This window comes from Macaca thibetana, chromosome 7, assembly GCF_024542745.1.
Source record: "Macaca thibetana thibetana isolate TM-01 chromosome 7, ASM2454274v1, whole genome shotgun sequence".
NCBI lineage: Eukaryota > Metazoa > Chordata > Mammalia > Primates > Cercopithecidae > Macaca > Macaca thibetana.
The window spans coordinates 81,631,946-81,920,303 of NC_065584.1; the positions used below are offsets into that span (position 1 = coordinate 81,631,946).

The 288,358-nt window shown below is 36.6% G+C and overlaps 1 long non-coding RNA gene across 1 annotated transcript; it reads left to right on the forward strand.

Moving 5' to 3' along the window:
• Nucleotides 1–109,052: 109,052 nt before the first annotated feature.
• LOC126958198 (uncharacterized) lies at nucleotides 109,053–214,889 on the forward strand. The gene is made up of 3 exons (XR_007727138.1): nucleotides 109,053–109,118; nucleotides 110,151–110,274; nucleotides 214,769–214,889. It is a non-coding gene; the product is annotated as an uncharacterized LOC126958198 (long non-coding RNA).
• The last annotated feature ends 73,469 nt before the right edge of the window (nucleotides 214,890–288,358 follow it).

A 288,358-nucleotide genomic window follows, 5' to 3' on the forward strand; every position in this document is an offset into this window, starting at 1 on the left:
GAATTTAAATTTGAGGGCAAAGCAGACATGTGTACTGAGAAATAGCTTTCTGAATTCCTTAGGGAGCAATGTACCCTTTGCCCAGACAGAAGCTTTATGTAGAGAAAATGTGAGATAAGGGAAAAAACTAGTGTAAACAAAAATAACTCTCCACCCGTAGAAACCCAACTCCTGGACAGACAACTAAAAGTAAAGACGGATATAAGAGAGGGAAAGAGAGCCAAAATAAATGTATGTAATTCTATAAGTCTTCATTTTTAATTTTATTTTTCATTTGGTTAAATGGATCTGAATAAACCAATGAAAGATTTGCCTCTAATTGCCCATTTTGGTTTCATCTAGGAGGTTCTGATGTTTCCTAGCTGGTAATTTGTTGTTCCTGGGTCTTTAGATTTCACTTTACTAAGTCTTTGGATTTTGTGTTCTGCATTTTTCTTACATGATGTCCCTTCTTCCAGACATGTTACAGTAAGAGCTCACAGCTGTGCTGTCATCCCTTGACATGGCTTTAGCAGCCAATCACAGGCAAGCTGTTATACAGTAATCTCATCCCATGTAGCATAATTGATAATCAGATTCAGTATCACTGAGGAGAAAAGAATAGAGGAGCCGATTGTGCATTATTATATGCCAGACAACATAGTACAAAGGGTATCTATCTAGGTTGGTTATTGCTGGTGTAGCTCAGAGCTTTAAAGCTTTCAGCACCTTGTTCAGAAGCAAGAAAAGAGCCAGCACAAGCCCTGGGAAGCCGACAAGGGTGACAAGCATTAATAGTGCCATTATCTCAAGATAATGCTAAGCTGATAAAATATTTGGCCATGGCCTAGGTTTTTATTTCCCATGGAAATATGGGTTTCAAATACTGCAATCTATCACAGAATCTCAAGGGAACTGCACATTTTGTAATGTATTAAATTCATGTAAACTGCCAGTATGAAGACAGGAAATCTAATTTAGGGGGAAATATTCCAGCATTAGAAGGAGGCTAAACTGAGGTGGCCACATTAGGGACACACTGGCTTTCTGGCTTACTATTTTCTTAATCAAAGAACATGTCAGTGGGAAGGCCACCAAAAATGATATGGGATTCATAGCTGTCACTTATTAGATGCACACAACAGGTAAATTAATATTTGGTGATAGGCTTCTGGTGCGTGGGGCTTGACAGCTTTGTCACTACAAATGAGATCAGATTCTTTGTCATAGTCAACCAAATATAACTATTCCCTGGTTGTCACTAGGCTGTTCAGGAGTCCACATTAACTCTTTCAGGCCACCAAGAGCCTCTTCAGATTTTTTTTTTTTTTTTCCTTGAAATTCACCAGTCACTGAGAAAATTGGTGGGAAGAGTTACTGGCCTGTAGTTTTTGTACTGTGAAACCAGGGCTTTGAACTAGAAGAAACCATATGGACTCTGATAACACAAAACCTCCTCTCCAGATCCCTAGAGATGTTGGGAATTGCCACAGATCACACTTCTTGCTAGTGGAAGAGTAGGGAGTTAAACTCATTTCCACTCAATTAAGTACAATTTATTTAAAAAGAATAATTTGTGGAGTACTTTGATGCACGTACTCTACTTTGAGCATAACCAAACTCTGTGAGAAAGACACAGAAAAAAACAAAGACCCAGTGACGAAGTGACTTACTTAATGTCAAGCAAATTTGGAAGTATAATCTGGTTCCTCTGATTCTGAACTTCATGCTCTTCTTACTATACTGTATACTGCCTATGTGAAAACTAAGATTACTTGCTGATAAAAGTTTCCCTTGGGTTAATACATTTCCCTTATTATTTTGCTCTTTTCCTAATTTAAAAAATGTGAATGTCTACTTTTTTCACAAAAATTTTAGTGTAATTTAACTGAAATTTAAACACAGGTTTAAGCAAGTCCTTCTCCTCTTCCTCCTCCTTCTTTTCTTCCCCCACCTCCCCGTCCACCTCCCGCTCCTTCTTTTTTTCAGACTAGGAGACTAATACATCCTAGTGGATATATTAGTTTACTGATCCACTTTATGCTTACTTCCTGCACTATTCCTTTTAGAATGTATATACAGTCTTCATTGTCTATGTGCATGTCATTTAAAGTTTATCAACTTCCAAAGGTTATTGAGTCTTACAGACTGTTCTTTATATAATCATTGTTCATGTCAAATGCAGATGCAGTTGTTAGTTTTACAATCATCCAAGAAAAGTAAAAATGAAAACTTACCATTTTTATTTTTAATATAAATGAGTGACATCTCTTACTGTAACTGGCGGAAGTCCTGCAGTACACACTATCAGATTATATCACAAAGAGGCCAACACATTCATATTAAGCCCAGGCTTGCTGAATTATATCAGTCATCAGTTATGAAGGGACAATTTTCCCCCGACCCACAAGCGCCTGTTTAGCAAATGAACCCTTTCCTATTCAGAAGCTCTAGCTTAGACTCATTATCATCAAGGCCACTAATGATAACATTCAATGGACACAAAAATTTTTGCTCAGATAAAAGACACTATAATTGTTTTAGACAATTCAAGTGGATTCAAGCCTCGTGGGCCTTTTTATTTTTTAAAGTGGGAACCTCTTAAACAGAGAGAAAGTATTCTATGAAGATAGAGCTATCATGATCTTATTTTGAACAAGAGTAGGAATGTTTGAAAGGGTGCAGTATGCCAGGAGCTTTACTTGTAAGACAGAAAAAATAATGTTCTGATCTATTCCAAACTAAAGTTTCAGGTGTGTTACCACCCATTCCTTCTACCTCAGCTACAAGTTCTAGAAGATTAACCAAAGCTCAGGCACATAGCTATAACACTGATGGAGTTTCCTGGGCTGCTGCTATTCCTAGGATCCCTGAGGAAGCATCTAACTGCAGCAGCAGCAAAGACATTCTTAAGACACATTGGTGTTTGTTTGAGTCTCAGCAGGTGGAACAGTGGGGGCTGTTATAAGAAGGTTAAAGAATATTCTTAAGCTTGATAAGTTTGAATAAACATTAGGCAATGTCTGTGTGATTCAGAAACAAACAGATTGAAAAATAGTCTACAAAAAAGTGCCCAATGAAGTCATCAAACTGAATCCATTATGGTGGCATTGCATTTATAATACAGTGTGTTTACCTGCCCAGCTAAAGGCAAAACACATACACATCTACATACACACAGACATAATAATCAATTTTATAACTAACTGTATTTCACCTGGCATTCTACTTGATGAAAGAATGCCCCTATATGAATGTGCTATGAGAACATAACTTCCAAAGCAATTTCTGATGCAACATTCTCACTGTTATGAGTGTACTTCTTATAATTGAAGATGTATGCATGCTCCCATTCAGTATAGTTACTAAAGTGAGTGTAAATTATTTCATTCGATACCCAGCCAAGGAAATAGTGATCTATTGACATGCTCAAAGAAAAACTGAGTTGGACTTACAAGAGAGATTTTAATACTAACCCTCTGTGGGTGATGAATGAGATTTTCAAAGGTAATTTTGGCTTTGGATCCTAAATTCTATCTAAGATACTACTCTATTCCAATGATGCTCCACTCCACATACTGAACTATGATGCCATTGAGAAATACTTAGTTCATAGGTCATGTTAGACATAGCCCCTCTTTTGATTTATATTCTGCCAATGTGAAGTAACAAATCCAAAATGTGGGTAGTATCTTCTTACTTCAATTTCACCTGGACTGACACCTACAGGGCTTGTCTGACATTAATGTGTTTCTATTTCTCTGTCTCTCTCTCCTTCCCCCTTGCACACACATCCACACTGACACACACAAACACACACATCATAGTTAAACTAAATGGTTTTGTCCCAAATGAGTTTAGAAAATATGTTAAAATTAATTAAATAATGGAAAAGACAAGCATAAATCCACAATAATTATTGCTGAAAAATGTGCTGATCTCTTCAAATTAAACTTCGGGGTGTCATGACACCTGCAAGGAGAGTTATGAACCAAGGAGTCAATCACATGTAGACCCCATGAGTTTTTTTTGGCTGGTATCCTAAAAAAGTAGAAACATACAATGCAGGACACTCTGAATGGTGAGCTGTTTCCTTGTTCGCAAAAATTCTAACACCAAGACCTTCACTGTAATAATCAGGGGTCCCTACCAGTCCAGATAGCTGTAGAATTTAATGCAAACAGTGAAATGATTCATTGGAATGACCTAATCTGTACTACAGAGAAAAATGTTGTAAGCATTGTACTGTCAAGCATAATCATACACAACAGATTATAAAAGATACATTTATTTTTATATCAATTTTCACCAAAGAATTGGAGAAAACCTTTAGTTTGTTCCAAGAGAACAATGTCAATGTGAGTTCAGTCTGGCTGCTTCCTGTTTTTGCAATATCCAAGTCTTACTCATCTTCTTTTCCTCATTTCCACAGCATTCCTTTTCCAATACAAATCTGTGTTTGGCCGTCACTTTTACCTTTTAGAACCATTATTGATATTTGTACATTTTTGACATCCATTTGCAGCTGTTGAAAGTTGACCTTACATATCAAACACTTGCTGATTATTTTGCTAGCAAAAGTTTTGTTTCTTTTAAATAAACTCTAAAATTTAGTCACTCTCTACTATCCTAGAAATGGCATGCCTGCTTGCATTACCTTATGCCCTCTTCTTTCTCTAGTGAAACTTTCATGCTTTCTGTATCTGTTACTATGGTTTGGACTCCACTGTAGGATTGGGAAGAGATTGCATTCCATCTTATTACCAGAAGGAAACCTTCCCGATGGAGTCTGAATTGTATACTTACATTGAATATCCTCCTGACCTCTGCAGCTTGAGGGAATACAGCTTACTCATCTCATAGCCAGTGTTGGGTGATCTACTGTTACATTCACAAGAGACAATTGCCAGAGGAAGCCAGAAAATTAAGCCATTAAACAAGTTAAACTATTTATAAAGAGAAGTTGAATATATTCTTTGACCAAGTAAAATTCTCTGGCCTTTTAACTTACAATATTAATTTAAAAAGCTGAATATTTGACCCCAAAATCACTATTGTCTATAGTAAAGAAAATCATCATTTAAAAGAGAACTCAGAAAATGAAAAATGTCTTTCCATCATCATGTACTGTTACCAAAAAAGCTTTGGCATTCTGGGATCTTTATTATGAACTCTAAATCCCAAGGAATAGATTTCTAACATTACCATTTTCAGAAAAATACATTTCAGTGGGTTTTTTCTGCCTAACAATTTTTATCTTCTATTCCTAGGGGAAAGTGACATTAAAGGTGTGCAAAAGTTAGATTTCTTACTGGGTTTCCAGTTGCTTTTTGACATTGAGTGTGTAGCAACACCTCGAGAATGAAACTCCTTTTCTGCATCTGAATTTCCATTGGCTCGTGTGGTAGGAAGGGAAGATAGAATTCTCCTATATTAAAGGAAGGGGTGCCTGGGGTCAGGATTGGATAGGATTTGGCTCAAATGTTGCAGCTAATCTAAGGTAACTCACAAATTCCTTGAGAAAAAAGGTAGAAAATCCAAACCTGAGACAAAAGCAAGCTCTAATGACCCAACCAAGAATTTGCTTTGTGGTCTGTGATTTACTTTTTCTCTACATTTTGAGTGACGCAAACCAGAAGACAGTTTTGCTACAATCCTGGAATAATAGCAAAGCTATCATTTGCTTTGTGAAATTGGGCAATTTCTCAGATCAGGTTGTTTGTTATCGAACTCTATTCTTCCAAGGTCTAGTCATTGTCAGGTGCTCATTTTCTCAACACTGTTAATACTGCTAGGAAAATCTGACATATATAATACAATATGAATATTTATATTCTTCTATTTCCTTTAACATCTCAGTAGAGAAAGACTACTGGAAGATGATGTGCAGTATAAATGATTATTTTTAACCAATGATTATTAAAGATTTCAAAGGTAAAGGTAGGCAGCATTAATCAGAGCACATTCACTTTCAAAATCATCTGAAGAGCAAAATTGTTCCAAATGTAAATTCTGAATATTTTCACAATATTGAACTGTCAACAAGTTCTCTTGCTATTCTAAGAATTAAAACCAAACTTCAATTAAGAAACTGAACCTGTAGGGGTGAGAGATTTGGATGATAAGTGTTTCCTCATTTCTAGCAACTATTGGATTTTCTCTCTGGCTCAGAGAATGAAAGAGCAGGCAAATCTCCAAGGCTGAGCTTTTTGGGGTGAGATTTTTCTAACAACTCTACACCTAATTATCTGTATGTACCATCAGCAGAGATTCTCAAGGTACTGCTTATTGAAACTGACCTGGTAGGCATCCCAGGTCTTAAGGATGAATGAATAAATAACTTTGCTGAATGCTGCTGAATATGTGATAATGTAATTAGTATTCCTGCCAACAGAATTGAAAATGAGATGTTGCATCTCTAGGGACTTTTACACTTCTCTGTAAATAGTTTATCTTAAAATGCACAAGATACATATGAGCTAAGCAAAAAGGTTCACTCTAAATTAAAATGCTATTATGCTGCAGATGATGTGGATGAAGAGTTTACCGAATTGTCACTCCCAGATTGACAGAGGAAAGCCATCATTTACATATTTTCCAAGCACACTGAGCCTCACAGGCATTTGGTTTTTTCAAATAACAACAAAAAAGCCATTCGGGTTAAAAATAATCCACTAGAGGAATACAATGGTGATCCATTGCTAGTATCTCCTGACTATGAAAATAAATGTTAACATTCATTTGATACTAAGGAGAAGGAAAACAAACTGTTTGAGATAAGGTACTTTCTTCCAGATTTCAAAGGGAGAATTTTAAAAAAATGTTATGTTTCAAAATCATCGGAGATTGCTGCCTCAATTTGTTTAAAACATTAAGGCATTTACCATATTGGCACCAAATCAAGTCAATCTAATCAATTTCCCCTTGGATACTTCAGTAACTTAGAATTTAAATGTTAATCAGTTCTATTCAGATTATTTACATACAGGTGCATAAGAAATAATCCAGTGGATTGTTGCCCGATATGTGCTAGCTAAAACTGCAAAGACAAGAATTATTTTTTCTATCTTCCAGAGCATTTGCAAAGGATGAGTGAACTTCCTTCAGACTCAGCAGGACTTCCTCAGTCTGGCTGTGTTTCAACTCAAAATGATTTCCTCCTCAGAAACAAGCACAAGAATGCCAGTTCATCTCTCACTGGAAACAAGAATAGAGATGTATGTCTCATGGCTAGAGACTCAAATCAGGAACATATTTAGAGAGCAGCTGCTAGCGGGTCCGGTTCCTTTAATGGCGTCACTGTAAACTAGAATAAACAGGGAAATGCAGACTAACACTGGGCCAAAAATCAGAAGAGTTGGACTAACATTGCCACTAACAAGCTCTGTGGCTCTTAGCAAACCACATAAGCTCTCTGGGCTTCATTTCTGCCTGTGTGAAAGAAAGCAGTTTGAACTGGTTATTCTTTCATTTATTCAAATGTATTGAATGCTTGCAATTTGCCAGTTACTGTTGAAGGGTAGGAAAATATGCCACTCCAAAATATGTCACTTTGACATAAGGATTATTTTTAAGCTGAAGGCAATTGGAAAGAAGAAGATATAAGAAAAACTTTTTGCACTCACTCCCCTACCTCCGCCTCAATTTGCCTTAAAGCAGGACATTAATTTACAAAGGTGTCCCTTTTCCTGTCTACCAGGAAGGACAGAGGCTGATCATTGAAGGCTATTTTATTTTTTATCTTAAAATACCTTTTTTTTTTTTTTTTTTTTTTTTTGGCATGGAGTTTCGCTCTTGTCGCCCAGGCTGGAGTGCAATGGCGCCGTCTTGGCTCACTGCAACCCCCGCCTCTCAGGTTCCAGTGATTATCCTGCCGCAGCCGCCTGAGTGGCTGGGATTACAGGCGTGCATCACCATTCCCAGCTGATTTTTAATAGAGACCGGGTTTCACCACATTGGCCAGGCTGTTCTCAAACTCCTGACCTCAGGTAATCCGCCAGCCTCGGCCTCCCAAAGTGCTGGGATTATAGGCGTGAGCCACGGTGCCCGGCTTAAAAAACTAACTTTGAAACAATTTTGGGTTTACAGAAGTGTTGGCACATTAGTTCACAGAGTTAATTTCTATATACCCTTCACCCACGTTTCCCTGACGTTAACATCTTACAGAGTCATGGTACATTTATCAAAAGTAACAACATTAACTAAATTAGACTTTACTAGGATTTCCTCAGTCTTTCCACTGATGCCCCTTTCCTTTTCCCAGATTCCATCCAGGTTCCTACACTGCATTTTGCTGTTATGTCTTGTCAATCTCCTTCAATCTGTGACCGTATCTCTGACTTTCTTTGTCTTTCATGACCCTGAAACTTTAAAAAATACTGCTCAGTTATTGTAAAATAGTCCACAATTTTGGTTTGCTGATGTTTTCTCATGATTACCCTGAGATTATGGATTTCAGGAATGAATACTGCAGAGGAAAACTCCCCTTCTCAACATATTGCATCGGGGGTACAGAGATCACTTTAGACCCTTATCAGCCTGGAGATGGCACCAGAGGAATCTGCATAAATGACTTTACTACCTAGCCTTTTTCTACGATGAGGTTTTCATATATCGACTTCCCACAATTTGCTGCCCCTGGAGCTCTTATGTCTTTTTCCTGGGTCTTTTTGCTACTCTAAAACGTTTAAGTTCTTTGTTGAAGAGGATAGATAAGCTGGAGTTCTAAGTCATCTCTTTGAGAGTTACCCTTTCCCTGAGTAACATGTATTTATCAGATACATATATTAATAAACTTCCTTATGTTTTTCTCTTGATAGCCTGTCTTTATCACTGGGGTCCCAGCTGAGAACTCAGAAGGGGCTATGGTTTGAATGTGCCACCTCCAAAATTCAGGTGTTGCCAATGTGATGGTATTTACAGGTGGTGTCTTTAAGAGTTGATTGGGCTCCTTCCTCCTAGGGGGGATTAAGTATCTTATAAAAGAGACTTCATGCAGTGTTTGGCTCTCTTGCCTTTCCGCTTTCTGCTTTGTGAAGACATGGCATTCCTCCTCTCTTCCTTCTAGAAGACACAGGGACAATGTGCCACTTTGGAAGGAAGCAGAGAACATCCCTCACCAAATAATCAATCCTGCTGGTGCCTTAATCATGAACTTCTCAGCCTGCACAACTGTGAGAAAATAAGTTTCTGTTCTTTATAAATTACCTAGTCTCAGATATTTTGATGTAACACCACAAACAGACTAAGACAGAGGGGGATAGTAAAAATTATGTTTCTCCCATCCATTGTGATTGCTACTGGGATTTCTACTGGTGAACTGCCTCATGGGGCCTGCACCCTGGTGCACTGACGTTGGTTTTCTAGCTCCTTTTTTGTGTTTAAGTAGACACCATTTTACTTTATTACTTTCAAAACTATGAAGAAAAGATAATCACAAGTCAGCCTGAACTACCCTTTCTAATCTTACAAAGCTGAGGCCAACCTTGCTTAATTAAGATCCATAGGCACATGTGAACAATTAATACATTTATAAGGAATGTCCTATTTTTACTATTTATGGCTTTTATTAGCTAAAGATTCTGTATCTTCTTAAAAAAATGCATTTTATAAAAAGCTTCTAATACTGGAGATAGGCTGATCAGTGACCATTTTATAGGTGTCAGCAAAACTTACCCGCATAGATGCATAGAGTACAATTTTAACCTCTTGGTTCCTCAGATCATATATTTCTTTACTGAGATTGCTTTCCCTTGCTAATCTCTATCCACCCTAAGCCAAACTTCTTTTATTAATCCAGAAACTTTGCTACTTCATACACAAATATTTCTTCAATCACATTAGCTTCCATTTAAAGAAAAAGCAAAAACACTATTTATTAATTCTATATGACAGACATGGTACCAGGCTCTTTGTTTTCATACAATCTCTCTGTGCTTAGACTTCTATAAGCCCAATGCCATTTTGCATATCTATTTTATTCATTCATTGACTTATTGCTTCATTTAACACATTTATTGACCATATAGCGTATGCCTGGTGTTATTCTAAATGCTGGAGGCACAGTAGTGACCAAAAAAAGGTCCCTGACTTCATGGAGACAGCTTCTAAATAAATGACAAGTTGCTGGAAGACAGGGCCTATTTTGTTATTTTTGTTTGTTTTTATTTTGTTTTGCACGTAGTAGAAAATGAGAATTTGTTAAATAACTAGAAGCTTGTGTTGAAGAGACATGCTATGGTTTTAATGTATTCCCCAAAAAACATGTGTTGGAAACTTAATCCTCAACAAAAATGTTGGGAGGTGGGGCCTAATGGGAGGTGTTTAGGTCATGAGAGTGCTACGTTCATTAATGGATTACTAACTATTGAAAAAGTGGTTGAGACAGTGAGTTTAATCTCTTTTTCTCTCTTGCTCACACTCTCTTGCCCTTCTGCTTTCTGCAATGGGATTGACACAGCATGAAGGCTATCACCATATGTGGGCTGATTGATCTTGGACTTCCAAGCCTCCAGAACTGTAAGAAATATATTTCTGTTCTTTATAAATTACCCAGTCTAAGGTATTCTGTTACAGCAGCACAAAATAGAATAAGACATAGCAAAAATGTAGAAGGCTAGAGACAATAAGACTAGGCTACTATATCCACATTGAAAGGATATGGTTAAAACTGGTCCTAGGAAATACTGAGAAGTAAACGCTTCCTTAACTGAGTCCAACTCACCTGCCTACCTGCCTCCTTCCGTCCTCTTCCAAATTCATCTAAATACTTATTGTAATAGCATTTATTGCGAATTTTGTCTAATTATCTTAAAAGTGTTGGTTTTTAAAAGATGAGTGGCAGAGAGATGTAATGTTAATATATATTATTAAAGTATAATATTTCAAATACTGTGATTCAGGAATAGAGATGTTCTATTAAGTCAAATCTTCTCAGCAAAATCACTGACACTTAAAATTATGCTACCTACTAGTGATCAGCTGCTTGTAAAGAGAGGTGCCATTGTTCTTGGCAATGAAGACAGGGAAATGATATCATAGTAATAGAGTGGCCAAAATTTTATTTTTTGGCTTAGAATTTCTGAGCAAGCACTTTCTAAAGTTAATATACATGACTGTTTGGAAAGGCTACTTTCATATCAAAGTAATACGGATATCTGAAAGCTTATTGGCTGGAAAGGTTGGTAAGGACCATCAGAAGAAGGGGAAACAAATCTCTTTTTCTAAGGACATATCTAACTGATCAAGCTTTCACTTCAGACAGCACACAGATTTCCTGACTTTCAATCTGACACCCATAAATATCCCAGCTCAGTGGGTCTTTGGGTTCCCCAGTCTCTATAAATATACCATAGCTTTTGATTGTTTTATGATGGAAGTTTATTTTATTTTATTTTTGCCTGCACAGTTGGCTTTGTTTTTTTCTATGCTTTATAGACCCTTGTCTTTTTATTAGTTCAGTGTTCCCTGTTGATTTTGTATTTTATATTCCTGCTGTCACCACCAGAACCTCACTGTAAACAAGAATGTTGTATCTCAGTGGGTTATTTTCTGTTAATGACCTGTGATGCAGTATATAAATAAACCAGAGAGTCATCCACAGGTGCAGTTTATTAGAGTTATTGCATTGTGGCTTGGGTAATGTTCCTCGGTTCTTTAAAACTTTGCTGCTTTGAGAAGCAAAGGGGCCAGCTAGCTGGCAGGTTTGAAGAGAGAAAAATGAGCCTGTCACTTTGCAATGGATGGGAACCTAGCCTAATAATCATCATTTTAATTTCTCAGTGTCAACATCTAAGTTGCTGTATGGCTTAAAAAATTCCACTAAGCCAAATTACCTAGATAAAGTGGTCTGGTTCTAATAGTTGTCTTGAACAGGAGTAGAGAGAACACACAATAGTCTCTTCCAGTACATCAAAAATAAAACCCCAGGAAAAAACATACACTGTACTGCTCAATTAGAACAAGAGGGATTGTTTGATTTTGCACACAGGTGCATAATGAAGACTGATAATGATAGTTTATTAATGAATTCTCACAACCCCTGGTGTGGTAGGTGTTAAGACTCAGATTCATATGGGGGCAATGGAGGCTAAGTAACTTGCCCAAGGCCATGCATTGAATCAGTCCCAACTCAGGGAAGATAGACGTCAAAGGAGCTCCTGATACACCTTGTGTTATAACCACTAGATCATGGTCTGGTTTTGTCTAGGGATGAAATTAGCAGAAGTGAAATTGAAGCTGAAGAGTCCGGAAATAGAAGGACTATTTGGTAATGATTTCAGAAGGGAACTAAAAGGCAATGAAGTGCTCTGAGAATACTGTAACGTGCTTCAATGAACAGATATATACTTCTGGATTTGAAATAATTTAGGAACAGATTCTGCCACACATCAGTAGCATTCAGGACTTGGAGAAGACAAGAGAACGGACAGAGGTAAAGTGGAAAGTACAGTAGAGGAAACTAATGTTCTGAACATTCTATGCTATTTTAAGGTATTTACAACATAATTTAGTCCAACATAATCTTGTCATGGAGATGTGTAGAGAATAAGACTTCAGGCTTCTATGTGACTAATTGTGAGCAGAGTATTAGTAGATCTTCATTTGCTTTTCTCATTTTCTTATAATAATAAAAATAATGTTCAAGTATAAATCTTTACAATTATTTATCATTGGTATTAAAATTAGCTACATTTTTGCCACACATATCCAGGATGACTCTACTCTAAACTAACAAAAGCAACCCTTGCATAACAAATCTCTGGTAATTTAAGATGTTTAAGTAGTGCATGCACAGCTATACCTGTCACCAAAATGATGAGTTTCACTTTGATGCATCTCAATCTTCAAATTTGTTCCAGGTCCTTTGTCAAACAGACATACTTATTTCTCTTTTCCGTGTTTGTTCTAGAAATAATTCTACTTAGTAGAACTGCATGATCAGTTAGCTCTACAGTTTTATCAAATATATCAAAAGCATGCGATCTGTGCCGTTGCACAGAATTAGTTTGGTGAGTTAGCATTCCAATATAACTTATTCAAATTTACTTGCTGAGTGAACTATTGATGCATAATTTTAGAAAAAGAAATATTAGCACATAGATTTCACAATAGTCAAGTCATTGCTACCCCAGCTACATGTTCTACTGTCTTATTCACCATCCGATGGTGTTGTCATTATTTAATTCTTGGAGGATCAATACTGTTTATCGAGAAAGCACCTGTTACTTTAAAGGAATGTAGCAGGACAATGGCACTTTCCTTTGTTGTTGGCTTAAATTAGAGAAGTAAAGCCATCAGGGTGTAAAGTTGATACCTGAACAAAAGCCAAATTTGACAAATGGGATCTAATTAAACTAAAGAGCTTCTGCACAGCAAAAGAAACTACCATCAGAGTGAACAGGCAACCTACAGAATGGGAGAAAATTTTTGCAATCTACTCATCTGACCAAGGGCTAATATCCAGAACCTACAAAGAACTCAAACAAATTTACAAGAAAAAAACAAACAACCCCATCAAAAAGTGGGCAAAGGATATGAACAGACATTTCTCAAAAGAAGACACACATACAGCCAACAGACACATGAAAAAATGCTCGTCATCCCTGGCCATCAGAGAAATGCAAATCAAAACCACAATGAGATACCATCTCACACCAGTTAGAATGGCAATCATTAAAAAGTCAGGAAACAACAGGTGCTGGAGAGGATGTGGAGAAATAGGAACACTTTTACACTGTTGGTGGGATTGTAAACTAGTTCAACCATTATGGAAAACAGTATGGCGATTCCTCAAGGATCTATAACTAGAAGTATCATATGATCCAGCCATCCCATTACTGGGTATATTTCCAAAGGATTATAAATCATGCTGCTATAAAGACACATGCATACATATGTTCATTGCAGCACTATTCACAATAGCAAAGACTTGGAATCAACCCAAATGTCCATCAGTGACAGACTGGATTAAGAAAATGTGACACAGATACACCATGGAATACTATGCAGCCATCAAAAAGGATGAGTTTGTGTCCTTTGTAGGGACATGGATGCAGCTGGAAACCATCATTCTTAGCAAACTTTCACAAGAACAGAAAACCAAACACCGCATGTTCTCACTCATAGGTGGGAACTGAACAATGAGATCACTTGGACTCGGGAAGGGGAACATCGCACACTGGGGCCTATTATGGGAAGGGGGAAGCGGGGTGGGATTGCATTGGGAGTTATACCTGATGCAAATGACTGGTTGATGAGTGCTGACGAGTTGATGGGTGCAGCACACCAACATGGCACAAGTATACATATGTAACAAACCTGCATGTTATGCACATGTACCCTAGAACTTAAAGTATAACAATAAAAAAAAAAGGAAAAAAAAAAGTTGATACCTGAGTTCTTTGCTTTTCTCATACATTGTGGCTCTCCAATATTTCTCACCAACACAATGCTTTCAGGAGCTTAATGGTTAAGTAAACAAAGCTCTGCATCCATAAGCACTTATCTCCATATGGATTTCTATAGGGGTTGTATCTTTATAGTCTCTTTATTAATCTTTATACTAAGATATGATTAAGTATATCATATCTTATTTCTATAAAATAAGATATACTAAGATATGATTAAAATGACAAGAGAGAGAAAGGCCACTTATGATTTCAGCCTTTTACACTATGGAAATTCTTAAATAATTATCTAATGTTAAATCTAACAACTAGTTGGCACTACAGTTTTGGTTGTTTGTTTTCTGGAAAGAAGAAGGAAGTATCTACAATACTTATTTACCTAAAGGCAAACTATTTGTATGTAAAAAGATAGTTACATCAAGTATTGGCTATGATGCTTCTTTAACTACTAACATTTAAAAAGTATTGTAAATGACAGTGTCTGTTATGTGTATGAGTGTTTCTCGTGACTTTTATTTTTGACCAGCCTACCCAATACATAATCTGCTTAGACTCTTTTTGTTATTTCATATTTAACTTCCATTTTTATTAATTTCTAACTTACAAAATCAGAACAGAGAAATGAAAAATCCTGTATTTTGCCTGCTTTGAGATGATTTCACAGTGCCATTCGAAAGAAATGTTTGTATATACTTGATTAAATGAATGCACAAATGTATATTAACATATATATATATTTTGGTGATTTAAATGACGCATAATATTTTATCAAATAATTAAAAGTGAATATAAAAAAACACTATCAACAGGGCCTCCAGAGGTTAGAATGGCAAGACAATTAAGGGAATTAAATGACTCCTCCCTGGTGCTTCTCTCAGTTGTAGCTTCTCGGAGCATGAAATACCAGGAAGTACAGGACAGCGTGGTCCAAAAGCTAAGAAGTGGTTGGTAGAAAATGATCTGCCAGAGGGAAGCATCAAAGTGGGCTGGGGAAAAAGATGGGCCAATGACACAGATAAACCCAGGGCACCTTCATTTTTTCATGATTTGTGGTAATGTGGCATGATAAATGCATAGCTTTTTTTTCTGCCTCTATATAATCTTACTGTTAGTATACCTGTTTTCTCTAGAACTGATAGAGAATTTTAGTATTAGTAATCATGGTAGCTTCGCTTTTGAAAGAAAATTACAGATTTGCTCAAATAGGTACCTAATGCCAGAATCTGTAGTACATTAATCTTGCTAAATAGAAATCTACCTCTACCAGAATACTTGCAGTGAATTTACCATATCACAAAGTAATTATTCCTGCCTCTCTGTAGCTTTTACTCATTTTTCTGGTTCTGTCTTATGAAACAACCACAATTAGCAACACTCTTTCAGGTGTCATGCTTCAGAGTTTTGACAGCAGTCATCCTAGTAAGTTCTTCTTCACCTGGCCTGAGATGCACTATTACTCCAGCAGGTTTTTAGGTTACATGGTTCTGAGATCATTCTTGTCTTCCTAGGGACTGTTTTTTAGTTGCACACTGGGTTTTCAAGATTTCAACAATAAACATTTTTCAAGAATCAAAACAATATTCCAGATATGGTTTAATCAATGCAGCATGTTACAGGGTTATTGATTTCTAAGGTTTAGATATTACACCTCTACTAGTGCCATTTGGATTTGCTTAAGTGGCTGATCAGCTGTACTGCAGAATTTTCCCATTGTAATCTTGAAGTCAACAACTTCAGACTTTTCACATTTCTGTTGCCTGACTGTGGCTTTCCTATCTTGTCTTTATGTATCATAAGATTATAATAATACAGAAAATGTTCAGGAAAAGAGAGATAACCATTATATTGTATGCTTATAATTTCTCCCCTACAGTATGTGCTAATTTCTACATCCTGATCTTTGAGACATATTGATACACTGGAGTATTTTAGGGGGTGAAAGATAAGAATAGTCATGGAATTACAGGAAATATCTTATGAGGAACCGTGAAAGGAACCAGAAAGGTACCATAAAGAAGAATGATGTGACAGTTTTCTGTTTTGTGAACTCTCTTCAAATATCTGAATGGCCGCAGTTGGAAGGTAGAATGGAAAGTAATTTATGTTAAAATAAGGCAAAAGAAGACAAAATTGAACCCAATATTACAAAGAATTGTTTTGCTATTTTTTTTTTTTAAATGCCATGGGCAGTTTTGGGCAACAGTGAGCTACCTGTCCCTGATGGCTTAAAAAATAGAAAAATTTCTGACTGACTTGTTCTTAGCTCATTTGATGGGGCTCTGGGCTTTATTATCTTTTCAAATTAAAGAGTTTAGAAATATTTTTGGAATCAAATAACATTTATATTTATTCCCATGAAATGTTATTTTTAACTGTGACCTAGTCTTTATTTTGTCATGTCTTATAATTTAGTGTCACTTACAACTTTATAAATGTTGTTTTTAGGTTATTGGTTAAGTTATTGATATAAAATGGGTAGCACCATATTTAGGGTTCCAGTTGTTAAGAATCTGTTGGAGCATGTGAAAACTCAAAAAGGAAATAATTATTTAGTACATATTTTAGTATTTTACCATGAAACAGTTTCTTCATTACTTTCTGATCACAATTCGTTGATCAACCAACTTATAATGCCATGGCAATACCAAAGGAAAAAAAAAAAAAAGAAAGGATAGAGAAAGTTAATTTGGTATGACCATGTGAATGCACTTATGCTGACAGCAGGTGCCTTTCTTCTCTCGTGTGACACTCACTGGAAGCTGCAGTCCAGGTTGAGAGGTGGGATCAGAGCACAGTGAACTTCAACTCTTGGATCTGCTTACAGGGGACAAATCATATAGGAAGAGTCCTGAGGCAAAACAGTGGCCATTCAGCCTGAAACAGAGAAATGGTGAAGGAAGGAATAGCCTGGACTCTGAAATGAAAACATGGTTTGAAGGGGGTTGGAGATGGAGGGGAATAGAGTATCCACATCCAGAAAATGACAATAATAAAAGAGTAGGCATAGGAGAGATGGAAGTTTTTGGTCAACTGCTGCATAGATAGAAGTGAAGAGAAGATTCATTTTGGGGCATGAGTCCAAAGCAAACCTAATGGGAAAATCAACTTTCGCTCTAGCATCATTTATCTATGGACTTCGTCCTCAGAAGATTGATAGTATGGCCAATTGTAGACACTCAAAATTCATTTATTCGGTAACTTTATCATAACATATTTTGCTTTATTTGAGAAATTGAGACTTTGTGCATTGCTGGTTTTAATGATCATCTTTAAATATCTACAATTTTTCAAGTATTCTAAACAGTGACTCAGGTTGCATCTGAAAATTATTTCAGCCTGTAAGATATACCTTATTTGGTGCTACACATTTGAACAGTTTATTTAAATGATCCCACAGAATCCCAAAACCTAAAGGACTCTGGATCATTCAATTTTTTTCTTAGTGTCTCTCATATATATATACACACACATATATATCACACACGCGTGTGTGTATATATGTATATATATACATATATATATTTTAACATGAACTTATGTAAGACAGTTGTATCTCAGTACACTACCACATCTTTCATACCTCTGCTAAACATGGCTATTTTGTGGCTTTGGATGTAATAGTGTTAAGAAATGACAGAGAGGTAAAATCTGTTTATGGTTAACAGTGAGAAGAAGAAAAAAAGGAAGTATCTATTAATACCAAAAGCACAGAAAGTGGAGTTAGTGTAAGATACTTTAATGTTGCATATCTATGAGGCATGTTACTAAAGAGTAGAGTATTGGAATCACCATGACGTAAGACATTAAGAAGAGAGACAGATTGTTGGAGGTTTGTTCAGTGACCATGATGCAAAGACTATGAAAAATGGAAACACATTGCATATGATGAACCCTAAATATCTTAACCACTTACTGATCAAGTGAGTTTGACATTAGAAAGAGAATATAAGTACTGACTGGTTTGTTGGCCATGGAAAAACTAGAATACACCAAGAAGCACAGAAAATTGAAGGTGGTGGAATATTTAGAAAGCTATCTACACAAAATTTAAAGAATGTTATGGTGTAAAATTTCAGAAAATCTATTGAAAAAGGGTTTATGTAGATCATGATGCAGCTGAAAACCACACTGATGCATTTGGCAGGAAAATATCTTTAAAAAAATCCTGAGCTGTGAATAAATGTGTAATGCTGATTCACTGGTACTGTGTTCCTGCAAAAACCTTAAACATGGCCCATGAGAGAACACCAACAGAACAGGGTATAAGGGATCTAATTCTTGCAATGCAACCCTGTGGGCACACACCAAATGAAGATGTCAGGGATTGAGAAAGCAAGCATCTGAGATATTTCAAAGAGGTGTTTAATTTACCTGTGCATTATTATGCACACAGAACCTATTTTCTAGCAGCATGAGCTCGTTGCAAGAAAACTAGACTGGAAAAATCTGTAAAATGTTATTGCTCTGGACACAAATCCCTCTCTTGATATTCTTGTATAAATAAATGTTTTGGCATTTAGTTTTCCCCAATGAGACATTTTGCTTTGTGATTATAGAGTTTTACTCTGTCCCACTCCAACATGATACTAATGACATTGGTAACACTAATATGGTTTTTTGTAAACTTTTAAATTCAGAGGTACATGTGTACGTTTGTTACATAGGTAAACTAGTGTCATGGGAGTTTGTTGTACAGATTATTTCATCACCCAGATATTAAGCCTAATATCCATTATTTTTCCTGATCCTCTCCCTCCACCTACCCTCCACTCTCCACTAGGCCGCAGTGTGTGTTGTTCCCCACTATGTGTGTTCTCACAGTTTAGCTCCCACTTATAAGTGAGAACATATGGTATTTGGTTTTCTGTTCCTGTATTAGTTTGCTAAGGATGATGGCCTCCAGCTCTATCCATGTCCTGCAAAGGACAAGATCTCATTGTGTTTTATTTTAATGCATGCTTAGTATTCCATGGTATATATTTGCCATGTATACATTCTGTGTATCCAATCTATCATTAACGGGCATTTAGGTTGATTCCATGTCTTTGCTATTGTAAATAGTGCTGCAATGAACGTACACATGCATGTGTCTTTATAATAGAATGATTTATACTCCTTTGGACATATACCCAGTGATGGGATTGCTGAGTCAAATGGTATTTCTGTCTCTATGTCTCTGAGGAATTGATGCCACACTGTCTTCCACAATGGCTGAACTACTTTGCACTCCCACCCACAGTGTAAAAGCATTCCTTTTTCTCCACAACTTCACCAGCCTCCATGAATTTTTCACTTTTTAATGATCAGATATGACCTTTTTTTAAGAGCCTCAGGCAAAGAGATGCTGTAAACAGTTATGGAATGTGTAGTACAAGTAAAGTTAGTTTGAATTTGTATATGTTTAGAACTTTAAGAAAATAGAAAGCAGTATGCTTATCTCTACCTGTACCTTATGTATCATGACATATATTTACATATATATAAGCTGTAATATTTTTATTTTTATCTGAGTTTGTATGATTATTCATATATTTTATTGAATGTGTTTCAATAAAATGCATTTTAAAGTGTTTGATTATGGGTGCTGCCTCAGGCACTTTTTTTGTATTTGTATTTTTTTTAATACACAGTATATTCATATATTACCTCTGAAATCTAAAAAAAATGTGAATTTTGAAATACTTCTCACCTAGCAATTTTCAGATACGAATCTCTATATATTTATCTATGTGATTATTTATTTACTATCTCCTCACTATATTATAAGCTCTGTGAAAACAGCAGCCACCTCTTTGTTCTTCATTTTATTACCAGCACATCTCTGCATGCCTGGTAGAGATAAATCTCTCCTGAAGAGTAAATTAAAATAGAATGTTGCTCTTAAATTTTCTCCTCCATTATCCTAAGGTATAATTTTTCTTTATCCTATTCTTCCATTTCTAGTGTGATGGCCATTCACGCTCCTGAAGGTAATTATTGGTTTGCATCTTCTCAGACACCTAGTGTCCTGCTATGGTTTCCTCTAAGCATCAGACACATCTCTCTCTTCTGTATCAGTCATCCTGCTGAGAGTAGATGTAAAAGTCTTGCTTTCATTTCTTTTAATGCTTGCCCCCCAAAAGTGTTAGATCATTTTGAGTGTTCATTAAAAAAATAATTTCCAGGTAAACACCAACCTTTTGTGTAGGCTTTTAGTTTTGTGTCTGTCTTCCAAATTATACACATGCACTTTTAAAATTTAAGTTAATGAGATAGTCCTCTCAGCAACTGAAGAATTTTTTTGGATACATTTTTATTTAGCATGGATCATTCACAGTTATATAGTCCTAATGCCATTTTCTAGAATATCTTCTACAAGCCACATTCTCCCTCAATGTCTCATATCATGGTGCCATACTACTATTTTCTTTAACCTATTTGAAATGTATGCTCCTAACCTCCGGGGAAAGTAGACTTGAGTTGTTGGTATTTACTATATGCTACCTAGCTTTTATCAACAGTATCTGATTTAATCCTTACAGTGACTTCGAAAGATGGCATTCTTATTTTATTGATGAGGAAACTACAATTTAAAGCAATTAAGTAAATACTGCAGGTCTTTCCAACTCCAGTCATATACTTCCACTCTATTACACTGTGTTTAAGTCCAACCACATCAAGTGTTATCTTTGCTCATTATCACAAAGTCCTGATTATCATTCCTACTCAAATTTCTGTACCTTTGAATTAAATCCAGTTTTATTTTCTTCATTAAACAAAATATACTGCATAATTTTAATTTTTTGCCTTTTTGTCTTCTATGAGATTGTAACTTTGTAAAAAGGCAAAGAATTTTACAAATTTTGTATTTGTTTTTCCAGTAGAGTTGAAATTTCTTGCCTCTGTTCAAATGTTGGAACTGGTATTTGGAAAGGAAATGCGGTGGTAGGAGGGATCATTTGTTAAGTGTCGACTACAGCAAATCTGTGCCAAATACTTAATTTGATTATCTCCTTTATTATTTAGACAACATAGATATCACTATATTCAATTTAACTGTTCTTTTTTTCCCATCTATTTTGTTGAATTAGAATGTGTCTTTTCAAGCAGACATAGTCAAATCCCCTTCCCACAATTCTCTCCACTTTCTCCTAAAACACATTTAATAAACAAAGCTATAGGAGAGAAGGTAAGAGGAATCTTTTATGCTATAAACTATATTTAGAATTTCTGAGACTTGGAATAGAAAATAAGAGTCTTGCCATATACTATTGAGAATATTAAAGGTGACTTTTCAGAGAAACACGTTTTCACTACATATAGATGTTTAAAGGGTAGTATTGGAAAGAGGTTATACAGGGAAGAGGCTTAGGAGTTTATTGTCCTATAGGTAGTAATAAAATATTTGGGAGTTACTCTGTCAGCTTTTGTCTAGGAGATCACCTAACCCAGGAGCATGGAAATTATCACTAGGCCGATAAAATTTTCTAAGGTTCTATTGACCATATGGCCTGTTTCTCATATGGTCGTGGCTGCAGATGCTTCAGATTCTGCTACTCTTAATGGTCTTCTACCAAAATTATATCTTTAGAAGAAGTGATACATTTCCATTATCTCATTATAAACATTAATGTCATGTCATCAAGTCTCAGAGGATATAAAATTTACTTTCTTGTTCAAAATTTCAAGTTAACTTCATTACCTAGTCTGTGTTGGTATATATTCAATGACAATAGGAAATCTATTTTTCATATAAGATTCTGTGATATTGTCACCTGAGTATATATAGGACAAAAAAAAACTGTATTATGCTGGCACACTCGATGTCACATATGTTGTCCTCCATTTAATCTACTATTTTATATTAATCTATGGGTGCAATACCTTTTTCCATATACTCATCAACTCCATTTAAAGTATTTAACTGGGCAACTCACTTGCCAACCACATATTCCCCCAGTGCTCTTCTGTGCCTTCTCTCATATCTGGGAAATGATTTCACTTTCAGAAAGATAAAGCTCTAATGAGCCCTTAGGAATCTTTTTTCAAAGACGTCCAGTCCACCAGGGATCAGCTAGGAAGGTGTCTGAAGTGTGAATTATTTACTGATTAGAAGCCAACACTAGATATTTCTCTATTTCTTGAGGTCACCAATCAAATTCAAACCATGTTTTAAATTCTACCCAACAGCAAAGCTCTTTTTTAAACACAAGCATTTTTTTTTTCATTCTTCTTTGCTGAGAAGATTATTTCAAATGCATAGCTTTCAAACTTTGTGGTGAATGAAAAATAATGGTTTAATAGACATTGACCCTTCACTAACAGTATACCATTAGATGGTTTAAATAATGTATTTGCTGACTTCCCAGGTCTAAAATAGGTTTTATAGAAAATGTGATTATTACTAAATGGTAGCTGGATTATAACCAATTAGAAGGTTTTTAAGCATTTTATAAATTCAAAGTTTTAAAGCCTTTTAAATAGTTTTAAGCAATTTAGAAATATTAAAAAAAAACCCACAAGATTGGTGAGTTAACCTCTTTAGTTTTTCCATTCATTGCATTTTAGAAAAATTTCAGCCTTTAATTAGCTTGCAAAAATATGGGAAAACCCATCTATATATTGAGGTTCTTCCTCATTAGACAGAAAGCAACACCAGCTGAGATGTTATTTAGACCAGATGGAGCTTAGACTGAATGAGGAGTCTATTTTCTTCAGTGGTACAATGAACAGAGCAATTATTTTTTTGTGTGTATGTGAGGATTGAATACTGCTTTGCAAAACCCCATGATAACAATATATCTTCAAATCTGTATGCTGATTTTTTTTCATCTCTTCTGGGAGGAGAATCCTTAGGAAATCTTTAATATTTAATGTTAGGAAGGAAAGAGAGAAAGAGAGAGGGAGGGAGAGAATAATAAAAATACAAAACCCTAATAGTGGTTTACTCCTCTGTGTCTGCTAGGTAGAAAAGGATTATTATCTAGTGTCATTAACATACAGAGGGCTCCATTATTTAGTCAGTTTCATTTTCATGTTAATCATTGTTACTTAAAAGTTTCAGGGAACTCATGGAGTTTGGTGTCATCCGAGGTTAGGTTGAAATGTCTTGAATCTGCTAGCTTGTAAAGCTGCCACAGTTTAATGCCATTGGTTGGTTCATCTTATGCAAAAAAGATACAGATCTCTCTGAAAGCCTCTATTTTTCTTTCCTCTCTACCTTTTGCCCAGGGAACTGAATAGAAACTTTAAAGCTTAAATTAAAAGAATCTTTTCTCATTCAATTGGGAAGTAGGAAATTGGAGATTGCTTAGTCTAGAGAACTTTCAAAGGTTTCATACCTAAAGGTATTCTTCGGGTGAATTTTTCCCAGTGATGTGACATCATTTGAATACACTAAAGCCTCATCATTTACCAGGTTGGTAATAATTTTAATATAAAAATAAGCCTCCATAGGAATGCAGCTTGAACCAATAACAAGCAACAGTGTTTCCTTTGTGATAAATTGACACTAAAGCCCAATACTGAAAATCTCTTATATTATTTAGAGGAGCAGTGATCAAAGACACGAGAGAAGAAAGAACTGGCAGCCTTGTATATTCTGTACTGATGCTGAGATAGTGTCAGTAGTAAGGGATGCAGTTACTACCAGGGAGAGCTGGAGAGCAGCTTTAAACTTCACATTCATAAATCTTATGGAAAAGTCAGGGCAGGAGTTAAAAAAAATTCAGCACAGTGTCTTCCTGAAGTTTTTATAAACTAGCTATTCAAATTGTCATTCTCCACTATGATTGGGGCAAATATGAATTTAGGTAGAACAAAACGAAACAAAAAGGGATTGTCAGTAGACTGGTGTGGAAATGACAAGAAAATGCTGAGAGTTGGCTAATGAGGGTAGTTTCACTGTAGGGAGATACTAGTCACGTTCCCTTTTCTAATTTATCTAGCATTTTGTCATCAGGCTAATCTTACTAAAGTCCAGTTTTCTCCACATTACTTTCTGTTTAAAACTCTCTGTGCTTCCCCATTCCTTAAAGACTACAGTGTTATAGATGGCTCCACTGAAAGATTGAACACATTAAATATTGATGGCGAAATTTAAATCCTATGACATAGAAGTTATTGAGAATAATCTATACTATAGCTTCTTACAATTTATTTTTTATTATACTTTAGGTTCTAGGGTACATGTGTACAACGTGCAGGTTTGTTACATATGTATATATGTGCCATGTTAGTGTGCTGCACTTATTAATTCGTCATTTACATTAGCTATATCTCCTAAGGCTATCCCTCCCTGCTCCCCGCTCCCCGCTCCCCACAATAGTCCCCAGTGTGTGATGTTCCCCTTCCTGTGTCCAAGTGATCTCATTGTTCAGTTCCCACCTATGAGTGAGAACACACAGTGTTTGGTTTTCTGTTCTTGTGAAAGTTTGCTGAGAATGATGGTTTCCAGCTGCATCTGCATCCCTACAAAGGACATGAACTCATCCTTTTTTATGGCTGCATAGTATTCCATGGTGTATATGTGCCACATTTTCTTAATCCAGTCTGTCACTGATGGGCATTTGGGTTGATTCCAAGTCTTTGCTATTGTGAATAGTGCCACAATGAACATACGTGTGCATGTGTCTTATAGCAGCATGATTTATAATCTTTTGGGTATATACACAGTAACGGGATGACTGGGTCATATGGTACTTCTAGTTCTAGATCCTTGAGGAATCGCCACGCTGTCTTCCACAATGATTAAACTAGTTTACAGTCCCACCAATAGTGTAACAGTCTTCCTATTTCTTCACATTCTCACCAGCACCTGTTGTTTCCTGACTTTTTAATGATTGCCATTCTAACTGGTGTGAGATGGTATCTCATTGTGGTTTTGATTTGCATTTCTCTGATGGCCAGTGATGACGAGCATTTTTCATGTGTCTGTTGGCTGTGTGCATGTCTTGTTTTGAGAAATGTCTGTTCATATCCTTTGCCTACTTTTTGATGGGGTTGTTTGTTTTTTTCTTGTAAATTTCATTGAGTTCTTTGTAGGTTCTGGATATTAGCCCTTGGTCAGATGAGTAGATTGCAAAAATTTTCTCCCATTCTGTAGGTTGCCTGTTCACTCTGATGGTAGTTTCTTTTGCTGTGCAGAAGCTCTTTAGTTTAATAAGATCCCATGTGTCAATTTTGGCTTTTGTTGCCATTGCTTTTGGTGTTTTAGACATGAAATCCTTGCCCATGCCTATGTCCTGAATGCTATTGCCTAGGTTTTCTTCTAGGGTTTTTATGGTTTTAGGTCTAACATTTAAGTCTTTAATCCATCTTGAATTAATTTTTGTATAAGGTGTAAGGAAGGGATCCAGTTTCAGCTTTCTGCTTATGGCTAGCCAATTTTCCCAGCACCATTTATTAAATAGGGAATCCTTTCCCCATTTCTTGTTTTTGTCAGGTTTGTCAAAGATCAGATGGTTGTAGATGTGTGATATTATTTCTGAGGGCTCTGTTCTGTTCCATTGGTCTATATCTCCGTTTTGGTACCAGCATCATGCTGTTTTGGTTACTGTAGCCTTGTAGTATAGTTTGAAGTCAGGTAGCATGATGCCTCCAGCTTTGTTCTTTTGACTTAGGATTGTCTTGGCAATGTGGGCTCTTTTTTGGTTCCATATGAACTTTAAAGAAGTTTTTTCCAATTCTGTGAAGAAAGTCATTGGTAGCTTAATGGGGATGGCACTGAATCTATAAATTACCTTGGGCAGTATGGCCATTTTCACGATATTGATTCTTCCTATCCATGAGCATGGAATGTTCTTCCATTTGTTTGTGTCTTCTTTTATTTCATTGAGCAGTAGTTTGTAGTTCTCCTTGAAGAAGTCCTTCACATCCCTTCTAAGTTGGATACCTAGGTATTTTATTCTCTTTGAAGGAATTGTGAATGGGAGTTCACCCATGGCCTGGCTCTCTGTGTGTCTGTTATTGATACATAAGAATGCTTGTGATTTTTGCACATTAATTTTGTATCCTGAGACTTTGCTGAATTTGCATGTCAGCTTAAGGAGATTTTGGGCTGAAATGATGGGGTTTTCTAAACATACAGTCATGTCATCTGCGAATGCGGACAATTTGACTTCCTGTTTTCCTAACGGAATACCCTTTATTTCTTTCTCCTGCCTGATTGCCCTGGCCAGAACTTCCAACACTATGTTGAACAGTAGTGGTGAAAGAGGGTATCCCTGTCTTGTGCCAGTTTTCAAAGGGAATGCTTCCAGTTTTTGCCTATTCAGTATGATATTGGCTGTGGGTTTGTTATAAATAGCTCTTACTATTTTGAGACACATTCCATCAATACCTAATATTGAGAGTTTTTAGCATGAAGGGCTGTTGAATTTTGTCAAAGGCCTTTTCTGCATCTGTTGAGATAATCATGTGGTTTTTGTCTTTGGTTCTGTTTATATGCTGGATTATGTTTATTAATTTGCATATGTTGAACCAGCCTTGCATCCCAGGGATGAAACCCACTTGATTAAGTGAGCTTCTTACAATTTAAACAGTTATAGCTAGCATAACATAACATTTAGCATGTTTTGAACATTATCAATAAAATATCGTCATTTACATATTTTCATTTTTTATTATAAAACAAACATCTTCTTTTCAAGTAAAGTAAATACTTTGGTGATTCAAACTTGATAACATGTGTAAGGCAGTGCTTACCAATGAATCACATATTTCTGGTTTATTCTCTCATACATATTGTAGTTGGAAATTATTTACATGGAGTAGATCTGTTCGATAACTTTTATAGTGTTATGCTGTTCCTTTTTTTAGCTTTTTCTTTTATCAGTGTTCTTTATTAATTTCACAGCTTAGTGTCTATTTGATTTTATCATCTATGTGATCATTTTTCAATATTTTGCTCTATATGTTTTCTCGGAAATCTCACAAAGGTTTTGTCCATTTTTATGCTTCTTAAAAATTTTCATTATTCAAGTAAATAAAATTTCAAAAAGGTAAGCAATTTTTATATATGACAGTAAGTTAAAATTAAAGAAAATGTCAATAAAATTAAGTTAGGAGAACCTTATGTCATAAATGAGAGGATAGATTTATTGAGACTATGTCATATACTTTGAGTTTCTACCTTGCCAAATAAATATTAAGCTTTTATTGAAATATAGGGCAAAGGAACAGGTAATGAGTCATACAGGATGGCACCCCAAGTCAGGTGTTGGGGTCACACTCTCATCTTTGGCTTCTTAGGAGGAAGGGTAGAAAAATCCATCTATTATCACTGCTTGCTTTCTGTTATATTCAACTATAGAGCTGGCTCTCTGCTCTGCATCTTTGAATGTGCCATGGTTCCTCTCAACCTCATCTCACCACAAATCCTACGAAGATCTCAGGGCTAGAGAGAGGTAAAAAGAAGAAGATGCTTCTCACACCAAAATTACGTCAGTAACACTTACCTAAGCAAAAGAACTATGAAAAATTACTTCTATCTCATGATTCTTGCCCATTCAGGTAACTTATTCCAACAATGCAAGAAGGCACCTCCACTCTTAATTATTAATAATTGGCGTGGTAGGAGAATGGAAACATCCCTTGACTGAAAGCCAGGAGACAGGTTTCAGCTGTGGCCCTGCTCCCCATAGCTGGCTGGCCTCTGGTAGATCGTTTACTTCTTTGGTCCTTTGATTTCTGCAGATGCATAGTGAGAAACTGGATAGATCAATCTTTCTGTAGAATGCGAAAGCCATGAGAAGGCAGCCTTGGGAAACATTGTACACTCTCTACTCTCTTCTTTTTCTCTTTTCAGACACCCATCCTGCACATGAACTTCCAGTTACAAATAAATCTTTTTTTGTCCGCCTTGAGCTAGGGTCTTGCTCTTTTGCCCAGAATGGTGTGCAGTGGCACAATTATAGTTCACTATAACCTTGGACTCCTGGGCTCAAGCGATGCTCCTGCCTCAGCCTCCCATGTAGCTGAGACTATAGGTGTGTACCACCAAGCCTGCCTATTTTTCTTTTCATTTTTGTAGTGATGGGGTTTCACTATACTGCCCAGGCTGTTTTTGAACTCCTGGGTTCAAGTGATCCTCCTGCCTTGCCTCAACCTCCCAAAGCACATAGATTATAGAACAGAGGTCACCATTATGGCCAATAAGTATTTTATACTAGGTTTAATCAAGAGTGTCCTTGTCTAATTTGACCAGAGAATGCCCAAACTGCTCTTCCTGCCTTCCTTCCTGCCTTTCTGCCTTCCTGGCTTCCTGTCTTCCCTTTCTTTTTGTCAAATGAATTGAAAGAGAAAATATAGGAATGACTTGGAATTTAAGTTCTTAAACAATCTAATCCAAATATACCTTCCACCTTAATTCTAGTTAGTTCTATATATGAACCTTCAACTTTGAGTGTACTATGCAACTATGCCAGGACAGTCCTCCTGCTTCTCTGCCTTGCTTATTTTGTTTCTTCCATGGCATTACTCAACCCTCTGCTCTCTCTTTCCAGAACTGCTTACTCTACTATGGTCCCATCTGCCATGTTCCAGTTTTATGTACTCCTTTAATCTTCTGAAGCAATGTTACCCAACCCATTTACATTTAATCATAGTCATTTGCATTTTCTTTGCTCGTGGTTTGCTTTGTCATGCAACTACGCTTGCCTTTCCGTCTTGCCTTCCCAGTTATAAATCCCAAGAGGACAAAAGCCTGGGCATCATACTTTCATAGCACCTGGTAATAATTTGATAGCTCTTGGGGAATAGCTGCTGTAGGAGTAAATCATTGGTACCACAGTGATATATTTGCCAGGTGGTCTGGGAGATAATCAGAGTTTTAGATCAATTCGTTTGTTTTTGGTGTTATAGTTTATTATTAAACAAGTTAAAAGAAAGAAAAAGCAGAGGGCTATTACTTATGACATCATGAGAATGTTGTAAGTCTTTCTTGATGGTACTATCCAGCCTTGTAGCTTGAATCTTGGTCAACAGTAATCCTACCAGAGTTCTGTATTTCATTAATAATCCTACCATAGTTCTGTATTTTATTACCTTATACTGAAAGCTGACTGAGAGCACAGTCCTAGAAGAGATAACTGAATGGCTGGGGAAAGAATATACATTTTCAAGGGGGAAGAAGAAAAGAGAGATGTAGAAGGCCAAAAAATATTAACTTAACAATTTCCTTGAGTTCCTTGTGTGCGGCGTAGAGTATATTTGGATTTCCTACCTAAGCTTAAGAATGTACAAGTTATTTCCTGCTTTCCCCAGTTTGATGTTCAGTGTCAATTTGAGATCCCTTATTATGTTTGAATGCATCCATTACCTGCTGTGAGTATAGATTTGTCTTCTTATCAGTAAGTAAACCGTTAGGGTTATAGTCCTGAGGATAGAGGAAAGACTTTTGCACTCTTGAGAAACTAGGAAAAGAACTTTCTGAAGCTTCCCTCCTGGTAGGAAATCCAACCTAGAAGTTGACTGGGTGGGGACAGCCCTGGTAATAAGTTTTCTCTTCTGTCAAGATTGTGCTAATGGAAGGGAAGTCTTGGTTGTTTTGCTTTGCTTTGTTTTTGATAAAAACAAATATTTTGGTCTTCATGGATATCAGAAAGGTGTTTGAGGGAGCTGAGTCACAGTAGCTGGGTTGGCTGAAAAGGGCAGTAGGAACAGAGACTCTTTGTAGACAGTTTCTATGCCTGACAGGCTCCCCTGGTGTCCCTGTTTTGTTGGCTTTGAGTGAGACGGAACATTGTTTTCCAAAACAACTCCCACTTTCATTATGATCATCATTGTCATTATCATCATTATTGCTATTCTCTGAATCACCCAGCAGAGCAAACCTTCACACATTGACAGTGCCTGAATGTAAGCATTTTAGCTACTTTCTCAAAACAAGGGTCTGCAGGGTCACCCAGTCTTTGTAGCTTCATAGGCAGGGGCTCTCCAATTACAGACAAATGTTCTGAAATTACCTTTGTGTTCCATTCACAAACTGTTCAACTGCATTTTTCTCATTATATGGGAGTACATGATGAGAACAAGGCAAAGTGGCACATGCATATTATCCCATAGAAGGTAAAGTCATACTCAGAATGTCCTAATGCACTAGAAAAGAAATAAGAAAAGTGTCACGAGTTGGGGTATTATGGAAGCAGATATGTTCCACTGAAGGCCAAGATGTTTTTGTACACCCAAAGGTTTAAATAAGGTGTTTATTGCCTAAAACATGTCTGAGAAAGTTAATGAGGTAAGTTATTACCCACGATGTCTGCAGTTTTTCCATTACCAGCTGTAAAAGCAGGTAGCAATCTCACTCTACCTTGAAGGCATCATTCATTATAAATTACTTGCTTTCAATCATGAGTGGAATACAGTGAAAGGAAAAGTACCAAAGAAGGTCTTCACTGTGCTTTGTTAGAAGACATAAATAGGAGCATTGAGCCTGCATGCTATTGTCAAACTTCCCCAAATGAGACATTTGGAATTCAAATGATTAATTGGTAACTGGGTATTCAGTATTATTTGAAGCCAGACTTGTTTCTTTCTTTTTCTTATATATTTTTAAACTAATAACAGCCAGAGGCATACTCTTTTATCCAGAACAGTAACTCACTCACATTACTATATGACTGAAGAAGTAGCTTCGTTTTTATCATAGTTCAATCCAACTTTTGTTCTAACCAAATGTTGCTAAAGATCAAAGGCAGGGGTATACAGAATGTTTGCTTTGTTGTTAACTTGGCTCCTGACCCAACTGTCAGAGACAGCCAAAAGATAGATTTTTCTTTTTCTCCCTAGTACTGTGCTTGGTTACAGTTACATATTTCTTATAGAAGAGGGTAAAGATCACTCTTTGTTGATGGCTGGCTATGATCATCCAGAAATCTTCAAGATGACCAAATTAGAATCATGAGTAAAGCTTTTAGTGGCCAATCTTTTAGATATCCTAATTTAGATCCAAATATATTTGTACAAACAGATGAACTTTACTACATGATTGCCAGATTTCTTTCTTATCCTGTGATATTTAAATCCAGACTTAAACTTCTACATTGTGTGTGGTCGGAGTGCGTGATTGTCCTCAGTAGGAGACTTAAGTGAAATAGGCAAGACTCTGAGACCAGTATTCAATCCTATGAAGATAATGAAGGGGGTTACAAAGATCATGGTGCACAGAAGTTCATCAACATGCTGCTTGTGACAGATTGTGAAATACTAATAGTTTAACATATTCAAATTGCGGAAATAACGATACTGAAGAATTTACCAAAATTAAGTGCAGGGCTAATAAGGAGACATTGAATATAACCCCCACAGGCAGTACGGGTGCCTGACAAATATTCTCCTTGGGAAATGTGTGGTCATGTCTGATAAGCACAGGCATCACAACATCATTTATTTTTATCAAAGCTCCCCAGGTAGGAAAAATTAAGAGACAGAGATTACCATTTAGTCTACAAGAACTGGGATCTTTATTAAGCAATACTTATTATTTACATACTTGAATATTTTGCTGTGTTTAAAACCTTCACATTTCAAATAAGTATGAAAATTGCTGCTTATTTTCTTAGAGTACCAAAGTAGTAACAGCTTACTCTTAAATAGATCTCTACTTCGGAACTGAATTCTGTCTTCTTAACTAGAATACATTATATCTCAGTACCGGTAGTGATTTGTAAAGGAATAAAATGTTATAATTAATAGGAATGCATACTAGTGTCTCTTTTTCTGGTTCATTTATTCATTCAACACATTATCTTCTCTGCACTATATATTCTGCAAGGATTTGAGGTTATATAGTGGATAACATAGAAAACATTTATATTAGGCAGTTTAAGAAAGGTTTCACTCCAATAACAATGAAGCACAAAATAATCTTAGACGTTTACAAGGCAAAGGTTTATTTGTTATTTGTTTCATATAACTTTGAAGGTTAGCTTTTCATCTGCATACCAATCTTCATGTTGCAATTTAGGCTGAAGGAATAGGCCCTGTCCACTCATGCTGGTCTAATTGTAATGAAAAAACAGCAGTGGCAGGAATGTACTGGCTTTTAAAATTTCTCTTTGGAAGTGACATGTTATGTTGACTCACACTTCATTAGCCAAATGAAGTCACACCTACAAGCCAATTATCAATGGGTAAGGAAGAATAATTCTCCCATCAAAAGGACCTGAAAGTGAAAGGTGGTGAATATCTTTGATAATAATGCAATTTGTGAAACTCTCTTAGAGAATATGTAGCCTAGGTAGAAAGCTGAAAGTTATGATACAGAAATGTGACAGGGCATGCAACAATCAGAGTTCCATATTAGCAGCTAAAAGGTTCTTTGCTTTGATCCCTATTTAATAACATTTGTTATTTTGGTAGATTTCCCTGTTTTTCTCATTAAAAATGCTGAGGCAAGGCAAACATTTACCGAAATAAAATCAATTTAAGCCAGATTTTATGGTAAGCCAGAAATAGCATTTAGAAATGTAGATCTGATTAATAGTGACTTCTTCATTGCTAAGTCGTATTGATGAAATGTCCAATCCAATTGATGATGCAGATATTGACCATTAGGATCACAGGAGGAAAAAACCTTGATTTGATGGAAATAGAAGTCACATATCAATACTACCTTTTGATCACTCCAAAACCAAATGAAAAAGGCAAAGAAGTGGAGGCATATGATAATGCCCATGAGGTCTCTTCTGGATCCTCATCAGGCCAACACTGATTGGCTTTTGGTATAGCCCATCTAATTTCAGACAGATGCATATCACACACTGAAGTGGAAACCTCATCCAATAATTTTTATCTGATTTCATTCAATATGAGCTGCCTCTAGCATCTAATAATATTTAATAATACTCAGTTGCCAAAAGGGGTTGTTATTAACTTGTCTGAAAACTTGTGATTCAGTTTAGTCATTCTTAGATTTATATTGTCAGATTTATATACGTACATCATATAAATAATTCAACTGCTAAGGAAAGATAAAATCCATGAAAATAGTAGAATTTAGAAAACTTTTGGCTGGGCGCAGTGGCTCACGCCTGTAATCCCAGCACTTTGGGAGGCTGAGGCAGGCGGATCTTGAAGTCAGGAGTTCGAGACCAGACTGGCAAACATGGTGAAACTCCGTCTCTACTAAAAATACAAAAATTAGCCGGGCATGGTGGCAGGCACCTGTAATCCCAGCTACTCGGGAGGCTGAGGCAGGAGAATTGCTTGAACCCAGGAGGCAGAGGTTGCACTGAGCTGAGATCACACCATGGCACTCCAGCCTAGGCAACAGAGTGAGACTCCATCTCAAAACAAAACAAAACAAAACACAAAAACAAAAAAACCTTTCATTATGTTCAACATCTGATGAGCTCGGCCGGGTGCAGTGGCTAACACCTGTAATCACAGCACTTTGGGAGGCCAAGGTGGGTGGATCACGAGATCAGGAAATCGAGACCATCCTGGCTAACGTGAAACCCCATTTCTACTTAAAAACAAAAAAACAAAAAAAAAAACCATAAAAAAATTAGCGGGGTGAGGTGGCGGGTGCCTGTAGTCCCAACTACTCGGGAGGCTGAGGCAGGAGAATGGCATGAACCCAGGAGAGAGAGCTTGCAGTGAGCCAAGATCGCACCACTGCACTCCAGTCTGAGTGACAGAGTGAGACTACATCTCAAAAAAAAAGAAAAAAAAAAAAAAAACTGATGAACTCTTAAAACTGGAGACAAAGTATAAATATTAATTGCTTAAAGAAGGCTATTTTTAAAATTATAAATATAATAGTGCTTATATTTTACTTGAAACAAAAATGCATATAAAATTGCTTCACTCTGAGAAAGGCAACTGAATGACCATTTTGATAAATTAAACTGATTAAATGGATTTTAGAGTAATAGATATAGAGAGAGACTATGTGCTATAATTGAAGAAGTTGTGGACTGAAACACGGGAGAAGTGAATGACATACAACTCTTGCTTCAGTGAAATGTGTCATCAGGGCAAATAACTTACTGAGCCCAAGATATTTATAATTTTAAAAATGATTTGGAGCAAGTGCTTGTAAATTTGCTAGAAATCATATTCCTTAATTCCCCCCCGCCCCCACTTCCCTCCCTTTCTTTCTCCCTTCATTGAAATATAATTATTGAACTACTAAATGTTTCAGATGTGAAAGTAGGCACTGGATAATGTATTAATGTGTAAAACAATCATGGTCCCTGTTCTCTGCAGTTCGGCATCAACAAATGAAGACAAGCGATTACAGTGGTTACCATGAGATAAATAAACAAAGTCCTGATACCTAGAAATCTAGGTAGTGAGGGAAGTTTTCTCTGAGATAATGACATCTGCTTATGTCCAAAGAATGAAAATTGGGGACAAAACATGTTACAAGTGGAGAAAACAGTTTCGGCCATGTGAAGAATTTGGATTTTATTCAAGTGTAATGGAAGGTCATTAATGACTTTATAGGCAGGGAAGTGATAAGAGGTGATTTATATTTGAAACAATTGATCTGGTGATTATTGAGTTGTAGAAGGGTAAGAAAGTAGACAGGGAGACACAGTGGAGATGATTGCACTGGACCAGGCAAGAGGTGATAGAAATTGGACTGGGGTAATGAAAATCGTGATCAAGGTGGACAAATGGATTTTAAATACACTTTGCAGGAAGAAGTGTCAATGTTTGCCAATAGATCAATGTAGGAAATTATGTGAGAGAGATATCAGGAGTGATCCTTGCCTTTGGGCTTGAACAAATGGGTAGATGGTGCCATTTAGTGAAAAGATGAGATCAGTGTGGAGAGGTAGTAGGTTGTAATCAAGGAATCCATTTTGAAGTGTTTAGTTGGAGATGATTGTGAGTCTTCCAACTGGAGTTGTCAAGCTGTAGTTGAATATTTGAGTTTGGAGCTGAGAAGAAAGCTTTGGGCTGGAGATAAAATGATATTTTAAGCCACAGGAATTGATGAAAAAGCTATTAAGAGAAGTATGGTGAGCAGGGGCATCAGGAAAAAAACAAAATAAAATGAAATGACAAAACCAAAAGAAACTGAGAGAGTGAGGTCAAAAATGTCAGAGAAAAACCATGAGAGGGTAGTATCTTGGAAACGAAGGGAAGATAATATTTCAAGAAATAAAGTGATTTACCCTGCTGAATATTGCCAAAAGGCAGATAAAATCAGAACAAAAAAGAAGCCTACTTCTTAACTGCAGAGACGTGATTGGCAACCTTGGAACAAATATCTTCACAGGGGGGTAGGAAGGAAAGATGTAGCCCAAACTGGAGTGGAAAGAGGGGCAGATGTGATGTGTGAAAATGGAGACAGCAGGAAGAAACAATTCTTGAAAAGTTACACAGTAAAGGGGAATAGAAAAAAAAGGTGATATCTGGAGGGGAATATGAGACTCAGAAGATTCTTCTTGAATAGAAAAGACACTTGTGTGTGTTGCTAATGGCAACAGTAAGACAGATGTAGAGTCTGGTGCAATTAAGAAAGAGATGCAAAGCCTGTGAGAAGGCTAGGGTAGGTGGGGAATCTTACCTTTAATAGATGAAAGACATTTCCTTAATAATAGCTAATGAGGTTGGATAGGTATAGATGCAAGGAGGTTTGTATGTTTTGTTGTGGAAAATTAAAATAATTAGATTTTTTATCATTTAGATATGATGCTACATCGTGGCCTAAGAAATTGGGCATGTATGGAGCAGAAAATTGAAGGAGAGGGGAGAAATGTCTAGTAAGTTGGAGGAAGCTTTAGGATGCATTTACACACAAGGCTGTTCTATCATCGGGTAGAGGCTCCACACATGTTATTGAACAAACAGGGCATTGCACTACATTTTAGGTATAACAATAGATTCACTCACAATTAATATTCAGATGGCAACCTCAAATTAAGTTTGCATATAGCAGACTTAATTTGAAACACTTTTTTCAAAAATCTCCTAAAGACTCAATTATAAGACTGATACTTGCCAATTTTTTCCAACCATAGCCTAGAGAATATATCATCAAACCCATAGGCTGGAAGAAAACAGTTAGCTTTATTATCTTCTAATAGCTTAAATCTTCTAATACATGTGAGAAAAGCTGGTAAAGGCAAATTTACTCAACAGAAGCTTTGGACATGTGCACATCAGAATTGCCATAATTATATACAGATAACCATTTTGGCTACGCATTTGTGGGCAAATAAGATGTTTATTACACTTATTTTGTATTTTTAAAATGCGCTTTTCTGTTATCTCCTTTAAGAAGCTCCCTTTATGGATTCTATCTGAGGCTGTTTTCCAAAGCCATTTCTTAAGATAGGCATTCCGAGTAAAAATGTTCTGAACCTCCTAGTAAGTCTCAGAGTATTGATTATCTTCTAATCTAGTTTTGACTTTGCCTTGAAACTTCAGCCATAAAAGATTTAAAAGATTCTGCCCTTCACTAAAAGCTATCATCTGTAATCCTTGCACTCACCCATTTCAGAATCGAGATGACTGAATGTCACATTCAGTTACCTTTATAAACCCCCAAATCAAAGTTTCTAATATCAACACTTGCCTCCCTCATCACTCTTGCTTCTCAACTCCCAATTTATCAGTAATTCTTTACCACCCCTTGCCACTTACTGTCTGCAGGGTTTGAGCTGTCAGACCAGCTAAGCAGGCTTCTGGAGTCAAACAGCTTTGAAAGTTCCACAAATTTCATACAGGAAATGGGAAAATATAAAAACAGTGCATGTCAAAATGCCATCCCATGTTGACAGTAAATCACTTAGCTAACATTTAGTTTGCCTTTGGTGTACTATTGGAAACCACTAGCAGCTGGTGTGTATGCCTGTGTGTGTGTGTGCGCCTGTGTGTGCATCTGTGTGTGTGCATGTGTATTTCAAAGTAATTTCTTAAGCCCTCAGAAAAATGCTGCCATTTTTGCCTCCATTCTTCTTTTTTAACCTTTTACAAATAGCCAAAATAATGTATGGATGTGCAATTTAACTGTCCTTTTCTCTTAGATGCAGGCAATAAAAGTTGATTTGCGCTAACAAGCTAAAAGCTCTGAGTGCTACCAGAGTGTGATGCATTCCAGGAGGGAGGGCAGCTATCAGAATCTATGATGGCAGAAAGCATTTTCACAACAGACCCCACAAAGATTTAGAATGTGAGGCTGAAATTCAATCTATTGTTCAGAAGTCAGCTGGTAAAGAAGACTCAACTGAAAATCAGTGAGAGTGAAGACTGTCTTCCTTTTCTGTTGCTTTTGACTTCTATATAATTCACTATGGCCACTGCAATGTAAGCCTTCCCTACTTTCCTCCATATGGTTGGCAAGGAGTCAGATTATAGTAGCCTCATAGCATTAGCTAGTAATAAGGCATAAAACATGTTTGTGATAAAATATATGTTAGAAAAATACATGCTAGAGATAGTATATGTTTATGCCTCTGGCCGGCAGTTGACATTCCCATTAGTTTCAAACAAAAGTACAAAATACAGCCAAACAAAATATTAGAAATGAAAACATTTCACTGATCATGTGCATCAACCCCTCTCATTTGATATTTAATTAGCAAACGTACTAAATATACCAGAAAAGATGTTACTGTGGTCCTGCATCGAATTACAGGAACACAAAGCTACAAATTTGCTAAGGTAAATTTTTAGGCTTCTTTATAAATTTGAGCCTTCTTAAAAGAGAAATGTAAAACTGAACAGTTTCAAATATTAACAGATATACAGAGTAGACGATAACCACATTGTAACCATCATGACTATGCTGTTCAGGCAAACACAAAGGTGGCACTTCCATGAAGAAAGCAATAGCCTAGAAAGGCAAATACAGTCCATATTGATAAAGAGAATGCCTCATTTTGGCATCCTGAGCTTTCTTCTATTAAACAAAACCGGAAGGACACACAAGTGGAATAAGATTAGAAAGAAAAATGTTTGTCAAACCATGAAGTCACTGCATACAATGTAGAGAGGAAGGAGAATGGTAGTGGTGGTCTAAGGGTCTGGATTGCGGAGCCTCTGTTTAAATTCCAGATGCCATTTACATCTTGTGTAGTTTGGGGTAATTTATTTAACCTCATGATGTCTTGGCTTGCTATTAATAGAATCTCTTTATGGAGTTGTAAGAATATGATTTACTGTATGCAAAGTTCTTGCTGGCACCTCTTTAGCACTCAATAAATGTTAGGTGTTACTATTAAGTAATTGTAAGCATGTATATTTTAAAAACACACATGATTTTGAGAACTTTTAACTCCTTAAATAAATGTCATATATTCATAATTGGTAAACATTTTGTAATAGTGGTCATGATTGTGGAGGTGATAATAGTGGTGGGATCTAAGAGTTCGAAACAGACTCTGAGATGGAAATTTGTGTGCAGAGATTTGTTAGAAAGTGCTTTCTGAAACAGGACCTGCAATGGATGGAGTAAAGGAAACAGGATTAAGCAGAGGGAAATATGAAGCTGTGATGCACCTGCAACCAAGAACCATTTCAGGGAGCTCTCTGAAGCTGTGAAGGCCCTTAAACACCTTAGATTATCTCAAATGGATGCAAGGGAGCTGGGGACCTTTGGACTTACCCATCAGCAATTAGAAACAGGCTGCTTCTACAGCAGGGCATACCCCTGGGCAAGGCAACCTTCTTCAGCCTTAGGAATTTTTGAGTGGGGTTCTGGGTGGCAAACACCATAGCTTTGACTACAATTCACTGTTCCTGTTACTGATTATATTTATATATATTATATATACACACACTATATATATAATATATATATTATATATATATATATATAAAACCAATCTAGGAACAGCTTCTCCAGGATTCTGGTTAGTCTGTTTTTATGGGAAAGATTGCAAAAACAAAGAAAGCAAGATACGAATTAGTATAGTCCCATCATATCAGCTGGATTGAGGACTATATGTAACATTCTTCACCTCCCTCCTCTTCTTACCCATTCTAGTTTCCCTTTGTCTTTGGTTTCCTAGCTGTTCTAATTTCATTGACTTACTGAGTGATATGTCCTGGACTCCCACCCTCAGGGATCTGAGCACTGGTCATTATGCCCTTCTCAGGCTCTGTCCACTATACTTGTCCATTGAAAATTAAAGTTATGCGAAAGAGTACTAGTCACCTTGGTGCAACCATAACCTTTCTATCTCTGCAAGGAAGATGGTTCTTTTCTTGTTTGCTGACTCCTTGGCACAAGAAGCCTAAGAGAATTTGACGATAGAATAGCTTAAAGTTTAATGAGACTTTTGCAATGTTCCCTAGTGGAAGGGACCCCACCGTAGGAACCAAAATCTCTGGTTCCTCTTGGCATAGAATTATGGGAATAAGAAAAATGAAGTCTTTTAAGTGGGTCACTGAGAATGATGGTAAGTGAGATTTTTACTCCCTTATACCTAGTATTTCAGCCTTCCCCCTTTAAGGTCTGTGACAAACCAGCCAAACTGTTTGTTACTACCCATGAGTCCATGCATATTCTTACTTCAGACATTTATTTTTTCCCCCACATAGAGTACAAAATCAGGTGAAGGTTTTTTCTCACCACTGTCTTTCAGGAATATTCCTCAGTCGCGTCCATGTGCAGCTGTAGTGGTACTTTTTCACCTATCCGTTTTTTTTTCTTTTCTCAGCTAAGCATCAAGAACCTCTCATATGGCCACATGTGTGACCTGAGAAAGGAACACCAGTGCAAGAGCATGTCATGACATAGGTGGCTGAGAGACTCACTCTTGAATTCTGCTTCTGCTCAAACTCACATGTGCTACTATGGAACTTCTCAGTGGTATAGGTGACCTTCTCACCAGCACGTGCATGACCACTTTGGTAAAAGGAGTACTCTCCATGTCCCTACAAAGGACGCAAACTCATCCTTTTTGCTGGCTGCATAGTATTCCATGGTGTATATGTGCCACATTTTCTTAATCCAATCTGTCACTGATGGACATTTGCGTTGATTCCAAGTCTTTGCTATTGTGAATAGTGCTGCAATAAACATACGTGTGCATGTGTCTTTATAGCAGCATAATTTATAATCCTTTGGGTATATACCCAGTAATGGGATGGCTGGGTCATGGACATGGATGCAGCTGGAAACCATCATTCTTAGCAAACTATCACAAGAACAGAAAACCAAACACCGCATGTTCTCACTCATAGGTGGGAACTGAACAATGAGATCACTTGGACTCAGGAAGGGGACCATCACACACAGGGGCCTATCATGGGGAGGGGGGAGGGGGGAGGGATTGCATTGGGAGTTATACCTGATGTAAATGATGAGTTGATGGGTGCAGCACACCAACATGGCACAAGTATACATATGTAACAAACCTGCACGTTATGCACATGTACCCTACAACTTAAAGTATAATAATAATAAATAAATTAAAAAAAAAAAAAAAAAAAAAAGGAGTACTCTCTGGGCGCTTTCCTGGAACATAATTGGCTGATAAGTTTTCAACTTTACATAGTATTAGGGGCTGAGTTGTGTTTCTCTCCAGATGCAAATGTTAATATCTTATCCCCAGGACTTCACAGTGTGATTATATTTGGAGATGAGGCTTTTAAATAACTCTCATTTATGCCTGGTGTTCTATTGCTGGAATGCTAAACATGTGGGAATCCTACTGTATCCTACTGCTCAAGGTCATTGCCAAGGTCTGATGATAAAAACTCAAAAAGTTGCAACCTCAAGCATAAAGGGGTTAAGCTAAAGTGAGGCCATTAGAATGTGCCCTAATCCAAACTGATAGATGTCCTTAGAAGAAGAAGAAATTTTTATACAAAAAGAGATACCAGGGATGCACACACACAGAGAAAGACCATGTGAGGACAGATCAAGAAAGTGGCCATCTGCCAGCCAAGGACAGAAACCTCAGGAGAAACCAAACGTACCTACACCTTGATCTTAGATTATCAGCTTCTAGAACTGTGAGACGCATCTTTCTGTTGGTTAAACCATCCAGACTGTGGTATTTTGTTATGGCAAACCAATACGCATAGTACATCCATTCTGCCATGTCAATTTTCTTGAGACTTCTCATCACTGCTCTGTCTGGCATTTCTATTATCACTTTGTGTTAAGTAATGCTTTCTACAAGATTTTAAAAGCCATCCCAGCAGTGTGTTAGCATCATTTTCCAGGGTCATTGCCAGGATTTTGAATCTTGTAGCATGAGAAAGGGCTCTTGTAACAATAAGCTTTTCTTTAACTTTTGTTTCAACATACATTCTTTCCCACAAGGAGATGTTGGCTAAGTCCTGATGTTCCTTTGGATTATGTTTTCTTTTCTAGCACATCTCTAATTGGGTTTTGTTGTGGCTTGATCTTAGTTATGTAGTTTGTTGTCCAGGAGGGAAGGTGAAGCAGACTCTGAAATCAGGGGGTATATTAAATTGCAAAGCAGAGAACTCCAGATATCTTTAAGCAATGAAAGAGCACCTATGTTTACCAAAAAGATGTTGCACAGTTCTCACGCTCAAAGGGTTCAGGGGAGTGAATTGATCATGGGTCTCCATCCCACTCTGAGTCCCATCCCATTTCAATTATATGCTGATGTGGTGTAACAGACTTGCTAATGTTACACATTCAATATTCTCAGAAATTTTACTGTATTAAAAACATTAATAAATATCAATCAATTAATTATAAATACATGTTATAAACATTAATAAGCATGAATTTTAGCTAAGAAAGACCCCTGCTTTTACACTTTATTTTAAATCAGTGATTATTCACCCACAGTTTAAAATTTTTAACACATAATATTTGCGTATATTTATTGGATACCTGTGATATTTTGATACTTGCATACAATGTATAATAATCAAATTAGAGTATTTAGAATATTCATTACTTTGAACATTTATGATTACTTTGTGTTGGAAATATTTTAAATCTTCACTTCTAGCTATTTTGAAACATACAATTTATTGTCGTTAATTATAGTCACCCTACTATGCTAGAACACACTAGAATTTATACCTTCTAGTCAACTTTATGTTTGTACCCATTAACCAATCTCTCTTCATACCCCTCCCTAACCCCTTCTCAGCCTCTGGTAATTATTATTTTTCTGTCTACCTCCATAAAGTCAACTTTTAAAACCCACATATGAGTGAGAACATGCAAAATTTGTCTTTCTGTGACTGGCTTATTTCATTTTACATGACTCTGGTTTTATCCATGTTGCTGCAAAAGAAAAGATTTTATTTTCTATAATGGTTGAATAGTAGTCCGTTGCATATATATATCATATTTTCTTCATCCATTCATTTCTGACAGACACTTAGGTCAATTCCATATCGCAGCTATTGTGAATAGTACTGCAACAAATATGCAAGTGTAGATCTTCCTTTGATATACTGATTTCCTTTCTTTTGGATAAATACCCAAGAGTGGAATTACTGAATTGGATAGTAGCTCTATTTTTAGGTTTTGAAAAACTTTCATATTGTTTTCCATGATGGCTGTACTAATTTACATTTCCTCCAACAGTGTGTGAGTTCCCTTTTCCCCACATCCTCACCAGCATTTTTTGTTTGTTTGTTTTTTGATAATAACCACTCTAACTGTGGTAAGATAATACCTCATTGTGGTTTTGACTTGCATTTCTCTGATAATTATGCTAAACAATTTTAATGTACCTGTTGGCCATTTATATGCCTTTTTTTGTTGTTGTTTTTTAAATGTCTATTCAGATCCTTTGCTCGCTTTTTAATGGGATTTCTTGATATTTTGCAAGTGAGTTGTTTGAGTTCCCTGTATATTCTGGTTATTAGCCTCTAGAATGAACAGCTTGCAAATACTTTTCTCATTCTGTAGGTTGCCTCTACAGTCTGTTGATTGTTTCCTTTGGTATGCAGAAGAATTTTAGTTTAATATATCCCATTTGTCTATTTTTGGTTTTGTTGTGTATGCTTTTTAAATCTTAGCCATAAAATTTTTGCATAGACCGATGTCTTGGAGCTTTTTCCATATGCTTTGTTCTAGTAGTTTTATAGATGCAGGTCTTATGTTTAAATTTTCAATTCATTTTGAGTTGATTTTTGTATATGATGAGAGAGAGAGATATCTAGTTTCATTCTTTTGCATATGGATTTTTCAGTTTTTCCAGCACCACTTACTGATGAGACTTTTTTCTCCAGTGTATGTTATTGGCACCTTTGTTGAAAATCAGTTGGCTGTAAATAAGTGGATTTATTTCTGAATTCACCCAGTTTTTCTTCACCTTTCTCCAAGCATCAATAGACCCCATATGAAAATCCACATAATTATTAGATCTCTGAAAGAACTGAGTCATTACTCCTGCAAGTGTATTTCGTTATTATAGAATCCAGTTCCATCTACCACCAGTAACTCTTTTAATAATTATTTTCACTTCATGCCAAGACTGTCAGTATTACACTTACAACTAGTAATGGTTCTCCAATGCCAGCCTGATTTTATGTGATCCAACTGCCAACTCCTAAATTTTAGATTTTCCTTCATGGGATTGCTCAGAACACCAACAGTTTTAGGCAGGGTTCCCTGGAAAAAGTCTCTGAGATGGAGCTTTGCAGAGATATATTAAGGAGTGCTCATTGGAACAAGACTGTAAAAGACTGAGGGGAGTAGGATTAGGTAAAGGGAAAATTGAAAGTGTGATTATATTATAATAAGGGTCTCCACCAATCCCGTGGGGAAATCTAAAGCTGGAATTGGCTTTTCAGAATTGCCCCAAATTTAAGTAAGTCAGTTTCCTGGGTTTTTGTCCTCCTACATTAACTAGTCATTGATTTAGGGTATAAACCAAAAGTATCTGAGACAGGTCTCAATCAATTTAGAAGTTTATTTTGCCAAGGTTAAGGACATGCTAGAACATGGCCTCAGGTGATTCTGAGAACATGTGCCCAAGGAGCTTGGGGTATAGCTTGGTTTTATATACTTTAGGGAGACACAAGACATCAATCAATACATGCAAGATATACATTGGTTCATTCTGGAAAGGTAGGACAACTTGATATTGTGGGGGTGCAGCGGCAGTGGGCAGGGGATGGCTTCCAGGTCGTAGGTGGATTCAAAAATATTCTGATTGGCAAGTGGTTGAAAGCATTTGTCTAAAGAACTGGAATCAATAGAAGGAGTTGTAGAGACCAAGATTTTTATTATGCAGATGAAGCCTCCAAGTAGTAGGCTTCAGAGAGAATAGATTGTCTTAAGATCTCTGTTTTAATGCTAATGCTTGTCAGTGTGCCTGAATTCCAAAAGGAGAAGGGTATGATGAGGTATGTCCAACTACCCATTCCCACCATGGCCTGAAGGCCTGGTTCAGGTTAACTTTGGAATGTCCTTGGCCAAGAGGAGTGGTCCATTTGGTTGGCTGGCAGGGATTAGAATTTTATTTTTGGTTTACAATGGCTCACTTCAGAAAGGGACAATAAAGCTTCTCAGTTGTGTCATTTCTGGTGAGGGCTCTATTGTGAGCCATCAAGAGGTAACACACCCAGAAACAGGGAATGGGTGCCACAGTTCTAAAGGGAGAACCTAGAGGTGTACTACAGCAACTGCTATGAGGGGTAATTTCACAGAGCATCTTCATCATCTGAATTTTCAGCACTCCTATTTTAGTCCTTCAAGTTACACAAGTTGTATAAATAAGTAAAAGTTACTTTAAGAGAATTTTTTTTTACTAGTGATGTAATTTTACTTAAACAGCCCTCCCTACACCAGTATCTACCCATGCCTGCCAAGCCTTTGCTTATTAATCTTCTTATGAACATCAGAAAATGTAATGCAAGCCAGTAGCACCAATGAGTCAGAAATAATTTCATTATGAAAGATTTCTAAAACTCATGAGAAAACTGATGACATCTTGAAATAGTTTCTTAAAAATATTTTTTTGCAGTCATCTTGCAAAAAGAAATATGGAGCAAAAATTGTGGAGTAATACAATTTTAAAATTAAAAAAGACAGGATTTTATTCAGTCTTGGTTCAAAATATTTGTTTAAAATTACAAATTAAACTTCCATATTGTACAAGCAAATAATTCTACTAAATAATTTCTAGCTCAGAATTAGTCACCACTTGCTGTTGTAAGCAATTCACTATTTTTTTTCCTTAATCACTTTCCTCAAATATTGATGACCTCCAATTACAATTTGGTACAGACCAATGAGCACAGTCAGATGCCACATACTTGAAGTGTATATTTTATGTAATTTTAGTAGTTCCCTCATGTCCTTCTGCTATAGAATGGATAAAAAGTTCATTCAGATTTTATTCTTATAAAAACTTTTCAGGAAGTTTAAGTAAGTTACAAGTTCATTAAAAGTAATAGCAGGAGATAGAGATCAGCTCTAAGTAAACCCTGTGCTAAGGTATTTGTCTTTCAAGTATTTGCCTCTTCTGAAAGATAAGAAAGCTTTTCTTTTTTTTTTTTTTTTTTAATTTATTTATTATTATTATACTTTAAGTTGTAGGGTACATGTGCATAATGTGCAGGTTTGTTACATATGTATACTTGTGCCATGTTGCTGTGCTGCACCCATCAACTCGTCATTTACATCAGGTATAACTCCCAATGCAATCCCTCCCCCCTCCCCCCTCCCCAAGATAGGCCCCGGTGTGTGATGTTCCCCTTCCTGAGTCCGAGTGATCTCATAGTTCAGTTCCCACCTATGAGTGAGAACATGCGGTGTTTGCTTTTCTGTTCTTGTGATAGTTTGCTAAGAATGATGGATTCCAGCTGCATCCAAGTCCCTACAAAGGACTCAAACTCATCCTTTTTTATGGCTGCATAGTATTCCATGGTGTATATGTGCCACATTTTCTTAATCCAATCTGTCATTGATGGACATTTGGGTTGATTCCAAGTCTTTGCTATTGTGAATAGTGCTGCAATAAACATACGTGTGCATGTGTCTTTATAGCAGCATAATTTATAATCCTTTGGGTATATACCCAGTAATGGGATGGCTGGGTCATATGGTACATCTAGTTCTAGATCCTTGAGGAATCGCCATATTGTTTTCCATAATGGTTGAACTAGTTTACAATCCCACCAACAGTGTAAAAGTGTTCCTATTTCTCCACATCCTCTCCAGCACCTGTTGTTTCCTGACTTTTTAATGATCGCCATTCTAACTGGTGTGAGATGGTATCTCATTGTGGTTTTGATTTGCATTTCTCTGATGGCCAGTGATGATGAGCATTTTTTCATGTGTCTGTTGGCTGTATGAATGTCTTCTTTTGAGAAATGTCTGTTCATATCCTTTGCCCACTTTTTGATGGGGTTGTTTGTTTTTTTTTTCTTGTAAATTTGTTTGAGTTCTTTGTAGGTTCTGGATATTAGCCCTTTGTCAGATGAGTAGATTGCAAAAATTTTCTCCCATTCTGTAGGTTGCCTGTTCACTCTGATGGTAGTTTCTTTTGCTGTGCAGAAGCTCTTTAGTTTAATGAGATCCCATTTGTCAATTTTGGCTTTTGCTGCCATTGCTTTTGGTGTTTTAGACATGAAGTCTTTGCCCATGCCTATGTCCTGAATGGTACTACCTAGGTTTTCCTCTAGGATTTTTATGGTATTAGGTCTAACATTTAAGTCTCTAATCCATCTTCAATTAATTTTCGTATAAGGAGTATGGAAAGGATCCAGTTTCAGCTTTCTACTTATGGCTAGCCAATTTTCCCAGCACCATTTATTAAATAGGGAATCCTTTCCCCATTTCTTGTTTCTCTCAGGTTTGTCAAAGATCAAATGGCTGTAGATGTGTGGTATTATTTCTGAGGACTCTGTTCTGTTCCATTGGTCTATATCTCTGTTTTGGTACCAGTACCATGCTGTTTTGGTTACTGTAGCCTTGTAGTATAGTTTGAAGTCAGGTAGCATGATGCCTCCAGCTTTGTTCTTTTGACTTAGGATTGTCTTGGAGATGCGGGCTCTTTTTTGGTTCCATATGAACTTTAAAGCAGTTTTTTCCAATTCTGTGAAGAAACTCATTGGTAGCTTGATGGGGATGGCATTGAATCTATAAATTACCTTGGGCAGTATGGCCATTTTCACGATATTGATTCTTCCTATCCATGAGCATGGTATGTTCTTCCATTTGTTTGTGTCCTCTCTTTGATTTCACTGAGCAGTGGTTTGTAGTTCTCCTTGAAGAGGTCCTTTACATCCCTTGTAAGTTGGATTCCTAGGTATTTTATTCTCTTTGAAGCAATTGTGAATGGAGGTTCATTCCTGATTTGGCTCTCTGTTTGTCTGTTACTGGTGTATAAGAATGCTTGTGATTTTTGCACATTAATTTTGTATCCTGAGACTTTGCTGAAGTTGCTTATCAGCTTAAGGAGATTTTGGGCTGAGACAATGGGGTTTTTTAAATATACAATCATGTCATCTGCAAACAGGGACAATTTGACTTCTTCTTTTCCTAACTGAATACCCTTGATTTCTTTCTCTTGCCTGATTGCCCTAGCCAGAACTTCCAACACTATGTTGAATAGGAGTGGTGAGAGAGGGCATCCCTGTCTTGTGCCAGTTTTCAAAGGGAATTTTTCCAGTTTTTGCCCATTCAGTATGATATTGGCTGTGGGTTTGTCATAAATAGCTCTTATTATTTTGAGGTACGTTCCATCAATACCGAATTTATTGAGCGTTTTTAGCATGAAGAGCTGTTGAATTTTGTCAAAAGCCTTTTCTGCATCTATTGAGATAATCATGTGGTTCTTGTCTTTGGTTCTGTTTATATGCTGGATTATGTTTATTGATTTGCGAATGTTGAACCAGCCTTGCATCCCAGGGATGAAGCCCACTTGATCATGGTGGATAAGCTTTTTGATGTGTTGCTGAATCCGGTTTGCCAGTATTTTATTGAGGATTTTTGCATCGATGTTCATCAGGGATATTGGTCTAAAATTCTCTTTTTTTGTTGTGTCTCTGCCAGGCTTTGGTATCAGGATGATGTTGGCCTCATAAAATGAGTTAGGGAGGATTCCCTCTTTTTCTATTGATTGGAATAGTTTCAGAAGGAATGGTACCAACTCCTCCTTGTACCTCTGGTAGAATTCAGCTGTGAATCCATCTGGTCCTGGATTTTTTTTGGTTGATAGGCTGTTAATTGTTGCCCCAATTTCAGAGCCTGCTATTGGTCTATTCAGGGATTCAACTTCTTCCTGGTTTAGTCTTGGAAGAGTGTAAGTGTCCAGGAAATTATCCATTTCTTCTAGATTTTCCAGTTTATTTGCGTAGAGGTGTTTATAGTATTCTCTGATGGTAGTTTGTATTTCTGTGGGGTCGGTGGTGATATCCCCTTTATCATTTTTAATTGCGTCGATTTGATTCTTCTCTCTTTTCTTCTTTATTAGTCTGGCTAGTGGGCTGTCAATTTTGTTGATCTTTTCAAAAAACCAACTCCTGGATTCATTGATTTTTTGGAGGGTTTTTTGTGTCTCTATCTCCTTCAGTTCTGCTCTGATCTTAGTTATTTCTTGCCTTCTGCTAGCTTTCGAATGTGTTTGCTCTTGCTTCTCTAGTTCTTTTAATTGCGATGTTAGAGTGTCAATTTTAGATCTTTCCTGCTTTCTCTTGTGGGCATTTAGTGCTATAAATTTCCCTCTACACACTGCTTTAAATGTGTCCCAGAGATTCTGGTATGTTGTATCTTTGTTCTCATTGGTTTCAAAGAACATCTTTATTTCTGCCTTCATTTCGTTATGTACCCAGTAGTCATTCAGGAGCAGGTTGTTCAGTTTCCATGTAGTTGAGCGGTTTTGATTGAGTTTCTTAGTCCTGAGTTCTAGTTTGATTGCACTGTGGTCTGAGAGACAGTTTGTTATAATTTCTGTTCTTGTACATTTGCTGAGGAGTGCTTTACTTCCAATTACGTGGTCAATTTTGGAGTAAGTATGATGTGGTGCTGAGAAGAATGTATATTCTGTTGATTTGGGGTGGAGAGTTCTATAGATGTCTATTAGGTCTGCTTGCTGCAGAGATGAGTTCAATTCCTGGATATCCTTGTTAACTTTCTGTCTCGTTGATCTGTCTAATGTTGACAGTGGAGTGTTGAAGTCTCCCATTATTATTGTATGGGAGTCTAAGTCTCTTTGTAAGTCTCTAAGGACTTTCTTTATGAATCTGGGTGCTCCTGTATTGGGTGCATATATATTTAGGATAGTTAGCTCTTCCTGTTGAATTGATCCCTTTACCATTATGTAATGGCCTTCTTTGTCTCTTTTGATCTTTGATGGTTTAAAGTCTGTTTTATCAGAGACTAGTATTGCAACCCCTGCTTTTTTTTGTTCTCCATTTGCTTGGTAAATCTTCCTCCATCCCTTTATTTTGAGCCTATGTATGTCTCTGCGTGTGAGATGGGTCTCCTGAATACAGCAGACTGATGGGTCTTGACTCTTTATCCAGTTTGCCAGTCTGTGTCTTTTAATTGGAGCATTTAGTCCATTTACATTTAAGGTTAATATTGTTATGTGTGAACTTGATCCTGCCATTATGATATTAACTGGTTATTTTGCTCGTTAGTTGATGCAGTTTCTTCCTAGCCTCAATGGTCTTTACATTTTGGCATGTTTTTGCAATGGCTGGTACCGGTTGTTCCTTTCCATGTTGAGTGCTTCCTTCAGGGTCTCTTGTAAGGCAGGCCTAGTGGTGACAAAATCTCTAAGCATTTGCTTATCTGTAAAGGATTTTATTTCTCCTTCACTTATGAAACTTAGTTTGGCTGGATATGAAATTCTGGGTTTAAAATTCTTTTCTTTAAGAACGTTGAATATTGGCCCCCACTCTCTTCTGGCTTGTAGAGTTTGTGCTGAGAGATCTGCTGTTAGTCTGATGGGCTTCCCTTTGTGGGTAACCCGACCTTTCTCTCTGGCTGCCCTTAAGATTTTTTCCTTCATTTCAACTTTGGTGAATCTGGCAATTATGTGTCTTGGAGTTGCTCTTCTCGAGGAGTATCTTTGTGGCGTTCTCTGTATTTCCTGAATTTGAATGTTGGCCTGCCCTACTAGGTTGGGGAAGTTCTCCTGGATGATATCCTGAAGAGTGTTTTCCAACTTGGTTCCATTTTCCCCCTCACTTTCAGGCACCCCAATCAGACGTAGATTTGGTCTTTTTACATAATCCCATACTTCTTGCAGGCTTTGTTCATTTCTTTTTCTTCTTTTTTCTTTTGGTTTCTCTTCTCGCTTCATTTCATTCATTTGATCCTCAATCGCTGATACTCTTTCTTCCAGTTGACCGAGTCGGTTACTGAAGCTTGTGCATTTGTCACGTATTTCTCGTGTCATGGTTTTCATCTCTTTCATTTCGTTTATGACCTTCTCTGCATTAATTACTCTAGCCATCAATTCTTCCACTTTTTTTTCAAGATTTTTAGTTTCTTTGTGCTGGGTACGTAATTCCTCCTTTAGCTCTGAGAAATTTGATGGACTGAAGCCTTCTTCTCTCATCTCGTCAAAGTCATTCTCCATCCAGCTTTGATCTGTTGCTGGCGATGAGCTGCGCTCCTTTGTCGGGGGAGATGCGCTCTTATTTTTTGAATTTCCAGCTTTTCTGCCCTGCTTTTTCCCCATCTTTGTGGTTTTATCTGCCTCTGGTCTTTGATGATGGTGATGTACTGATGGGGTTTTGGTGTAGGTGTCCTTCCTGTTTGATAGTTTTCCTTCTAACAGTCAGGACCCTCAGCTGTAGGTCTGTTGGAGATTGCTTGAGGTCCACTCCCCCCTGTTTGCCTGGGTATCAGCAGCAGAGGCTGCAGAAGATAGAATATTTCTGAACAGCGAGTGTACCTGTCTGATTCTTGCTTTGGAAGCTTCCTCTCAGGGGTGTACTCCACCCTGTGAGGTGTGGGGTGTCAGACTGCCCCTAGTGGGGGATGTCTCCCAGTTAGGCTACTCAGGGGTCAGGGACCCACTTGAGCAGGGAGTCTGTCCCTTCTCAGATCTCAACCTCCATGTTGGGAGATCCACTGCTCTCTTCAAAGCTGTCAGACAGAGTCGTTTGCGTCTGCAGAGGTGTCTGCTGCGTTTGTTTAGTTTACGGTGCCCTGTCCCCAGAGGTGGAGTCTACAGAGACAGGCAGGTTTTCTTGAGCTGCTGTGAGCTCCACCCAGTTCGAGCTTCCCAGCAGCTTTGTTTACCTACTTAAGCCTCAGCAATGGCGGGCGCCCCTCCCCCAGCCTCGCTGCTGCCTTGCCGGTAGATCACAGACTGCTGCGCTAGCAATGAGGGAGGCTCCGTGGGTGTGGGACCCTCCCGGCCAGGTGTGGGATATGATCTCCTGGTGTGCCTGTTTGCTTAAAGCGCAGTATTGGGGTGGGAGTTACCCGATTTTCCAGGTGTTGTGTGTCTCAGTTCCCCTGGCTAGGAAAAGGGACTCCCTTCCCCCTTGCGCTTCCCGGGTGAGGCAATGCCTCGCCCTGCTTCAGCTCTCGCTGGTCGGGCTGCAGCAGCTGACCAGCACGGATCGTCCGGCACTCCCCAGTGAGATGAACCCAGTACCTCAGTTGAAAATGCAGAAATCACCCGTCTTCTGTGTCGCTCGCGCTGGGAGTTGGAGACTGGAGCTGCTCCTATTCGGCCATCTTGCTCCGCCCCCAAGAAAGCTTTTCTTAACCAATTAATCGAGACTGTTGAACTAGATGTCATGGCAAACAAATTCAAATTTTACATCACCAAGCTACTTTTCATTACAACCTTGGCAAGCACATCATGAACTTGTGTGACCTGATGATATAGCACTTCCAGGATCTCTGCTGTGCTTCACAATCGACAGATTTGAATCCTGGGCTTATTGGGAGGGAAAAAAAAAGGTGTCTTGGCATCACTGGCAAAACAACTCTGATTCAAATTCTGAAACAGCTCTTCTCTTGTCTCATAATGAAGGATGAACCTGATACTTGACTGTGTGACATCATGACCACTTAGGTTAGTAAACTTGACAGTAGGGGGTCAAGTATTTGCCAGTAGGTTTTCCTGGAGACTACTGGGGCCAGCCCAAGGTCAGGATAGCAACATCTTGGAAGGAATCTTGAGATTACCTCGTTTGTTATTCAACCTCCACTCAGCCATTAACTTACTTTACTTCATTTATCAATATCACTAACTGCTTAGTCCTCTGGATATTAAGCTTCTAGAGAGGAGTCATTTCTTATTTTTGTTTCCACACTGAGACTAGTAAGATATGTCAGCTACACCCAGCATTTAGTTATTTGATAAAAATTGCATTCTAATTTTATATGATAAATTTTTTCACATTTTAAAAAATCTCACTAAAAAATCTGTATGTTTAAGTTAATCAGCCAAAAAAGTCTTTATTAAACATCGACTATGTAGTTACTGAGTTCACTATATGTGCGAATATGTATATGTGTGTGTGGTCTGTGCGTACGTGTGTGTATGCAAATTCTTAGTGCTTTTTGATTGAAGAAATGTGCAAAAAAAAAAAAAAAAAATCCAAGGAAACTGAATTTACCAGTAGATGTTTGATTAAAATGGTAAAACATGATCTGATCCTCTGGGAGGAAATGACTATAAAAATAGAGATGGACAATGGCATCCTCAATATTTGGATACGGACAATCACCCAGTGAAAGAACTTTGGCTTGACGTGGAGTTAATGTACAAAGTGTTCCCAGTGTCATCTCAGTAAACAGCTTGGGCCCCCAAGGCATTGAAGGAAAGTTCTGACTAATTGTAGCTCCCAGGAAAATTGGTAAATTGGATTCAGACTGCTGTTTCACTTATAGCTGGAGTCATCCCTAGTCTTTTAAACATCACAAAATGTGTGTGAAGGCAAGGGAAGCTGGGTGGCTGAATAGGGATATCTCCTCTTCCTAAAAAGTTTATTCCAATATCAGAGTACAAAGACAACGAACACACAAAATGACACAGCTACTATCACTACTGTGAATAATAAGCCTGATGAGTTTAATAAGCCTGACAGTTTGTGGGTGGTAGACACAAGATTCCAAGCCAGATTTCCAAAGACTACTATCTTAACTTCTGCCTTCTTTCCACCTCTATCCTTTCTCTAGAGACTAGTACACAGTCTTCTGTAAAGCTGCCTAGTAAGTGTATCATCCAAACACATTTCTCCTTTTCACAGTTATCCCTACTCCAAACCCCCAGCATCTAATGTGTTGGATTTCTTTAATGTGGCATAGAAAATAAGGCAGATAGATACAGTTATGCTACATAATGAAACAGATTGAAGCTGCAAGTCTTGCTTCAGTGCAGTAGGGTTATTGCCAGCTGTAGCGGATGCAAATTTTGAAAATTCCTTCCAAACTGTATGGCTAACTTGAGATTCTCTGAGTTCATTTCCAGGAGCATGTATGTACTGATGCCTGCCTTTGAAGGGAATAAACTAGAAGACATTCAAATTATTATAGACTGTGGCTGCTTGAAGAGTACTTTGGAAGATGAAATGTTAAGTTCTTATGCCCAACTGAGCAGCCACACTTGCTGCAAGGGTTAAGACAAAACTTAATTGTTATAGGGACATCTTCCTCTACTCTTCATATGAAACCTTGTCACCTATCACAGGAGGAAATGTCCTTGCCAATGTAGTTATGGGGCTGTTGGTGCTGGAAGAAAATGAGATTCTGAGGAAAATACTAGCCACATCAGGTTGTCAGGCCACTCACCTCTCTTTGTCATTCTCAAGACACAGCAAGGGACAAAGAAAGAGATCTAAATTGTTGACTATTATGGCTTGGTGAAAGAGCCTGAGATGAACTAGATGATTCTAATGAGGAGTTGTCTACTAACTCAATAAAAATAAGAAAACTGGATATAGGAAGTCAAAATCCTTCTGAGGCTATAGTTCTTGTGCATCATCAACTTGTAATAGTGATATGGTTTGGCTCTGTGTCCCAACCCAAATCTCACCTTGAATTGCAATAATCCCCTATGTCAAGGATTGGACCAGGTGGAGATAATTGAATCATGGGTGGTTTCCCCCATGCTGTTCTCATGATAGTGAGTGAGTTCTCACAAAATCTGATGGTTTTATAAGGGGCTCCCCCTTTTGTTGTGCACTCATTCCCTCTCCTGCCGCCCTGTGAAGAGGTGCCTTCTGCCATGATTGTAAGTTTCCTGAGGCATCCCCAGCCATGAGGAACTGTTAGTCAATTAAACCTCTTTTCTTTATATATTACTCAGTCTTGATCATGTCTTCATAGCAGTGTGAGAATGGACTAATAGAAATAGCAATTGCTCCCTACATCCCCCTGCCCCCTATTTAACTAAATCCCCTTTTTCTAAGTTGAACTCAAGTTTCCCTTCCCTCACCAGCTTTGCTCAACTCTCATGACCCTCTGAGACTGTTCCTTTCTCTTCATTCCTGTATAAATTATTGTCTTTTTCACTCCACTGGGAAATCAGTAGATGCCCTAAAATTATTTTCTAAGAAGGCACCAAGTCATAGAGATGGCTACAAATAAATCTCATAAATACATTTTTGTGTATCTCTTTTTACAGCTATTTCTTGTTATGTATGATATAAAAAATATTGATATTAAATTATGTAGAGTTGCATATAATAGGAATTACTACGAGGAGTAGATAAAAGTGGGCAGCACTTCAGAGGGATGTAGCTCTCCTCCTCCGGTGAGCTGTTACCACCTGAGGCTTCCTACGAGGTGACTGAGTGGGGCTAAGGGACCACAGGGAATTGTCCCAGGCACCAATCAAGAAAACTCAGCTGTCCACTCCTATTACTATATACTCATATAATAAGTAATAGCTGCATCTTTTGTTGCACTAAAGACAAGCTTTAATCATAGTTGGGTATACTTCCAGATGCACAAGAATACTGACTTAATATTCCTTATATGAATAATAGAATGTTAGTTATAACACTTACTTTGATTTTAAAAATTTAGATCTATTCTAACATATCACAATCTATCACTACCCCAGACTTTTTCTAAGGATAATCTTGGATTATCTCACAGCCATTTATAGTCAGTAACTCAAAAAACTGTAAGAAAATTCAGGTCCTCTCATCTTATACCACTTCTAGGTTTTCTGCAACCTATTCTTGAACTAATTGAGAGTATAAGAAAACAAAACCATTGGTACGTTTTTCCTCATAATAACTTTACGTTAATTGTGTGTCTTTTATTGTTTAAATGTAGATATAGACAAATAACTATATAGCTTTTGCATTTCCTTTGAAACTGCTATTGAGGATATTGCATATGACACCATTCAATGTCTGCTGTACAGTACCCTAACATCAGACATTTATTTTAAAGTTTAAGATTAGAAAACTCTATTTTTTTCATAAGGAAATTGTGTGCTTTCAGCGCTTGGGCACATTTCTTTCCTTGACTTGGATATTAGAAAACTTAAATGATTTGGATGCTCAATCCCAGAAACTATATTGAGCTTTCCTATTGGTGCATTTGTTTTCTCCTCTTAGCCATGTTTCTTTCATTTGTGTTTTATTTTTTTCATATTATACTTGTCATTTTGGGAGCTGATTTAAAATATTTTCTGAAAGGATGTAGCATACAAACATACTAAAATTGGAGTCACACTTAGCATTAAATGGGCAAGTGAGCTCTGATGAAGAATGCACTCGTACCTGTGTCAACCCTGGACTGATACTTTCTTTGCTTGAACTCCCCTGGGGGCAGGTCTGTGAAAAGGCTACATGACAATAAGTTATTAAAGACAGCACACCTGAACAAGCTGGAATAAGTAATAGTATATGAGGCAAATAGTATAAATGCTTCAAGAAAATGCTAAACCTCTACTTGCTGCTAGATGAAGGGAAATCATGACTGACAAAAAAATCTTATAGATTGAAATTTATACAAGGAAATGTGGCTTGCTCAAGGCATACGGGGTACTTAATGCAGAACTAAGAGGGGAAAAGGTCCTCTTAAATACCAGTATGGCTTTTAACTCCTGACTGACTTAAATAACCTTTGACTTCAAAGGCAATGCTGCCTGAAGGGCTGGGCCAAGACAGACTAGGCATAAGTTCAAGATTTGTTTGAGCCTAAGATAATCTGTCTGCACCCCTGAATAGGAGAGAAAGCAGCAGGCTTCACTATTTCTAGGTCAGAGACCTGTGCAATAATAATTCTTTCTGTATGTTCAGTGACATCTTTAGGTGCCCAATAACCTAAGTGTCTAAAAGGCAGAACTGCAGATAATATTTATTTGCCATAAGTTTGAGGTACAGCAAGATGGTCATGACTATTCATCATCCAGACAAATCTAACAAAAAAGCCCAAGGCCAAGACTGATGTTTGGCAAGGTGGCAAAGGGCTGAAAAGTTTTCCAGGCTATAAGGCAAAATATCCATTTCTGGAGGAATCAGTATAGAAAGGTCAAAGTTGTCAAGGACAGAATTTGGGTAGTCAAAACTGGCAGCTAATTTTATTAATATAAGTGACCTTTGATCTTAGGGAAGAAATTCTTCTGTATTTTTATAAATAATAAATGTTATTTTACAGCAATTTTATGTTTATAGAAAAATTGTGCCGTAAATACCGAGTTTTCATATCCCTTCCCCCATTATTTCTCCTATTAATGTCTTGCTTTAATGTGATATGATATGTACAATTGATGAACAAATATTGATATTAACTAAAGACCATAGTTCACATTACAGTTCACTTTTTGACAAGAATGTGTTTTGACAAATAGTTAATGTCATGTATCCACTATTAGAGTACTATGTAGAACAGTTTCACTGCACTAAAAGTGCACTACATTCAACCTATTAATCCATGGCCCTCTCCCCTAAACTCCTGACAAACACTGATTTTTTACTGTTTCCATATTTTTGCCTTTTGCAGAAAGTCATATACAGTTGGAATTGTACAATATGTAACTTCTTCAGACTTTCTTTCACTTAGCAACATACGTTTAGGTTTTTTGCACTTTTTTTATAGCTTGATAGCTCATTTCATTTCATTGCTGAACATTACTCCATTGTATGAATAGACCACAGTTTTTTAATCATCTCACCTATTAAAGAACATCTTGGTTGTTTTCAATTTTTAGCAATTATGAATAAGGCTACTATAAACATCAATGTACAGGTTTCTGTGTGGACATAAGCTTTCAAATCATTTCTGTAAATACCAAGGAGTACAATTACTCAATCTTATGATAAGGCTATGTTTAACTTTGTAAGAAACTGCCAGGTTGTCTTCTAAAGTGACTGTACTTTTTTTGCATTTCCACCAGCAATACATAAGAGTTTCTGTTGCTCCACATCGTTATCAGCATTCAGTGTTGTCAGTACTTTGAATTTTGGCCATTGTAATGGTATGCAGTAATAGCTCATTATTGTCTTAATTTGCAGTTTCCTAATGACATATGATGGCATGCTCAACTGTCACACCTGTGTATTTTTCTTTTCCTTTTTTTTTTTTTTTTTGAGATGGAGTCTCTCTCTGTCGCTCAGGCTGAAGTGCAGTGGTGCGATCTCGGCTCACTGCAAGCTCCGCCTCCCAGGTTCATGCCATTCTCCTGCCTCAGCCTCCCAAGTAGCTGGGTCTACAGGTGCCCGCCACCACGCCTGGCTAATTTTTTGTATTTTTTCAGTAGAGACGGGTTTCAGCATGTTAGCCAGGATGGTCTGGATCTCCTGACCTCGTGATCCACCCACATCGGCCTCCCAAAGTGCTGGGATTACAGGTGTGAGCCACCGCATGTGGCCCACCTGCGTATTTTCTTTGGTGAGGTGTTCATTCAGATCTTTTTCCCATTTTCTATTTCATTTTTATTGAGTTTTTTTTAAAGTTCTTTGTATATTTTGGATACAAGTTTTTTTTTTTTAATTCAAATATGTATCTTGAAAATATTTTCTCCTAGCCTGTGGTTTGTTTTTTCATTCTCTCAACAGTGTCTTTCAGAGAGCAGAAATTTTTAAGTTTAATAAAATCAAATTTAGAAAATTTTATCCTTTATAAATCAGGCTTTTGGTATTTTATCTAAAAAGTCATCACCAAACTCAAGTTATCTAGATGGTTTTCCTATATTATCTTCTAGAAATTAGATATTTGCATTGTATATTTAAGTTTGTGGTCTTTTTTTTTTTTGGTGAAAGTTATAAGATTTGTATGTATACTAATTTTTGTTTGTTTTGCATGTAGATGTTCAGTCATTCCAGAATCATTTGCTGAAAAGACTATCCTTTCTACGTTCAACTGGCTTTGCTTCTTTATCAAATATTAGTTGACTATATTTGTGTGGGTCTATTTCTGGGCTTTTATTCTTTTCAGTTGATTTATGTGTTGTCTTTCACAAATACCATACTGTCTTGATCATTACTGCTTTTATAGTAAGTGTTGCAGTTGGGTAATATAAGTCTCCTGACTGTTCTTTTTCAATATGTTCTTTTTCATGTGTTGGTTATTCTGGCTCTTTTGCCTTTCATATACATTTTTGAACCTTTATGTTTATACCTACAAAACAACTTGCTGGGATTTTGATAGGGATGGCATTGAATCCATAGATTAATATGGGAGAATTAATATTTTAGTAAGTCCTCTTATCCATGAATATATGATATGTTTTCATTTATTTAGATCTTTGATTTATTTCATTAAAGTTTATTATTTTCCTTATATAGGTTTTGTACTTTTTAAAAGATTTATACCTAATTTATTTTTTAGATGTTAATGTAAATGGAGCTTTGTTTTAAATTTCAAATTCAAATTAGTTATTGATAGTATATAGGACAGAAATCTACTTGTCTATATTGATCTTGTATCCTGTAACCTTGCTAGAATTGCCTATTAGTTCAATCATTTCACTTGTCCATTCTTTTGGATTTTCTTTATAGGCAATCATATAGTCCATGAACAAAGACAATTGTATTTTTTCCTTCCTAATCTATATACCTTTTATTACATTTTATTATTGCACTAGGTAGGACTTCCAATATGACAGAAAATAATAGCGGTGAGAGGAAAGATCTTTGTCTTATTCCCAGTCTTAGGGATTAAGTATCTAGTTTCTTACCATTAAGTATAATGTTAACTTTAATTTTTCTGTAAATGTTCTTTATCACGTTGAAGAGATTCCTTTTGTTCCCAGTTTTTTTTATCAGAGATTTAATCATGAATGTGTATTGGATTTTGTCAAATTCTTTTTACACATCTATTGATATGATAATATAACTTTTCTTCAGTCTGTTGATTTGATGAATTACATTAGTAGTTTTTCTAACATTGAAGCAGCCTTGTATACCTCAAATAAATTTGACTTGGTCATGTTATATAATTCCTTTTATTCATTGTAGAACTTGATTTAATATTTTGCTGATAACTTTGGCATCCATGGTCATGAGAGAGATTAGACTGCAATTTTCTTTCCTACTAATGTATTTTCTAGGTTTATTATTAAGGTCATGTTGGTCTCAGAGACTGAGTTAGGAAAGATTCCGTCTGCTTTTATTTTCTGGAATTCTTCATCTTTTTTCATTTCCCTTTTGGATATGCTTTGCCCAGAGCCCTCATGTGCTGGTGGGCATAGAGTGAAGAGAAATATGGGACTGGTAGGGACAGCTTATCTTCAATGGGGCCCAGGTGGGAAGATCAGCTTTACTAGAACTTACAGTTTCTATGTTGGTGTTGACATAGTCGATTGATAACTAATCATTGCTAATAATGACTCAACATACAAGACTTTGTTTTAAAGATTTGAACTGGTGCATATATAGAGTAAGAGAAAAGCCTAGAAACAATTATTACAGCTATAAACCAGAGAAACAGTATCCATGTGCATAGTGGGTAATGCAAAATTGATTATACATTGACTTTGTAAGTGCTGGTTGCAAATCCAAATACAACACTACCAACAAATTGTCTTAAAACATAAAGAACATGATGTGTTCAGTGATGTTTGAAAACAAAAAATACACTTTTTAATGTATTCAAATACCATTTAAAAAATCTGCTACATGTTAGAATAAGGGAAACCACTACTTTATTGCACTTTCTTTCCGTATCTGAAAAATGAGTACTGTAATCTTGTAGAATTTTTAAGAGAAATCAAATAATTTTTTTACTTACTTTTAAAAGTATTCCAGTGAATAAAAAAATGAATCAAACACAGCTCTTGCCTCCAAGTAGCTTGTACTTTAGAAATAGCATTACATATACTAATATCATTATAAAACAAATGCTAGTAACATAAGTGACTTAAAGAGGGTACCAACACAGAGACACAGGGCAGGGCTCAGTTAACTCATTCTTAAAAGGCCAGATAATAACTATTTTAGTCTTTACAGGCTATACAATCTCTGTGGTAACTACTCAACTCTGCTTTTATAGCACAGAATGCAGCCATAGACAATAGGTAAAAGAATGAGCATGGCTTTATCCCTATAAATATTTATTGATAAAAACAGGTGGCTGGCTGGATTTAAGTCTGTGGGTCATAGTTTGTCAATTCAGTCACAAAGGAAAAAAGAAAAAGATGTGAAAAATAGTTTTTAAATTATAACGCTCCGTTCAAATGTAAGGTTATTATTCATTGAGCTTATTGAAGACTGATACAGTGCTTAGCTTGATGTTAATACACAACTAATAATCCCTGGGTAATAAGCCAATTTGTTGCCAGGTGAATAAAGGGAGAGTGACAATAATAATTAAGGGTAATAAACTGCACTCATCCTTTTCTTAGAGGAAAAGGAAAAGGAACTAGATCCTTCATATTTCTCTTACATTTTTCAAAGGGTTTTATCTTCCCAAGAGTTTAGCAAATTTTAAATACATCTTTGTCACCTCCCCTTGATGAATTTGGGGATTTAATCTTATTCCCAACTTAATATAAGAACCCACTATACCCTCTCCCCTCCCCATTCCACCTTATATTAATTGCACTTGAATCCTAAACCTTCCTGGTGCTAAATCAGGAGTCAGGAGTTTGGAAAGGTTGGCAACTCTTCCTCAGCTTGGCGAGCCTCTCTATGTTCGGCTTTTAATTTTCTCTCCTTTTTTCTCACTCAGTGGCTTAAGCTCATTCAAGTCAGCCTCCCTTCAGAACTGAAAATTTCCATTTTTCAGAATTCAGCAAGTAGGTCTTTTGTCTCTCACATTTGGAGCCAAGTAGATTGCTTTTAGCTGCTCAGTGGAATGTTCTATTTTATCATCATGAGACTAACCAGCTGCAGATTTTGGACTTGAGGGGTTTGCCCACCAGAGTGGTCTCTATGGTAATCTGCTCTCTACCACTCTGTTTTCAAATTTCACTCCTTGAACCACAAATCTGTTTGTTTTAACAGCTTAGACATCTTGACAACCATTTTCTGTAACATATGCAGAGTAGACATGCAAAATGTTAGTAACCAATTTATCCCATAGTTGAAATCGTTAACACACAAGTGGTTTCAACTGGAGTTAAAATTTTACTAATTTGTAATTGGTTAACACTATTTAATTGTTTCTGTCTCTTTAGATGCTGCTCATTTGAAAGTATGATTACTGCTGTTCCAAAACAACAAAAGCTTTGCAGGGAATTCATATGTGAACAGTAGCAGAAACTTTCATTGCTGTATTAATTATCCCATGCAGAATTTCCAGATTTAACAAATCTTTTCACCCTGTTCTTAAAAGCACCATATTACTAAGAATAGGAGTCTTCCACCTCTTTAAAGATATGCATCTGTGTGTATCTTTTTTATGTTGCTTCTCACTTTATGTCATCTTCAGAGCTTTATTTCAAATATCAAATATCTCTTAACTAATGTAGAATAAAAACCAGTAACCCATTTTACAATTATTTAGTTGGTGGTTTTTCACCAATATCTACCATTATTTTAAGAGTGCCATTTCTGCCAGACTGTTAGGTGAAGTTCTGTAATCTATACTACATACTTTGACATTCCAATTCTGCAGAATAAATTTAATGCCTACACTCATATCAGTAAATGATTATAATCTCTTAGTGGGTAGAAGTTATAATCTCTTAGTGGGTAGATTATAATCTCTTAGTGGGTATAATCTCTTAGTGGGTAGAAGAGATTATAATCTCTTAGTAGGTAGAAGACCTGTTTAATTTTCTGTGTTCAGCTCTCAGATAGCAACAAGTTCAGGGATTCACCAAATATATGTATATGTATATATCAGAATGATAGTTTTTGCAGCAAAATACCTAATAGAGAAAAAAATATCAATTTTATTCCATCTTAAATTCAGTGAGAAGAAAGTAATAGAAGATGCATGTGTAGTTGTCTTGGTTCTGAGGCAAAGGAGACTCCTTGCTTCCACAGACTACAAATAACCATGTGGGTATCACTCCAGTATATGTACCACGATGATAATAAAACTTGAAATCATGTTCCACAAAGAATATTTACTGCTCTAGAATAAGGATACTGAACCTCATAACTGGAAACTCATAGCTAACAAATACTTAACAACATGAAAGAATGAATTGTTTACCCCAATGATCAGCAAATGACCGGGATGTCTGCTCTCACTACTTCTATTCAACATTCTATGTTCATTGTGTGTACATACTACATTTTATTCAGCCATTCATAAATTAATGGAATATAAAATTATAAAATTAATGGAAATTTGGGTTGCTTCCACCTTTTGACTAAGATCATTTGTCCAACATTTTGGATGGACTTAGGTTTTCATTTCTTGTGGATTATAGCTAGTCACGGAATTGTTGTGTCATATGATAAATCTATGCTTGGCCCTTTGAGGAACTGTCAAATTGAGCTTGGGGACTTAATCTTATTACCAGCTTAATATAAGAACATGATATTTCCCCTCCCCATTTTCACTTTCTATTAATTGCACTTGAATCTTAAATATTCCTGGGGCTAAGTCAGGAGTCAAGAGTGGTTGCATCTTTTCTACGTCTCTACCAACAGCAGTGTATAAGGGTTCCAATTTCTCCACATCCCAGTTCGCACTGTTAATCTCCATCTTCTTTTAATATATCCATCCTAGAGAATGTGAAATGAAATCTCATTGTGGTTTTGATTTGTATTTCCCTAATGGCTAGTGATATTGAGCATCTTTTCATGTACTTATGAGCCACATGTGTGTCATCTTTGTAGAAATGTCTTTGCAAATTATTTACCTATTTATAACTGGAATATTTGCTCATTACTGGGTTATAAGAGTTCTTTATATATTGTGACATATTCTCATATATGCTAGATTCAAGTTCCTTATCAGATATATGATTTACAAATATTTTCTCGCAACTTGTGGGTTATCTTTTCACTTTCTTAATGGCATTGTGTGCAACACAAAAGTTTTTAGCTTGTATAAAGTCTAATTTATTTTTTTCTATTGTCACTTTTACTATCATCTCTAAGAAACCACTAAATAATTCAGGGTGGTGAAGACGTATGCATGTTTTCTTCTGGGTGTTGATAAATGAGTAAATAACAATTTGAGACAAGTTATAGTAAGTATAGTGGAAGGGGCAGATGATTTTTTTAACCATAACTAAGTAGAAAGCAGCTGTAAGACTCATCAATAATATGATTCTAAGAATAAAAAGAATAAATCAAAGAAAAGCCTAAGGGAAATTAAACAAATTAAAACCAAAAATATTAATATATATGGGAAGAGGATTATCTCTACAAGTGCTAAATTTAATATTTAAAATTAGAGGTAACAAAATTAAGGCTATTTCATGAAAATAAGATAATTCAACAATTTATTAATAAAAACAGCTGCTTAACTTAGACAAATAAACCAATTTATAAATGTGTTTTTACCTAATCAACTGATCATTTGATACATGGAGTTGTACTTATACTATCCAAAATATTTTAGGGGTGTGGACTATAATAATTAATTGATAAGTACCAAATAAAACTGACTTGGATGATCATTTTTCTCTGAAGATTCTTTTACAGCATCAGTTGGTCAAATTGGTGAGTTACTTTGCAGTCTGAAGAATGAACCTAAAACCAACTAAAATGTCTCAAAATGTGGACATCTAATTAACTGATATTAATATTCTTGTTCTATATGTGCCCTGAGAGAAGAAAAAAATTAGGAATAAAAAATTCTAATTTGCAAATTTAATTCATTTTTCAATAATATGAGGCATATAGTAAATATATAATTTGTAATACTAGAAAAGAAAAATGAGAATCAATTAGATTTATGGATATTTAGACAAATCTTATGTGGGCTTTGTGAAAATGTTCACACATACACAAGATAATACCACTATCACATAATTAGAAAATCTCTGAAATGGAGACTTGAAAGGAAGAGAAAAAAAATACAGAAAGCTATTTTGAATCCCACAATGGAATAAATTGCCATGGTACAGTGCAAACTAATCAGAGCATATCCAATGCTGTAAGTTTCCTACTATAAATAAACACAAAGATCCACACATACTCAGATTTGATGGCCTTCCTTCAAAATGATGGAGTGTGCTGAACTTTAAATCTACTTGTCTCCTGAATGTAACTACCTTTTAAAAGTTCAGGCAATTTTCTTACTTCAGGATTTCTAAGAAAGTAAGCACTTATTTTCTCTCTTTTTTGGCCTCCACATATGCACTATATATGTGTATATGTATATATATGTATATGTACACACACATACCATATACTTGTATATATGTAATTCACTAATTTCACTTTTAAGTTTTCTTATTGTGAACTCTTTCAATAGTGACACAATGAAACAAAGATGCCATAAAAGAGAATGAAGTCATAACAAAAAGCTAAAGATCATTTCTACCTAGAGGAAAACTCTAGTTTTTTTTTTTTTTTTTCCACCTAGAACACAGGTTGTAAATGATGATGTCCATGTCCAACCTATCCTCAAGTGTGTTTTGTTTTTTTATCTTTCTTTCCTTCCCTTCCTCCCTCCCTCTCCTTTCCTCTCTTCCTCCCTTCCTTTCTTCCTTCCTTCCTCTGACATGCAGAGGGTTTTAAAATATTTTTTAATTGATTGCCAAGATTTGAAAAGCAGCAGAAAGTTTCAAATAAGAATCTAAGTTCCTGGCATCCCATTAAAAATGGGAAGACCTGGAAACAGAAGCCTCAGTCCTGAAGGTGCTCTTCAGCTAGCCTGCTCTTCGTACCCCCTTAGACAAGGCCTGAAGATATCCTGCCCTCTGATGAATCCCTTTGTCCATTTCACTCATTTATATTATCTGCCTGACCCCTGCGAGCATTTGGGTTTGCATCTATTTTTTAGACCCAAATGAACTGTTTTTCTGTTTTTCAGTGAACAATTTTCTCAGCATTCAATTAAAATAAATTACCAGCCTGGAAGCAGTCTGTTTTAGAGAAATGAAAAGAAATTTCTAATATTGCTTCACAGTTAATATATAATTAGTGAGTAAATTGTTGCCATGCTTAGAACTTCCTTAGGACTCTGTTCAGGAAGAAATGTAGAGTTATTCTCATTTTTATATGAATTTGTTGAAACCAAGTCTCCATTTAACGTACTGGACAAAATGAGAAAAGCAATATGAATTTTTTGTTGTTCTGAAGAAGATGCCAACACAAGTGAAAATAGGTGTGTAAACAGCAGTAGGAAGTAATGAAAAACAAGATTGCTAAAATCACAAAGGCCAGTGTTTTGTGTGTGTGTGTGTGTGTGTGTGTTTTTATGATGGCCTGGAGCAACAACTAAAAAACTTTTGTAGTCATTGTATCTACAGGCTTCAGTATTTGTTTTCCCTTAAGAATTAAATTTTTTTAAAAAAGCTTGAAAGGCTTTTTCCCTTTCCATAGACACTTTGAAAGAGTTCCCACAGTGTATGTAGCCTAATAGAGAACAGTGATCCTGGTAGAAATGTAAAACCAAAATCAAAATCAAAACATACTTTCGAATGTAATATAGTTCTAGTGAAACTGTAAGCCATAAAGTTGAAAACTCCTCTGTTTATGGAACGTATCTTTTGCATTGAAGAGAAATTCTAGATTTCGGGAAGATCTTTGAAAGGTATCAAATTTAAAGACCCTAAACTTACCTCAGAAACTTTACAACATAATCTTTTTCAAGGTTTTGATCTGAAATCAAGTAAACTTTTGTGCTAGAAATTTTGTGGAAACTGAAAAAGGCAAGGAAAATGAAAAGCAGGTAGATGCTAATCAAGCACCATTGTAATTGAAACTCACCTTTACTCCTGAAATTCTCAGGTATGCACACTTGTGGGCATAACTACACATAATACTTTTGTTATGTGAACACATATGGAGTGAGATTGTTTTAAACAAAGATACAAGTAAAACCCAAACAAGGGTCAGGATAATGGATTTTAAAGGATTTCTTTCCCTCTTTGGCATTACAAACATACAGCTTTGCTTGTTGCCTTATTTTGTCATTTAACTTCCAGGCTTCCAAAAATCTCTTCATTAAATCAATATAATGATTTTAAAAAAGCTTTCACATGAACTGAAACTTTAAAAGCATATGAATAATTGGTAGAAAAAAACCAAAAACAACAAAGGGCACAAAAAAGTATTCTGAAACTAGCAGAATAATGTACATTTGGCTAAAACCCTAAATGACCTGTTTAATATTCATATCAACATCAATCCAAAATATTGTTTTTTGCAGTTGTCATCCAACCAGGAAGGCTGACAAGGAAAAAATAGGCTTATTGTTGGGAATGATGATAAAAAACGGGGAGAAACAACTCACTCAAATTCTTTCATCTAAGAATCAGGCCTTCAAATTGTTGGTCAGGTAATGTCAGGATACACATACAAGGTATTCTTGACTAGATAGTCAAATATAGGAAGAAAACACTGAATTCAGGTTAATTTTTATATGAAATTGCATATAATTTCACAGCCTTTGGAATTATGGTAAGAAATGAAAAATGGTAACAGTGTCAGAAGACTAGAAATGGATAAATATCCAAATCTCCTAACAAGCAAAATATAGAAATTCAGGCACGTAAATTCAATATCAATTGGGTAGTAAACAGGTTTCAAAAAATTATATGGTGATCATCAGTAATAAACACATGTATTCTAAGATATAAAAGAAGAATCTCAAAGTTGGTAGTTCAAGTTAAAACAACTTCAGTTTCTCCTCAAGACATAATTAACAGGTTGATATTTCAGGGAAAATGTGTTGTAGAATAATTGATTTCTTCAAACATTTGACAAACTGTCCCATGAATTCTCAGAAGAAACTGTATCATTTAACACTATCATACCGTATGGATATAAGAATAACAAAGTGCTCACAAGAAAAAAAAAAATTGACGTGAAGTCTAAACATGCTATGTAGTGACTTTATTTTCTATAAATTGCAGCACAAAGTACAGCCAATAAAAAAGTGAGCCTGAGATTAGAAAGTAATAAAGCAAATATGAGAGTATAGATACAATTGAGTATGGATAAAATTCTGTAAAAGGAATAACTCAAGTGAAAGAGGTACTAAATTCCAAAGATTCTGGCATGTTAGGAGGAGTAGTGTGTGTTTAGAAATATCCACAAATATGAAGGTACATCATTCCTGGGAAATTTTGAGTGAGTATAAAAGGAGAGGGAATTGGAACCACCTATAGAGCTGTAACAGCGGGCTCAAGACGAACTCAGCAAAGGAGGAAAAACATGGTGAGTACTGGTGCAGGCACTCAGACCCAAGTAGAGCTGAGGAGTGGCTTCACCTCTCCAGGCAGGTGGAAACATTTTTGTCCAGTTAAAAATAGAGCATTCAAAAAGTTATTTTTCACCTTTTATAAGAAAAAAAGTGACAAGGGGAACTGTTTTCCTAGATTTCAGTTTTACCAACCTGGAAATATCAGTTGGTTTAATTGAAATAGCAGAAAGATCCTGGGGGGAAATACAGTCACTTCAGAGTGCAGGAGACCTACTCTGTGTCTAACCCTGCTAAGGATTTTTTTCTTTTTTTTTTTTTAATTATGGATGGGGTAGAATACCTATTTCTATATGACCTCATTTTCTATTGACATTAAATTATGTTTAGACTGTTTAAAATATGTTTTAGGCACTTATAATAAACAAAAACAAAATTTAACACTTTTAAACCAAAACACCTCCTTTTGCTTTACATACATGTGTTTCTGTGTCAAGATTCGTGGAAGGAGAAATAAAACGTTCTTTATAGTTGTAAAGAAAATAGTGATTTTTGTTTGTTTTGAAAGAAGTGGTTTGTTTTGAAAGAAGTAAGATAAGCTCAGTTATACTGGCTACATTAGTAATACCTGCTGTATAACTAATAAATTCCAAAGTATCAGTGGTTTATGAAATAGAAGCATACTTCTCATTCATATAAAGTTTAACTATTAATTGTTGGGGTGGGACAGGTTGTTGATAGAAAGGGAAGAATACTCTGTTCCATTCAAGGGCCCCAGGATAATGGTGGCTCTATTATCTTCATTGTGTGGTTTCAGCGATTGCTCTAAGAAACAGAGCATGAATGATTATATGGCAATTTAATATAGGCTAGTACTAGAAATGATATATGTCCTAACGTACAAATTTTACTAGCGACCCCCCCCCCCCATATTGATGCAAGGGGAAATTGGATTTATAAACACTGTCTGGAAAACTAGTTCTTAGCAACAGCTCTAAAACCATAGATGGGAGCAGAAGTCTTTGGAAAACCAGTGACCTGTGTTACCCTTATATGGAGTTATTTTGATATAGACTATTTAAAATCTGTTATTATAAAGATAATGGTTTATTTGACACATCACTGTTTATTCCCTGAGCAGAGAAGATGGATATTTTAGAGACCAATTTAAAAACACTAAATATTATTGCTTTTGGTGGGAAAAATGTTTTTAATGGTCTCATCACAAACATTAAAAATCATTAAAAGAGTCCTTGTTATCAGACAATATAAAACATTTAAAATATAAGCTCATTGAATTATAGAATTTCAGAACTAGAAGAAACCTTGGAGACTGTCTAATCCAACACCATTTTCTAGCAAATAGAATCACGTTATATATTATGCATTTAGGTTATAAATTTGTCATCGAGTGCAGAAATACATGAAGCTAGTATTTTTCTTGTGCCCAAATGAAACCCACACAATGAGCTAAGCACTTAGGTTAACTGTTTCAAGCTACTAAGCTACTAGACATATCCTCGCTGACATTGTGAAGTGTAGAAAGGGACGATGATAATTCTGCAGCTTGTCCCATGTGCCTGTGTTATTTGATTTATGTGCTGTACCTGACTCCTATGATGCTGACGGAATTCATAAATCTGAGTAAAAGAACAGTGACCCATAACTCAAAGAGGCTGAGATGGGCTAAACCCCAAGGCTGAGAATGTACCGTACAGTTGGAGCTCTGTTCCTTCATGAATACCCATGGGTATCAAAGTTGCTAAAGGTTAGGCATTCATCACAAAGGGTTCCAGTCAGGACACATGGCAGGGTTTCAAGATTAGGTTTTTTTTACCTTCGAACTTTTGGGTAGTCCACATAAAAAAAAGTTTTTACTTTTTTTAATAAGGTAAAATTGAGGCAATTAATGTTCTAATGCATACCTCCACATCATGTACACCTACATGTCCGTGCCTACTATGTGCAAGATGTTGCCCTACACAGGTTTTATGGGAAGAGGAAAAGTTACAAGCCATGGAGTATAAGGTTTCAAATTTATCATCTAACAAATAATGTGACAGAGATCATGAAACATAATGACAGTGTATGGTCAGTATGAAAACATTCAGTAGTATATCCCACAGATATAAATATCCCACAGATATAAATATCCCACAGATATAAAACATTCAGTAGTACAGAAATTCAGAAGCGGAAGAGTTCACTGAGGATGAGATGTTGAAGGACCATGTAATATGAGATAACTAATGGGTGCATATTATAGTCAAGTTGCTTTATATTCGTAAAAAGTTTCTGGAGTAGCACAGGTCTTATCACTGTTTCAGTCTTTGTGCTGCCTTTGCTTTGTACTAATTATAATTCGATCTGTTTCTCAGTTTTGAGTGCAATTTAAACTAAGATTATGAGATCTATGCTAGACATTTAATTCTATTCTCTTAAAGACAGTAGCCGCATCTCTGGCCACTCACAAACAGAGGCTCTGCCTTTAAGTGTATAAAGGTTAGGAATATGCATAATTGGTTTATTCAATAAGCAAGTTGAACATCAAATATTTATTAAGCTTTTCTTCTGTGTCAGGCACTATTCTGGTAGTAGGAACACAGTATGTATTGAGAAACATGGATGCATCCTCGCCATTTTGAGACTTACCATCTGTGAATGAAATAGACAGATATTTCTACAATCAATGACACTGAATTATGGTAAGTCATATGATAAAGAAAGCACTATACTCTTTTAGAACAAATAGCAAAAGAATCTGACCTAGCCTGCCGGGCGTGGTGGCTCATGCCTATAATCCCAACACTTTGGGAGACTGAGGCAGGTGGATCACCTGAGGTCAGGAGTTCAAGACCAGCCTGACCAATATGGTGAAACCCCGTCTCGACTAAAAATACAAAAATTAGCCAGGCATGGTGGCATGTGCCTGTAGTCCCAGCTACTTGGGAGGCTGAGACAGGAGAATTGCTTGAATCTGGGAGGTGGAGGTTGCAGTAGCTAAGATCATTCCACTGCACTCCCACCTGGGCGACAGAGAGAGATTCCATCAAAAATAAATAAATAAAAATCTGACCTAGTCTCCGGGAGGTCAGGAAAGACTATCTGTTGGAAGCTACATTAAAATAAAAACATGAAAGATAAAAAGGATGTACCCACTGAAGATGAGGCAGGAGTGTGTTCTGAACAGAGAAAACAAGGAGAAAAGGCAGGTATTGTTTTGCCAGCTCTCGGAAGCTCCATGAAAAAGTGTTCTCTTACTCCTGAATAAAGAGATGACGTCACCCAGAAGCTCTCAAAATATAGTTGGGGAATCTGTGCAGCCAAAACTATTTCACAATAATACCAAGATGTTATTTGCTTTTTTTACTCTCATTTTCTGATGAGAGTTGGCCAGAAGCTGCGTAATGCATTCTATCACAACAGATTGAATTGTGAAGCAAACATGGGAATTCAGCTATCTTCTATTAGGTCAGTCATTAAAGAGATTTGCAAAAATATTAAACAATGTCACCCTTCTCACTGTTGGTTTTGGGAAAGAAAGTTTGTAAAATTCATTATTTATGTGAACATATACTGCAATTTTCTTGCTAAAAAATTAATACATATTTTAAAATTTGTTCGGTTTTAATTTATAACATGTAAATACTAAGAGATATAATCCACATAAACAGAAGCCATTTGGGGTCCTAACTAATTTTTAGTAGGGTAATGTAGTCTTGAGACCAAACTGCTTGGAAATTACTCGTATTACCCAAAATGGGGACAATTTGAGAGTGAAAGGAGATAGTATTAATCATTACATCAGACAATGAAGTGAAAATACATCTCTGCCTACTTGGATGTTAATCCCAGTTTGTTACTTGTTTTCCTTGTTTTTCTGGCACATGTTATTAATAACTTTTAGTTTTACTGTCAACATGTCCTGGTTTGGAGGATGAGTTGAATGGTCACCCTACCTATGGGACTAATTAACGATGGCCTTACCCTATGCCCTTCTAGGTGTGCTATTAAACAGAACTCCACAACATGAATTTCTGTGGGGAAATAGATATGAGGGGTCTTCTGATGGAAATATGCCTGACCATCACAAATAGACTGGTTGAAAGAAGGAAGGGCAAAATTTCCTCTACTTTCATTTTATGTTTTTCTGTTTTCTTTTATTTTTGTTTCCAAGTATGGCATGTAGGTTTATACATCTTAGGTCTGACAAGAACACTGTTAATCTGTGTTTTAAAAGGATAGAATTTTAGAATTTCCTGCATCATCTCCAGTAGTTACCAGGACATCTGAAGAATAACAACAACAACAACAACAACAACAAAGTAAGGAACTTAAACCTTTGAAAGAATGTTGAGAGGAATGCATAATACTTCCTGTGCTGCATTTTATAGAAGGTCACTCCAAAGTATGGATGCTCGTTATGAAAAGTGGGCGAATTTGTATATTCAAATTGAAACAAGGTCGTGGTCTAAACAGAATCCTTCAAGCATAAAAACAAAAACAAAAACCTACAGCACCAGAAGGAAAAGGCATTGTGTTGATATGTTTCCCTGTTTCCAAAGATTGAGATACCTAACATTTACAGAACAAACATGTATAAATTTAAAATGAAACACATAACTTAATTGCAACTAAAGATTTTCAGATCAGATACATCCTTTTGGAATATCTGCCAAAAAATAACATGGATATGTTACTGATTTACTAGAAGTATGCTTTATGGAACAATAGAAACATTACAAGTAGAATGGGGGAAAAGAAAAGACAGAGAAAAAAAAAATGACAAAAACCAAACAGCCAGGAAGTGAAAGAAAAAGAGTAAAAGCAAGAAGGCAAAGCGATGTCCTTATGGGAGCATACACTTTTGTTTCTTGGGCATATCAAAGGGCTTATAGCCAAGGGCTGTGATGTTATTGTAGACAATTTTATCAACATAAAATGAAGAGTCTAAATTATGATGAAATCAGAACAGCCAACCACAAGGGAAGCCATTAACAATTTAACATGAGGGAGTGTGGATTCTACTTGTCAAAGAGAATATTAGAGGACCATTTGATATAAAATGCAACGATCACAGCATTGAGGGTTGGATACCTCAGCTGGGTTTTTCTTGAACTCATTGCCTTACAAAGTTAAACACAGATCTGGGTGTTTCACAAGGACAGCATATTTTATGCCATAGAAAAAATTAGATCAACTGAATAGGATGAGGATTTGATTGGATACCTGTCTATCAAAAAGCTGTTTGGTGAAAGAAAAGTCCACAGGGGTGTAAGAACAGGTGAAAGTGAATCATAGGAAAAGTCACAGTATTTGAAATCACAGACACATTAAGTCAAATTCTAGCTAAGCTGCTTCCTGATTGTTTGGTCTTGATACATTTTTATCTTCTAGAATCCTAATTAGTTTAATATAAAAATGAGAATAATAATATCTACTCATAACAGTTATGTCAGAATTAATGAGCAAAAATTATAAGGTACCCAGAACAGTGCCTGGCAGAGAGTGAGAAGTCACTGAACATTGCCCATGCTTCCTCACTTTTCACCCTAATTACTGTGGTCTCGCTTTCCTTCTCTTATGTCTCCATCTCCATCTTCTTTTCCTTCTTTCCTGATGTTTTAACTTTTTATTTTAGTTTAATTTGAGATTTACAGAAAAGTTGAAGAGATAGTATAGGAGTTTCCATATATTGTTTACCCAATTTCTTACCTTTACCTTTTCTTTTTAAAATGTATTTTTATGCAGTTGTTTTACCAGAATGCATTCCGCAACTATCCTCAAAAGGAATAGATTATATGATAATATAATGTTCTATTACTTGTTTCAATTGTACCATCATCATCTCTTCAGTACACAATTGGTGAAAGCTAAATGATTACCCTAGAGTAGAAAATTATTAAATTATCTGGGTCTGGTTATTGACTTTCTTTTTGCCTGCAGAGAACTTTGGATCATGTAGCCCCCATCAACTTCAGGGAAGTCAATTAGGGGGAGACAAAAGAAAAAGTTGATAAATCCTCAATGCCAGTATGATGGTACAGTTATTATACATGTTTAATACATGCCCTAAGGCATAACAATAGACTTGTATTTCCAATAAGCTAGAATCATTTCAGAGATGTGATTATTAGGTTAATGGGTTTAAAGGGCACAAAATAGTTTTAGTTCAAATTTACATTCCCAAAGTTTTTCTATAGTGTCCTGAAGTACCGTGTGGTTCTTGGTAATCGAATAAGGAACTAAGCTTCTGTAGTTCCATCTCCCATCTTCTTTCTGGGCCTCTTTTCTCTTTGCTTATAAGTATCATCTCCATAATTCCTCTGTAGCTCTCATGAAGGTTTTTTACCCAACCATGCCTTCCCATGAAAATGCCCAATGCTCTAAAAATAGCCACAAGAGCCTTCCTATTTTTTTTTCTAGTAATAAAATACTATTCCCTTGTGTTCTGTTTAAGCCGTATGTCAGGAGAGGAAAAGGAGTTCAGATGGAGCCATTCATGTGGACTCAGACATAACTAGCTTAATGCCTTTTTATCTGTCTGGGACATTTACATTTAAAGAAATGAAGCCTTGCCATAAAAAAATGGTATCATACTCAGAATGAACCTCTAATGATGGAAGTTAAGGCACTATGACAGAGAGAAGAAAAGGGAATCTGAAAACACCACCTTTCTTGGTAACTCAAGCTAGATGTGTGTAGGGAAGGGCTAAGAGTTGGCAAGAAAAACTGAATAACGCCTAAAGGCACCTTGGGGTCATTTGTGGAAGGTGCTGCTTTTAGACCATCATCATCTCAACATGAAGACTAATACTGTGTGAGATGGTATCACGTATGCAGTCCCATTTAAACCTCCTATACCTGAACCAATGGAAGGCAAAAAACTCACCTAAAGCAGTTTGAAAAAGAATCCTCTTCAGTTTACTGCAGGCTTTTCCTCTGGTTATGAACCTTGGCACAACACTTTGGTAAAATAATAATAATAATAATGAAGTTCAATGCTAAAGGCTGGAAAATGAAGAATGATTTGAAGGTATAAAAGAATAGGAAAAAAAAGATAAAAGGTAGTGACAGAAGTTTGTTTCATTCCCATGGTGAGATTCGGCAATGGTTATATTGCTTGTTGCCTTCAGTTACTAAGGCCACAAACCATGATTTTCAGAGGCTCATTGCTCTATATGAGCATCAAGATTTGATGGGAAGATAGAGGGACTGTTGGGGGGAATTGCCTGGTGATTCTTCTTCATAAGTTTTCTCTTTCTTTTCTTCTGGAGAGGATAGCTAGAGGAAGGGGATGTTCAGAAAATAATAATAGTAATGATGATAACATTAATCATCATCATTGTCAAATCTTTGTTAGAAGAGTGAACTCATATCAGATTTCTCCATCCTTTACCTGGCCTTTTCCTGTCTCCATTGATATGAGGAATATGGACTAAATAATTCTGAAAGTACTGTTGGCTTGCTAAGCAGTGGACCTTTTTAATACAATTTTAATAGACATACGAAAAGAAGTAATCCTCCTGACAGAAAAATGTTCACCAGATCAGCTATACAGATAATAGACAATACAATGTAAATTATATAATAACATTGTAAATAATGGAATAAAATAAATAAGTATATATATATTTATGGATATATACATTTATATGTATTAATGTAATGTATAAATATTGTGTGTGTGTATTCTGAGATATTAATCACAGGCTCGTGAATCAAGCTTAGGTTTACTTGGAGGCGAGATGAATGAATTTTTACATGATATAATTTTTCATTTCTTCCTCTGATATTACTCTGATTTAGTAAAGGTACCAACAGAATGCAGTATTTACTAGGGAGAGCTTTAGAGTAAGAATTTCTCCTAGCCACTAGAAAGCAATGCTAGCAAGAATATTAAGTATTTCCTAAGATTTCGTGCAAGCCTATTTGGTAACCTAAGAGTTCATTATTTTAATATGGTTGTGAAAACCCAGTTCAGTGTTTGCTCAGTATGACTTGTACTTTTCTAGGAGGTATATATTTGCTCCTAATTAAAGTGCACTTGCTGCACACATTTCAGGTTTTAATTTGGCTCTCAAATTTGGCACTGCAGGCAAAATGCCATTGGGCAGAGGGGGGCAAGAAGAAAAGGCAGACAGAAAAGTCACAAAGCCTGATCCATCTTCAGACTTCTGTTCCTGAGGTACAGTTACAGGCAAATTATGCTATCAAGGTTGTTCAATTCCTACATGGTCTGAGTTTTATGCTACATGAGGAAAAAGAAAAGTCTGAATGGCTCGCAGTACAACATCCCCACTGACTGTATAATGACAGTGCTCTTCATTACTCATACCCTCCTCTCAGAACGGGTATATGCAAGAGAGTGCTGCCTGTGTCGGAGGCAAATGCTATTTCAAATGCAGTATTTGGTGTGTACTTCTTTAAATGAGACTAGATTAATATTTAATGTATAATTTCTGATTCTGTTCACTTTCATCTCTTCCTGATGCCTCCAGTGAAAAGATTTCTTACATATTTTGACAGAAAGGTTAAACCAAATTGACTGCCAAAGAAATGGACACTGACTCTTGAAGGGTTAAACAAGCTTCAGGAATGCTGAGATTTTTTTTTCTCTCTCTCCCTAGGAACTGCATGCCTGAATGATTCCTAAGCTGTTAGGGTTACCATGGCAATTATTATTCTTAAATAGAAAGGTTTATTTGTGAAGCAACAAAAGCCCAACAAACTTGTTGCCTATACCACTACATCAAAACTACCCAGAGCCACCTTTAAAAAGGAACCAGCTTTTAAAATAATTGAATAATACATATCAATCTTTATCAGGGTATATGATGGGCTTGCAAAAGAGAATGGTAGAACATAAATTTATTAGAAATATTTATTGAAGCTGCACTTATTGGGTGGGCTTTGCAGATTTTACCTTTTGAAGGCATGCTGAAGTCATAAACAACCTCAGAATCAGCTGGATTTTAGAAGAATCAGTTTTTTTGGAGCATCTGATACGTCATTTTCTATATGGCTGATCTCTGTGATGTTGATGTCAATTCCTTTTAACGTGAAGAGGACCCCCAAAGCTTAAAGTAATTAATTTTTTATTATTATATTTTAATCCTACAGTCATGCCCTGTTTCCCCTAATCTTAGGGGAAAGAGCTCTGGCTTGACTGGCACCAGTCAGTGTTCATAACAGACTTTTTTGCACCATAACATGCTTGTACAAAATACAGGAGTGGTGTTATGAGGTGAGAAGGCTGGATACCTTTTTTCACAGGTGGAGGGGCTCTATTTGGGATGTCCTCTGTTCAAGAACTGTGCTATCTTATAGGTCTGGAAGAAATTGCATAAGTCAAAAATCAATTATCTTTTCTTCCCTCTATATTGTAGCCAGTCTGTCTTAAAATTAAATATACAGATTTAAAAGCACCCTGAAAAATACACCCTAGACAGGTGTATTAGTCCATTTTCACACTGCTATAAAGAACTACCCGAGACTGGGTAATTTATGAAGAAAAGAGGTTTAATTGACTCGCAGTTCTGCAGGCTTACCAGGAAGCGTGACTAAGAGGCCTCAGGAAACTTACAATCATGGCAGAAGGCCAAGGGGAAACAAACACATCTTACCGTGACCCAGCAGGAAAGACAGAGAAGGGAGAAGTGCCACACACTTTCAAACAACCAGATCTCCTGAGAACTCAGTCACAAGAACAGCAAGGGAGAAGTCTGTCCCATAATTCAATCACCTCCCACCACGTCCTTACCCCGACACCTGGGCATTACAATTTGAGATGAGATTTGGGTGGGGAAACAGAGCCAAACCATATCAACAGGTGTATCACCGTACTTTGTGCATGTCTTTGCTCTTGCCCTTATCAAACGGTAAACGTGGATGTCTCAGCTGTCACTCCTGTTTAACAGTGGGCCCCAGAGCCTCATGGACAGAGGAGGCAGGGTATGAAGCTCAAATTCTGCAGTCAGGTTGCCTGCATTGAAACTCCTTCTCATGTGCAGTCTATGTGACTCAGGCAAGTTTCTTAATCTCTCTGGGCCTCAGTTGTATTGTTTATAAAATAAATACGATAATAAGACCACTTGTATAGGGTTGTTGTGAAAATTAAATGAGTTAATACCTATAAAATTGGAACAACCCCTGGTACAGGAAAAATATTTTGGGAGTGTTAGTAGCTTCTCAAGAGATATTGTCTTTTTATATTTGTATTCTCAAATATAAAGATTTGAGATTAGTTGCTTAATAGAGGATTTTTAAAAACAAGTGAATAAGCCTTCTATTTAAGAAGTATTTTTCTACCTTCTGCCATGATTGCTTATCTATTAATAGTTTCTAGGTGAAAACTTCCATTAGTCATAACTGATAGCATAGCAGCCCATTCTGTAGTTGGAAAGCTCTGCTGAGGAACTCTATTGTCTTCCTGGGAACTCTCTTCTGTGGGCAAAGGAAGCTTTGAGCATTCTACCTTCTGGGGAAAATGTGTCTTCTTTCAGACTCATTTCCTAATTATAAAAGGCCTGTGGTATTGGATCAGGAGAAGGAGGATTTCTTTCTCTACTTTACACATCAATGGACAAGTTGCGTATCCCTGTTCAAATTCAACAATGAAAAGTAAGTTATAAGATTTGTTTTAAGAAGCAGAGATGCTTATTTCAGTTGGAAATTTGATCTCTTAACAAATCATCTTGCCTACTTTGTGGGGTTATTTTTTACTATCCCATTTTACAAGAGTTATTCAGAGAAAAGAAGCGTTACTTGACATTTCTAAGCCACTGGGATGCTTTTTAATTTGTTTCCAGAGTATTTAATCTATAAGACATACCAGGGTGAATAATTTATGTAACAAAACAATGACAACAAGGTCAAAGCAAAAGTATGACTTTACAGTGGGGAATATTCATGACATGATGCTATTTGAGATATACTTCTTGAATATTAAAGAGTTTTTCCTAATGTTATGCTCCAATTAAATGAATAGAAAGGTTTCAAAAAGAAAATTTGATTCCTTTTGAATTGGAGAAATTAAGGAAATTCTAGGATAGCAATTACTATCTTGCTGTTGAAAAATATCAATCACTGTCTGTCCATGTAAAGTTTAGAGATGGTAGCTGGAAATGTTTTCACTTGTGACCTAGTTGCAATATAAATCTCAGAGTACCAGATATTCTGCATCAATAGATCAGATACTTATAATCTGATTTATTCAGTGATACATAACCTCAATTATTTATTTTCAGTTACATTTCAACTTGAAAGAAGAGAGTCAAAGCAACAACATTTGCTGCTTAAGATGGCTTATAGAGTTTCCGATAAGATATAATTCTGCTTTTCCTTTTTAACACAGTAGGGCTTATGCTCTGAAAGGAACAATGGCTTCTTATGCACAGTGGACAAATAAAATAGATAATCTAATACATAATATAGAAGAGCACTAAACTAGGAATGAGAAAATTTAGATGTTTTTGAACCTACATCATTAATTAAAATGGTATTGGGCTAAAGCATTAATAGAGATATTTAACATTTACTAGGGACTCATTTTATTAGAGGAATTAATTCTTGCCCCTCTAATAAGCCAAGAATCTTAGTGGATTAAGGCAATAGAAGTTATTTCTTGCTTACATCAAGTCAGAAGGCACCCAATCTATTTCCAACTGGTGGCTTTGCCATCTTCCAGTGCCTCAGAGTACTTCAATACATCCCCTGCATCCAGCTGGCAGAATGATAAGGGCAGCACATGAGAAGAAGAATATGATTGAGGTTTGAGTGTACCAGGCCTGGAACTGATGATTATCACTCCTCTTACACTCATATGGAAGGAGCTCAAGTCACATGACCCTACTACATATGTGCAACTATGGCTGGGAAACACAGGAAAACACTGTGCCGAGAGAGAGGACTTGGATAATGTTGAGCAACTACAATTATGCATAGTGAGTTCTGCCAAACTATGCTTAACTCTCTCAATATCTCACTTAATTCTCCCAATGACTTTTTGAAGATCAAGAAACTTGAGCTTAGAATGGCAGAGCTGGACTCATTCTTTGACTTAATCTGTGCTCTTAGAAATAATGCTAAATTGCCCTCTTGGTCTTTAAAAATCACTATTACAGGTTTCTTCACCTTGATAATGAAAATGACAGTTTTGGCTCTTCCTGTTATATTTCATAGAATATTGGAAAATTGTGAACATATCAAAACTTGCCTTCTCTCCATTGTGTAGATGAACTGTCTGGGCATTTTTTATCGCTAAGTCCTTTACTTGTACAATATATGCCATCTCCTCTCACCCTTTCTAGCAATTCTCCTCTCTCTATTCAGCATCACAAAAACTACCCCCTCCACTGAATTATTCTCATCAACATACAATTATGCTATCATTTCTCTGATCTTGAAAATAAAACCATTTATTGACTCTATATATCTAACTAGCTATTGCTTCATTTCTCTGATCCTCTTTAGAACAAAATATCTTGAGTGATGTATACTCACCATTTCCAATCCTTCTCCTCTATTTCCCGTTGTATCTCCTCCAGCCATGTACCAATATTGATACTGGTAAGTTTGCCAGTGGCCTCCATGTAGCTAAATACAGTCAATTCTTAGTCTTTATTTTATTGGACTTATCAGCATCATACCATCTTTCTCTTCTTTGAAAGTTTGTCTTTACTTGGTTTCTGAGACACCAGCTTCCACTTAACTTTCTTTTCACTTTCATGGACACCTTTTATGTGTCTCTTTCTTTGGTTCCTCTTCATCTCCCTGGCTTCTAAAGAAAGAATTACTCCAGGGCTCTGTCCTTAGATGCCTTCTTTTTCTCTCGTCATACTCACTCCCTTAATAATCTCATGTAGTCTTATGGCGTCAAACAAATCCCATATGCAAGTTGAAGATTTCCAGACTTCTTTCCTGAATTCCAGATTTGTGTCATTACCTGAATGCATGATCTGCACCTCAAGTTTAAAATACCCAAAGTTAAATTTCTCATTCCTTCATCATAACCACCCTGGTTCAAGCCACCAGTATATCTCATTCGAATTATTGTATTATATTCTTAAACTATCTCTTTCCTTCTTTCCTTATTTAACTCCTACTGTCTAAAGTCAGATCATGTCACCCCTATGAACCAATCATCTAATGTTTTTCCTTCCCACTTAGAATAAAATCCAGTTTCCTCAAATGGCCCACAAAGCTTTTTAGAATCAGGTTCTCCCATTGTTTCCCTAATTTTATCTCCTATTACTCCTTCACTTCAGCCCACTCCAGTCACTTGAGTCTCCTTGCTATTTCTTGATCATTCCAGTCACTTCCCCTATCTCAGGGTCTTTTGCACTTGCTCTTCTCTCTGCTTGAAATATTTGTCCCATACATATTTTCATGTCTCAGTCCCTGATCTTGTATAGTTCCTTACTTAGATGTACCTTGCACTGGGGCTAAGTAGCAATATCTCCTTTTATGCTAGTTTAAACCAGTTCCTGCTCATTTCAGTATTTATCCTGTTTAAAATGTAACTTCCTATCAGGACTACTATAATGCATCTCTTTTGAATAACTCAGTTTCTTTAGGCAAAATACTCAGGGAGCATCTGAGATATTGTCCCCCTTCTCTTTCTAACAACAGACTCTTAGTTCATGGGGAAAAGGTCTATATGACTTTGTAGAAGTAAGGACAGTTGATCCACAGTCTGCTGCCAGTCCTTCGACGTGGTATTGGCTCATATCCCCTGAGAGATAGTAACCTGATCCTGTACATGGCACACTGTTGTCATCTGCTACTGATACCTGATGACAATAAAATCTTGCTTTCTTTCTTGGCTTGATCAGGGCTTAATGGACCTACCATGCTGATTTAGCCTTTTCTATTCTCTTGTGGCCACCACAAGCCCCTCAGAGTCCCTTCTATGTCATCTGTATGGCATAAGGGCTACCTGTCTACCTTACGGCCTCTGCAACAGGATGACTTCACCACTTCCCCCACACATCCATCATATTTAGCCCAATGACAGGTCCCCTAGCTCTTAAAGTTCACACCACCTAGAAGTCACATTTGACGCGGTGTGCAGACTGAACTATGTCTTGATATTACCTCTGTACTCTTCCTTCCTAACTATGCTAGTGTATGTGGGGCTGCTCTACACAGCAGTCATATTCCTAAGTTCCAAACAGTGGGCAGGGCAAGAGACTCTATTTCCTCTTTCTAAAGCACACCTGGAAAGAGGAGCTCAGAACATACTTATGACTATTCACCTTTCTCTGTCCATATATATATATATATATATCCATTTTTGTCCCATAACCATGGGACTAGAAAAGATAGTCTGCCTCCTTCCTTTTGCTCTAGGGCTAGGGTATTGCTTATTAAGTGGTATCTGCCTCTACCTCATCCTGAGACTGTAATGGTATTCAGGGAGTAAAGAGAGAAACTAGCTTACTAAACAACAGCAACAACAACAAAAACAAATGGTCAAGTATTTCAAATATACCCAAGATAAAGATTGTGTATTTCTGAAAGCAAGTTTCATTAATTTCTACCATCCAAATTCAAAGAAATCTCAGTTTGTCATTTGAAATTTTCAGATGAAGTCCAGATTTGGGAGAGGATGAACCAGACGGGCTGGAAGAGAGTATGTGAGGGGCTGTTCTTAGAGCAACTCTTTGGAGGAGCTTCTAGATAAGGCAGGAAATGGGGCTCTGGCAGGGCTGGCATCACGGGTGTGCTACTTATACAATCACACAGGGATTGCATTCAGAAGTGTGGTTTATTATTCTGTGATAGCCATCGTGAAGTTATTAATAATTTTTGAACAAGACGTTCTGCATTTTTATTTTATATATGCCTTCTGGGCACTGAGCATGTACTTTTGGAGTTTGGAATACTTGAATATAGAGACTAGCACCTTCTTATCTGAAGCCTAGGAGCTCATTAGAGTGCCCCAAATGAGCAGTACATAAAGAAGCCTGGGTTACTGTGTCCACAAAAGAATAGAAGGAGATGCTCATTCCAGTTACCTCTTGGCTCTCAGAATTTGCAGAATGGAGGTTAATAAAAAAGAAGACACATCTGATTTAATGAATGTTTTAAACTGTGTCATAAGACTTACACACAAAGATAAGAATGGAGCATGGTTCACCTTTGAGAAGTGATAGATATGAAATGGAACCAGATTAAGACTGAGATATCTTTTCACCACCAACAACGTTTTAGTTGCACAAGCAGGATCTTCCCTCCATGCTACTCTTGCTTCTGGGGGGTAAGGGGAGTGATGCGGGTGAGAAAGACACCTTGAGGGTTTTAGGGTCAGAAGCGATATCCAAAAAGAGATAAGAGTATAGGCTGTGATCATTGACTGATAAGTGTTTATAATTTAATTTGAATAATTACTGAGAAAGACTGAGATATTCAGAACTAAATTATGTTGCAGAAATCATTGAACTAGTTCAGTATTTGATTGGAAATTGATCAAATAAAGAAACGTCTCATCTCAGTAATCTGTGTGTTAAAGGATGAGAATAATATTTTATAACTTTGGGAATAAAGTCAGTTTATGTCTTTGAAAAACATTGGCGGATCCACATTCTCTATAAATGTTTGAAAGATTACATTTATAATAATAAAGTTTATTAAAACTCGTTTTCTCTGTTGACAGATACTACTAGCTAGGGATAGGGGCTCCACAGAGAATAAGCATAATCTCATTGGGACTTTTCAGTCCAGTACTGTTTATTTAGTATCATTCCAGTCCTTGACATCCTAAATACATGAAATCATCTCCAGGTTGATGGATGGCAGCACTTTAGGTCTGCTGGAAAAGCAGAAGACAATTCATCCTTCTTGTCACAATAAGGTAAATAGTTCACAGGACAAACCAAAGAACACCGTAGCTTTAAACAAGAAAGGCATTGATTAGAGGGAAAGCAAGTGCTGAAAGAGAATCCGAGAGATACTGAAAAGGAGTCAAAGGAGCTACCAGTCAAACATAGAAAACAAAGAAGACTACAGCTGAGAACCTGTGGGACTCTAGATAATAAGAACAGCAGGAGGAGAGAGAGGGAAAACATATAAAGAAGAAGAAAAAAAAACAATAAAAGAAGGTACATAAAAGGGAATGAAAAACCAATAGAAGATGCCACAATTTTTGACAGTGAGTGGTAGGATCTGAAAGAACTTGTGAAAGAAGTGGCGGAACTTCCCTATGGGGCACCATCCTTGACAGTGAGATATTAACCTAGAGGGATATCTGTACAGCCCCAAGTCCAACAGAAATAAAATACACAGAATTACTAAAATGCATGCACTAGATTGAATGTGTACACTCAGAGACACTTTACTGTTGCTATTTCAAAGAGAAGGTAGTTGGAAAAGCCGTATGTTTTAGAAAATGTAATCAAAAGAATTTTTTGTGTATGTTTTTGTTATTGTTATTTTTCTTTATTTTTTTTTTTCTTTCAGTATGGCAATCAGCTCCCATTAGGGAAGGTTGCATTTAAGAATCACTTTAAAATAGAATTTGACTCAATTTTTCCATTTATTTTCTACTATCTATCCTCCCTTCTTCTCTTGTTATTTTAGAAACTTTTGGAATTGAGAGTATTTCTGCTTTTGATTACTGATTGCCCCATAGCAATCATAAACCAGCCACATATCTTGGTTTGGGGAAAATAGAATACCTTCTCTCAGAAAACAGACATTCAGTTTAATTCAGATGCATTTTTTCCCCTACATTTAGACTCACCTATCCATCCCCATTCAATAAAAATCACCATACCCATAATAAAACCCAGGACTGTTGCCAGGCTAAGACTCAGGAGTTCACCATGTCCTTCACATTTTTAAACTCCAATCAGATACTGGATGACTGGCTTCTGAATGTGTTGCCTTCTCAGGCATAATGCCCTATTACTTTTCAAAATACAAAACACTTCACAACAAAGCAGATCCTCTTGTATTCTTCCTCAGCAGATGCAGATAACACTTTGTATAAGATATGGCTCCATTTATTTTTAGCAGTTTGATTATCTATTTATTTTGGTGGGAGATCCAGATAAGAGACTGATTGAGTTTACACCTCAGTGATGAGCATATTGGGTAACCCATTAGTGCTGGTGACTAAGCTGTAGTTTGGGCCCACAGGCAGTTCTGCTTAAATTTATGGTGAGACGTGGTGATGGATAATTGTAAGCTCTTATTTATAAGAAAGCAAATGAGTGCTTCCTATGTAAAAATAAATTGTAGATAAGCTGATTTAAGACTAATCAAAACCAGCCACTCACTCTGGGTGGGAATAATGCCCAAGAATGCCCCGTAATAAGTCTCTGATCCTTTGGCATATCCATACCACAATAGAGGTAGAGATAAGCTTGTTTCTCACTTATAAATAACCCCCTGATGCGATCCCTAATGCATCGTGAATTCATAGTGGATTTTTAGGCAGCTGGAAGACACTAATCAATGTGAAAGAAACTTTGCAGTGGTTTCTACTTGGAAGTAAGTATCAATCAAGTCACAACTGTGCTTTAGTTCAGATGGTCTGAATAAAGCTTGCTAAAACAAAGTTTGCCAGAGGGGGAAAAAAAGTTTTACTTATGGAGGACAGATTTTCTATGGGATTTCAAAGCACGCCAAATTGGATCATCTTGTAATATTTTTTATAGTTAAGACTAGCTTACAAAGTAGCCAGTTCTTACATTTAGGAGAATTCATACATTTGACAGGTTTCTATATCGGTCTAATTATTCTGATATTTTTGATATTCCAAAAGTGATCATTTGAATTGATGATGTGGTATTTGTCTATATAAAGGCAAGAAAATAATTCTAAGTATAAATGGTAGGTGGGTGGACCATTCTATATTCTGAAATCATTTATTTGGGCATTTCTGTCTCCTGGGCTCCTTGGTAATTTGTCAAATGTTTATACACGGAATTGTGCTGTTCAGAGAATCTGTGATTCAGAAGATATTAATTCATTTTTATTCATTGAGTGCCTACTGTCTTAGTTTTTAGGGCCACCATAACAAAATACCAGAGACCTGGTAGCTTAAACAACAGAAATTAATTTCCTCACCATGCTGGAGGCTAGAATTATGAGGTCAAAGTTCTGGCAGTGTTGGTTCCTCTGAAGCCTCTGTCTTTGCTTGCGGATGGCCATATTCTTGCTGCCTCTTCACTTGGTTATTCTTAGTAGCACTGCCCTAGTAGAGGCTCTCTGTGTGGGCTCCACTCCTGTGGCAGGCTTCTGCTAGGGCACCCAGGTTTTCCCATATATCCTCTGAAATCTAGGTGGAAGCCACCAAGACTTGTGGCTTGTGCCCTTCTGAGTGATGATCTAAGCTGTACCAGGGGACTTTTGAGTTGAAGCTGGAGCTAAAGAGGTTAGGATGGGAGGAGCAGTGTCCAAGGCTGAGCAGGACAAGAGGGCCCAGCCCTGACCTCTGAAACCATTCTTTCCTCCTAGGCCTCTGGGCTTGTGATTGGCAGAACTGTCCCAAAGATTTCTGAAATGTCTTCAAAGCCTTTTTCACATTTTTCTGGATATTGGCACCTAGAAACTCATTTATATTCCTCTCCTGAAAATGCTTTTTCATCTCTACCACAGGGCCAAGCTATACATTTTCCAAACTTGTGCTCTGCTTCCGTTTTAAATATAAATTCCAATTGTAAGTCATTTCTTTGCCCCCATATCTGAGTCTAGGTTGTTAGAAGCGGACATTCCACCTGTTGAGGGCTTGGTTGCTTAGAAATTTCTTCTGTCAGATGCCCTAAGTCTTCACTCTTAAGTTCAAACTTCCATACTTCCCTAGATTAGAGACACAACATAGAAAAGTTCTTTGCTAAGATGTAACAAGAATGACCTTTGCTCCAGTTCTCGATAAGTTCCTCATTTCCACTGGAGACTTCCTCAGCCTGGCCTTCGCTGTCTATATGTCTGTCAGCATTTTGGTCACAATAATTTAACAAGTCTCTAAGAAGTTTAAACTTTCTCTCATCTTCCAGTTTTCTTGTGGGCCTTCCAAAGTCTTCCAATCTCTGCTTGTTACAAAGTTCCAAAGCTGCTTCTATATTTCCAGGTAGCTTAATAGCACCACCCCACACACCTCAATACCAATTGTCTGTATTAGTTCATTTTGCCTTGATACAAAGGAATACCTGAGACTAGGTAATGTATTATTTTTTTAAAGAGGTTCATTTGGCTCATGGTTCTATAGATTTTACAAGCATAGCACCAGCATCTGCTTGGCCTCTGGGAAGGTCTCAGGTAGATTTTACTGATGGTAGAAGGTGAGGGGAAAGCAGGCATGTCCTAGGGTGAGAGATGGGGAAAGAAAGGAGGAGGTGCCAGGCTCTTTTATATAACTAGCTCTCGTGTGAACTAATCGAATTGGAACTCACACATCACCAAGAGATGGCATCAAAGCATTCATAAGGGCTCTTCCTCCATGATCTGACACCTCCCACTAGACCCTACATCCAACATGGGGAAACACATTTCAACATGAGAACTGAAAGGGACAGATATCCAAAATATAACACCCTCTGCATGCATCCTCTTGGCGTCTATCTGTATATCCTAATCTAATAAGGACATCAGTCAGATTGGATTAGGGTCTACACTAATGGTCCTATCTTAATCATTTCCTTCAAGGTACCATCTCTGAATACAGTCACGTTCTGTTGTACTAAGGGTTAGGGTTCAACAAATGAATCTTGGGGGGACACAATTCAGCCTATAACATCTATCACAAACCAGACACTGTTCTAATGCTTGTGATCAATGAACAAAGACAAAATTCCTAACACTGTGGAGCTTATGCACTAACAGAGCAAGTGTACCGTGAATAATAATCATAATTTAAAATTATGTAGTGTTAGACGATAATAAGTGCTTTGGGGAAATATTAGAACAGAATAAAGTGGACCTGAGATGCACTGAGTGTGGGGAGGTGGACTGTGGGTTAAAGTTTCCTTTAGTGTAGAAGATGACCATTGAGTGATTGCTTGAAGGAGGTAAGAGTTTGCCAAGGTTAGGGAAGAGGGGTGCAGCCTCAGGCTACAGCAAATGCAAACGCCCTAAGGGGAGAGCATATTACTCTATTTTAGGAACAATTAGGAAGTAAGTGTGGCCAAAGCAGGGTGAATAGAAGAGAAGAGAGGAAAATAAAGTCATGTAGAAGGTAACCCAGGGCCAGATCATGTAGGGCCTTGCAACCATTGCAATAACTTTAGCTCCTACCCTGAATGAGGTGGGAAGACATTGGAGGTTTATGAGCAAAGAAATGATGTGACCTAACTTACTTTTTAACAGTATCACTCTGGTCGCTGCGTTGAGACGTGACTGTAGAGATGGAAAGGTCAGTTAGGATTCCTGCAATAATCCGGGTAAGAAATATTGATGGCTTAGGCCAGGGTTGTAGCAGTGGAGATGGAGAGAAATAGTCATATTCTGGATATATTTTGAAGATACAACAGGATTTTCTAATGCATTAGAAGTGGGGAGTGAGAGAGGAGTCAGAGGTGATTCCAACAGTTTTGGTTTAAACAGATGGATACATTTGACATCAATTGTGATGTGGGTGGAGGACATTTGGTGAGAAAGTTCAAGAGTTCAGTTTTGAAATGTTAATTCTTTTTTGGGAAATTGACATTTGTAGAATAATGGTTTAGGAATTTTAGGGAAATACAAAGATTGCTATAGAATCAGTAACTCAGTTTAAGAAACGATGCATTTTTTTTTTTTTTTTTGAGACAGAGTTTTGCTCCTGTTGCCCAGGCCGGAGTGCAGTGGCACAATCTCAGCTCACTGCAACCTCTGCCTTCCGGTTTCAAGTGAATATTTTGCCTCAGTCTCAGTCTCCGAAGTCGCTGGGACTACAGGCATGCGCCACCATGCCCAGATAATTTTTTGTATTTTTAGTAGAGATGGGGTTTCACCATGTTGGCCAGGATGGTCTCGATCTCTTGACCTTGATGCATTTTTAAAAGTATGAACCCAGGCTCTGAAACAGGTATTATGATCATATATGTACCATATGGGCAGCTAGATTTCTTCCAGAGGGCCACCATTTCAAGCCCAGAGAAATAAAGATTTAACATTTAATGTGTTCGGAGGAGAGTGAGTAGAGTGAAGTGCAGTGGGAGGCATGCTGCAGTGGAGTCACACTGACCTGGATTCAAGTCTGTACATCACATGACCTTGAGAAAGCAATTTATCTACTTTGAATCTCAGTTTCTTCACCTACAAAAGGATATTTTAAATATTAAAGATAATGTTAAGACAAAAAATGTATGGGAAAAAGTTTAAAAGACAAGGAAGACTTTAAGACTTGCAGTAGAAGACTTAGCTCAACTCCGCTGAGCAAGAGGCCAGAGAGTTCTAAATGCTCAGGTGGGTTATTATAGGCCATCAGGGTTTGTTGATTGACTTTACTTGTAGGTAAAAGTAAACTTTCTTGTATCTTCATGACAGGAGGTAATTTTACAAATAGGTGCAAGGTACCAACCAAAGTTAGGCTCCTATCTCCTGTCTCTAACTGGGAGATATTAACAGATTGTTGTCTTATCATCCTGAAGGTTTACATTTCAAAAGCATAGCTCCCAGAAACTTGAGAATGACAATCCCAGGTTGTACACCTGGTAAAAAGTCTTTTAAAATATTTACACCTCAAGGGGACAGAGAAATAATTTACAATTACAAGTTTTATAAAGAAAGTTTTCTATGGAAAGGGAGGTCAGGGGCCTAGAGGCAGGAAATAGACTGCACAAAGTTTGGTCAAGCTGAGAAAAATGTTAAGAAGACTTTGATAAACACTGCTTGAAAAGTAATTGATTCAGGCTGTATAACATAGTAGGTGTTCAAGGAATGGGAAGAATCATAGCTATTATTGCTAATGATTATTGCTATAAAAAACCTAATCTAAATGAGACAAAACCTCCATCGACCTACATTCTGATAAATGCTAAGTTATATGTCATAAGAAAGAAATGAATGTTTTGGCTAACCATGAATTCACCATTTAGCATAGGTTGGAGAGAACTAGTGGACACAAAAGCCTCATCTGGGCTACTGTCATACCACGGATGCCGACACCTAGCAACCTCTCCTAGTCGTACCTCTTGCCTCCCCACATCAAAGGTATCTGGAAAGAGACACAGTCGGAGACCAAAGCAATGGAGATCATTCTTTTTGTTAACAGAAAAAGACATAAGCCAAACCAAATCTTTTATAACTATTGTTTCATGCCTAATGTGACATTGAACACTGGCAGAAACTACTTCTTGTTGGTGGGTGGTTTGAGGTGAGAGAAGATAGAGTGCAAAGATTCTGAAAATGACATACTTCAAAGCACACTGGCTGTTAGAACCCCATATTGTATATAGTACAAAAGAATTCAAGGCCTTCAGCAGAGTTAGTTTAATATCACCGGAGGACTAGAGGTCTCTGTAAAACTCATACTAGATAAAGACTGTGTCCACTGAAATAGCCTACTAAGGGAACATGACCAGTAGTAAAGTTAGGGTTGATATACACAGTTTTGAAATGTCCCAATGGAATATTATGAATATCCGTGTTTTGTAAGCCATATAAACTTGCGTATGTAGTTCTAATCAACTAAAATCTGGATTGCTGCAGCTTGCCAAAATTTCATGGGAAAAGTGCTTTTCTTTTTGTGCTTTCCTTGCCGGGATATTTTTTGAAAGTAAACACATAAATATATTTTGAATTGGCAAACATTTGAAAGTCCAAGATGGCTTCCCAAGAAGATCTGTAGTTTGAATTATATGGCAATGCAATAAAACAAGGATACTTTGGCTGAAGAAGAAGAGGAACACAGAAGCAAAGAAAGTGCAATTTGGGTGTCACTCCCAGGAATTCTTGCCTTCTGTCTTTAGGGTAACATCAGAATTGGAAGTCTTTTTTTTTTTTTTTTTTTCTTTTTAATCATTTAGCCCAATCCATTAAGTTTTAGACAGGAAAACAAAAAAGGTATAAAATAGCAGAAGGCACTCGACTAGTTTTGTGGCCAGGCTTGGTCTAGAATGTGAGTTTCTTTGTCCTTAAATGAAGACTTCTCTTCTACACTCATGGACCCTAAATAGAAAACTGTTCTCTCTTAGAATGCATGTGAGAGGGGAGACAGTGTAGATCTTCAGTGCAATATTGCTGAGAGAATGTGGCTTCAGTGTAGTCACAGGATGTGTATAGCTATAGACCATACAATTTCTGGTAGTTTTTCTCTTTTCTATGTACCATTTTATTTGCTACTTAGTGGTAATAGTGCTTACAGGTAGAGATTACTAAAATCATCCATTGAGGACAGTGGTTTAAATAATTACAAATCCAACCCCTCCCTTCTTTTCCCTTTTGTGCTAACAGTGTTTATGCTCTTTATGGCATGTGGTATTTTTCACTATATTACACACACTCTGTGAGGAAGCGTCTTATATTTATCTTTATCCTCTGAGTTCTAACAAAGAGCCAACCACTCAGATGCTTAATATATATGTACATTTTCTTAATACACATGTATGTATATGTTATATTTACTTAAATACACGTGTATGCATATATATACACGCATGTACCTATACATGTGTGTATTCATACACACCTGAGTGTGTGGCTCCTCATGGCTCTAATGTTTGACTGCTTACTGCTTAACAGAGAAATGATGGCTACTTTCAAAGCAATAGGGCTGTAGAGAGGAGTTTTAACTCCTCCAGTGTTGGCAAAGAGAGGGCAAAGTGTCCATTTAATCAGGGAGCAGAGGTCTGTATGAGTAATCTTGTAGCGGTGACTATCCTAAGAGAAGGATAATCTATAGACATGTCATATCTAATTCTCACTCACCTTCCCCTTGTCATCATACCCAGTGGCTTCTGGATGTGTGCTGAAATTGTAGAGTAGCACAGATATGTCTGTGAATCTTTCCCTAAACCCTCAGAAAGAATTAATTACTTCTTTCTTTGTACTTACGAAGGAATTGGTATCTGACTCTACTGCAGCCATTATAATGTTTTATAAGTGTCTGTCTCTCATTAAATTTTGAGTTGCTTAAGTGCATGGACCATGTCTTAGCTATTTTCACGTCCTTTAGTGTCTTTCATATAGCAGATGAATGAATGAATAAGGAGAAATACCGAACTTTGACTACACTTCCCGAGTGCCTGTCATTCTGTCTGTCTATCAATCAATCAACTGTTGTCACTGTTCTAAGTGCTATAGAGACATTAACTCATTTAAACCTCCTAACAACTTTATTTTAAAGAAGAGGAAGCTGATTTCAAAGAGACTAAATAACTTGCTGAAGGTCACACATATGATAAGGCAGAACAAAGAATTCACACCCAGGGAGTGAGACTGCAGAGTTTCTACTCCAGCCTTTTCTGGCCTGGATGTTCAGCATTTATGATGTTAAGAGATCAGGATCCAAAAATAGTGGAAACAGAACAAATTATTATGACTAGGAATAGTAGAAAGCAGTTATGTCTACAGCAAGAGGTTTCTGTTGACCACTGGTGGTTCACAGGGATCCTTGTTGAGAAACAATAGGGAAGGATGATATTGGAACCAAAATGGTGTTCTAGAAGTAGAGGTACAGAAGTGAAGCAGAAGAACTTTGAGGCTAATTCTCCTTACAGTGGTATCTGGACATATTTGGAATGATTTTCTTTGTCTTCATAGAGTGTTTATACCTTGTCCTGCTCTCTCTTCTGAGGAAATGGCTAACACAGAGGCTCATTACTTCCTAGGGCTTAAAAATGAAAATTATATATTTATTATTGTTGTTTTATCATAAAATAAGCTTACATTCCACAATGTATTCTGCAGATAGTTTGAAAGGCTGCCAGAGTCTGCTCTGGGGCCTGTGGTTGACTACATAAACTAGAGGGTCAAGAATACCAAAACCTCTGAGGTGTCACAAACCTATTGTTTTAAAAAATAAAACTCCCATTGAATTATAAGCTGATAAAGGCAGCCTGCACAACAACCCCAACATTGTCTGCTTTTCATTGTAAACTTAGAAAGACAAGGAACAAATTTACAGTTTCTATTTTGAATCCATTGTTAAGCCCTCAGGAATGTGTGGCTTAAAAGCCCATTTGGTGCCTTGGAGAAGGATGGTGAACAGTTACACTTCACATTACTCATGTCCTTCAGGGAAATGTTCTTGTTCTTGTTGAAGTAAAGTTTCTGGAGGGAACACTTTGCATTATGTATCTGTCCCTACTCACTCTGATTACTGTTTTTGAAGTTCCCTTGGGTTCTTCCAAACCAGACACAGTCTCTAAATTCTCAGTGATGCTCTTCACTTCTAATACATGTACTGTTCCAGCCTCATTGCCATGATCATTCCCAGATTCAGAGGGACCAGGTGGGGAAGTGATCCAGGATGCTTACTGGTAGGCTGCAAGAAAAACATCTAAGTGAAAATAAGTAGATTCAGGTCAAAGCAGCTTATTGCTGCAAGAACTCTAACCTCCCATGTAGGTAAGTCCCCACACTCATTTGCTTAGACTCAAGACAGCCTCTTAAAATCTACGCTTGGGAAAGTATGCTTCTCTTAACATATAATTCACATGGCTCCCAGAGAGTGACTTGAGCCTGGAGGAAAATATCTCCATTTCAGACCTGCAGTTTTATTCTTGTTCTTTCTTCTTTGTCTTGCTTTTCTCTTCTTGTTTTCTTTCTCTTTTCTCCTCTGTATTTCCCTTTCTTTTATTTCTCTCTCTCTGTCTCTCTGATTTCCAATTCTGTCCAGCAGAACTTTATCTGACAACTGGAAATGGTCTACATTTGTACTTCCCAATGCAGTAGCTTCTGACTACATATGACTACTGAGAACTTGAAATGTTTTTAGTGTAACTGAGGAAAAGCATTTTAAATTTAATTCAGTTTGAAGTTGAATAACCACACTTGACTCATTGGTATCAAATTGGCCAGAGCATCTTTAGACCAACCGATTATCTCTAACATCATATGTATTATTCAGATGTTGGTGACTGAGAGTTGATAACCTCTTTTGCTCATTTTTCTTTCATTTTAAAAAATCATTTATCACCAGAGAAACTTGATCCAACCTGCAAAGTTTGGTTCAAGTTTTTCCAAACCCTTTGCCTCTACTTTAGAGGGCTCTCAGGGCCAGATAATACTTAGTGTTTTTTCTGAAGACAGAATGCTTCCCTCTGGTTGCCTGGAGACTAGATATTCTCTAGTTAGGGATGCAGGGCACCCCAGTGTGACTGGAGGTTCAGATAGGGCTCATTTGCAAGGCATGGGAGCAGATATATTTGAAAATTTCATGAGTGAAGGCGGAGGTAGCAGACTCTTTGGCCAGCTGCAGGAATAAACAATGTTGGTGCAATGGTCTTGAGCCTGGGAAAGGCATAAAGAGAAGGGAAAGGAGGAGTGTGAAAATAGATAGTAGGAAAGAAGAAGGAAGAGAAATGAGAAGGGGTAGTCAGAGTACCCACATTAAGGGTGAGAATGTCACTAAGTGATCTTAGTCACAGCTCTGTTTCTAGTTATCTACTCCTGGGAAGACAGACTCTCTTACCAGAAAACCTTTACTTTAGTCAGCCACAGAGGCTCGTATCTCAGGATTTGGTGTGGTTCTGGGGGCAAAGATGGAGGGGATGCCAGCTAATTTTATGTATCCTCCAGAATCTATTAGAACTCAACCAGGTGAGTTTAATGCCACTCTCAGGGAGACCAGCTACTAATTTGTGTCTTTCTTTTTCTTATTTTCCTCTTTTCTTCTAACTACATTTTTTTTTAAGCTTAACAAATATGACCTAAGAGGCTAGTGACTGCTTAGTTTTTGGTCAGCACTTTTTTCTGATTAGTAAAAGAGAAACATTAAAGACATTTTATTAGGACACTAATAAAGGCAAATATATTTCTTATAAATCTAAAGTTTTGCTAAATCATAGTTTTGTTTTTTTCTTCCTGAGAAGTTCACCTACAATCCTGGAGCCATGTTTCTCATATCTGGGAAATCTATTTTACATTGACTTCTTGTATTTGCTACATTTTATATTGACTGGCTTTGCTGTATTTTAAATGTATTTGTGTCTAGACTTGTAGGGCTTTAGCTACAGCCAATTTCTACATTATTAAGAGGGTTATTTTGAATGGCCCCTGTGAATAAACCTAATTTTCCCCTCTGATTAGTGCTTAATTTGAAATTGTTTGTGCAGTGATGAAATCTTTCTTGAGTTTCACTTCCAGATTCCAGTTTCCATTCCCAGAGGTTCCTTTGATTACATAAATGCTTTCAGGGTGATTATGTGGGCAAAATTGTATATTAGGTAGTTTAGTGCTTTCGGTAAGAAATTGTGTTGTATAGAATGAAGGGCTGTGAGTTAGGTTTTAGGTACTTTACAGTTACATGATCGTTTCTTCTATTCAATGTAAAATGTACCCTGTATCTATAGTTCTACAGAATTTTGTCACCCAACATTTGACTGGAGATTCGTGTCTCTTTGAGATTTCATATTCCATGGCAGGATGATTTTTCTACATATACACATCAGGCTTTTCAGAATATAATTTCTCATGTCCCTCGTCCCCTCCTCTCCAATCTTCAATTTTTATAATCAATGTTTAGAGAAATAAAGCTATATGTTCATTATAGTCCCCCAAATCTAACCAAAATCATGGCACATGACTACCTTATGGGCCAATGCTTGCATTATAAATTTCTGTACATATATTCTTTGATCCCTGGCCAGACAGTGTGCTGTCTGTACTCACAGGTCCATAGCTGGGGAGAAATTTTGCCTTAGGATGAATCAAACCTTGAGTCTCACCCATACCTGATTTAGATGGCATTAAGTGAGATTTTGGACTAGAGTTGATGCTGAAATGGGTTAAGGCTTTTGAAGATGTTAGGATGAGAAGGACATAAATGTGGGGGCAGCCAGAGAGCACTGTGTTACAGATGACCTTATTTGGAGATAGAATCTTAAAGAGGCAATCAAGTTAAAATGAGGCCATCTAGGGTTGGCCTTAATCTAATACAACAGTGTCATTATAAAACAGAGGAATTTGGACACAGACATGCGCAGAGGGGTTACAGTTTGAACATATAGAGAAAACGCCATGCAAATGTGAAGATAGCCATCTCCCTGCCGATAAAGAGGGCTGAAACACATCCTCCCTTCATGGCCCTCAGAAAGAACTAACCCTAACAATCTCTTGATTTTGAATTTCTGGCCTCCAAAATTGTGAGGCAACAAATCTTTGTTGTTAAGCCACACAGTTTGTGGTACTTTGTTATAGCAACCCTAGCAAACTAACACGATGCCGGGCCCCAAGCTGAACAGACTGGAAGATGGGAGAGACAAAAGCTCATATAGCATGTGCTGATCCAGTGACAACTCCAGACATTGTCGAGATAGATATTCACATCCAGCTTGCCACAATATTATTTTCTATATTTTTCCTTTTTATTACTTTCAATTTTTATAATCTCTCCCATTCTCTATGAATCTTGAAGAATTACCAATAGTCAGTCCAAGGATAACATCTGCAAATTTTCAGTATCATCAGATGTTATCACACCCAAGAGATGCTAAAAATTTTCACTCTTACTAATAATACAAGAATCCCACCTTATCTCTAGGGGGTAAGTTCTGAGTCTCCTAGTAGATGCCTGAAACTATAAATAGTACCAAACCCTATATTACTTACATTTTTTCCTATATTTATATACTGATGATAAGGCTTAATTTACAAATTAAGCACAGTAAGATATTAACAATAATAATAAAATAGAACAATTATAGAACAACATATTCTAATACAAGTCATGTGAAGGTGTTCCCTTGTTCTTTCTCTCAAAATACCTTAATATTTTCAGTCTGCTATTGACAACTGGTAACTGAAACCATTGAAAGTGTAACCATAGATAAGCGGGGACTACTGTATTAGCTAATATTTACTGATCACCTGCCATGTTCTAGGTAACATATTAAGATATTAACTTCTTTAGTTATTACAACATTACATAAAAGCAGGAATTATCATTTTCCTCATTCTAGAAAGCAGAGTAGAAGGGCCATGCCTCACACATGTAATCTCAGCACTTTGGGAGGCCAAGGCAAGGGATCGCTTGAGTCCAAGAGTTCAAGACCAGCGTAGGCAACATAGTGAGACCTTGTCTCTATAAATGAAAAATATCAGCTTGGCATGGTGGGTTGCACCAGTGCTCCTAGCAACTTGAGAGGCTGAGGTGGGAAGATCGCTTGAACTTGTGAGGTCAAGGTTGCAGTGAGCCGTGATTATGCCTTTGGACTTCAGCCTGGGCAACAGAGAGAGACCTTGCCTCAAAAGGAAAATAAAAGGAAGGCAGGGAACTGAGACAGAAATGCTCAGCAAAATGACAAACCTCACAAACCCAGTTAGTGGCAGAATAATGGGCACTAGTGTGGTTTTAATCATGTCTCCACTAAGAGAATCAAATTCCAGATTGAGAAAATGGAAGTAAGGTAAGGTTTACATAGGGAGGCCACAGGTAGATAATCACTTCTACATATTGAAAGACATCGTTTAAGAAACAATTCAAAATCAAGCATTTCCAATTTTTCCCACTGAAGATTTTTTCCAATAGTAAAGCTTAACATTGGTAGGCATTACATCAGTTCACATTTTAAGCCACAGACAGACCAAAAACAATTGCTGCGTCAGCTCAAAGGAGCATTCTTCTGTAATCAATTAAATTCATTGCCTTGATTATTCAATTCCTGCCAAGAAACAATTTAAAAAGCCTGTTCACAACACTTTGTTTTACAATTTCCAAGACCACTACAATGACCTCCTGAGGACCTGGAATTTTAAGATTTTTTTCCAGTATTGCCTGAGGACAATATAGCAGGAAAACAAAAATGAACAAACCCCACTTACATCTTAGTGCTATACATGTGAAATATATACTCTTCATTCATCAGGCTTTTTAATCTACATATTATAACTGTTATCAAGTGACATGATTTTGCTGTAAGCAATTAAAAGACTTTGGAGACCTCAGAACTGGACGAGCACTGTGGCTTTACCGTGTAGTTTCTGTGTGTACCTTAGCAAGTCACCTACCCCCTCTGAATTTCAGTGACCTAATCTTTAAATAAAGACAACAATGCTTATGTCACAGGTGGGTATGATAATTAAATAGAATAGTGAGCATAAAACATCTAGTATATTATTGAGATAATTACCTTTTCTTTCCATCCAACTTTCCCTTCACTCATTCTCCCAGGTGTACAGCTTGGTTGTATAACTTTATGTCAGCTTGCCAAGGGTTGACATGAAGAACCTTGATAACAGCCACAGAAGTAGACTAAAACTTGACTTAGAACCACTCTAAAGTCAGTTCCCAGCTTGCATTTTTGTTGGACAGGGAAAAGTGAAGACTACATAGGCAATAGGCTTTCTGGCCTCCACTTGTACAAGGGTAGGTTTGTGTTTAAGAATTTTCAAGACAGATTTTTTTTCCCCATTTCACTCAGAGCCAAGGTAAAGATAGGTAATTACTCCCATGATTTTCATCTAAATTGTGTGTGGGGGGGAGGGGTTTTTTGCCTTTTTTTTTTTGAGATGGAGTCTGGCTCTGTCGCCCAGGCTGGAGTGCAGTGGCACAATCTCGGCTCACTGCAAGCTCTACCTCCCAGGTCCATGCCATTCTCCCGCCTCAGCCTCCCAAATAGCTGGGACTACAGATGCCCGCCACCACGTCTGGCTAATTTTTTGTATTTTTATTAGAGACGGCATTTCCCTGTGTTAACCAGGATGGTCTCAATCTCCTGACCTCGTGATCCTCCCCCCTTGGCCTCCCAAAGTGCTGGGATTACAGGCGTGAGCCACCGCGCCCTGCCTTGTGTGTGTTTTAAGTTTACCCCTCTTTACTTGTTTCCTTTCAAGAGTTTTGGCCTTATGTTGAGTCTGTAGTCTCAGGTCTCTGAGTTCTAACCTTCCTCCTTGAGTGGGCCCTAAACTGCCCCTTCACTTTTTCAGTAAAAACTCATCTCTAGATAATAAAGAATTGGCAGATACCCATGGGCAGAATCCTGCTTTGGTGCATTCATACTTCTCTAGCTTCTGCCTTCCAGATTTCTAGTCTCCGAGAATTGCTTTTAATGTCCTGACAGCAAATCAGTGAATTTAAAAACATTTTACAAAATATTTTTTTTCTTTCACATTTTTAGCTACCGTCTACCATTTTCCATATTTTTAGGAATAGAATTCCAGTCTCACAGATTATTTTCAACCCTTTCTAAATAGAACACTAAGGAAATTCCCTTAGTTTGCTTAGGTTGCCATAACAAAGTACAATAGGCTGGATGGCTTACACAAGAGAAATGTATTTTCTCACAGCTCTGAAGGCTGGGAGTCTGAGAACAGGGTACCACTATGATCTGTCCACGTGTAGGTTCTCCCCTTGGCTTGCAAACAGCAGCTTTCTTGCTGCATCCTCACATGACCCTTTTCTGTGATTGAGGGGAGAGAAAGAGAAAGAGCAAGATTTCTAGTGTTCCTTCCGATAAGGGGACTGATCCCACCGTGAAGACTCCAACCTCATGACCTCATTTAGCCCAATTACCAGCCATGGGCCCTGTCTTCAAATACAATCACATTGAACATCAGAGCTTCATCATAGGAATTTGGGGAAAACAAACAGTCCATAACAACTCCTTTCTGTTGAAATAAATGGCTTTCTGCTGTATGCAGAAAGCAAGTATCATGTCTACTGGTATGATCTTGAATTTCAACACTTGTAATGATAATCTAACTCAAAGAGTTGTTTTACAAACTAAATACAATACCACATATAATACAGGGATCACAATGCCTAGCACAGTAGGAACTTAGCAAAGAGTCCTTCCCCTTCCCTCTTGCTTCTACCACTTGCTGTGCCCACAGAGTAGTTGCACGTAGCTGACTGGTACAGAAGGACCAACTTCAATTTCAGCTAAGAAATGCAGCAGACAGTGCAACGATAATCCCAATTACATTACCCTGTTGAGAGTTTTCATCGTGTAGGTCACCAGAAGGGAATAAAGTGGAGACAGTGGCATAACATGAAAGCAATTAGAAAGGTTTATTGAAGAAACAAGTAAAAATGAAGTCAGACAAAAAGATGACACTTGGATGCTTTCTTTTTAAAACTCACACCCAAGCCACAAGTTATAAGCCATCCAGATGGTGAGCTCAAGAAGACAGAAATGAATCACTTATTTGTACTACGGTTGGAGGATTTAAAGATCTTTGGGGAAGGTGTTCAAAAGCTTCACTCCAATTAACCTCACCCCATTAAGTTTGCCCATCCACAGATCAGAGCCAAAGAATGAATTGCAAGGATGAAAGAGAAAGATCAGGGAAGATACCTGAAGTCTGCAGTAATTTCTCCAGAATGAAGAAACCCCCCCGAGAGAAAAATGAAGCAGCTTTAGCAGACAGGATGGATCAACATGCAACCAGGATAAAACAAGATTCTTCCCAGAAAGTGTCGAAATGGGGACAACCTTCTGATTTAATTTTAAAGGCTATATTTGAACTGTGTGACCCCTTTCTGAATTTCATCTGATAACTGAAACAAATTATCATGTGTCACTGTTTGTAGTTTTGCAGAATCCTAACCTAGATAATTCAGAACCCATTTCTTCTCTCTGACACTTTCCCTCTTGCATAACAATGGAAAGAAAAAGGGAAATGGTATTTCTTCTTGCAGATAGTCATCAAATAAAAAGTGTGGTAATTCTGGTGGAATCTCTGAAAATTAAGATATTTTAACAGCCCTAAAATATTGCCAGAAAGTGCTATTTTAAAATGTCTTTGTGACCTTTCTGGCTAAATTGGAAATGAAAAATAAGAGATAAGCACATTTTTCTTATTTAAGAGAAGTGAAAAGCTGTCACTAATGGACCAGGAAAATGAAGAAGTAGAAAAGAACAGGTGGGAGAAACTGGAAACATAAACCACAAAGTCCATGTCTGTACTATAATTTGTATTTTATACATTCTTTGCAAAACACTTCTACAGATTTCCAATTGTCCTATAGGACCCTTTCCCAAATGTAGATCCTTTTTCTTGATTCTCTAAATTTTAATACTAAGCAGTGCCTCTTTCAAAATGAGCAATTATTAGAAAAGAAAATTAGCTTGGGCACTGTGGCTCACACCTGTAATCCCAGCACTTTGGGAGGCCGAGGCAGGTGGATCGCCTGAGGCTAGGAGTTCGAGACCAGCCTGATCAATGTGGCAAAACCCTGTCTCTACTAAAAATGCAAAAATAGCCAGGTGTGGTGGCAGATACCTGTAATCCAAGCTACTCGGGAGTCTGAGGCAGGAGAATCACTTGAACCCAGGAGGCGGAGGTTGCAATGAGCTGAGATTGAGCCACTGCGCTCCAGACTGTGACAGAGAGAGACTCCAACTCAAAAAAAAAAAAAAAAAAAAAAAAAAAATTAAAGGATTTGACCCCTCTCAATCCTCACGGTACCTTCTCAACTGAGACTGTAAATATTAAAATCTTAGAATATGTAATTAGGCACAAACAAAAGAACTTCTGGTAGATGACACATGCCTCTTTCCCGGTTTCTGGCTTCAAGGAAGGATGCCATCACTCCTGTCTGCTGTCTTTGAAATTCCCAGGTAATGACCAAATAGTTGTATGTATGTATATCTGTGTATGTCTATCTATATCTTTTCATATATATGTAAAATTACAATCATCTTACTTTAGCCCCTCCAGTAATAATTTTGTGTGTTTCTTGGATGCATAGCAGGTATTCTATTTACATTTACTGCAAACAAATATTTTTTTAAAAAGCAATGGAATTATAGTAGAACGAGGCAGATTTAACAATTATGACAGAGGAATAGCAATATAACAGATCTGCTAAGTAGAGCAAAATAAATTGCAAAATGATGCAGTAGGGGCATACTGAAATTTAACATGGCAGCGGGGATATGGGTATATACCTCATTCCAACTGCAACTGATTCTCCCTATAAGTAGCTACTTTAGCTTACCTGGTGTGTGGATGGAAATTCTGTTAATGCTGAATGGCCCCCTCCCCTGTCCCACTCCAATGAACATTTTATAGAGAAACCAATATTAATGTAGGTCGTTGAAAACAAAATTTACATGCTTCTGTGCAAGTTGATCAATACGATTAGGCATGTCCCTTCTGCAATTACTTTAAAATTTATTCTTCCTTGTCATAATCCTACAGAATGGATTGAAACAGAGAAAATGGAAAGAGAAAGATACCATTAACTGAAAATCCAGCCATGATATCTGATAAATGAAACAATTATTTTTGTGCTATTTTTAGAATTCAACAAAATTTCTTTCATAAGACTATACCATGCCCTCAAGTTTGTTTTTATTTATAAATGCCTCTGCCAAGAGTCATTCAAGTTTGTACTTCTCATATTTTTCTGTTCTGTTAGCTGGGGAGCATATGAGATGGCCTGTGTACTTGACAATGGGACTTAAAAGCATTCTAAGAGAAGAAAATAATGTTACAATTGGCTTATATGGTATATGATTGAGTACGCTGTAGCTTTTTAAAAATCAAGAACATTTATAGCTATGTTTCAGAGTGCTCTCTTAAAAGCTGAAGTATCAAATCAATGGGAGTCAGTGGGAGTATGGGAGGAGGTGCACAAAAATAACCACCAATTTGCTCAGAAACAAAAATTTTTTTTTCTTGTCTTTAAAAATGCCTGTTGCGTTAAAGAGTGTCTCACACATGAAAATATTCTGCTTTATGTTCAGAAGTTATTCATGAAAGGGGGCTTGAAATTTTGGGTATTCTCTGCAAGAGGGATATATAGACTTTTGATAAAACTGTTCAAATTTCATAAAGAATATTGATATGGACAAAGATACAACCTGTGAGTTTCTTCAACAGTTTCATATGCTTTTCTACTTGAGATTAATTTTTTGCAGAAAGTGAAGCAAAGCCAGAATCCATTTTGGAAGATTTTCCTTAAGTTGCAAGGAGGAGAATACCCAGCTTAGCAGTTTTTCCTTCTCAGCCCTAAATAAAGCAATCCAGCCAAATACTCATTTCATTTCTACCCTGAAGATATCATTATGGTCCTGTGGTCAATGCGTGAATCTCTGAATATCTTGTTATATAGCACAAATTGTAAAATGTCTGGGATGGTGGAAAGTACACTGGAATGGAAGGTAGAAAATATACATCCTAGTTGTGATTCTTCTAATAGTAGCTATGAGAATTTTTAGAAACCACTTAATTTTCTGTATCTTGGTCTACTTTGAAAATGGGGAGGTTATTGTAGATGATCTCCAGAATCATTTCTAGGCTTAACACAGTGAATTCTATGACTCAAAAGAAAAAGAAAACAGAAGAATGTTTACATTTGTCTCTCAGCCTATCATGATGTATATGTATATATTTATATATTTATACATATATATGTTTATATACACATATAACCATATATATTTATACATATATGTATATAAAATATATATTATATATATAAATATATATATATATAAAATTCTGAATGAAGAATAGAATACTTAGTATTTTTCCATTTAATTTTGTTGCCCTAAATATTTTTTATATTCACATGAGAATCACCTTTTGCAATTTTTGGGGGGATGGTGGGTGGGGATCTTACTTTTAAATTTATATAGTCATACAGTGTTAAGACCAAACAGGTTGGTGCTGTCAACTCCAACACAGAGATCAGCTTCCCTCATGGGAAATAAAACTGTATAATTTTTAAAAGTTATTTATTCACTCATTTACTCTCTAAAGAAGCAAGTGAAAAAGTGGTGCAGATATTTGCAGGGAGAACATTGCAGGAAGAGAAATATGTACGTGCAAAGACAGAGATGGGAACATGCTTGGCATACCTGAGGAATAGTGAGGAGGTAAGTCTCAGAAGGAATGTTTGTAGGAGATAAGGTTGGGGGAGAGCAAGGGCTGATCATATATGTATTTCTACGTTATGATAAAGGTTTTGCTTTTTACTCTAAGACATGAGAAGATCAGACTAAACCTGATTTACATTTAAGCAAAGAACTCTAGTTGCCATGTGAAGAATAGGTTCTAGACAGCAATGTTGGTAGTCCAGAGACCTACTAAAAGACTATTCTTTTGATACTTAAAGAATGATGGTGTCTGGGCTTAGAATTATAGGGAAAGAAGTGGCAATAAATAGATTCAAAATACAATGTTGAAGGTCAATCTTTCAAAGAAGGGAAAAACACCTTAAGCTGTTCTAAAGTGGAAACTGTCTCAAACTGGTTTGGGTAGAAACATATGGATTGATCTGTGGGATAGAAAGGCACATGACACAGCCATTTTTAGACACCTAGCCAAAAGCTCTTCCCTGATACACATTTGGACCATACAGTTTTAGTCTGTCTCCGTCTACTTTTCTCTCTTATAACACACACAAGTCTTACCATGTCAGTTGGGATCCATAAAATCAAACAGAAAACTGAGAAATGGAAATGTTGTTTTAAATAGTAAAGATGTTCTTAGACCAGTGTATTCCAGAGTAATCAGTCTGATGATAGAAGGAAAGGTTCCCTGGTAAATAGCTGGAGAAGAGAGAGTATTGCTTCCTTTTTGAGATTCAAAGTGAATCTTCCCTATTCTTCTGTATTCCTATTCTATTATTCCTTTAGTAGCTCCAAGAAGTACTATTAGTAAACAAACATAATTTTTAATCCTAGTCTTATCCTAACTTATGGTAAAAAAAATCCCTGTTTCACATAATCTCTTCATTATCTTAAAGAGGTAGTTACATCTATACAGACAGATGCTGAGAAGCTTGGGCTTAGAGAATGTTATTTCTACATAATCTATTTAAAAATATTTTTGGTGGTGTTAGGTGCCCTGAACAGCAACAAACGTCTTTTAATGAGCAAATGTGCATATTGGGTGATGGGATAGAAGGACTAAAATTTACAATATTGATATCAACTAGAGTTTTATAACATGAAATTCAAAGTATATTGTAATAACAGAGTCACAAAATTAACTGTCGTTTAGTATTCTTTGCAAAAAATATTGCATTACTTTTGAAGTACATTAAAATAAATTTTTATTATGCAAATATAGATGCTTCCTAAAATTAATGTAGCTCAATTACATCACTACATGTCAGAAAGGCATTTGAAAGGGTAGGTTGAAAATAATTCTTTTGAATGTCACATAATTTTTCTTTGCAGCTAATCTCTGAAAAGAGGGAAAAAATTCTCTCTACTCAGGCATAGAATAGACGCATTAACAATGGAAAGGTCAGTGCATAATGATGCAAGAGAGAAAAGGCCTAAAGTGCCATATTGATGAAATGAGATGGGGAAAAGTTATATAGAAATATTAATCAATCTTTAATTTAAGACCTTTAGGTAACTTGCTAAAATCTTCTTCACTATTTAAGATCAAGAAAATGCTAACCAGTAAATTCCTTCTGTGGGGAGAGAAAAACCACAAGATCTTTGTGTTTAGATTCAACATTTCTCTTTTCCTTTCAATTCTCTATATTGCAGGTAATAATTGACACACTTGAGTTATCCTAGTAGGTATTAGATAGCCATCTCATTCTGAATATAACTTGCCTTCTTGAGCTTAGAAAATCAAAATGTTATAATACAAACTCCACAAAGGAAAATGATGTATTCATCAAAATTCATATTTGGAAAGTTACAAGGAAATGACCATGGCAAAATGTTAGGTAAAATTGCAGTATATAGAACTTTATACATAGTACGATTCACACTTTGTAAAGATAAGTATATGCGAATGCATGCAAAGACCAGAAGAAAACACACTAACAGAAAAATTGTGGTTATCTTTGGATGATGAAATGCATTTGGAAAATGCATTTTTGTCTGCTTTACTGATTTTACAAGGATGGTGGTATTTAAGATTTGCAGTGATATGGCTGGCATTAGCAATAAGCAGTTTTCTTTTTTTGACCTCATTCTTACTATCTAATTTACCTGTTGACTGTTTCACTTGCTCTGTTAACTTACGTATGTATTCTAAAGGCCAGTAGGAGCTAGAAGGAAAAGAAAAACTGAACACAGAAAAGGTTAAATTATCATTTTATAGAATCAAGCCTTTAGAAAGATATATGGAAGGACAATGTGTTTGACTGCTATAAAACTGATTGTGTTTACATAAAAATTTCATGGGACACATAGAGTGTACTTAGATAAGACAGAAATAAAGTCACACTGATTCACTGATTCCCTTACTATTTATCATATCATAATATTCCAGGAAAGACATAATAAAGGTCCTGACTATGACAGTGAGGGTGAAATGGAAACAAGATCCATCAGAGATGCAGGAGGCAGTAATTAAAAACATAAAATGAGGTAGTTTAGTTTCAATACCTCTTTCTACCATATACTAGTTAAAAAAAAAAATGGGTCACTCAGATCCCCATTTCAGGATTTGTTTCTTCAACTAGCAGAAGTGACAATTGTTAACAAAGCACAATTTAGTAATTTCCTGGGGATTGACTTGGACAAAGAGAGTTGCCTTGCTGGGAGTTATGCTTCTCCTCAAGAGCAGCCCGAGTTCAATGACTCTGCAAGATGGGGTACCAAACCTTGTCCACCTTGGCTCAATTAAGGAAAATTATAAAGGGCAATTTAAATTTCAGACTTCCATTGTGAGCAGTTTAGATTTTCAGTTGCGAATGTATCTCAGTTCAGTGTTTTCCTCTGCTCAGGCATGCTTCCCTTACTACCTCACAGCTATTGTTCCAAAGATCATTGCCCAAGAAACTTCCTGCATATGCATCTCCATCTCAGAATCTGTTTCCTGGGTAATGTGACCCAAGACAATTTGTAACAGACAGGTGTGGTCCTAAGAATAGACTAAAAAAATGGGAGTTGAAGGCTGGATTGGCCACAGTTTCACTGGCAATGGGGTACCCATTACTAGTAGTGAGTGAAACTCTTATAATCTTTGGTATGCTACAGTGATGGAATTGTTAAAACTTATACCAGTGATCAACTGGATTGGGATACTGATAAAAGGAATATATTGACAGGGGCAATATCTCAAGCATCTGAGAGATTCTAGGGTAGTAGGCATTAAAAGGACAGTGAGAACCCAGGAATGCTACTTAATACTACCCAAGCATGGGAGAAAGACAATGAAAGGGTAAAGATGATTAATCACCAATTCAAGGCAAAGTGTGAAAGTGGAAGGGACTCTTTGGCAGCCTATTAAGAGATTCTTATCTCCTGCAGCCTGAGGGTAGAAAAAAAAGCTGCGAATTAGGATTCAATTATAAAGGTAGAAGTCCAGAGAATGTTGATTTTCAGTATCAGCAAATCTGCTCTGCCCAGGTCAAGGTCCTGGTTGGAAAGGAGTAGGATCTTAAAAATGAGAATATCATGTCTGATGTACTCAAAATCCTTAAAGCCTCAGATATTCCCCAATCTCTGAACTTGCAAAAATGAACAATTTTTCCTTGCTTGGAAGTAATGGAGTAATGTTCAGCTTGCAAGTTAACATGGACTAACCAAGACATAGCCCACCTACGATTCTAGCTTTAGACAAGTAGCTAGGATGAGGTCACAGCATAATCTTACTAGAGAAGTGCTAGACTTGCTAAAAAAGAATAAACTGTAGGACCTAGCCAATATATAACAGCAGGAGCTAGAAGAGTATGCATGAAAGTAATAGCAAAAATGTTAGACATCACCCAAATGCCCATCAGCAGATGAACAGATAAGTAAATATAGTATACTCAGTCAATTGAATACTGCATGGTGTTAAAAAGGAATGACGTACCAATATGTACTACAGAATGCATGACAATTTTGCTGAATGAAATAAATCAGACCAAAAAAATAAAACTGTTTCACTTCAGATATATACATTTCTGGAAAATCTGGTCCATAGTGACAGTTGATTGGTAATTGCCTGGGGATGTGGGGATGAGAAGATGGGAGGGGAGAGAGGAAGGGATACAGAGGGGCACATGAGATTCTTGTGGGTGATAACTATGTCCATTATCTTGATTTTGATGGTTTTACAGGTGTACACATATAAAAAATTCATAAAATTTTACACTTTAAATATAGTCAGTTTATCATGTCAGTTATATTTCAGTAAAGCAATTGAAACAAACACACAAACCAACGCAATCCCTCTAATTTTGTAGGTTTCAAGTCCACACTGTTCCTCTGTGTACCAGCTATTATGTCCTGGCCACAGAAAATGCTGCACAGATTAAAAACAAAAGCAAAGACATCTTTACCTCGAAGTGCCTACCCCTACCCAGAGGACACTCACTGGTTCCCCTCCTCTGATCCTTCTCTGTTCTCTCTCTCATTTCTAGGAATTGGAACTTTGGGCCTCTGTGTTTCTCTCTTCCAAGTCTGGGAACTCCTGAAAAGTAAGAACCACTTTTTAGACTCATCTGGGTATCTCCTTGACCCCACATAGAATCAGGCCACTGGACTCCTTTTCAACCATTGTTTTCCCATCTCCACTGAGCTGTAGCTCTGAGCTTTCTGATGGCACAAGTGAAAAGCTATTTAGTGTTCTTTCTCTGTGTTCCCCTGTCTAAAAAGGAAGGAGTCCTCTTAATAATACGTGTACACTTGTAGCATGCATTCCCCCGTAACATCCCTGTGACACAGTGGGGCTGGATGACTGGGACTCCGCTTCGTGGTGAAAGATCATCATGGAGCCAAATTCTGCTTTATCAAGACAGTAGGAAAGTTAGCTTGATGTGCACAAGCTAAACTATATCCTCGGAGCCTTCTTACTTAGTTTTACCTTATCTACTCCTTCATTTGCATTCTTCTATTTGCTCAACCACCCCAGACACAAAATCTCCTTCTATTTCTCAAGCTAGCCAAATACTATCACCCCTCAAGGCCTTTGAAATTTTTGTTCCCTCTGTTTGAAAGAGTCTGTGTTGGCTAAAGCAAACTATACACACACACACACCCTCGTGAGTAGTAAATTAAATTCTGAATTAACTAATGAAAAGTTAAAAATAATAGTTACAAATAATGTAAGTTAATAAAAAGGTTTAATAAAAAATAAAAAATGAAAAAAAGTTAAAATCTTGGCAGTGAATGGAGTTCAGATAGATGCAGTTGTTCTATATCTCAGCCTAGATTTTTCTTGCCTTCCAGAGTTCTTGCTGGGGACACCCAGATGGCAATGAAACTGTCTATGCAGTATACACTTCATCAAACCTGGTATGGGAAGCTGGCTTCTTTCTAACTACCATCTCTTTATACATAGTCCCATATCATCATTTCAGAAGCACTTCAACTAAGAACCCCTCAATCTACATTTAAAAGAATGTTTATAAACAGTGAGCTTTCCTGGTTGTTGAACCAGATTAAACATCATCAAAGGCCAGGTGTTTCTGAACAATACCTGGCCAGAGTGTATGGCATTCTGGAACCCCTCTTCTCAGACTATCAAATACTTCTTCTTTAGCCAAGATGCAATGTTTTGAAAAAGGTAAAGACAAAGGGTGATACGCAGTAGAGGCTCTCCCAATAGATGATACTCAATAATCATTTTCCAAAGTCCCTCATATTCTATTCCTTTCAGGGCTTATAATCTGTCACTTTTTGGGATTCATTTCACCTGATTCTGTGTGTATGTATGTGGGTGTGGATGTGTATGTGCATGTGTGTTGTGTGTGCGCATGTGTGTTGTATGTAGTAGTTTCCACATATATGGAGATGACTATAGACTGTGCATGAAGAGTTGAAGAAATTTGAGACTCTAGATCCCAAATCTATGTTTGCCAAAATATGTTCCAATTTGTTCCAACACTCAACTCACTTTCCTAACAACGAGTCTTAGGTTTTAAATATTTTATGACTAAACTCTATAACACATTCCTGTTTACTAAAAGCGTGGCTTTGGAATCAGTCTGGGTTTAACTCATGACAATGCCATGATACCTTGGGAGAGTACCTTACAAATCTATGATCTACTCTGTAAAATGGGATCTCTCCTGTATGGATTAAGATACAATGTATAAAACAGACAACAAAGTGCCTGATACATGGAGGTGGTTGTTACTGTATAATTGCTCGTATATTACTATAAAATACAACATCCAAGAATATCAGTCATTGTTCAAACTTATAGTCCTGTCTAATTTCAAACTATACATATTGTACATTCAAAGCACATATACCTGTGTGTGTGTGTGTGTGTGTGTGTGTATGCACAACATATATTGATATCCATTTTTTTTTCTTTTTTAGAGACAGGGTCTCACTCTGTCACTCAAGCTGGAGAGCAGTGGTGCAATCATAGCTCACTGCATCCTCAAACTCCTAGGCTCAACTGACCGTCCCAATTCAGCCTCTGGAGTAGCTAGGACTACAGGTATGTGCCACCACATTTGGCTAATTTTTAAAAAACTTTTGATAGAGATGGGGTCTTGCTATATATCACTCAGGCTGGTCTCAAACTCCTTGTTTCAAGTGATCTTGTTTGTTGCATACCAGCTATGTGACCACAGATAAGTTACTTAACCTCTCTGTCCCTCAGTTTTTTTAATCTGTAAAAGAAAACTAACAATAGTACCTCTAATACAGCTAACATAAGGATTAAACAATGTCTGGCACTTGGCAAAATTATGTAAGTATTGGTTATTATTATAATTACTACTATTTTATCATGTGGTGATGCAGTGAATAGAGAAAATCAAATGAAAACAATAGTAGAGATTAAAGATGTCAGATGTACCTCCTTTATTTAACCTAATTTCTGCAACAGATGCTCGTCTCTTAATCTCAACAGGGAACAGATTTCACAGCCCAGGAGCATAATTACAGAAAACGCTGGCTCCTGTGGTCACAAACTTATACTCAGGGCACACTGAGTAACTGCCAATTCAGACCTCAATGGGTGACTAGGGCATATGGTGATAAAGGATCAGTCAAGAGTATACTGTAATGTTCAATAAATGCCAACGGCTTTGTGAAATTAAAAATAGAGTTTATCATGCTGCTCCATCAATAAGAGGCTACAACATCTAATGTATAACCTGATAAATGTCTCATTTCTTTTTATTTCCTTCTCTTCTTTGAAATTAGGTTGACTGTATGTTGAGTATTTAACATGTGCCAGACAATGTGCCAGGTAGGGAGGTAAAATTAAAACAGACATATCCCTGCCCTCGGGAACATACAGTCTATTGGTTTTTTTTTTTTTTTTTTTTTAATGGAGCTCTCTGCTAAGTGGGTTCTCTTGTAGACTGAACCATGCCAGGACCTCAGACTTCAGTGCACATAAAGCGTGGTCTGTTGTTGATAGCATAGCAACTGTTTTTTCTCTCTGTGCATTCCAATCTCCTGTTCTTGGGCCTGTCCACCTCTGGGAAGTTCCACTCTCTCAAGATTTTCCACCATATGGTGGGATGGAAGAGGAGATTGCATTCCATCAATCACTTTGGTTTTCTTCTGTTAAGGGATTTGGTAGGAACTATTGACTGGAGTGAGATGTAGGAATCATTCATATGCCAATGCTCCATTTTCTTTTTGTCTCCAGGCACATAGGATTGGCTGTCTGTGAAAATAAAGCCATAAAGGTCAATAGGTTAATTCTCAGGTTACAGGAACCAATATTCTTTGTTCAGCTAAGACTCTGATTGAACTTTCTTTTGATTTTCGTCTCTTTTTAGAATAGTCAGTTACAGATCATAACTCTGTCTCCACTGGGAGAGAGTGACAGTAAGAAAAAGTTGAAATGCTGACTGGAGTAAGAAGAAATAACCAACTCTGCATTATATGAACACATTTCTGGCTAGGTTATTTAGAGAGTGGACATCTTTAAGTACATTTTGCACCACTGAAATGCAACTCCAATACAGCCTAGAGTTCCTCTGTGGTGAATAAAATCCTCTGAGACGTTCTTCCTGTGAAGAATGCTGGGCTATTCTTATTGAAGTTACTTTAGGATATCACTGAAATTAGACATAGACAATAGAAGCACAGTATGAGGAGATCCTGGGCACAGAGTATGCAGTTTAGAGAACTCCCTCTGGATGCTTGGACTTTCTACTTTGTTGATGCAACTATGGCCCACTGGGCATTTGAGAACCCAGGTGCAGTCTTTCTGATTCCCTACTTTCTTTGTTATTACATTCCATCCCAGCTTTTGTAGAATGTGGCAATAAATTGTTCTAAATATAGCTTAAATTACATGGGCTTTTCCAGGGTACTTCATGGATTTGTGTGTGTATGTATGATCTAAAATTCTTTCTCATAAGTACTAAAAGGTGCCAGAATGAAAATGAAGAAACGGAATGAGGGTCAGATATTTTAATTTCTTTGAACTTCTCTTTCAACAGTGAGATAGATAGATAGATACACACACGTGTGTGTGTGTACTCTTTGTATATAAAGCAGTATTTGAATAGTTTCTTTCACTCTTTCATCACTTCACCACTGAGCCCAATTTGTAGTGAAGGAATATTTCTTAAAAATATATGTGTGTACATATTGTTTACATATAGAGTACACACACACACACACACACACACAGAAAAAAGAATCTTTGAAAAGTATTCCAGCACTATAAATTGAGCTCAGAGATGAAGTGACAAAAAGGTGAGAAACTATTCAAGTACTTTGGAGATGGACGCAAACATGATTCATGGGTGTCCACGTTTAGCTCTGTGTACCAAATCTATTTCTGTCCTTTAATCTTTTTGTAGGAACCATCAGTAATCTATGTTAGGATACATACAAGAATAAAGAAAACTCCATTAGAATCCCTTTTGAGGTCTCCTCCCCAACCAGGTTAGAGAGTAATGAAGCCAGTAGACTGAGAAACTGTGTCCTTAAACAACATCACAGCTAGGAAGCAATTTATTATGCTCCCCTCTAGGCAATGATGTTTACCTTGAAGAATGTTAGACAGACAATCCTTGAAGAGAGCAGACTCACTCCCCACAGTGTCTCCTGTCCAGACTGTGCCTCATTTTTTAAGTGCCCAGCATTGGTAATGGACAGGCAATAGTCTTCTGATGGTAAGCAATTGTCTTTTCATAAAACTGTAGAAAAAAGCCAAGGGCAGTGAGTCCATCTCTGGATAAGGTACATTAGCTCAGTTTTGGTCATCAGTAATCATGTATTGGGTGACTTCTGTGTGGTCTTCCCCGAGTAGATAAAATGAAGAATGCAGAAAATATAGACGTTCTCACTAAAGAATTTACTTACAGAATTTTAGCAAAGTGAGGCACACAGCAAATAAGTTAATAGTCAATGTTCATAAATCTCTTTTTAAGTTTAGAAGTGAGACTTTAAAAACATAGATAACAAGAAACAACATCAAAAACTTAAGGAGTAAACTAGATGGTGTTATAAAGGAAATATGCCAACATTTTGGTGGACTGATCTGGTTATCAACACTGAGTGTACCCATAAATATTTTTCCTTAAACAGTGACCTGGAACTGGCAGGCATTTGGTGTGAAGGTGCCTCCTTAAAGAATGCAGATCAGAACCTCCTTGGGTGTTGTGGCCCAACTGTGAGCCATGAGCCTCCAGTAGCTTGGCATCACCTGATTTACTTCCTGAATCAAAATATGCATTTTAATGAGATTCACCAGGTGAATCATGAGCCCATCAAAGATCGAGAGGGTCTTTGTAAATATATGCTCCCTGTATGGATGTAGTTTATAACCAATAACAATTATGGATAGGAGCATAACCCTCATGAATGTTGAAGTACAAAAAATTTCAAGGAGTATTTAGGATTCTAACAATATGGCAGAACAAGATAACTAGGCAACTAGAATTATCAGATAAATGTAAAAACAAACCAAAGCCAACCAAAAAACCATTTCTCTAATGCATAGTTTAACTATTAATAAAAAAGAAAAACATCTAGATGCTAAGAACAAAAGTAAAACTGAAAACAAGAATTATATACATGTGTTGAATATGTGGTTGTTCTGTAGAAGATCTTGAATGGAGTGATCAGCTAATAGCTAGTAAACTACACTTTCATTTCACCTCACTTGAAGGGCAGAAGTGAAGCATTAGCTCCTTTCAAGCTAGGCATTTGGTAGTGAAATCCCCTCATAAAGTTGGGGCCTTTGAAAGACATTGTCACCAGAGAAAAAGTAGCTTCAGGTTCACCCCACTTGAAGAAAAGAGCTGGGCCCTTTCAAAGTAGGTATTTGATAATGATATCCCTTTATGAAATTGAGGCCCATGAATGGCTTCAATCTCAAATTAGACAAAATTTACCCAGCGGAACAGGGAAGATAGAGACTTTCCTCTCTCACTAAGAGATTAGAAATAAAAAATCAGTTTAATGTTTGAATTTTTGTTACACATACAGCTTATAAATTAAAAAAAAAAAAAACGCAGATTTTAATAAAAATTGGTCCCTTGCTGGTGATGCTACTGAGGTCCTGCCAGAAACAAACATAAAACCACTCTTGCGGGATACTCCTACAACATAGACTACATGTGTTTCCAATGAAAAAAATGAACCTGTATAAAATAATGTCAATATAAACCATAAAATATCTAAAAAATTATCAGTTTTATGTTTACGACTAGATTATGGAATGATTATAGTCTTATGCAGAAAATAAAATTAGTATATTTATCATGATTAAGATGTTAAATTAAGAAATAAAATCAAATGAAATGATCTAGGACTGAAGAAATAAGAAACAGATTTAGATAATATTAGTAATTTAAACTATAAATAAAATTAATGTATTAAACAATTATTTAGTCACAACTAAATAATGAGCAAGGAACTTGGTGATTGATTAAATTATCTAGAATGAAACAACAAAAGAATAGGAGAATGAAAAGAAAGGTTAAGGTAATATGTAGGACACAATGAGGATCAACATATATTAGAGGAGTTTCATCACAAGAGAATATAGAGAATTACTGTAAGGCAACTTTCAGAGAGAATATGACTACACAGATCCCAGTATTTATATTTTTTAAATGGGCAGAATTAATAAAAGTAAATACCCAGGCTCATTGAGGTGAAATTGCAAAACACCATAGCCAAAGATTTAAAAATATTACTGCAACTAGAGAGAAAAGACAGATATTTTCCAAAGAAACCAGAATTAGATTGACAGAGTATACAATGTAGGAAAAAAAATGAAGGAAATTATGTCTTTGTAGTGCTAACAAAAAATAATCAATCTAGAATTATATACAAGAATAGAGTATCACAGTAGGGAAAATGTGAAGTAAAGGTATTGAAGACTATGATATTTCACTGAAAGAACTACTAAAGTCCTCATCTTGAGAAACAAGAAAATTGATCTCAGTGGAAAAAGTGGAGTACAACAAGCGTGAGTGAGCAAAGAATGAGTAAATCGTATAAATCAGTAAACCAGCAAAGCATTTAATGTTCAAAATAGCCACCACCATAATAATAATTTGGGGAGAATAAAAAAAAAAACTAGGTAGAAAGTAAAATAATAGACAAAATAAGGTAAGATAGGAGGGCTATAATTACAGTGTTTTATGGATATTTATTTTACAAATGGCAAACAGAATTGTTAATTCATTTTATACTTAAAATGGAGATTCTGTGATAATGGTTTAAGAATAATAACCACACATGTGGATATAAATGTAATTTTGCAATTAGTAGAAAGAAATGAATGAAAATTATCAGTCCTACAGCAGGCAAGATAAGAAGAAAGCAAGCAAAAAAAAAAAAAAAAAAAAAAAAAAAGAAAAAAACCGCAATGATGAAAAAGCACAATAAAATACTGGCAAAATAAATCCAAGAATATCATCAGTCACACTAATTATAATTTTTAAAGATGTCAAAGTTTATAAAAACTTTCACATTAAAGTTATTTAGCTGTACATTGCTTTTAGGAAATATACATAAAACATGATAAAAAAAAAGTTGAACTTCAATGAAATTAAGATTTGTAAAATGATTTTTAAACAAATGAAAATAAGAAGTTAGTGTTTAACAACATTACACAAAAAGATTCCAATGCAAAAAAATTATATAAAAGGGGCCAATACATTATTATAAAAGGAACACATAGTCTTAATGTGAGAAAAAAAAATCTCAATGTTTTATATACTGAAATAATGAAAGTTTAGAATTTTTTAGGTTAAATAAAATGTATTATCAAAATTAACACCCCCTGTTCTTCTGTTCTTTTTATTATGTGGCAACTGGAATGAATATATATATATATATTCATTCATGTGTGATTTGCATTATATTTCATTCATTCGTTCATGTGTGATTTGCATTGTATTTCTCCTCGACAACACTGTTCTGTACTGTTTTCTGATAGGTTAGAGAGCTGGTCCATGGTAGAGAAGTTCATTGAGGTGGTGAGAGCTCTGAAGCTAAGAGCAGTCTGGCAGGAAAACCACATCTTTACATTTTTACTTTTTTAAGGCCAGAGAAAGAGGAACAAGTTTTGGTTTCAGGTGTTTTGCAATGGAAAGGGTGCTCAACTGCGTTAGGAGGATTTCCTGCCCTAATTCTACTTGGTGTTGCTCCTTGGACCTCTGTACCTCCTGACACATGGTAGTGACCAGGGAGGCTCTAAGAAGAGTGTTCTTTATCTGGTCTACTGCCCACCTTCCCCTCCAATATTCATGTTTCCAAATGATGATGTCTGAGTTAGGTCCGGATATGGCCTATCATTTTCTAACTAGCTTGTAGTTTTCTCAGAGAAAGGAATTTTGGGGTAATTTTTGGAATCTTCTTTTGTTCCAATCCCATCTGCACAACATGTAAGATGAATAATTCTGTTTCTTGGATGTGGGTGACTCTGTATTTTAATTTCCAGGCTTATTCCATTTGACAGATATTAAAATTCTTCTTGGCATTTAACTAACAGGAAAATGATGTGGACAGCATAATTGATCAGTAACCTTAGTAAAATATGATTCTTTTGTGCAAGTCAGCTTAAAGCAGAGAACAATTTTATCTCCCAGAAGACATTTGGCAATGTCTGGAGACATTTGGCATTATTATAATTTGGGGAGGAGGTGCTAACTGGCATCTAGTAGGTAATGGTCAGGGATGCTACTAAACATCCTACAGTGCACAAAAAAGCCTCTTACAACAAAAAATTACCCAGCCAAAAATGTTAATTAATGCTCAAACTGAGAAAAATTACTGTAAGGTAATCTGATAAAGACTATATGAAATGTTTACACATCTATATAGAATTTTAATATATATTTATATTGAATGCCTAAGCAAAAAAGTACAAAAGTCTTAAGTGTACATCCCAATACATTTTCACAAAATTAACACATCTGTGTAACACATTAGCCAGTTCAGGAAATAGAGCATCACTAATACCCAAGAACCCTGCTTATGACCCAGTCCAGTCAGCCTTTCTGACCATAGATCACCACTATACTGACTACTAATATCACAGATTAGGTTTGCCTGTTTTTGAACTTTATAGGAGTTGAATCATAATATGTACTTTTTGTGTGTTTGCCTTCTTTTATTCAACTTTACATTTTTACAATTCACCCATGTTGCTGCATAGCTATAGTTTAGTCATTCTTATGGTTGTATAGTATTCTCTTCTATAAGTATTGCAGAGACTATTTATTCACCTTTAAAGCTCAATTGAATGGTTTTCAGTTTGGGGCAGTTAAAAAGGTGCTACTCTAAAAATTATATGTATAATTTTGTGAAATATGCACACAGTTTTGGGGGGCATGTGCCTAGGCGTAAAATTGCTGGGCATCGGGTATACAAACATTCACCTTTATTTAGTGAACATTGTCAAACACTCCCACTAGTATGTATGAGACTTGATTTATTTTTAAATATCCAGTACAGATGTTTTTTGTATGTATGCACATATTTCCCAAGCTTGATATCCACATCTTGAGCACCAAGCTAGTTGGGGAGGAGAAAGAGCAAAACCCAGTTTCATATCTTTCCAGTCATTAGGTGACTAAAATGTGTTCTAATGAGTAACTGTACTGACCCTATGGGTCCCAGGGAAACAGCATCAGCTGTGGAGAAAGCGTGTGTCTATAAACCATTTGAAAGAAGTCGTTCTTTGAGACCGTTGATTTGTTCTTACTGCCTTCTTGTAGCCAATTTAGACAAGCAAAACCAAGCTCTGCAATCCTGTTTTGACAAAAATAACTGTAAGATTTTGATAGGCTTGCTTTCTCTAAATGTCACCCAAATGTCTTGCCTCTGACGCCAATGCTCTTCTCACTATACTGGGCTATTTCACTGTACATAGTACCTTCTCCTGCACATCTCTATTACCTTATGTTCAAGTCCCTCGGACTGTAATATACTTGTATATAAAAAAGTCTCTTGAATTCTTTAGATAAGAAAACCTTGAGAAAATAAAGGTATTATAAACATAGCAGTATTGATACTGTTTTGATTCCTCCAACTATTCTTGATATTATACTTCCTTTCTAAATGTCTTAACTCTGGAACTTTTCCACTTTCATATAAATTAGCATCACAATCTTATAAACATGTTTCTATTTATTGAATCCCAGGTCAAAGTCATTATACAACAAAGAACAACAGTTTTCATACCAGACTGCTTGCATGCATGTAAATTGGGGCTCTCGCCAAGGAGGTAATGAATACAATCTCAGGTTTCATGAGATGAATCAAAAAATAGAAAAACTAATAACATAATTTTCATATCTCAGAAAACCTAAGTCAGGGTATCTTTCTTCTCCATAAGACTCGCCTTTTAAATTTAGACATGATGTATTAAGTGATGTAAAAGTAAATCATACAGGAAAAATCCAAGACTCTCTCATGCATGAGAGAAAGTGAATTTTCATTTTTTATAATGGCCCCCTTACACCATGATGATTTACATCAAATCTCATATTCCTGGAATAACAATTATACCAGGAGATAGTAGAGCACTGTGGTCAGAAGCATTGAGTCTAATGATCTGGTTCAAATTTTGGTTCTCAAACTCAATAGCCATGGGACTCTCAATAAGTTACTTAACCCTTCAGAGTCTCAGTTTCCTGGGCAGCAAAATAGAGGAAAATAGTGGCATCTATTCTGTGGCTTGGGAAAATTAAAAGGCACTGTTCATCATATGCAGTTAGCTTAATGCTAGGACGCAGTAAGATCCCCACAAACAGCAGCGGCTGCTGTGGGGTGATTGACAACAGTAACAAGGACACAGGCATTACTATTCATGTTTCTCTTGAAGAGGTATGCCATCAACTTATGTTATAGTGACTGTGAAGCCTTATGGAGAAGGTAAATGAGGGGGATCATGGCTGAAACACCTTAAGTCAATATAGCCACTTTTACAATTGGGAATCTGTGAAAAATAGTATGATATCCTATTGCATAAGGCAATGGGGAGGAGTGATTAAGAGATTGATTCTGGAACCAGTCTTAGTAAATTCCTGTTCTGCCACTTTTACTTTCTGTATAATCTGGGCAAGTCATATCATCTCTCTTGCCTATACAATGGGCCCTTGTGTCTCAAGGCATGTGTTTGCATGTGAGTGTGTACATATGTGTGTGTTTAGTACATATGTCATGCTATTGTTTTGAAGACTAAGTCAACAAGTCAATATGTGGGGGCACCTGCAACACAGCATGGCACATAGTAATTGTTATTAAGTATTATTATAATTATTGAACTGACATGAGATAGGGTACCTTCTTGAAAGGTTACTTTCTGACTATATAAGGAAATGACAGCAATTTCTGAAGAAAGATATAAAGAAAAGTGACTCCACTGCTGTCACCTCAGGGTTGAGTTCCCGTTCGGGGGCTAGCTTTTTGCGTGGACTGCTGAAGGGAGTGTTCAAAAGCACATGAGCTTGAATTTGGCAGAGGCTTGGTCCCAAGCTATTGGAAACATTGACGGGAGTGACAGAACCTGTGAAAAAGGTCATTTCAAAACTGCAAGCAGTTTTTCTGTTTTTCTAGAAGTTGAGAATTGAACACAGTGTTGACGCAGACTATTTCTAAATTCTACGGCAAATCATTGCGTGCGCCTTTCAGTTATGCAAATCTAAATCACAGGTCGTAATTAGAAAAGGAGGTGTTTGAGAAGCTGTAGCTATAAGGAGCTAAACTGTTCTGCATGATCATGGAAAAGGTCATTTGTGTAGTAGGCAGAATAGCATTTCTGTAGGCTGCTGCTTTGGGAAAAACAGTTTATTTTCTAAGTCTGGATTTAGATGCCTACAGAATACAGTTTATATCTTGTGTCTTATATTAAGTAGCTTCTTGGAGGTGGTCAGGCTCTGAGACCCTGGGACTTTGGAAAAGATATACAGGAGTGAATCTCATTTTATCCTGGAGGAAAGGCCCTAAAACAGCCCTTTATGTTATAAGCTAAAGACTGAAACCCCAAATCTGTGAAACTTTGAAAATTAAAGGGGCAATCAGTTTTTCTTGGTAACTTGGAAGCAAGGGATACAAAAAAGCAACTTCTCTGGCTTCCCCAGTCTCCCTACTGTCTGCTATCTGTGTGCCTCACTTGTAAAGCAGGACGATGGTGTTCTCCTATGAGCGCTCTGTTGAAATTGTGAGGTAAGAATCTGTTCATATGAGAGTAGAGCTCACCAGTGTCTGCCTTCCTGGGATGAAGTAGATTTTGAGACAGGAAATAAATCTTAAATCTTAGTCTGGAGGTGAGGAGGTGATACCTTCATCTCCTTAGGATTCTTTGCTTGGGTCTTGTCTCTGAGGAATCTAGCCAATTTGAAGAAGTTTGGGAACAAAACTAATTTCCCTTACCACTGAGACAAAGAGTCAGCCTTGAAGCAATGACCTGGTGCTGGGACCTCTCAGAACACCCATCTCTAGTCTGCTGTGAATTCAGCTCTGTGGGTACTTCCCTTCCCTGAAATTTGGGGCTTCAGTCAGGCCTTGTAAAAGAGCTGTCTGTCATGCGTAAGAGAGGAAGTAAGGGACAGGAGTACCTAGTGTTAGAATGAGGAGCCTAGGCCTGAGGGAGCTCTTAAAGTTTAAGTCCACAGGAAGCCATCTCTGGCTGGGGAAGGACTGGACTCCTGACAGAGATCAATGAATGGTAAGCAGCTGCCTGACACCCTCAGGGCAGAGAAGAGAGGCCCAGGCTGAGGCACACCAGGAGCTGTGAGATTGGGAAAAGACGATAAAGTGGATCTGGGTTCCAGATCCCCAACAGGTGGTAGGTATTAAGAACACTTCAGTTTTTCTGGTGTAGTGTAATTTCATTTTTACCTACAAACAGGTGAAGCCTCATAATCTCATGGGTGTTGAGATTGTGTCAATTTTCATATTGCATAACAAAGGGTGAAAGCAATCAATCGAAAAACAACCAAACGGCTAAACAACTTGAAATGGTTAGACTTTGTGTCCCCACCTAAATCTCATCTTGAATTATAACCCCCATAATCCCCACGTGTCAAGGAAGAGGCTAGGTGGAGGTAATTGGATCATGAGGGTGGTTTCCCCCATGCTGTCCTCGTGAGAGTGAATGAGTTCTCATTAGATCTGATTGTTTTATACGTGTTTGTTTGTTCCTCCTGAGTTCATTCTCCTTCCTGCCACCCTGTGAAGAAGGTGTCTTGCTTCCCCTTCACCTTCTGCGATATTGGTAAGTTTCCTGAGGCCTCCCCAGTCATGCAGAACTGTGAGTTCATTAAGCCTCTTTCCTTTGTAAATTACCCAGTCTTGGGCAGTTCTTTATAGCAGTATAAGAATAAACTAATACACCTCCAAAAGGTTGATTGCCTGGAACATGAAGAGGACTACCTACCACATTGTCACTGCCTCACCAACAGGGACTAGTCATTCTTACCAATTCCTCTCGCTACAGTGTGTTAAGTAAATAATTTTTCAAACTTGTATTTGACTAAAGAATAAACTTTTTTTAATAACTTAGCACATAATAGCCAGAGTTCTGAAATTCTAAAGTACGTCTTACTGAACATTTTATGCTGAAAGTCTCTGTGAATGAAAGCGATTCAACCATGTATCTGGGATTTTAAAAGGGCTGACATATACATGAACTTTTTTTTTTTTTTTTTTTTTACAGGTTTTTTTTTTTTTAACCGTTTTTAAAAGTCCTGTTTTACTTTCTAATTGTGCAGTCTCATTTAGAATACTTTTATTTTCTCTAATTTAAAGATGTTACCTTCTAAAGACAAATGAACTTGAGGAGTGATATCCTTTCCTGACTCTGTTTATGACTACTGCTTTAACTCAAGGGCAGTTTTCCTGGGTGAGATGTTTTCCAACACACTTCCTTCTTTCCCTTTACCATATTCCCCTTCTCTGCGCCTCTCCCATATTTCCTGCATCCCCAACAGCAACACACACATACACACACTGTGTCCTTTGCTGTTTCCCTCGTGTTAATTTTTAATTTTTATGACTACATAGTAGGTGTATGTTTTTATGGGTACGTTAGATGCATCGATATAGGCATACTGTGTGGAATAACTACATCAGGGTAAAATTTTATCTTTGGGGCTTTTGTGTTGAGCTAGATTACAGAAAATACTTTTGTTTTGGAGATAAAGTGTCAAATTACCAATTAAAATGAAATCTAATGCTTTCATAAAATTTTGTGGTACGTGTGCCTATTTTCCCAGCAATAGCAAGAACATTCCTATATGTTTTTAAATTAAGGAAGGGAGAGGCATAAAGAACAACTTTGAAAAGATTATTATGTATATTAAAAGAGAAATTTCTTCACCCGGTGGCTGTGTGGTGATGAGAAAACAGAAACCAAACAGCTGATAGAATTAGAATGTAAAGCATTTGGTTTTCTAGAGACGTTTGGACTTTATTTGCAGCTAATTAACATGAAGTCTTCAGTAGGCATGACTCTTTTCTCAAATACAGCTAGTTTTATCACTTAATATTCATAATAAATATGCTACAGTATATAGAAATAAACTCTCTAGAGAGCAGCAGGAAAATTAAACCACCAATTTAAGGAATCCGGGTTTGTCACACAGTCTCTACCCTTCAGCATCCAGGGTTCAGTAAGCATGAAGGCTGACACACTGAACTGCAAGTAATAACACGGTCACTCCCATGGAGCAAATAGGTCAGGGCTGCAGGCTGGATCTTCCGAGACCAGCAGAGCCCCTAATTCCAGGCACACAATCTCCCACAGTCTCGACTCTTGCCTCCGGTCCTAACACCTGTCCTTAGTCTCCAAGTTTCTTCAGTAACATTAACCTTTCTTCCTTCTCAATTTCTCGCATATGAAGAGCTGCAAAGCTCCATGTTTCCTTCTGTTTTCTAGCCCCTTTCTGAGCAATCTCTGTTTTTTGTAGGGCATTGAAGGGCCACTCTGGCAGTAAAGCAGATTGTTTTAATTAGGTTTGATTACTTTGTAAACAAATCCTAGAGGATTGGGAAAAGCAATCGCTAAAAGACGTATTGAGTTGTTTTTTTTTTTTTTTTAGAACTGAAACTATGAAACAGTGTGGCTACTCACATTAAAAAGGGAGGCTTTTCTACTTTCTCCTTTGTAACATAGAGTAAGGGATTGCCTTCCTTGTGAAATTCACTGCCTTCCCACCCCTCATCCCACATTTTTCTGTTTTCTCTTTCAGGCCAAACTAGAATACGGTGGGTGACCACCTCCAGGGACAGCAGGCTCACAATTGTGCAGTCAGTTACAATTAAAATATATGCTTTATGCTTGCTTGGTTTGTTTTCAGCATAACCTGAAAACTCTTAGATTGTGCCATTTGTTCAGTGTATAAGGAGGAGCATATGAGATAATTTATAGCTGAATGAAGAAAAAGCAAAGATATAAAAGTTCTCAGTTGATGGGAATGCTAGTTTACACAATAGGTTTGAGAAGAATTTTATTTTCCTCCACAGATTAGTGTTAAGGACTTGGATCTAAGTTTACCAAATATGAAAAGGTTAAGATAAGTAGAAGCAATATTAACAGCAAATTTCTTCATCTAAGTAGTTTTCATTTTTAATTTTTGGGGGTGCATAGTAGGTGTATATTTTTATAGGGTACATGAGATTTTGATACAAGCAAACCATGTGTAATCACATCAGGGCAAATAGGGTATCCATCACTTCAAACATTTATCATTTATTTGTGTTACAAATATTCCAATTATAGTATTTTGTTATCTTAAAATGTAAAATAAATTGTAGTCACCCTCTTGTGCTGTCAAATAATAGAGCTTATTTGTTCAAACCATATTTTTTAACCCATTAGCTATCCCCACTCTTTTCCCCCCTCTTCACTACCCCTCCAAGCCTCTGATAACTGTCATTCTACTGTCTCCATAAGTTTAATCGTTTTAATTTTTAGCTCCCACAAATGAGTGAGAACATGTGAAGTTTGTCTTTCTGACCCTGGCTTATTTCACTTAACAAATGTCCTCCAATTCCATCCATCTTGTTGTAAATGACAGAATCTCATTCTTTTCATGGCTGAATACTATTCCATTGAGTATATGTAGCACATTTTCTTTATCCATTCATCTGTTGATGAATAGTTATGTTGATTCCAAATCTTGGCTATTGTGAATAGTACTGCAAAAAACATGGGAGTACAGGTATGCTACAGTATAGAAATAAACTCTTTGAGTATAAATAGTATAGACATATCTCTTTGATATACTAATTTCCTTTATTTTGGGTATGTACCTAGCAGTAAGATTGCTGGATCATACAGTAGCTCTATGTTTAGTTTTTTGAGAAAACTCCATACTATTCTACATCATGGCTATAATAATTTACATTCCCACTAACAGTGTTCCCCTTTATATTTCACCAGCATCCATTATTGCCTGTCTGTGGATAAAAGCCATTTTAACTGGGGTGAAATGATATCTCATTGTACTTTTGATTTGCATTTTGCTGATCAGTGATGCTGAACTCATTTTCATATCCTGTTTGCCATTTGTATGTGATTTTTAAAAAAATGTCTATTCAGATCTCTTGCCTATTTTTCAATTATATTATTAGTATTTTTACTATATAATTATTTGAGCAGATCTCCTTATATATTCTGATTAATCTCTTGTTAGATGAAAAGTTTGCAAATATTTTCTCCAATTCTGTGGGCTCTCTCTTCACTTTGTTGGTTGTTTCCTTTACGATGCAGAAGCTTTTTAATTTGTTGTGATCTCATTTGTCCATTTTTGCTTTGGTTGCCTGTGCTTTCAGGGTACGACTCAACAAATCTTTACATCCATTACAAACATCATAGAGAGCTTCCCCAATGTTTTCAGGTAGTGGTTTCATAGTTTGAGGTGTTTAATTCATTTTGATTTTATTTTTGTATATTGTGAGAGATAGGGGTCTAGTTTCATTTTTCTGCATATGGGTATTCAGTTTTCTGAGCACCATTTATTGAAGAGTGTGTCCTTTTCCCAGTGCATGTTCTTGTCGCCTTTGTTGAAAATGAGTTCACTGTAGATATGTGGATTTATTTTAGGTTTGCTTTTCTGTTCCATTGGTCTGTGTGTCTGTTTTTATGCCAATACCTTGCTGTTTTGGTTACTATAGCCCTGTAGTATGATTTGAAGTCAGATAATGTGATTCCTCCAGATGTTTGTGTGTGTGTGTGTGTGTGTGTGTGTGTGTGGTTTTTTTTTTTTTTTTTTCTCTCAGGATGGCTCTGGCTATTCTAGGTCTTCTGTGGTCCCAATTAGGATTATTTTTCCTACTTCTGTGAAGAATGTCATTGGTATTTTGACAGAGATTGCACTGAATCTGTAGATTATTTTGGGTAGTATGAACATTTTAGCACTATTGATCCCTCTAATCCTATGAACATAAAATATCTTTCCCTTTGTCATCTTCAGTTTCCTGAAGCAATATATTATAGTTTTCATCATAGAGATCTTTCACTACTTTAGTTTATTCCTAGGTATATTATTTTATTTATTGCTATTGTAAATAGGATTTGTTTCTTGATTTCTTTCTCAGATTGTTCACTGTTAGTACATAGAAATGCTAATAACTTTTTGTATTTTGATTTAGTATCTTACAACTTTGAATTTCTTTGTCAGTGGTAATAGTTTTTGGTGGAGTCTTTAGGTTTTTCCAAATATAAGATCATATAATCTACAAACAAGGATAACTTGACTCCTTTCTTTCCAACTTGAGTGCCCTTTATTTATTTATCTTTTCTAATTGCTCTAGTTAGGACTTCCAGTACCATGTTGGATAACAGTGGTGAAAGTGGGCATCCATGCCTTGTTCCACATCTTAGAGGAAAGGCTTTCAGTTTTTCCCCATTCCGTATGATACTAGCTCTAGGTGTCATATATGTCTTTCACTGGGTTGAGGTATATTCCTTCCATACTCAATTTTTTGAGAGTTTTTGTCATGAAGGAATGCTGAATTTTATCACATGCTTTGCTTTTCCGGAACCAATTGAAATGATCATGTGGTTTTTGTCCTTCATTCTGTTGATAGGATGTATTACATAGATTGATTTGCATATGGTGAGCCTTTGTTGAATTTTTTGCATCAGTGTTTATCATTTTGTTGAATTTTTTTGCATCAATGTTCATCAGTGAGATTTCTTTTCTTGATGTGTCTTTGGTTTTGGTATTGGCATAATACTAGCCTGCCTTCTAGATGAGTTTGGAAGTATTCACGTCCCCTCTATTTTTCAGAATAGTTTGAGTAGGATTGGTGTTTGTTATTCTTTAAACATTTGGTAAAATTCAGCATAGGGTCCTGGACACTTCTTTCTTGGGAGACTTTTTACTATGGCTCCAGTGGCTTCAATTTCATTATTTGTTATTGGTCTATTCAGGTTTTAGATTTCTTCATGGTTCAATCTTGGTAGGTTGTATGTGTCTAGGAGTACATGCTTTCCTTCTATGTTTTCCAATTTATTGGCATATAGTTTCGCATAGTAGTGTCTAATGATCCTTTAAATTTAATTTGCAATATCTCCTTTTAATCTCTGGATATTTTTTAAATTTAAGTCTTCTGTCTTCATTTCTTAGTTGTTCTGGATAAACGTTTGTCAGTTTTGTTTATCTTTTCAAAAAACCAAATTTTTGAAAACATAGTACTGGAAGTCCTAACTAGAGCAATTGAAAATAATTTTTCAACTTCCTTTTGTGTATCCATTACATGGGTTTTGATTTGAGATTACCATGAGGCTTACAAATAATGTCTTACAACCTATTATTTTAAACCGATGACAACTTAACCCTGATCGCAAAAGCAAACAAGGAAAGCAAAAACTAATAAAAATTATTTTAGTTAGACTAATAAAACTAAAACAGTTATCGTTGATACATTTTGTTGACTTTTTACATATTGTTGTTTAAATTTCATTTATTTCTGCTCTGATCTTTATTGTTTCTTCTGTTAATTTTAGGTTTGATTCACTCTTGCTTTTGTAGTTCTTTAAGATGTATCTTTAGGTTGTTTACTTGAAGTTTTTCTACTTTTTTGATGTAGACACTTATTGCTGTAAACTTTCCTCTTGGTACTCCTTTTGCTGCTTCCCATATATTTTTGCTGTTTTGTGTTTCCGTTATCATTTGTTTCAAGAAATTTTTCAATTTCCTTCTTAATTTCTTCATTGACCCACTGGTCCTTCAGGAGCATGTTGTTTAATTTCCATGTGTTTGTATAGTTTCCAAAATTGTTCTTTGTTATTGATATCTAGTTTTATCCAATTATGGTCAGAGAAGATACTTGATTTCCAATTTAAAAAAAAAATAAGACTTTTTCGTGGCCTAACATATGCTCTATCCTTGAGAATGATCCATATGCTGAGAAGAATTTGCATTCTGCAGCCATTGGATGAAATGTTCTATAAATATCTATTAGGTCCATTTGGTCTATAGTGAAGATTAAGTCTGATGTTTCTTTATTTTCTGTTTGAAATATATATCCAGTGCTCAAAGTTGGATGTTGAAATCTCTATCTATTATTATATTGTGGTCTATCTCTTTAGCACTAATAATATTAGCTTTATATGCCTACTCCAATGTATATACCTACTACAATGTTTGGTGCATATATATTTAAAATTTTTATATCATCTTGCTTGATTTACCCATATTTCATTATATGATGACCTTCTTTGTCTCATTTTAGTTTTTTTCCTTGAAATCTATTTTATCTGATATAAGTATAGGTACTCCTGCTCTTTCGTGGTTTTGTATGAACTATCTTTTTCCATCACTTTATTTTCAGTCTCTATGTGTCTTTACAGATGAAATATGTTTCTTATAGGCAACAGATATTTGGGGAGGGGGAGTTGTTGTTGTTGTTGTTGTTGTTCATTCGGTCACTCTATGATATTTGATTGAAGAGTTTAGTCCACTTAAATCAATGACATACTACTGCCCTTTTGTCATTTGTTTTCTGGTTGTCTTGTGGTTCCTTCCTTCCTTCCATCCATCCATCCATCCATCTTATTTTTCCCTAGTAATATGTTTCAATATCTTGCTTTTGATATTTTGTATATCACATGGTTTTGTATTTGAGATTACCATGAGGCTTATAACGTACTATTTTAAACCGATGACGACTTAACTTTGATTGCAAAAGCAAACAAATAAGGAAAGAGAAAGCTAATAAAAATTCTGTACTTGAACTGTATCTCTCTAGCTTCTATCTTTTTTTCTATTTATATCTGATAAATAAAAATGTCTTTAAAAGTTTTTGTAGTTATTATTCTTGATAGGTTTATCTTTTAGTGTTCTTATTCAAGGTCTGAGTAGTTTACACACCACAATTAGTGTTATAATATTCAGTATTTGTCTGTGTACTTACTATTACTAGTGAGTTTTGTACCTTCAGATAATTTTTTATTGCTTAACATCTTTTTCTTTGAAGAACTCCCTATAGCATTTCTTGTAGAAAATATTTGTTGATGTAGTGCCTTACCTTTTTTCTGAGAAAATTCTTATTTCCCCTTCATGTTTGAAGGGTATTTTCACTGGTTATGACATTCTAGGATAAAACGTGTTTTTTTTTTTTTTTTTTTTCAGAACTTTAAATATGTCATGTCACTCCTACCCTATTAAGTTTTCACTGGAAAGTCTGCTGCCATAGTATTAGATATGTTATTTTTTTTCTCTTGCTGATTTTAAGATCCCTTCTTTATTTTTTACCTTTGGAAGTTTGAGTATTAAATGTCTGCAGGTAGTCATATTTGGGTTTAATCTGCTTGGTGTTCTATAACCTTCTTGTATTTGAATATTGATATCCTGGGCTTGGAAAGAACTGTTATTAACTCTTTGAATAAACTGACTACTCCAATCTCTTTACTCTCTCTTTAAGGCTAATTACTCTTAGATTTGCCCTTTTGAGGCTATTTTCTAGAATCATATAGGCATGTTTCATGTTTCATTCTTTTTATTTTTTGTTCTGTTGTCTTCTCTGATTGTGTATTTTCAGATAGACTGTCTTCAAGCTTACTAATTCTTCTGTTGGATCTATCCTTTTTTTAAGAGACTTAATGTTTTCTTCAGTTTGTCAATTGAATTTTTCAGCTCCAGAGTATCTGCTTAATTTTTAAAAGTTATTTCAATATCTTCATTACATTTTATTTTGAATTCCCTCTCTGTTATCTTGAATTTTGTTCAGAATTCTCAAAACAGCCAGTTTGATTTATCTGTCTGAAAGGTCACATATCTCTGTTACTCTGGGATTGGTCACTGGTGCCTTAGTTCATTAGGCGAGGTCATGTTTTCCTGGAAGGTCTTGATGATTGTGGATATTGTCAATGCCTGCACATTGAAGAAATAAGTATTTATTCTAATCTTTGCTGTCTGGGCTTATTTGCACACATTCTTCTTGAGAAGACTTTCCAAGTGTTCAAAGAGAATTGAGTGTTGGGATCTAAGTCTTTGGTCACTGCAGCCATGTCTCTTTTAGGAAGCCCCCCAAGCCTAGTAATGCTGTGGTTCTTGTAGACTCATAGAGGTAACATGTTGGTGGGCTTGGGTAAGATCTGGGAGAATTCCCTCGATTACCTATCAGCATCTCTTGTTCTCTTCTTTTACTTTTCCCTTAAGCATACAGAGTTTCTCTTTCCTTGCTGAACTGCCTGGAGTTGGGGGCAGGGGTGATTCAGGCATGTGTATGACTACTACCACTGGAACTGTGTTGGGTTATATCTGAAGCCAGCATAATACTGGGTGTCATCCAAGGACTGTGGTAACCATTGCCTAGTTACCACTGATGTTTATTCAAAGCTCAAGGACTCTTAAGTCAGCAGATAGTAAATCCTGCCAGGACTATGCCCTTCCCTTCAGGATAGTGGGTTGTCTTCAGGGCCAGGATGGGTCTAGAAATGTCATTCATGAGCTAGATCCTGGAATGGGGACTTCAGGACTCTACTTGGTATTTTATTTTACTGTGGCTAAACTAGTATCCAATTTGCAATATAAAGTCCTCTTTACTCTTCTCGCTCCTTTCCAAAAGCAAAAGGATTTTCTCCTGATGTTGTGAGCTGTCCTGCCTGGGGTTGGGGGTGAGGCCACATAAGCACCCCCTTTGCCTTCACAGTGAGTGTCTCACTGGGTTGCATGTACCCCTAGTCCACTAGCTCCAAGCCCAGCACAGTGCCAGAATTTGCCCAGGAACTGCAGTCCTTGTGGTGTAGACTTCCTTTCAAATTTATTTATAACCACAGAGCCCTTTAGCCTGCAGTGGTGGGCTGTCCAGAACTCAGGTTCCTACTGCTGGGATGGATGATTCCCCTCTGGCTAGGTCTGGACTAAATGCTTTCTCCATTGACACTGCCTGAATTCTGCCCTGTGTTGCTTCCCGCTGTTACAGGGCAGCACTGGGTTCCAATGCAAAGTCACACAGTCAATTCCATGTCCCTCCCCCAAGAATGCATTCTTTCTCCATGCCACATGGCTGCTGCCATGGGATGAAGGAGGGGTGCTGTAGGAAATTCAAGACTCTTTTGTACTCTCTTCAGTGACTCTTGGCTTATATGTTGTCAAAACCAGGTACTGTGATTGCTCACTCGATTTTTGGTTCTTATGTAGGTAATTTCTTGTGTGGATAGTTTTTCAATTTGGTGTTCCTGTGATGGATTGTAGGGGGAATGATTGCTGGAGGCTTCTATTTAGCCATCTTGTTACACCTCCAATCTAATTAGTTTACCAATCAAAATTGATCATTGTGTTTATGTGTAAAACAAGTCAACTATTTGTAGCAGATCCTCATTCAGCCTTATGGCTTTATTACTATTTCTTTCATTCCATCAATGCTTATGACCCTGATGAAATAGGCCAAAGGGTCAAGTTACATTCTAGAGGCCAACAATTTAACATAAAAATATATACTTCATCTAATCCTCTTTGTTTTGGTATGAGGAAGAGGTAGAAGATGAAACTACTCAGGAATGTTCACTGAGGAAACCATGGCTTTCTGCATTTAAATATATCCCCTTGTCACTTCGACTTTGCTAATACTAATATTGCAGGTTTAAAAGAATATAGTTCTACAGGGAAATCAAGCTGCTGGATCTCACCAAAATGAAATATTCAATACTCTGCTTTTCCCCCTGTTTCCTTTACATTCTTCAGAGACTCTGTGAGAATAATATTAAAGTTGCTGCAGATGTTAGAGTTATTATTATTATTTAGAGCCATAAAAGCAATAGAATAAGCTAGAAATGATTTGGGGAAGAAATAGCAATCTTGGTAACTGTTGGAGTTGAGGGCCAATAAATGGCACCCTCTCCCTTTATGTTTAAGAACCAGTTGAGAAATATGCACAAGAGTCAGGAAAGTAAATATCAAAATACAGGTTTTACTGATGATAGTTGAATTCGAAAAGATGGATTAAAAATATGACTATAATAGGGCTTCCCTATAGCATATTTCACTCAATTAAATGACTTACAAGTCACAGTCAGAACCACAGGCCATCTTACCCCTATCCCATCTTGTCCCTCATGGTTGAGAACTCTAAGAATAGATTATCCTAAACAAGAGGCCCAAGCTCAAGGCTATGTGTCTGTACTTTCCTGATCTCATTAGCCAGACAAGCAATGTCTTTTCCTTTAGGAGGAGCAAGTGAGCTGGGTAGGCAGAAGCATGAGAGCTACTTTCCTAGTGTTTCCAAGTACAGGAGAGGTCTGTTTCATTGGCCTGAAAAGGATGAAAATGGTTCCCTTAACAACAAGCTTCTATGATGCTATGTGTATTTTCCAGAGGGATTAGAAGTTGTCCAGTGCTTGTAATGCTGTAAAATCCCCAAAAAAGGTAATTTATTTCTCAACTATACAAATAAAGTGAGACTTTATTTAAAGCTGATTTATGAGCCTTCCACTCAGGGCATAGAATCTTCTGCACTGGCCACTACAATAAAGTTACTTAAGAGAAACAACGAAATAGTGAAGTTCTATATGAGTACCACCTTATACTTTTTACTGTCCATTGAGCTTCATAATCTAGAAGGAAATATGAAGTTACTAGTTTTCTGTGTCTCTTGGGCCTAAAGCTAAGGCTTAGAAGTGTTATTTGTAATTTTTTTTTTTTTTTTTTTTTTTGCCACTTCTACTCATACTTGTTTCTAGTTTTCTGGTTTACAGAGCCAAAAATACTCTCTAAGCAAAAGACATTCAGCTGTCACTAATCTTCTCAAAGTATATCTACTTCATTCAAAAATCTCAGAGGCCAGCCAGGCATGGTAGTGCACATCTGTAGTCCCAGCTCCTCAGGAGGCTGAGGCAGGAAGATTACTTAAGCCTGGAAGTTCAGCACTGCAGTGAGCTATGATTGAGCCACTATACTCCAGCCTAGGTGACAGAGTGAGACCCCATCTCTAAAAATAAAAAAATAAAATAAAATAAATAGGCTGGGCATGGTGGCTCATGCCTGTAATCCCAGCACTTTGGGAGGCCAAGGCGGGCAGATCACTTGAGGTCAGGAGTTTGAGACTAGCCTGGCCAGCATGGTGAAACCTTGTCTCTACTAAAAATACAAATATTAGCCAGGCATGGTAGTGCATGCCTGTAATCCTAGCTGCTCTGGAGGCTGAGGCAGGAGAATTGCTTGAAACTGGGAGGCACAGATAGCAGTGAGTTGAAATTGTGCCACTGCACTCCAGCCTGGGCAGCCTGAGACTCCCTGTCAAAAATATATTTAAAAAATTAAAAAATAAACCTCAGAAGTCATAGTGCTTTTAGACACTCCAGATTTTTCTAGTTTATAATTCTTAAACTGAAAGCACAAAAGATACATATTAAAGATGGGTAAACCTTCATCCATTCCATCTGGGTCCTTCGATGACTTCATGGGGCAGTGAGTGCCCTATGCTCCTCCCCCTGTCAGTCAGGAACACCCATTTTACGACATTGTAATGGCAATAAATAATCCTCAATTGTGTTATGCCACTGAAAGTTCGAAGTTTATCTGTTCCAGCAGATAACATTATCTTAATTAATACTCATGAATATGAGCACTCATTTCTTAATGAGTCCCAAATCTCTTTCAGCACTAAAAGCAGGCAACGGCCTCCCATCATGGTTGGCACATAGAGTAAAACTACTTGTTATTCCTGCTACACGGATATTGTTGTTATCTTCCTGACCCCAGACAGGGTATTACTCTGACCCTCTCTCCTCACATTAAAAAAAAAAAATGTTAATAGATTATTTATTTTCGAATTGTTCAATTCACTGCAATAAATATTTAAGAACATAATCTTTGAGCAAGTTACTCATTATGCCAATTAAAAAGAGTAGGTTTTGGCCAGGCGCGGTAGCTCACGCCTGTAATCCCAGAACTATGGGAGGCCGAGGCAGGTGGATCGCGAGGTCAGGAGATCAAGACCATCCTGGCTAACACGGTGAAACTTCGTCTCTAGTAAAAATATCAAAAAATAAATATAAAAAATAATAAAAAATAAAAGCTGGGGGTGGGGGCACGAGCCTGTAGTCCCAGCTACTCAGGAGGCTGAGACAGGAGAATGGTGTGAACCTGGGAGGTGGAGCTTGCAGTGAGCCCCGATCGTGCCACTGCACTCCAGCCTGGATGACAGAGCGAGAAAAAAAACAAAACAAAAAAAAAACACAGGTTTTTTCACATTCACCTAGCTTTGACTTTCTACAATGTGAAAATTCGATACTTTCTAGCTTTCCTCTTTAAGATAGGAGAAATGAGTCCAGTCAGGTTGTGAGGCAAGTAATACATATCAAATAACTGTTAAATGCTCTGCCTTTACTTAATATGTCATATTTGGATACATAGATCTTTAAGAAATTTAATTTGTTCATCAAGTTGTATACATCAAGTATATACAGCTGTGTGGATGTCAATTCTGCCTCAGTAAAGTAGTTAAAGGAATTTAGACTTTGCTATGATAAAAAAGTTTTAAATACTACCCTCAAGAACTATTATAGGATTAATAGAGATAACAAATTTTGATCGCTTATCTTCCAGATACTGTGCTAAATCCTCTAAGTATGTTAACTTTTTAATCATCAAAAAAGTCCCCCACCCATATAAAGTATTAACAATTTAGAAAAAGGAACCAAGGTTCAGAGAAGTTCAGCATTTATGCACAGTCACATAGCTAAAGAGTGGTGGAGTCGGGACATGAGTATGGTCATATGACTGCAGAGAATTAATTATTAATCATTCTTATATTGTATCACATACAGTGACAATTATAACTATTAAATAACTTATTCTGCCAATATTGTACTAAGCTTTTAATAGCTCTCATCTGATTATCACAAGAACCCTTTGGTGTAGGCACCGTAATTGTCATTTCACAAAAGAACTGAGGCACAGAGAGATCTTGCTCAAGGAAATATCAGGGTGGATTTCAGCACCAGCATTTGAAAATAGGCTGTCTGACTTACGTTTCCTTCCCAAATTTTTGAAAAAAAATTTAAAACTCTACAGAAGAGTGCTAAGAATAATACACTAAACACCCATATAACATCATTTAGATTCACCAATTGTAGCATTTTTCTGTATTTGTAGAGCCTATATTGTTAACAACTATAATTATGAGGCTCGATTATTTGATCAGATTAAATACTAGATACATTTGTGGAAAATTTTATAGATGTGGGAGGCTTTATGGAGGTGTGTCTTAAGCTATTTCTTGAAAATTGGTGGATAAATGGTAACATAAAGGTGTTCTAAAAGTAGTGGACACTTTGAGCATAGTTGTGTGGGTACAAGTGGAGGAAAGATTTGGGATGGGGAAAATATATTCGGAACCAGGTTATGAATGTCCAAAAGCCAAGAAAGGAATTCAGACTGATTGTCGTAAGAAACAGGGAGCCTCTGAAAGTGTTTTCATTAGGAAAAGTAGCAACTAAATACAGGCATTTATACTTAACTTCTTACTGTCTTTTTAAGAACTTCCATGAATTACCACCACTGTACAGTTTTCTCCTTCAATTCTCGAAGTTCAAGACTTAGTGCTTTAAAAATCAATAATCTGCAGAATTTTTGAAATGTCAGTATACTAAGTAGCCCTTGGAAAAATCAGCAAGATTATAAAAGAAGCAAAATGCATTTTGATGATTTCTCCACTCCCTTTTAGCACCTTCACTTTGCTTTATCAGTCTAGAACATGCAGGCTTGTTATCATGGACACATCCCTTTTGGGACAGCCTTCCAGAACCACACTTTATCCTCCAGTATGTTTTTTTTGTTTGTTTGTTTCCTCCAACTGGTAATCTACCTGACCTGTACACTATCTTCTTAGGGCTCTATGAAGTTACATTATCCAAACAAGGTAATCTGAAGAACTTAGGAGCAAGGCTATAAAACAGTAATATGTTGTAGGGGTGAATAGATTTGGGAGATAATAAACTAAGATATAAACTGTTTAAATCTTACCACATCGGTGGCTAAAAATTGAACTTATGCTTCTGTTTATTCCTAAACATGGTCACTGGTTTTAACAAATGGACAAGCAATGAGTACATTGAGCTATAACACAGAATCACCCAAGGTTTCAAAGTGACTGCATTCTAGAGGCATGAATTCATGGTCTTTGAGCAGAGTAGCTAGAAGAGGAAGGCTCTTTTACTATCTACATCTGAGAGTCATATTGCCTGTACTTACCATGCTTGACAGAAAGAACTGAGGAGAATATTTCAACATGAATATGCCAGCCATGTGTGTGATATGCCACTAACATTTCAAACATGATGCAAATACATGACATGCCTGTCATCCTGACCTTGTAAATCCCTGTAGTTCCCAGTGTAGTGAGTTGTAAACAGAAATGTTTCCAAGCTGGTAGTATTTTCTGCTATTTCAAGGTCACTGGGAAAACACAAATACGTATTTTTCAGTATTAGGTTGAGCCACCCACATGCTGAGATCTAGATGGTAATGCTTTCCCCATACTAAGCCAAAATATTTGCATTTCTTATGGTTCCACTATAGTTTCTTATACAGGGTTTTTTTTTTTTTTTTTTTTTTTTAAGTTCATTTTGTACACAAATTAACCTAGTGGAAGGTGAATGATTTTGGCTTTCATAACTGTAAATATTTCTTATTACTTGAAAGTTGATAGGATATAAGAAACTCTAATATTGAATCAAGAATAGCAAGAAATGAGTAACCTAGAACTTTTCCACTGCTGAAGGATTTCAATCAAATACTAGGCAATCTTGAAGCCGAAGCAATGGTATGAAAGTATGATAATCACTTCATAACTATAATGTTTTTCTGCCATAATCTCTTTGACTATACTTTCTTTACTGAACTACAAAAAATAGTAGTGCTTAGGCTCTACTACCACATATAATAAGTAGGGTTCTTAGACTACTTAGACTACTGGCCAACATGGTCTAATTTATAATTCTTTGAAATCACTTTGAAGTGATTCAGTGGTCACTGAGGGGTTTGCTTTAATACTAGATTTGAAAGAAAAATAAAATTCTTGTGAACATCAATTGACATAGAATTACTGTCCTAATTTTATCTGTGAAATATTGTCTATAGTTAAGCAGTAAGGGAGAAAACATTAATTTTATCCTACTCTTATTAATAACATTATTTTTACTGCAACATTAGGTCCATAGCAAAATTGAGTGGAAAATACAGAAAGTTCCCATATGCTACCTGTCCCCATGTATGGACAACCTCTCCCACTATCAACATTCCACACCAGAGTGGTGCATGTATTACAAACGCTGATCACATTGGCACATTTTTATCACTCAAGGTCCATAGTTTACATGGGAGTTCACTCTTGGTAGTATACATTCTCAGAGTTTTGACAAAACTCATGTGTCAAAGTGCAGGCATCTGTTTAGGTCTTTGGTCCATTTGTTTTTTCTTTTTGTTGAGTTTTAAGAATTATTTGTATATTTTGGACAAATATACAAAGAATATTTATACATTTCTCCTTTAACAGATGTCTTTTGTAAATATTTTCTTCTAGTCTGTGGCTTCTCTTATTCTTTTGATGTTGTCTTTCACAGAGCAAAGTCTTTAATAAAGTTCAGCTTATCAATTATTTCTTTCCTAGATTGTGCTTTTTTTGGTGTTTCATGTCATCACCATACCCAGGGTCATTTAGGTTTTATCTCATGTTATCTTTTAGGAATTTTATGGTTTTGTGTTTTATAGTTAGATTTATGACTCCTTTGGAGTAAACTTTTGTGAAGGTGTAAAGTCTGTGTACAGATTCAATTATTTGCATGTGTATGTTATTTTTCCAGAACCATTTATCAAAAAGGTTAGTTTTGCTCCATGGTATTATCTTTGTTCCTTTGTGAAAAATCAGTTGACTCTATTGGTGTGGAACTATTTGTGGACTTTCTATTCTGTTCTATTAACTTATTTGTCTGTTCTTTCATAGGGTGATGTCAGTCCTCTGATCTCATTCTGGTTATTCCGGCTCTTTCCATAAAAACCTATAGAATAAGTTTATTCATATCCAAAAAATGATTTGCTGGTGTTTTGGGATTGTGTTGAATTTATAAATCAACTTGGGAAGAGCTGCTGTCTTGACAATATTGATTCTTCCTTTTCGTGAATATGAACTTTCTCTCCATTTACGTAGGTGTTTTTTGTTTCTTTCTTTTTTTTTTTTTTTTTTTTTTTTGAGACGGACTCTTGCTCTGTTGCCCAGGCTAGAGTGCAATGGCACGACCTCGGCTCACTATAACCTTCGCTTCCTGGGTTCAAGCAATTATCCTGCCTCAGCCTCCCAAGTAATTGGGATTACAGGTGCCTGCCACAAGACCCGGCTAATTTTTTGTAGTTTTAGTACAGACAATGGCTTCACTATGTTTGCCAGGCTAGTCTTGAACTCCTGACCTCAAGTGACCCGCCTACCTCAGCCTCCCAAAGTGCTGGGATCACAAGCGTGAGCCACCGTGCCTGGCCTAATTTGGTTTTTATATGAAATATTTTAACAGAGTTTTAAAGTTTTCCTCATACAGATCTGCATATTTTGTTTCATAATGAAGTATTTCATTTTCAGGAAGGGATAATATAGATTGTAAAGTGTTTTTAATTAAAAATTCCACATGTTCATTGCTGGTATATAAGAAAGTGGTTGGCTATTTATGTACTAATCTTGTCTCCTAAAAGTTTGCTGTAATTCCCATTAGTTCCAGTAGTTTCATTCTTGACATTTTCAGATTTTCTACATAGACAATCATGTCTTCTATAAGCAAAAAACAGTTTTATTTCTTTCTTCTCAATCTGTATACCTTTTATTACTCTTTGTCTTACTGCATTGCCTAAGAATTCCAGTACAATGTGAAAAGTGATGGTGAGAAGGGATTTTCCCTTGCTTTTGATCTCAGTGGGAAAACTTTCATTTCTCAATACAAAGTATGATGTTAGTTCTAAGGTATTTTTTTTTCTAGAGATTCTTTATCAAATTGGGAAAGTTCCCCTCTATTCCTAGTTTGCTAAGAGTTTTTTACATAAAAAAATTTTAGATTTTATTAAATACTTTTCTATGCCTATTGATATCATATAATTTTTTTAGCCTGTTGATGTGATGGATAATATTAACTGATTTTTGAATATTAAATAAACATTTTATGCATGGGATAAATTCCATTTGGTTGTGATGTATAATTTTTTACATATGGTTGTATTTGATTTGCTAATATTTTGAGGATTTTTGCATCTATGTTCATGAGAGATATTGATCTGTTTTTTGGTAATGTCTTTGTATGTTTCAGATATTAGGGTAATGCTGACAACAAAGAATGAATTAGGGAGTATTTCCTCTCTTCTGCTTTTTGGAAGAAGTTGTAGAGAACATGTATAATGTCTTCTTTTAAATAATTGGGAAATTTTATCAGTGAATTAATCTGGGCCTGGTGCTTTCTGTTTTGGGAAATTATTTCTTCAATTTCTTTAATAGATATAGGCCTATTCATATTATCTATTTCTTTTTGAGTGACATTTGGCAGATTATTTCTCTCAAAAAATTGGTCCATTTCATTTAGGTAATCAAATTTGTAGGCATAATGTTATTTATTGTTTCTCTTTAGTATTCTTTCATTATCAAGGGGATCTATAATCCAGTCTTTCATTTATGATATTAGCAGTTTGTTTTCTGTATTTTTTTCCCTTAGATTGGCTAGAGACTTAATAATTTTCCTGATCTTTTCAAAGAATTAGCTCTTGGTTTTTTTTTTTTTTTTTTTTAATTTTCTTTATTGATTTTGTTTTCAATTCCAATAATTTCTGCTCTAAAATTTTATTTCATTTCTTCTGCTTACTTTGAATTTATTTTCTAATTTCCTAAGATGGAAACTGAGAGGATAAATTTTTAGATCTTTCTTTTTTTCTAAAATATGTCTTCAGTGCTATAAATTTTCCTCTAAGCATTGCTTTCCTGAATCCCTCAAATTTTGATAAATTGAATTTCTATTTTCATTTAGTTTATAAAATTTTTACATTTTTCTTGATATTTTATTATTGGCTCATATTATTAAAAGTGTGTTGTTTAATCTCCAAATATTTTGAGCTTTTCCAGCTATCTGTTATTGATTTTTAGTTCCACTGTGGTCTGAAAGTAGACATTGTATAATTTATTTTAAATTTCTTCAGATGTGTTTTATGGTCCACAATGTGATGTATCTTGATGAATGTTTCATGTAAGCTTGAGAAGAATGTATATTTTACTGTTGTTGGATGAAGCAGTCTGTGGATGTCAATTATATTCAGTTGATTGATGGTACTGTTGAATTCAACTATGTCCTTACTAATTTTCTTACTGCTGGATCTGTTCATTTCTGATAGAAAGGTGTTAAAGTCTTCAACTATAACAGTAAGTTTATTTATTTTTCTTTGCAGTTCTATTTTGTATTTTGATACCCTGTTATTAAGCACATACATGTTATAGATGGTTATGTCTTCTTCAGTTATTAACCCCTTTATTATTATATAATGCCTCCCTTTGTTCTTGATAACATTATTTGCTCTGAAGTTTATTCTGTCTGAAATTAATACAGCTACTTTCACTTACTTTTGATTAGTGTTAGCATGGTATAATGGTCTCCATCCCTTTACTTGTAATCAACTTGTGTCTTTATATTCAAAGTGAGTTTCCCCCCCCCCAACCCCCCCATACAGGATTTTGCTCTGTTATCCAAACTGGAGTGCAGTGACACAATCATGGTTCACTACCACCTTAATCTCCTGGGTTCAAGTGATCCTCCCACCTCAGCGTTCCAAGAAGCTGAGACTACAGGCATGTGTCACCATGCCTAGCTAATTTTAAATTTATTTTTGTAGCGACAGGGTCTCACCATGTTGCCCAGGCTGGTATTGAACTCCTGGGCGCAAACAATCCACCTGCCTCGGCCTCCAAAAGTGCTGGTATTACAGGCATGAGCCTCCATGCCTGGCCAGTTTGTGTTGTGATTCACTGACAATCTGTTTTTTAATTAGTAGATATAGACCATTAGTGTTTAAAATTATTTTGACACCATTTACTTAATATATATCATACTTGTTACTCTATTGTTTGTTGCCCTTGTTCTTTGTTGTCTTATACCTTTCTGCCTTTTGTAGTTTTAACTGAGCATTTTGTATTATTCTGTTTACTCCCTTAGTGTATCAGTTATACTTTTTAATATTTTTAGTGGTTTACCGAGAGTTTGCAAAATAAATTTACAGATAATCCAAGTTCATTTTCAACTAACACTATCCCACTTTACAATCAGTGCAAATACCTTGTAATAAAAAATTAACGTATCCCTCTTGTTCTTTGTATCATTGCTGTTATTCATTTTGCTTGTACATAAGCATACAAACACACACACAAGGGGACTTTAAAAACTTTGTGGAAAATTGAATTAAAAGATTAAAAAATATTATTTCTCAACAAAAACTCCATCAAGCTCAAGACACTTTCCTAACTGATGATATCAAAGAACTGAGCATCCTGGGAATTTAACCAGATCAATGAAATCCCTTGTACCTTATTAACTGAAGAATAAAATGGGTATCCTTTAAAGATTTTTTAAGATTGGAGAACAAAAAGTCAGAAGGAGCCAACTCAGAACTGTCTGGTGAATGCCTAATGAATTCCCACTGAAACTGTCACAAAATGTCCTCATTTGATGAGAAGAATGAGCAATAGTATTGTCATGGTGGAGAAAACATGTCTGGTAAAATTTTTTTGGCATTTGTGTGCCAAAGCTTTTCCTAACTTTCTCAAAATACTCTCAAAATAAGTAGATGTTATTGCTTTTTGGCCCTCCCAGAGAGTTGACAAACGAAATGTCTTGAAAATCCTCAAAATTTGTTGCCATGACCTTTGCTCTTGACCAGTTCTCTTTTGCTTTGACTGAACAACTTCTACCTCTTGGTAGCCCTTACTTTGATTGTGTTTGTCATCAGGAGTGTATTGTCTATTGGTAACAAATTGCCTCAATTTTTGTTTGTCTGGAAAAGTCTCAATTTCTCCTTCAATTTTAAAGGATAATTTTGCAGAGTACAGAATTCTAGGTTGGTGTTTTTCTCCTCTCAACATTTTAAATATTTCACTTCACTCTTTTTGCTTATATGGCTTCAGAGGAGAAGTTAGCTATAGTCCTTATTTTTCTCCTTTTTACGTAGGGTGTTTTTTCCTCTGGCTGCTTCTCTCTCTTTCTCTCTATATTTTTTTCTGAAATTTGAATATGATATTCCTAGGCATAAGTGTTTTGGGGGGCATTTTTTCTGCTTGGTGTTCTTTGAGCTTTCTTGGATCTGTGCTTTGCTGTCTGGCATTAATTTCAGGAAAATCTTCAGTCATTATTATTTCAAATATTGCTTTTGCCCCTTTCTCTCTTTCTTCTAGTATTTCTATTATGTGTATGTTATATCTTTCGTAGATGTCCCCAGTTCTTGGATATTGTATTCTGGTTGTTTTATTTTTATTTTTCAGTCTTTATTCTCTTTGCTTTTCAGTTTTGGAAGTTTCTTTTATTATATCCTGAAGCTCAGAGGGTCTCTCTTCAGTTGTGTCCATTCTACTAATGAGTCCATCAAATGTCTTCCTCATTTCTGTTACAATGGCTTAATTCTGCTACAATGTCTTTTTGATCATTTAGAAAATATTTCTTAGAATTTCCATTTCTGCTGAAGTTATCCATCTGCTTTGCATATTGTCTACTTTCTCCATTAAAGCCCTTAGCATAGTAATCGTGGTTTGTTTTAATTCCTGGTCTGATAATTCCGACATTTCTGCCATATCTGACTTTGGCTCTGATGCTTGCTCAATCACTTAAAACTGTGTTTTTGCTTTTAGTGGCTTGTAAATTTTTTGTTGAAAGGTGATCTGATGTACAGGGTAAAAGAAACTGTGGTAAAGAGGCCTTTAGCAAGGTACTGGTATAAGGAGAAGGGAAATATTCTGTAAATCTATGATTAGGTCTCATTCTCTTGGTGAATTTGTGCCCTTGAATGATGAACTTTATCAATGCTTCTCAGTTTTTCCCTGCACCATGTGGGATAGGATGACTACAGAGGGCTACAGTTGGGCATTTTTCTTTCCCTAGTCAGGTTAGGCTTGGTAAAATGGTTTCTCCTGAGGGTAAGCCCTGTTGAGAACAGAATACTCTACATATTTTTAAATGGTTAATTTTCCCTTCCTTCTCCTGGAAGCAAGAGAGGATTTTTCTTTGATATTCACTGTGAGAAGCTGGTAGAACTCCTGGTGGTAATACTCATAAAAATGTGGGAGTTGCTGGTGACTGGGCACCCCTGGAGTTTTTAACTTTCAGATGTGTCCTCTCTGAGCCTCCACCAATTTGTCAATTGGAGTTCAGGTTTTCCTACTCTAGCACTGGCTCCTGCTGAGGTTTCTGCTCATAGCTGTCTGTTCTGGGAGGTTATGATTCTCTGAATCTGCCTGCTGCTCTCCAATTTTGGGGCCAAGAGTTTGTTCTGTGATTTCATTTCTTTGATAGATCCAAGAAGATTTGTTGATATTTTTCAGTTCGTTTGTTTTATTTTTTCTTCTTGTTAAATTGGAGTGGAAACTTCTAGTCTTCTTATGAGCCAGACTGGAAACCAGAAGTCAAAACATGAATTGTTGGAAGAATATACAGTATCATTCTAATGATACTCAAATAGAGACCTAGAAAACTCTGAAACATTTTTGGAATAAATATATTCAGTTAAAAGACCAGGTAAAAAGAAAATGCACTGTTATTGTCTTTTGTACCACCTTTTACCCAAACATTGAAGCCTCGCAGATGAAAACATAGAAGAATGACGGTGACTTTCTGTGGGGTGTCTGCAGCATCACTACAATTGGGGGCAAAAAGTCAACATATCAATTTCTTTTAATTTTCTATGAAAGAAGCTTAAAGGAAAAGATGTGTGCATTTTCATGTGTATACATTTGTGTACGTTTAAATTTTCTATTCTCATTGTCATAGCAGTAAAATTTAAACACCCTTTTAGGTTCTTTTAAAAAGCATGCACTTAGATACAAAATATTATTCTAATTTCTAGTTTGAGCAGCTCCATTTGCAAAGAGCAAAAGTAACTATTACAAGTATGTAATTTCATGGTATATTACATAAGTGGTCATATTTTGTGAGGAGAAAATGCCAATGAGGCATAGCTAAAGGTCACCTATTTTATGAACTGGATTCTGACTCATGGTTTTACCTTTACTTTTCTTTTGCCTTTTTTTGTAGGTTATACTTTGATTAGCATAGAGATTGTCTAATAATTGTTGTAGTATTTCAAGTTCAAATGATTTCTTATCCAGTGTGTTTCTTTGTCCAGGATTAAAATCAGTTTAGTTCTTACAAGTTCTTGGAATGAGAGAGAAAGGGAGAGAAAGAGAAAGACATTGGGAAATGGCTTAGGTAGAAGAAAACTTAGATCCATTATGTTAGGTTCTCTGGTGCTAGCATCCTGTTGACTTAGGAAGGTTTCTCAGAGTAAAGGAAATGAATCCTGTGTTTCAGAATTAGAGTTGCTACTGTATTTTCTCATGTGACTTTTATCTTATCTGTTAATTTAACTACATTCAATACTTGCCTATTCTTGACTCTTAGTGATAGAATATGAATGTCACATAAGCAAAATAATAGTTTAATTCTTTCTAAATGATGTTAGTAATGGTCCTCTGACCCATCCTTGAATCTCCACTTCCTTTTCCCCCTCTAGCTTTTTAGTACCACAGAACCTCTGCTCTAGTGATTTTCCAAAAGATTGTATTTTGCAGCCTCTCGTCATATGAAAATACCCCAAAATTCACAGTTACGCATAAGGACAACTGCAGCATAGCATAGTGTCTTTATGGGATCCTGCAAGCTAGGTATGAGATGAACTTGTATTAAGAGCCTTCTATATGCTGATTTATGGGCTATTTTATGCAACCATCACGATCTTCCCATGAAGTAAGCATTATTCTTGTTATGTAGATTAAGAAGCAAAAATTAAGAACAAGGACATAGGCTATGATCACATGGCTTGACTCACCAAAGCCAAGCTTTTAGGCAAAACTTAAAACTATTTTTTTTTTTTCCTACCATATTACCCGGCCTAAATGTGGTGATGCTTATAGGTGCCATGAGATAATGTACACACAAGTATTTATAAATTATTAAATATTAGCAAACTGTATATGAATGCTCAGTGTTATTTTTCCTATATGTTTTGTACAACATGGAGGAAATGGAAGAAAAAAAACTGAATAAATTAATTTAAAATGTACCTGACCTATGCAGAGATATAATAAATAGTGTATACGTGTATGCCCACAACTCAGCTTATGAAATGACACATTTCAGAGACAGTGGAAGCCTCACCTCATCACATGTACTTTTCTGCTAAACGTTATATTGCCTCTCACCTTCTTTCTTTCATCTTCCTGCAGAAGAAGTGAAGACTATCCTGAATTTGGGATTTATTACCCCATTTATTTCTCCAATCTCTAAATAATACATGGTAGTATTTTTTTTTTGTCTCTGTACACATTTTATCATGCTTTTTATTACAATCATTTACAGCTTGCTCTTTTTGTTCAAGTTAGTTTTTTAGATTCATATATGTTGATGAGTATAGTTTCTAGATTTTTAAGTGAAACATCTAAAATGTTCTCTGAAAATGTTGATAATAAAAATAATAGTTTGATCTTATGAGCTAGGAACTAAAACTGAGTGCTTTACATATTAATTTATTTAAACTTTATAATAGGAGATGTGTATTTTTATCCCTATGTTATTGTTGAAGCTCAAAGAGTTTTATTCGCACAGGCAAGAGCTAGTCCACAGCAGAGCTAGAATTCCAGCACAAGTATTTATAACTTCAGTTCTGTGCTTTTTCTATTACACTGCATTGCCTACCTTTACTGAATTCCAACTTTCATTTCATTCCATTTTTTTTCAAGATCGGGGCTCCAAACTTCTGGCCAAGGGCAAGGCAGAGAGCAAGACGCAGTGACCCTTATGTGCATAAAAGCTGCCTTAGTAATGCAGCCCCAGGGTTACCATCTCTTCACTGCCTCTCATTTACACAGGCAATTACCCTCTGCTGTTACTGCTCTGTGTAGTGATATTTGGCATCACCTAGGGCACCTGTTTCTTGAGACATTCTACTCTCAGAAAGAAATAACTACTCCATGCATCCATCCCCCAGCTAAACCTAGGCCAATTCACCACCAATGCACCATGATTAAAAAGATGCCATAGAAAAATGTAATAAACCTTTAGAAACCAACCAATGGCTTACACGTTAGACAAATTTGGTGTGTCTTACAATTACTATTAATACTATTGCAAACCATCCATTAAAGCAGCCTCTGCCTCCCTCTTGACTCTTTCATGAGCACAATACTCCCACATTAGCACTCAATTATAAACCAGCCCCATCCGAATTTACTTGACTCTCCAAATTACATACACAGACTGATTACTGTTTCTTAAAAGAGCAAAATCTATGTGAGTGCACTAAATACTCCTTTCCTTTCATGGTGTTGTGGTTTAATAGTCAGATGCTTCTGAATACCTGTGGCAACAGCCTTTTAACTCGATCTGCAGAAGCATGCATTATACTTGGAATGTGTTTCTTGTAAAGCAGAGTTCAAACACAAAGACCCTAAAGAGGTGTGTTTTATCTTCTGTCATCAAAACTGTATACATATTTCTTTTCTGTTTTTTTTTTCCCTCACTTCTTTTCACCCCTCGTTGTTTTCTCTATTTACCTAAGTGTCTCTGTAATTTTCTAGTTGTTAATAGCCTGGTTCCTCTCTGTTTCTGATTTTTTTTTTTTTTCACTTATCTCATTAGTATATTTTATATATGCATTGTTTTCGCATCCCAGCCAGTTGTATTCTCAGTATGATAGTATCTCTTCTGTCAAATGGTGTTTTACTCCCTGTGACTCCACAGGATCTTCTGTAGAATGATCCAAAAAAAAAAAGGACTTGCAAATGGTGAATCTGGGATCAAATTCACCCTCAACAGGAGACAAAATTCTTTTTTCACTTTGCTGCTCCAGGCCACATTATATTTTTCCAGAAGATTGGTTCTTCTCAGATTATATGTGGAAATTACCCTTCCTGAGAATTATCTGAAATAGTCAGAAGGCATTGTTCTGTTGTGCTTTTTTACGGAGGAAGAATTCTGGCATTGAAAATGGCAAATAGAGAAAGAACTTATTCACTTCTTCCTGAAGGGAGGGCTACTGTTGTTTTATTTTTTATTTTTATTTTTTATTTTTTGAGACAGAGTCTCACTCTGTGGCCCAGGCTGGAGTGCAGTGGCCAGATCTCAGCTCACTGCAAGCTCCGCCTCCCGGGTTCACGCCATTCTCCTGCCTCAGCCTCCCGAGTAGCTGGGACTACAGGCGCCCGCCACCATGCCCGGCTAGTTTTTTGTTTTTTAGTAGAGACGGGGTTTCACCATGTTAGCCAGCATGGTCTTGATCTCCTGACCTCGTGATCCGCCCGTCTCGGCCTCCCAAAGTGCTGGGATTACAGGCGTGAGCCACGGCGCCCGGCTACTATTGTTTTTAGTACAATACTCCCTAATCTTTTTTTCTCTTGAAACTCATCTACTTCTTTACCTACTTGTGGCTACTAATTTACCACCCCAGGGAAGTCCCTGCTTCAAGCTGAGGCATTTTTGTAGATTTTGTCCTAAACCCAAGACCCCTTTCAACATCTTGTACCAACGTCTCAGATACCACCATATGTTTGGAACAGTTTCTCCAACAGGCAGTAATTCCTAATTTTGCATCTAAAGTTTTTATTTATTTAGTATATTTTTTAATTTTAATCTAAGACATGTATTTCTTACCCTTGAATTAGAAGGCAGTCATCCTTACTTATTAAACTGAGACAAATTTTCAAAATAACAGCATTGTGATTTACTTTAAAATATTCCAATGGTTTCTACTGCACTCAGCCTATGACATAAACTAGTTATGGTTTGCAAAATTCTGCCTGATACGATCTCTGCTTACCTTTCCTATGTCATCTAGGAGTATTCTCCCCTTTCACTTAGCATGATACAACTATACTGTCCTTTAAAGTCTCAGACTCATCAACTTCATTCCTACCTTAAGTTCTTTGCTGTTGCTACTTGTTGTTTCCTCTGCATAGATGGCTCTTTCCCCAGATCTTAGAAAGGCTGACTTCTTCATTTTGATCACATCCTGGCTTAAATCTCAGCCACCCCTTTTCAGCTCTTCCTTGGTGATAGGTTTTGGATATGTCCCCACCCAAATTTCAACTTGAACTGTATCTTCCAGAATTCCCACGTGTTGTGGGAGGGATCCAGGGGAAGGTAATTAAATCACGGGGGTCAGTCTTTCCCATGCTATTCTCATGATAGTTAATAAGTCTCACGAGATCTGATGGGTTTATCAGGGGTTTCCGCTTTTGCTTCTTCCTCATTTTCTCTTGCCGCTGCCATGTAAGAAGTGCCTTTTGGGGAACCTGCAGTGAGCCGAGATCGTGCCACTGCACTCCGGCCTGGGCGACAGAGCAAGACTACGTCTCAAAAAAAAAAAAAAAAAAAAAAAAAAAAAAAGGAAGTGGCTTTTGCCTTCCACCATGATTCTGAGACCTCCCCAGCCATGTGGAACTGTAAGTCCAATTGAACCTCTTTATTTTCCTAGTCTCAGGTATGTCTCTCTCAGCCGTATGAAAACGGACTAATACATGTATCATATACCACACTCTTAATAAATAATTGTTTAGTGAATTAAAAATTGTTGGCCACATGCGGTGGCTCATGACTGTAATCCCAGTACTTTGAGAGGCCAAGGTGGGTGGATCACTTGAGACCAGCAGGTCAATACCAGCCTGGGCAATGTAGTGAGATACCATCTCTATGGGGGAAAAAAGAAAAGAAAAAGCCAGGTGTGGTGGTGTGCATGTGGTCTTAACTACTCAGGAAGTTGAAGTGGGAGAATCGCCTCAGTCCAGGAAATGAAGGCTGCAGTGAGCTGTTATCGCTGTACCATTGCACTCCAGTCTGGGCAACAGCGAAAGAAAAAAAATTACCAACATGCTTAATTTTTGTATAGCATACATTCTGTTCCTGTTGACACTGTCATCTGATTTATACTTCCTAAAAATAGTCCAAGAATTTCAGGTGGGAGGAAGGAGAAAGACCATTGAGGTGGGCCATGACATTCTATTCATTGCCAGGAGGCTCCATCAGAGCCTGTACTCTGTTGCTCTTTTACTGGGAGGCCCTAATGTTTGTTTGTTTGTTTGTTTGTTGTTTGTTTGTTTGTTTTTAGATGGAGTCTCACTCTGGCAGCCAGGCTGGGAGGCCCTAGTTTTATGCATGGTATTAACGTTTGATAAAGAGAACCATAATGACAGAATCTTATTGTAAGCACTACTAGTATCTGATATATCATGGGTAAATCAGGAAAAAGCAATGAAGATTTGATAATGCAGGGATATCAAGTAGAGATGCTCCTCAACTTATGATGGGGTTACATTCTGATAAACCCACTGTAAGGGGAAAATATTTTAAGTTAAAAATGCACTTAATACACCTAACCTACTGAACATCTAAATCTCAGGCTACCTTAAACGTGTTTAGAACACTTACATTAGCCTACAGTTGGGCAAAATCATCTGGCACCATGGTATAGCATGAAGTACTGGTTGTTTACCCTCCTGAATGTGTGGCTGACTGGTGAGCAATATCATACTGCATATCACTAAGCCAGGGAGAGCTCAAATTTTAAAATTTGAATTATAATTTCCACTGAATATGTATCACTTTGCACCATTGTAAAGTTAGAAACTCATGTGGAACCACAGTAAGGGACTATCTGTATTTATTTCTAAGTATGTTTCATTGTCATAGAACTTCTACCCTTCAACAAGTAAGAAGAGGTATTCATAGGGCAGAGAAGATAATCTATCATGTCATCCTACCTTGCTTTCTGTTGCCCTTTGTAAGATTGTCAATCAACATTTCAACTTATACCTTTTTAATTCAATTTAAAAAATCAATGTAAGACCTATTTTCAGCTACTAATAGCACAGCACCATGCCCACCAATACTGCTTGGAGGGTGGAACCAACAAGAAACAACCTTTCCTTTTTCAACCATTTAGGCATATCTACCACCTCCTGCACATGCATAAACCTGACAAGTGGTACCTGCATAAGTTCTTCCTCTCCACTTGGTTGTGAATATGAGAATAAAGGTGATCACAATTGCCACAAACTTAGCATAAGATGTTAGGTACGTGATCATGGACATATAAATTCCCTCATTGTCGTGGAATAACTCTTTTGATCCAGCCCAAAATAGAATTGGCCTTTTCTTTGCTGTTTCTTTGTCAACAGCTATTTTTGCAAGATTTTCATTACCACTTAATTGTTGAAACTTCCTATCTTCATTTTTCTTGTTAAGGACCGATTTTACAAATGAGTTCATTATCTCTACCATTTTAGACTCATCATTAATTTCATGTTCTTCATTTATTAGTGGACCTATTTTCTCTCTGATATTTCTTTTCTCACTGTGGTATTGGTAAATGCCCTTGTTTTCTTCAAGTCTCCTTTAATATCTTTATTGCATTCTCCTTGTGTTATTGGTATCTTTCATATGTTTAATTGATGTATCTATCTTTCTATTCCAAGTAGCAAGTTTTCCTCCATTGACTTTAAAGTGTTAAAAGACATTTATGTTTATATTTCATATTTGCACACCTCATTCTTCAAATACATTTTAAATCTGTTCTAGTCTACTTAAAATATCAATAGAATAAGCACTTCCACAAAGATAATTGAGAAAATTCCACATCTTATAAATGCATTATTTTATATAGTAAATTTCTTAAACCTAAATTAGTGGAGAGAGTCATGATAATTTTACCTGTTAGGCTGATAACAGAGCATTATTTAACAACGTACTTGGCCAGGGCACACAGCAAAGCCAAGGAGTAGAATTTCAATTGCTAAACTTATGGGAATTTTAGGAAAAAAAATGTGGAGGGTAGAGGTAGATAGCAAGAAGTGAGACAGAGAAGACCTGATTCTGGAGCACAAACATTTCTGAATAACCAGATCTCTTGCTCTTTCTCTCTGCTAGACTCTCTTTACCTCACCTCCATTTTGATTCTCACCTCTCTATAATTATTAGAAATTTAAGGATAAAAGTTGGGAAAGGGAAGAACATGTATTTGCATGTAGAACACTTTGGCAGAACCTAGGCAGCAAAAAATACTGTAATCCATGATTCCTGCTGTGAAACAACAGAGCATTGGATTAGGAAGCAGGAGGCCTGGGGTTTTATAGCAGATTTCCTATTATTTGACTTCTTGGCAAATGAGCTTTCTCATTTGTAAAATGTGGGAGTTGAATTGGGTTATACTTAGGATTCTTTCTATCTCTAAGTGTTCTATATGATTCTTGAAATTCAGAAACTATTAAGTCATTCACTGGGAGGTTTATTTATATATTCCAATCATTAGGTCCCTATTAAGTACTTCATTCTCCTCCTTGGAACTCTAAATGAGCCTGGTAATTTTGTACACCACATACATGCCAGCCTACAAAAGCAAGTCATGGACAGTGGCCTATGTTTGAAGCCACTGCCCAGGGTTCCTGTTGGCATGATCCCTGACTGACTTTGTTTTTATTCCAATTGCACTTAGCTTTGAACCCTTAATATTGAAGTCTCAACCTTGAACTGAACTTCAACCGATCCAGAGTTGGTGCTCATTACAGTTCTGTGGCAGATCACTTCAGTGTCCTCAGATGAACCAGGTCACATCATTGACTCTAATCATAAACTGCTACATGGGAGGGAACTCTGTCATAAACAACTAAATCTCTAAATCTCTAAATTAAATCTCAGCTAAACAACTCAATCTCTTCCAGTTCAAACTAGTCCCCACCCCTCACTGACTTATGTAAGCTTGGGAGGATGCATCAGACAATTATTTATTAAATATTTTGTCATTGAAAAAAAATTTGCAGAATTAGCCAGAACATCCCATTCTTCAAACATTCCCATTAATCAAGGTTTGACTATGCTTTTAGATAGGAAATCTAATCAAGGCTATCTGAGAAGTCAGTGCATGTCACTTACCAAAAATTTCAAATATGCTTTTCAAAGTTTTTAGACCATGATGTTTAGGGAAGTTTCTCTGGTCAAAAAATTATTTGCCTGTAGAATGTCACATACAATCTTTAAACAATTATCACTAAAATTTCATCTCCTTGTTAGAAATGGCATTATTTCTACAATGGTGAGGGTCTGGATACATATGAAACACAGTAAAATACAGAAATGTGTTGCTACATATAAGCCATAGTTTAAAAAAATGAAGAGACCTTCCTGGAATCAAGATAGCCTTGTTTACTGGATCCAATTAGACACTTGAGCAATTTAGGCAAAGATGCAGTTTTTGGATATTTTTGTTTTAAATTGTATCATCCATTACCTAAATGCCTTTTTACACAGTAAGAAATGGCAGAGCCCAGGATTTATAACATAAACACTCTCCGAATCAGAAAAAAAAAAAAAAAAAAAATAATTCTAATCATGGTTTCTGAAAAGGTATTAACATGCTTACACATGCTTGTCCTTTCTATATTTCCCCCCAAATTCCCAAATATAATATGAATATTTTACAGTGATGTTTAGTAATGAGCACCCAATCCAACCTCAAAATGACTCCTCTTTTAATTAGCACATTAGTCACTCAGTAAAAATTGAGTTGGATAAATTATTCAAATATAATTCAGCAGAGGTTCAGAAGCAAACCTAAGAGATGGAAGAAAAAAAGAGCAAGGCTGCCTAGTTTTTTCACTCACAGGAGGTGAAAGGGGGACCCTGCGAAGCTAAGGGGTAGGAGTCATAAGAGCCGTTATTAATAGAGGGAGACTTAGAATAAGCCTAACGCTGCCCATATTGAAAGGTGACCTTGAAGCACTGATAAACACCAAGCAAAGCAGGGGAAACCATATTGATGAAGGAATGTTTCTTTTGCTTTCATAGCTTAAATTAAGCCCCACAGAATACTGCTGTGTACATTTCGGGACAGACTCTCACTAGGCATTCACCTAGTGCCTAAAATACTTTTGAACTGCAAAGAAACATTCATGTAAAAGTTTTGTTGCCTCAGGATAATTCTGTAATTTAGTGTGGAGAAATGGTCCGATTAGCAGTTGGGACCAGCAGGGGGAAGCTAACTGGAGTGAAGAGGTGAGAGAAAAAGTCAGAACTTGATTCCTGAAACACAAAAAACTGCTCAAGGGAAGAAGAGGAAGTGGGAAAACCAGGAGGAAGTAGAATTCAGTAAGTCAGTAACATTGATAATTGGAAACAAAAATGACTTTTAAAATACTGCAAGGCCAAAGTCAATAAAAACAAGCAAGAAAAAAATCCCTTGAAGGATTTAGACTTTCTCACCAAATCGTTCAGAGGCATGGACAATAAACAAAGCATGAATCCTGCAAGATAGATTCCTACCCCATGGATTTGGGTGGGGACGAGAAATAACAGGGCTGAGAGGAGAGTTGCCATGAAAAGCAGCCTCAGTCTCTGGGTAATTTATCTGCAAAAGGCATTTGCTTGAACTATTTGTTTTTTTGTTGTTGTTGTTGCTATTCTCTTTCCATTTCGTGTTGCTTTAGTCAAGAGAAAAACATTTGAAGGGAGGGAGCCTGCTGGGCTGTAGTTTTTTCAAGCTGAGTGCGTTATTTCCCTGAGCTCACCAGGAACTTGTTTGACTTCAGCCTAATGTGAACCCTTAAGGAGAGATCTTGACTTCAAGATGACAGGAGTCTCTTCAGTGGTCATATTGGGATGGATTATTGTATGGCATCCTTGTTTGGTTACAGAACATTTGGGATACATCAGGGTCCAGGAGCCATTACCTGGTGGCCAAAATCACATCAGAGACCTATAACTGACCCAGATTCACTTCTTCCCTCACAATCAGTTGTTGTCCATTTATCTACATACCCATCTAGGCCATCAAACCCCAATTTAATTTGGCTTAACCCAGAAGTCATAATCCTTTGACTCATATATTCTCCCTATTAATCACTTTTTTTCTGCAATTCTTTGACAGCAGAATAGTGTAGGGCAGAAAGCTGTGATACTGTTCCCCACCCATCATGAGGGTCATGGCCAACACTCCTATAACAGAAGACAGGTTAACTAGAGAAAAGTGTCAGAAGTATTTGAACCAGAGCAACTCCATCTTCAATAGGGCCTGGGTAAAATAAGGCTGATTCCTACTGGGCTGCATTCCCAGAAGGTTAGGCATTCTTAGTCACAGGATGAGATAGGAGGTCAGCACAAGATACAGGTCACAAAGACCTGCTCATACAACAGGATGCAGTAAAGAAGCTGGTCAAAATCTGCCAAAACTAAAATGGTGATGAAAGTGACTTCTGGTCATCCTCACTGCTCATTATAAATTAATTATTTTTGTCTTTACATTTGATTGTGGCATTCATTCAGCTAGAATTCTATTACATTTTTGCGTGTTGGAGTCCTGCTACAGTGTTCATTGCTATTTGTTACTTAGTAAGATTTAGGCAACCCTAAAGAAATAAAACATGTAATTGTATATTTTGCAGGGGATTTGTAGGAGGTAGGGAGATTAACCTGAATGTGATTAAACAACAAAGGGTCTAAAACAAGGGCTGGCACTGTAAAGCAGGGGTCCCCAACACACGGGCTGTGGGCTGGTACTGGTTCTCCACCAGTTAGGAACCAGGTTACACAATAGGAGGTGAGCAGCAGGTAAGCCTTGCTGCCTGAGCTCTGTTTCCTGTCAGATCAGCTATGGTATTAGATTCTTACAGGAGCTCAAACCCTCTTGTGAACTGCACATGCGAGAGGTCTAGGTTGCTCACTCCTTGTGAGAATCTAATGCCTGATGATCTGAGGTGGAATAGTTTCATACCAAAACCATCCCCCCATCCCCACACTCCACAGTCTGTGGAAAAACCTGTCTTCCACAAAACCAATCCCTAGTGTCAAAGAGGTTGGGGGCCACTGCTGTAAAGGACCGGAGAGTAAAATATTAGTCTGTGCAAGCTGTATGTTCTTTGTCACAACTCAGCTGTTGTAGTACAAAATCAGCCATAGATGATACAGAAACAAATGAGCAAAGGTTAAATAAACTTTATGTACATTGAGATTTGAGTTACATATAGTTTCCATGTGTCACAATATTGATTATTTATTTTTATTATACTCTAAGTTCTGGGGCACATGTGCAGAACATTGCAAGTTTGTTAAATAGGTGTACACATGCCATGGTGGTTTCCTGCACCCATAAACCTGTCACCTACGTTAGGTATTTCTCCTAATGCTATCACTCTCCTAGCCCCCAACCCCCTGACAGTACCCAGTGTGTTTTTTTTCCCCTCCCTGTGTCCATGTGTTCTCTGTGTTCAACTACCACTTATGAGTGAGAACATGTGGTGTTTGGTTTTCTGTTCTTGTGATAGTTTGCTGTAAATTATAGTTTCCAGCTTCATCCATGTCCCTGCAAAGGACATGAACTCATCCTTTTTGGTGGCTGCCTGGTATTCCATAATGTTTCTGTGCCATATTTTCTTTATCCAGTCTATCACTGACAGACATTTGGGTTAGTTCCAAGTCTGTGCTATTGTGAATAGTGCCACAATAAACATGTGTGTGCATGTGTCTTTGTAGTAAGACTGACTTATAAGCCTTTGGGTGTATACCCAATAATGGGATTAGTGGGTCAAATGGTATTTCTAGTTCTAAATCCTTGAGGAATCACCACACTGTCTTCTACAATGGTTGAACTAATTTACACTCCCACCAACAGTGTAAAAGCTTTCCTATTTCTCCACATCCTCTCTAGCATCTGTTGTTTCCTGACTTTTTAATGATCACCATTCTAACTGGCGTGAGATGGTATCTCATTATGTTTTTGATTTGCATTTCTCTAATGACCAGTGATGATGAGCATTTTTTCATATGTTTGTTGGCTGCATAAATGTCTTCTTTTGAAAAGTGTCTGTTCATATCATTTGCCCACTTTTTGATAGAGTTGTTTTTTCTTATAAAGTTGGTTAGGTTCTTTGTAGATTCTGGATGTTAGCCCTTTGTCAGATGGATAGATTGCAAAAATGTTCTCCCATTCTGTAGGTTGCCTGTTTACACTGATGATAGTTTCTTTTGCTGTGCAGAAGCTCTTTAGTTTAATTAGATCCCATTTGTCAATTTTGGTTTAAGTTGCCATTGCTTTTGGTGTTTTAGACATGAAGTCTTTGCCCATGTATATGTCCTGAATGGTATTGCCTAGGTTTTCTTATAGTGTTTTTATGGTTTTACATCTTATGTTTAAGTCTTTAATCCATCTTGAGTTGGTTTTTGTATAAGGTGTAAGGAATGGGTCCAGTTTTGGTTTTCTGCATATGGCTAGCCAGTTTTCCCAACACCATTTATTAAATAGGGAATCTTTTCCCCATTGCTTGTTTGTGTCGGGTTTGTCAAGGATCAGATGGTTGTAGATGGGTGGTGGTATTTCTGAGGCCTGTGTTCTGTTCTATTGGTCTATATATCTGTTTTGGTGTCAGGACCTTGCTGTTTTGGTTACTGTAGCCTTGTAGTATAGTTTGAAGTCAGGTACCATGATGCCGCCAGCTTTGTTCTTTTTGCTTAAGATTGACTTGGCTATGCGGGCTCCTTTTTGGTTCCATATGAAGGTTAAAGTAGTTTTTTCTAATTCTGTGAAGAAAGTCAATGGTAGCTTGATGGTGACAGCATTGATTCTATATACTTTGGGCAGTATGGCCATTTTCACGATATTGATTCTTCCCATCCATGAACATGGAATGTTTTTCCATTTGTTTGTGTCCTCTCATATTTCCTTGAGCAGTGGTTTGCAGTTCTCCTTGAAGAGGTCCTTCACATCCCTTATAAGATGTATTCCTAGGTATTTTATTATCTTTGTAGCAATTGTGAATGAGAGTTCACTCATGATTTGGCTCTCTGTCTGTTATTGGTGAATAGGAATGCTTGTGGGTTTTGCACATTGATTTTGTATCCTGAGACTGCTGAAGTTGTTTATCAGCTTAAGGAGATTTGGGACTGAGACATGGGGTTTCCTAAACCTACAATCATGTCACCTGCAAACAGAGACAATTTGACTTCGTCTCTTTCTATTTGAATACTCTTTATTTCTTTCTCTTGCCTGATTGCCCTGGCCAGAACTTCCAATACTATGTTGAATAGGAGTGGTGTGAAAGGGCATCCTTGTCTTGTGCCGGTTTTCAAAGGGAATGCTTCCAGCTTTTGCCCATTCACTATGATATTGGCTGTGGGTTTGTCATAAATAGCTCTTATTATTTTGAGATATGTTCCCTCAATACCTAGTTTATTGAGAGTTTTTAGCATGAAGGGATGTTAAATTTTATGGAAAGCCTTTTTTGTATCTATTGAGGTAATCACGTGGTTTCTGTCATTGATTCTTTTTATATGCTGGATTATATTTATTGATTTGCCTATGTTGAACCAGCCTTATAGGCCAGGGATGAAGCCGACTTGATTGTGGTGGATAAGCTTTTTGATGTGCTGCTGGATTCGTCTTGCCAGTCTTTTATTGAGGATTTTCGCATCAATGTTCAACAGGGATATTGGCTTGAAATTTTCTTTTTCTATTGTGTCTCTGCCAGGTTTTGGTATCAGGATGATGCTGGCCTCATAAAATGAGTTAGGGAGGAATCCATATTTTTCTGTTGTTTGGAATAGTTTCAGAAGGAAAGGTACGAGCTCCTCTTTGTACCTCTGGTAGAATTTGGCTGTGAATTCATCTGGTCCCCCTTTTTTTTTTTTTTTTTTTTTTGGTTGGTTGGCTATTATTGCCTCAATTTCAGAACTTGTGATTGGTCTATTCAGGGATTTGACTTCTTCCTGATTTAGTCTTGGGAGGGTGTATGTGTCCAGGAAGTTATCCATTTTTCCTAGATTTTCTAGTTTATTTTCATAGAGGTGTTTATAGTATTCTCTGATGGTAGTTTGTATTACTTTGGGATCAGTGGTGATATCCCCTTAATCGTTTTTATTGTGTCTATTTGATTCTTCTCTCTTTTCTTCTTTATTAGTCTTGCTAGCAGTCTATTTTGTTGATATTTTCAAAAAAAAAAAAAAACCCAGCTGCTTGATTCATTGATTTTTTGAAGAGTTTTTTGTCTCTGTCTCCTTCAGTTATTCTCTGATCTTAGTTATTTCTTATCTTCTGCTAGTTTTTGAATTTGTTTGCTCTTGCTTCTCTAATTCTTTTAATTGTGATAGTAGGATGTCAATCTTAGATCTTTCCTGCTTTCTGCTGTGGGCATTTAGTGCCATAAATTTCCCTCTAAACACTGATTGAGCTGTGTCCCAGATATTCCGGTGCGTTGTGTCTTTATTCTCGTTGGTTTCAAATAACTTATTTATTTCTGCCTTAATTTTGTTATTTCCTCAGTAGTCATTCAGGAGCAGATTGTTCAGTTTTCATGTAGTTGGGCAGTTCTGAGTGACTTTCTTTATCCTGAGTTCTAATTTGATTGCACTTTGGTCTGAGAGACTGTTATTATTTCTTTTCTTTTGCGTTTGCTGAGGAGTGTTTTACTTCCAGTTATTTGGCCAATTTTAGAATATGTCCATTGTTGTGTTGAGAAGAATGTGTATTCTGTTGATTTGGGGTAGAGAGTTCTGTCGATGTCTATTAGTTCCACGTGGTCCAGAACTGAGTTCAAGTCCTGAATATCCTTGTTAATTTTCTGTCTTGATGGTCTGTCTAATATTGACAGTTTGGTGTTAAAATTTCCCACTATTATTGTGTAGGAGTGTAAGTCGCTTTGTAGGTCTCTAAGAAGTTGCTTTGTGAATCTGGGTGCTCTTGTATTGGGTGCCTATATAATTAGAATAACTGCTCTCCTTCTTGCATTGATCCCTTCACCATTATGTAATGTTCTTCTTTGTCTTTTTTGACCTTTGTTGGTTTAAAGTCTATTGTATCAGAGACTAGGATTGCAACCCTTGCTTTTTTTTTAAATTATTATTTCTATTTGTTTGATAGGTATTCCCTTTCCCTTTATTTTGAGCCAATGTGTGTCTTTGCATGTGAGATGGGTCTTCTGAATACAGCACACTGATGGGTCTTGACTCTATCTAATTTGCGAATCTGTCTTTTAATTGGAACATTTAGCCCATTTACATTTAATGTTAATATTGTTATGTGTTAATTTGATCCTGTTAATATGATGCAAGCTGGTTATTTTGCTTGTTAGTTGATGCAGTTTCTTCATAGCATTGGTAGTCTTTACAATTATGTTTTTGCAGTGGCTGGTACCAGTTGTTCTTTTCCATGTTTAGTGATTCCTTCAGGAGCTCTTGTAAGGCAGGACTGGTTGTGACAAAATCTCTCAGCATTTGCTCCTCCGTAAAGGATTTTACTTCTCCTTCACTTATGAAGCTTAGTTTGGCTGGATATGAAATTCTGGGTTGGAAATTCTTTTCTTTAAGAATATTGAATATTGTACCCCCAATTTCTTCTGGCATGTAGGGTTTCTGCCAAGAGATCCACTGTTAGTCTGATGGGCTTCCCTTTGTGGGTAACCTGACCTTTCTCTCTGGCTGTCCTTAACATACTTTCCTTCACTTCAACCTTGGTGAATCTGACGATTATGTATCTTGGGGTTACCCTTCTTGAGGATTGTCTTTGTGGTGTTCTCTGTATTTTCTGAATTTGAATGTTGGCCTTCTTGCTAGGTTGGGTAACTTCTCCTGGATAATATCCTGAAGAGTGTTTTCCTACTTGGTTCCATTCACCCCGTCACTTTCAGGTACACCAGTCAAACGTAGGTTTGGTCTTTTCACATAGTCCCATATTTCTTGCAGGCTTTGTCCGTTCCTTTTGATTCTTTTTTTCTCTAATCTTGTCTTCATGGTTCATTTCATTAAGTTTATCTCCAATTTCTGATATCCTTTCTTTCACTTGATAGATTCAGCAATTGATACTTTGTATGCTTCACAAAGTTCTCATGCTGTGTTTTTCATCTCCATCAGCTCATTTGTGTTCTTCTTTAAGCTGGTTATTCTAGTTAGAAATTAATCCAATCTTTTTTTAAGGTCTTAGCTTCCTTGCATTGGATTAGAACATGCTCGTTTAGCTCAGAGGAGTTTGTTATTACCCACCTTCTGAAGCATACTTCTGTCAGTTTGTCAAACTCATTCTCCATCCAGTTTTGTTCCCTTGCTGGCAAGGAGCTGTGATCCTTTGGAGGAGAAGAGGCATTCTGTTTTTCGGAATTTTCAGCCTTTTTGCGCTGTTTTTTTCCTCATCTTCATGGATTTACCTACCTTTGGTCTTTGATTCTGGTTACCTTTGGATGGGGTTTCTGTGTGGCCATTCTTTTTGGTTGATGTTGATGCTATTCTTTTCTATCTGTTAGTTTTCCTTCTAACAGTCAGGATCCTCTTCTACAGGTCTGCTGGAGTTTGCGGGGGGTCCACTCCAACCCTGTTTGCCTGGGTATCACCAGTGGAGGCTGCAGAACAGCGAAGATTGCTACCTGTTCCTTCCTTTGGAAGCTTTGTCCCAGAGAGGCACCTGTCAGATGCTAGCTGGAGCTCTCCTGTATGAGGTGTCTGTCGACCCCTGCTGGCAAGTGTCTCCCAGTCAGGAGGCAAAGGGGTCAGAGACCCACTTGAGGAGGCAGTCTGTCCCTTAGCAGAGCTTAAGTGCTGTGCTGGAAGATCTGCTCTTTTCAGAGCCAGCAGGAAGGAACATTTAAGTCTGCTGAAGCTGCACCCACAGCCGCCCCTTCTCCCAGGTGCTCTGTCCTAGGGAGATGGGAGTTTATCTATAAGTCCCTGACTAGGGTAGTTGCATTTCCTTCACAGATGCCCTGCCCAAAGAGGAGGAATCTAGTGAGGCAGTCTGGCTACAGTGGCTTCACTGAGCTGTGGTGGACTCCACCCAGTTTGAACTTCTGGGTGGCTTTGTTCACACTGTGAGGGGAAAACCACCTATTCAAGCCTCAGTAATGGCGGATGCCCCTCCCCCCACCAAGCTTGAGTGTCCTAGGTCAACTTCAAACTGCTGTGCCGGCCGTGAGAGTTTCAAGTCAGTGGATCTTACGTTGCTGGGTTCCATGGGGGTGAGATCCACTGAGCTAGACCACTTGGCTCCCTGGCTTCAGCACCCTTTCCAGGTGGAGTGAATGGTTCTCTCTCACTGGCATTCCAGGCGCCACTGGGGTATGAAAAAAAACTACTGCAGCTAGTTCAGTTTCTTCTCAAATGGCCAGCCAGTTTTGTGATTGAAACCCAGGGCTCTGGTGGTGTAGCCATGAGAGGGAATATCCTGGTCTGTGGGTTGTGGACCTTGGGAAAAGCATAGTATCTGGAGCCAAAATGCACTGTTCTTCATGGCACAGTCCCTCATGGCTTCCCTTGGTGAGGGGAGGGAGTTCTCCAAACCCTTGTGCTTCCAGGTGAGGCGATGCCCCACCCTGCTTCGGCTTGCCCTCCGTGGGCTGTACCCACTGTCTAACCAGTCCCAATGAGATGAGCTGGGTACTTTACTTGGAAATGCAGAAATCACCTGCCTTTGTTGTTGCTCTCGTCTGCAGACTGGAGCTATTCCTATTTGGCCATCTTGCCAGTCACGATCAATATTTTTTTTAATGCTTTGAAGACTTTGTCTTATTATTTTCTAGCATCCATGATTGCTAATGCAGAGTCTGATTGTGACATAATCCTCATTCTGTACTAGGGAAACTACTCTCTCACCTCTTGTTGTTTTTAACATTTCCTCTGTATCTTTGGGTTCTGAAATTTCACCAGGATCTATATAAATGTGGATTTTTAAAAAGTTTTTTTCTGCTTGATACTTAGTGATTTTGCTCAATCAGAAGGCTATTATTCTTCAGCTCAAGGAAATTATTTGGTATTCATGTAATAAGATTGCCTTTTCTTCTCCTTTGCTTTTTTCTGTTCTATAATTCCTACTAAATGACATTAAATTTTCTAGATCTCATTCATGAATTTCAGTATTTTTTCTTACTCATTCTCTTTTATGCTTCATTCTGTGAAATTTTCTCAATTTTATTTTCTAAGTTGACAAATTCTTTTTGCTCTTCCCATTTGTTTACTTACTAGATTAATAAATCTGCCATTATATTTTTAATTTGGAGTCATTATTATTGACAGCACATTGTTGCTAGCTGAGTTTTTGTAAGTTTTTCAGAGCATCAGGATTACCTATCCATGCATCAACTGTCTTCTCCAAAAGTTTATCTCTGCTTTATCAGTCTGGTTCACATATACTGTCTGTCTTCTAGTAAGTATTCAAAACTGTGCTTCATTTATTGCTCCTTTTTATTCCTTCTTTTTATTCCTTCTCTGACCCTCCAACTTCCCTAGAGCTATATGGTTTATTTTTGTTTGCATATATTGTTTCTGTCTTTTCCTTCTTGAGGAGGAAGGAAACAGGTGTATGTCCATGGTCTGTTACCTTGAGCAGCAGGTGAATAAAGATGAGGACAGGGTAAAAGTTGGTGTATGGGAGAACGGAAAAAAGTTACTTAGATTCCTATGGTACCTCATTTGGGATAAAATGGGAGGAACTGAGTACACTGTAAAAAAGAAGAACCAAATCAAACTTTGACTGCTTAACAATTTAGGGAAGAACCCAGAAATGACAATACCTTTTGTAGGAGAAAACCTGTAAAATTTCCACTAATGTTATGTAATAGATCCAAGTGTTAAGATGGAACTTTACAAGTTAAGGCGGTACTATTGATGTGTTACTGAGATGTTAAAAACACATTTGAACCAGCTGGTGAATTTAATTATGTAAAAGATGCCAGTCTAGTTTTATTTGATTTCCTGGAAGCCTAACCGATTGACTGTGAATAGGAACAAAATGGTAAGCATGACAAATTCCATTAAGGTAATCAATTAGTAGACAGGTACACCCATTTTAAAGATTGTTGGTGACTTTTGTGTGTGTGTGTGTGTGTTTAAAAGCATTTTAATCTTCATCTTCTTGGTGAGTGTCATAGGTATTCTTCAATAAACCACACTTTGGAATTATGTTTGTGAAAGTGGCTCAGTGGTTTAATCTTGCTCCCCAAATTCCTTGATATCATTAATAACCACTCTCAGAGTGCATTTTCCTGGCCATTCTGTGTAATCTTTATGTTCTTCCTTTTGAATAGTCCAGAATTTGCATGAATGAGGCCCAGAAGGGTACTCTGTCTGAGTTTTAATGATGTTCATGAACTGAGTAGAACTTGGGAGGAAAAGATAAAGATTTTAAAAACCCTACCTAATCCAAAACACAGAGCTATTCCCAAACAGAGTATGCAGACTGTGGATGTTCATTTTGTGTGCAAATAAAATCTAATCTTCCCCCCGCCCTTCCCCATCTTGCTTTTTCATAATGCAGAGCAGCTGTAGCAGTTTGGTCTTTTCCTTTGAACTCTGTGTTGCTGAATAGTAACTTACAAACCAATCTGTAGCCCAGGAAAGCAAAACAGGCATTAATTCCTCATCCCCTACTCTTTATACTGTATGTGTGACCCTTAATTACATTCACAGGGTCCTATTCAGAATGTGTAATGCAAGTGTAGGAGACAAGGGAGCTACCAGGAAAAACAGACAAGAAAGGATAGCCTTGCAAAGCTTTTGTTTGTGAAGTAATGCTGTGCTGCTTACACATTTAAGAAGCAAAGATGCCTGAGAATGATAGGACTTTGTAAATCAATTTGGGCTTCAGAGTTTCCATTTGGGGTTCACCAACAAAAATGAAGGCAATGATATTTGAACTTAGTTCAACCTTTTAATCAGTGCTGAATGTAAGCAGTGTCATGAAGTACAGCAGAAAGCTCTATATTATCACCTCACACCCAACTTACCTCTCAGGATTAAAATCTAAACCAGTGTTACTGATTTTTAGGAACAATGTGTCCTAAATTTATATTGGTCCAACATTTTTTAAGCTCGCATGTATATCAAACTATTTTAAATGGAATCTTTTGGGAAATCTACACCATCTCTTATACCAAAACTTACTCTGTGCACATTTCAGATGTATATGTGTTAACAGCTTCCAGACACATAATAGGGAGGAAAAATGGCCAGGACAGTGATTCACTTTGACCATTGTGACCTTTGATATAATCTCATATTTTCCTTGTTAAAAGAACTATATAAACTTGTCTACTACTACTTGTTCATAGTGCCAGTTGGTTGATGTCTGATTTGTATATAACAAACCAATTAAAAGGTTTTTACCAGCTGAGCGCTGTGGCTCACGCCTGTAATCCCAGAACTTTGGGAGGCCGAGGCAAGTGGATCATGAGGTCAGGAGATGGAGACCATCCCGGCCAACATGGTGAAACCCCGTCTCTACTGAAAATACAAAAAATTTGCTGGGTGTGGTGGTGTGTGCCTGTAATCCCAGCTACTCAGTAGGCTGAAGCAGGAGAATCGCTTGAACCAGAGAGTAGGAGGTTGCAGTGAGCTGAGATCACGTAACTGCACTCCATCCTGGCGAAAGTGAGACTTCGTCTCAAAAAAAAAAAAAAAAAAGGTTTTACAATGTTACTTTACCTTCTTGTTACCTCAGTTTTCTTATCTTCAGAATGAATGAACTGGGCTAGATTACCTCTAAGTTCTCACTTAGCACTTGGAATTTTCAGTGGTGCAACTTATAGTCTTCACTCTCTACCCACCAGTTGGCATAATTGACAACAAACTTGTCTCATTTGTAATCTTAAGACATGGGAAAATCAGATTGATCTAAAATTGCTAAGGAAGAGAGACCATCTTAAATTCTCACTTCCCTGAAAGACTGGTTTTATTCACAGTCAAAAAAGTAAACACGTAAATGGTATATGTATTTCTCTTACAACGTATTCCTTCCTTCCTTCAGATATCATTATGCTTGCCTCTTATTTGCTTGAGTCTCCAGGTATAATCCCCATCTACTTGTTAAAACCAGGTGCCATACTGAAGAAATTAAAGCTCACTGTTCTGTAATTAGAGGCAAAGTTTTAAAAGCAAGTGTCCCAGACAGGCAATAATTAACTTACACTTATAGTAGAAAGTAAAATTTATAAAATTGTTTCTGAGGACACATTTGTTTCTTACAGTGAGTTATAGTGAACATAAAATGCAATTTGCATATTTAAAGTATACAATTTGATAATTTTGATATATGTATTCACTTCAGAAACCATCACTACAACCAAAATAATGAACATTTCTTACAAATGTTTCCTTGTGGCCCTTTGTATTCCATCTCTGTCTCACCTGCCCAGGAAACTGCTGTTCTGATTTTTCACTATAGATGAGCTTCCATTAAGTAGAATTTATCATAAATGAAATCACACTGTTATTCAAGAGCAAATGACCCTGTACTCATTTTTTTTTTTTTTTTTTTAATTCTTTTTTTTAAGACGGAGTCTTGCTCTGTCACCCAGGCTGGAGTGCAGTGGCCGGATCTCGGCTCACAGCAAGCTCCGCCTCCCGGGTTCACGCCATTCTCCTGCCTTAGCCTCCCGAGTAGCTGGGACTACAGGCGTACAGGCTCCTGCCACCTCGCCCGACTAGTTTTTTGTATTTTTTAGTACAGATGGGTTTTCACCGTGTTACACTCACTGTAATTATTTTAAGATGTATCCTATGTTGTGTGTATTGATAGTTTATGATGGAAACTCTATTGCATAGATATACCACAATATATCCATTCACCCGTTGATGGATATTTAAGTTGTTTCCAGTTTGGGACTACTACAATAAAGTTACTATGAACATTCACGTACAAGTTGTTATGTGTTTATATGCTTCATCTATTGGGTAAATGCACAACTGTTTTTAAAATGGTTGTACTGTTTTAACTTCTCGCAACAGTGTTGCTCTACACCAGGGATCTACAAACTATGTTCTATTGGCCAAATCTGCCCTGCAATCTGTTTCCGTATGGCCTCTGAATTAGACATCGTTTTTATATTTTTAAATTGTTGGGGAAAACTGTTTTGTAAAATGTAAAAATTATTCAAAATTCAGATTTGTAAAATGTAAACAATAAAATATACAAAATGTATGAATAAAATGTTATCTCAACACAGACATATTCATTCATTTTTGTATTATCTGTGATTGCCTTTATCCTACAACAACAGAAGACTACATGGCCCAAAAAAGAGATTCTACTGGATGTTTATAGCTATTATATTGTGATTTTAATTTGCATTTTTATAATGACTAATGATGTTAAGCATCCTTTTATATGATTTTTTGCCTTCCATATGTCCTCTGATGAAGTACCTGTTCAAACCTTTCACCCACTTTATATTGAATTTTTTGCCTCTTTTAAGTTGTAAGCATTCTGTATATATTCTAGATGCAAATCTTTGGTCATATATGTTATGCAAACATTTTATCCCACTCTGTAACTTACTTAGTATTTTTCAAAGAGCAAAAGGTTTTAATTTGATGAAGTCTAACTTATTGACTTTTTCTTTTATAGGTTGTGCTTTTTCTGTACTATTTAGAAAATGTTTGCCTAACTCAAAGTCCCAAATATGTTTTCCTATATTGTCTGCTTTAAATGTCAGTTTTAGCACTTAGAATTCTATGATAGAGTTTACTTTTTGTATATTTTATGAAATTAGTGTCAAGATTGGTTGGTTGATTTTCCCATTGAGTCATCAAATTGTTCTAGCACCATCTTTTGAATATAGTGTTCTTTTCCCATTGAATTGCCTTATGCCGCTTCAGAAAACAAATTGATCATTTATGTCTGGGTCTATCTCTGGACCGTCTATTTTTTTCCATTTATCCACATGTCTGCTTACTGCCATGCCACAGTCTGTTGATTATTTTAGCTTTACAAATTGTCATGAAATCAGGTAATGTATGTGCTCCATCATTGTCCTTCTGTTTAATAATTGTTTGTTATTCTGTTTTTGCATTTTTATATAAATATTAGAATCACCATGTTAATTTCTAAAAATAAATGGCAGGATTTTGTTTTGGTTGCATTCAATCTATAGATCAATTTGGAGAGAATTGGTATCTACAATATTGAGTCTTCTAATCAATGAGAATGTTACATCACCCTTATTTATTGCCACTTGGTTAATTTATCTGAGCAAAATTTTGTTTTTGTTATACAGATCTTGCTCCTCTTTCGTCAAAAGTATCTGCTAGTGTTTTATATTTTTTGTTATAAATAATACTGGCTTTTCAATCTACATTTACTCTTGTTTGTTGTCAATGTATAGGAATATAATTGACTTTTGTATATTGTCCTTGAGTCCTACCACCTTGCTAACCCAATGGATCAGGTCTGAAAAATTTTTGGAGATCCCTTATGATCATTCACACAAAAGATCATGTAGTCTGTGAATAAAGATGGCTTTATTCCTTCACTTACAATAAGTGTGTCTTTTTTTTTTTTTCTTATCTTATTGAACTGGTTAGGACTTCCAGCATAATACCAAGTAGAAGTGGTAAGAATAGACCTTCTTGTCCTAGTCCCAATAACAAGAGCAATCATTCAAACCACATTTATTAACTATGGTGTTAACCTGTTTTTTTTTTTTTATTTTTTTTATTTTTTATTTATTTTTTCTCTGTAGAGGACTTTTAATAGGCTGAAGCAATGCTTTTTCTATTTCTACATCACTAAGAGATTTTTAATCATAAATGGATGTTGAACTTTTGCCAAATACATTTTCCACATCTATTGAGGTGATAATATGGTTTTTCTTTAGTTGCTTATTATAATGAATTCTACTGACTTTTTATTTTTATCTACTATTTTTATCCTAATGCTTGGAGGTTTTTTTTTTTTTTTTTTTTTTAAATAACAAGCAGGTGCTGCTGGTGATAAATTTACTCAGCTTTTATATTTCTTAAAAAGTCTTCATTTCATTTTCATTTTCTGAAGGATATTTTACCTTGGTTGAAAGTTTTCCTCCCTGAATTTTATAGATAATATTCTGTTGTCTTCTAGACTGCATTGTTTCTTAAGGAAAATTCCTGGTCATTCTTACCTTTATTCCTTTATATATAATGTGTCTTTCTGCTCTGGCTACTTTTAGAATTTTGTCCTTGTATCTATTTTAAGCAGTTTAACCATGATGTATCTGAGTATAGTTTTCTTCTGTTTCTTCTACTTGGGCTTTGTTGAACATCTGGGATCTGTGTATTCATAGTTTTGATGAACTTTGCAAGTGTTTCAGCCATTATTTATTGGAATGTATTTTTCTAACTTCCCCTTCCTCATCCTCTCCTTCTGAAATCTCAATTACATGTATGTTAGGTTGCTTCTAGTTGTCTCCCAAGCCACTGATGCTTTATTTTTCTTTCTCTATTTTATTTTGTATAGTTTATATTGCTGTTTTTTGATAATTACTCTGTTCTTTGCAGTGTCTAATTTTCTATAAATCCCTTTTAGCATATTTTTCATTTCAAGTGTGATTTGGATAGCTATATGTATATATTTATATATGCATGTATATATGTGTGTGTGCGCGTGTGTCATGTATAATGTGTCTCTGTCCTGTCTACTTTCTTGAACACATACAGTATATTTATAAATGCTATTGTATTTATTTGCTCTTCAAATTCAATCATTTGTGTCATTTCCAGGTGTTACTAGTGATTAACTCTTCTCGTTATGGGTCCTATTTCCCTGCTTTTTTGCACGCATAGTAATTGTTTACTTTTATGGATACATAAAAGATATACATGGTTTTGGGAAATTTTTGATTGGATAGCAGGCATTGTGAAATTTGGTTATTTTAGGTATATATTTTTTCTATTCTTTTAAATATTTGGGGGCTTTGTTCTGGGATATAGTTATTTGGAAACAGTTTGATCCTTTCAAGGCTTGCCTTCATGCTTTGTTAGCTCCAGAACAGCTATTGGTTTAGGATTAATTTGGCCTACTTTTGAGGCTTTACCATTTTGGGAACCCTATTCAATGGCTTATATATTAGAGGTCTTTCCATCCTTCTGTTTGGAAATCAAACTTTCTAGCCTGAGGGGCTCCTGATGTTTGACACACCCAGGTAAAAATTCCTACCGTTCCCTCTGTATCACTTGACATCTACTTGAGAGCCTAGAAGTAAAGCTGTGGGAAGTTTCATACACTGAATTTTCCTATTCATATCTCTATGAAGATAGGAAAATTCATATCTTCTCGGCTCCTTTTTTGGTGATTGTTGCCCCAGGCTTGCCAATTTCTTCAGACACATTTATCGAGCTGAAGATTCAAGGAGAAGCCTCTCAAGATCTCTAGATCTCTCTTAGTACATAGCTCTCTTCTCTTAGTACTGTGCCTTGTAAATTCTAACTGCCTTGGGCTCCCCAAACTCTGAACTCTATCTCTTCCTCCCAGTGAGATAGTGGGTCTTATTTCCTATTCTGCCCTGTGACCTGAAAATTGCCTTTCTGCAGCAAGTTCATCAGTGATACGGTTCACCTCACCTGTTTCCCTTTTCTAATGGATCACTACCCAGCCTGCCTATTTCTTAATTTCCAAAAACTGTCATTTCATACATTTTGCCTGTTTGTTTTTATAGTTGTTTCAAAGAGTACAACGTTTCTGAGGAGTAGTCACCAAAAATAAACAATACCTACTTGATATTTGTGCCTATAGCTAATCTTATATCTGAATCCAACTTATTTTACTTCTGAGTAATGCCCAAGACTGTGAAGGCAAGTGTATTGTATAAAAAGAGGAAATAAATAGAGATATAAATAGGAAAATTAAGTGTATGAAACTTCCCACAGTTTTACTTCTGGTCCTCAAGTAGATGTCAAGTGATACAGAGGGAATGGTAGGGATTTTTACCTGAGTGTGTCAATCACAGCAAAAAGAAGCTGAGAGTCAGTACCACATAACATGTCTCTGGTTTTCATATCTATTCCTCTGCATAATTGCTAGAAAAGGATTTTCAATTTCTGAATTCTTTTACAAGATTTTTACCATATGCTCATCCCAAAGAGAAAGACTACTGTGACCCAGAATTGCTCAATTCTACTTATCGATTTCAGGAGGACATACATTTGCACTGTTGTAAGCAGACAGTAAAAACTATCACCTTGTACCACTTCCTAGGCTCCCTCATTTATATAAATAAGTGTCCATAAACTTATATAAATAAGTGTCCAAAAACTTATATTAACTTTTGCACTTACCTTATCAAGAATAGGTGGAGTCCCTGTATCCTGAACTCATATAAAATGCACTTGTGTACTACCTATATGGGGTGGAAAGCTAGACAAGAGACGAAGTACAGAAAAACTGAAAACCATAATTTTATCTTTAAGAGGCAGTGTTTGCCAGTATTTATGAAACAGAAGTTTTTAAACTTTGAAAGTATTTGTGACAACCATGCCTTCTTTAATTTATGTGATATTACTTCTCTTAGGGAGGTAATATATTATTTCCTAACATAAACAAAATTGGAACGTTCTTTCTAGATTTCTCCTTTTGGGGAAAAAGGAATCCTGGGTGAACCAGAAGTTGACTCAATTTAGAATTATCTTGTGATGAAATTAGGACATTTATTAATACCTGAGTTCAAAAATTAGTCTTTGACTCATTGGCTAACCTGTTGATGGTTCTATAAAAACTCAGTAATTTTCGGTGCAATAATAACATTCTCCTGCCCCATTAGGCCCTACAGTTCAACAACTGTACAATATTTTCACTCTCTTTCACCTACCTCATGTTCTCCCTATTCTTACCAAGAGAAAATGTATTCACTTTATAGCATGTATCTCCAATTCACTTGGGGCCCTCTGGCTTTATCATATTCACTGTACAAAATCTGAATCCCACTTACATCTAAATTCCTAAGTATTCTACTCTTGAAATCACACAAGTCAATGTGTATAGAAAAAAGTAGGCTGGGAGTGGTGGCTCACACCTGCAATCCTGACACTTTGGGAGGCCGAGGCAGGCAGATTGCTTGAGGTCAGGAGTTCGAGACCAGTGCGGCCAAAAAGGTGAAACCCCATCTCTACTAAAAATACAAAAAAAATAGCTGGGTGTGGTGGCATGCGCCTGTAATCCCAGCTACTCGGGAGGCTGAGGCACGGGAATTGTTGAACCAGGGAGGTGGAGGTTGCGGTGAGCTGAGATTGCACCACTGTACTCCCGCCTGGGTGACGGAGCAAGACTCAGTCTGAAAACAAACAAACAAAAAACCCATGACTTGCTAATTGACCTACCCTTTAACAAATGATGACTAAACCTCAAATGGGCTCTTGATTCTTTATATCTGATTATGTCCAATATGCAGTTATTTTCAAATTTATAAATCACTTCCTAGTTCACTAAGAAAATTCAACCAATCAGGAATTTCTACAATTTCCCACTACCACAAGTCTGGCTTACCTGCATCTGTGTTCATACACCTCTTCTATCTGCCTGATACTATAGATTCAGTGTCCATACTGTGTCTGAGACCAACTTATACACTTGTCTCCTAGATCTCATTCCCTCTTCCTTACTCATAGGTATCACACTAGCCCGTCTCTACTTCCCTGCATATCATGACTTTTTCTTCCTATACCAGATCATTTCTATAAGCATTCAAAAGTACTGAAATTTATAACAACTTTTAAAACTTCTACTCTTAAGTCCCTTTCAAGCGAATACCTCATTTCTTATATGCGCTGTTTTATAGCAAAACTCCTCAAAAGAGCTATTATATTGGCTATCTCTAATGATTCTTCCTTTATTTTCTATTGGATCCACACCAATAAGTCTCTTACTCTACCTAATATGCTCTGGTCAATTTTAGCAATAGTATCCATTTTGCTAAAAGCAACAGTCAAATCTCAGCCGCCATCTGACACAACCTCTCAGTAGCATGAAAAAGTTGATCATTCTCTTCCCTAGGAAACACTGTTGTCACTTGACTTCAGGATGTCACCTTCCTCTTTGTGCCTTCCTACCTCACTACTATTTGTCCTCAATCTCCCACTGCACTTTGCAAGGCCCTGGAGCCCATTTCTCAGAGCTCTTTTACACTCTATTCATGCTCCTCTACAAGAAATCATAACCAAGATTAATATCTCTGGCCTACTCTGGACTTTTTCCTTAATTCCAGATTCATTTACCTAGTTGCTTACTCAACATCTTCCTCTATTTAAATATTTAATAAGCATCTCAGACTTTATAGGCCCCAAAGTAAACTCTTAATCTTCATCCCCAACCTGCTGCCTTCCCCATTTTAGTAAATGGTAAATCCATCCTTTGTCTCAAGCTAAAATTTTGGAGTAATCCTTGGCTTTACCCTTTGATAAATACTTTATATCTATTCCTTAAGCGTACTCTTCAAAATACATCCATATTCAAACATCTTATCCCAACAGCAGTGTTACCTTCAGTGTAAAGCAGCATCACTGCTCACTTGAATAACTATAATAGTCTTACTGCTCACTTCACCATTTGTATTCTCTCCTGCCCACTCTATTCTCTGTACAGCTACTAAAACTTGGTTCTTTTAAAACTTAAGTTAGATGTTTCCCCTCAGCTCAAAAACCATTAATGCCCTGCCCTTACTCGGAATAAAAGCCAAAGTCCTTACAATTACCTCAAATTGCCCCTTGGCTTTTTTCACTGCAGCCTACAGCTTTTATTCAAATGTTGACTTCACGATGAGGCTTTTGCTGACCACTGATTTAAAATTGTAAAACATCCTCCAGGCCTGGCCACTGCCTACTTCCCTTCCATGCTTTTTTTTTTTTTTTTTTTCTAAAGAATATACCACATTATTGGATAACATATATTTTTACTATTTTTGTCTGTCTTTGCTATTAAAGGTGAGCTTGCTGAGAGAAGATATATGTATCTTTTTCTGTTTTGTTTCATGCTCTTAGCTTTCTTAGAACAGTACCTGGTACTTTAGTATTTGTTGAAGGACTGAGAGAAACTAGGCTTTTACAGAAACCAAAACATTGAGTTTTCAGTAGTACTTTTACTAGGTCATAGTATCTTGTAAGTTGTTGGGGTATAACATTTTTGTTCATATTTATAGGCATCTATTAATTAAAAGCATCAGTGTCTGCTTCAATAGTGATGTTGATAAAGGGATACAAGTTAATGTGTGTGTGTGTGTATTATATGTTATTTATTCACTATTACTGCCCACAGTGTATCACTACTTTACTTCAACTTTCAATACCTCCAAACTTTTACACACACACACACACACATTTAAGGCTTACTAGGCTTAGGCACACCTACCTGTTGCATATAATTCACACTGCTTCTCACCATGGACCTGCCATTGCTGCAAGTCTTTACCCTGCCTCTAGGAACACTGTGTTCTCTTTATGACCATGTCATCACAAATAGTTTTCCTTACCTAGAATGTCTATGCCATTTCCCATGTATCTTAGAAAATTTCCACTGTTCTAGTTAAGAAATGCAGCCAATACTGACTTGTGTCTTTTCTCTATATTTACCCACATTGTATCACTCATGTGGCTTTTATCTTAATCTGCCTTATATGGAAAGCATGCTTGTTATATGACTCCATCACCCTTTAAAAAATCCACCTGGAAAAAGCTAATTTAACTAAACTTAACTTCCTGTTTTCTTTGACTTATACCCTAATGCTGATCACTGATGAGGCACCTAGCAGAATGACTCTACTTTAAATTTGTGGTATCTAACCTCAACTGGACTGCTATTGTTTCCTAATTAGTCCTCACCCTCATTCTTTGCAACAGCTATTTCCAACCTTCTCCCTTCTTCCTAAACCTCTGTTCCTGCCAGTTTGCTTCTTACCCCTCAGCATATGTCCTACCCTCCTACTTCAAGGAGAAAATAGACGCCTATTAATATAACTTTCTCAACTTCATGCAACCAAAGCAGCTTATTTGCCCATACTTATCTTCCTTTCTCTCCCTCTCATTTTAGGATATTAACTAATTGCCTAATGCAATCTCTCTACCTGTGCTCCAGATCTCTGTCCTTCTCACCTTTTCGGCATTCTCATTTTATGAATGAAGAGAATTCCTTTTCCTGTATCTTTAACTCTCCCATTACGTGGGGTTTCCTTTCCATCAGTACTAAACATGTCCATGTGTTGCCTAACTTCTAAAAAGAAATCCTCTTCTTGATATGACATTCTCACTGGCCACTCCTCTCTTTATCACCACTGTTTGATAGACACAGACTTTGAAATTGTTGACCACCTTTGTGCCTATTCTTCTAAACATTTCTCAATCGACTGTATTCTAGTTTCTGCTCCTACCGCTACACTGAAACCCTAACTTTAAATCTTAGGATGGAGTCTGAATTGACAACACAGCTTAGTGTAGCCTGGTTTTTGTTTCCCACTTCCAGCCATATCTTCCACAGTATTCCTATGCCTATACCTCTCCCCAACACATACACAATATACCACAGCTTCTTGGAGTTCTTAGAAGATACATGCTCTATTTCTTTCTCTCATCTTCAGGATTTCACATCTTGTGACTCTGGCTGGCTAGTTAGCATTTGTGTATTCTCCAAGACTACCTTGAGACATTATTTTATTCCGAAACTTCTCTGACGTAGGTCCTCTCACAAATCTAAGGTTAAGGTGTTCTATGTCCTCCCACAGCAAGTTTTACTTCCCTTTGCATTGTAATTGCCAATTCAATTATCTGTATCTCTCACTAAATCAAACACTTCATAATGGCATAAAGCCACATCTTTGTCATTATATCCTTCGCTACCCACTAGAGTGCTTGTAGGCAACATGAACACATGCTCATACTCATGCACACACATACCACTATTTAGCCATCAGAAAATTTTTGATATGTATGTGTGTATTAATTCAATAAAACTTTCATGTTTGCCTTTTTGCAAACATGGGCAATCCATATTCACAATTCTAATCCTATATTTGGATTTGTAAGCCTCATATAGGTAAACACAGGATTACATTTCCACTGTAAATCATCACATCAGCTTAACGGTTTTGTGATAACAGAGGATAACTCCCATGGCTATTCTTAACTACAAATATTTTTTCCCAATGATTTAGTTATGCTTTCATATAGTGTAGATATGATATATACTAATATAATACAGATATTTGCTATAATATTCATATTGGAATGGGCCAGAGCTTAGTCATTGATCTTCATCCTTTCCTGGTTCATCTCTTTTAAATCATTGTAATCAATTTCATTGCTTACATACTCTTTCAGTTTTCTATTGCTGTGTAACTAACTATTCCAAAACTTGGCAGTGTAAAACAACAACTTTTATTTTAGTGTTTCTGTGAATTGACTTGGTGGTTCCTCTCCTGGTGTCACCTGGATCACTTGTTTAGCTGCATTTAGTAGGAAGGCAGGCAGAAAGTCCAAACTGGTCTCACACACAGGTTTGGCTGTGGATGCTGCCTGCCAGCTAGGTTACCTTGGTTTTCCTCCTCATTGTCTCTCACCTTCCTAGATGTCAGGTGGATTTCCTTACATGGCATTTCAGTGCAGTGTTCTAAGACTGTGAAAGGAAAAGCTGAAAGGCCTACGTAGACTTAGCCTCAGAAGTCATAACATCCCTTCTGCCACAATCTGTTGGTCAAAACAGGTCCAAGGCTAATGAAAATTCACCTCTTAATGGGAGGAGGGGCAAAGTCACATCACAAATGTACAGGTGAATTGGGATGGGATGAATCTACATCTGTATTGGGCAATCCACTGGGGGAAAAAAATATATGTGACAGTGACTCTCAAAATTGCATCTTCTGTCCATATATCCTTATTAGGCCTAGACTTGTATATCTGAATGCTGACTTATCATCTCTACATGGACATCCAAATTGCATATCTAAAACAGAACCCCTCTTCTTTCCAATGATGAAACGACTCCATCCACCAGCTTCCCCATCATAACTAATGACAGATCCGCCCATTTCATTCTGGCGAAATCCTTAATGTCACCTTTGACTAAAGTGACCACATAATTTGTAATCCAAACTGGGACACATTTGGGAGAGGCAAAGGAGGTGAAAATAATTGAAATAATAATAATTTTTGAAATAGAGATTTTTCCAACAGATTATTTGACTTTATAAGGGATCTAGAAAAGATTTTATTCAAAACTTTTTTCAACAATAGAATTATTTATAAAATTAACACATTCTTATATTAAAAATATGAAACTATAATTTTGAATTGCTGATATATTCAGTGGATTCTTCTTATGCTATATTTTTAAATGAGAAAAATACTGTAAGTACCACAATACTTAGGAAAATCAGAGAAAATTCTAAGTGAAGGAGATCTCACTTCTATTTTTTATTAAAGTATATATTTTATTAAAGTATATATGGTGTATCTCAAATATGCTACATTCTTTGTTTTTGCCTCTGTCAAAGAGGACCTTTCTTTGATAAATATTTTTACAAAATTGCAAAATAATTTTGTCTACACATAAGTTTCAGTGTTTCATAAAATTTAGATGCTGCAAAATCATAGGACTTTGCAGTTTCATTCCACTGGCACAAAATATGCACATATTCAATTAAAATAAGAGTTCCATGAAAAAAATTTCCACAATTGGGATATTATGGTTGAAGTTTTCAAATTTCAAAATGAAATCTTCATTTGACCTATAATCACTTATTTTGTTTTGTTGTTCATTCTTTCATACAGATGAATGTGACATCTTTTTTGTGGCTTTAGGCTTTATTTTTTAAAAAATTAACTACAATTCATTAAAATCAATCTTTAGAAGTTGGATTTTTTTTTGTTGTTAGTTTGGTTTGGCTTTTTTCTTCAATCCTTAAATACTTACATTAAAAATTTCCAAGTAATTTCGAACCAAAATCACTCAAAACTTAGAGGACTTGCTTACAAAAGTTTATTGCTATCGTAAACCACTGAGTAGTTTTTCAAAGGATCAAATGTGGCAGGAACTGACTTACTAAAATATTTTTTATTTTTTTAAAATTAAATATCAGTTTTGTAGCTTACTTTTTCTGTGTATGTATAAAAACTGCCAATTTTGACAATGTCCATTTTGATTTTTAGACTATCACCTCAAAATGGAACTCAAGTCTGAATTACATGTGTTCCATAATCAATTCCAAATATATTTCTACTTCACATGGACCTTAATGTGTGGGGACATTGTTCTTGTCATCATGATACTGTGTCCTACAAAATCTGCATTCACATTTTTATTATAAAACAGTCTTTATTGTTGTACTTAACCGAAGGGCATGTGAAATAATAGCATTCAAATAATTTTACCATCAAAATTATGACAATTAAAAAGCTTTACTTTAAACTGGATGAGTAAAATAATCAAACCATTACTCAGTTAACTGATTTTTCTATTTGAAGAATCTGATGACACTCATATAACACCAGCATCACTTAATTATTCAAAAAGTTCCTCAACTAATGGACTAGAAGAAAATTTGAATTAGAAACTGAACAAAAGTAATTTAAAATAATGAACATTGATCTGAAGGAAAAGTCATTCTTCATCTGGTGATATTTAAAACTATATTTTGCAGGTCAACATATTAAATTATTTTTGGTAACAGTCTTTCTCAAGTAACAACTGACTTGAAGCAGATGCTGATGTTCTCCATTATATTTTTGTGTGCTGGTTTTCATTTGACCTGTGGTACCGTGATGACCTGCACAGAGGATGGTAAATGAGTAAGTTCCATATTTATCAACTTTGAGGAATGAAAATTCGGTTTTTTTTTTTGTTAAACATGAATTTGTTTTTGTTTTAGGTTAGTGAGGCCAAAGAAGTTTATCACAAGCTATCGCAAAGCAGTGCAAAATAATGAAAGAGTTTAGATTTATGCCTCACCATACATGACATGTGGTAGTATGATCCATAAGGAAATCACTATAGCAAGAATGCTAAGGTTCTCATCTATACATGTTTAGACAGTTTCTAATACCCACAAACCACTGTGGTCATGGACACTTCTAACTAGTGATCTGGTGGCATTTTGTATCTCACAAGCCTAATGGAAACAACTGGCTGTCACACCAAGCCGTGAGCAGGAATGACAGTGCTGAATGCTGCTCCTCAGGACTAGAGAGAGAATTACTTTCATTCTGTCAGAGAGGCATGGAGCCTTCTTTTACTTCACCCTACACCCAATCCACATACATACTATTTTCTCTGTATTCAACACAGATCCAGAATCTTACTATACCTTACGACCTCCTCGGCTGCCTATTTGGTCAAGTGACCATCATATCTAGCCTGGAGTCTTGCCATGGTTTTTCAACTGGTGTCTTTGCTGCATGTTTACCCTTCAACAGTAGTCTATTAACACAGCAGCCAAAGTGACACATTTTAGTGTCACTGTGGTACTATTCTGTTACTCTGCTGGAAACCCTGCCATGACTCCCCATTTAGCTCAGAGTGATGGCTAAAATCTTTCTCATGAACCCTAAAGCCCCACTCCATAAACCTATAATTCCACTTCTACTCTCTCCTTTCTTACTTGCTACAGCCACAGAAAACTTCTTGATATCCCCCCAAATATTGTAAGCATCTTCTCATCTGAGGGTCTTTCCTCCAGCTAGCCCTTCTACCTGGAATAGTCCTTCCTCAGATAGTCTCTTGAAAACAGTTTCCTCACATTTTTTCCAGAATGCAAATTCAAATCTCATCTCCTCAGTGAGGTCTACTGTGACTGTCCTATTTAATGCTGCTACCTAAACATAACCCTACATTACTACTCTCCTCCATATTTTGCACAACTGATTTTCTTTTCACAATACTTAGTGTCTATATACTCTCTATATATAATTTACAGTATTAACCAGCTTACTTTATCATGTTATGGTAACAAATGACCTCAATCACTTACAAAAATATTTTATTTCCATGGACTTGACTTCAGTGTCGTCTTCATTCTGAGTATTCCAGGCTGAATTGCCTTTCTCCTCATAGAAAACAGCAGAAGCTGCTTCTTGGAAGTGGCATCCATAACTTCCACTGACATTTCATTAACTAAAGCAAATAATATGACCAAGCTAGAGGTAAGAAATGTAGAAAGTGTAATGCTCCCACAGAGAGGGACTTAATACTCATTAACGTTTATTATTTATTATTTGTTCCCCCAACTAGTACATTAGGGACAAGACTCTTCATCTAATTTTCTCCTGATAAATATTAAATACTTAGACAAAGTTTTGCATATAGTAACTATTAAGTTTTATTGAATAAACAAATAAATGAAAATATGCCATTTATTATATGGCTTTGCATTCTGATAGCTATCTAAAATCTTTAGAGTTGCTATAGTTAAGGTGAATACAATCTCATTATAAATATAGATTACAGGCTTATATAACAATTTATTATTGACATTTAACTTCTGGTGAAGATATAAGAATATGGTAGAGGATAGTAACATTCCAATGATCAGGGAATGAAGGACCCATTGCTGGTCCTATAGCTTTGTAACTGGCTATCTGGTTGGCCTTGAACATGTTTTCCTTGCTAGCAGAATCTATATGGCAATGTAGCTAATCCAAGGGGTGTATTATGATTAGTCTAAACCAATAATGACACTTCTTGTGTCGTCCTACCCTTTGCAGAGATTATTCTGGTATGATTTCCTAAAGAGGAAGTTGAGGGCATCTAGAAACTAATCCTCTCTAGTGAAAGAGGATTGAATAAGTAGTATGTCTTTTTTGGCTCTCCTCTCCTCTTCCTGTTTGGATACTATTAGGTAAAGATGGTATGCCTGGAGCTGTGGCAGCCATAATGTGACCACGAGGTGACAAACATAAGGATGATGGTGAACACAAGCAGGATAGAGGATCCGAGCAATGGAAAGAGCCAGTGTCCTTTATCTCATCACTGAGCTGCTAAACCAATCCTGCAATAGCTGACCTACAAAATTCTTGGTAAATAAACAATGGATGTTCTTAAGTAGTGGCTCAAGATACAAAATTTGCATCCCAAGTGAGCTGAATTTATCCTGAGACCAGTTGTCCCCTGCCACCCAAGAAAAAATTATGATTAAACATCACAACATCTCATAATACAGAAATATATTTCAAAAATATCTGAAATAGGTAAGATATACAGATAAAAATAGGAACTTTTGGGTATTAATATATTCAATATGGTCAAAATATTCTAAACTGCTTTGACAATATATATATTTGACTATATGTAGAGAGAATTTAGAAAATATTTAAGTTGATTTTTACTTGTATTAATCGAGAGTAGCTTGAATAATTTTGGTATTTATAAACCAGCTGTTTTAAAATCACATAGATTCAGTCATAAATTAATATATTTATTCCATGGTCTATCACCCTATTTACTGTGAAAATTAATAATATATGGTATGTCTTTTTCTATTAGCTTAAAATATAAGCTTGACTTTGAAAGAATCTAGGGCCCATTTGGGGCTAAGTATAATTTTATAATTTCATAGACTGTGGGACGTACCTTTGGAAACATCTGGCAATCAATATGGACTTTGAGTGTTATGTATCTCCTGTGAAAAGCGGAAGCTATGCTCTAATTTCAGGGAGACCCTGTGGGCTGCAGAAGGAGCCATGGGAACCTAAAGAACTAGATTTACCCCTGTGGGATGATAACTCATTGACCTGAGCAAGGGAATAAGTGGCATTCCTGTTGAGTTTCTATTATAAATTCACTAGGTGGCAAATAACAAATATTACTGTGACTTAAAGTTTTATTTGTCTCACAAAGCAGGAAGTTCGAAGAAACTCAGAACTGTCATGGTGGTTCAGTGATGTCATCAGGAACTAAAGTTGTTTCCTTCTCTCAGTTCTATCTTTATTATCCATTCCTGGGCCCTTATGTTTCCTGTCTCAGGGGAGAGGAACACGTATATCAGCATTTTTGGCAAGAAGAAGGGTGGACTAAGCCTTAATAGTGAATTTTGCTTTTTGATTTGGGAGGTAAAGCAAACCTCAGGGACTACTAATGATATCTTGTTGGCCACAACTGTCACAAGCCTAATCCTGGCAGAAAGGTAGAATGAGAAATTGAGGTTTTGCTCTTTCCAGCATTTATGGTAGAATGATGCAAGGGTGAAAATAATCACAAGTAGTTTCTGGAGAGTCAATCAACAGTGTAATTACATAGGAAACAATTATGTTTTTATGATCTCTTATCTTGAGCTGAGAGCACTTATGAATCTTTGTAAATACAAAGAGAAGAAGTAATTCCTCTTCTTACCATGCCAAGTCCCATGAATTTTCGCTGCCTGCAATCCTCTCTCTTCCTCCATTTTTCTTATATGAACATTACCCATCATCAGAGCCAACTAAATAATTTTCAGTACTCAGAGCAGAGTGAAAATATGGGACCCTGACCAGGAACAGGAAAGTCAGTCTACACTTCTGACAGGCCAGCAACCCCAACCCAGAGTGATGGGTGACTCCCAAGCAATTGCAACTTCTGCTCTGAGACATACTTCGAGACTGGTTTAGGGGTAGGTAAGAAGCCATTCCTAAGATGTGCACTGAATGTGTCTTTCCTCACTCTTCCAGCACTTTCTAGTCCACAGCTGTGCCCTGTGTGTAAGCATGACTCCTTAGCCAGGTTGTAAGCTTCCTGAGTGGTTGCAGCTGTAAGGACTTTACACTGTGCATATCTTTACCCCAGTGCTGGGACCTTGGTAGATGCCTGATGTATCATTAATTGTTCTTATCTTTTGTTCCTGACTACAGCAAGGGATCTCTTAATGGTAGTGATGAATCCTGCTACCCAGTGGCCAGGAGAGAGTCCTGATGTTGTAAAGATAAGTGCTTGGTACATAGAAGTTTTCCAAGGCCCTTGCCATGTTCCAGGTCAGCATTCTCCTTGGGAACTCCTCCATGGTCAAGGTTTCGCAGGCTTTTTAGAGATACATGCAGCATCTTTGATTCAAGAAATACCGTAGAGACTTGCTTTCTTCCTCCTAGTTTAGACTTAGTTTCTTCTTTAATTTCTATAATAAAATGGGAACTGACATTGTCTATTCTCTGTGCAGTGTCACATTCAGAGAAGTAGACTAACAATCAAAAAGTAATTAAAAGCAACCTCATCTTTTACTGACATTTCTTGAAGAAGGTCTAAAGGATTTAATAGATAATTCATATCAGTATCCTCACACTCTGCCACTGCCTCCAAAGCCAATGGGTCCATGCTTTATAATCCATTTTTGACAACAAAAATCTTTAAAAAGCAAATTTCAGGCCGGGCGTGGTGGCTCACTCCTGTAATCCCAGCACTTTGGGAGGCCAAAGCGGGTGGATCATGAGGTCAGGAGTTCGAGACCAGCCTGACCAACATGGTGAAACCCCCTTCTCTCCTAAAAATACAAAAATTAGCAGGGCATGGTGGTGCACACCTGTAATCCCAGCTACTCAGGAGACAGAGGCAGGAGAATCACCTGAATCCGGGAGACGGAGGTTGCAGTGAGCCGAGATCTCACCACTGCACTCCAGCCTGGGCTACAGAGTGAGACTGTCTCAAAAAAAAAAAAAAAAAAAAAAAGATCACATTTCATACAGCTCTTGAATCTTTGCTGTCTCCCTCAATCTATTAAGTCATCTCTTTTATTTTCCTTTTGGTGTAGATATATGTTCCCCTGATATCACCATCCCAATGATACTCTTCCCACTTCACAGGATGCATAGAAAGGTTCAGGGACTTCTCTGATAGACTCAAAATTGCCCTTAAAAGTTTGGAGAGAGAGAAGTAAAAGGCAGCAAGAGATTTAGCTTTGGAGGAGAGAAGGGAGGGAGAATACTGAAACATTTATAATTGAATATCTTTTAAGATTCTCATTTCTCTGAGAATCATTGCCCATGTCTGACTGGACTTCCTTCCCCCAGAGAAGGAAGAGAATCTGTCTCACTGAGTACATGCAGCAGCACTGCACTTGCGGGCAGAGAGCCAAGATTGGTTTCTGTTTATCATGGAAAAGAGCTCAAGGTACTTAGTTTTAAGCTGCACTGAATCTGGTATCATTCATCTGTTCATGTTCTTTAAAAAAAAAAAAGAAGCCTTTAAAAATTCAGTGCAGAACAACAACAACAACAAAAAGCAAATTGTCCTTTGATTCCATAATGGCTTTTATTCCCCAGAACTGCAGTGTGCAAATAAAGGAAAGCAAATTATGGTCTGAATTAAACTTCTTTCCTCAGCTAGGCTGAGTCACCTTTGACGTTCCATTTTTTGAACAGAGCCGGCTGCACATATAGAGCTATTTTAAAAGATGTCACGTACAAACCTGCAACTTTAGTACGTTCTACTTCAGGCAAGTCATCTAAAGCAAGGTAACTGAGCTGAATTTACCCATCTAGACCCCAGGCTTCAGTTGCCTCATAAGTCTATTTGGTATATATAGTAGCATCCAGAATATTAAAGCAAAATCATTACAGATGCAGTCCTCTATGGTCCTCTTGGCTGTGCCACAGATGGCAAGATGTGATCAGAGAGGAAAGATAAATGCATTAAACTTCTCCTTGCTTATATCCCCTCGTAGGGAGATAGATAAATGGATAGCAAGAGTTTAGTAAACGACTTCAGAATGTTTCTTAAGCTTTTAAATAGTCAAGATACAAGCAAAAGCCTCTGGTCCTAATAACTTAAAGAAGTCCATGGCAGATCTAGAAAGAAAGCTCTCTGTGGAGGGTGAGAAGAGAGTGACACAGAATGTACATAATGAACATAAAGCAGAGGATCTAAAAATTAATACTCTCTACATCTCTGCCCTTCCTATTGAGACTGTTTTTCAATGCACGCTAGATGTGAAGGCTTCCTTAGGACCTGTGTAGTCAGTAGCAGCTCCCAAATTTCTCAACAGGAGGAGCTTGGGGCATTCATCTTGTAAGAGGGCAAACGGAGGTAGAGTATGTGTCTGGAGACTCTGATCATTTACAGGTATGGGCAAGGCCACCTCATTTGATTGCCCTTTGCTTTTTTGCACTTTACAGATATTGCATCTTTTACAAATTGAATGTTTGTGGCAACCCTGCATCGAGCAATTTTATTAGCGCTGCCATTTTTCCAACAGCACATGCTCACTCTGTGTCTGTCACATTTGGTAATTATTGCAATAATTTGAACTTTTTCTTTATTATTACATCTGCTATGATTATCTGTAATCAGTGATCTTTGATGTTGTTATTATAGTTGTTTTGGAACACAACAAACCACACCCATAAAGAAGATGAACTTAATGGATAAATGTTGTGTGTGTTCTGACTGTTCCAACAACTGGCCATTTCCCCATCTCTCTCCCTGTCTTTGGGCCTCCCTATTCCCTGACATATGATATTGAAATTAGGCCAATTAATAATCCTACAATGGCTTCTAAGTGTTCAAGTGAAAGGAAGACTCGTATTTCTTGCACTTTAAATCAAAAGCTAGAAATGATTAAGCATAGTAAGGAAGGAAGGCATGTTGAAAGCTGAGATAGACCGAAAGCTAGGCCTCTTGCTCTAAGAAATTACCTAAGTAATGAATGCAAAGGAAAATTCTTTGAAATAAAGTGCTATTCCAGTGAACACATAAATGATAAGAAAGTGAAACAGCCTTATTGCTGAAATAAGTTTCAGCGGAGAAATAACTTTCAGTGGAGAAAGTTTTAGTGGTCCAGATAGAAAAACCAGCCACAAAATTTCCAACTGCCGATGCCTGACCAGCTCAAGGCCCTAACTCTTCAATTCTGTGAAGGCTGAGAGAGGTCAAGAAGCTGCAAAATAAATTTTGAAGTGAGCAGAGGTTGGTTCATGAGGTTTCAGGAAAGAAACTGTCTCCGTAATATAAAAATGTAAGCTGTAACAAAAGATTTTCATTGTAGTCACAATAGCCTTTTATTGATGCCATCTAAGACATCCATAGCTAGAGAAGAGAAGTTGATGCTTGGCTTCAAAGCTTCAAAGGCAAGCTGACTCACTTGTCAGAGGCTAATGTAGCTGGTGACTTTAAGTTGAAGCCATCATTCATTAACCATTCTGAAAATCCTAAGGCCCTTAAGAATGATTCTGAATCTACTCTGTCTGTCCTCTACAAATGGAACAACAAAACCTGGATGACAGCAAATCTGTTTATAACATGGTTTACTGAATATTTTAAGCCCACAATTGACACCTATTACTCAAAAGAAAAGATTTCTTTCAAAATATTACTGCTCATTGACAGTACAATGGGTCACCCAAGAGCATTGATGGAGATGTACAAAGAGATTAATGTTTTTACTATCTAAGGAAGCTATAGCTTTAAACAACATATTTCTTAAATAATAAGACTTGAAAGAAAAATAACTGATCCATGGGGTGCAGAATGGATGTTTCTTATTATTTAAGACACATATTTTGTAAGGCTATAATTGCCTTAGATAGTGATACCTCTGATGGATCTGGGCAAAGTAAATTAAAAAAAAAAAAACCTTCTGGAAAGAGCTGTAGATGTCATTAAGAACATTTGTGACTCATGGGAGAAAGTGAAAATATCAACATTAACAGGGGTTGGGAAGAAGTTAATTCTAACCCTCATGGATGACTTTGAGGGATTTAAGACTTCAGTAGAGGAAGGAGCTGCAGATGTTGTAGAAATGGTGAGAAGTGGAATTAGAAATGAAACCTGAGAATGTGACTGAATTGCTGTAATCTCATGATCAAACTTGAATGCATGAGGAGTTGCCTCCTATGGATGAGCAAAGCGATTTCTTGAGATGAAGTTTTCCTGCTGAAGGTGCTGTAAAATTATTGAAATGAAACAAAGGATTTAGAATATTACATATACTTAGCTGATTAACAGCAGGGTTTGAGATGATTGACTCTACGTTTGAAAGAAGTTCTACTGTGGGTAAATGCTATCAAATAGCATTGCATGCTACAGAGAAATCTTTTCTGAAAGGAATAGTCAGTTAATGCTGCAAACTCTGTTACCTTATTTTAAGAAACTGCTGCAGCCACCCCAACTTTCAGCAGTCACCACCCGGATCAGTCAGCTGTCATCAACACTGAAGCAAGACACTCCACCAGCAAAAAGACTGTGACTTACTGAAGGCTCCGATGATCATTTGCATTTTTAGCAATAAAGTATTTTAAAATTAAGATGTATGCATTTTTAGACACGATATTTTTGCACACTTAATAGACTCCACAATAGTGTAAACATAACTTTTATATATGCTGTAATACCAAAAAGCTTCTATGACTCAGTTAATTGCAATATTCTTTTTATTGCAGTGGTCTAAGCTGAACCTACAGTATCTCCTATGTAAGCCTGCACAATAGTTTTATTCAAATAATGTAAATATTCAAAGTGTCTAGGAAGGTTCTGAGGGAGATTATGTGAGATGGTGGCTGGGTAGTGCCCCTTCTAAGCCATGCCTCCTTCAGTGCCATATCTGTGTAGAGTCCAGTCTTCCAAAGAGTGATCATTCTAAATTATGTCTGAGAAACACTCACTTTCAGCTGTCAGAAACAAACCTCATGAGGAAGCCACAGAATCAACTGGATACTTCCCATTCTTAGGAGGTTTAAAGAGGCAGTTTTGTGTGTCATTTGGGGAGTGAATTGTAGGGTAAGACAGACTTGTTTTCAAATCACAGTTTTATAATTTATTAGTTGTATGACCTTGGGCAAGCCATCTGGTCTGTCAGATTTGTTGTATGTAAATAACCTACTGCCTAGGGCTGTGTGGGTCAAGCTGGGGTGTGTGCGTGTGTGTAGTATTGCTTGGTTCTTGTACCTTGTAAGTGGTTCAAAATGGTAGCTGTTACTATAAATATCGTAATTTATATTATTTTACTGAGCTCACATGTATTGTCTTTCCATGTGTTATCCTCATTCCTTGACTCAAGAAAAATTAATTATCTTGACCTAAAACTTGTCATAGGTTGTGCAGACATCAGTTTTGTAAGTTGAAGGTTTGGTCAGGTGGAAAGACTTGCACAGGAATAACAATAATCTAGTGATGACGTACAAAGAGCGACAGGTATGCTGAAGAAGCCCTGAATTCTGACTGCTGTGGGTGAGTAGGGTTCATAGAAGAGATGATATATTTTAGCTGATTCTAAAGGATGAACAGAATCTCATCAGTTGGACGTGGGATGTGGGGTGGTGAATTGCTGACAGAGAGAAATAATAGCTTAAAGGAATACAGGTTTGAAAGTATAAAGTCTTTCAGAGTAATTTGTTCTAAGAAACCTAAGGATAGACTTGAGGAAAGGTTGATGGTTAGGGGACTGGGACAGGAGAGATGTATCAGGATATAAATGTGAATTTTAGTCTTAAACCTAGTAAGGCTGAGAGAGTTCACGCTTACTCTGTGTGCATTAAGGAGCCATTGGGAGGTTTTTAAGCCCAGAAATGTCACACTAAGGTTTGTTTGGGAAAGATAATTCTGGTGTGTTCTGAAGGGTTTATGTGGGAGAAATATGAGATGCGGAGACACTAATTAGAAAATTATTTCAATAAGGAGGCATTTTAGGTCAGAGGCAGTGGTAATGGGGAGATGGATGTGTATTTCAGAAAAGAAAAGCAGGAATCTGAAGTGAAAATATTTATCCCTCACCACAGAAGCTCTTTCAAATATTTGAAGACAGTTTTGAGCTTTCTAGATCACTTCGTTTTTCAGACCAAACCTCTCCCACCCCTTTAATTGCTTCAATTTAGAAATATCCTTGTCTTCCTTAACATACTTTTGGTGAGTAATCTAAATCTGTCATTTTTCTGATTTAAAAATAGGCTCTTAAATTGAAACCCACACTTCAAATATAGACTCATCACCCCTAACCAGACATTGTACAGCTATCGTTTATTATAAAATGGCATTATCTTTTAAACATTTTGTCATAATCTTGGCATCATTGAACGTGTGGCTAACGAATAAGCCCAGATCCTTTTTGCATTAACTGTTGTCGTGACACCTTTTAACATAAGATTTGCAAAGTTTTATCCACATACATTGATATATTGACAGGCTGAATTAGGTGGGCAGGTGTGTGATAAAAGCCTTGGAAGATTATATTTTAATACAGCTTACTTAGGTTGCTAGTAATTGAGAGTGACTTATGAATAACTACATCTAAGTAAGCTGTTGATGTAGACTTCTAGAGCAAATCATGGTTCATAAACATTTACCTTAAATCTGTAACCTAAAACACTTAACCTGGAATCCCTCTAGCCTCATCCCAGCCAAGCTATTTTACAGCAGAGAAATTTATTGACAAGTAGAGAATCTGTCTAAAACAGATATATTTAGACTTAATTTCAATCATAGATAATTAACCAGTTCACTCATAATTTTTCATCAACCTAAATTATCTGTACAAGTATAACATGACATAATGATAATTTCTGTGAAAAATCACCTAAGAATTCTTGTTGATAAGCTCATAATGTGACCTTGGGCAGATCATCTTCTCATATGCCTTAGTTTTCTCATCTATAAAATAGGGAGATAATACTAATATTAACAATATCTCATGGGGTCATTATGAGGATTAAATAATCATATTTTTAAAATAATTAGAATACTGCCAGGTATTCTGGCATAAACAGTATTTATACAAAATACTGTTGAGAAAGAACAGGATAAGTAGTTGTTAACTAAGTATCATTTTCTCCTACCACTACAACAAACTAATGTAACCGGCTGGTAATGGAGATGAGTTAGGATCTCACTCATATTCTCTGTTGTCTAGCTTGCCTTCAGCTGAATATTTGATCATTCATCAAGAAGCATTTATTAATCACACACTATATTCCATGCACTGTGTTTAAATTGTGCTTAGAAAATGTTAAAAAGACTCTAAATGTTAAGAAATTTAGAGTCCAGTGGTATAACAAATGCTTAAACTACGAATAACAGCACAGACTCCAGGGTTGTGACATCTTACTGGCTTGTGGACAAGTGAGTGACTTCCGACCTGTAAAGCTGTTATGCACTTACCTATTTTCCCAAAAAGTCGACATCAGAAGTAACCTGACTGTTGGATATGAAATGAGTTTGGGGACTGTAATATGTTTTCTCCTAAAAATAAGTTTTTAAACATGTAGGCATTATTGGTTCTTAAAAGCAGATGAGAATTACTGGATGAAATGGTGACTAGAATACCAGTGGGGATAAGGCTAGTTAAAAGTACAAAGTAATTTGGGGCATATTTATACATTGTGGAAGTTATTTTTGCTAGACTCAGATATTGAAATGTCTTTCTTTGAATTAGATAATAAGTAAAAAAATATAACTTTATCCAGAATTAACTATGCATATTGTACACACTGATCAATAAAACACTTTTTCCTGTCTGGGCCCTTTAGCCTCACATGTAAACCAGAAGTCAAGTGGCATTGAGAAACCTTGATCTTTCATTATCCTATCATGGTCATTCCAAACATTTCCAATCATTCTTCATAGATAATACCATTTTTAAGAGTCAGTTAACTTTGCAGTACTTTATATTTGTTAGAGAGACAACTGAAGTGGTGAGACTAGCTGTGTAGCATCCTTTCCTGCCTAGAGTCAAAACCTGATTGCACTTATTTCAAACACAGCAGAAGATGAACCTGGTATAATACAGCTGTATCCAACCACTGTCCCAGTACAGGGAAATTTAAGTTGGCTCTATTCAGTACTACCCCTTCTTCCATTATCTCTCCTCGTGGGATTACAGGCATTCTTTAATGTTGCAGAGTAGAGATAAATTGGACAGGGTTAAGCTGGGTCAGCAGGCACAGAAGGGCACCACATCCACTGGAACTTAGTGGGGTTTGGGGCCTGCCAGAGAAGGTCAGTGCTTCCCTGCAGCTGAAGTGAAGGTAGAGCCGTTGAAGCCTTGGCTTCTGGTTTTGAATGGACCTCATTGGAGTGAAGACTAGACAGTCTGCAAATTATGATATGGCATCCACAGGGCTTTTGAACACAACAAAAATCCTTCTGCCAGGAGTGCTCTCCTGAGACACTGCTCATTTATGTACAAAACATGCAGATCCACAAACATCTTTTATTCTTCTCCTCTCAAATGTACTGCCTCCATTTTTATATTTTTGACATAGAAACATCTAAAGTAATTCATCTAATGGAATTTAGAAACTTAAAAACACTAGAGACAGCAATTGTGAAGTTATTTCTGCTTTCTACCCCGGTAAACGTGAGGAAATGGACCCGGACTCTACTAACCACATGTATGGAGAAATTTAGGGAAAAGGAATAGGTGGGGAGGTGGTAAGAAATATACGGGAAGCAAAAGTAAAATAGGTATTTCAAACAACTCTACAGCAGCTGAATTTTTGAAAACGCCTATATGTTTTATAGACTTTAGAATGAGATTGTAGAATTTAACTCCTGTTCTGGTGCTTGTTCTCTGAGTGACTTTCAACAAGTCACCTTTCTAGACCTCAAGGATATCCTCCTCTGTGAATGGCGATAATGATGGCACTCTCTCATGAGCTGTTATGAGAATTAAATAAGTGTGTAACATACTTATAAATGTGTACATAAGTATTCAAGAGTTGAAATATTTTATTGAGTTTTATTTTTTATTTAACAAACTCACAAAAATACATTATAGCAATCCTGAAATTGCCCACTATTAGGAAGGGTAAAACTAGTAATCTTGTCATGGTGGTCTCAGAAAAGGTTAGTATTAAGACACTGTAATACACAGATGAAAGGAGCTTTGGGATGGAGTCCTAGTTGCTGTGAATGTAAAGACAAGGAAAAACTCAAGTTTAGGCAAGAAGGTGGTAGAAAAGAGATTTCAAGTCTGAGCCAACAAATGGTGAAGAATCACTTAATTTGCCTTATACATAACCAGCACTAAATGACTTTTTTGCTGGCAGGATTTTCGGTTTTTTGTTTACTTTTTCTATTGTTTTTATCTGAAGATATTTTTCCAGAAAGATATTTCTGGCTGTAAATAGGAAATCAATGGTAGGCAGGCTTTACTTTGCTGAACTTATCGATTCTATAAAACGAAAGCTGCTCATCTATACATCTAACCAGTCAAGGAGTCAGGCTTGTTTCTTTCTAAACTGCCTTTCTTGGCCCTTTCAAATCCAACAGGGCTGAAAAGGAAAAGGGGTGTTCTTTAGCTTCACACAAACTCACAGCCATTTTGATGACAAGAAAGCAGGGTTGCTTCCCAATGTGTCTTTGTTCGAGTGATAGCAGCCCCATTGAAACCTCCTGATGGAGCTCATTGAAAATAATAGGCCCTATTATCTTCACTGGCAATGCTGCCATGAAGCTTCAAAAACTGAAATAATGACAGCACATATTGGATGTACAGTAGAAAGGCATAGCGTGATTATGGGCAATTTCTGCCTCTTTTCTACGCACCTCAATGGATGAGGAGGGGGCACCTGGGGCAGACTCTAGTGCCCAGGGAAGGGACATTTTGTAGCTATGTCCTTTTTGTCATGTTTGTATGCTTAGAATTTAAATGCTTTTTCTCAAATAATTTGTAAAAGTGAAATATCAATGTCAGAATCTTCAGAAACTAGAGTTTGGGAGGAATCGATTATTTAATTTAGTAATGAAATACTGTCATATTTGGTAACTTGGCAGGAACTGCTGCTGTGAAGTTGGTAGGAAATTTCCGGGAGACAGTAAGTGCGGTAAGGCAGAGTGACCCTGTACTTACTCTACAGAGGAGGGTTTCTGTGAGATTACAGTGCCCTTCCTTTCCCCACATCAGCGCTCTCTGGAATCCCAGATGTTCCCAGCAAATCTGATTTTTCTGGCCACTGGAGTTGGGAGGAACAAATGAGAAGGAGGATAAATCTAGAAGAGAGGAATACATCAGCCCTCAGAAAAACCCAGTGGGCCAGGAAGAGACCTATTAGGCTCTGAGGAATTACCAGGAGGAAAACTCCCCTGAAGACTCAAAGACAGCTGAGCAGGAAAGGGCTCCCTCAGGAGGAGAATGGGCTCTATTAAAGGAAGAAAAAAAAAAAAAAGAATATTTGCTTTAGGGAATCTTTCTTTGGTTGCTTGTTATTATCTCTGTTTTCAGAAATGGAATGTCTTAAAACCACTAACCAACACACACATTTTTGTTTCATTTGAAACAACTCTAAAGAATACAGTGTGTTGTGTACATCACCCTTGGGGCTTATACTTACTATAAGAACAAGGTGGTCTCCTTGCTTTCCTGGTGCCTAAGCTGGGGAGAGGCCCATGGCAGAAACAGCATGGTCTGTCTATTGTGGCAAAATGATAAGTGACAAGAAGGAAAAGGATATCTAATAGACATTTTTCACAAATCTGTCCAACGGTTGAGGCAGGTTGTTACATTCCACCAGGCCCAGGTAGGTAATAATGAGAAGCTGCTACAGGACCTAAGTGGGACTTATATCTGCATTAGAAAAAATTTCTCTCCCAGCTCATCCTTCTTCTGGCATATCCTCTTCTATATTCAATCTGACTAGGAAATACTTCCTTCAGGGCCTCAGTTCAGATGGCAACGTTATTTTATTTGAGAGGTGTTACCCCCTTGGGATACATGTGTCTAGTACATCTTACCAGCATGCATGATCATGTGTGTACACACAAACATATGGCCTCCCCACATCATGCTAAACCACAGGGAGGCCTGAACTATCAAAAGGCAACTCCAGCAATGCATGGTGGTAAAAATCTGGGGTGCTTGATGTCTGCAAAGCACCGTCCTGGGTGGGCCTCTACTCCCTTAGCTGTCCCTGTCTGCAACTAGTCTAAAAGCTCCATCAGGTCAATGACAGAGTATCTATTCCTGAAACCTTATAGATAGATGGGGGCCTTATAGATAATTATCAATGAAAGTGTTGACCAAATATAAAAATCCTTACTAGTAAAAGTAAAATTTGAGAAGATTTTTAAGGAAAAAAATGAGATTTCTTGTTTATAACTACTTTAAAACCTCTTAGAAGTGGAATTTAAGGCCAGAATCTATAAATTCCAAATAAAATGATCTGTTCTTCCTTTGAATCTGCCAAGGTACTTTCAGACCATGTCACTATTCCAGGTGCTTTTCTCCAAATTATATCTCTCAACAGAAACTTTTCTTGTCTACCATGCTTGTTCCGGCTTCTTATTTTCTGGGGGGGGCGGCGGGGTGGGGGTAGATGTAATTTATGCATTTATATGTAATTTATGCATTTGTATGTCTGTTTTTCCTTCGTGCAAAAATGCTGACTTGCTGAATTAAAAGTCTTAATAGACAACAGAAAAAAATCCTAAAAATCATTCTACTTTTCAGAGAACTTCAGTTTCTAAATATTTATTAAAGCTTGGCCCAAGAATCACCTAGATGACATCATTGCTATGCTCATTTAAAACACAGATTTCAGACTTTACCCCATATCTAAACTGGAATCCTTGGGGCGGCACCTTAGGAATCTGTATTTTTAAACAAATATTCCAGGTGTTCTTGTCCACAACAACGTGTGACAACAGTGAGATTCTGAGCTTAGATAGCATAGTTACACCTATATTTCTGGGTGAAGCCTCACAATTATAGCTTCCAAACAAAATAAGTTCTATATCATATCTCAAAAGCAATCTTTCAATACTGCACTGTGTTTTCTGATCACAGCGTAAATGGGGTGTTGAAGGGTTTTCCAATGTCGTAGATTTTGTCTTAAGTGGATGGAGGGAAGATATGCCTCAGAGCAATGCAATGTATCAGAGAATGCATTTCCCCTCTTAGGGCATGCCCTGGTGTAGAGCTCTGGTGAATTAAAATGTGCAGATTGTCTAGTGGCACAGCCAGTAGTACACTCAAAGCACTAACCTTCTTTCAAAGAACAGTGCCTAGGGGTTGTTGAATTTTCCTTCTCTGGTGTACTTGGAGTGTTTAATCCTCAGAGTGGATTGATTTTTAACATCCTTCCCTTCTGTATAATGGTATCTTTAGCAGTGATCTTCTAATAATCAGTGATAATCATTAATTTGATTTATCCTTTATTTTTAAAATGAACAATTAAAAATAAAATTTCAACTTGAAAAAAGTTATGAAAATTCAATAAAGTATTTCATGTATGACCCAAAATAGACACTTCTTAATGATGTGTAGTTTCCATTGTTTCATTCTTGGAAATTTTAAACATGAACTTCAAGTAGTCACCTAGAATGACAAAATTGAATAGAACATGTAATTTTTCTTTATTTTTACAATCATGTGCAATCATTGTATATCTAGTGTTTAAATTCAGGAATATGTAGAATAGCATTTGGAGAGGCAAACTCAAAGGATGTTGAGTCATTACAAACATCTTATGAACTGGTAATTCAAATTTCATGTAGAATATGACATTTATTAAAGAACCTATAGATTTTATTAAAGAACAATGCTAATTTGAAGGTCACATACTGGAATATTATTAAAAGTCGATAGTAATCTCAGTAATTTAGAAATGAGACCAACAAGATACTTTTTTGCAAAGGAGTATTTCATCACTGACATTGCTTAGAGTTGCTGGAGCATATAGAGAATGGAAAAAAGCATACAGTCTTTTAGTCCATTCTAGAAGGTGTGAACAATGAACCTTCTTATTGCCTGCACTTGGGGCAGTAGATCCATTGCAAAGCTGTCACTGGGTAGCAGGAAAAGTTCAGTATCTGTGCTTATCTCTCTTTTGACCTGTGTAATTTGCATAATTTAAGACTGTGCTTATCTCTCTTTTGACCTGTGTAATTTGCATAATTTAAGACATTGAACTATGTATCTCACTTTCATTGCTAGGGGATTCTTTTTCCATTCATAATAGTTGAGTTTCATTGGATTGTGGTTCAGGCTGGGCAACTCAGGCTCTCATATTGATATCACTTTATGGCAGGGACACAACATAGCATTTCTTTACCTAGAAATAGTTACCTGGTTTTGTACTATCCTTTTATTTCATTTAACCTCCAGCTAATGCCTTTGCTCCAGCCAGGCTGCAATCCTTACAGCCAAAAGAACATGAATTTGCAGAGCAATCTCATGTTTATGATTTTATTTCATCCTCAAGACCTATAGGAGATGCCGAAGAGACAGTGTTTTCTTCCTGTTTTGTGGATGAGAAAAGGAGGTTCAATGAGCTATTAAGGGACAGAGTTAAAATTAGAGCTCAGGACTTCTGTCCGTATCCTTCATCTTTGCTCAGATTTTCTCAGGAAGCATTACTCTCACTTTCTGGGGTATGTAAATCTTTTCTCTCTCTCTCTCTTTTTTTTTCCTTTAGATTTTTCTTTTTTCTATAAAACATTCCTCTAGCCTCCAGTGAAAATAACATATAATGTATATCTAATATTTAGCAATTCAAAAAGTCTTATGTATTTTCTTATTTTGCATTCTTAAATTATATCTTCTTCAAAAAGCAGGGGTTAAAGTGATCTTTTTGACTATAAAGTTTGTAAGTTTGTAGAGCTGCAACTTCAGTCAAGTCATCAGATTCCAATCCCAGACTCTTTGCATCATACATCATGCTTTTTCAGTTCTGAAATATCTTTTTGCATCTTATCTCCTGGCATTGCATTCCATGCCACTGGAACGTTGTCTAAGTTTTTCCATATGCATTGCTGCCCCACTTGCATCTCCAACTGAACTCTAACTTAATTGACCAAAAAGGCAATGTTTTATAATTCTTTTATGTCCTCTTCTTCTCTATAGCTCTTAGCATATTTCTAAGCACATAATTCTCAAAAATCTATTTTTAGTTAATTGCTTTGACAATAGATTAAATTATTGATTGAAATATTTATCATAATTAGTCCTTTGACTCTTGGCATAATTCATTTTATGTGCTCTTTCTACATATTACAGGCACTTTCATTAGCATATCCTTATTTTCCAGACCTCTGTGAATTTGGTACAATGTTTTGACCCTTTATTTAAATCAGCATTTGAGCCGAGCATCTTTCTGGATTTTGTGGCATATTTTTGCCCTATATTCCTCTACCTCTGTGTTCAGTCCTTCTCTTGGATTATAACCTGTGATATGTCATTATGCAATGTGATTTTTGAGCTTTAGACCTGTGACTGCCTCACACTAGCTCAGTGCAATAGCCATCCAGGTGAAGTGTTAAAGTGAAAAATTAGCAGGTTAGCCTTTATTAAAAGGAAGGTGATCTGTTTAGAAAATTCTGGCTTTGAAATTATGTTAGAAATTTATTTCCGTGTCCTAGCAGTGAATAAAAGATACATCTCTTGTTTAGATAAATGTCCTTGAGATCACCTGCACTTTGATTTAAAAAGATAGCTCACACAACTATGGCAATGAACAAAAAGTCAGACTGATAAAATTAAGAGACAACTGAACTAAGAGTTAAAAGACTATGAACTCAGTAGACTGTGAAGTCCTTAGGAGCACAGACTAATTACTAATATTCATATTTCTGGTACACAGATGTTTCTGCCTTTAGAAGTCCTTAAAAGTCTTTCAAATAAGTGAACGAATGACTAAAAAAAAAGAATGACATAAGCTACATCTGCAAGTCTGTGTCTGCCATGTTCCAACTGAGTAACCCAAAGTAACTCAATATTCTTACTTGGTCTATGTCAGCTTTCCCATATGTAAACCTGGGATTTGAAGTGAGCTATCTTTACCTTGGGGTTTTGAAAATAAAATACTGTATGCCTGTTAATGCTAGCTAGATAGTAGGCAGTTATCAAATAGTGCCATATATTTTGTATCAGTCAAAAATGGATTTGATTGCAAGTAACAAACATTTGCTAACTGTAGTTTAAACAATTTATTTTTCCCACATATTACAAACAGCAGAGATTAGCTAAGGCTGGTATTGCTCAGCAGCTCAGTGATGTCAGGGTCTGTATCTCTTCAACTCATTGTACCTTTCTCTCGTTATCAGACGCAACTGCAGAGGCTCCAGCTAGAAGAAGTCTAGAAAGCAATATGTAGGGAAGAGGAGGGGGGTAACACCTGTTGTGGTGTCTACTTTCTTTAAACTGGAAAGGTGTTTTCCCAGGAGCCTACAGAGAAGACTCCCTTTCGGGTCTCATTGAACTTTGTACATAATTATTCCTAGCAGTTTTGAAAGGGACAGAACTGTTATGATTGGCTTCAGTCAAATCATGTTTCATTGCCTAGGAATGTGCATACTCTGCCCCAAACCAAATCCAGACACTATTAACAAGGAAAAATAACATCTAATCATGTCTTCCACATAAAAATATCTGGAAATGTTTTGAGGAACAAGATTTTAGAAAAACCAATATGTCAGTGCTTCCACTGGACATAAAAGTGTGTGTGCGTGCACATACGTAGTAATAGTGTTAATGGGGGTAGGAGTTTAACCATGTTCTTCTTTGATTATTAACTGCCTGATTTGGGAAAGGACTTGGCATAAAGTCATCTGGTATGTGATGTCTTTAAAGTAATGGATACTTTTAGAATCAACATTTTTCATGCTACCTTGTAAAAATCCCTGCTTTGTTCAGCTTTGCAAAATAGAGTGATGTCACAGTCTTTGTCTTAGAGGGAGTATTAGCTGACTCTCCAATCTGCCATATACTTTACTCTTTAACTTTTGATACTGAAAGGAGAGGCATTTCATATCATCAGTGCAAAGTGCCTATTGAAGTAAGACTCGTAAGAGTAATAATTATAGTGTATGGTAGCACAACACATTTGGTCTGAGATGCTCCTGACTTACGTCTTCTCCTTTAATTATGGGATCAAACCAGTATGCCATTCCTGTAGTATCTGGTGACCCACAAGCTTCTTTTACACGAGTATGTCTGGCATACTTAAATAGGGCATTCATTCCATTATTTGCTTGACTATGATCCTGGTTCCCCTTCCTTCCACTTCTCACACCCACTATTAAATTGCTCTGCTTACTTTCCATTATGGAAGTGACTAGAACCTAATACTCTGACTCTGCTTATATATGAAGTCAATGTTTACTCTGTTGAACCCATCAGTGTTTAAAAAGGAAAGGAGGGAGACATCTGTGACCCAGCCACTGACTGGAGGTCACAATTTCCAACTGCCAAATTACCAAGTAATTTTATTAATACCAGCCTCTGAAGGAGAAGGATAAGGTGCTTTTAAAGCCTTTGGTTACACGGCTAGAATACAATTCTATATTAAATATCAGCTATTTTTTTTTTTTTGCCCCCCACACAGTAGAGCCTGGATTATTTACAGTTCATCAGGATGCTCCAGGGTTATACGGCTGCCATACAACAGATTTCTTTGTTTTAAGAGAGCAACAGATACTACATAGTTTATTGCAGTAAATGTCTCATTTCTAACTATAGACCGTTAAAGCTTCAAATTAGCTAGAGGACTCTTGGTAATAATTTATAGCTACAACAATAATTATAGCTCCATTTTTATTAAACATACTCCCCCCAAGATATTTTATTTGCAATACAGAAGTTTTTACTTTATTAGGCTTCAATAGATTGGTGTCTTAGTCTGTTTTCTGTTGCCATAACAGAATACCACAGACTGGGTAATTTATAAATAATATAAATTTTTCTCATGATTCTGGAGGCTGGAAAATTCAAGACTGAGGGGTTGCATCTGCTGAGGGCCTTCTCGCATGGCAGATGGCATCACGTGGTGAAAGAACACGTGCAAGAGAAAGGAAAGGGGGGATGAATGTTTTCCTTTTATCACTTATGTGATAACTAAACCAGGCCTTTGATAAAGGTATTAATCCATTATGCGATGACAGTCCCACCTCTCAACACTGTGTTGGGATTAAGTTTCCAGTGAACTTTAGAGGACACATTTAAACCAAAGCAGTTGGTTTCTGGATTCATATAGAGGCCGTTTGTTGTTGTTTCTTTTTCTTTTTCTTGTTGCCTTGACAAAATAAAATCATTCCGTTCTTGGCTGTTCTTCTGAATTTAATTCTTTCCCTTGGGATTTACAGGAATTAAACTGTTTGTTCCAAATGAATTAGTAGACTTTTTTTTTTATTATTTTTTTAATGTATGTCACTTGCTCAGATACTGTGGTTTACCTAAATCCAGGGAGAGTCAAATGCAGCATTCATCCTAGTGGGCCCCTATTGTTGATTTAAAGGTAAAAGCCGCAATAATTGTTTTTTTATTTCTTTACAAGTCATCTATATTAATTGAACAAGTAAAGGATTGGAGTTGGAGTCTCAACATTTCAGAAAGATAGATGGCTGATAGTCTTCTTTGAATCTCTTCAAACTGCCATAACAAAATAACTTCAGCCAGCTGGCTTAAACAACAAATTTATTTTTTCACAGTTCTGAAAGCTAGGAGTCTGAGATGAGGGTCCCAGCACTGTTGGGTATTGTAAGGGCTCGCATTCTGGGTCGCAGGCGCTGCCTTCTCCCTGTGTCCTCATGTGGCTGAGAGACAGAGTTTTCTGGTATCTCTGCTTATAAAGACATGAATCCTGTCTGAGGATTACACATGTATCACCTCATCTAAACCTAATTATGTCTCAAAGGCCCTATCTCCAAATATCATCACACTGGGGGCTCAGGCTTCAACATATGAATTTGGGAGTGGGGGACACAATTCATTCCATAGCACTAACAAAAATAAATATTCTCCAACAATAAACATTTAAAACTGCTCATTTTGATTGACAAAAAGTATTAAAATGTCAGTAGAATTCACAAGAAAGTAAATCTTCAGATACTAAAAAACATAGAAATTTAAACTATAAGGTGTACTGACAATGAGCTTGACTAGAGTGGGCTATTGTCCAACTAATATAATAGATTGGATTTTAGTTCCCCGCCCCCCAGATAACGGACATGAGATTTTGACTTGTACAAGGCAGGATGTTGGCACTAATATGTATGTATAAGTCTAAGAATTTAAAAGGATCGGCTAGAAAAAAATCCACCCAATATCTTAGACAATAACAGAGTCTACTGACTTTGACTTCCCAAATAGATGAGTGACAAACAGGTCCCAAAGCACCTGCTTAGTGGGTTTTAATCATGGACCCACGAATCATGCAAGTTTGGCATTCAAATTTACTCAGTTTGCATGGTCTGAGAAAAATGTATCCTTGGTGGTAGAATCCCTGAGACAAACAGAAATAAATGCAAAACTGTTCTATAGACATTCTCCTACAACCCAGGTTTCAAGAGAAAAATGAATTTGTAAAAACAAATAATCCAGCATGAGTGTAGTCAACAGATACAAAACCAAGAATATTAGCAGCCAGGAACTTGAAATAGTAAATTAAAGATTACACAAAGTAAAAAGGAGGCCTAAAATGTTTAAAGAAATTTTAAAAAGAAATCCAAGAATATAAGATACCATGAAATACACAAATTTCAAATTGATACAAATAGAACATGTAGATATGAAGAATTTTATCACATTAAAAAAAAAGTAGGTTTAAGTAGTAAACCGAGGAAAGGTGAGAACAAAGCAGCTTGAGCAAATTTGTGATTTGAAATACAAATCTGAGTAAACTACTAGAAAGAAGTAATAAATACAAAAAACATGCAAGGAAGCTTAAAGAGTCAAGGTTTTCAACATTCAGCTAATAGGATTTCAGAAAGGAAAAATGAAGAGGCATATAAGAAGTATTTGGAAACCAAATGTCTGAAACTTTACAGAATTGATAAATGACCAGAATCTTCTGATTTAAAACACACGTAGATCTATCCATCCATGTATTCATTTCATTCCTAGGCAGACTATAGACCAACGATAGAATACCAAAGAGAGCAAACCCGAGAAGCTAATAGGCAATTCACTGTCCACTCACAGCAAACTTTTTCAATTGCAATAAAATGTCAGAAGACAATGAAATACCTTTAAAGTGCTGAGCATAATTGTTAGTTTTGAAATTTACATTCAGCTAACCTAGCATCCAGCTGTGAACCCAAAAGAGTTATTGAATATTTCTGGAAAAAAGTTAACTTTAAAGTGGGGAATACAATAAATTATAGACTGTACTTCATTTTAAAAATACCTTTCAAAATGTTTAAAATACTTCATGATTTAAAAAATCTTGTTTTAATTCAAGACATTTTTATCTAATGATGAAAATGTACCTTTCTGTATTTCTTTCTCCATATATCTTCCTATAGTATCAAAATTCATGCAAGAGAATTTAACTACTATGCCCTGTATGAATAATATCTAGGATCTGTTAACTTTTCAAGAAAGTTCAATAATATTTGTAACCTGTAAAGAAATTTTGACTCCAAAGTATGTAATAAAAATTGCAAATTTTTAAAATGTGTAGTAAAATGTCTACAATACCTACTATTGACAATCATTAAATTTCAAGACCATAAAACTTCCACTTCATTAAAAAATTTTATTTTTTACTTTGTGGGAATTTCCATGCATATAATTCCTAAAATTTGCAGACAGTAAATAACAAATTAGCTTAGAAACAAATAATTCTAGAAGCAAAAAACCTTTGAAACTGTTCCTATTCCAAATGTATTTTTAATGTGAAATTTGAGTATGCCGGCTATGATTTTGCTATGCATTATGTTGCTATGATATAGAAGTGTTGTTCCCAAAAATAGAGGCCTAGGGTCTATCTATGATAGTTCTTCAATGATCCTGTTATTAACTCAATAGCCCCTTTGCCAAGAATATTCATTGCTCAACATGTAGAAAGTATGGATGTGTTTGCTTCTACTATTGTACCTTTTACTCTAATGTTTTTTCTTTCTCCTATGGCTATTACAAGTATAATGTTTATTGAGTTATCACATGTCAGATGCTGTGCCCAGAGTTCCAAATGCCTTAACTCCTTTAATCCTCGTGATAGCCCTAGGAAAATAGGCTCAATTATCTTTAGTTTATATAGATGGAAATTGTGGCTTAGAGTTAGATAACTTGCCAAAAAATCACACTGATAGAAAGTGTAAGGAAATGAGCCTTTCTGACTTCAATGCCTCCTTCTTGCCCATTATACGATGCTGCCCTCACATTTTCTACAGCAAGTAAGAATGTTGTTGTTAGGCCTAATGTTTGCCAAATGAATTCATGCCACTTTTACTATAACTTCTAAAGGATTAGACAGGACAAACTCATAATGATGGTTTGAAACTTCCAGCAATGGAGAAGGCAGGGTCTTTAGAGGTCTTAAGCACTAAAATATTGTGGTGATTATGGAGAATGTTTTTTGTCTCTCTTCACCCTCTATGTCATTCAAAATATAAACAATGCTAAACTCAAAAATAGGAATAAGTTCACCAGAGTCCTAGTTTTGTCTATGATGTTCGCTTTTCCTGAAATATATTATTTCAAAAACTATTTTTATGTACCTCATTTTACTGGTATCTAAAGTATAAATTTGGTCTGTGTGATGGTTAATTTTACATGTCAGTTTGGTTGGTGTTTTCTAATAAGATTAACATTTAAACCGATTAGCTTTGAGTAAGCCAGATTGTCCTCCCCAATATAAATGGACCTCATCCATTCAGTTGAAGGCCCAGATAGAACAACAACAACAACAAAAACTAGCCACCTCAAACAAGAGAGTTCTCCAGCAGAATGCCTTTAGACTTCATCTGTACCATCAGCTGTCCTGGATCTTCAGCCTGCAGGTCCACACTGCATGTTCTAGAATTGCCAGCCTCCAGAATCACATAAGTCAGTTCCTTATAACATCTTTCTATGTATATTCACATCCTATTTTATGTTTTTTTGTTTGTTTGTTTGTTTCTTCTGGAGAACCTAACACTCTCCATTGAGTAATCCACATTTCAGAAAGGCCTGTTCTGTCAATTGTCCTAAATCCATGCGTTTTCTTTCCTAATGTTAGTGTCTGAATTCTCAATTCACTCTGGTCTCACTTACTTTGCAGAAGATGCAAGTGAATGCTATTTATTTAGCAACTTAGAGTTTCTCCCTCTTATTTCTGTGGTACTAAGAACATACTCTACACCTATTCTTTATCCTCAGGTCTCCTATTGAAATCTAACCTTGGTTTATGAAACAAGACAATGTAATTATGAGCATGAGCTTTGGAATCAGACCTTCATTCAGTCTCATTGCCCTGAGGCCTTGGGCAAGTCACTTTTGAATCCCACTACCCTCGTTGGTAAAATATGAAGATGAAAATGCTATTGCATTTAAGGATGTTTCATAGTGCTATGCAAATGTGTCTTCAATCAATGTTGGTTATTTTTATTGTAGGTATTATTATGTAAGTGTGCTTGTAATTCCCCACTTTGGTCATTGGTGAAAGTGGGTTTATAAATGACCAATTAAATGGTCCTTTAGAAATTGCCCTATGGGTCTATGATGGAAAAGATTGAAAGCCTGAATATTAACCAAGGTACCCTGAATATGAACTGGGCATATATAGTGCTTTTCAACTATCTGCTGTCCAGTTATGGTGCCAAGTTTCAACCAACTTAAAATCCTACAAGTTTTAGAACTAGTCATGAGATTTTCCTCGATCCTCCAGGACGTAGAAATCAAATGAGCTCACATTTAAGCGCTGAAAGGCTCTTGAGCTGTTTGAATGGACGTCTGAGAGTCATGACATATGCTGTGTTTGCTGCAGTGTTTGGTTCTTAGAGACCAGGGTCACAATGAATTTCTTCAGAGCTGGCTTTCCTGAGGGCTATTTTTTATGTGGAAGCCTTCATCTCATAAACAATTGAATTAGTTCACATTAACCACCATCAATGGTAAAAGTACACAAAGCATAAAGAAATCACCTAAAATAATGTTTTTGAACCAGCTGCTAAATTAAGTAATGTATTTGTTTTATTGCACATTTGCATAATACGGCAAACTAGAAACTCTGTGTAACAGATGTGCTGGTGGCAGGGAGATTTGATTACTGGCTTCTGTTATTAATCACTGCACAAATCTTAAATGATTTGTTTCTACAGTTTGATCAATTTACATCTCAGAACTTACATTTATGCACACAATGTGGAGATAAAGCATCTGTTCACACCTTTCGTGGAGACATCAATATATTTATGGGGACTAAAGTTTTGTTAACCAAGGCACAGGAGACTTTGGCCAAATATTTGACAACTCAGTGAAAGATCACTTCATTTCTCATCAGCTAGTTATTATAAATAAAAATCACTTTGCAATTTCCTGAACAATTGGCAATTTCCTGAACAATTATGTTCTGATGTCTGTTGTCTTTATTAAAAAAAATTTGAACTATAAATATTCCTATTTCCTACAAATCACTTCAGGATTTTGAGGAATTACAGCATAGAGTACAAACTATTGTATGTAGTTTTAAAAATTCTTTCCCTTTTTAATTTTACATTTGACATTTCATAATTCCATATCTAGGATTTCCATCAGCATTCTAAATAAATGTAATCCATTTTTAAAAGGGCATGCCTAAACTTTTAAGAAAGTAAAAGCACAAACAATATAAATATTGTTTCATTAATTTCCAATTAAGCATGATAAATGCATTGGTTCTACACATACAAGTTTCCCCAATAAGTTGAAACACTAGATCATGTGATTTATTTTCAATTGTGAGTATTGCAGTTATTTGGTAAGCAAACAGTCAAAATACCCATAAAATAAAGTTAACATTTCAGCTTGTCAATTCCAGGGACTTATTATACTAAAAGGGTTGTTTATTATCACTTGCTATAATGATTTATCATTTGGGTCCTAATTTTTCTCTTAATGTTTTTTACCTTTGTATATGTATACATATATCTCCTGTTTGATTTATTTCAATTTCTTTCAAAATCACAATAACTGGCAAAATAAAGCATTAGGGAATTTTTTTTTTCAATATAATTATCTTTCCCCAGTTTGGCCTCCTGTTTCTTTGTGGTAGAGGCAAAAAAAAAAAAAGAGAAAAAAGAACTCAGAAGAAAATTAAATGCATCATTTCTGAAAACTGGATGAAATTTCAGATAAAGCCTTTGTTTTTAGTGCCTAGGAAAAAATTAAAATGTATATATTTTTCTCAGTCAGAGGCAAGACTGTTATGGTAGCAACCCCTGCCTTTTTATAGTTCATCCTCGGAGCTAATGAAGCATTGGATATTGGTTTCAAATTCAAAGCATATGTACTGACTGAGGCATTTTTTCTTTATATCACATGATTTCAAAAGGAGCCCCAAATGTGGTCATCTTAGAAAATGCAATTTGGTCGAGTACTAAAGAGCTTTCTCCCAGACGACTAAAACCTTCCCCTTTTGAGTTGCCTATGAGAACACAAACTGGCTGTGAAGTACATTCACAACTCTCTGTGAAAAATGTACAGGAGCTGATGAAAATATATTAAAGGACTGCCACGGCAAGGTCATGAAGGGCATTGGGCAAATTTGGATAAATGTGTCCCGGTTTCACAGAATCAGAACCTGAAGTGAGTGAGAGGACAATGTAAAAAGATGTTGAAGAGGATAATGTAATCCACACAACAAACTTAACAGCATTACACATCCAGAGCCATCTCCGAAGTCATTACCGCTATTGCCGGGGGTGTCTGCCAAAGAGCCAGATGTCATTCTGCCACAACTTGGCATCTGATGGTTGTCATTTATAAGATGGAATCGAGTGAGGACTGTAATTAGGTGTGTGCTGAATGGAACCCTTCCTTCTGACTCCATCGGGGGCTTTTTCTTGTTTTAAACACATAAAGAACAAAGCAGGGGAACTGATCTGCCCTTTGGACTCCTAGAAGCTCACATATTTTCTCCCCTGAGGGAAATGCACAGCTTATAGTTTTTTTCATTAAGCAGTTATTGTACTCTTTGGAGATGGCAGACATGGTCCTTGGACCCCCAAAAGCATATGCTCCAGTGGAAGAATCAGACATGTAAACAGATCAGTTTACAAATACACCCTGTTAAGTGCTATGTTAGGGATATTGGCTTAAAAATGGTGTTGTGGGAGTACAGAGTGGAACAACTCCTCTTTGGAGATTTGGGAAATTGCTCCACCGAGGAGGAGATTTTGAAGGATGAGCAAGCATTTGGCGGGTGAAGAAACGAGGGGGTGCGTACTCTATCAGAAGAAACCATGTGTAGACAAGTGATTATGAAATCATTTATGGAAAGGTCTGCTGTACTCTAGGAATTATGTGAATTTACATATGTGAGAGTCAGAGGCAATGTAGATGGGCTAGATGAGGGCAGATGGTGTTGGGGCAAAGATGAAGAAAATACCCACTGAATCCTTAATTCCTCCTTTTATGAAGAAAGTTAGACTAGTATGGTGAGTATAAATTCATGTTAATACCCATAAAACCTTAGTAATAGAAAAAGCGGACATTTGATATCTTACTGAGTGCAGAGTTATCACATCTAATTCTTACCACAACCTGATGAAATAGATGCTGTCGTTATTTTCACTTCACCAATGAGGAAAAGGAGAATTAGGGATGGCAAATAGCAGGTCCAGGTTCACCCAACAGGCAACCAGCAAAGCTGGGGAACTCAGAAAACCTGCAGACGTGCTCTCCAGCACCACACTAAGTTTTTCTTCCACAGAGTTGTGTGGATAACACACGGACTGTCATTTCAGTGGCTGGAAAAGTTCCAGCTTCCTCGTTAGATTATATGGCCTAGCACATCAGCCTTCAGAATCATCGATCCATTTTTCCAGATAAAATCTAGAAGTGGTACTAAGAAATAGATCTAAAGAAAATATTTAAGATAGAAAATTACCTGCCCCATCCCTTAGTGTCCTCATTAGGCACTAGAATTCCCTGGAGGCAGTTCTCAGACTGAAGGGCTTTTTTAAAGCTTTCGATGCATGTTTAATATTATGTAGAGATGCTCAAGATATAGTTATGAATTCAAATAATGGATGATCACATTTTTAAAGGGTAAATACGAATCAAACACATACACAGCATACATATCATGATAATGTTAAACATTGTCTGAATGTGAGGATTACAAGTGTTTTCTTCAAAAATTTTATATTTTTCTCCTGTTAAAGGAGCCTGTACAATCAGAAAACACAAAACACCAATAAATGGAGGATGCCTGTAAGAGAATGCATGCCAAGGTCTGAAGGTACTTAGAGAACCATCAGGGGCAGCAGGTCTTGAATTCACCTGAGAAGATATAAGATCTTTTGAAAATCAGCCGAAAGATGAGGAACCGCCTGCCACCAAGACGCACTGATGTCACAGGGAGCATCCCTAAGTTGGTTTGGTCCCTCCAGTGTGTAACACTCTGAGACTACCCTGTTAGTCCTCAGAGACCCCAAGCCCTTCCAGAACACCCTGGGAATCCTCTCTCAACACACCTCACCAGGTAGAAAACTTAAAGCTGATGTTAAAGCAGAAAACAAATTAAACTGGATTCAATCATAAGGGGATTATCTCATGTTAAAGGAGTCCAAAAGCGGAGCAGCCACTGGAAAGGCTCACAGATGCCAAGGACCTGGTCGCCCCCCTTTCTTCTCTGCCCCAGCTCGTTGCCATCTCCATGCTGACACTGCTGTAGCCATTCTAAGCATAGTGCTCAGGCAGGATCTCCAGGGGCAGAAGTGGGCCCACTCCTTTCTTATGACTTGAAGAATGAGAAAACCTTTCCTGGAAGATCCTAGCAGCCGCCTCCTTATAACTCATTGTGTTCACTAAGGGCTAGTTTTTGAATGACCCGAATTGGATTCTCTGGAAGTCAGCTTTCTACTACCTTCTTTTTGGATGTGAGCTATGTTATATAACTCCTGGAGGCCCAATTTTCAAGCACCCAAATAAAGAGAAATTTTCCCAGCACATTAGATATAAACAACCCATTGTAGTGATAATAATTATGATAAAAGGCTTAGTAGGCAGTTTCTTTCTGTGTACTATATGGGGTACCAGGAGGTGATAAGGAAAGGGCAAATAAACCTCTGCTACGGTATTTTATAGGGGAAATAGATTTCTTAATCTGCACACATTTTGGAGGGGGTGGTTTAACAAAAAGTATCTGGCCTAGTAGCATTCATCCTGGGAGTCGTGGGGCAATTTTTCCGCTTCCTAGCATTAGAAGATTTTGGTAAGCTAAAATCCAAGTATAAATGGCATAGACCGTGTGCCACTTACTTTGCAAGCAGTGAAGCAGTGTATGTGGCAGTATATAAGGTGAAAAGTGGGCCCAGCCTTGACATATATTGTTCCAAGGCAGCCAAAGAATACTTGGACCTAAGGTTGGGCTTGAAAACATGGAAAAATGGCTAGATTAGAGTAAACTCCCTTTACCAGTGAGCCAGAGTATTTTCTGGTTGTAGGAGTAGCCCAGTCTCAAAGTATGTGGCTTTCTTGCCCTTCTAAAATGGCTTCTGTTCAATGCCAGCATTGTGTTGGAAAAGGGACAATGTTTCCTAGGCTATGAAATTCATTATTTAATCCATGAGAGTATGCTTATGTATCCAGTCTGCCCTCCAGCTAGTCATGATGAGGTTACTATCTTGGCTAGATTATGTGCCTTTGACAACAAAGGGACCTGGCTGGTTCTTCTTAATGAAGCAAGTATTATGGCAAACTATATTCCACAGCAGCTACCACTTCTTGGCATTGCAGAGAAGCAGGCCCTATTGCTGACAGAGTGACAGATAGCTGTGTTGGAAGGGTCATTTGAAGTGTCATAAAAGCACGGCTGGTAGAGGCCCGGGACATCCATAAACTTGGTTCAATAGCAACCTTCTTCCAAAAAATTATACATGAGATAGCATCCAAGTAAAGAACAATGTGTTTCCTAGGCAAACAAAGCACTTCTTTAAGCTTGGACTTCAGGATAGAATTGCATAATTCAGATATTCCTAAAGTTCAAATGGCTCCTTAAAGAGGCTACCTCAGGTCACAAAATAAAAAGTTGTCAACTTCTCTCCAAATCTGCTACTTTAACCTTGCTCAGTCAAGTGTCATTTCTTCCCTAGGTTACCACTTTCCAACTCTACTCATCAATCCATTTTTCATAGAGCAATACATGTTCTCAAAATATAAACAAGATCATGTCCTATCATACTATTCCTTTAATGTCTTGACTTATTCTTGAACTATGAACTCTTCTCCATAGTTCTCAAAGCTTTGCACAAGTTGGGCTATCTACCTCTTGAAGCTCATCTCGTCTAGATCTTCCCCTTGCCCCATATGCTCCAGTAACATGATCACCATCCACTCATGCCCAAAAACTAAGGTCATTTTCACAGGACATTTTCTGGAAACTTTTCCTCTGCCTAAAATGTATCCCCTGCTTCCCTGCTCCCATCAGTCTTTGCATGTTTGTTTTGTTAGGTTTCAGTCTGTCAATTCTTCAGAAAGGCTGTACATGACCATTCTACATAAAACTAGTCCCTGGTTTATTTCTTGAAAAATTTTTAATTCGTTTATTTTTCTGTGTATTTGCCTGTTTTCTTATTTCTACAATAAAAATGCAAGTTCCTGAGTGGAGCGGCCATGTCTCCCTCATTTTGGTATGTGTGTGTGTCCCCAGTCTCTGGCAAGATGAGACTTATGAGTCATCAAAAAAATATTTAATGAATAAATGTATCAATGAGTCAGGAGAAAAGTAGGAGATAAAAAAATCTCACCTCTTTTCAAAAAAAAATCTTCTGTGTTGCCTGAAGCTATGGTAGTCTTTTCTCCCTGTTATCTCTTTTGCATGATTGCCGTTGTTAATATTAGCTCCTGTTTATGGAGTTTATGCTGTCAATGTTATTGTAGGGATCAGACATACTTAGAGATGTGAGATGTAGTTCCTCTCCTGATGACCTAACTGAAGTGTAAATAATCAATGGGGAAAAATAATGACCACAGAGGACTAGAGCTTTGAGATTTTCATAAAAGAAGCTCTTGGGATTCAAGATCAACGCTGAAGGGGGAGTTAGGAGTTAGAAACCAGAAAGGGCACTCAAGACAAAGAAAATGGGAAAATTGGAGAGTAACCGGAGTGTATGAAATAAGTGAGATTATATTTATAAATTAATTTGATTTGACAGCAAATGTTTGGACAATTCTTGTTGAATATATGATTTGTACAATTATATATCCATTAATTACTCCCTACTTTGTAAATATCTTCATTTGATATCAAACCATAATTTGACTTATTTATCAGTATCACAAATCTATTTTTCTTTCCAATGAGATTATAAATATAAGCAGGGTTTTTGTTCTATTCATCTTTGCATTCATAGAATTTGATTGTCCAAATCAGAAACCACTCTGTCTTCTACCTGAAAATGATGCCTCTCTATGGCATACTAATAAAGGATCATCCAGCCTCTCAATAAACTTTCCACAGGATTCTCATGAGGCAGGTTGTTTCAATCTCGGCTCACTGCAAGCCCCACCTCCTGGGTTCATGCCATTCTCCTGCCTCAGCCTCTCGAGTAGCTGGGACTACAGGCGACCATCACCACACCCGGCTAATTTTTTGTATTTTTAGAAAACACGGGGTTTCACCATGTTTAGCCAGGATAGTCTCGATCTCCTGACCTTGTGATCCGCCTGCCTCTGCCTCCCAAAGTGCTGGGATTACAGGCGTGAGCCACCGCGCCTGGCCTATGGCAGTAAATTCTTAAATTTCTTTCCTTCTCGACTTTTCACCACTAACCCTAGTTAAGTACTCCAAAATTATACAAAACAAAAATTAATTCATTTTTTGCAAAATAATCCCTGGCATGTTTGAAGGCAGAATTTTTGTGTGTGTTTTAGGCTAAATAACCCTACTTTCACTAGCTATTCCTTACACATATTAAAAGTCATATTTAAATACGTCTATTTTCCCAGACAACTGATAGTTATTTAAGCTCCATGACAGCAAGAACGCTGCTTGTTTCATTTACACTCTTTTCATCTCACCTATAATCATGTCTGACAAATAATAGGCAATCAACAACATTTGTTAAATGACGAAGTGAAGGATTTTTGCCAGTGCAATAAAGCAAGAAAAAGATGTAGCAGGTATCTAGTTACAAAGGAAGAAGTACAACTCTTTCTATTCACAGACATTACCATCTGTGTAGAAAATGTACGAAATATCTAAAAAGGTACTAGAACAAGTAAGTCAGCTTAACAAGGTTGTAGGATCCAAGATCAACTATACAAAAACCCAACTGCATTTCTATATGCTAGCAGTGAACAACAGAAACACACAAAAAAATTTAGTAACATCCAAAATATGAGACACGTAAGAGAAATTTGACAAAACATATGTTAAAATCTGTAACCTGAAAAATATAGAACATTACGTAGAGATAATCATTATACAACATTGTCTAGAGAAAAGTGAAAAAATCACCATGTTAATGGGTTAGAAGGCTCAATATTACTGACATCAATTTTCCTTAACTTGATACGTAGATTCAATCCTATCACAAAATCCTAGGAAACTTTTCTGAAGAAACTGATGGATTCTAAAAGACATGAAAATATGAAAGAGCTAGAATAGCACAACTTTGAATAAAAATGCTGGGAAGCTAAAAATAGTTATTTTCATAACATATAAAAAGACTAGTATAAAGCTAATCATGGGGAAAGTATGGAATTGGCTTAACTATAGGCGAGTACAAAGGAACAGAATGGAAAGCTTAGTATAGACTCATACCTATATAGGCAACAACAAAGGCAAATCAATGGAGTAGGGATAGTCTTCCTATCAAATTATGTAATTCTTACTTGAACCAAAACCAATAATTATTCCAAGTGAATTATATATTAGGTATACATGATATACCTGATGTAAAAATGAAATGTATGTAATGTAAAAATGTAAATGTAAAAATGAAAACTAAAAACTAGACAATCACATGAGAAAAAATCTTTGTTACCTCAAGTTAGGCTGACTTCATTGATTAGACACTAAAAGCATAATACATGAAGCAATATTAATTAGACTTCATTAAAATTAATTTGTACTCCTTGACACTGCTTAGAAAATGAAAAGGTGAGACACAGATTGGTAGAAAGTAGTTTAAAATCAAAGATCTGATAAAAGTATTGTATTAATACGCAAAGCTTCAAAAATTCAACGATAAGAAAGCAACCCAATAAAATATGGACAAAAGATTTGAATTGACACTTTACCAAAGAAGATACACTAATAGCAAGTGAGCTCACAAAAATAGATGTTCACTGTCATTAGTCATTAGGGAAACAAAAATATCATAATGAGATACCCCAACACACCTGTTCAAATAGCTAAAATTAAAAAGACATCATAGCAAGTATTGGTTGAGATGTGGAGGAATTAGAATTCTCAACGCTGCTGGTGTGAATTTAAAATGGTAGAACCACATTGAAAAACAGTTTTACAGTTTCTTAAGAAATTAAACATACACCCACTGTGTTATCCAAGAGAAATAAAAGCATATCTTCAAATGAAGATTGCATTTTGCACTTTAATGATTATAGGAGCTTTATTTGCAATGGTTCCAAACTGGAAACAACCCAAATATTCATTAATTGGTGAATGAATAGTCATATCAGTATAACAGAACACTGTTATGCAATAAATGGAATGAGCTGTTTGTACACAACAATATAAATTAATCTCAATCATGCTGAATGAGAGAAATTGAGAGAAAAAGTGTATATTATGAATGTTCATTGTTATAAAATTCTAGGAAATGCAAACTAATCAATACACAGAAAATAGATGAATAGTTGCCTGAGATGCAGAGGGGGGTAGTCAAGGAGGGGCAGAAAGAAAGACATGAGGGAATTTTTGTTTTATAGATACATATATACACACACATATATACATATATACATATATACATATATATATATATATATGTGCTTTTGGACAAGTTATTTAACCTTGCATTTTTATTTTTAATTGATTCTTTTAGAATCCCTTCAAACTTCACAGAAGTGATGTGAATGTAAGTAACAAGGTGTCTTAGATGGGTAAAAGAGCTCTAATGCTGATGAAGTTATACAAACTCCATCCTCCCCATTTGTAATTTGCAAAGGGGCTGAGAAGTTTTTTGCGGGGGACACATAGTCCCTGTTCTCCATTCATCTTCTGCCATATTCACATATGTCTGATGGACTGGCAGGGCAATAAAGGAAACCAGATTGCTGGAAGTATAATTAGAATCTCCCTAGAGGTCGAACCTCCCAATAGGGAAGAAGGAGACTAGCTGGTACTGTACAGAGGTCTAACATTTGCCAACTATGGCAATGGAGGACAAGCCACAGGTCAAGCTAGCCTAGCTATACTGAAGATAGTTGTGCTTTCTGAGGATGGGACTGAATGTATGTGAAACGATAGAGGTGCCTCACTACCTTCTATATACTTTTGTATAGAAGCAGATTTATTGTAGCATATCCCCAGCTGAATACAGCAGAGGGATCCATCTGCCTGTCTATTCACAAAAGCATCACAGCAGCAATTAGGTCTCTAGCATTGAGTGCCACAGTTACGTTTCACTGGCATCAGGTATGGTGGGCGTCCATTTCTACAGGTAGCAAGGAATGACCTGTACTGACATACTGATAATGTCGGCGTACTTGGAGATTTCTTCAAAGTAATTAAGATGTGAATTTTCCTCAGGCAAATGAGTGATATTCTACAAGAAAAAGAGATGTATATTACTTTTGACAAACTTCATCTGTACTTATTGCAGGTAACAACTGAGAAACTGAAGTTACAAATAAGACAAAAATTACATTGAAGACATTTAATAATAGTAAATCATTAGAGAAATACCATGTTTCCAAACTTAATGGAAACCTTTCTTTCCTGACCTTACTAAATTCCCTCGCAGAACTCAACAATGCAGTTTACTACCATAATCTTGAAACATTTCTTTTCCAAATCCTAAGAGACCTCATGATCCATTTTTTTCTACCTCTCCATTTACTTTTTTTCTCCTGCCTCTCCATCCTTTTTAAAGTATATTTCTCCAACCAATACTTTTAATATTCACATTTTTGTATTCAACTCTCTACCTCACATGACTGCAGGGATATCTCATGATACCACATGAGTTTAATGTATTCTTCTTCCTAAACTTGTCTTCCTTTAGTCTTCATCATTTCACCATTATCCCATCATACCAACCAAGTAGGAATGATCCAGAGACCTGGGAATAATAGTTCATTTATCTAGTTTATCAGTCTAGAAACCTATGAAATAAGATAATAAGTTTACTTAACTTGAATTATTCTCAGTAAATCTATTCTGGTTCTTATAGCTTCTTTTCCTGAAATTAAAAAGTATTGATGTAAGAATCTTCTAGAAAATTTGTAGGGAACCATTGTAAAATGTACAGATATAGAGTAAATAGCCTCTCATTCTGTTTTCTTGTTTTTCTATTTACTCCCACTAAAACATTTAGTTTAATTTTTCATAAATACTGAATGTGTAATGCCACCTATATTGGATTTTGAACCATTTGTGACCTCCTGAGACATTTCCTCTTATCTCCTATCCTGCACTGGTAGACTTGACAAACCTAACTATCCAAGACTGTAACTTCATTCCCAGAGGTAGCATTACTTTTTAGTCAGTGTGGCCACTGGGGAGTGAACCAGGATAAATGGGATTAAACTGAAACAATAGGAGGTTCAGGTTAAACACTAAAAGAAACATGTCGAGAAAAGGTCACTTAGACATAGGAACGATTTCCCTTGAGAATGTAGAAATATCTTCATTGTAAGTTGTTTTTTTTTTCTAGTGTAGTTAGACTAAAGTTCAACAAGAGTCACTATCTCATATTTCACAGTAGGCAATCCAGTTTTTCCCCCCTACATTAAGAAACAGTAGAGAGAGGGAATCCATACTACCTGGCCCTGATATTTAATACAGTATAGAAAGGAAGCATTTCATGGCCCTTAATATAAAATCCCCCCTTCTATTCTCCTTAAGGATTAACTTGTGACTCTGGAGAATAAGGCTTAAGTACCAGAGTTATCACTAGTGATGAAACTCATATCTCCTTTGAATTCTGAATTAAACATTTGTTTTGAAGGAATTAGTTTGAAGCTATTAGTCTATGACTGTTTATATATATTTTTAAAAAAAACCCTAGTGGAGTCATCTGCACACATTTAGCATTTAGTTTCTGTTGATAATGCTGTTAAATTGAGTTAGTTTTCTAATAAGTGTAACAATGAAATCAAATCTCTTTTCCCCACAGGCACTCCTCCAGCAGAATCCTAGTTTCCATCTGTCAAGGGGTGTATAATCGGACAGAGAATCCTGCATGCGACAAGGTAGAGCTCTTTATTTTATTTGTGGTAGACTAAGAAGTAGGAAACAGAACTTACTTTATCTTGCATACCCATTGTTTTCCACCTTCATTGGTCAGAGGCCCTATGAAAATCGGACAAATCAACTGCATTCTTGTTTTTTAATTCATCAATTTTTAATTTTGGTATCACTCTTATTGACAGATAATTGTTATTGAGGGCTAATCACAATAGTTTTAGAATAATGAATATATCACTATGACATAAACAAATGAACATGCTTAATAAACCTCTAAGAATAGTGTGATTTCCCAGACTTCACTGGCTCCATTTCTGGATTTGCAATGATGTTCATTGGAGGAGATGATGGGGAGGAAACAGAGTCCTTCTTTATAATTTTTAAAAATATTGAATGGCTCCAAAGTAAAACTGACACACCAGTTGTCTGTGAGCAGGATTGAGTCTGCAGATACATTTTACTTGGCTCTCCTAACTCTGTCGAGAAATTTGATGGAAAGCTTTGGTTCTATTGGTAGTAGTTTAAGACACTGAATTCTTCATTGAAACATTCTGATAATCTTTCTCTAACAATAGTGGCTGGACTGTCAAAATGGATTATTACAAAAGGCAGAATTATAAAATATTATTCATATTTTGAGCTAGTTATGACATAACCCTAAGTCCTCTACCACCATCTATTGTTTCTCCCTTTTTTACTTCATAATAGGCTTTTATCACTGTTCTAGCTGGTTAGTCTCTTGCTCTTTAAATCTCAGTTATTCTCTGTCATGCCAGCTACTCTCCTTCCTTTACTAAGAAGAATGATGTTTTTTGGTGAGCTTACTCAACTTTTCTCCATTGCATCATTTCTCTGTTTCTTTAAGATTTGTTTTACCCTATTTTATCTGACTTCTTTCATTTGACATTCAGACTTATAATTTTTCTATCAGCTTGGTTTTAAGTTTATTACATCTTATTAATTAATTTAAAAGGAAAATGGACACCTATCTGTATGTATAAGTTTCATCAATTGCTAAGTTCTATGTGGTTGTGACTGTATTAGTCCGTTTTCATGCTGCTGATAAAGACATGCCTGGACTGGGTAGAAAAATAAGTTTAATTGGACTTACCATTCCACATGGCTGGGGAGGCCTCAGAATCACGGTGGGAAGCAAAAGGCACTTTTTACATGGTGGCAGCAAGAGAAAATGAAGAAGATTCAAGAGCAGAAACCCCTGATAAAACCATCAGATCTCGTGATACTTATTCACTACCATGAGAACAATATGGGCAAAACCACTGCCTTGATTCAAATGATCTCCCTCCGGGTCTGTCCCACAATACAGAGTTATGGGAGTACAATTCAAGATGAGATTTGGGTGGGGACACAGGCCAAACCATATTATTCTGCCCCTGGCACCTCCAAATCTCATGTTCTCATATTTCAAAGCCAATCATGTCTTTCCAGCAGTCCCCCAAAGTCTTATTTCAGCATTAACCCTAAAGTCCACAGGCCAAAGTCTCATCTGAGACAAGTCAAGTACCTTCTGCCTATGAGCCTGTAAAATCAAAATCAAGCTAGTTACTTCCTAGAGACAATGGGGGTACAGGTATTGGGTAAATACAGCCCTTCCAAATGGGAGAATTTGGCCAAAGCAATGGAGTTATAGGGCACATGCAGGCCTAAAATCCAGTGGAGCAAAATTTAAAGCTCCAAAATGATCTCCTTTAACTCCAAGTCTCACATCCAGGTCATACTGATGCAAAAGGTGGGTTCCCATGGTCTTGGGAAGCCCCTGTGGCTTTGCAGTATATAGCTTCCCTCCCAGCTGCTTTCACAGGCTGACATTGAGTGTCTATGTCTTTTCCAGGTGCACAATGCAAGCTGCCAGCGGACCTACCTTTCTGGGGTCTGGAGGATGGTAGCTGTTTTCTCACAGCTCCACTAGGGGGTGTCCCAGTAGGGACTCTGTGTGGGGATTCTGACTCCCCATTTCCCTTCTCTACTGCCCTAGCAGAGCTTCTCCATCAGGGCCCCGCTCCTGAAGCAAACTTCTGCCTGGGCATCCAGGCATTTTCAAATATCTTTTGAAATCTAGGCAGAGGTTTCCAGACCCCAACTCTTGACTTCTGTGCCCTTGTAGGCTCAACACCATGTGGAAGCTGCCAAAGCTTGGCACTTACACCCTCTGAAGCCATGGCCTGAACTCTGTGTTGTCCCCTTTTAGCTGCAGCTGGAACAGCTGTGAGGCAGGGCATCAAGTCCCTAGGCTGTACACAACACGGCACGGGGACCCTGGGCCTGGCTCATGAAATCATTTTCTCATAGGCCCTCATGGGCCTTGATGGGAGGGGCTGCTGTGAAGACCTCTGACATGCCCTAGAGACATTTTCCCCATCGTCTTGGGGATTATCATTGGCTCCTTGTTACTTGTGCATATTTCTGCAGCTGGCTTGAATATCTACTTAGAAGATGGGTTTTTCTTTTCTGTCACATTGTCAGGCTGCAAATTTTCTGAACTTCTATGCTCTGCTTTTCTTATAAAACTGAATGCCTTTAACCACACCCAAGTCACCTCTTGAATGCTTTGCTGCTTAGAAATTTCTTCCACCAGATACCCTAAATCATCTCTCTCAAGATCAAAGTTCCGTAAATCTCTAGAGCAGGGGAAAAATTCCACTAGCCTTTTTGTTACAACATAACAAGAGTCACCTTTGGTCCAGTTCCCAACGAGTTCCTCATCTTCATCTGAGACTACCTTAGCCTAGACCTTATAGTCCATATAACTATCAGGCTTTTGATCAAAGCCATTTAAGTCTCTAGGAGGTTCCCAACTTTCCCAGATTTTCCTGTCTTCTTCTGAGTCATCCAAGTGGTTCCAATCTCTGCCTGTTACCCAGTTCCAAAGTCACTTCCACATTTTCAGGTTTATTTCAAGCAGCACCCCACTCTACTTGTACCAATTTACTGTATTAGTCTGTTTTCACACTGCTGATAAGGGACATACCTGAGACTGAGTATAGAAAGAAGTTTAATTGGACTTACGTTTTCACATGACTGGAGAGGACTCAGAATCATGGTGGGAGGTGAAAGGCACATTGTGGCACCAAGAGAAAATGAGAAAGATGCAAAAACAGAAACCCCTGATAAAACCATAAGATCTCATGAGACTTATTCACTACCACGAGAAGAGTATGGGGGAACCACCCCCATGATTCAAATTATCTCACACTGGGTCCTTCCCACAACACATGGGAACTATGGGAGTACAATTTAAGATGAGATTTGGGTGGGGACACAGATCCAAATCATTTCAGTGACTAAGAAAAAATCAAGGTCTTACAATAGAAAAAATATTTTGTAACTATTAGTTATAATGCAAAAAATACTTATAAAGAAGAACTTCAAAATAAGAGAAGAAAAATTTCAGTGAATGATGAGAATACAGAGGAGAGTAAAGGGATTAATTTTGCCTGTAATATGAAATGTAAGGTGCTTGATCTGGAGGATAAGAGACTCAATGGGAACATCTAAGGGAGCATATAAGAGATAAACCCCAAAGTGGGTTTCACAATGAAACTTAACTTCAGGACTCTGCACTTCCTTGGGTCTCTTCCAATGTGTTCCTATGGTCATACGTTTTTGTACTATTTACAGAAGTGGGTATGTTAACCATTGCTATTTAAGATCACTTTCTCTTTCTACTCCAACATCTCCTCCCACATACCCTGCCGGGCTCAGGTGGCTTGGAGAGGTCACAGGCTTTTGTGGTACATGATTAGGAGAATGTTGACTGGGAGACAATTTGGGTTAGTGGTATAAATTTCTGTGGTTTGCCATCATATCCATATGTAGTTAACTTATTGCAAGCCATCCCAAGGTGGGTATAAGTTTCAGGAATATTCTTCCCATATATTGTGTAAACTTGCCTATGGTTAGTACACAAAGGTATGAGCCTAGTGGTCACAGCTAGCTATGATGTGGACCTGACACAATACGAATGTGGTAGGTGTGTTGGGTAGTAAGGGAGAAACAAGATCTAAAATGTGCAGAACCAGAAATTAATAGGTGGAGATTTCCAGTCACTTGACGTGTAAAATTATAAACAAAAGAAGAAGATTTGATCTCATTGATAAACAGTCAAAATGGAAGTTCTCTCTTGCAAGAAATATACTTAATAACTTCTTAAGATGTTAGAATTTATAAATACAAATGATATTATAGATTTTCACAAATCTTACCACATTCTTGAAAACTGGCATGATTTTATCAGTAATGAAACAAGAAGCTTAAATAAAATTTTCTAAAATATCAGTTAAAATTTTTTCATCCATGCTAAAAGTCAACAAATTTTTGTGTTTTCTTAAGATTACAAAATTATTTAAAAAATGAGTATGTGAGGAAGAAATGTTGGAAAAATACAGAACTGTGTCAGAGGTTAACTTAAAAAAACATGCTCTTTTTTCAGATTTGGAAAACATAATATTCATTAGCTTTTAAAATATATAATTGATTTTCTCATTCTAAATACATGTTATTTTTTATACTCAATTTACATTTATAAATGTATATCATCTTTCTCAAAGAGGGCTCCCCAAATTATATAAACTTCAGGCAGTACAAATCAGGGTAAATAAATTTAAATTTTCCAGGCAAATGTGAAATTTTCCAAGTAGAGAAAACAGTCTGTGTAAAGATTGATACCACATATTATTCTGGATCCCACTCACATCAGGCAGACTCAAGTAGGGATAAATCAAGGAGAATTCAATAAAGTGTGGGCAGAGTATAGTGGGTATCAGGGATAGTGCATCATATCTATTACCTATCTGTTACCAGCCCTGGGCCTAAAGGAGTGAGGGGAGACAGCAGTTAACTAGAACCCAGAAGAAATGAACCTATAGCAAAGACTTTCCCTGGAGAGGAGCTATGTACTTTGAGAAATGCAAAAGAGACCGAAATAAACAGATTTATATATAAATCTGTTTTATATACTATACAGATCTTCACTTCATTTTCTCCTGCCACTCTCATGCCTTAGTCTCATACAGCCCTAACCCAAGTATCGCATAAGCAAGCCTGTGAAAGTGGCCCAATTATGTTAGAAGATAGGAGGCAGAGTGCAAGGGAGAGATGTATATTAGTTAGTCTGAATGGGCAGACAAAAAATATCTGGCTATATGTATAATAACTGTGTGCATATATGTGTGTATATGTATGTAAATATATGTGCACGTGTGTGTATTATACAAATATGTGTACATGTATACAATTGTTTGTGGTATGTATAGTTACATTTAAAAATGAAATCCCACCTTATTGGTTTATAACCTGTTTAATTCACTTAATAACATAAACTCTTTTCTGTGCCAGGAATCTTTTAATACAATATATTTTCATAGAATTATATGGTTCTATGTTCTATGGCACATGTATCAATATTCAGTGAGGTTACTTCAAAATTTTCAATATTATATAAAAACCTATAACATCCTTGTAGATCATTTTTTAATGAGCAACAATATTTCCTTAAAAAGAAGTATTGCAGGATCAGTGGGGTACCCATTTCAAGTTCTCATCACCAGAATGCTCTCCAGGAAGACTCTGCCTGTGTACGTTGCCATGATCTGCATATTTGTGCTTACTTACATAACATCCTCATGAAGTTACACTATAAACTCTCTTGAAAGAGCTATACATCTACTTTCCTACCATTTCTCCTCCTGAATTTTTGTAATTGGAAATTCTTCTCTTGGCAGTGAACGATGACTTCCCAATTTTGAATTCTAATGGCTATTTATCATTCTTATCATTGACCTTACAGTGTTTGATATTATTGACCTTGAGCTCCTATTTGAAAAAATCTCTCTTTGCTTTGGTCCTTTGATACATTTCAATGCTGATTTGAATTCTCTTTTCTGTTCTTTCTCTGTCTTCCTTTTGGTGCATCCTCTACCTGCTTTCTGTTAGATATGGGCATCCCCTCCGACTCAGAGTTCTGCCACTATTCTTGCACTATGGCAGGGTCCAGCAAGCCTTCCATGCCTCTCATCTTTGTCTCTTCTTTTCCTCTTCCAATGTTCCCACTGTCATTTCAGTCCTTGTTATTCTCACATGGACCATCAATAGCCTCCTAACTGGTCCCCTGCCTCTAGGTATAGCTCTATCTTTCTAAAATATGTTTTTGCCTGTGGTGCTCTCTTGAACTGCAGCATCCACTGTCTTCCGTTCCCATCATCTATCAAATGAAATAGGAGCTGGTGTCCGGCAGCCCTCTTCCTCTACTCCTATATATACAGCCTACGTTCTAGTCTAGCTACACAGCTTTGCCTTGCTTTTCCTTCCATCTATGTATTTTTTCCTTATCTCTGCTTTTCAAATTCCACCGTTTCATTAAGACCTGACTCAAAGGCATCTCCTGTAGGAATCTCTCTCTAGTCACACCCACTAAAAATGACCTATCTATTCGATATTATAAGCTCTGTGAGAGGCTTTAACCATTACTAGATTATAAAATGATTGAAAACAGATTCTGGTGGTGTTCCTTTTTTGCCAAGCACACAGCATAGAGTTTTGTTGCTGGCAGGTGATTAGTAAATATTAATTAAGTGAACAAGACAGTCCTAGAGCAATTCTACTGAAACTTTGGGTTTAAGAACAGTTAGGGAAAGCTCAGAAAGAGTCCACTGGTCATAGCTCATCTCTAGTTTCGGGTCTTACAAAATATTCTACTTAAAGATGCAATGACAATTTAAATTTAATGTAATAAGCTAAGCAATAATTTTGTCCAATATGGCCTTATTGACTGCCCAAGAATTCTAAAAACTGCAAACGAATTTGTGTCTCATTTAACAAGGTCTAACAATTTACTCACATTTCTACCACTGAACAATTCAAAGGTCATCTTTGATGGCAGATGGCAACATTTGCCACCCACAAACCTAGGATAGCCAGTTAATGTCTCAGTCTTCATTGCCACATTTGGTCTTGCCCAGAGGGGACAAATTTTATTCTTTCTCTTCACACAATCATGTTTCATAGGGGCAAGTTAAAAAAAATGGGAAGCATTTAGAAGTCATAAGACCAGCAACACCAAAGAGAGGAACACCTGCTGCCTGTCATGAAAAACATAAAGCCATTTTGCCAAGTTAACAAAGAACGAAGAGGTGCAGTGGTGCAATGGGGAAGGCAAATATATGATTTCTTTTCTGCTTAACTCTGTGCAAGCTTTTCCCTTAGCTCTGTGCATGTCTTTCCTTTCTTGTATGACTTCAGGCTAGTCATTTCACTTATTCATACACGGCTTGCAGAGAGTACCACCTCCCAGCCTCCTACTCCTACCTCCCAGGCTACAGGCATGCCAGTTGCTAATGCACTGAGATCTCCCCAGCCTGGCCCGGACTCCCAAACAATGAGATATCCTCTGTGCAATTTGTACAGCACCTTTCTCAAGCATGGAGACATTGCACAACCCAGCAGTGAACAATGAGGCAGCAGGAGGCAGCACCAACAGGCGACATCTAACACGTTCAGGAAAAACAAAATTAAGCAGCAAAGCTCTTTAGAGCAACAGAGGCTTTTAAAGAGAGTTCTCTCAGGTAATGTAAGCAGCTGCTTTCTCACCACTCTCACAAGGGCATGCCATGGGGCCAAACGAGCAATCCCTCCAGCCCCAGGAGAAAGCGCTGAGCTGCAACGAGGACCTAATCCATTTATTTTCATGTCTCAATGAAAATACTGGATAGTTTGTAAATCACACATGCTCTGATCGCATTCCTTTTAAGAATACACAGCATATTTATATACATAGGGGAAGCATTTGATCAGCCTGCCTGCAAAGAGATTCTTAGATGAATGTGGCTGTTTAGTTTCTTACTAAATTGGGAGCTGCAGAGAAAGTGTGACCAGAGATGGGGTGCTGAGAAGGTACAGGTATTATCATGTGGAAATTCTGGCCTGTGTACCATAAGGACTATGCAGATGAGAAACAACATTCATGTTTGGTCAGTTTTAATTTCTGAACACAGCTTACAATCTCCAGTTCAACCACATGTTGACCTCCAATTAAACCATACCATGTAAGGCCCTGATGGCACGAATACAGAGAAATCACATTCTCCACACTGCTGTCAGGAGCAGAACAGAATGGTAATTTTGCATTTGGTTTTGTTTGTCAGCCTGCATTTTAATGTATTTTCTAATATGACCACCTGATCCAGAACGAAACCCACATTGTTCTCCCTGATAAGACTGGGGAATAAATTCCTCCAAGGCATCTATGCAAAGGGACTTATCTCTTTAAGTTTGCTGAGTGTCTGAGTGGGTGGAATAGGTTATGCTTTGCATTTCAAGAAACAGAATGAAATGCCACCAACAACACAGAATTTCAATACTGGCATTGCCAGAGCTCAGAGCGTGCTCTTTAAAGAAAATGTAAGATTTAACCCATACCTGAGATATGTGTCTTTATGACTGTTAGTTGGATCTTCAAGTCATTATTTTAAAATGGCCATCAACGCAATGCATATTTACTTAGTAGCTTTGTTGTATTTTAGTTGGTAAATGACTGGGGTTAGGTGGTGTTAGCTTCATACATGAGAACAAAAAGGACTCTTAAAAATTGTTCAGTTTCTTATCTACTGTGACAGCATAATAACTATGTAGTCTAAGGATTAAGAGTATGGGCTCTGTAGAAAGGCTTGGTTCAAATCCAGGCTCCATCTCTCAGGCAGACTACTTCATCCCTCCGTGTCTCAATTTTCACATGTTTGAAATGGTGTGACAACAACCTCCTAGGATGGGTGTGAGAATTAAATAAGTCATCTTAAGTGCTTAGCACTGTGCTTTAGAGAAAAAGTGCACATAAATGTCCATTTTTATTATGATTAAGGTTCAGATGAACATGATTGAGTGCCTGAGAACTACCAGCAACATGCCAGCTCCTGTTTTTGAAAAGCTTACCTCTAGGAAAGTAGCACATTATCTTTTCATCTTATCACTAAAGAAAATTTTATGTTGGAGCTCTTCAGCCCACTTTTTAGTTTATTTAAGGACTTATCTTCCTTTATTATCTCCCCTTCTGTGCTCAGCTCCTTTTAACCAGAGGTTACTGCCTCCTCTGTAGGATCTGTGACCTTGTTACTCTTTTAGCCCCTAACACTTGTAATTGTGTTACTATTTTTTTTTTTTTTTTTTTACATTAATGTCCTTCTTTTCCTTACCTAGAGTGAAGCCTCTTCGAGAACAGGCAGCAGATCTGCATAAACCACTCCTCACCTAATGAATTTTTCCTTAGGATATAAAGGAATAGGAACCAGCTCTTAGAAAAATAAGTCTGTTGCTTCAAGTACTTTCCTGAGCTTAAAGAGAAATTGAAAACCTTGCATATCTTCAACACACTCAGGCCTGTTTCAGTATTTGTCAAGGCCTCAGCCATCCTGAAGAGATTGTCAAGACAAAAGACTACAGAGGTGAGAGGAGTAGCAGATTAGAAAGACATATTTCAGAACTTCACAATTGCATTTCAAGCTTCTTCACAAAAGTCTCTCCCTGCACATAGCAGGATAGGCTAAAAATATTAGGAATTCCAGGCAAAGATGCTATGAGCTGATACATAAAATTCTATCTGTCTGTCTGTCTATCCGTCCATCCATTCATCCATTCATCCTACCTACCTACTTACCTATGTCTGTCAAATAGTCAATGCCTCCTTGTGGTGTTCGTGCAAGAATATAGCAAATTTGAAGTCATGTTTTTAACACTATTCTGATCATAATGAGAAAGCCAGTTGGCCATAAACATAACTAGGGCTCTGATGAATACAGCCTAAGTTGTTGCTCTCAGCATTTGACACATAGCCTTCTGCACCTACACAAGAACAACTCTGCCGAATCTCACTTTCATTATTGTGCCGTTTGCACAACCATCGGGAAACAACCTCAGCTTTGTGGGTATGGACCGAATGCCAGGGGTGAGGAGTGCATTTCCAGTGTGTTTGCCACTGTTTTCTTTAATGATTTTTCAAATGAATATGGTCTCTGTCCTTCTGTTCTTTAGAATGTATACGTTGGGCTTCAATGCTTTCAAAGCTAATGGTAAAATATGCACTATTCAGCACCGCTCTGTTGAGATTTGAATCATTATTTGTCCTCTTTCTCTGGACAAATTTAACTGTAGGGTTAAATGGCTGGGGTTTTTGAAACAAAAGATTTCTACTCCATTTTCTTTGTACTATCCATCCACGCCTTCCGTAACAGGAGCCGGTTGAAAGCTCTGTGTCTGGGTTGTCATTTCTCTTGCACAGTATGTATTAGAGTCCAAATGACCTCTACACCATCAAGGTTCTACAAACCTTAAATTTAAGCTACCTTCTCCACCAAAGTACCTAAAACAATAACTTTTTTATGTTGCAACAAACATTACATTTAATGAGTACAGTGCACATGTAATGATACAGTGAATCAGTGTGAAGCCTCAAATAATGATTTCTGTTGGCACTATAAAAGGAATGTAATTTTTCTTGTTGAAATACCATTTTTCAGTTACTGCATGAGTGATGTGGTAATTATCCCCTACACCTGGGATTTAAATCCAATCCTACAAGCCCATTTTCTGTTTGCAAGCTGTCAGGCTGATGCATAGGCTTTGTTCTTATCTGGCAGTAGGCAAGGAATCGGTAATTCAGAAACAACAAAGCCACTGATGGGTCATCATGTAATCTGCACTGAAAATTGCAATCTGTAATGAGATTGGAAACGCAGATGAGGTGACTAAAATTGATTACCTACTATATCTGAAAATTTCAATTTTATTGCACAAATATGATCAAACTAGTCCATAAGTTTGAGGATTAGTTGAGAAAGAATAAAGATTACTTTTAAATTAGGTGAATGCAGATAAGTTATTTAAATGTAAATTATTTGCTTTATAGCAATATGGTTGGTCTGCAGGGTGATTCATATGGCTACATATTTTAAGCTCCCCGATGGCATCATTTCTGCCTGGGAGTTCCAATTAGAGATGACATATACACTTTCAGCTCTTAAAAGTAGTACAGCAAAGCAGACCATGAATGAAACTCATACCAATCCCCAAGCCATAAAAATTCACCTTTCATATGCTTATTATGGGAAAAATAACATCTAGAAGTCCTGGGAGCTTTAAAAAACAAGTCTTGGAGTATTTGAAAACCTCTTCCACTCCCCCTCGCCCCCAGTGCACACAAACTGTTTTCCAAAAGGTCAGACTTTGTGGATTTAGCTCAGGAGTCAAGATGACAGCTTCAATCCCTTGCTTCCAATAGGAGCTGTGGACTTTATATAATCTTAGAACCACAAGAGATATTGGTGATATTCTGGGCCAACTTTCCAGCTACTATAAAGATCTCTTCATTTCTTGTCAGTAACATAATAATTTCTATCTCTGGAAATCTGGCAGATCTCAATGTTCTTGAAACAAATGGTATATCTAATAAGGAATCTTTATTATGACACATTTTCCAAAATGCATTACAATATGCTCACATAATGCCACCAAAATATTTCACCTCTTTGTCTAACTCCTAGAAAGAATCCATTAGGGGGAAAGGAAGAGACTTAAGATATTGATTTCTAGTTGAGAAAACATCCTCTAGGAAAAATACATGCCATCAAAGCTCAACTTTGTCTTTTTGGGGTGTCAAGGAAAACAAAACATTTCCATCCTGTGGGCTCTAGCTGCTCTTGCAGCTGCAAAAGTTTCTTCCACTCTTGAAAGTCATTACCAATCGATTATGAAACAAGGGTTCCCCTCTGATTATTGCATTCATGATCTTATATAAGACAGCTGAGGAGCTGGAAGGTCACATTAGTGAAGTGCTTGGTCACATGAGCTAAGTTACTCTTCAGCATGAATTTTATATTCTGAATCTTTTCAGAGCTTCACTAGTCTCCTGCCCAGTGTACACTGTTCCTAGGCCTATTTTCATAACCTGGTCCTCTTCAGGAGGAAAATTCAGAGGAAAAATATATTTTTATTATTTGTTTTGTTTTGCTTTGTTTTTGCCTTGGTCTTACATCCCGACTTTTCTGTGCAGTTCCTCTGAAACCCGGAGAGAGCCCAGTGGCAGCTAACGCAAGAAATATACGTTGACATTGATCTACAAATCCCAAAATGATGACCGAAGCTCTAGTGACTCAAATTAACATTTGCTGGGCTTTGTGTTTGGTTGTTATTTTTTTTAACCTCCACGTACACTCTTCTCTCCTAAAAGAGAAAGGAAAGAATTGAAGGAGTTGCTTATTTTATCAACTATGGAAAGGTTTATGTTTCATGCACCATCTTCACAGAACTGCTTTTGCTATTCTTGCTCCTCTTTCAAAATGTAAACTCCTTCTGTAATGAACTTACTTTTTTATAGTCGTTCTTCTCTTCTGAAAATCTCCATATTGTTTTACGTGTAGAAAAGTAATATGCTCCTCATTTCAAGTATCCATATCTCACATTTGAAGCACGTAAACAAAAAAAGATGTCAGCTGTCCCTGCACTCATGCAAATTTGGCTCTCAGCCCCTCTTTTACATTGAAACTGTTTTCTTAGTGAACCTTAGTAGAACACACTGTAGTCAGTCTCTAACCTGGAGGGTTGCAATAGCTCTCTGTTTCCCATCATGCATCTCTAAAATGTATTCTCCATAAAACTGTCAGTTATCCTTTTAAAACGCAAACTTGATGCCATTCTTTTTGTTTAAATCCCTCCAATGGCTTCGTATCACACTGAAAATAAATTCCAAACATCTTACACTGGCCTACAATATTATGGACTCTGCCAACCTCATCTCATACAATTCTCAGTCTTGCTCACTGTGCTATTGCCAGGCTTGGCATCTTTGAACTTTACCAGCTTTTTCTTGCAATAGGACCTTTGCTGTAGCTTATCTGCTTTTTGTTCCTGGTTCCTTCTGGTCAGTCAGATCACAGCCAAGTTATCCCTTCCTCGGAGAGGCCTTCCTTTTCCCCACCTCCCCTCCAATCCAATCCAAAATATCCACTAGTCACTTTATATTCAAACATTCTCTTCAAATTCCTGAATAGTACCTAACATTTCTGGTACTTAATTTTTCTCTTCCAACTCAATTTTAAGTTGTAGAGAGCTGGGACTTAGTTTGTCTTACCTCTAAGACCCAAGCTTTGAAATTGCCTAACACATGGTACACACTTAATAAAGATGTTAGAATAAATATCAGTCCTTATCTCCTACTCATTTTACCCAATTACTTTTTCTCACAGTTTTTAAATAATTGTTTTCCCATATGCAGAACTAATGCTATTGACATCTCCCTTCTTAAAATTCTCTTGGCCTTTGAATTCTATGTTACACATATTGGGTTTTCTTTCTACATTATCATTTCCTTCTCTAGACCTGTAATTAAAAGGCTGAGTTTCTTCAAGATACTTAACTGGCCTTTTTTTCTTTCTTTCTTGGATATTTCCAATACTTTAATGGCTCCAGTGATTATGTGAAAGAAAAATTGCACTGGACAAGTTAAACAGGCTTTATTTAAGACTATTATAATAGAGAGAGATTGAACTCAAATCCACTAAAACAAAAGGCAGGAGAGTTTTAAGCCCTGGGATGAGCTAGTGGAAAATTACTGGAAGATGTGAAGAGGGAGAATGGTCAATGTGATTAGACCATCATTGTTTGTTAATTGGCATTTATTAAAGTTAGGCTCCTATTCTCCCACAGAGATTGAGAGATAAGGTCTCTTTCTTTCTGAATGGTTACATTTCAAAGGGATGGCTCCCAAATCATTGAAAAAGCCATTTCTCAGTTGTAAAACTGGCAAGAGGTTGGGAGAAGAGTTGCAACTAAAAGGGGCAGAAGGGGAATTTACAATTGCATTTTCTAAAGTAAACGCTCTAAAAAAAATAAAAGGGTGGAGGCGGGGTTGGGGGGAAGGTAGAGGTCAGCGTATTTAGACCAGAATAAACCTGCCTAAGGTTTAGTCAAGCTGAAGGGAACATTAAACCATTCTGAATGCAATTACCAGGTTATCTTCCAAATTAGTATCTTCAAACCTAATGTCTTTGACAAGCTGAGATCCTGAATTTTTAGTTGTCTGTTGAATACCTTCAGCTGGATATTCCATTTTTACATACAACTTGTCCTGTTTTAAAACAAATATTACCCTTTCTTTTCTAAAATGATTCTTATATATTCACCATGTCCTTTGCATTTTTATTGTTACTGATTTATTACCCGCATGCTATTTTAACCACTTTCTCCACCTTCATTTTTCCTGTTCAAAACAGATCTTTGGTAATTTTTCCAAAATACTACTTCGAGCATATCCCTGCCCTACAAGACCTTCAACAATTCTTCATTGTCTGTATGATCATAATAGTTTCTCACCATTCTAGAACTGAAAATAATTTCTTAATGTGCAAGTTAACAAGACTTCATAATTTTGTAGAAGACCCTACTGGTTTTGACCACTTAAGGAGACTGCAGAACTGTTAACATTGGCATAACTAAGAAAAATAGTAATAGGAGAAGAATGTGGCCCAGACCTATTTGAATAGTGACTTTACAATGGCTTACTAAGTGATATTAACAAAATGAAAGAGAATTTAAGAGAGAAATGGAGTATCTCCATTCATGGCTTTTTAAAAGTCTCTATTAGATCAGGACTTAGTACTTAATCCTTGTTTTCTCAGTTCATTTTGGGCTTACTTATCTTCTTATGTTTCCTCAATCCTTACATCAAAAACAACTCCTACCGGTTTCTTTCACTTTTATATTTTTGGCAACACTGGGAGGCTGTCTGGCAAAATGACTCCTAGAAACTTAAGGAAGAGAATAGTAAAGCTAGTTACTTCTTATGCTCCAGTCGAGGGAAAATTCTAGGATTCCTAATGTTCTTTGTTGCATCAATTGGCATCACAAGTAGTCAAGGGAGAAAACAGGTAATTCAGAGGGAAATATATTCTCGTTCCTTTGCCGAGCTACCTTCTCTGAGATTTTTACACTATAACCAGGGCATTCTCTTTGTTTCAAATACTATTTTAGGGTAAAAAAAACAAGTTGAACATGCCATTCCAGGCACTCAGGATACAGAAGCCAGCTTCTGTATGTGTTTACATATCTGGGTTAAACATTTAAACTGGACCTTACAGATTATCCTGGTACTGGGCATAGGGAAAGGGATTCACAGAAGTTAAATTGGTCAATGTGGAACTAGTTAGCTCCATTTAACGAAGCAAAGTTCATTAGACTCTGAAAGACTCCCAGCTCTTTTTCTATAGAGAAGTTATCTATTCTTAAGTAGTGATATTTTATTTAGCTTTTTTATATATGTAGTCAACTGTTATCTCTAAACCATTCCACATACATTAAGCTATGACGTATTATGTTTAAATATAATATTAAGCTTGTTTATAATGTCAAGCATACTTAAATGTAAAGTTTCTACAAATTTGCTCAGTTTCATTTTATGTAAAATTTCCTCCTTACATTTTTCTACCTATTCTAAATCTATTCTTTATTAAACTACCTCAATTATTGGCAAGAGGTAAATTATACTGGAGAACAAGTCTAGTGATTGTAACATGTATTTCCAGGATTTTAGCATTTCAAATAGGATGTGCATTTTTAAATACTAAAAAATATAGTAATACATCACCAAAAATATCAGAATTTTTTTTGTTTAGAATTTTATTAGTTTGGGTAATGCTAGTTACTCCAACAATTAAAGTCTGTGTCTTAGTGACCTAACCCGATAGAATTTTATTTTTTAGTCAAGTAAAACTCATTTGACAATAGGGGTGTTCTTGTCAGGTCTCCTTTTCAGGGGATGTTCAGCCTGCTGATTAGAAGAGAATGGAGAAATTACACTCACTTCTTAAAATTTCTCACAAAGCAGTGAGAACAAAGCAGTGAGAACAAGTCACACGGTCCCATCTAGTTTAAGGGAATCTAGGGGCTACTTCCAAGCAACAATTCTAAACCATGAAATGGGATCACAAATCTTTGGTACTCAGCTTTCTATTTCTGCCACAAAAGCTCTTATTTAGGTGTTTAAATAAAATGTGAAAACTCGGTTATATCTTAAAGTCAAAATCAATTACTCATTGGAAATATAGTAAAACACAGTCCTTTACATAGATGAAAAGCTTAGATAGATATGTTCCTGTATATTTGTATTACAAGGAACTTCTATTGGAAGAATAATTCCTTCTTGAATTTGAAGACTTTCAAAACAAGTATGGAAATCGATTCAGGCAATTCTGCAATAGAATTTCCAACTACTTAAGCTAAATCTAAAGAAAATGAAGAAAACTGGATTTCTTTCTTTTTTTTTTTTTTAACAAAATGTATATTTCACTGAGTTTAAAAGATTTTTCAAAAATATCTCATGCAAGCTATAAAATGAGAGACAAGATTATTTAAAAGTGGATTCAAGAGAAACTCCTTGGAGCTAGAGCAGGGGTTAGAGAACTATGACCAGCAGGACAAATCTGACCCACTGGCTGTTGGCCATATTGTAAGTAAGGTTGTATTAGAACAAATCCATGCCCAATTACTTACACATTGCCTATGACTGCCTTTACATGTTGCCTTTTGCATTGCAATTACTATTGCAATTATACCAGAACTAAGTAGTACACCCTGCAAAGCTGAAAACATACTACCTGGCCTTTTACAGAAAAATTTCACTAAACCCTGAACTACAGTAATAATGTCTTCTCATTGTTCTATCAACTCTTGTAAAAGTTAAAGGATCCCAGTGTAAAGTAAGAGGTTTATCCACAGCTAGAACAATCGGCACAAAAATATTCTCATAACTGAATGACATTTTAAACCCATTTTCATTTTAATCTCACACTTTAAAAAAGATTAATATTGTTTATTTTCTACCTGAATGACTCGTTAAATTTCCTTTATCTTATATAGTATTTAGCATGCTATCTTAGGAATGTGTTAATTATTTTATCCGTAAATAACTTATACTAGAAAGGCAACCTATTTTAATATATAGTACAAACATTTTCACTTTAAAATTTGTAATGCATTTATTCATTTTGTAATTATATTAAGTATTTGGTTCAATAAAATATTTATAAATTCTAGTCAGACTATTATTCCCACTAAGCTTTGGCACTTAAACTACTTGAAAATGTCCACTATTTCATCAGAATGGATGTTTGAGTTAAAGGAGGAATTAATCCAGTTACTTTGAAGTTTCCTATCTATACATATACTGAGTTTCTGACAAACATGCACACCTCCTTTCAGAACCTTCTGAAAATGATTAATACATGAAAAAGTGGGCACTGAATGAAGAGTCACTGAAGTCTGAGGCTAGACAGCAGAATAGAGATGTCACTGTCTGCCTTTGTAAGAGGTACACATGAGGAGCGCTGATGAGTGGTGGATGTTACTCAGTGACTGCTGGGAGAAGTGGAAGTTTCTATTTGGATTTTAACTAAACAAATTGGAGAAGTACTTCAACCCTCTCTCTGAGCTTTGGGTTTTTTCAACTACAGAAGAAGGAGCAGACTAGTAGTTTATTACATATAATAAATCTAATAAATTTTTATATATATTTTTCAAGGCATGCTTTCTTTAGATGTATGGATACAGGTAGATAGCTAGAGTGGTATAGAAAGAGTGATAGATTAGAGGTGGATACAAAGAGAGAGAGATTAGAGATAGAAATAAGGATAGGTAGATGGATAGATAAGTAGACATAGGGGGAGATTTTGTGTGTGTGTGTGTGTGTATACACACACATGTATATATACACACATACATATATATACACATATACACATATATATACACACACACATGTATATACATATGTGCATAGAGAGAGAGAGAGAGAGAGAGAATATGGGAGCGGGAGAGAGAGTTAGATGACAGAGAGATGATAAACCGGCCAGAGACAGGGAGATGTGTGTATGTGTGCGAGTGTGTGTGTGGAGGGAGATAGGGAGAGAATGAGAGAGATTAGAGATAGAAATAAGGATAGATAGGTAGATGGATAAGTGAGTAGACATAGGGAGGGGTGTGTGTGTGTGTGGGTGTGTATAGACATAGAGACAGAGTTGGGGAGGAGAGAGAGAAGAAAGGGATTGAGAGAGACAGAGGCCTTTGTAACACATCTGAGAAAGGTCACTCAGTACTCAATTACTCAAAATTGACTGCAGGGAGGAGTGGAAAGACAACTGTCAAACAAAAAGCAGGGCTTTTACCAATAAAGTTCTGATTCCGATTTTATATACACATATAGATATAGATTTAAATATAAATAAAGATAGAGATGGACAGGTGAGAGAGCAAGAGCAAGAGTGAGAGAGTCATGGAACTCCCCCAAGATTTGTTTCTACACAATCTTATGAAGTTTAAAATGCAAACATAAATCCAACAATTGAAGTGGAGGATGGAGGGCCAGATACCCATTCTCAGGTCTGCCCAATTTTTCTACTGTCTTTGTGGCTGGCTCATGTTAGGACTTCCTAATGGAAAGCAGCATTTGAAAAATGCTTTTAAAAATAGCATTTAAACTTCCTTTTATCTTTTATATTTAAAATCCCTCTTTTGCTAGTGAAGCATTTCCTTTTTTTTTTAACTCATTTTCATACCCCTACTACTAGTTCCTGAGCACCCCTAGTACTCATTTAATTTCCTACACCTACCTCTAGTTCCTGAGGTACTTCTTTTAATGTATCTATGTGCTATATTTTGAAACATCATCTATGGTTATACTGACCCCTTGAGATTTTATTTAATTTTAAATTTATTTGGTCTGTTCTTATCAGTCAAGTTTAAGGTTCTCTTTCTTATTCCCTGCCTGCAACCCAACACTTTGCAAGGTGCCTTACAGAGATTGGAAGGATATTATGGCGTGACCCACCACTGTGTACTAGATCTCCAACCTGGTGTTAGGCCTGTTTATGAGTACAGAAAGTAGTTTATTTCCAAACGCTTAAGTAGTGCTGTAAAATATAAACTCCTAGTAGCCCTGCAGGATTTCACTTTCCATACTACATTTTACTTTAGTCATAGCAATGGAGTTGGATAATCCAATTGTTTAATGCCATGACACCCTGTACCACTTACCTCTTGCTCTGTTCTTTCTTGGCGGGAGAGGGGTAGTTGTCAGACTTATGAGAACCCTCAACAGTATCTACTGTAGTCAGGTAACTCGAACTCTTGTGCGTGGAGACTGTGAAGAGCTCTGATAATTATCACTTACCTCTGAAAAGTAAATGACCCAAAATAGAGAATTCTAATTTTTGAAATACAAATTTTGCATTTCAGTGGAAACGTACTCCTAGTTGATAGTTCAACTAGGATTCCCTGTAGCTCAAAATGTTTCCTATTTGAGTATTTGAAATAGATTAAAGAGGATCACTAAATATAATAGCTATGCAAAATTTGGAAACAGAAACTGAAAAAGTGTGTGTGTATGTATGTGAGTGCTTCAAATGATAAATCATGTTCATGCCAGGGAGGATAAGTTAACGTCAGTCTCAAGGTGAATCAGCGAAGTTACACAGATATTAGAACACTGTGAAAGGTTTACTAACCAGTCCTGAGTCTTACTTGACATTACTGTCAAGCAAAAAAAGAAGCGTGTATTTTAGTATTTGAAATCCCTACGGTGACTAAATTGTTGATCTGTAGTCATTTTTCAAAAGTCATAAAATCACTGGAAGTGTTAAAAAAAAAACGTTCTGTTTTCATAGTCTGGAAATATTTGTAGGACTCTAGACGCTAAAATAAACTGTTATCTTCATTTGAAGTTGTTCCCAATGCCTATTCAGTAGTGCAAGTGCTCTGCATTTTTATTTCAGTGGTGAAGATAGATGATCCATCCACACCTAGTTGTCCCCTAGTATAATGGCCTTTATTTATGAGTGTTTGTGGAGAGAGCTATACTCATTGGCCAGAGAATAGGGTAAAACTACCAGGACCTTATGATGATAAAATGAACCTTGGCTACATAAAAAGATTAAAATCTTACAGTAAGGAACTTATATTTCTGGCTGTGATGGATTAGTTTGCAAAGACCAGTCTCTCCTCATCTAAGAATTATACAGGCTGGATAGAACAAAGAGGAATCTATTTGAATACACTGGAAACAAAATGGAAAGTCAGCAAGGACTAGAGAGTCCACAATCTCAGAGAAATCCTTAAAAGAAGAGAGTAACAGAGAGGGGAGCCTAATATTCAGTTCTGTTTTTTTCCCTTCCAGCAGTTTACTCATTTGTAAATGGTGGCTGAACAGCTATAAAGCTTCTAGACCCTTGTTCAGTCTCCTAGAGCTTGCGAGATAAAACTTGGAGCTGGGCACTGTCAAAGCGGGATGCTTGGGCTTTTAGCTGGGATTCCTAGAGGGTACCTGTTGTGAGAGTGAGAGTAAGAGAACCACGGAGCATCTTGTGAGTCAGAGCAAATCAGAAAATGTATCAGCTTTTATAGCATTGACATCTAGCTCTCATCAGCTCAATCAGCGATTGGGTTAATCTGTTTTATCCCTGGTTAAAGACTTGTCAAAACCAAAAACAAAGCAAAAAGATAAATCTTTGATAGAGAACAAAATTCTTCAGACTCTTGAAATATCTCTATAAATTTTCACACACAGTAATTATCATTTAGTCAAAAGTTACATACATACCAAGAGACACTGCCAAATGACAAAAAAAAAAAAAAAAAAAAAGAATACAAGCAACAGTAAAAAGAGATCTACAGGACATCCATATTTTGCAGTTACTAAATACAGACTTTAAATAAACATGATAAACATGTCTAAGAACATAGATGAAAAGATGGGGAATCTATTAAAAAGTCAAATGAAAATTATGTAATTGAAAATTACAATAACTGTAATTAAAAATGCAACATATGGATGTAATGCAAGATTCAACAAATCTATCTTTGCCTTTTTCTGTCTTTTACCACTGAAATACATGTTACAGAACAGGAGCTCTGTCTATTTTTCCTTGCTATTTCTGCAACATTGAAAATAATACGTGATAAAAATAGATACTTAACAAATATTTATTAAATAAATGAATTAATGATAGCTTGCCAAGAGACAAATAAAGTGGTGTATCCTTTTAAGGCTAGAGTTACAAGCAAGGAGATGAAAAAGACAAGACAGGGCAGAAACATTTGTTAGCACAAGGACAGCAGAAAATGAAGATAGGAAAGAGCTGCAGAATCATAGACAAGTCTCCACTCAATGTGTTCTCTTATTTGCCATCTTCTACTTCTCTCAGCTGCTTCCACTATAATGAGAGAAGTAGAAGTTGAATACAAGAAGAAATGTTGAAAGCCACCTGTGGTTACGCACCTGCTGCACAATTATGGGCTGCCCAGCAGAAAGATTGAGTTACTGAGTTGGTTCACACCTCAATAGGAGACTGATAGAACCAGTAAGTGCTATGATAGAACTTTCCTCATTCTTCTCTGAACCTTTCCTCTTGGGGAAGGGTTGCAGGAGAATCCTAAGTCTTAGACTCCTCCACAGCTTTGCCATGGCGCACGGGAGGAGGTTTCACATTAACCATTTTTCCTTCCCAAGGATAGGAAACGAAATGCTTCCCTTAAATACTGTGTGTGAAAATTTGTAGATATTATGAGAGTCTGAGGATTTTGTTTTCTGTCTCTACTTAGGCAGCAGGCCATGTAGTTTTGAAATATTTGTGCTTTTAGAATTAAATGATATTTAAAAGGAGCCATAATAACTGGAGAAAAAAAAGCAGAAAAAAAATAATAATAAAGCTGAGAACCTCAGAGGGGAATTAAGTAGCCCAGGCAGTTTATAGGCAACAGTTATAACTTCAGAATTTTCGATTGCCATCCTTTAAATATCTTCAAATTAACAGAAAGAGGGAAAGAAAAAATTTTGCTTGAGGTAAAATGTGGTTAGACCATAAGGAAACACTGAAAGCTAAAAAATAAAAGGCTAAAGTTAAATATCTACAAAAAACTTAGTCTATGCAACACAGATTTTTTTTCTTTGAGAAATTTTTTCACTGAAGTGCAGAGATTATTCTTAGACTTACCAATTTAGTCTGCTGTTTGATTTCCTTGCTTTGATCATCAAATCAGTGTTAGTGTTGTCTCTGTGAGGCCAGTGCAAGCCATCTATTCTAGACATTAGGTAAAACAAGAGAATACAAAAGGCCATAGATGAATAAGAAATCCAGGTCCCATGAAAGGAGAGAAGTTTGAAGCCCTGGCCTGGAAGCCATTCCTAGAGGATTCAAGAATTCTAGGAATACTACAGATACCAGAATTCCAGGAATGAAATACATGAGGCAGATTCCCTAGGGCATCTTTGGGTGAAGGCTAAATAGGGCAAAAACTAGCCAAGAGCAGGAGCTCAGGTTACTCAGGGGAGTCTAGAACATTCTCCTTAATTTACCAACACTGATACTCTTTGTGAAGGCCTAAGAATGATCTCTGCAAACTCCACTCAAAGAGGCAACCAACTCTTCCACCCTTTATTTTATGTTCCGAAAGTACTATTGAGAAGTTGGATCCTTTCTCACTTCATTCAATTCCTGAAAGCTATATACAGCAATTAAGAGAATACTTGTAGGTCTCTGAAAATATTAACGCTTTCCAGAGTTTGAGTAATTATTTTTGCTTAACTTATCTGTGTAAAATTACGTAGTTACAGAATGAGTAGTGTTATCTTAATTACAGAAAACAGGACTCTCTTCATTGAGATCTGACAGGTAAACAGGTGGAGGTTAGGGTTAGTGGCTTGACAGATTATAGACAACTGTCAAAACTAGGCAAAGAACATATACATACAACACACACATACAAATACATACACATACCGTGAAATAGATCTGATTCTACCAGATTCCATTAGACATTTATTTCATTTTTTATAAACAGTGCCTTGCAATCCAATAACACAATAGGAAACTAGGTAAAGGGGCTGTTTTTTGTCACTCAGTGTGTCACGGTATAATTTTACCTATCATTATTTCAGCTGAAGGTGGCATTTAGCAGTTCATTAGTGATTAATAGGGCCCTCCATTGCTCAAAATAATCTTAGATATTTAAGGAAAGCATTTAGTTTAGATTGACATTTTTTCTATCCTAACCATGTCTCTAAAACAAACAAACTAAAAAGTTATGGTGAATTCTATTAAGAAATATATATTTCACGTCAATTTGCTACCAAACTGTAAGCAGGAGTGACAATAAGACATAGGTCTCTCTCCCTCAGCAGGCTTCATTTCCCTATCAAAAGAGAGCAATGCGTGCAAGGTCTGAGTAGAAGACTTACCATTTTTCAGCACTGCACCGTCACTCTCTTTTTATGTTTTGTTCATAATGGTAACTGTCTGGTTTGATGCATTGGTTCTGATGCTTTCACCTGCTTGTTGTCATTCAGGTGCTAAACGAGGAGTATGAATATGTATAATTCTTTCAAGAGTGCATTAGAATGACCCATCTTGGCATATTTTATGACATATCCCACCAGACCCTGATTATTTTGTGAAGTTGGCATTCAAGTTATACTGGTTGGCTTTTGATAGCTTTTGCCAACGTCTTCGGAGCATATATGATTAATCAGTACAATAAAATGGGACACTCTAAAATGCAGGATTGATGCATGGGTAAGGATTTTAAAACTTTCATTCCTTTATCAGTCATTCAAGACAGTTTTAGTAGCCTGTTACCGGAAAGTATTTTAGGACATCTTCCACCATTTGATCACTGTGCTGGTATTGTGTAGCCCCTCACACAATGGGGAGAAATGAATCTTTTGATTTTGATAAAGATTCTGCCTTCTAGATGAGGAAGTAGTGTTTTCTTCTTTGGAATATTGTCAAGTGACTTTTGGTAGGTAATAGAAACCAATAGTAGCTGGGAAATCTTAGGCCTCGTTGAAAAGGCCTTTTGAGAATCAAGTCTGGATTGGAATTGGAGAAGGTTCTTTTGTATACCCCTTCATTGGGCCACTGGGAAACACATGGAAAATTTGCAAGTCTGACTGTTTTTATTCATTCACTCATTTAACAAATTCTTATTGAGCCCTATGTGCCAGGGACGGTGATAAAAATGACACAAAGTTAGTAGGAAAAGCCTCTCCTTAAGATATTCATAGTGTAACTGCCTGATGGGTTCTTCTAGCCCACTGCGCAGACAAAACCAGTTCACTGAAACCATGGCATTGCAGTAAAGAGACTTTAACTGACACAAGGCTGGCTGTGCCATGTGGGAGACAGTTATTACTCAAATCAATCTCCATGAAAATTTGGAGGCTAGGGTGTTTCAAGGAAAGTTTGGCAGGCCAGGGAGTCTGCTTCTGGATGGGGTCGCAGAACCCCTTGGTGGGTCTGGGTGGAGCCATTGGTTGTCCACCCATCCATGGGTCAGAAATGTGGAAACCTGAAAAGACATCTCAAAGGCCAATCTTACATTCTACAATAGTGATGTTATCTGCGGGAGTAATTGGAGAAGTTGCATATCTTGGGACCTCCAAAATAGTACATGGGAGTCTTTTATATCTGCACATTAGCAGAATTCAAGTTCCTCTCATCCTCCTAACCTGATGGTCTTTTATTAAGTAGACAAATATGGTTTAGTTATGGGAAGAGCAACTATCATTTAAACTATAAACTAAATGTCTCCTAAAGTTAGCTTGACCCTGGCCCAGGAATTATTAAGGGCAGTTTGGAGATTAAAGGCAAGATGGGGGTTGGCTAGATCAGATCCCTTTGACTGCCATAATTTTCTCACTGTTATAATTCTTGCAAAGGCAGTTTCAATAGCTTTGTTGTGGAGAAAATAGATGAATGTATGGAAAATGCATGCAGTCTTAAAGCATTCAAGTTAAACACAATCTCTCTTAATTTAAGGGTGGAAGAAAAGTATTCCTGGAAATCTAATTATTCAAACCTTAAAACTCTACTTTTGGTAAATGCCTTAGAAAAGATCATGGCTTGGTATTGATGATCCCAAGCCACAAAATGGCAAATGCAGACCAGTTTATGTAGAAAGAAACAAAACGCATATATTACAGAGATGAGGATTCAGATTGGACAATTATTTTCTCAGTCTCATTGATTAAAGGTTATTGTCTTTTTTATTTTTTACTGTGAGGAATTTGGAGTTTTAAGGATACACTATCTTTCAAATTTGATTTTCTATACATACATCTGTTGAAGTCTATACATTTTTCTTTAAGATGGATAGTTCAGCCATTTTTAGAACATTATTTTTGTCATAGTTACAAAATGTCAGGTTAGAGTATCATTTAACAATACTATTGTGCGTACATACTTGGACTGACTGAAGAACTCTGACCAATAGGATCAAGATTCTGGTTTTCAGAGGGCACGTTTTACAGAATTTCATCTCACCTGGGAAGACTGAGTATTGCCATGGCAGGGACATAACCACTCTGAGATTTCTTTTCTAATAAGGCCTTCCAGAGAGGGAAGAAGAAAAAGAGGATCCACAGGAGCACAAACAAAGACATATGTGGATTCATAAGTTGCTGCGAGTTTCAGGACAGTTTAATCTTATTTTACCATTTCTCAGCAGAAGTAGCAATACTGGTTCACCAAAACACTTATATGTCTCTATCAAGGTATCTTTGTGTTCATCTTCATTCTCACTATTGGCAATATGAAGGGGTGATTGAGTTGGAGGAATTTCTAGCTCCAGATAATTTCCATCTATATTCCCCAAATCATATATGTATATTATATACATTTCCCAACCAGAGCCTAGAATGAGGAATGGGTAGAATAAATAAAACATGGGAGATGTAAAACATGTCCACTCTGTGTTTGCCTCCTCAAGCCCGAATGCATTTCATAGGATGAAATGGACATAGAGGGCAGCCCATAAAGGGAAAACAAGTCATCAATAGACAACCTTTGTGAACAATCTAGAACCTAAAGGAAAACTTCCCCTTCATCCTCTGAAGGTTTACTGAAAATCACAACTGACAAAAGAATAATAGGAGAAAAGTCATACGTATTTGTTAATGTGCACAGGAGGGTGCTAGGGAGAAATTGCAGAGTAATCACCCCTCAGCCAATGGGATACAGATGCTCATATATGAAACCACCTTTGCAAAATTATGACAGAGATCTCTGACATGGGTGACTCCATCTTGCTTCTAACCTCAAAGGGTGGCTGTCTTTTATTCCTGGGTGTAAGCCAACTTTGGGAGAAATTTAGTTTACAGTTTAAATAATAGCCTTTCCCCAAAACTAAACTGTTCTTATAAAACTAATGAAAAGACCACCAAGATAGGAGGATGAGAGGGTCTTGAATTCTAAATAATTACCAGCCATTATTCTGTAGTTCATAAGATTTGCAACTTCTCTAGTTGAGCAGATAACATCACTATTGTAGAACCCAAGATTGACCTTTAGAGATGTGTTTTCAGGTTTTTTTCATTTCTGACAAGGGATAACCCCATCCGGGCCCTCTAACCAGTCCTGTGGCCCCTACCCAGAAACTGACTCAGCACAAGAGGACAGTTTCATTTCCCTATTATTTCTCCAACTCAACCAGTCAGCATACCTCCTACCATAGCTCCTTGCCCACCAAACTATATTTGAAAAATCCCTAACCTCCAAGCCTTTTGGAGGATCATTTTGAGTAATGACGCTGTTTCCCATGTAGTGTGAGTGGCCTCATGTCAATTAAACTCTTTACTGCATGCAATGACATGCTCTTGGTGAGTTCATTTTGTTTGTGCAGCAAGCAGGAAAAACCTATTGGGTGGTTACATATACCCTTCTTCTTAGAGGAAAGGGAGATGTGGAAATGTAGATTATTTGAGAAGTATAGCAAATGATTTTTCAGGAAATTGAATGGGCTTAAAGTACATACAGTGGCCTAGGACAAAGTCTGCTGGGCTCACAGAGCAGGCAATAGTTTGTGACAAGTCTGTCCAAGTGTGTTGACAGATTAGTCTTTTTTCCTATTATGAATTTAATTAATGAACACTCAGGGAAAGAACCAGAGGTAACGATTTTCTTTGATGGGTCAAGATTTTAGGCAGATGAGGGCAATTCCGAGAATGACTTCATCCTGTTCCCAAGAGGCAGAAGATTAAGAGACAGGGTGGCAGGGTGGTGTGGAGGGGGAGTCAGGGAGACCTTGAGATTTCCTCAGTTCAGCATGTCAAAGTGCCATATTTTAAGTTATTTGTGAACCCCAACAACAATAATAGCAGCCAATTATATTTAACACTTACATGCCAGTTACTTTTCTGTATGTTTTTGTACAATAGCACTAATCCTTAGTTTATTTAATCCACATTTGTATCCTTAGTAAGTGGAGGAGCCAAGATTTGAGCCAAGGTGGTCTGCCTCCTAAGCCATGTTCACATCCCTGGAGAAAAGATCTCTTTTAAATCTCATCTACTCTTTCTAGCAACACAAAGAATGGCTCAGTGATTGCTCTGGTCTTCAGTGGTATATGATTTGTTAGTGTCAGCTTTAGCTTTACAGAAGGGGGTGCATTTGAGGTCCTTTCTCAAGGTTCTGAATTTGATTTATCATTTGATATTTAAGAGAGAGAGTGAATTTTCACCAATTTTGGTTGCATTACTGCCCACGCTAGAGACTAAAGGCAGAAAAAGTTCTGTTTTGATTCTTTGTAGAATGAATTACAAAGTTAAAACTACTTAATTGCAAATTTCGTAGACCAAGAATTCAGAGAGGAGGCCAGTTTTGAAAGTCAAATACTCATGATGATTATGGAGTAGTTGAAAACCATAGAATAAGGCTATATGGTAGCTCCACTTTGCCCTCCAGGTACCAGCAGATTTAGATGAGGAGCCTCTTGTTGACAAAGACTCACTCCCTGTCTGCCAACACCCAGATTTATCAACAGGAAATTAATAGCTTCTGCACCCCGTCATTTCATGGGCAGTCTGAGAATAAGCAGAGAATATATGCATAGAGATAATTAGACTTTCAGAGGTAAGGTGCTGCTGAATGTTTGATTTCTTGTTTTTCCTTTTTTTTTTTTTTTTTTTTCCGAAAAAAAATAAATGGAAGTGGCTAGAATTAACACACAGTGTTCAAAACAGAAGCTTGGAGAAACCACTGATAAGCAAAGTCTGGCTTTCTAAAAGCAAATGCACAGGGTTCCAAACAGAGTAGAGAAACAAAAGCCTGAGCTGCTCTGGTTAAATAGTTTCTACATTTTGAAAAAAATCAACCACAACTGGCAAAACATTTTTTCTTTCCTCTTTTTTCCCCCTTAAATCTACAGGGAAGAGACATCTGATACCAACTACCCTCAGCTCTCTGGTCTTTTGAGTTCATTTTCCAAATCTATACAGAAAAGCAGCAGAGAATATATAGTAGAATAAATGTGTCCAGGGAAGAAATAAGTGCATTGGGGAATTGAATAGAAATGATAAAAATCACTCACACTTCTTTATTGAAATAATTAAATATGAAGTGGAGTGGAGAGTAGCAGATGAATTCTAATAGTAATTGAATTGGCACTTAGGAGTTACCTTATCTGCCTTGCCACAATTCAAAACTCCCCACAGTGTTTTCTCTCAGTCCACATCATATTAATTATGCCTCTCATCCACCATCTTGTTTGTGAGCAAAGTAGTTAGTATGCATGGAGAGGCATTCAGCTATCCTAACGGGGTTCAGTGAGTAGTTATTTCATCCCTCAAGAAAATGGCATCTGTTTCTCTAGCACACAAGAAGCAGCTAATACACACACCAACTGCCATGGGGATTTCTTCTTCCTGCTTTATGAAAAGAACAAAGGTTTCTGTTTTTCATAACTCAGATGCATGGTCCTGCTTTCTCTATCTGGGTGAAAATCTTGGAGCTTGATTCTTGTCAACTCCATCTCCAAAAATATTTGGTTTCCCACAAGTAAGTTTTCTGTTTCATATGCATCTTTGCAGATCCCACCTATCGCATGTCATGCAGAATACTTGCTGAAATCCTATGTAAAAGTGGAATTTTGTTATAAAATTTTTCCTCCTATCATATTTTCAACACACTTCGTTTTATTTTATAGAACAGAGAAGATTATTGATGCAGGTTTTCCAGCCAATCAAATTATTCTGCCTCTGATTGCCATGTTCTCTGGATGGGGGAATATAATGATAGATGATTTCTGCAGTATACAAGTTCTTTTCAACCTTGATTATATGGACTAGTTTTCTTGTGTTAAGATTAGTCAGTGGGAAGAATGGAGTTGAGGAGTAAAGATTTTGCTAGCTGGAATTCTATTTATCTTGTTCTGCTTAAACAGTTCCAGCAAAAATAAAAAATAAAGGTGGAGGGATGTTAACTAAGTTTAACCTAAGGCCAATTGTGTTAAACTAATTAATCACTTAAGAATAAGAGGGCAAATTGAGACAATAATAGAAAACACCATGTATGGAGTCGACCTGTTGCCTGGCTCACCCCTTTGTCTATGTGTGCATAATTTAATTGCCATCTGAAATATTATTCTTGTTCATTGTCAAAGTAATTCATTGGCTTGCAAGAAAAGATGAAGACTTGGGCCTCTGGATCAAGGCACTGAGAGGCTTCAGTCATACTATAAGTTCCCTTTGAGGGTGAGGGATGTTATATAATTTTTAATAATTAAAAGTATCGTTACGAATATTAATTTGTCTCTCCAGCCATCTGGCGGGTAGCCCAGTAATACCAGAACACAGCATGGAAAATTTTGGTGTAGGGATATGTTTTGGGAGGCATTGCCTCAGAGGCCAGTATAAGAGATCACAGTAACTGTTGGGGAGAAGACAGATATGAACATGCTGATTGATTTCTTTTTCAAGATCAAATGTGCATCAATGTCTCTCCAATTCCTTTATTGTCTAGGTATCATTTCCTGCTACTGTTTGTTATTTGACTCGTAAGCTTTTATACCTTCTCCATTATCCTTAAGTTTTTCTTAGGCTAAGCTAGGCTTCAACCAAGAGTATATTTTCAGGTGCAATTGAGACTCCAAACTTTGATTTCCACATTCTGATATACCAAAACATAAGCCAGGAGTGAGGCTATGTCTACACTCTAATTCAATAAATTAGAGATTGGAAAGGTATAAGATTGACCAAACCTGACTTTTCAGAATAAAAAGCACTAACTTCAAGATTTTATTTTGAACACTTTTGAAATATTTTCTAGTACTTTAGGGTGGTTCTAAATATGAAATAATGTGTTACTTTTTGCATTCCTCTGATGAAAGTCGTAGTCTTCCTTAAAGTAAAAATATAACCCTAAATTACCTGATTTGATCACCGGTGTTTATCAAATTAGTTATTTGCTAAATCTATATTCTTACTTAACCTTCATGGGCATGACAGCAATTGTATAGGCTTCAGAGATAACAAAACTGTAAATGTTGTGCAGAATAAAAGATTTAACACCAAATGGTGTGATTAACTAATGGGACTGCATTGCAAGTGGCAGCGCAACAGGAAAATCCTTGCATTACTGTGAAAAAAAAATTAAGATGGATACAACGTATTAAGTCCTACAAATGAGAATGAAAAAGTTGTAGGAAAAAAAAAACAAATTCTAGTGCAGGAAAATCAGCTTAGTGAAAATTGAAAATGCATGTAATAAAACTAATTCAGGCAGGATATTAATCTTGTGTAAAAAAGATAAAAGCATGTTAAAGTCTGATTGTAAAATATTAATGTGCTAAACCATCATAAAACTTCACATATGCCCTTTAGCGATAGTATTGTTAATGATGATAAAAACTTATTTGCAAATTCTTCTTTTATGAAGTCTGGGAACAGAAAATCTGAAAATGAAGACTAATGTAGACGTCTACTGTGTGTAAAAGATAGGAAATGGTGGAGGTTAACGAGGTTTAGGGCAACTGGTCTCTTGACATTTAACTGTGTGACCATAATCAAAGACGCTGTGCAGTCTCTGAGTGAAGTGATTCGAAATGATTCAGGTTTGCACCCTAATAACATTGGGGGTATTCTTAACTCTTCCTAATGTGTTTTCTGATGGGGCACATGCTCTTGGAATTGCACTTATCTTGGCCCACAATAAAGGAAACTGCATTTCTAGATTTTTTTCTTCCACTGAAGCCCCATTTTAACAAAAATAAAGGTGGAATTCATCTCAAGCCTTATTCTGCTGTTACATCATTATGTTACTGACTCTGAATTTTAGGGGCTAGAGTGACTGAAATTCTGTGATAGCTCAGAAGACTGTTTTTGTATAATAGGGGGAGGCAGCAGGAAGAACTGAAGTAGGCTGTCCTGGGTCAATCAGCTTGACCTGCATGCAAATCCTTATTATGTCAATTACTACAGGATGTTGATTAATTTATTTAACCCCTCTGAGTCATGCATACTTCCTAGAAAAAACACATAGGGACAAAAGAAAAAAAAAAGGTTAATAATCCCTGTTTGCATAGTTTTTGTGGGAGTCTATAATGAAGTATATAAAGCTTCTGTTGTCAGTGCTCGAGTGCAATAATAATTATTAACATTTTATTACTGAATTTTTTTTATCTACTCAGAAAGTTCTACTAGCTGACCTCCCACACAGTATGGGTATTCCACACATCATGATTCAGTCACCTATTTCCATGTAACTGGAAAGTTTTCTGTGTTCATCAATGTTTAAGAAAATCCTATTCATGTTTTAACACCCAAGTCACATCCCACTTTTTCCAAAAGGCATTTCCACCTCCTCCATCACAAGATATACCTTCTGTGTTTCTCTGGTCTCCTGTTAAAGTTATCTTCCTTTCAACTCTGGTCAAATCATGTTTTATTTCTCCCTTAATAGCAGGAGCAATGACTTGTACTTCTCTCACATCTCACCTTTCTCACAAACTCCTAAAACATTTAGCATGTTACCTAATACCTGTTTGAAATTCCTTTATTTGGTTGCATTCTTAGAACACAGGACCAAGAGAAATGCAAATTCTTTGATTGATTATGAAGACAAGAGCATGGCCTTTGAAGAATTTTTAAAAGCATGCAGCTCAGGTTTTGAATATGACTTCAGGACCTTCCTAGTTTGTAAAATGACACTATATTTAAGGCATATGTCTAATTAGAAGTGAGCCAAGGAGTAGACCATCTGTCATTGACTTTAAAAACTCATCATCGACCTGATTGTGAATATATATTAAATGGACTTTTCTCAGCTACACTGCTGAATGTATTTGTGCTTCCGTTCTCTTTGGCTCAATTTACCTTTACCACTATTATCTTCTCATTGTTGATTCATGTCCAGGTACTGTTTTTTGATGTCTTGTGAAGTCATCAGCCCAAGTGACATGGTGAACAAAGGGAAAGAAACTCTGCTCTCACCAATCTCATGCCATTTTGCTTTTCTGCCTCAATAGCTTTTCCTCTTTAAGATACAGAGAGACCTTCCACAGATCAGAAGGCAGCTCAGGGAACATGGAGGCCAGACATCTAGATGATAACAGGGATGCCTATTTATAAAAGTTTGTAAAAATGAAAGAGGAGTCTGATAGCAAAACTGGATTGGTTTTACAGAGCAGAGGTAACATATCCCAGGTAGCCTAGGCCTAGCTGTGTTATCCCTGAGAGAAACTGAAGTCCACATAGCAGCATTTCATTAATTTAAGTAAACCTTTGGAACAAAAAGGCAGAGGGAGCTCAAAACAAACATCTTGTGTTGCTGATTTTTAATATCTTGTGTTTTGTTTTCTTATTTGTAGTACCACTACTTGGGACTGACTTGTCTGCTAATCCATATTTTAAAATCCAGTGCATGGATAAACCTACTACCATAGTCTATAATCTCCTATTTAATTAAGAGATAAGCCTTAATAAAATATGGTTAGCATGAATAAGCTTTGGATATGATCCTATGGTCATGTCATCCTAAATACTGTTTGGAGTAAACCATCAATAAATGTAAGCTTTTTAAAAAAATATAAGATGTCTCTAGAATGGATGAAGAAGTATCTTGGACATGAGAGATTAGTAAATTAAAAAAAAATATGAGGCCTTTTATAAAAACACATTTTTAAGACTTTTTAAACACTCTGGCTTTAGGAACGAACACACATATTGGCTCTGATTCAATTCTCCATTTGACATCATAGGCCCGAGTTTTGCTTTTGCTTTGTTCCTGCATAGGATAGATGTTTTCAGACATAACAAGGTTCAAATAATCTGATGATGATACCAGAAACTTTTGTTTTGTCTTTTTCTTTAAAAAAAGAAATATCTGTTAGTGGAAGGCATTAGAAACCAGTAATTATAGCACTACTAAGGAAGTGACCTTACAGGTTAGGGTCAGTTAACCTGTTAAGTTAGATTTGTATGAAGTGAAGCTTATTTAGCACTTGATTCTATACAGTCCTATTGTGTTCTTTAAGATTTCATATGACTGGTCTTCCCAAATAGAAACAATTCAAGAGAAAAGTTTATTTTGCTTTACTGTTCCTAAACACTTCCAAGTCTGTCAATTCACTAAACGCAGTGCAGTTGGATTAACCGCACCATAATACTGAACTTCAGTTTCCTTTTTGTCAAATGGCAACACTTATACTTGCCTTGACTAATTCATAGGATCATTCTGAGGCTTACTTGGGATATCAGATGTCTAACCATTTCATAAGTTGTAAAGCCCTATATAGATATTAAATATTATTGTGATAAATGACACCCATAAGTAGTTGTTCAATTATATAACATTAATATAATGAGGTCACAAGCCAAACAGTTGGTTCTCACAGTATTTTATTTGTGGTATGAAAAAGTAAGCAGTTTCTAAAGTACTTCATGTAATTCTAGTTGTAGCTTACAGACCAAGATAATTGAAAATTTAATTTGTATGTATTTCTTCATATTGATGAAATGAAATCTATTTCCTCCTCTGAAGAAAAAAACAACTGTTTTCCATGAAGCAGCATATGTCTTATAATTCTACACCCAGGATCATGGAAGTTACTATAAAGGTGAGACATGGTACACTGTTTAATAGAATGTACTAAAATTTCTTCCAACACCTATTTTTTAAAACTGAAAAATTATAATTCAAACCATTACAATTTTTATTGCTAACATGTTTATTCTCTCAAGATCATAAAATATCTATTACCTTTAATATGGAAATCTATTAAAGAATATATTCATTGCCTGAAGGTATGTGGGGGCAAATTCCAATGACTAGACTTGCTGAATATAGTATGGCAAAAAAAAAAGAAATAGATTTTGATTATTCTATTCTATGAAGTTAACACAAATTTAATATAAAAAATTTGCTGTTCTTAGTCATTGGGTACCTAGTGTGAAATGTCGAAACTAGAACAATGCCAACTATATATATATATATAGTTCTTATTTGCCAGTACAAACTAAGCTGTTCCTGTATCAGTGAACCCATAAATAAAAGAACATACAATATATTAGAAACAGAGGGATACAGAAATTGAAAAACTTTCTTCTCATTCAAATCCTTTATGCTCCCCTCCAGAGCCAAGCTTCTTAATTATGTAAAATTATATAAGATGTTTATTTTTATACAGAAAGTCAGACTTCAGGCCCCTCACACCACTGATGCTTCTTCTTGTAAAGTCATCTACAGACTTTTTCTTAAAAAAGTAAAGCAAATGGAAACCTTATTGAACTTAACTTACTTGAAAGTTCAGCAACATTTAACACTGTGGTGACCTCCTCTTTTTGAACATACTTCATTCTCTTGATCTCAGTCACTCCTTATTCCCCATTTCCCTGGTCATTTCCTCTTAAGGCATTCCTTTCTCTGCCTGAAGATCAAATGCTTATTTTACTGAGGATTCTGTCCTCTTGTTGAATTAAACAATTTTCCTGTAGAAAATATAATTCAACATTAATTGATGACTCCTTAATCCAGCAACAACTTCTTCCTAAGCTTCAGACTCAAAAAGCCTAATGGACTTAAGGATATGTATATTTTCCTGCCCTATTTAAACTTAACATGTCCAAAAGTAAATATAAAATATCAGCACCAAAATCTGCTCTTCCTCCACTGCTCTCCATTTCCACAAATGGTGCCATAGTCCATCCAGTTACCAAAGCCAGAAACTTGTTAGACTCTTGTATTTCACTTTTTCCCCCTCTGTCCCATGTCTAAGCACATATCAACTTCCATTCATTTTATTTTTTACCTGAATGAATCCTAAGTCTTTGCTTCTCTCTCTCTAATTTCAGGCCTATATGAGTATCAGTAAACGCCAGGAAACATGGTAGAGGGCTTGAGTTCCCTCTCCTTTTGATATATCCTATCACTTTTAGCTCTCTCTTGGATTAGAGGAAGGGTATGAACATAATTCCATATTAGTTTATACATATGAGGTACAGATCTCTGATACAAATTACAAAGGCAGCAGCCAAAATTTGAGAATCCTTTATGATTGAGGCACAATCTCATGGCCCAGCTACTCCATATTTTGCCCCACCCAGTGCCCTTACCACAAATCTGACTGTTGTTACCTCTTACCTGGGTTACTTTAATAGCCTCGTGGCAAGTATTTCTGCTCCTGGATTTATAACTTTAGTCTATGATTCACACAATAACTAGAATTAGCCATAAGTATTTGAGAATGACAAAGTGAATAAATGATCATAAATATTTTAGAGGCTTTTAAATGCCACTCTCATCCCCAAATAGGAAGGTTTAATTCCCAATTCACTTAAAAAATTATTGGTGTATAAGTGCCCGTTAAATATCATAAGTGCCCACAAAGTCCTTTCAGCAACACATCATATGTTTAAAAAAATTTTCCCTCACTTAAAAACAGAGATAGATACTGCCTTTTTTCTCAGATACTTTAGTCCAAAAAAAATGTTTTTCTGTTAGGTATATCAATTTTAAAGCCAAGAAGAAATTGGTAATATTATTCTTTTAATGGTCATATGTGTATATATACATATATAAATATAATTATATATCTATAATTATTATGTATGTCCCACAGATCCTCTGCAGAGAGGTCTATGATGACATCATCTAATCCCCTCCATAAGTCTTCATGACATCCCATTTCTTTTCAATCCAACAAAAAGCACATTTGTTATGGAACTTACTCAATTTACTTTGGGTGCAGTCAACTTTACAACCTTTTTGGTTTACCACTTCATGTTCTCCCTGGTTGGCACAACCTGGACTGACATAAAAGCAGACCTAGTAAAACCCTGGAGAAATAGAGCAAACAATTTTCTAGCCCCACTCTATTTTTATAGCTGTCAATGCTATCTAAATGGCTGACTTCCTGAGCTATGTTAATTGCATTTTAGGCTTTCCTAGATTTCCTATCTGACCAAATTTTAACTAAGAAACTATAATTAGAAGATTTATAAGTTGACCCAACTGATTTTGTTATTCTGGAACTGAAAGGACAGTGTATTTTATGGTATTGCTACTAAGGATTACTAGGGATTTGCAGTTCACTGATATGGATATTGTCCATAATTCGGCTATGATAAAATAGGTGTACAGTGGGACTAATAATCACTGACAATAAACTTGGTTTTAGTCTCAAGAGCTATATGGAAACAAAGATGAAAAATGAAAATAGCAACCGTAGTTGCAGCCCTCACAGAAAGCAGACAATATACTGATGTTTGTATAATATACACAGATATAATACAAAACAGAATCTAAAAATAAGAGCTGACATTCATTGAGTCTTAATATATGCTAGGAATTGACCAAAAGCATGTATGTGGATAACCATTAATCCTTACAAAAAAACATGCAAAGCTTTTCTAGATAAGAAAATGAATACTTAGAGAAGTTAAATAATTTGCCCAAGTTTGAGCAGGTCAGGATTAAACTTAATTCCATCTGCCTGTTTGTTTTCTCTGTAAACCTGTGCTATTTTCATAAATGCCAGGGAAGAAATAAAGTTGTGTGTGTGTTCAAAGTAAGTTATATTTATCCCTATTTGGAGCCTCAGGGGAGGCTTAGAATAAAGATTTTATTGTTATTTATGCTAAAAATAGCATGGAAAAGGGTCTGGATGAAGGTAAATATTCTAGGCAGAAGAAATAGCAAGAAAAGCATCAAAGTGGGAAAGGGAGGAGTGTGAACAGAAAGCAGTGAGTTGTATATCTGCATTGCAGGCTAAGTAAAGGATGAAAAGGTAAGTTGTGGTCAGTTTATGAAGGGGCTAAGGAGTTTCAACTTAATTCAGTAGGCTATGGGGAACCATCCAAGTGTTCTGAGAAGCTTAATTACTGAAATATAATTATACTCTAGAAAGGCTTACCTGGCAACAGAATGTAAATGGATAGTTGTGTGGGAGGGGAGATTGAAAGATAGATAATTGTAAAAGGCTATTGCAGTAAGAGGATAATGAAATGAGGTAGGACCAAAAAAGTAGGAAGGTGAATGAGGGAACGTATAACCGCAGTTATCTTCTAAACTGTCCAGTTTTGAGAATTATCATTGCTGATCCTCATATAATAGATTGTGGTTTGGTGCTTAGCAGGGCTAGAAACTACAAACCTTGGGAACTGAATGGTTCCATTTAGGTCTAAAATACCCATAATGTATGACCTGTTGTAGATTCTATAATTGAGAAATATTTATAATAAATATTTTTGTGCGGCTTGAGAAGCAACTCACCACTCAAGATGCTTGGTTCTCTATGTTGTAGAAAGGAAAAGCTATTCAATGGTATAATCAAAGTCCTAGGTGTTACGTAGAGGTCTTGGCATAACTGGTACTGTGACTTCAATTTCTAGGCTCAGGTTTCTCATTTGGAAAATGTCAGTAGTAATAATTATGGCCGGGCGCGGTGGCTCAAGCCTGTAATCCCAGCACTTTGGGAGGCCGAGGCGGGCGGATCACGAGGTCAGGAGATCGAGACCATCCTGGCTGACACGGTGAAACCCCGTCTCTACTAAAAAATACAAAAAACTAGCCGGGCGAGGTGGCGGGCGCCTGTAGTCCCAGCTACTGGGGAGGCTGAGGCAGGAGAATTGCGTGAACCCGGGAGGCGGAGCTTGCAGTGAGCTGAGATCCGGCCACTGCACTCCAGCCTGGGCAGCAGAGCGAGACTCTGTCTCAAAAAAAAAAAAAAAAAAAAAAAAAAAAAATTATTCTCTTTGCTTCTCTCAGTTGTTATAGGAAATCAAATGAGGTAATTACTTTAGAAAACAAAAAATTATCTCTTCTTTTAAGGGTAGGGATTATTTCATTGTACCTCTTTATAGACTCCAAAGCACTGAATTAAGCCCACAGTAGGAGGTAGAAATGTTTGTTGAATGAGTGGTGTGTACAGGAGTTTGGGCAGAAGAATGGCTTTTGTACCAATTCATTGATACTATGTTCTATGCAGCAAATGTGGGCACATGATTTTATCCCAAGTTGTAAGCCCTTATTGAAAGAAAAGGACAGGAAACAGACATGGTTGTGACTAGGGACATTATAGAAATATGAAATAAAGTATAGCTACTATTGGTTCATTTTCTGTTGGAGGTTCTTTATGACCTACTATAAAGATGTAAAAGCTACAGAGAAAAAAAACTCATTAGTGAAGTAAGAATGAAGCCTATGGACAATATCTCAGTCAGGAAAGAACTGGGTCTTATAGAATGGGTGCTTCATTTACTATCCCTTGGGGAAGATGGGCCAAAAAGAAGAGTATGTAATTAGTATATGGACTGTGAAGAAGGGAACACTCTTTCCTATGACATGACTTTAGTGCACTGGACATTATAAAAGGAAAAACAAAAAGCAATGTTCAAAAGGAAGAGGGAAAGCCACATATCTTCGTTTGTTCATTCAGCAAATATTAATATTTAGGGTACATATAAGAAGGCAGCAAGAGGAATGCACAGTGCATGTGAAGTAAAGATGGTGTTCCCCCAGAAACACTACTTGGGACTCGTGGACTTTGATGGGATATGACAACAGATATGATCTATTATGTGCCTGTGTGTAAATTAGTTTCTTACAAATATTGAGCACAAATCGAATAAACTTTTATACTATAACAGGAATGGTTAATTTCTGAAGATGTTTTCACTAAATTGAAACACATTTACTCTATAACAGATGGAGCAAAAGGAAATAAAAATTAAACAAAAATGGGATGAAAATCAGAAAGCTTGCTTTTCATTTAAATAATTTCTACTCTGAGAAGATTCTCCATTGATTTTTTTCAGGACTTTGGTCATTTGAATTTTTTATTATTTATTTAATTTTTTTTGAGACCATCTTGCTGTGTCGCCCAGGCTATAGTGCAGTGACACGATCTCAGCTCACTGCATCCTCTGCCTCTCCTGCCTCATCCTCTCGAGTAGCTGAGATTACAGGCATGCACCACCATGCCTGGCTAGTTTTTATTTTTAGTAGAGACGGGACTTGTTGGCCAGGCTGGTCTTGAACTCCTGACTGCAAGTGATCCGCCTGTCTTGGCCTCCCAGAGTGCTGGGATTACAGGTATTAGCCACCATGCACAGCTGGTCATTTGAATTTTAATTCTGAAAGGAAGGTAAGGAAGGTAGCTGCTGTCTGAAAGTTTCAATAGCCAGTGTTTTGGTGTTTTTTTTTTCCTTCTGCTCACAAGGTCATGGTGAACACTGTATTTAAAAGGAATTGAACTTTACCCAAAGGGTATGGATATGTGAAACAATCTGCTGAGATACAAGCAGAATAGTAACAATCAAAAAAGAATTCAGTTGTATTCACATTTGGACACAAAACAAATAAAAAGGGATTGGCAATGTAGTTCCAAGTGGAAAACAGTCACAGAGAAGGAAGCTAGAGAGTATACATTTCTGGAGATTCCGGCAAAAGCCAAGATATTCTGCTTCCCATGATCTAACAGATAAGATATAATTTTGCTTCTCCTTTCCATTTTCAAAATACTTTCTCATTTATCATTTATTGCCAATAAGTGGGATCTATCTATCTATCTATATTTATTTATTTATAAACATGTAGCCAATCACATAGGGTGAGGTTGAACAAGGAAGGCTGCCATAGAAATACAGACTAAAAGAGAGAAATAGGAGACAAAATGCATTAGAGGAGAGGATTACCCTTGGGTTTGTTTTCATTATTTTTTTCTTTCTGTTGACTAAAGTAACATTTTTCTGTCTTGAACATAAGTCCTTGTCTGGGGTCACAGCTATATTTCTTTCTAGTTTAAGTGACATATTCACTTTTATTTCTCATTTTAAGTTGACCTGGAATCTTATAACACTCCTAATTACAGGAAATTGTAAAATCAAACACAGAAAGCTCTTTTGTTTGCTATTAATAAAAACTTATTTTAAACATCCAGTTATTATTTTTAACTATATTTTTAATATAACTCCATATTTTTAATAATATTCTACCCTGGAAATAGATGCTGCTTTTTTTTTTTTCAAGTTTGAAAACATACAAGATATTTACCTGAAACTCTTCTGAAGGATCTTGGTTTTCAATTTGATAATGTACTCAGAATCGTACTGTGCATCTGCACATCACTGACAAAAGAAAACATTAGAGCATTCTCATTTCAGGATAGTTCTGACTATTGCCCTTCAGAGACATTTGGGAGACAGAATAATGGTGTCTAATAATTTCAGCCAAACTAGGTATTTATCACAGCTTCAAACAGGCAGTAATTCACTTATATTTATTTTCTCAGAATGTAACACTGGTCTGAATTAAACATTATGATACATACCTGTACTAGTATAAACTATTTTTTCAAATTTTCCTAGTCAAGATTTCTTTCTCAAAGAAGAAAATTAGACAGGTGCAGCACACCAAATGAGATGAACTTTGTCCTCAAAGAAAATTGGTTTTTCCTTTTCAATTTCATTTCAAAGAGATCTGACAAGTGTGGCTTTGAACAAACTTTAACAGCACAATATCCTTTGTGTAAGTTTTCCCTTGTCAGCTTTTCCATTCCAGCAGGAACTTAGAACAAAGTGGATGTTGCCCTTTGAGTTGAGAACTTCATCAGTTGAATGAACACTAGTATAGTGCAGTGAAATTGAGGGCATACTCTCTCTACGAATCTCAACAGTGCAGTGTCTCAACAAATATAATTTCTCTATCTGGAGGAAGGAGCGACACTAGCTATACATTTAGATTCATGCACTCTCCTTCTTTTCTCTTTATAGCAAAAGCCAAGCTATTTGGCAACATAACCACTTGAAACTTTTACAGATTATGCTAAGAAGCCTTTTCTTGTGTGTGGGGCACAAAACATTATTTTGTGATGTTGTTTCATCCTACACCATTTTATATCAAAACCATAGGGAGCCAGATTATTAGAGGGGCAAAATCAGACTTTTAGATGTGTGCTGTTTTTCCTTATACATGAAAGTTAAAAAAAAAAAAAAAAAAAAAAAAAAAAAAAAGTTTTTCTATTTGTTTTGCTTTGTTTCAATTTTAACATTTTGTAGCTTTGTGATCATTGAAAAGTAAAATACAAAAGTAGAGAAAGGAAAACATGAGAAACTGCTTTACAGAGATTCTAATCTTTATTGCACAAAAGCTTGTTATAGCTACTCATTCCTTAGAGCTTTAGATTGTGTATAAATTGTGCTACTTTATGCTGATAAGTAACTGCTTTGACAAGTTTATTTTTCTTTGCATACTCTCCTAACTTTCTTAAGGGTTTTTTTGTTTTGTTTTGTTTTGTTTTGTTTTTACAATTGCCCCTTGCTATCTTTTACTTTCTCTTGGCTCCAACTGTTCCTTTCATCTTCTTTTTTTTTCCCTATGCATTAATATTTAAAGACTGTACTAGTGTCAAACATTCATGTAGAGACAACTTAAATGCAAAGTGGATAAGGTTACAGAATAAGTCCATGCCCAATTTAATTACAGCATTTTGATTAACACAGATTGTAAGTAGTTTGAACTAAGAATTTTAAGTTGTTCATCTTGAATATTACAAAGGCTAACCAGAGACGAAGTATAACTTTGACTCAGAAACTGCCAGAAAACACTCTGATTAACCAATTTAGATGTACTATCTAATTAAGGATCTAAATATCTTTGGATCATAGAAATTCATGTTTATTGATAAGATAAAATATTTATTACCCAGAGAGCTGAATTAGCAAAAAGAACAGCTCTAATCAAGTACTAACTTCCAGAAAAAAAGAATGTTGGTTGAAATTAAAAGTGTGTTACTCATGAGCAAACCTGGCTTGTTTATTCAAAGGTTATGCTCTTTGCCAGCAAAGTCAGTATCTTTGAAAGGCTAGAGTTGATAAAGTCTGTGGCCAAGTTTCTAAATGGGTTCAATAGCTAATGACTGTCCATAGCAATAGCTAATTGAGAATAATGACTGGGCAAGAAAGAAAGGGCACAGAGCAGAGATAGAAGAAAACTTCCCTGAGGTAAAGGCCTGAAAATAACTGCAAGGGCAACGGGGAAAAAACCCAAGCCTTTTATATTTACTGAACAGTCATTAGTTGCCCAAAATTTTTATTTTATTTTTTCTTTTTGGATGAATGTAATGTTGCTTCTCTTAAAGATATAAGGAAAGCAAGGAAACATTAGAGGCTCTTGTAGTGTATTTTCTAGTACCTGGAAAAATGCCTATAGAGAGTAAACAATCAATAGATTTAGAACTTCTCCAACTTAAAAAGCATGAACATGGAAGCTACTTCAATTTTTCTTTGTAAGATTTAATTTTCTATTGATTTGTTTTTGTAGTTATTTGAGGCATCTCATATAGAGATCAAATCAGGTCTAAGCTATGCAAAGATTGTTATTCTTTAACATTTTATGTGTAAAAATTTAAAATCATCATAAATACAAAGTTTTGTACTCATGGTTTTTAATAGGTAGAATTTTTGATATAGTAAAATTGCATGAAAGAGCATGCTATATTTTACCCATTTAATCATATCAAAGACAACTAAGTTTCAATACCTTTTCAAAGCCAATACCTTTTCAAAATGGGATTATTAGTCAGATAGAACCACTTGCCTGTTGGAAATTTTATTTAAATTATAACAACACACACACAAACCCAAGCTCCATTTATTCTAGCTTTGCAGACTCATAACATAAAAGGAATAAAGTCCAAGACTTTTACATCAGAGTAAGACAGATATTTTGTTTATATGAATTTTGTCTGGCAAGACTTTGCAAAAAGAATTTAGAGGGAAGCTGCTAGAATACTTTGTGCATTTCCTGAAGTTCTCAGCACATATTATACATTTATTGCCTCTGAAAAAGAAGTTTTCTAATCCCAGAGAAGGTATATTCTACTAGGCAGGTCCTGTAGTTAGCCTTACTGTTGTCCTTTTTGGTTATGGTTTGCTCAAAATATCAATTCAAAAACTAGTGTGGACAATATTATAAAAATCAGGAATTTTTATTTCTGATTAGAAAGCTATTACATATAAAAATTATGTAATAGTACAATCAACTTTTATAATTTTTTACATAATTGACAATTATAGAAATTTTCAGTGAGACATCTTTTTAGTTTCCTCTTCCCTTGTTTGCACACAATGCAATGCCTGAATAATGTATTTATGCTCTAGAAATTAGAGTTCAATATATTATCCTATTAAAATAATATATTACAGCATTACCAGCATCATTATTACAAAAATGGATTCAGAATAATAAGCCAAATTTGACCAGGGGACTGTGCAGTCATAAATCTGCCGGAATCGCACAAGGCGCAGTTTTGCTGACAAGAAATTCCTATGTACTGGCCTCTTGAGACATGTTAGTTAGATTCATATGCACAGGATGTAAGAATATCAAGCACTTCTGTTTGAATGCCAAAGAGAACACATTTAAGCAGATAATGTCCTTGAGAAACAAAAAATAAAGCATTTCTTCACAAAATGAGAGACTTCACTATTCCTAAATTTGGAGGAACATCAAATGTACATTACAGAATCTCAAAATGACTATATATAAAGGTGACAAGCTTCATAATTAAAAATATAGTGCCCAGGGTGATGGCACATTATAACCTATTGCTCAAAATTGAGGCCTGGTTTTAGGCAAAATTATAGCTCCAACAAAATGTATCTTTGTTTCCTCTACTCCTTAAATCGTTTTCCCTTTGTCCACTGGCTACTTCATTCCTTCCCTCCCAGGCCCTGTCATCTAGGGTGCTCATTTTCTTTAGAAGGGAAAATAACAGAATATTGAGCCTGGGAATGCCCTATAACTTAGTTATCAAACTGTTTACTTGTAAGCAAAGAGATCCTGACATGTTAGCAGAGATGACCAACATCCCCAAAAACAGTCATCCCCTCTTATCTGTGTTGAGGGTATATCCAAAGACCCCCAGTGGATGCCTGAAACTGTGGATCACACTAAATCTTATATATATATTAAATATTATATAATATATATATTTGTTATATATAACGTTTGTTCCTTTACATACATACCTAACACAAAGTTTATAAATTAAGTATAATAAGACATTAATGGCAACTAATAATAAAATGGAACCACGATAACAATATACTATCATTACAGTTATGTGAATGTGATCTCCCCCTCTAAAATGATCTTACCACAAGTAACTGAAACTGCAAAAAAGGAAAACTCCAGATGAAAGGAAACTACTGTGTTTCATAGCACATTCTCAAATAAAACACCTCATTTCTTGATTGATAAGATGCATTATGTCTTCCTTCTAGGATTGTTTTTATTAATGGCTGGTAAATCCTGAGGCTGGGAGTCTGTGTTACTGACTGGAAATGCAAACAGCCATAGATGCCATTGTTCTGGGTTTGGGTTTGGGGCTTGGGGCCCTTAAAGTGGAAGCCTAGCAAAGTTACCTCTGCATTTTGAAAAACCACCGCCAATGATTCCTATGCATAGAAAGAAAAATATTTCTTCTGGACCCATGAAAATTTCTAAGTGTAGGCAGAGCTCCTGGTTAATGTCCACATTTGTCTGTAGAAAAAACTAATTGATGGATATTATATAACGCTTTTTAATCTATAATTTCCTTCTTTAAAAAAATTTAATTCCTGTAAATTTCCACTAGTAGTTTATTTATTATTTGGAGAATCTTCAGACTCATAATTTATTTCTTCCTTTTTGGTATTACATACAAATTTTGTAGGAAAGTTATACACACTTGATTTTACATATACTGTTAGTCTAAGGTAGTACTTTACAGACATTAGTGTGCATAAAAAACACCTGGGCCAAAAACCCTGGCCTGAAGCTCTAAAAAGGTCTAAAAGTTCCTCGGTAGGCCGAGTGCAGTGGCTCATGCCTGTAATCTTAGCACTTTGGGAGGCTGAGGCAGGTGGATCACTTGAGACCAGGAGTTTGAGACCAGCCTGGCCAACATGGCAAAACCCAGTCTCTACTAAAAAATACAAAAATTAGCTGGGCACGGTGACAAGGGCCTGTAGTCCCAGCAACCTGGGAGGCCGAGGCAGGAGAATTGCTTGAACGCAGGAGGTGAGGTTGCAGTGAGTCGAGATCATGCCACTGCACTCCAGCCTGAGCAACAGAGCAACACTGTATCTAAAAAAAGTAAATAAAGCTTCTCAGTGAAACCAGTGCTGCTTTTCTGGGGACCAGTTATTGAATGGTTCTACTATAAACTGAACAAAGATTGCCAGCCTATGGGTCATAAGGTTTGAATTTAGCTGTGTGCTATTAGATATGAAAAAATGCCCTCACGTGGCTCTGCCTTGACGTGAACAACCCTTCAAAAGTGTCCTCACCTACACAGGAGAATTATCTTAATTTTGTTGCCCCTAGAATTCTTGAAAGATCAAATGATATACATAATGCATTAAAATGGCACATAAATTATGAAGTGCTATGTGATTAATCTTAGTTATTAATGTATTATTTCAAGGCCCTCCTCTGAGTCAATGTAAACTAATTTATGAGAATCAAATTCACTGCCAGAAATGAAACATCGGGCTGTATGTACCAATTATTAAAATCACATAATCATTCTAGAAAAATTATGGGCCGTAAGTGTTTGAAAAAGACTCAATCCCTTATTAAAAATGCAAAATTAAATAACATCCTGTCATATTGGTAAACTTAATAATATTATTATTTACTCACTACAATCCTTAGCAATGGGGAAGGTACACCCATGATATAAAATGGCACTTGGTTTCTAGATAAATGTGTTAAGAACCTTAAAAAGTGTTTGCTGTTAAACTCTGTAACTTCACTTCTGGGAATATATTTTTAAAATAATGTGCTAAAAATAGTTGATGCATCAAAATTACTCTTACAGAAGTAGTATCATAATAAACTTTGCAACACCCCAAATGACCAAACTAGTAGTATTATGTTATGGTCTGAATGTTTGGCACCTCCAAAATTCATGTTGAAATTTAATCCCCAATGTGATAGTATTAAGAGGTGGGGCCTTTAAAAGGTGATTGGGTCACACGCTCATGAATTAATTAATCTATTCATGAATGGATGAATTAATGGGTTATTATGGAAATGGGACTGGTGAATTATATAAAGAGGAAGAGAGACCTGAGCTAGCACACTCAGTCAGCCCTCTCACTCAGTGACGCTCTATAATGCCTTGGAACTCTGCAGAGTCCCACCAGCAAGAAGGCTCTCACCAGATGCAACTCCTTGACTTTGGACTTTTCAGCCTCCATAAGTGAAAGAAAGAAATTTTGTTTCCTATAAACTAGTTTCAGGTATTCTGTTATGAGCAACAGAGAATGGACTAAGACATACTACTAAATAAAATACGGTACATTAATATAATGGAATGCGAGGGCAAAACTTTATTCAGAAAAACTTGTAGTTTGAAACTTACATTTCAAAGGACAAAAACAAAGCAGCTATCCTCCAGAGCAAATCTGGTGAAATAGAAGAGCCTTCATATGCAGTGGATTCCCAAATATGTATATATATACTTTGACCTTATAGGATCACTACAAGAATCTGTCTTGATCAGGGATTTGGAAAGATATTTGCATATAAATATGTTTAACATCTTGTTACTAAAAATATAAAAACCAACCAAATAGCCATTGGTGGTGGAAGGTTATAAAAGGTAACACAGACATACATGCTCCAGTATAGAATATGATACCATCATATGTGATATTTTATACATTTAACCATATGACTGAATGACTATAAAAATTAGAGAAAAAGACAGAAACTAAATATATGAATTTATCTTATTAGGATAAACTGTCCCAAGTACTAAAAATAATCTTTAAGTTATAAGATAATTTTACATACTTTTATATATCTAATTTTTTATATTTAGTATTCACTATTTTTATCACATAAACTTTTTCAATCAATTCACATTGCATGTGTGCTTTTAGGGAACAGGTATAGAAGAAATGACAGATAATTCATCAAGCTAGCAGTTGATATTATATAAACACAGTAATAGCTTGACTGGATATATTTCATTTTTACCCTTTTACAATTGTTCTGATGTCAAAGAAACAGTTTCAAAATGCCTATAGAGATAATACCTACCAAAATAATCCTCAGGGGAAATGGAAACAAATGTTTTGGCAATTTTTTAGGACTTAAAATTTTATGTCCACTAGATTATGGATATGTGAACCTGTTCCCATTCTCACAACTGAAGTAGGTGATTTAAAAAACTTATGCCTAGGTTGGGGTTCTATTAAGTCTACACACAGCAACCTGTGAGGAAATGTAGTTGACAACTATCTTTGAAATGTGCAGATGGCATTTTGAGGGCCTTTACCCTGCACCTAATCCATTTTTTTGATATTTCAATGTAATAGAGTCCTTTACTTAGAGGATCTTTTTTGACACCTACTATATATCCAGTACAACACTGGGTATAATAGGAATTCAAAGATACATGTTAATGTAAACTTAACTTGCATCTCCCAGAAAGGAGATCATAAATCTTATACACAGATAAAGCAACATGACTACAAATGATGTAACTATAAGAGAAGCACAAAGAATCTGATGGAAGACTAGAGAGGATTACCCTGGTAGGGTAGTTAGGAATGGCTTAATGGAAAGGCAGCCTGGAGAATAAGAACAGGTATAGTTGGCAAGAATGGAGAGGGGAGACTTTCTGATACAGAACATAAGAGTAATGGCAACAATCAAGCAAACAATTATGTCATATCTGGGAATACTAGATTATTCTCTTTAGAACAAAATATTAGACAAGTTGAAAAAAGAAATACCAGACTGGGTGCAGTGGCTCACGGCTGTAATCTCAGCACTTTGGGAGGCCAAGGCTGGCAGATCACCTGAGGTCAGGAGTTCAAGACCAGCCTGGCCAACATGTCAAAACCCCATCTCCACTAAAAAATAAAAATAAAAAGTTAGCTGGACATGGTGGCTGGTGCCTGTAATCCCAGCTACTTGGAAGGCTGAGGCAGGAGAATCACTTGAACCCAGGAGGCAATAGTTGCAGTGAGCCAGCCTATATTGTACCACTACAGTCCAGCTTGGGTAACACAGCAAGACTGTCTCAAAAAAAAAAAAAAAAAAAAAAAAAAAAATCAAAAGGCTTTGCCAAAATCAAACCATCATGTGTTCTAAGTTTCAGGCCAAGGTATCTAAACTTCATCTTATGGGGAAGAGGAAGTCAGTGAAGGTCTTTGAGTGGCAAAATTACACAATTTAAGTAATAGGTTAAGACGATTATTCTGATGTTAATGTGCTAAAGGTGTTTTATGGGAAACCAGATCTAAGGGGATTATACAGGAGAGAGACCAGAATTCCAAATGTATCTCAATAACTTGACTATTAATATTGCCCTGAGAAAGTTTCTCCTGTCCTTTCCATGTAATCTACCATCAATATAAACATATCTTTTTTTTTTTTTTTTTCATACTTTAAATTCTAGGGTACATGAGCACAACGTGCAGGATTGTTACATATGTATACTTGTGCCATGTTGGTGTGCTGCACCCATCAACTCATCAGCACCCATCAACTCATCATTTACTTCAGGTATAACTCCCAATGCCATCCCTCCCCCCTCCCACCTCCCCATCATAGGCCCCGGTGTGTGATGTTCCCCTTCCCAAGTCCAACTGATCTCATTGCTCAGTTCCCACCTATGAGTGAGAACATGCAGTGTTTGGTTTTCTGTTCTTGCGATAGTTTGCTAAGAATAATGGTTTCCAGCTGCATCCATGTCCCTACAAAGGACACAAACTCATCCATTTTTATGGTTGCATAGTATTCCATGGTGTATCTGTGCCAAATTTTCTTAATCCAATCTGTCACTGATGGACCTTTGGGTTGATTTCAAGTCTTTGCTATTGTTGTTAATAGTGCCGCAATAAACATACGTGTGCATGTGTCTTTATGGCAGCATGACTTACAATCCTCTGGGTATATACCCAGTAATGGGATGGCTGGGTCATATGGTATTTCTAGTTCTAGATCCTTGAGGAATCGCCATACTGTTTTCCATAATGGCTGAACCAGTTTACAATCCCACCAACAGTGTAAAAGTGTTCCTATTTCTCCACATCCTCTCCAGCACCTGTTGTTTCCTGACTTTTTAATGATTGCCATTCTAACTGGTATGAGATGGTATCTCATTGTAGTTTTGATTTGCATTTCTCTGATGGCCAGTGATGACGTGCATTTTTTCATGTGCCTGTTGGCTGTATGCATGTCTTCTTTTGAGAAGTGTCTATTCATATCCTTTGCCCACTTTTTGATGGGGTTGTTTTTTTCTCGTAAATTTGTTTGAGTTCTTTGTAGGTTCTGGATATTAGCCCTTTGTCAGATGAGTAGATTGCAAAAATTTTCTCCCATTCTGTAGGTTGCCTGTTCACTCTGATGGTAGTTTCTTTTGCTGTGCAGAAGCTCTTTAGTTTAATTAGATCCCATTTGTCAATTATGGCTTTTGTTGCCATTGTTTTTGGTGTTTAGACATGAAGTCCTTGCCCATGCCTATATCCTGAATGGTAATATAAACACATCTTTATGTGAATTAGAGAAAGGAACCCCATAGGGCTGGGGAAGCCCAGGAGCACACTACATTGTTTGGGAAGTAGACAGCATCTTTGTGCAAAAAAAAAAAAAGACAGAAAAACTTTCCTCTAGGTCTCTGAGTAGATTTTGCAACATTATTTGCATGTGAGGAAAGATGAGTATAATCCTGGCTTCATTTTAGCCTTCATTCTCCACTTAAAGATGTATGCATTACATACACTGGATAACTACAAATAGAATCATGTTTCACTTATCCTACCTTCCAAGATTGTGGTTAGCACATACACCCAATGTATTTAGAAAAGGATTGTAATAGATATCCAATGAATCATAAGGGTGGTGGTGGTGATGATGGTGATCATGAATAGGAATAGCAGTAATATTAGTAATAATATCTACTGTTACTATCTTAACTCAGCATATAAAGGACTTGGACTAATATTCAGAAAATAGAAGTGATCAGGTGAATTAAATTCAAAAGGGAGAATGAAAGGTTTTTGGCTGATTATATTTGCTGAATGAGGGAAAATAAGTTGAAGATGATTTTCAGCTTGATTGATAGTAAAGGAATAATTTTGCTCCAGTTAGAAATGGTGAAGTCAGGAAAAGTTATTATGGGAAAGATGACAAGATTTGTCTTTCACCTGTTGTCTGTAAAAGTAAAAGTGAGGTATCCATGTACAAATATTCATCAGGTGATTGAAAATGTGGGATCAGAGCTCACTGTGAGGATGCAGCTAGACCCAATAAATCTGAGATTCAGGTGCATAACAAAAGTGCATTATAAAACTGTATATGATGACTGAGGGAAGGTATGTGAAGAGAGAAGAAAATGTGGATAGAAGAAAGAAGATTCCTTTGTGTAGTTGTTAGAGCTTATCTACTACTTAATACCAGAAAGATGCCATTCACGGCATAATTGATGTGATAAAAAATCTCCATGAAGGAGGACAAAGTGCCTTCGTACAATTATACATGATAACCCTGTTTGGAGATTCCCTGTGTTTAGGAAATGATGGAGTTCTGCTTCAGCAGAAGATGTCTTGTCTCTCCTACTGAATGCAACTATAACATCTGAACAGAAGGCATGCAGCAGCTCTTTGAGAATCCTGAAAAGAAAATAGTAGTAAGCAGACTGGGGAAGAAGACAAGAATTAAAAGTACCACCAAAATGGTGGTGAATTTTTCATTTTTCTTCTCCAGTACCTCCTAGCCTGAATGCAATGCAGTCTGAAACCTTAAAGTAGGCATTAGAAAGAACAGAGAGCTCCAGGAGAAGCTTGCTAGTTTTGGCTCAGGGAATCAGAAAGGGAGCTTCTCATTCTCAGAGAGTGTAGACTTCCCTGTTGTATTTTTCTTACCTCTGTTTCCTTGTTCCTTATCCTACAAGCAGTCATATCATGGCAGTGGAACAGGCCACAATGCAAGAGGAGGCCACAGAAAGCAAAAGAAGGAGGGTAATTGTCCACTCTAATTGCTGGAGTTGTGATCCTGAAACAGTTGCATCAAGCTTTGTTGCCTTTTTTTCTCTTTGCCCTACTTCCTTTTGGCTCCCAGTTTAGTCACAGAAATTCAAAATGAAGCAACTAAAACTCAGCTTTCTGGCTGGACACCCAGAAAGGGAAGTCCCAGGGAACTGGAAAGTCACAGAGACATATTACAGAAAGAACCTCAGGAAAACTAGCCAATAAAATTTCTTAGAAATACCTGAGTTCATTCAAGCTGGCATGTATGGGTCGAACCAGCATACCAAAGGCTTTTAAAATGGAAATAGATCACTACCCACAGTGTTGCATATGTGAGATGGGTATTAATAGCACTACAAAGGCTTTGAAAACGTAACTGCCATAAGAACCACAGCTCACAGAAGTTGGTTGGGACTTGCAGAATGAACCTAACCATGTAAATTGCTTACTGAAATAAAAATACAAATATTAAAACAAGGTTGATAGTCTCATATTTAAAATGTTCAGTGTACTATTCAATATTGCTGAAGATATGAGAAAACAAGGAAAACCTTGACTCTCATGAGGAAAACCTTGACTCTCATGAGGAAAACCTTGACTCTCATGAGAAAAGGCAAACAACAATCAACAATGCCAAGAAGACACAGGTGTTGGAATTATCTGACAAATACCTTGAAGTAGTCAGTACATAAATACTCTAATACGTAATAAAAAACACGCTAATAGTGAATGGAAATAAAAGAGAACCTAGCAAATAAGGAGGAAATAATTTCTATTTCCATTCCATCAAATAGAAATTATGGAATGGAAAATATAAGAAATAAAATAAAAATCTCACGGGCTGGGCTCAACAGTGGATTGGAGATAGATTTGAATCTCAACTTGAATGAAGCTGAATGATTAATATAAATTATCCAGTATGAATAACACAGAGTCAACGAGATTTTTTTTTTAAAGAGTTGATCCTTAAGACCTGTGCGACAATACAAGAGGTCTCATATTTGTGTCATCAGAGTCTTGAAGGAGGGAAAGAATAGTGCAGCACTAAAAATATATATATACATATATATATATGTACACATATACATATATATGCTGAAAACTATGTTTAAAGATGTAAGTATATGGTTTGGAAAAGTTTATCAAACGCCAATCAGGGTAAACTCAAATAAATTCACGGAAATGTAATAATGAAAGTCTTGAAAACTAAAGACAAAAACAAACAAAACCCAATTTTGAATGTAGGCAGAGAAAAACGATCAATTACTTGTAGGAGAACAATGTTCAACTGACAATGAATTTCTCACCAGAAATCATGGAGATGAGAAGGAAGCGGCAAATATTCTTAAAACATTGACAGAAAACAAGTGTAAACCCAGAATTATATTTCAGAAAGGAAGGCAAAGAAAAGAATGTATTACGGAGGAGGTATTTGGAATGATGGAATTGCTCTGCATCCTGATTCTGGTGTGATCGCATGACTGTATACGGGTGTAAAGTTCATAACACTATACATCAAAAAGTCAATTTCACTATTATAATTAAGCAATACAAATAACAAGGAAAAGAAATAAGAATCTGAAGGCAGAAAATTAATGTATCCATAGATATCTTGATTTTATTGTGCATTTTTTTCTTTCACTACCTGCGCTTTATTTTTCTCTCTGTCCCCTGGGTTTAGAAAGAGTGCCATCGTGGATAATATCTAGTGAGGAGGTGAAATTATGGCTATAGTATGGCTTTTTCTTCAAATAATAAATACCTAGTAGCAATTTGAAAACTATATTTAGCATTAAAGTCTTTAATATATCCTTTGTTGAATGGTCTACAAATGTGCTAACTGAAAATGTGGCAACCAGTGGCTGCTGTTTCATGATGGCTGTGAGAGGGGCTTCTTTGTGGACCCACATAAAAACCTGGAAGTGGGTCAGTAGAAGCTGCCTCATGTCACTCATCAAGGAATGGTGGGAGGGCCAAGATCAGAACTGCTAAGAGCAGTATGGCAGCAGGTGTGAGTTAGGAAGTAACTGATAATAGAATTTGATTTATGTAATCCTAACTTTGATTAATACTGGACTAATGCTGATCACTTATGGTTTATAGCAATGCTTTTCCAACATTGTTCTAGAAGACCTAGGCCTCAAAGTGGGTGTTTAAGGAGCACTGCTGGTGAGGCTATGAGGAGACTAACTAGATAGTATTCCTAGTGCCTTCCCCAGTCTCCCAGTGTAGGCTACAACATTTGGGTTTCTATGAAGATTTTTATTGGAAAGGGGGTTTTATTTCTAGGAGGTTGAGGGAATGTTGTATGGGTCATATTAAAGATAGACCTACATAAAGACACTCAGCCAGAAGCAGATACAGAGGCAAATCGACCACATTAGTAAATGTTAGTATAACTTTCAAGAAGGAAGTGTGAGGGACTTTTAGGAACAGCTAACTTTTCCAGGAGGTTCAAAATATGCTTTCATAGAAGCTCCTGAAATAGGAATAGGGAAAGGGGAAAAAAAAAATGCTATGAAAGCCTATAGGAATGCTATATCCAGTGGTAAGAATCAGAGAAAAACAGTAACACAATTTTCAGATTTTCCAGCTGAACTGCCTGCAAATGAGTCCACAGTGCAGTAATACCTTCTGGATTTTCAGCACAAGTAATTTTCAGCCACTTCACTGAGCCTGTGAGAGAGGTTAAAAAGAATGTGGGAAAACAGAAGAATGAGAGGAGCACGTGATAAGGAGAGAATGACATGGGCTCTTGGAAGTGAACAATTTAAAAATTGCTAAAGAATGCATAGAAAAGCCAGAAATGATTTTAGAAAGTATGATTTAGGGAGCTGAAAAAGAGGTTTTTAAAATATTTAAGACTAAAGAGAAGAGAGACGATATGCATACAGTCAGAAACAAGAGGACTGTCACCAGGGTCAGCCATGACAGGGTGGGTTCTGGGTCACATGAAAGAAGAATTCTGTTAGGTTGGTGCAGAAGTAATGGCAAAAAATGTGGTTACTTTTGTACCAACCTAATAGATTTATTCATTCCTCACAGGTGCAGGTCCCTGACAGCCTGTCATAGGGTAAACAGATACTGCCATAGGACCACTATTGATTTGTGAGACACCAACAATACCAGGACAACTGACCCCTGAGTTCCACCTCTTCTGTCTCAAAGAATGTGGGTCAGGTGTGTCCTTAGTCTGTGGGGTCAGCTCGACTCACATGGAGGAGTCCTTTGGTCTTGCTTTTAGTAGTGGAGATAAAACAAGATTTCAAGAATTAAAAAGGAAGAGGCTAAGAAAATGAGTTCTCTCTCAGTTCTTGTTAACTTATGTCAAGAGAAACAGACAGAAGTACCAGAGGAGGACATTCACTATTTGAAGACAAACCACTATAGGTTACTGTCATCTCTAGCAAAAACCAATGTTATCCAAAAAGTAGTATGTCTCCAGTACTAAAAAGTTGAAAATTTCTAAACCTTCTTGTCTAAGGGCTGATGGTCAAGTAGAATTTGTATTTTGGTTTTTTTCTTTCTTTTAAATAAAAGTTTGTTTGTTTTTAACCTAGCAATTTTCCTTATGGACCAGTTGGTCAGTATGTTTTGGCAACTTTGGAAAACATGTGTTATTATTTCCCCAATCAAACCAAAAAACCCCTTAGGAGCCATTGAGTCTATTGGTTAAGTATGGTTTCATTCCTATGCTTCTTTAAAAGCTTTATTATTTACAAATAGACAGTAGTGGCTTCATCGGAGCTAATCCAGTTTATCATGCCATTATATATTTAGGGCATGTCCTACATTTAGAAAAATCCCTTTAAGAATTCTGTACAAACTGCCAAGAGCCACAGAAAGAGCCGTAGAACTTCCCGAATGCAGTATGATCTGCATCTTTTCCCTAGGGAAGATCAGCAATTAACTTCTTGCTCCAAGAGTACTCAAGCAAAACCAATCCAAATACCTGGTCATGATGACTCTGCTTCAGGAAATGTCCCCAACTGGACAGGCAACAATAGTTTACTCTTGGCTGTTAAGGGGTTGGCGAGGGAGAATATGATGCACATTTGTCTCTACCGAAATAACCTCAACTAATTAGTAAAGGACGTATGAAGTACACCACTATACCACTTTCAGTGGTCTCAGACCGGTGAGGAGATGTGAGGAATTGGCAATGCTCACTTCCTTTTAATGTCGACTGGGCTACCTATAAGAGAGTCATTTAGTTTTACTTTCTCCGCTACAAAAAAAAAAAAAAAAAAAAAAAAAAAGTTCTGGTTTGCTTTAAAGAAAGCTGATATTCCACACTGAATAGTAGTTTACTTTCTTGTGTCTACAGAAAGGATAGCTTGGTAAAATATTTACTGCATTGGGTAAATTTTTCCACATATATATCTATCCCTCTGGGAAGAGAAATTTAAGTCAAACTCAGAGAAATTGTTTTGAATCAATATGAAGGACACAGAACCTCCAGACAGATACATGTAGATTATGTGGGAATAAATGAGATATATCCATTCAAGGTTGATACAGCCCTTTAAACTCTCGCCCAACCAGGGAAGCCCTGCTTCGGATTTTGGCTGCTTGGCTGATCATTATATCTCACTTTGTGACCCTCTTGCTTAAAGAATATGTCACATCCTCCCTTTATTTATTGAATTTAGGGCATTATCATTGACTCTTTAATCAAATGGGTGGAGAAAAAAGAAAATGCAAAGATCTTAATAATCACCCTGCAGTGTGGTAAAGGGACAATAGATCATGACGAATACCTGAAAAAAGGAAGTCATAATGCAACTGCTGAAGACAAAGGCGACAGTGAGTTATTTGTGCTGGCTCTTCTGGCTTGTCAAAGGTGGACAGGGATGCCCTAACCTTTCAGATCCTGACCAAACTCTTCAAAACTACCCCAACATGCCTTCCAATACATATTTTGAATAATAACATCAAGGAGCGGTGAAGAAATATGAGGTTCTTGAGACTACAGATGCTTCATTTTCCATTTTCTGTGTACTTCTTTTGTTCCAGACAATTCCAGACTCCATTCCCAATTTTTTCTCTATGTGCAAAAACTAAGGCTTTGTGCACTCTGTTGCTATGGAAACAGGAGAGGGAGAAACAGTTTATGTATTTCAAAAGCTGTCAGCCTATATGCTGTAGATTTTGATAACTAAACCTACACACAAACCATCTTCCCTCTACTTCCAATGCTCAACACCCTAACTTGATACATAGATAGATAGTGTGTGTGTGTGTGTGTGTGTGTGTGTGTGTGTGTGTGTGTGTGTGTGTGTTGCTTGGGAAAATTAAAGATCTATTTATTTAGCTTTGCTGCAATCCTTCTTATACTTAATTTAGTGTCCAGGGGACAGAAAGAAGCTTTGGTGACGCAGTTAGAGAAATACAAAACTGTTCTTAATGAATGCTTACTAAATCAGAATGAAGACAGAGTTAGCAGGCGTCACAACTCAATTTATTGCCAAAATAAAAAAGATTGAAGCTCTATTAATTTTAAAACAGATCTGAATGTTGCCAGGCTTATATTTTATAGAAATGCAATGTCTGCTATACCCTCTTCAGCTCTCTAATGAAAGAGCTATTTTGAAATTACAAAATACACTGTTTTCCCCCAGAGAACCCAATTCAATAGCTTATTGATTTTTCCTGGCATCCTTAGTCTGGTGTGAAGGGGCTTCTGGGCTCCCAGACCTGGAAGGAGCGAGTGTGTTTGTAATTGATTCATATTCTGTACAGCAAAGCCACCTCCCCACACCCTTCAACTCAAAGTCTTTATGATAGTCCAACCCATTAAGTGCCTGCCTTCCTACTATTCTCAGTTGCTTGCCAGTATTTCCTAATATTTTCAGGAAAATAACTGCCATCATAAGGTCATTTTTAATCAAGTTTAGATAATACAGTTAAGTGGACCAAGAAAAATACATGAGAACTTTGACCTTCAAATCTGGAGCACACTCCAATAAATATAGGGTCTGTCCCAGTCATTAAAGGGTCTGTCAGGTTCTCTGCCATATGGCCCCTTTTCCTGGTGCTTATAACTAGATGACTCACTTGAGCCTGAAAATCAGGCCCTCATCTAAAAATGTCTGGGATTGTTTTTCCCCTCCATGAAGAAATACTAGCAATAACTGATCTATGCATGCGTAAATGATAAGTGAGGGACTAATGAGAACATGATGAACAGCTAGTGATGCTCTTCATTTTCTTTCTTTCTTTCTTTCTTTTTTTTTTTCTTTACTAGAAAAGGAATGCCCTTGATCTTAAAGGAAAAAAAAAACACTCAAGTTCAAAATCTACTGGTCACAACATGAGTTTCAGAATTGTACTAGCTTAGTCTCCTGGTTTCTATGTAGTAATTTACCCAGTAAATGAGAATAGTTACAGAAGGATTACTCTTCAGAGTAAATTATTGTGTTATTCTTTAAAATCATAGGTATATAACCCTGTTCCTCCAAGGAACTCACAACGTCTAATTGACCTTATCTTACAAATAGTTACCCTGTTCCTGAGAAGTGATACATTTTAAATTTCTATTAAATTGCTAGGGGTAAATAAAACCCAGAGATAGCAAATGGCCTCATCAAGTCTTTTGAAAGAGGATATATGATAGCTTACAGGTAAAATTTTTAAAAACTAAGTCTGACCGATTGAATCATAAGTATGTAAATTTTCCAAATCTCTACTAATTTGGAAAGTTTCTAAAAGGTGTCAAAGGATTCCGCTTTCAGTGGCCCTGCCCTCCTCATAAATTTTGCCAGTTACTTAAATGAGAAAATCAAATGAATGATTACCACATTTTCAGATGGTATATGTTGTAAGGAATAAAATATATATTGTACAATAGGATGAGGTTCCAAAAAGATATTAAGATCTTGGGAAGATGACTAAAGCCAACAAAATTAAATTTAGTAAGAATGCAAGTTCCTGATCTTAGGTTAGAAAAAATTAGACATAGTTATGAAAGAACAGCTTGGGAAAGGTGTGAACATTATTTTTATAGATTTTTATAACAACATCACTATGAATCTGCCGTGTATCATATCTGATAAAAGAGCAAACACAGCCTTAGGCTGCATTCACATAATTATGGGATTCTGAATAAAGAAGGTGCTAGTTTGGATGTAATCTATCTGGTCAGACATTCTCTAACAGTCTCACCTGTCTGACCTTAAAAATCACCTACACTTCCTGATATAGAATCTCCTGGAAAGAGTAGGAAATGAGTTTATTCCAGGGAGATGAGCAGAATGCTAAATCTATCCTTCAGTTTGATGAACATCTAACGGAACTAGTAATGTTTAGCCTAGAGAAAAAAGATCAAGGGAAAACACAATAGTTGTCTTCACTGTTTCCTTAGAGATAAAAGACTGATGTTTTGAAGATATATGGGCCAGATTTTTATGTAATACACAATTTTCACAATCTAGGCAGTCCAAAGATTAAATGTACTGCTTCTGTGGGTAGTGAGTTTCTCCATTGCTAGATCTAAGTGTCAGATGGGTAATTAAATTAGTCTTTGAGGTCCCTACTAAACAAAGTTTATAATTGTGATTCTAGAACTTTCCAGAGTAACGCATAATATATAATGGACTGATACATTAAAATATATAATTCATAATGCATCCAAACAATGGAAAATATGGAGCTTTAAGTTTATCTACCCCAGGTATGTAACAAGGAGATTTTATTAAAATTTTCACTTCTAAAGGTGATATAACAATGCACCTGTCAATGAAGGATGGTCTTTATGCTTATACACTTTGATGCAGGTATGCTGAAGCACAATTATCCCAGCTACCACCTGTAACAACCCTCCTGCAGATTGAATGGTTGACCAAAAAAGACATTTAGAGGTGGTTCTAGGACCTGGGGTAGAAGCGGAATTAGTGTTTAATGGGTACAGAGTTTCAACTGGGGAGGATGAAAAAGTTCTGGATATGGATGGTGGTTATAAGTGCATAACAATGTGAATGTACTTAACGTCAAGGACTGTGTACTTGTAAATGTACAAGTGGTAAATTTCATTCTGTGTATTTTACCACAAGGAAAAAATTAGAGAAACCCAGACATTCTCACTCTGCGAGATGAAATTTATCCCCTGGGCACTTTCAATAATTTGGTCAGCATATCCATAATGAAATCTTCATCATAAAAAAACTGCTTACCAGATCCTTCTTGGTCTTCCCTTTTCCTCTCACAGAAGATGTCTCCTTCTGAGAGTATCCATAGAAACAGGGACACATATGTGGGATATGCCAAAGGTATACATGTGTACTTGAGTGAAGGAGAAAAGATTTGATCCTAGCTTTTAAATGGAGGGATTGAGATGCCAGATATAATAGGATAAAAATTACCACTTACCTATGGGAAGGAAATGGAGTTATAGACTACAACTGTTAATGAGATGTGATTACAACACAATGAGATGTGATTCTCATTAAATTATATATCTTAGAAAGTACAGAAGGTCTCTTATTTGTAGTATAAGCTGTCATTTTATTATACATAAGATTCAACCAGTAGAGTTTGTTTGCAATTCAGGTTTACTGGCCCCCACCTATTGGTTCTGATTCAGTAGATCTCGGGTTAGGAAATTTCAATTTATAAAAAGAAATCCAGATGTTTATGATGAGACTTGTTGAAAAATACATTTTGAGAAACACTAAAATAGATTATAGCCCAATAATTCTCAAACTTCTTGCCTCAGAATCCCTTTTTATTCTTAAAAATCAGTGAGGACACCAATGAACTTCTGTTCATGTGGGTTATATCTATCACTATTATATCGGAAATGGCCATTTTTACAATATTGATTCTTCCTATCCATGAGCATGGTATGTTCTTCTATTTGTTTGTGTCCTCTTTTATTTCACTGAGCAGTGGTTTGTAGTTCTCCCTGAAGAGGTCCTTTACATCCCTTGTAAGTTGGATTCCTAGGGATTTTATTCTCTTTGAAGCTATTGTGAAGGAAGTTCATTCATGAGTTGGCTCTCTGTTTGTCTGTTACTGGTGTATACGAATGCTTGTGATTTTTGCACATTGATTTTGTATCCTGAGACTTTGCTGAAGTTGCTTATCAGCTTAAGGAGATTTTGGGCTGAGACAATGGGGTTTTCTAAATATACAATCATGTCATCTGCAAACAGGGACAATTTGACTTCTTCTTTTCCTAACTGAATACCCTTTATTTCTTTCTCTTGCCTGATTGCCCTAGCCAGAACTTCCAACACTATGTTGAATAGGAGTGGTGAGAGGGCATCCCGGTTTTGTGTCAGTTTTCAAAGGGAATGCTTCCAGTTTTTGCCCATGCAGTATGATATTGGCTGTGGGTTTGTCATAAATAGCTCTTATTATTTTGAGATATGTTCCGTCAATACCAAATTTACTGAGAGTTTTTAGCATGAAGGGCTGTTGAATTTTGTCAAAGGCCTTTTCTATATCTTTTGAGATAACCATGTGGTTTTTGTCTTTGGTTCTGTTTATATGCTGGATTACGTTTATTGATTTGTGTATGTTGAACCAGTCTTGCATCCCAGGGATGAAGCCCACTTGATCATGGTGGATAAGCTTTTTGATGTGCTGCTGGATTCGGTTTGCCAGTATTTTATTGAAGATTTTTCCATCAATATACATCAGGGATATTGGTCTAAAATTCTTTTTTTGTTGTTGTATCTCTGTCAGGCTTTGGTATCATGATGATGTTGGCCTCATAAAATGAGTTAGGGAGGATTCCCTTTTTTTCTAGTGATTGGAATAGTTTCAGAAGGAATGGTACCAGCTCCTCCTTGTACCTCTGGTAGAATTCGGCTGTGAATCCATCTGGTCCTGGACTTTTTTTGGTTGCTAGGCTATTAATTATTGGCTCAATTTCAGAGCCTGCTATTGGTCTACTCAGGGATTCAACTTCTTCCTGGTTTAGTCTTGGGAGAGTGTAAGTGTCCAGGAAATTATCCATTTCTTCTAGGTTTTCTAGTTTAGTTGTGTAGAGGTATTTATAGTATTCTCTGATGGTAGTTTGTATTTCTGTGGGGTCGGTGGTGATATCCCCTTTGTCATTTTTTATTGCGTCTATTTGATTCTTCTCTCTTTTCTTCTTTATTAGTCTTGCTAGTGGTCTATCAATTTTGTTGATCTTTTCAAAAAACCAGCTCCTGGATTCATTGTTTTTTTGGAGGGTTTTTTGTGTCTCTATCTCCTTCAGTTCTGCTCTGATCTTAGTTATTTCTTGCCTTCTGCTAGCTTTTGAATGTGTTTGCTCTTGCTTCTCTAGTTCTTTTAATTGTGATGTTAGGGTGTCAATTTTAGATCTTTCCTGCTTTCTCTTGTGGGCATTTAGTGCTATAAATTTCCCTCTACACACTGCTTTAAATGTGTCCCAGAGATTCTGGTATGTTGTATCTTTGTTCTCATTGGTTTCAAAGAACATCTTTTTTCTGCCTTCATTTCGTTAAGTATCCAGTAGTCATTCAGGAGCAGGTTGTTCAGTTTCCATGTAGTTGAGAAGTTTTGAGTTTCTTAGTCCTGAGTTCTAGTTTGATTGTACTGTGGTCTGAGACACAGTTTGTTATGATTTCCGTTCTTTTACATTTGCTGAGGAGTGTTTTACTTCCAACTATGTGGTCAATTTTGGAATAAGTGTGATGTGGTGCTGAGAAGAATGTATATTCTGTTGATTTGGGGTGGAGAGTTCTATAGATGTCTATTAGTTCCACTTGGTGCAGAGTTGAGTTCAATTCCTGGATATCCTTGTTAACTTTTTGTCTCGTCGATCTGTCTAATGTTGACAGCGGGGTGTTAAAGTCTCCCATTATTATTGTATGGGAGTCTAAGTCTTTTTGTATATTGGAAGTGAATACTGATAATACAAAAAAATACTTAATTTATTTACAATTATAATAAACTGTTAAGTAAATTAATGAATTAAATTAATGAATTATAAAAACAAAATTTTACAACAGAAAAACTGGTGATAAGAAGACTTTGTTTTACAATTTTGCACATCTTAGTGTCTGGCTTAATAGGAGACCTATGAATTCTCACATTTATGTCTACATTCAATTTGATGAAATATGTTGTTTTTTGTTGAAGCACATGAAGAAAACTTAGCCTTAAACATGTAAAAGGACAATAAAATATCATTTCAATAACCTTTCCATATAGTTGTATACATTGTTCTTTGATGCTATACCAAAGCTCAACAAGTGGCAGTTTCTTAAAGGTTAGCTACCACTTGAAACCTGAAACCATATAAATAAACATTTTCTTCTCTGTTACCTTAAAATCTATTTGCCTATCTTGCACTAATTCATTATTTTGTAATGATAAACATTTATTACTTGTAAAATCTTCTTTTTGAAGTTTTACAGAGCCTTCTAAATGTTGAAATATTTTGTTAGACATCAATCATATCACATACATTAACTTCACTGCTGATCTAATTAGAGAAGTCTTAACATACCGGGACACTACCAAGGACATGATAGTGAATAAAATTTTTCCACAATTGTAATTATTGTTTGAAAGCTTAAACTTCATAGCTTACAACAAATACTGTAATTGTTTTCCTTGAAGTGTCAAATTCAGCTCATTTTAGAAAATGACGGCCAAATATATAAGTCCAGTAACCATAATTTGTGAGTTGTTCTTTGTAGTTAAAAAAAAAAAATCCTCTGTGAAAATGACAGCTAGTTCAGCTTGCAACTCAACTACACACATGCATTAGTATGTAGCAAATGTACATTGTGCATATTTCTATTTTATAGCAGATACTCAACAAATGTGTACTCGGGTTGAGATTTAATAAAATTAATCGTTTTAGCTACTTCATTCAATGGGATTCTTAAGAAATACTGATTTTTTTTTCCAATTGTGAGTGTGTGATGGTGAAGATTATAACTGCTAGTATATATTTGGTGGCACTGTGTTGGTCTACAATTAAGGTTACAGCCACTCTTCCCATCACAGCTTTTGCATCATGTGTGCAAAATGAACAGTGATAAACAAGCAAGTAATATATTAGTATTATTTTGGGAATAGTCTTGACCTCACAGACCCAAAATGGCCTTGGAGATACCCAGGGATCTGCAGACCATACTCGGAGGACCTCTGATCTACACTATCAGGCCAGTGTTTATCTATGGAGGTGCTGAGGTTAACAGCAATGTTAATGATTAAGATGGCAGCAAGTTAGACAAAAGACAGAAAATCTAGTGATCAATAGATCAGGTGGGTGATTATAGTTAACAATAACCAACTGTACATTTCAAAATAGCTAGAAGAGAATAAGTCAAATATTCCTAGCATAAAGAAGAGATAAATATTTAAAGTGACAAAAATCCCAATTACCATAATTTGAGCTTTATAATATGAATGCAAATTATCACCAAAATATGTTCGTTATATATAAATTTTTTTAAATGACTAAAATAAAAATAAATACAAAATGGAAAACACAAATATTTAAGGTAATGCATATTGCCTCCCTGCTATCAGAAAAAAGATAGCAGCTGACATTATTTGTGCCACATCTTTTCTTTTTGGTTTACCATTTTCCTGAATCCTCACTAGAACTCTATGAGTTACATACTATTATTGTCACCATTTTACAAGTGAGGAATATAAGGTACAGAGAGGTTAAGAAAGTTGCACAAGATCACAAAATTGTTAGGTGACAAAACCAGAACTGTCCTTTGGACCCCTTCCTGGAAGTAACGTAGGCATGCATGGGGAAGAGGCACTGCCTAGGGACTGAAACCCAGGACATCTGAGGTAAACCACCAGAAGAAATAGTTTATGGAAAGTTATTAAGGTTATGTTTGCATGAATAAATACTAAGAACCTGTCCCATTTATACGTAGGTGTTAATTACCTTAATGTAGTTCATGTAGGTTTTATAAACATCCATTTCTGTACTTTGTATTTTATCTTTGTATTTTATCTTTTATCTTAGTTTGGTCAAGTAAACGTAACTAAATCTCTTGCTTTAGCCTTAGCTGCCTGCTTCACAGATGATCTTTTATAATGAAATTTACCAAAAGTGACTCCCAACTTAGCCATGTAAAAGATAGACACATTTAGGTGTCTGTTCAATATAAACTGGAGAAGAGGCTTTGCCACGGCACACTTGAAGAAAAGACACACTATCTCAGAAGCTCTATGAGACTCTAGGCAATCTAGAGACTAATCTGTTTACAGACATCTATTACCATCATCAGAGGGGCCTAGCCCACACGTAAATGATTATATTCTTTTCAGATATTTAACACTTATTATACAGCTAAAATACTTTGATTTTCCTTATATTTTTGGTGTTTTAGTGTTTCACTTTCATAAGGAGACTATTAGGATTTAGATTTAACTAACATTTTTTGTCTGTGCCCCTGCTCACACTGTCCTGTTTTTCCCCTTTCCTATTTTACAAGTCCAGTAACTTCTAGTAACTTCTACTGTGACTATATTAACATATCTTGTTTTGTATTTTTTCCATCCACCTTCAAAGGAAGAAATCAAAGCTCAAAAAAGTTGAGGAACTCACCCAAGGTCATACGGATCTTAAATTGTGTTTCAGCCAGAGTGTTAGCCTAAACCCTCTGATAGCAAATCCAGAGAAATATTGAAACAGAACAAAAGAAAACACATAGAATTCTTAATACTAGACATGTCCTAATCTATATGAACTGTATGGTATATTTAAGAGAGGCTGGTAGCATTTATTCAGGCAAGATGCCTTATTTTATTCAGTAAACACTGTATTCTGAAATAAGAAAGCACCTATGAGTAAATCAGAGTTAACTCTCTATCAGCAGTTGAAGATATTTTTCCTTCCAAATGGTAATTCATTGCCAGTGGAAGGACAAATACTACTACTATTTGAATAGTAAGTAGAATATGTATAAATGGTATAAAGAAAGCATGAACTAGAAATGCCGCCACTACCTTCTTTGCAATTTAGCATGGTTTTCTCTTCCATGGAGCCCAAAGAATATTGCTTCAATATTCTTTTCAACACAGGACTCCAAATAGCCACTACCGATTGATCATGGTTAACAATTTAAGATGAAGCCATTTTCTTCTCTGGTTTAAAGTAAATTTCATCTATGTAAACAACCAAGTACTATTTTTGCTCTTCGAAAGATTTATACGTGGAAATAGCATGCTTTTGATCCATAGATGTTTAAGATCACATATATGTTTATTTTCATATGGAAAATAGTCTGATTCTATGTAAAAGGTAACTCAATACCTCCTTACACAGACTGGGTAAATTTTCCATTACCAAACAGCATCTTTATCCTCTTATCAGAACCTAAATGTTGCCACTTGCCACTTGTTTTTCTTCTATGCCCTTCAGTAAGTCAAAGGAAGATGAGAGTCAGAGTTCTATGCCACTGGGATCCAAAGAAAATGAGTCATACACACCTGAGCATTATGAGCTCCAGTTCAGACATCCTCTGTTGCTCACTCCTCAGCCCTTGCATGCATACTCAAAAAAGAAAAGCATAGAATTGAAGTCTTGTATGAGCTCCCCAGAAGAAATCCCTTAGTAATACTAACTGGACTCTTAATCAACTGCCCAATTCCCTCGGGCTTTTCAGAAAAGTTAGGTCTGAAGATAAACCTCTAATAAAAATTAAGGTGATTATTCATTGCAGTACAATAGGAGAATCAACATTTCCTGGTAGACAGCAGGGAATTGTACAACCCACCAGCTGTGCGCTAACACCGAAGCGCTCCCACGGGTGCTTTCAAGCCTCAATCAGGACAGTGATAAGGGAACTATATTGGAAATGAGGGGCTGCTGATGGCTCAGGTGAGTCGGGCAAAAATAAAGAATCAGACTTCAAAGGGTTGTGTGCATTAAGAGAAGCACAACAAAGGAGAAGGGAGAGAGCTGCTCCACATCACCAACTCTATCATGGAAGCTCTCCTTATCATTCCGCTCCAGTCCTGTGATTATGAGGAGGGAGTGAAAACATCCACTAATCAGGGCAGTGTGGTGTGCTATTCACAAGCTCATAACTGGCAGTAAAACAGAAAGGCCCATGTCTGCTCTGCTGAGTAATTTCCACACTGAGGCCCTGAGCAGAGATGTCGTGTCATTTGTAACATCTGCCTTGGCATCCAGGAGCCAAAGTAAGCTAGTTAGGGAGTTGCACAGCTTCTTTCTCCCTCTTCCTGTGACAAGTCTAAAGGACTCAAAGTTGTCTGTAAAGAAAACTAGTCTGAGCTCTTCAGAGAGTTGTCAGTTCGATGAAGGTAAGGCAGAAGAGTGTATTGGAGGCTAAGGAGATACTCTGGCTTCTTATTTACCTAGAAGAAAGGGCAGAAGTAGCGTCAGATATGGAAAAGAAACCAAGTATCAAAGCAGAAATGGTCTGGAAGGGAAATCTTTATAGCTGCACAGACTCAGTCTTTATGCTTCATTATTTTTTTTTTTTCATATAAGACTATGCCCCAATGATAGTGATAGAACTCAATACCACTGCTAACTCCAAGGACACTTGGGTTTTTAACCTTTCCTAATTATTCTAAAGCCCATATCCTAGCCCAGTGCCTTTTACTCCTAATGTGTACACAAATAACCCGGGGATCTTATTGGAATAATCTCATTCTGAAATTCTAGATTGGACTGAGTATCTACAGTTGCCAACTGATATCAGTGCTGTAGGTATAAGCACTCCCTCTGCAGTAGCATGGTACTGCATCACAATTTTGGGGGGTCCTGGCAGGACCAGGAAACAGTAAAGGCCAGTAAACAGCCTTTACTTTTATCTTTCCCTCATAACTAAGACTTAAAAACTACTGTCCAAAGTGCAGTCATAGTATATAAACTACATCTTGCCAATAGCAAGTCTTATTCCTCATATGGATGAGAGACATAAAGATGTAAAAGAGGACTCACCCGGGCCTAAACAAGTGTGGGTGGCCGCTTTCTAATGAGTTCAAGGGTAAAGTAAAGCTATATTGGGTGTGTGCCCAAGGCATACACCTGTGCAACTGCATATTCAGAGAGCCCAGAGAAATTGGAAACTAGAAATATGGAACCTCTTAACAATTTGGCACTTAGGAAATGTATCAAAATGACACAAGGCAAATCAAAGCCATTAGCCATTCCGTCTAAAAATTAAAGTCCCAGGACCATTCAGTATAGCTTCTCTTTGCCTTGAACCATATCATGAAGAATGACTCTCGGCTGATGGTTTCTTTGTTGCAAGGCCCTGAAGTAGGTACTACGGGGCATGTGAAACATGAAGAACACATAGAGTATGACCTCCAGAAGTCTGCTGAGGGGCTGGGGAATGGAGTATCTAATGCACATTTTTGTTTGATGTATTTCTATTATTTTCCTATACAATTTCCACAGGACAGTTATTGCTGCAGTAGTTCCTAAAAGACTGGCTACATCTAGCAGCCAATGCCAAATTGAAGGTTTGTTGCACCAGGATTGCCAAATAGTAATTTTAAACACATTTATACCAAATAATCCCATCCTGAAGTGATTTTAAACTTTTCCACTGCCCTTTCTGTATCCAAAAGAGTCTGTGTTAATCATGAATGGGTTCTGCCTCACAGCTTCTTTGAGAGGTTCATCAGTATTCCTCTTTCCATTTTACAGATGGGAGGACTGGGCAGAGAGACATTAAGTGACTGCCCAAAGCAAAAGCTGGAATCAGAGACTGTACTTGGGCCCTTCACTCTCGCCCTTAACCAACTGAGACATCCTGGCTCTGTTACCCCGGCTTCTTGCACACACCAGGCCTGCCAACCACTTTAACAGCCAGCAACAGACGAGTCATTATGAGCTGCTATGTAGGGAAAAGAAAATATAAGCCAGATTCTCATCCTATATAACTCTAGGGGAACTTTAAATCGCCAGATGTCAATCTGGAACCTCTCCTGAGTGCTCCAGCTCTCAGGCACAGATGGGAAAAATCGGGCTTTAAGGATACTTTCTGGGCAGACTTGGAGTCCAGAACTCAGGAATGGGACCTGGTGCTCCAAGGCTTGCAACCGTCTCTTTGAAATATGTCATTTAACCTTCCCAGACTCCAAATCTCATCCGTAGAGGAGGCTTATTTTTCTCATTTGTCTATGAATCAGAGTGTTGTGTTAGAGAATAGGCTTTGTTATTGGCAGACTTGGACTTGTATCTTGTCCTCACCTCTCATTAACTGTATGACATTGGGCAAGTTATTCAACCTTCCTGGGCTTCAGTGTTCTTGTGTTTGAAAATTTAAACATTCCAGAAGCCATTTTCACAATGACACAGTGAGGGTTAGATACGACTAAATAACTAAAACGTTGCTGATACATAATAGACACTCAACGAATGTCCTATTTTTCTCATTTCTTGTTAATATTCATGAATAAAATATCTTGGAAATATTCGGTAAAGAGAAATAATGCTGATATATTAATCCCATTTTAATAAGCGTTCACTCTGGGTCAAAAATATATCAACAAGTTATCTCATATAGAAACAAGGTAATTGAGATAAATTAACTGGAAAAAATAGAACACTAAAAAGGGGTTAGTTAATTGTCCTCAAATAAATGAACTGTTTTCATTCAATAAATTATGGCTTCCTATTAGTTTTCACCTCTGCTGAAAGACACAGTAAAATGTGTTCAGAATGAAGTAATGTACAAAGAAAAACCTGATAACAGTTAAAATCTAGAATATTTTTCTAGGAGAGAATGCACAGAAGTTTATGGAAAAGCAGATATAACCCCAATTCAAGCCAATAGAATCAATGAAAACCTACAATTATACTAGCATTCTAAGACAATAGATGACCAATATGGGAAATGGATAGATGAATTTTAAAAACTATGAATAAGAAGAAAAGGTTTACAGAGATAGCCTAATGTGGATGAAAAAGAACAGCTATTTTTATCCTGAATTTGTAACTACCCTTTTCACCTTAGGTAAGTTAAATATTTGGTCCAAGTCTCCTCATATATAATGGGAACTATTGAATTAACTTAGTTCTAGTACAATTTTAGGTAGTTGGTTTCTTTCTGATTTAAAATATGTCTAGATTTATAAAATAAAGGGCATTTAATACTCTTTAGAATCAGACATACTGTGTAAGATGAGGTATATCTACTATAAATTTCCATCCATCTATTAATAAAATGATCAAAACCACTCTCCAGTCTAGAGGCAGGATGATGAACTCAAGGTCACAGTGCACAGCACAGTGCCTCTCTGTCTGCCCACAGAGGATCAATACAATTTTTTTTTTTTTTTGGAATAAAAGAATGCACAACCTAATCCCAGACATGAGCTCCATAATTCATAAGGATTAATTTGACAAACCTACTATGTGCCAGACAGTATATTTATTTGCAGTGGTATTTGGATATGATGTGAGTACCACATTTTAAAAGTAATTTACCACCATTTGATTCAGAATTTTCCCCAACAGTCTCGAAGGCAAATGAAATTAGTTGACTTCTATTATATGGTAAAAGCTGCAAAGGACAGTGTGCTGACCTTGGTCTGCTAGTTTGTCTCTCGGTGGCAGATGCTCTCAGGGAGGAAAGTTGAGATAAACTGGAGGATTAGTAAAATTCTGAGGGTAAAAGAATTTCTCTCAGCCTTTAGGGAATGGAGTAATGAAGCATGGCAAAGCAAGTCACATTACCTATATTAACTTAGAAAGGAAAATGAGTTTTCTGTTACATGTAGACCTTATTAATGAATAATCACTACATTGTTCATAACTCTGCCTATGCTGGAGAAGGTGAAGTGGACCAGGATGAGCAGAAAAGATGTCAGCAAGTAAATTTTCATGGGGCTTTGACATGCAGACTGATTTTCAAATGCTTTGACTCAGAGGACTCAGAAAGTAAAGGCAAGGAACAAGTAGGTGTATAGAGTGTCATTTTGGTGGGTGAATGAGTCATACCATAGGTTTCTTTCCTGCAAATGGTATTGTCACAGCGTCTGCTTAAGTTATTTGATCCAAGCTTTAAAAAGAAACATTGCAAGTCTTCCTTTCAGAAAGGAGACCCTAAGGAGTTTAAAAGAAATTATGGTTTCTTTTCATCAACACTGCTACAAGCCTTACTGCCACCAGCACTAATTACTGTAGCTCACAAACCCTGTACTCTTTCTTCAATTTAAGTCTTCAAGAATACTCAAAGCTAAACAGTGGAAATCCAACACGGATGTGGGCTTTTTGCTCTCATTTTAAAATGCATTATATAAGAGGGAGAATCCTTATCTGAAACTACAGGTTTGAACACACCGTAGGTCTTAAATTAGACCTCTCTTTGAAGCTTAGTAACAGAACAGTAGATGGGAACACAGATACAGCTGAAACTTATATTCTGGTGGTGCAACTGCAGTGCCTTGTCTATAAAGAGGCTAGAAAAAGATGGGCATAAACTGAAAGACTAATACTAAACAGCTGTGCTTATTTGGGGACAAAATGTGCATTGTTGGGAATGTTTTCTTGAGATTTATTCCTAGGAATTATGTACATATGGAAGTCAGGTTGACTCTCCTTTGGAAGAAAATATTTCCCCCCATGAGAGAAACAAGCTTTTTTAATCACAGTGGTGTTGAAGGTAGAATTGTAGGAAATCCTAAACAAAGGAACAGTCCATCTGAAATTTGCAGTATCATTTAGACTTTTCTTTCTTCTCGTAGAGCATATCCCTCTGTTCACATGATTCTGTTGTACTTACCACACTATGTATTCGTCATCTCTTTGTTGATTTTCTCCCCTTCTTACTCATTATTGCTTATATCTTATAGAACAAATATATATTATCTATTATAAAGCCTGATTTAGAAAAAAGTCTCATATACACACATATAATTTGTTTCTTTACCTTTTTAAAATTCATTTAAAGATATCAAAATATTATACAGAGTTTAGAATTTAAAGGGACTAAATCACTCATAACCTCAGTGCCCTAGCCAGCAAATGTTAATTTAGGAAATGAATATTTTTTTGGAAAAAACACAAATCTAAAATTAAAAATAATTTTACATCTCTAGGTAGAAAACATAAAATCATACTCAGAGTGTTCTTAAAAATATATTTCCTATATTTAAATTTCCTTAAAAGCCATAACACTTCATCAAGATGTCTTAAGTGGGTGAAGATGATCTCATTTAGCAGATGAGGAGAAAGAAAAAGAGCTTTACACAACTATTTCAATGACAAAGAATGGATTAGATTTAAAGCGATACTTCCAGTTCAGGCTCAAATGGTGGTGACATACTTTCAGGGCATGGGCAGGGAATGGGTTTGGAATTGTTTTTTGTATCAAAAGGTTGGACTGAAAATTGCCTTGAAAATATCTTCTAAATTGTAGGCCTGACAAAAAAATTATTTGAGGAATGTGTCTGTTTTTATATTGGACTCAAATTTTCCAAGAACAAGATCTAAGCAACCCCTTGACTGTTAGGAGTTGTGATTTATACCTGTATTATTTTCCTGTGTTGACAGATAAGATCACAAGGCTCTGCTTTCTGGAGGCAATAGAGAACATTTCATGGGAAATATAAGTAAATATAATTTGATTTTTAATTTTTCATACTTAGTACTGATATAAAAATTGATTATTATAAAGCCAGTAGTAACCTAGGTATCTTAAAACAATGGCTTATTTTTGCTCTTATATTCTTAAATGAAAACAAGATATGATCTCTAAAATAAATTTTTAATGTTCCGTTTTCCCGTAGCATTGTGGTTACTGTAAACAAAACAGTTTAACAGATATGATTTCTCTCCTCCTGGAGTTTGGTAAAGACAGTTGGTTTAAGACTAAAATGACCCTTCTACTTCACATATCATATGGTTAAGCCTCATGTTGCCTGTCAGTGTTACGAATAGATTTGGTGATCTCAAACCAACACAGCATAGTTAACGCAGAAGGGGGTCAGAAGAGAAAAACTTTTTTTTTCCTTCACTAAAGTATTTGATAAAAATTGTTTCTTCACATTTTCTGTGACAAATGTATGCAAGTGAAAAAAAAAAAAACTAGCTCTTTTTGGATAGGTTTGAAGGAATGGGAAAGTAGGTCAATAACTGATCAGAGTAATTTTTTAGCCAAATCCTTATTATATCAATACCCATACCATGAGGAAAGTACTCCATAGTCAAATGAGAAATGCTGCCTATTGAAACCAATTATTCAAACCAAATATTTTCAAAGTGTTTTTGAGGATTAAACTGACTAACTCCTCTTTAGGCTTCCCAGCCCCTAGGTGCCACTTCACGTGTCTTTACATGATTCTAGTTAATCCCAGGCAATGTGCCTTGCATTAAATAGTGCACAGAATACAGCTGGTGAGTGGATCTGCTGCCCCAGCACAATGCTTGGCCTTTCAGAAGGACCTAGAACCATCAGTTTCAAGGTAGAGCATTAGAAGTTCTATAGGTATTAGCCATGTTTGACAAAATGCATGTGTTAAATATTTAGTTAATGCTGGCTTCTGGTATTGGATTTCTAGGAAATCCAAAGTAAGAGGTAGGATGGTAAGAGAAATGGATCTCTTTGACAGTCTTTAGCCTTTAAGAAATTTCATAAGCATCCAAACTATTGCCAGAGGTAACACATTTTCCATTCTTACCGTAGTGACAGCAAATCCAGGCCTTTGGATTGGAGCACTATTTTAGGAATTTCTTGTAGCTCAATGCATATTTCTTGTAACAAGTTAATTCCAAACCACCCATTATGATATAAGTGATTACTCAACCATAGCATGTGCCAGGCATTCTGCTAGTCATTGAGAAAAAACAAGATGAATAATGACAGTGGTTAGAATTGCAATGGAAGGTAATAGGTGCTATAAACAAGGAATACCCAAGGAAGAGTAGGGTGGGAAAGTTGCTGAAGGAATTGTAAACAGAAAATGTGATACTTAAGTGGAGACAAAGCTAGACAAAGTTTAGGAGGGCATTCCAAGCAATGGGAAGACTGCATAAAAAGAAGTGTGGGTGTGGTGGCTCACACCTGCAATTAGAGCACTTTGGGAAGGGGAGGTAAGTGGCAATGCTTGAGCTCAGGAATTCGAGACCAGCCTGAGCAACATATTGAGACCTTGTCTCTACTTAAAATTAAAAAAATCAGTCAGGTATGACGGTGTGCACCGGTAGTCTCAGCTACTTGGGAGGCTGAGGTAGAAGGATTGCTTGAGCCTAGG